This window comes from Condylostylus longicornis, unplaced genomic scaffold (assembly GCF_029603195.1).
Source record: "Condylostylus longicornis isolate FDR11 unplaced genomic scaffold, ASM2960319v2 ptg000077l, whole genome shotgun sequence".
NCBI classification, from domain to species: Eukaryota; Metazoa; Arthropoda; class Insecta; order Diptera; family Dolichopodidae; genus Condylostylus; species Condylostylus longicornis.
The window spans coordinates 2,440,222-2,728,579 of record NW_026578045.1 but is presented as its reverse complement, the minus strand read 5'-3'; the positions used below and the strand labels follow the sequence as shown (position 1 = coordinate 2,728,579).

At 22.6% G+C, this 288,358-nt stretch overlaps 14 protein-coding genes and 1 long non-coding RNA gene across 31 annotated transcripts in view; 8 read left to right on the top strand and 7 right to left on the bottom strand.

Annotated features, from left to right (window-relative positions):
• Positions 1 to 30,054, bottom strand: part of LOC129612871 (protein SCAI) — a 39,740-nt gene extending 9,686 nt beyond the window's left edge. For 2 of the 3 annotated variants that reach the window (XM_055526676.1, XM_055526677.1), the window contains exons 1-5: positions 29,507 to 30,052; positions 6,483 to 6,603; positions 4,275 to 4,457; positions 3,388 to 3,618; positions 3,084 to 3,206 (exon numbers count right to left, since the gene is read on the bottom strand). In XM_055526676.1, coding sequence (XP_055382651.1) covers positions 3,084 to 3,206; positions 3,388 to 3,618; positions 4,275 to 4,457; positions 6,483 to 6,580 — 635 coding nt within the window. In that variant the 5' untranslated portion in view covers positions 6,581 to 6,603; positions 29,507 to 30,052. Of the gene's footprint in view, positions 1 to 3,083; positions 3,207 to 3,387; positions 3,619 to 4,274; positions 4,458 to 6,482; positions 6,604 to 29,506 lie in introns of all 3 variants that reach the window. The other variant, XM_055526678.1, reaches the window with a different exon arrangement.
• Positions 30,055 to 42,317: 12,263 nt separating this feature from the next.
• Positions 42,318 to 43,023, top strand: LOC129612767 (adenosine 5'-monophosphoramidase HINT1). Its single transcript, XM_055526527.1, has 3 exons — positions 42,318 to 42,440; positions 42,503 to 42,621; positions 42,687 to 43,023. Exons 2-3 carry the CDS (start codon positions 42,511 to 42,513, stop codon positions 42,957 to 42,959), a joined length of 384 nt encoding a protein of 127 aa, XP_055382502.1. The 5' UTR covers positions 42,318 to 42,440; positions 42,503 to 42,510; the 3' UTR covers positions 42,960 to 43,023.
• Positions 42,979 to 44,171, bottom strand: LOC129612764 (rab-like protein 3). 3 transcript variants are annotated; one of them, XM_055526524.1, is made up of 2 exons: positions 44,066 to 44,171; positions 42,979 to 43,740 (listed from the first exon to the last, which is right to left on the bottom strand). In XM_055526524.1, the coding sequence occupies exons 1-2, from the start codon at positions 44,109 to 44,111 to the stop codon at positions 43,019 to 43,021; spliced, it is 768 nt and encodes a 255-aa protein (XP_055382499.1). In that variant the 5' UTR covers positions 44,112 to 44,171; the 3' UTR covers positions 42,979 to 43,018. The 3 variants fall into 3 exon arrangements, with proteins under 3 accessions (XP_055382499.1, XP_055382501.1, XP_055382500.1); XM_055526526.1 differs by having other exon boundaries at positions 44,094 to 44,157; XM_055526525.1 differs by lacking the exon at positions 44,066 to 44,171 and adding an exon at positions 43,848 to 43,961.
• LOC129612762 (general transcription factor IIE subunit 1) lies at positions 43,881 to 48,200 on the top strand. The gene is made up of 5 exons (XM_055526522.1): positions 43,881 to 44,157; positions 46,460 to 46,608; positions 46,696 to 46,991; positions 47,139 to 47,793; positions 47,888 to 48,200. Exons 2-5 carry the CDS (start codon positions 46,473 to 46,475, stop codon positions 48,064 to 48,066), a joined length of 1,266 nt encoding a protein of 421 aa, XP_055382497.1. The 5' UTR covers positions 43,881 to 44,157; positions 46,460 to 46,472; the 3' UTR covers positions 48,067 to 48,200.
• On the bottom strand, positions 44,413 to 45,993 carry LOC129612763 (trans-1,2-dihydrobenzene-1,2-diol dehydrogenase-like). Its single transcript, XM_055526523.1, has 6 exons — positions 45,811 to 45,993; positions 45,565 to 45,725; positions 45,206 to 45,497; positions 45,016 to 45,143; positions 44,836 to 44,954; positions 44,413 to 44,774 (listed from the first exon to the last, which is right to left on the bottom strand). The coding sequence occupies exons 1-6, from the start codon at positions 45,849 to 45,851 to the stop codon at positions 44,517 to 44,519; spliced, it is 999 nt and encodes a 332-aa protein (XP_055382498.1). The 5' UTR covers positions 45,852 to 45,993; the 3' UTR covers positions 44,413 to 44,516.
• Positions 48,201 to 48,812: 612 nt separating the features above from the next.
• On the top strand, positions 48,813 to 50,493 carry LOC129612891 (biogenesis of lysosome-related organelles complex 1 subunit 6). Its single transcript, XM_055526707.1, has 5 exons — positions 48,813 to 48,915; positions 49,119 to 49,226; positions 49,313 to 49,397; positions 49,875 to 49,961; positions 50,292 to 50,493. Exons 1-5 carry the CDS (start codon positions 48,824 to 48,826, stop codon positions 50,343 to 50,345), a joined length of 426 nt encoding a protein of 141 aa, XP_055382682.1. The 5' UTR covers positions 48,813 to 48,823; the 3' UTR covers positions 50,346 to 50,493.
• A 2,424-nt stretch (positions 50,494 to 52,917) lies between these two features.
• LOC129612833 (major facilitator superfamily domain-containing protein 6) lies at positions 52,918 to 57,397 on the bottom strand. Of its 2 annotated transcripts, XM_055526618.1 has the most exons (6): positions 57,060 to 57,397; positions 56,717 to 56,971; positions 55,415 to 56,124; positions 54,850 to 55,326; positions 54,594 to 54,768; positions 52,918 to 53,316 (listed from the first exon to the last, which is right to left on the bottom strand). In XM_055526618.1, the coding sequence occupies exons 1-6, from the start codon at positions 57,121 to 57,123 to the stop codon at positions 53,261 to 53,263; spliced, it is 1,737 nt and encodes a 578-aa protein (XP_055382593.1). In that variant the 5' UTR covers positions 57,124 to 57,397; the 3' UTR covers positions 52,918 to 53,260. The 2 variants fall into 2 exon arrangements, with proteins under 2 accessions (XP_055382593.1, XP_055382592.1); XM_055526617.1 differs by lacking the exon at positions 52,918 to 53,316 and having other exon boundaries at positions 54,360 to 54,768.
• A 613-nt stretch (positions 57,398 to 58,010) lies between these two features.
• Positions 58,011 to 81,925, top strand: LOC129612815 (E3 ubiquitin-protein ligase RNF185-like). Of its 5 annotated transcripts, none has more exons than XM_055526594.1 (4): positions 58,011 to 58,229; positions 79,977 to 80,601; positions 80,863 to 81,032; positions 81,128 to 81,923. In XM_055526594.1, exons 2-4 carry the CDS (start codon positions 79,994 to 79,996, stop codon positions 81,226 to 81,228), a joined length of 879 nt encoding a protein of 292 aa, XP_055382569.1. In that variant the 5' UTR covers positions 58,011 to 58,229; positions 79,977 to 79,993; the 3' UTR covers positions 81,229 to 81,923. The 5 variants fall into 5 exon arrangements, with proteins under 5 accessions (XP_055382569.1, XP_055382568.1, XP_055382570.1 ...); XM_055526593.1 differs by lacking the exon at positions 58,011 to 58,229 and adding an exon at positions 66,289 to 66,321 and having other exon boundaries at positions 81,128 to 81,924; XM_055526595.1 differs by lacking the exon at positions 58,011 to 58,229 and adding an exon at positions 78,027 to 78,154 and having other exon boundaries at positions 81,128 to 81,924.
• Positions 81,926 to 83,807: 1,882 nt separating this feature from the next.
• On the top strand, positions 83,808 to 86,878 carry LOC129612787 (uncharacterized). Its single transcript, XR_008697278.1, has 3 exons — positions 83,808 to 84,056; positions 84,483 to 85,029; positions 86,749 to 86,878. It is a non-coding gene; the product is annotated as an uncharacterized LOC129612787 (long non-coding RNA).
• A 157-nt stretch (positions 86,879 to 87,035) lies between these two features.
• On the top strand, positions 87,036 to 260,409 carry LOC129612786 (prominin-like protein). Of its 8 annotated transcripts, XM_055526551.1 has the most exons (19): positions 87,036 to 87,324; positions 155,082 to 155,145; positions 211,375 to 211,419; positions 239,172 to 239,954; positions 242,951 to 243,095; positions 244,654 to 244,782; positions 244,945 to 245,132; positions 245,280 to 245,444; positions 245,530 to 245,654; positions 246,277 to 246,300; positions 247,001 to 247,166; positions 247,237 to 247,406; positions 247,766 to 247,875; positions 247,973 to 248,077; positions 248,830 to 249,706; positions 249,820 to 249,941; positions 252,619 to 252,669; positions 253,829 to 253,972; positions 259,721 to 260,404. In XM_055526551.1, exons 4-19 carry the CDS (start codon positions 239,438 to 239,440, stop codon positions 259,830 to 259,832), a joined length of 3,150 nt encoding a protein of 1,049 aa, XP_055382526.1. In that variant the 5' UTR covers positions 87,036 to 87,324; positions 155,082 to 155,145; positions 211,375 to 211,419; positions 239,172 to 239,437; the 3' UTR covers positions 259,833 to 260,404. The 8 variants fall into 8 exon arrangements, with proteins under 8 accessions (XP_055382526.1, XP_055382528.1, XP_055382525.1 ...); XM_055526553.1 differs by lacking the exon at positions 211,375 to 211,419 and having other exon boundaries at positions 155,082 to 155,141; XM_055526550.1 differs by lacking the exon at positions 211,375 to 211,419.
• LOC129612746 (uncharacterized) lies at positions 172,706 to 220,653 on the bottom strand. Its single transcript, XM_055526505.1, has 5 exons — positions 220,576 to 220,653; positions 205,594 to 205,870; positions 192,499 to 192,668; positions 190,614 to 190,790; positions 172,706 to 173,002 (listed from the first exon to the last, which is right to left on the bottom strand). Exons 1-5 carry the CDS (start codon positions 220,651 to 220,653, stop codon positions 172,706 to 172,708), a joined length of 999 nt encoding a protein of 332 aa, XP_055382480.1.
• A 10,055-nt stretch (positions 260,410 to 270,464) lies between the features above and the next one.
• On the top strand, positions 270,465 to 272,257 carry LOC129612816 (probable trafficking protein particle complex subunit 13 homolog). Its single transcript, XM_055526598.1, has 7 exons — positions 270,465 to 270,592; positions 270,657 to 271,044; positions 271,109 to 271,253; positions 271,337 to 271,406; positions 271,463 to 271,560; positions 271,622 to 271,750; positions 271,807 to 272,257. The coding sequence occupies exons 1-7, from the start codon at positions 270,550 to 270,552 to the stop codon at positions 272,218 to 272,220; spliced, it is 1,287 nt and encodes a 428-aa protein (XP_055382573.1). The 5' UTR covers positions 270,465 to 270,549; the 3' UTR covers positions 272,221 to 272,257.
• A 67-nt stretch (positions 272,258 to 272,324) lies between these two features.
• Positions 272,325 to 276,867, bottom strand: LOC129612818 (DNA repair protein complementing XP-C cells homolog). Its single transcript, XM_055526599.1, has 8 exons — positions 276,662 to 276,867; positions 276,485 to 276,569; positions 275,770 to 276,422; positions 273,870 to 275,407; positions 273,533 to 273,774; positions 273,239 to 273,464; positions 272,993 to 273,161; positions 272,325 to 272,901 (listed from the first exon to the last, which is right to left on the bottom strand). Exons 1-8 carry the CDS (start codon positions 276,747 to 276,749, stop codon positions 272,579 to 272,581), a joined length of 3,324 nt encoding a protein of 1,107 aa, XP_055382574.1. The 5' UTR covers positions 276,750 to 276,867; the 3' UTR covers positions 272,325 to 272,578.
• Positions 276,868 to 277,621: 754 nt separating this feature from the next.
• On the top strand, positions 277,622 to 279,770 carry LOC129612821 (polycomb group protein Pc-like). Its single transcript, XM_055526604.1, has 2 exons — positions 277,622 to 278,065; positions 278,569 to 279,770. The coding sequence occupies exons 1-2, from the start codon at positions 277,997 to 277,999 to the stop codon at positions 279,574 to 279,576; spliced, it is 1,077 nt and encodes a 358-aa protein (XP_055382579.1). The 5' UTR covers positions 277,622 to 277,996; the 3' UTR covers positions 279,577 to 279,770.
• An 8,000-nt stretch (positions 279,771 to 287,770) lies between these two features.
• Positions 287,771 to 288,358, bottom strand: part of LOC129612744 (integumentary mucin C.1-like) — a gene marked incomplete at its 5' end in the record, with an annotated part of 3,694 nt that continues 3,106 nt past the window's right edge. The window contains one exon of the mRNA XM_055526504.1: positions 287,771 to 287,859. Coding sequence (XP_055382479.1) covers positions 287,771 to 287,859 — 89 coding nt within the window. The remainder of the gene's footprint in view (positions 287,860 to 288,358) is intronic.

The following is a 288,358-nucleotide window of genomic DNA, read 5'->3' as shown; positions in this document are numbered from 1 at the left end:
AACAGTTTCTTTTAATATAATATAACAATTTACAATACCAAAAAAAATTAAATATAACTCAAAAAGAAAGAAACTAAGAACATAAAAATTTTTTAATTAATAAATAAAATTTAACTAAGAAATATTTTAATATAAAATTAAAAACAAATAAAGTAAATTAGTTTTGTTTTTTCTCTGTGTATATTTTTGTTAATTCTGTAATTTATTTTAATTTTAATATTAAAAATTCCTTTCAATAATATATTTAATGTTCTTAATTTTGTGTTAATGATTTCAAAAATAAAATAAAAAAATTTTAAAAATTAAAATTTATTTTTTTAAAAATAATGTTTTAAAAAATATTTACGAATTTAAAAAAAAAAATAATAAAATTTATATGAATTTCAAAAAAGTGTTATACGTATAACAATTTTATTTTAATTGTCAATTTTAAGTATATTAATATACTTAATTAAAGACTAATAAAAAACCGTAATTTATTTATCTACGGGCTATTATAATATTTTTTTATAATATCGTATACGTGCTTAAAATTCATAATATCGTAATTTACAACACTTAAAATTTATTTTCGATTAAACATATAATAATTACTTAGAAACAAAAAATATTGTGAGGTTATTCATATAATGAAAAACTATGAATGAAAAATTAAGAGGTAACAATTTATTTTGAGGTTATGTCCGGAAAAAACTGCCTAAATCGAATTTTTCTGTTTTTGAGTTTATTGAAAATTCAATTTCGTTTTAGTTAAATCTACTTACTGCCCAAATTTTGTTACTATATTTCTTTTCATTTAAAAGTTATGAGCAAAAACATAAAATATAAAAAAATTTTCAAATACTCCTGAAAATCAAGTGTAATAATTGATTCTTACATTTGATTTTCACAAAAATTTTAAAATTAAGTAAATTTTTATTTAAAATCATAGAGTCTTGTTTTTTATTAGTCTTTTATCGAAATAATTCAAAATATTTTAATAAATAATACTAATATAATATTAAATTGAATACTATAATTAATTTTTAACTTAATTATTTTATTAATTTATTTAAATTTTAATTAATTTTTAAACGAGAAAATGAAAGAATTATAATTATAAAACAGAAAGAAAGTAAAAAGAAAATAGTTGAATGAAATTTTTGGATTTTTTTAATATTTAAGAATTTTGATTTAATTTATTTTTCCAATTTATTATATAAATATAAAAGTTATGTATGTATAACAAAATTTATTCTATTATAATTATACCAAATATACTATAAACATTTAATATTCATAAAATGTAAAAAGAAAGGGAACTATAAAATTTATTTTTTTTTATATTATATACTGTTCTAAAATATAACATTTAAGTTATAACTTAAAAAATCAATCTTACTATAAAACTATTTCTATATTATATATAATTTAAATAAATATTATTTTAAAACATTATTTTTAATAAATTTTAATAATTTTTTTTTTAAATATTTACTTAGTCATTATGCAAATATAATATTATTATTTTAATTCAAATAAAATAAATTTTAATTAAAAAAACAAAAAATAAACTTAAAAACCAAAAATATAATCGTATAATAAAACAAAATTTTTTAATAACTGGTGTACCTAAGATTTTAAAAATATAATAATAAAAAATTTTATATTTGAAAACAGAAAATCTAAATTTTTGGAGCTTTGAATTGAAAAAGTCTAACATATGCACGGTAGACAGTTTATTAAAATAATTGAATTACTATTAAAATTTTATTTTAAAATTTTAAAAATATTGCATACATTTAGGCGAACTGTACGAATATCATTTTGCCCGATAATAAATTACAATGAACATTTTTAATAAATGTATTTTTAGCTAAATTTTTTTTTATTTTCACTTATTTTGTATTATAATTGAACAATTTACGATGTGTGCATGATTTTTGTATTTGTCTAGTGAAAATATATTATTTTGAATAATTTCTTAAATGTATGTAAACTCGAATTTTGAATGCGCCGAAAAAAACCAGATAAGCATAGTCAGAAATGGTAATAGCTTTATGCACACGTATATTTATTGTATTTTCAATGTTACCAAAAATTAATTTAATCGGATAAAGCTCGTATTTTTAACAAGAATTTGATTTTGTCTATAATTATTATTAAACAAAGTTTATACTGCAAAAATCTTATATTTGAAAAAAGTTTTAACCTTTTGTACCATGTTCTTTGAATACATAACTTGACAGGTAGCACGAAACCACCGCTTCGCAGCGTTACTAAAACTTTTTTTAAAAATTTTTGTTCAGCATATTAGAGGTCAATGTACATTAAAATTGCTGTTAAGGCAGCAATATTTCGGATCTACATTTAATTTTTTCCAAATCACATTGTTTTCAGTGTTTTTTTCTAAAATTTTGAAAATATTAATATTTCTAAGTTAGTATAGGGATTTTGCATATGAAACATTGTTTATTGCTAATTAATTTAATGGAAATTTGGATTTTGCTGTACCTAATGGAAATTTGTAACAAATTCCAATAGGTACTGAAAAAAAATTCAAAAACTCAGACTTATCTGGCATTCAAGAGATCAAAAGTATATGAAATCAAATTTAAAATTAAAAATGTGCATATGCTAGGTAACCACTATAAGAAATTCTTTTTTTTGTTTTAAATTTCTCTTTTAAATATTTTTAATTAGTGTTTGTGTATAGTAAGGAATAATATTTATTAATATTTACACTATATATAAAAAATTCTAAATTATTTTTGGAATTAAATAAAATTAATTAAAAAAAAATGGCTTTTTCTTTTTCGTCAAAAACCCTTAGCTCCAAAATCTTTCTTTTTTTTTTTTAAATTTGAATTTTTTTTTTAAATCAAAAAAAAAAAAAAATAATTTATTTTTTTATGCAACTTTTTTCTTTTCTGTTAATTTTTTTTCTTTTAAATTTTTTCTCTTTTTTCTTTTTTTTTTTTAAATTTACCATTGGAAAGCACGGGCTTGAACTACTCTACTAAAATATATATATGTATAAAATTCATAATAATTATATATATATATGGTTTTATATATATATTCTGGGAAATTTCATTGCTAACCTGTGTGATAACACAATTGGATTTGAATCGGCATGCAGTACAGCAACAGCTGCTTCAGCCTTAATAAATCCTTTAATTTCATCTAATACTAAAGACCATTCTAAATGATCTTCAGGTTCATACCTAAAAAACAAAAGAATTAATAATTAATAATAATATGAAAAAATGAGTAATTGAAAATTTAATTAGAAAATTTTAATTAAATTAAAATTAAAAAAGAAAAAAAAAAGTTAATTAAAGTAAATAAAAATTTTTTTTTGTATTTTTTTTTTTTGTTTGTTTAAATTTTTTATAAAAATTTTACGTTGTTGTATACTCCTGTATTTGCTTTTCTAATTCCGCTACCAATTCTCTTACTAATTTCATTTTCTTTAATAATAAGCAAACAACTATAAATCGGGCATAATATCTTAATTTTTTAACCATTAAATCGGGTCGATCTTCTTTAATTGCTCTTGAATAATAAGCTCGCCCTCTAATTGCCGCATAAAATTGATACGCTTCATTCAGGTAATTTGTTTCACTCGTTCTAAGGCTATAAAATAAAAAATTATATAAATAAATAGAATTAAATAATTTGAAAAAAAAAAAATTATATTTTATATAAAATTGTAAAATTATATCTTATATAAACAACCGGACATATTTGTTTAATTTGATAGAATTCTAAAAGCAGTCTGTCCCTTATAATATTGGTATTCGTAAAAGTGAAAATTTTTAAAAAAATTCACACGAAGTCCAGTATGTTTGAGTAAATTGAGATATGTATATGTAATAAATTCAGTCATTTATTCACTCATGGTCTGTTTACCACCCCCACTTGAACTGATTATTGAAAATATTTTGGTTTTCTTTATAGAATTTCAAAAGAGTTTCGAAATTGATTTTATTTAGAAAATTAGAAAATTTGATAAATATAGCCCAACACATCAAGAGTAACTTGACTAACAGAATGTGAATGATTATCTAATCATTTCTAAAATCAACCACAGCTTATTGGTAGTTTTCAGAAATTAATAACTGAAAACTTAATCTTACATAAAAGACCAAGATCTTTTCTACATGTTCATATTAATTAACGCACATAATTCGAATTTTTAATTTACTTACCAATTAAGTAAAATAATAATTATTAAAACTATTCATATAAATTAATAAATTATAATTAAAATAAAATATATATGTACTTACTAATAATGATAGTATAGTTGACCAATTTTACTAGCTATTTCTCCAATTTGCCACCTTTTTAAACCATATTTTGAATCTAATACCATTCGATGTTGTTGTTGAAATTTCCATAATTTCGTATAAACATCAAATGTTCGACCAAAATATGCTTGCCACTGTCGATGTCCATATTGTGGCAGATCCCTAGATAATACGGAACTATGATCAATTATAGAAATAATAATGTTTAACTTTTTAATTACAATTAAGGATGATGAAAAAACAACAAGAAAAAAAAAAAACAATTTTTAATGAATTTAGATCTATTGTGATTAAATTTTAATTTTGAAAATTTTAAAAAATAAAAATTGAAATTTCAAACATAGCTACTTTAATTTCCAATTTTTTAAATTTTAATTTGAATCTTTGAAAACCAATTAATTTTTTTTTTTTTTGTTTTTTGTTATTTGGTGCAAGGTGTGTATTATTATAGGGTTAAGAAGTAGGATTTCAAATTGTTTTTTATTAATTATTATTAAAATTAAAATTATTATTATTTATTAATCAAAATTAATTCAATTTCATTTTAAAATTGATTGAAATTTTTCGAAATTTTAACTTGACAATTACTATATAGTAATCAAATACAGTATTTGAGTATGTCAAAATTAAAATGTCAAAATTTTTATTATTTATTTTTACAATAGGAGGCGTTCAAGTTGTTAATTAATTTTGCAACAATAAGCGTCTACTATATTAATTTATTCTTGACAACAATAAGCGCCTTCTAAAAATTAATAAACTTATTAAATTAAAAAATTAATTCGAAATATAAAGGAGATCAAATTTTTTATAAAATGCTATAAAAAATTTAATTTTTTCCCCCAAAAAATTTTTGATTAAATTTCGTTTCCTCTTAAAATAGTTAAAATTTTAATTTTTAATTTCCATTCACATATAGAAAATTACAATCGTGTACACATAAATAAATGCAACAGATACTTATATGTAGCTACTTTATTGTTAAAAAAAAATCAATTCTAAAATATTAATCAATCAATCTCATTCATTATCCATTTGTGAGTAAATCCATTTCAATTCTGATGATTTTTGAATTAATTTTATTAACAATATCACTTTATTCTCTTTTTGAATTGCTCATATATCTAGATTTTTTTATTTATTTTTTCAATTTAACTTTTGATTTGAATGAAAAAATAAAAATTCAATTAAAATCAAATGAAAGGGATTTTATAATCAAGTGAAATAATTTCGAATTTCAATTTATGTTGGTAGACTTAAAGTTGGTAATAATTGACAAAAATTTATATCAATTTTAACAGTTTTAAAAATTTTAAATTGTTTTAAGATTTATTTATGAGTTTGGATGATTTTAGAATTGTACGTCACCTGTTAGAATCGTATGTCACCGTTAACGAATAATTTCAAAGAACACTTTTATAATGAAAATAAAATGGTAAGTGAAATTAAACCAATGTTGTAAAGTAAGTTGTATAGCTTTGCATATAGAGTGCATCCATTTAAAATTGAGCAATAAGTCGATATTTTTCGACGTATTACGAAAATTTACCAAAATATTTTCCCTAATTAGACACCTATTTTTTCAAAATTTTCTTCAGAATATTTTCAAAATTTTCTTCAGTTATATCCGATAATATTGTATTTATTGTGTTACTCCAATTGTTTTAAAATCTAATAATAAAGAGCACAAGATGTACTAATATAATTTTGCCATTACGCAACAGATGTCGGTAATAATTTTCAGTTTTCTAAATCTAAATCAGTTTGTTTTCATTTTTCAATTAAAAATTTATTTATAATAATAATTTTAATTAAATAATAATCATTTGCAATTTTGCAAATTATATGTTAATTACAAATGTATAAATAAAATTGATGTAATAATGAAAGTATGAGGTTAATGAGTGAAAAGTGAAATATTAATGTAAAATATAAATATGTAAGTATGTATATATAATATATAAAATATGTATAAAATATGTATAAGTATGTAAATATTTAAGTTAATATTATTATGTAAACAGTAAACATTAAAAATATAATCAAAATATTTTATTAGTTAAAAATTAATATAATATAATTTAACCACAATATTTAATAAATATATATGTACATTATTATGTTAATATATTATATAAATTATATATATGTATATACATATTTATATATGTATACTAAAAAATTTACCTTAAACCATTAAAAAGTTGTTTAGATTTTTCAAGCAAATGACAGAATTCTAAAACAATTTTTCTATCTTGCTCTTCGGTTGACTCCATTTTAACCATATCGTCAAACTTCTTCTAAAAACCTTTATATTAAAAATAAAAGAAAAAAAAATTAATCTATTAAAAAATAATTTTAATTTTTATAGTTAAATAATATTATGTATTTTTAAAAATTCAATTTAAATAAACTTTAAAGTAAAAGTATGTTACTTAAAAACAAACTGCCCGCATTATTTCATGAAAACAGTTTCAGTAAAAGTGTACTTAGTTAGAGAGGGGAGGCGTCAACCTCACCGTTCAGTGCCATCCAGCACTAGGCAGGTAGAAAGCTCATCGGCATCTCTCCTCCATACATCCGTTCTTCTAAATCTATTGAAGTCGGCTGAAAAAGTTCAGCAGATCCCCCATAGCCTCTCCCGAGAGCTTCTCAAATACGTCGAACCGATATCCTTCCGAAAAACGTTTCCACCTCCGCATCAGAGCGATATACTCACTTAGCCCATAATGCACATTCTCCACCACCCCCAATGACTTGGCATCCCCGCAGATATCCGATAAGGAAATACCCAACCTCTGAGACATCTTTCACAATAAATGAAAAATTGGACAAAAAACTTGAAATGTTTTAGTGGTACAGTGTGACTTCTAGTGGTAGAGGTACTGTATTTTATTTTCCATATAGAACCCATCAGTTCTTCTTCAGAAGTTTATATATTTAAAATGATTTCGGAAAATTTATATCGACTGTATTATTGCATTATAGAGCTCAAAGTATATTTTATTATTTCTCAAAAAATCTTAGATGAAAACTAACATTTTATTATTTTATTGAGAATTTAATATATTTGTACAATTAACAAATATAATTAGTTCATGTAAGATCCGCCATATTCAAAAATATTAAACTAATAGGCGACTTCTTCTTACTAGGCCTTACAGACCATGAAGGTCCTGAGCCTGACTTATCATTTTTTTCCATCCGCCGCGGTCCTGGGCGGCTCTCCTCTAATTGGAGACACGAAGTTTTTCCAAATCCGCCGAAGTTTCGTCTCTTCAACGAAAATGCGGCCTAATAGGCGACTTAATGGTAATTAAAAGCAGACTTTTATTTTGTATTAGTAAGGACTTAATTTTATATGACTTTAATTAAACACAAAATTTTTACTTTTATTATTTTATTAAAATATAAAATATTTTAAAATTCTATTCGTGTAAACAATTTTAAAAAAAAAATTGTAAAAGTGTAAAGAATTGTATAAGAAAAAAAAAGAACACGAAATTTTTTTTTCTTTTCAATATTTAAAATATTGCCAACAATAATTTTTAAAATTTTTTTCTTTAATAATATTTCTGCTTAACCATGATCTAAATAAAATCATTTTAAAATAAAAAAAAAACAATATGTAATTTTTTTTTATTATTTTAATTATTTTTGTACATGAATTTACACGGAAGAAAACACATTGTTTCTATATACAATTTTATAATAATATGCAATGCCATGTACTTATTTTAGATGTACACACTCAAAGAAATTATACAGTTAATTTTAACAGAAATGCTACACGCTTAAAATATAAGAAAAGCCCACATAAACACAATGATATGAAACACGATCTATTTTAAAAACTACAATTTATAATTTATTTAAAATAAATTTGTATAATTTTAAGCTTTTACTTTTATAATTTTAAATAATTCAGTTGAATAATTTTTCAGGAGTCATGTTTTTTATAACAGTATCGAATTTTATTCACAATTACCGCAATTAATCTACGCTAATTTCCCACAATATTGATTTATTACAATAAATTTCAACAAAAATTTCTTTGAGTGTAAAAAATTTTTGTACTAAATTAATTCAAATGAAATATTTTAATATTATACGTCACCATATCAAATATATGTAGGTACTCATATTTATATGAAAGTATGAATATACAAATTAATTAGTGATTTAAGCTTTTATGAATTTTAAATAATTTACACGCACTGTATATACATATATATACATACTATTATTTAAAGTTAATTAAAGATTAAAGAATAACAAATAATGAATAAAATCATATGTTTTTGTTTATAACATTCGTGTACACAAATATACCAACTACTACTCATTATAATGTTATATATGTAGCAAAGATTATTATGGTTTCTGTTTTTACCGGCATTTGTTTTATAATCAATAATTAAAATCATAACAGGAATTTATTTATTGTGTGCTACATTTTATTTTAAAAACTATAATGCATTAATATGCAAATTTTTATGATGATTGTACACGTACTCTTGGAGTTATTAAATATATTTACTATATACTCCATTTGTAACACTAAGAAATAAATGTCTGCGATATAGATATGAGACGGTTAATATATATATTATGTTTTTGATCAGGATGGAGTTCAGAGTCGATAAATCAAAATTACGTTGTGTTGAGCCAACCAAATTTTCACAAATTATAGTATTCTTTTAAAATTTGTTATAGTACAAAACATATTTAACTCGGGTTCGATTGAAATGACGCCTCGAGTAAGTGCTATATCAGCAGGACTAATAATTCCAAAAAATTTATTTGTGGCTGTATTAGTTCTTGCAATGACTGACATAAAACTTCCAATATAATTTGATCATATCACCGAAGCTATAAAGTCTATAATTTTGAAATTTAACATAAAGAATTGTTAGTTGAATTCTTGTTACTCGGGGCACTATACTAGATAAATTGGATCCTGGTAGAAGAAATTTAAAAAAAAACTGTCATATACTTTCGTTGTTTTTTTGAACAAATTCTAGGGCTAACATTCTATTAAAACGTTACCGTTTCTAGTAAAACGTAGATAATATTCATACGGCTATATCAACGGGCTGGATCTATCTTTTTTCGTTTTTCTTATAATTTTGTGTTAGTAGGACTTTTCGAAAAAATATATTTGTTTTTGAAGAATAATAAATAATTACTAATAATAATTAAATATTTAATTTTTTTTATTATTTATGAATTTTATTGTCACTAGCACTAATTTGAAATATTTTTTTTTCACACATTTTACAAAACAACTTGCACAACCCGTATAAGTTTTAAATCTGCCATAACTCACATGAATTATAAAGACAATGAAGAAGAATTTTTTAATTCTCTTAAAAACATTAGTCATACATAATTGGAAGAAAATGATGTTTTTCAAATATTATATATAATATCGTAAGTACTCTGAATCAGATGATAAATTATTAAATACAAGTAGAAATAAATTGATCATCATCGTCTTCTACGTAATAATAAACTTCTATAAATATAGAGTAAATATATAAAATACTTAATAAATTGTCAAATAGCTTTTAAGTAAAATTAATTCAATTGGAATTTATTTGATATTTTTAATGTTTAAGAATCTTATACCCGCCAATCTGTACATATGCGTATGTAATGTATCTTTACCTATACGTCTCATAGAAATTTGAGCGATTTTACTACACATATGTAGATCGATATTACGAATAAGCAAGAGTAACGTGGTTAGTTCCTTGAAGCAGCTCTTCGATTGCTATAACCATCCCATGTTCAGCAGGTCATCACTAAACGTTCGACAATATACCTAAGACATAAACCTCTCTAATACAGCTAGCTCTTTTCACAAACCTAACTATTTCATAGAATTCATGCTTGCTCAGACCCACCCGTTGTGTTTGATATCATCTAGAGCCGCCCACTAGTAGAAATAGTGAAAAAGGGTCTCATTCTATTATCCATCTTTCGGCAGTTGCGAAAAAGAAATTGTATGGAAAGACAATTTTAGCCTAGTTGCATGCTTCTACAAATTAAATTTTTTTTCAGTTCGGCTATGTTCTCACGGCACATTGCCAAAAACACTCACGATTTCCTACTGTAGTATTTTAGTAAAATTTTCTTTAAAGTTCGGTTTCTATCTACGGTCAGCGTAAATATTCGTTTTAACAATTTTATAGAAACCAAAGCCCGTTTCGCCCCAGAAATTTTCATGAATAATCATGATAAATGGATTAAAATATAATGTAAAATTTTGATAAATTATATAAAATAATGACATATAAGACGGACAAGATTTATCACATTTTTGGAATTTCATTAATTAATCTAAGTAAAAATTTTTAGTACACTCAAAAATTTTAGTACTAAAAAAATATTTTATTATCATATGTTAGTAGAACATTTCTAAATCTTTATTTTAAAATTGCTGCTCACATATTTCATAGGAAAACCGAGAAAATTTATATTTACATGAAAATCTTTAAATAGAAATTATATTAATGCTTTAATATAATTACATACATACTACCTATATGTATATGTATATAAATTACAACATAAATATAAAAAAAAATCTGATGTGGTCAGCACATAACCGACCGCATTGTGTATTGTCTAGTTAAATGAAAGTGTTACAGAATATTATAAAAATGTCTGTTAAATACTTCGTTCCAATTTTTAGGACATTAGTAAGCTTATAGTTAACATACTTAGAAAAATGTAAATTTGGCTCTTAGTAGAGTTTTGCTTTGTGCTACCCGAATTCCCTGAAATGCTCGCCAGTTAGTTTCGGTAACAACCAGAACTCAAATATCAAATTTCAAGAAATTCCATAAATTTGTTCTGTGGATATGGTGAAAAATGTAAAATCGGCCCGCAAATCAGTTCTCGAGCCCTGATCTTTCCAAAAAAGTTATATGTTCATTGGTTTAATATGAGGAATTCATATATTAAATTTCAATGAAATCGGTTGATTATTTCTCTTTATATACACAAAAGTGTATGTTTGGCCCGTAGTAAACGTCTAGTTGCCGATGCCTGATCTTTCCAGAAAATTTACATGTTCATTGTTTTAATACGAGGAATTCATGTATTAAATTTCAATGAAATCGGTTGATTATTTCTCTTTATATACACAAAAATGTATATTTGGCCCGTAGTAAACGCCCAGTTGCTGATGCCTGATTTCTTCCAAAAGTTAGGAATTTTTGCGTATGATCGAGCAAAGCTTATATATGAAATTTCAAGTAAATCGGTTGAATACTTTCTTCAAAATGGTGAGAAATGTAAAATCGGCCCGCTAAAAAGTGCAGTTCCCGAGGCCTGATATATACCAAAAGTTGATCGATCCGTGCCATGGTGGAAACAAACTTACATATAAAATTTCATCAAAATCGGTTCAGCCGAACTTGAGATACACGCGTGCAAGTTATATATCCTCTTCCAGTATAGACAAAATTTCAATACTAGTTAAGCGATACCTTTTATCTTCTTTATTTTGCTTTTTCTAATGATATATCGCATTTCAATATAACTCAAAATATACTTTTTGTTTTTCTCGTTTTGTTTTTTTTTTATTATTTAAATCACACATGTTGGCTTAAGCCGTCGTACTAAGAGTTATGTTACATAACTAATAAAAATAGAATCTAATATTACAAACATTTAGTATAGTTTTTTTTGTTTCTTGTATAAAATTTATGCATTGAAATTATCGCTTAATAAACTATTTCGTGTGAAAATATTTCTAAAAAAAATAAAAATCTAATAATTTCGTGTGAAAATATTTCTAAAAAAATAAAAATCTAAAAAATAATTCTTTTCAGCAAATTGGTTTCCTAATGTAAAATAAAAAAAGAAAAAAGTAAAAACAAATTTTGTTTTTAAATATTTTTTGTAAAAGCAAGGAAAAATTATAACTTGGTTTTAATTTTTCCTTTCTTAAAAATAGGGAGTCGAAAATTGATTGTCAAAGAATTAAGTTTGAATAAAAAAGTTTTTTATTAAGCGAGAGAAAAAAAAGGAATATTAAATATTAATTGAAAAAGTGGATATATAATTAAATTAAGTTTTATGTTTTTGTAATAATTAAAAAAAAAGAAATTAATAAATAAAAATAAAAAAAAAAAATATAACAATTAATATTAAAATTGTTTTAATTAATCGAAGAAAAAGGAAATTAATTAATAAAAGGTAACAGGAACTTTTTTGTGATTTGTTAAAATAACAAATAATACAAAAGTGGCGCAGTCGGTAGGATACCGACACTGCTCCATATAATAAAACAAAAATAACAAATCGAAATACAGTTAAAAATAAAAAATAAAAAAATAAAAAACAGTTCGCGAAAACAATATTTTATTAACTTTGGAAAAAAAAAATAAATAAAATAAATAAGTAGTGAATTACAAAAAACTGTATTCGAGTTATTATCATTATTATAAAAAGTGAACAGTGTTACTTTCAAGTATTTATCGGTAAAAAGAAATAAATAACCTGTTACTTATACTTAATGAGCGATTCTGATTTAGACGGAATTGTATTAACTCTTCAAAATATAAAAATACAAAATAATAATCATAAAATGGTACTCTCAGGCTTTACCTTAAGTGATGTGGTAAGGGAAGCCAGAAGTGTCCCAGAATTCACTGGTACTGGACACTACGAGGTATCCAGTTTCATCAACGAAGTGGAGTCTTTAACAGCGATGTTAACCGACGCAGAACACGAAAAATATGTACTGAGGATATTGCTCGGAAAAATCCAAGGGCAAGCGGCGATATCCATTAGGAGACTCAACGAGGCAACATGGGAACAAATAAAAGCACAGCTCATCAAATCATTTGGGGTACAAGAAACATACCTAAAATTGAAAGAAGAAGCAGAGAAAGTCCAATTCCGAACGGTAAGCCAAATTTATCACGATCTTAGTAATATATTAGACAAACTAAATTATAAGTACCAATTAGATACTCTAAAACCTATTGATTACAAACCGACGTGTAATGAAAGTAGTATATTGGAGAAATTCCTTTCAAAAATAAATAGGAATGACTCTATTTATTTAAGAACAAAAAATGTTAAAAGCTTGGAAGAAGCTTATAACGAATTATTACAAACCGGAATTACGGTTAGTCGTAATAATTCCAGTGTAAATGCTAGGTCAACTCGTTCCAATAGCAATTTTCAAAATAGTAATTACAGTCGCGGTAACAATTATAACAATAATAATAATTTTCATAATAATAGTAACAGCTTTCAAAATAATAACCGCGATAGATATAACAATTATGATTGCCATGGTTATCGCAGCCAATTCTCTAATAATAATAATAACGACCGTGGTAATCGTAGCCAAAATAATAGAAATTTTTTTTCAAATAATAACCAAATTAATAGAAATTTTTTTTCGAATAATAGCCGAAATTCTCAAAATTTTTTTCCAAATGACACAAATACAAATAGAAATACTAATTTTGATAATAATAGAGCGCGAAATAGTAATCGAAATTATGAACCAATGGAGGTCGATTATAATGCAACCAACCACAATAATAACTCAAGCCGACGTAATAATAATACGGAAAACTCGCGTAACATAGAAAATTTTCGAACTTCACGCCTCACCACCAATTACCCATAGCAGAACTTACCATAGAAAATATGAAAATTAATTGTCTTATAGATACTGGTGCTGCTACGTCAATAATAAATCCAAATATTTTTCCAAACAAAATTAGGAACAAAAGAAAACAACATTAACAAAAGAAAGATTAAAACTAAAATAATTAAAAAAAAAAAGGAAATCAAAATGCATTAAATTAAAAGTTCAAGAAAATGCTGTGGGATTAAATATTAACCAATTACCAACCACATCAAGAAAAAGTGATGTCCAGGAGGACATCAAGCTTAAGGAGGGGGGAGTTATATATCCTCTTCCAGTATAGACAAAATTTCAATACTAGTTAAGCGATACCTTTTATCTTCTTTATTTTGCTTTTTCTAATGATATATCGCATTTCAATATAACTCAAAATATACTTTTTGTTTTTCTCGTTTTGTTTTTTTTTTATTATTTAAATCACACATGTTGGCTTAAGCCGTCGTACTAAGAGTTATGTTACATAACTAATAAAAATAGAATCTAATATTACAAACATTTAGTATAGTTTTTTTTGTTTCTTGTATAAAATTTATGCATTGAAATTATCGCTTAATAAACTATTTCGTGTGAAAATATTTCTAAAAAAAATAAAAATCTAATAATTTCGTGTGAAAATATTTCTAAAAAAATAAAAATCTAAAAAATAATTCTTTTCAGCAAATTGGTTTCCTAATGTAAAATAAAAAAAGAAAAAAGTAAAAACAAATTTTGTTTTTAAATATTTTTTGTAAAAGCAAGGAAAAATTATAACTTGGTTTTAATTTTTCCTTTCTTAAAAATAGGGAGTCGAAAATTGATTGTCAAAGAATTAAGTTTGAATAAAAAAGTTTTTTATTAAGCGAGAGAAAAAAAAGGAATATTAAATATTAATTGAAAAAGTGGATATATAATTAAATTAAGTTTTATGTTTTTGTAATAATTAAAAAAAAAGAAATTAATAAATAAAAATAAAAAAAAAAAATATAACAATTAATATTAAAATTGTTTTAATTAATCGAAGAAAAAGGAAATTAATTAATAAAAGGTAACAGGAACTTTTTTGTGATTTGTTAAAATAACAAATAATACAAAAGTTGCACACACAGACCGACAGACCGACAGACCGACAGACCGACAGACCGACAGGTTGCTAAAAATAGTTTATTTACACTTCCCTACTATGGAGAAGTACGTTCCCACCGAAAACTCGATATGCAAAATTTGTTGCCATCACATAACCTACCTATTGTTTACACAATACGGTCGGTAATAATCTTTATATTCTATCATTCACTCTTCCTTAATAAAATATTTTAAAATAACACAGGATCACAACATTATAATGCGCCTTATATATGTACAAAATTACTTCATATATATATACGTTTGTATGTGTATGTGTTTTTTTCGTAAAACAGTGATTTGTTTTTAAAAATATTAAGGTTAAACAAACGTTCATTTTTCTCTACTATACTATTATATAGTTTTTTTTTTCTCATTAAATTTAAGTAAAAGAAAATAAATTTGTTTTTGCTTGTTGTGGCTTATATACCAGAAAGTACAACATAATTGGTAACATTAACCAAAAAAAAAAAATTTTTTTTTTCATAGTTAAAATTCAAAATATTCAGAAGCATAAAAATTACCTATACATTTATAATAAAACACACAAACAAAACAAAAAATATGAGAAAATAAGAAAAAATGCAAAGTACTGTGAAAAAGTAATTACCACCTGACTACACTCTCTATTTAATTTAACTTGGTGTTTTGTTTTCTTCTTATTCTTATTTTTATTATTATTTTTGATTACATATGGATTTATGCATAAAAATTAAAATTATATTTAAATATTATGTTCATTTAAAAATAAATAATAAATCCCGTGACTAAAAATAAACATGAAAATTATGCTTGTTGTTGTTGTTGTTGTTGCTGTCGTCGTCGTCACTTTTTTTGACTTTATATTTTTGTTCCCAACTTTTGAATTCATTTTTGTTTTTTTTTTTTGTATAATAATATTTTTTTGATTTTATATATTTAATTTATGTATATCATACGAAAACTACAATATATATTTATATTTATTTTTTTATTAATGAAATATATATATACACACACAATATATATAAAAGAACGGAAGTACGTACATAAAAAGAACAGTACACATCAACAAAAAAAACCACAAAACAAAAACAAAAGAACATAGCACACAAAAAAAAAAATATTTAAGTAAGAAAAGAATAAAAAAAAAAACAAACAAAATTCTTACTAATAAATACCTACTATGAAATATAATATTTTTATAACGGTAAATATATATATATGTAATTATATGCACATATATACGATATTTATGCTTAACGGTAAAATTGGCAAGTACTACCGAATACCGACTGATTTACTTTACTCTTCTTTTCTTTTCTTCTTTCTCATATTATTGTACATGATTATTCATTAGTATGACATGTCAACAGAAATGGTAAAAATATCGACCGCGTAACTATATACTCGTATTACAAATGTACATTGAAAATTTGTAAATTATTTGAAAGAAAACAAAACCCTTAATTGCCAATAATTTTAGGATCTATTCTTAATATGTACTAATATACTTTAAAAATGCATTAATTAGATATTATTTAATACGCATTTCAGCTTATGTGTTGTAATTGCTAAATATTTTAGGAATATTATAGTGATTTTTGAACGCATCAAATTTAAAATTTGGAATGTCTCTTCAAAATTATTATGTTGTATGTTATAAAATTTAAGTGTTAATTAAAATTAATTTATGAATAAAATTAAAAAATGCAAAAAAAATATAAAAGTGAAATCTTCTTTGTATCAGCAGGAACAATTATTTTGAATTTTAATTTTGTAACAATAATTTTGGATTAATTATAATTAAGCCTTTTTTGCGTATAGAAATATTGTGTAATATTCTCTTTTGCCGGCCTTATTGCTTGGAGTACGGGCTAAATCCTTCCGGTAATATCTTATTTGCAAATCCCTTGACATTTTACCAAAATGTAGCTCGACAGCACGGCTTAATTTATTTATCAATATAATTTTAATTGCTGAATGTCTATATTACTTTTACAACATGTTCAATATTTATGGGATGTTTGAGAAACACGAAGAAAATATTTTCAGTTTTCTTCATTTGCGAAATATCACTTGCCTTCAATTTATTTCTGTCTATATTTTGAGGTATTTTTATAAAACACATCAAGTGTAGGTGATCTGCTTTAAATTAATATTAATATTAAAAAAATCAATCAATTTTAGACTGAATTGATTATACACAAATCTATTTTGTATGTTAAACCTTAATCGTTTCAAATAATTTGTGCCGTACACAGCTTTATTAAGGACTAATTTGTTCACAATTTTTTAAAAGTTTTACTATCCCTGACATATACAATAATTTCATATAAAATGAAAGCAAGTATAAAAAAAAAAATTATAATGTGGTATAAACGACGACAATAAGCTAATGACGACAAAAGTTAGGCAAAAGCAGAAAAAAAAAAACGCTTTTACTGATTATCTGATAAGCTTTTTTTATTTCATATTTTTTTTCTTTTTTTTCTTTCTCATTATTTTGTTTTTTTTTTTTATGTTTTTCTGTGATTTCTTTTTTTATATTTTTTTTTGTTTTGTTTTTGTGAACTGAAAGCATTGAACCCTAGACGAAATCAAATCATAAACACCCTAGTCATCATACACCCACTGATTTTTAACGTGTTTTTTTTTCATTATTCTTCCTTTTTTTTTTATTTAGAATTTTTTTTTTATTATAAAAAATATGCATAATATATAATATAATACATTAGTAATGAAATATACTTATAATATAATAACAAATAGCATTAATAATAATAAAAAAAGAAAAAAAAACTTGTATAATATCGTAAATCAAATTGACACCTGAATTATGACAATAGTTGAATTGCCGTTTATGCATAATATTGAAAAGTGTTGCAAAATATAAAATAAGTGTGAGAAATCAAAACTATCAAACACTATCAAAAAATTTAAAATTTGTAGCTATCCCCAATAATGCACCTGCCGTTTTACTGGAATTTACACTGAGTATTGAATTAGAGCTTTGATTACAACAAATTGTTAGGCTTAAAGCAAATATTATTAATAAATTCGTTTCCAAAACTTTATACTACTTACATTTAACCTTAAAACTATAAATAAAATACTCAACTAACTTGTTATGTAATACAAGTTTGATAATGTTCTCTATTAATTAAATTGATACTATTCTCTATTAAATACTATTTTTTATTTAAAATTAATATCGTGAAAAATATTAATAAAAAGTAACGCGATCAGATAAAATAAAATTCTCTCACAATTTTGAACTAATATTAGAATACACAATAACATATAATAAGTGGCCATTGTTTAGTAAATAATTTACTGTGAAATTATAGAACTTATTCCATAAAAAAGTTGTTGTATACTACAAAATAACTAATTTTTAATTATTCAATTAATTAGTCATATTAAAATTAATCTTATTAAGGTCGAAATTCAAACACTCGAAACAATCAACTCTAAAAGCTCATAATGAATATAACAATTTTCTTTTAAGCAATTCACTTTAAATTTGCACAGCATTGATTCCAAAATTTTTCTCTACACCATTGCAATTCGACACTTTGGCTATATTAAAGATTATATAATATCAAGAACTGAACTAATAAAAGCTAAATTCAAAATTGTGATGATTTCGGTATTAATACAAAGTATATGTATAATTTTAATTTGTCTGAATTGTGTATAACAGTTCAAGTTTACTATGTATAACAGTTTAAGTTTATTATTTTAAAATCATGAAAACTCCTGTAAGAGCTCACAAACTTTTTTCTAAACTTTTTGCATTCACAAATTTCAGAGAAGAATATGAATTCTGGTATAATAATTGTTATAACAACAAAATTTTCAATTGTTTTCACTATTATACACAATTCTAATAATTAACCTCCTTAATTTCCTCAAAATTTCTAATCTAGAAATATACCATCTAGTCTTTACAAAATATTTAAACGTCAATAATTTTCATTCAATAGCCTATTAGGACCCCTTTCTACTTAGTAACAGTACTTATCTCAATACAAATGCATAATTTTAATATTAACATTCACTAAAAATATTGACTAAGTATAACACTATATACATACATATAAATTTAAAAAAGCACGTATAATTACTTTCATATTCAAATTTAGAATATTTTTTCATATATAATCTTTTCCAATCTTAATTTCAAAAAAAAAAAATCAACAAAAAAAAAAGGAAATATACTTGTTGCCAAATCATTATATTAATATTTATTTGTCCTTTTTGTGTACATATATGTATGTACACACATATTATATTATGGTACATTTGTATACAAAAAAAATTCTACACATCATTCATATTTCGTCCTTATAAAATTCAGAAAAAAAAGAACACAAAAATAAATATGTGCAACAAACAAAATATTTTAAGTTTGTCAATTATAAAATTTCAAATGTATGAATGTATATAATTTTGTGCATCATAAAGAATAAGAGCAGAAAAAGAGAAAAAAAAAATACAAAATAAATTGAAGATTTTTTAAACAGGTCACTCTTCTTCTCAAAACGAAAATAGAGAAAGAAAATACAAAAAAATACAGAAATATTGTGTATAACATTTTAATAACTTGTATATAACATTTTTATATTTTACAATCTTAATTTATACCTTTTATAATATGGTATATATACCTTTACATACTTAAATATATGGAAATTATATACAATATTATATATCCATATTTATAATTACTCATCATTTTTCCGGTTCAGGCAATAATTACATGATATACATACAATATTCCTGCTCTAAATTCAACGTAAAATATAATTAAACGTAAAAGCTTACGTACGTACATGTGTAAATTGCGGCCAAAGGATTTAAGAGAATAAATGTGGAGAAATGAATCAGAAATGCAAAATGGTATAATAAAAGAAGAAACATGAATAAGTATTTAATGTAATAAATATAAAAAATTTATTTGTTTTTGACCGCCATTTTAACTCTGTGACATAATCATATGATTTTCAAATTTCACATAATCATATAACTTTCTTTATGTCACTTCAAAACCAATTCTTACATAATATATTTGTATCACCTGATGTAAGAAAATAGTTGAATAATGTGAGAGAGAAATAGTTGAGTGACATATTTTTCTCAATTTTGTGCTGTCATAATATTTCTTGAACGATCTGCTCTTCATCCGTTATAATATGTATTATACAGAATTTCTTATACATATTTGACAATTGATATTCCTAATATCACATTATCAAGTACACAATCCAATTTAATTTTTGTGTTTATCGAAATAAAACGTAAAGGATGGACAAAATCTTTGCATAAAATCAAAAAAGCAAATTTTCTAAGTGTGATAAATAAAATTACACAAAAATCGACAAAATATGGATTTGAGCATTCACAAATGAATAATATACTATAAAAACAAAAACCGAAGAAAACAATAACAAAATCTAAAAATAACTGTACATTTTTATATTTTGACATTTAATATAATAATTTTTATGATTATTTGTTATTTCTATTATATATGTTTATAATAATATATAATTTGTTTGTATTTTTTTTTTGTTTGAATAATTTGTATAGATAAATACGGGGAGGTGTCGGCAAGGGTCAGTTATTCATTCCATTTTACTATTCACAATATTAAATAATTGTGATTGTCTAAACTAAATTATGATTGGTAACGTTTTTATATTGTACTTAATGTATAGGTACAATATTTCACGTGAAACATGAAAACTTAAGTATACATGTAAGTATGTATGTTAAAATATATGTGTTATAATAATGTGTATGTACACTTAATCTAGACATATCGCATGTATGTACATATAAATCTAAATAGAAATAGAAGAAAACGAATTATAATTCTATAGAAAATTATTCAAAGTATTTTAAAATTGAAAATAATTTTTCTTACGATAAAAAAAAAAGCTTGGAGGTTATCGTCCATGTAAAAAAGAACTTTTATTTTAAATGCATACATACATAGTTATCAGGGATATTGATAAGTTTTAAGTTTCGGCCATCATTTGAATTAATTTAAAATTTTCCGATTAGATGACAGATTTACTAATATAAATGTAAACTGTGGCTACAAGAAAAACCTACATAAGTCGAACTTTACACTTCTTCTTGTTAAATTCACTGATTCTAAATTAATTCTGAAATTATGGCTAAAAATGCATTAAAAATTATAAATCTTTTAATTTAAATTAAAGTTCTTTGTAGTTTTTCACCTTTAATTTGCTGAAATTCGATTAACACAATATCCCTCACATGGTTTTAAAATTGATAAAGTAAAATTTGCGGAGTAAATTATCACAAATCGCTCATTTTTTGCTTAAAATTTAAAATTTTTGGTTTTGTCAAGTGTCTGTTTAAAACTAATGATTTCTTCGGGTCTATTAATCACATTCAACATTGCTAAATTTATATTCACCACACTATATAATTTTAAAATTAATTTTAGTTTTTCAGTCGTGTGTATAGTTACGTCACTGTAGGAGGTATAATTGTTATTATACAATATTATTGTTTACACCTCATTATACAACACGCACATACACACTTGCAATTACTTGTAATATGTATTATACCTAATTGTGACTGACTAATTTTAATATGCTTACAAAATTTAAATTATATTGTGTGATATTTATTAAAGGTATACAAAAGTACTTACATATAGAAATGTAGATGTTCGTAATTTAGTAACTTCTTGTACTGATTTATTAATATTACATTTCTATTATTTAATAATAATAAGAGCTTCCAGAGAAAAAGAATACAGAGCAATAGTTGAAATCGAATTATTTTAGGACAATTCAATACCTAGATCTCCTTTAAACTGAAATCTTAATATTATCAAAAATTTATGAGAAATATAAAAAAAAAACCCAGATACTCCAGTCTCATAACAAAGACTAACTCAAAGTATTAAGGCTGGCAGGAATGTGAAGTGAAGGGAATCGGGAGTCTTCTCAAAATTTTTAACAATTTAATGCAAACACAAATTTTAATGCGTGATTAAAGCGAAAAGGGGTATATTACTTAATATTTACGGTGCAAATTTTGTTCGTATACGAACTTATACGAACAGATTTTGCACCGTGTGAATTTGAACTACTAGAATTATTGTTGCTACATTTCTATTACTAAAAATAAATTACTATCAACATTTTTAATTTTCTGAAAATTTAGCTATACGAAGTAATTCAGTTCATGTTTTAAAGAAATTTATGATCCGTACGAGCTTAAATAACTCAATGTGCTAGAATAATGTTCCTATACATAAAATTTAATAACCTAAAAATGTTATACACAATATTTTTATATACTACATTGTAATGCAACGTAACACTAACTGATTCTTATACCTTAATCACGTAATGTTATACTCATACACACTATTTATTTAAAAATATACTTACATAATTTTTATTATGGCTTTTCAAAGTAAATTATTGACATTATGTTCACAGTATAACAGATAAATTGATTTACATTTATTATTCTCGTGAAATATGATATACGACTCACGAATTACATAGTCTTATATTATATAAGTTTGAATAATTTTATATTGAAAGGTTTCTGGTTTGTAAAACTCTTTATGCCATATATGACATCATATGAAATGAATTGATTTATTTTTTATTATATGCATACTGTATTTATATATACATAAAATGCATATACATAATTTTAAAATATTTTTAATGTCAAAAAATTTGCATACAATATAGGGGTTATTTCATCATCATCATTATTATCATTATCGTCATAATCATCATCATTATTTTATAAACATTAAAATGATGAATAAATTTTTGTAAAACCTATTGTTTTTATTTTAATATGCGTTATTAATATATATATAATTATATGCATATGTTTAAGTAAAATATAAAAACATCAGAATATTGGGAAAAAAATATCAAAGGTCTTCCTGTAATTTATGTATGAGGGACAAAAGAACAAACAATAAAATTATTTTTATTAATTATTATAAAGGCAAAAATGATTATTAACTAAACTGTTATACATATATAATAACATTATTTTAATAGATCTATACACAAATAATAAGTTACAAAAATTGCTCACAAGGTTCTTTAAACCTAAAATTATAAACTATGTTGATTCTTTTAATGAATATTAACTTTATGAACCTATTAAGTGAATCTGAGTGCATTAAATGACTGTTATGACTGGCATATATTTTAGTATACAATATAAAATTAATAAATATGTACTATTGTTTTATATTACAAAATTATTTTAAATTTTGGAAATTTTTATATTAATTTCTATAACATAATTTGTTTTGAATTAAAAAATTTATTGTATTAAAAACACAAACTTTTTTAAAATTCCCTTAAAACCCCGAAAAATAAAGCAGCATAAGCAAAATTACTATATAACAAAGTGGTCGGTTAAATTCGAGAACTCAGTCGTCGTCAGTGAAGTTTGTTAAACAACCGTAAATTTATTTGTTTTTGTTTTCTTTATCAAATTTTTAAAATAGTTTTGCTCTTAAAAGACAATAAATTTCAAATACCTGTTAACATAGCTTTCAAACATCTAAATATTGCCCATTTTAATAATTTAAAACTTTTTCTATATTCGCCTCACAAAGCCTTGAATTATTGTCTATCAAAATAAGCAAAATTTCTGATTTCGAAGCTCAAAGAAACACTGATACTCTAAGATATACTCATTATGCCTTCCTATCAAACCATAGTATTCTATTATTATATTAACTCCTAAAAATATGCAAATAAAAAATGGAAATTATAATATTAAAAAAGTACATGTGTATATGGCTACAATATAAAAAATAGAATATAAATTTAAACAAAAAATGTGTTTTCAATCTTCTTAAAGGAAATTGTGCTGCTTTATAAACTGAAAATTGTAGTTTGATCGCCTAATTTACTCACTAATGCGATCATTCTTGCATTCTTTAATTCAAATTTAAAGGAAACTACGGAGCAATGTCATAAATAAATTTGTAAATTCTATATTTAGATTACAAATAATATTGTGAATACTTTTACATTTTCAATAAATTTTAATTATAATTTAATTTTTTTTTTGTCATATTACATACACATATATGTACATACACATATTATAATTGTGTTATTTTTATTTATACATACATATATAGATTTTGTATTCAAATTGAAAACAATAGTTGGGTATAACATAACTGCAGTCATAAAGACTATGCGTCTATTGAAAATAAATATTAAAAGAATGAAAATAAATGAAGAGACACCATTCATATTTATAACAAAAATTCCCAATGAGACAATTTATATTAAAATAATTTAAAAAGAAATAAAATAAAAACAAAATTATAATGAAAAAAACCTTATTAAAATACTGAAAAAAAAATTATTTATTTATTTAAAATAAACTCAATTTATGTAGTGTGAATAAAAATTGCCATATAAAATCAATGCATATTTTGCTATTGTGAATTAAAAAATTAAATTAAAAGACTATAAAAGTAAATAGAAAAGTAAACTAACTAAATAAGCCTAAATAATAACATAAAAACCACATACAGATTAAATTAATTTGTATAACAGAAAAGTAATGAGCAGTAAACAAATTTTTCACCTTACTCTCATGTAAATGTGGCGAAATGACTTAAGGTTAATCAACATATTAGATGTATCGGGCGCTCATGTTAAAATGGAGTACACAAAATTCTCGTGCACTGCTATATTTATTAGGCGCACATCTCTTTACTGCATTATCTATAGCAAGGATCCCGATATATATATATCAATTTTCTAGTGCCAAATTGGGGAAGCCTCACACAAACTGCCCGCTGATAATTCAAGGGTTTAGAAGATAAAAGTTTGATGTTTTAAAATTTTTTTGCTATTTTTGTATTAATACTAGCGAACATCGGCTTTCTCTGGCACTTCATAATAAGTACCTTATGGATTTTAATAATCATCAGTGAGTTTCAGTAATAAATTTAAGAATTTATTACAAAATTGATACGAAAACAAAATTTTCATGAGTTTATCTATTACAAACAGGTATAAAAAATCCTGATGTTTTCCATACAACTGTTTTGATCAATCCCGGAATTGGAAACTATACCGGTATTTACTAATAAATGCATATTGATTCAATACTTTACCAATCGATCTATCAAATTATATAAAAAATGATGCACTGAAAGCAATGATGTAAAATTTAATACGTTTTAAAATATCAAAATGTTATACGAGTACTTTCTCTAAAAAAAATTTAAAAGTAAAATTATATACGACATACGTCATTCGACGGGTAGTTTTTTTTTTTTTTGATGTTGCCACAATTTTTTTGCCATTTTGACTGTGGGTTCTTATACGTCATATTGAAATCAATTCATTTTATAGATTTGGTTGGAATAAATAAATAAGAGATTTTTAATTATACACATCTGTACTTACATCATCATAATAAACTTGTCTGCATTTGAAATCTCGAAAAGAAACAATGAAAATGTAAAAAAAATAAAAACTGAGCTCGCACTAAAAGCGCACGTGAATATTATAGAAAAGAATATACGATTGATTTGACATTTTATCTATAAAAAAAAAATTTATTTCATCCTTTATTTTAATTTTTCTCTTTTTGTCTATTTATATAATGTTTATATCAATATTAATTCCATTTATTTATATAACACAACAATAGGCCTAAAATGAATAACTTCATAAATGTATTCTACTCAATTCGTCATAAAAGAATGAAAACAAACGAATTCTGACAACAATAACAACTTATTCACAAAGTAGACCCCTTCTTCAGTATTCTATCTTGTCGTGGTGAATAATCTTGAAAACGATGTCTAAAAATACTACAACTTAGTGCGGTCTTGCAGATTCAACCATGCCAACAAGTTCGAAAGTGTGACCTGGAAACTAAGAGAATAATCTGGGTATTGACTAGTTGTTATACAGACTATCGCGAAGGAAGTCGCTCTCCAGTTTACCTCAGGGAAAATTTTGACCTTACTACATTATGCTCGACTCAGTGTAGCAGACTCTCCTTTCTCTAGCTGCTCTGGCACCAAACATAAATAAAGAAATAAAAGAAAGGAAGAAACAAAAAAAAAACAGAAGAACGAGAGAACCCTGTCATAGTTCTCGTATTTTGACAGCGTTCACTGGCCAAATAGAAAAGAATAGAAGTGCAAGGGAAATGGTGACTATCGTCTATGAGGCCTCTTTCACTGAGAAGAACAAAAACACTGATGCAGAGGATAGTCGGACCAGACCATCCACATCCGCGCAAGGCACATGGGTGCAGGGAGCAAAGTGCACTCCGAGGTGCACTACGAGTTGAGGAGGAGAAAGCCTTACTACTCGCCACCATTTGGGACAACCTGGAGATCTGGATGATCCACGGAGACGAGAACTGAGTGGAGCAGGTATTAGAAGCCATTTTCTCCGACAGGGAAATCACTCGACGATGCCAAGAAGTTAACCGAAGAAAAGAGTTCCTCACAACCGAAGGAATAGCAATTATACAACAAAATTTACGTTTTTATACTGTCACAATTAGTATTTCTGTATATGTTTCAATTTTATTGATGTTCTTGTACGAAATTTCATTGGAAATTTTATTTGCGTATGTGCAGTGTATATTTATTTGGTTTGGATAATATTATACCATGTGTAATATTTTATATTATGGTTTTTACTTTACTTTGTTTTTGTTTTTTTTTTTACTTGCTTCTTCGTCTTCTTATACCTTTAATGTCTAGTGGATTTTGGTTATTTAAGGGTTGGGGTTACTATTGCGCCTGTATAATTTTTTTTTTTTACTTTTATTTTGTGATTCTTACATTTTTTGTTTTTTTTTTTTTTAATTTTGTGTTGTGTTATTTTTTATATTTAAAACTAACCAAATATATATAAATATTATGTATGCGTGCCTACTATACATTTATTTACACATATATGATTGTAAATTTACATACATTCATACATATATTAAAAATTCTGGATATGATAAATAAAATTGGTATATTTATAATACAAATCGGCATACTTTTAGGATTCTCCACTGAAAATATAGTTTTCAATTGAAGGTTAATGCAAGATTGCAGAATAAATTATTAAAATATGTAGAGTATAATAATTATGATTACTAGAAACGCAAAAATTACCATTAAAAGAATCATTTCCAATAATATTATAATTGCGACTCCTAGAGTTATGCAAATAGTAAAAAAACAACCGTGTATTGATTTATTTTCTCATTAGCCAATGCTGACTCAATTATACTGTACACATTGCGAACCCATGCTGGTGCGAAATCTGTCATGATGAAGAGACGCTAGACATTTTTTGTGGATGTTTACTCTGCTATCTATAGGAAGAAGTGACTTATGCATTTAAACAATTCCACGTTACTGAGACTTCGACTGTATTGAACTTGACTATGCGAATAGATTCTCATAATAACCATATTTCTAGCGAAAGTCTTATAATTACCAGCGGTTGACTGGCGGGCTTGAAATTTAATATAATATAGTCGTTTATAATTATAAATTATTTATAGGTGTAAAAAATACACTCTTCTATAAATACGTATATGCAACTTTAATTTTTGGTACACTCTGTTACAACACATTATGCATACACTAATCTGCACATAGACATTTTTTTTATATACAAAATAATTTTTAATCTTACACTTAGCTATATATCCTTTGGCAATTACATTAATATTTGTATAGCGTAGCAAGAGGGGAGAAAAATTTTTCGATATTTTCACCAAAAAAGAAAAATATAAAGTAACAGTAATATAAAACAAAAATTTTTTTTTAAAATGGGAATATAGAAATAAAAAAAATATGTATATCATTGTAAAGGTGAATTAAAAAATTATTTCGAGGGGTTTCAAAGGAAATAATATATACGGTATACAAGCTAGGTAGTTGAGGCAGAGTGAGTGGTAAAAATAAAGTGAAGAAAAATGTGCATACACTAAAATTTTCTTTTCTAGTAAGTTTTGTTTTTTTTTTTCCAAAAAGGGTGATTCCATGAACAATACTCATTCATCATCAATTCATACACACGAAAATATTGTTATAATATATACATAGGTATGTACATTTGTACGATATGGGATATAATCCATATGTATTGTATATTCATTCATATATACATGCATATGGATGTGTGCGTCTGCATATTGCATGTAAACCGATTTGTAAATGATGTTCTAGAAATACAAAAATGTACCATACCACATGAATTTTTATGAAGTAAAATTTGTAAAATTTTGTAAGTACATATATGAACTAGTCTCGGTTTACATTTTTTTTTTTCTTATTTACATTCTTACATAAACATATATTTAAATTTTAAATCTCAACCTCATTTTTGACGCAAAAATAAATTTTTTTTTTGTTTCTTTATAAATTTTTATGCCTTGGGTAGCAAACAATATACAAGCATTTGAAGTATATTGTTTTTTGAACTACTCTGGAATGCTTCGAAATTGTTATCGGGACCCAGTTCTGCTTATATATATATATGAACGTATTTGAAAATTTAAGAAGAAATTGCATTATAATAAATGTTTTATTAAAATTCTCTTTTTACAAGCCCAAGCCCAGCTACATGACAAAAGTTATGTTAGAAAGTTATCGACTTATTTTTTTTTTCTAGTTTTGCATGTTGGTCTAGTGGTACAGGTGACTAGCGTGACTCAGACCTGACAGCGACCCCGGACGGCGTTTTTTTACCGTTTTGACGATTTTGTTGACCTGATATTTGCGAAAATATGAGGTCAACAAAATCACTAGGGCCATTCTGTATAGTCTTGGCACTTTTGATTTATAGATAATGCATATCCAGCCATGTTCGCCTCCCCCAACGAGAGCAATCTTACTCTGCAGATTCGGAGATACTCGCAAAAGTAATGGAAAAGAGTCGTTTTTTTACCAATCTCCCACCAGCTGCGATATAAAGGATTGAAAGAAAGACCCTGCATGGCCTCGTGTTGACCCACTGGGGTATGTCCTATATTAACCTAAACCATATTAAGCATGTCCTCTCGCGATGATGAAATGAGTGTTATAAGTTTCATTACGTTCGTACTAGTATTGGATATCAAGTTATATAATACTGAATGTAATTTTTTACTAGTGACCTAACCCCGCAGGGTTTGTAATCGAGACCCTACGATCAAAAAACCGGTACGATAAATACTGCAACATACGGTTTAGATGATGAATTAGCTATACTTTAAATTTTAGATTATAAGGGCTATTTCTATGTTATACTGGCTTTATTTTCGAATAAAAATAAATGTATAACAAATTAAATTACTCAACATATAACTTGCTAAACTGTTATATTTTGAAATATTATTAATTTTTAAGAAAATTATTAAATTTTATACTTACATAATTGTTGTATATTAATTTCTATTTTTCCTATTTTATTGTTACAGTTTTTCTTCTTTTTATTGTTATATTCGTTATATGTATAGGTATAAACCAAAAAGAATTTGTTTTTTTTTTTTATATTCTATATATAAGTATATATAATATTTTTTTTTATTTTAATACTTTGGATGTGGTGTGTATGTTGTTGGGTGGTTTGTTATGATTTTCTTCTCGCCACTTTTAAAAATTTTTAAAGTTTTTATTTAATCATTCATTTATTTATTTTTTAATTTTTTTATATATATTATATGAATATTAAAATATTTTTTGTTATATAATTTTATTATATTTATATAGAAATTATAATTTTGAAATTATTGTATTTATTTTTACACATTTTTATATTTTTTGTCTTTATTTTATTTAATATTTAATTTTATTTACTATTTAATTTTAAACTATTTTAATTTTTTTTTATTTTTAATAATTTTTAAATTTAATATTTTTTTTGTGTTATTTTTTTTTTTATTTTTATATATCAAGATTTTATTTCCATTGCATAGAAAGAAACATCACAGTTTTTTTTTATAATATTTTATTTTAATTTATTATTTTTTATTTTTCATTGAAATTTTTATTTAATAATTATTTATTTAATTTAATTTAATTTTTATTATCTGGAATTCTTTTTGCATTTTGTTTTTTTGTGAATATAAATCACCAAGCCTTTTATTTAATAAAGAAAAAAAAAATATAAATTGTGATGATTAAAATTATACCATGTATGTTTGTATATTAATTTAAAATAATAATTATTTTTGTTAAAATAATTAATATTATAAAAAATTTAATTAAATAAAATTTAATAAATACTTTCTAAATTTTTTATTATAATACAAAATTTTATTAATATTCAATTATATAATCGTAAAAATGTTTACACCTTGTAGCTTTTAATTATTATTGTATTAAAATTATATTTATATTATTTAATTAATTATTAAATTATATTTTAAATTTAGGAATTTAAATTTTATAATTAAGAAGTTTGAGTTGTTAAATTTTAAACTATTTTAAGTACTTAAATTTCTTAAGTGTTCAATATAAGAAATTTTTATTTTGATTCTTTATTACATTTAGAAATTGAACATTGACCAAATTTGAAATTGTATAATACTAATTGTATACCAAGTTATTTGGCAGAATTCATATGGTAATAAATATTGAAAATTTTCCATATATACATGGAATTCAATTAGAAACAATGTCAAAATTGGTCAAATTATTACGTGAATTTTGCATTATATCCGCTTAACATTTAGTAAGGTAAAATAATTGCCGGCATAATTATTATTATATTAATTATATCTATGATATAATTGGGAAAAAGAGTATAAATCAAAATTTTATCAAAATAAGATAAGTATGAAGATAAATTAAGGAATTATATATTTCGTAAAAATATCGTAAATCTATAAAATACCTAGAAATCTGTTATATACTACAATGAGTTAAAATGTGAAAATATATTTATCTTTAATGTGCGTGATAAAAATACTATACAAATCATTATGTCTTTTTTTATGTTAGCAAATTTACGATATAAAAGTAGATTACGGTATAACGACACGATATATATTTTAATTGATAAATTCAGTTAAATTAATATTTTTTGACTTTCTGAATGAATTTCATATAAATTTTATGAAAGAATTTTTATCAAGTTTTGTAATTTTCCTGAAAAATGCTAAGCGTATTTTCGACTTATACTCGTATTAACCGTTATAACAGCAAATAATTAAAATAATTAAGTAAAATTAGTACGAGATTTAAATTTTTTTTTTTAATTTAATTAGTTCCCATAATGAATTAGATAAGAATTACTGTAATTGTACATTAAAAGAAGGAATTAGAATTATGAGCCCTATATAATAAAGAGTGCTCTAGCAATAGAAAAAAACAGAAAATGTTTTATAGTTTATCCTTCAATACCGTTTAATACCGTTTTTACAATTAAATAACAAACAGCGTCATCTTTAAAATAATGGGAGCTTTCTATAATGAACTCGGGTAATTTCGAAACTTTTAATTGTTAAATATGGAAACGCTTATTTTATATATAAAAGCAATTTACACAATTTTCAAATTTTATACAATTTACTAAAAAAAACAACCCAAAAAATATTATATTAAAATGGCGTTACAAATAAAATTTTTTTGTAAAATTTATTTTTAAATTAATTTTAACTCTACATAACAGTCCCCATCATCGATTACTATTTATGTACACCCCTAATTTAAAACAGGTAAATTTTATAAATATATATAGAAAAACTATATATAATTAATATTTAAAAAAATTTACGCTCTGAGAATTTAAATTCATTCTAAAATTCATTTCACTCATTTATTCATTATTATGTTATGTATGCATACATACATACCATATACGTGCATAATATACATTTATTATAAATCCCAAATGTAATTAAATAAGCCATTTAATATTGTCTATACACAATAATAATAAATAAATGTATGATGTAGATATGTACATATATGTATAGTATAACAAAATTTTATACAAAACTAGAAAGAAAATAGATTATAAATTATATACCTACATACATACACGCATACATATATATATATTATGTTTAATTGCATCATATTATAAAATTTGTTGTTAAAACTATTTCAAATAAACATAACATTGTATAACTTGTTTAGAAACTGTTATAAAATTGTAATATGTATTTAAAAGACAACATAAAATTAACTCTATTTTAAGTTCATAAAATGTAAATTAATCTAATTTTGTAGTCTATGTAGTGTGAAGGTGTATATAGAGTGACAACATGTATATATTTAAAATTGTAATAAATATTTAATATTTAAATTTTAAATAGAAATGATTTTAAAATATATTCATAAAGTGTTAATTATTTGTATATAAAATAGGAAAAATTTTACTGTTATACTGCTGCGTAAATTTTAATTTTGTGATGAAAATCAGTGACGGAGAAGTTGTCATTACTGCTGTAAGCAGATGAATAAGAGACTCAATTATCTAAAAAAAAATAACAGTAAAATCTGTTAGAGACAGAATCGCTATGGACCGAAATTTTTTAGGAGACAAGTTTTACGGGAACAAAGGTTTTTTTAAACTAAAACTAATTTTTTTTTTAAATATTCCAACCTTCACAGTGTTCGCACTTTTCTCCGTGATCATAAATGAATATCAAAATTTTGATGGACTCACTCAAACATTATCACATATTTACATACATATGCACATACATACATATATGGAAGTGCAGCAATTTCATTTCGAATATTGTGTTTCAGCTCTGGAATAATAATTTGTAAATAAAATAAAGTGTACCTACATTTGATATACATGTGAGTAACTTAGGTATGTACTCATATACAATATTCATGTTTATATATATAAAACATCGGTTAAATAGTCTATCAAAAATGTCAAAAATATTTTGTACATTAAAAATTATTTTTAATGTTTTTTTTTTGTTCGTTATTAAAGTGTGACATAAAAATCTATAGCGATTATGAAAATTTTAATGAGAATTTTTGTACAAAACACAAATTCTACTTATTTTAAATATTAAAGAGATTTGTATATACCCAAATATATAAAGTTGGTATATATAATGTGTATGTACTAATTTTTTTTTTTTGGGAAAATACTACAATATACAAAACGAATATTCATTTATTGAAAATGAAGAAAAATATAACAAAAAAAAAAATAGAATAAAATGATAACAATGATCACCAGACCTTGTACTTATTTATTATAGAAGCAGGCATATCTATTCTTATATACCCATATCATTTTTATAGTGAATACATCCATATATACGTAAAGTATATCTATGATATATATACTTATGTATGTATATATGTATATATATGTAGTGAAAGCTAATTTTGATATCGTTTTGATAGCCATTGTATATAAATATATATACGAGAGTAAAAACTATTCTTAATTACTCCAATCATTAAAACAAAAGAAAATTTACTCATAGGCATATACACAATATATATATATATGTATATATATATCTATGTGCATATATGTATATATCTAAGATTGTATTTACAAAAAAAAATAGAAATAAAAATTAACATAAAACTTAAAAAAGAAAAAACAAGAAAAAGAACAAAGAAAAATTTCTATTATAATTGAAAAATAAGAAAATTAGGTCAGAAAATAAGCCTTATACCCATATTACGAGTAAGTATATATATATATATTTAATATGAAAATTTGCAAAAATATATATACATTTATTAATATATAAACTTGTATATGCAATATAAATAGATAGAGATCACATATATACACATATGTATTTATATATATAGCATGTGTAACCATGCATTTATGTATATATACTAAAAATTATAATATAAAATTTGTACTATTTTATTATGCACAATTTTTTTTATATATTTATGCATTTGTATATATACATATATATAGCGTATATAATATCATTTTAGTTATTTTTTTTATTGTTTCAACAATATATACTTATATATATTGTATATATATACATAGATATATAAAATATATATATATACATATATATACAAATAGTTTATCTTCATTTTTCTTTGTTATTTTTTTTTTTTTTTGCAATATTTAAATAGTAATGTACTAATATATAACTCAAATATATAAATACCTATATTTATATATAATGTGTATATTTATGTACATAATATTAAGTCCAGATATATAGAACCTTTATTTATTTACAGTCATTCTTATAATTTAAATAATATATTATTTTATTTTACAATTATATTTAATATATATATATATACATATATGTAAATTATGCAAATAAGCAATTGTGTGTATATATATTATATATAAAAATTTGTATGTATTATATACAAATAAGTTAATTAACAATTTAAAACTGTTATACATTCTATATATGTATTATAGATAGCTCATCATGAATTATTTAAAATTTAAAAAATGTTGTTGCTTTTAGTGATACTTTTAAAAACATATCATACAATAATATATTACTGACCAAAATGTATATATATATATATATATAGTAGTTAATTAATTCCTCAACACATATTTGGCATAGACATACATATGTATGCGTATATAAGTATATTAGCGAGTTTGTACAAATATATAGATATATGTAGTATTCTTTAAAAGAAAACTATAATTGAAAACGGATGCAGAATAAATTTTTATTAAATTTATATACAGATGGAGCTATATAAAATGAAAGTTTTGCGTATGTATATATATACAGGGTGCTCAAGGTTATAAAAGGATCATTATAACAGAATAAAAAATATGAAAAACGATCAACATAACTTGGATTATAATTAATTTATTATGAAAAATTTTCTTTAGGTGCTCTTTGTTCGTATGAAAGAATTCTATCACCCTGTTCCAGGAGTACTGTCGAGTCTTGGACACTCTGTTACATTCATTTAAGGCGGACACATATGAAACCTTTATAGTACTTATTTTAGGAGAAATATTCCTGGAGAATTTTAAAATTACAAGTCGAACCACGTTTATAAGCAAATCTTTTTGTGCTTCATATACCGATATATGACCAAAATTTTGCAAATTCTAGACTTCTCAACTTTTATTTATTTTCAATGCAGTTTAAACAATGGTACATGTAACAAAACACTATTGGCACATTAACGTTTAATTAATATTTTGAGTAGGGTACGAGAAATACAATTAATACTCTTATATAATTTAACAATTTGAAAAAATTTCAAAAGGCAGTAATTCGTGTAAACAACTTCAATATTGGTGAATGAATCACCCTGTATATGTAATATATGCCTGTAAAGAACAACATTTTATTTTTTATGTTCTTATGAGTCATCTGAAACTTTTCCGAATATGGTGATGAGTAAAATAAAATTAATGATATTTTTTTTGCTCTTCTATATTATTTGTGTGTGGAATCACAATTAATTTATGGTATGAGGCATCTTCTGGTATACAATATATTAAATTATCTATATATATTTTATACATTATGTATACATATTTATGTTATATAAAATAACATAAATATATAAAATAATCTGAAATTTTTGAAAAAAAAAAAAAAAAATTTATATTTAGATATGATGTCACAGTAATAGTTATATGTAATTTTCATGTGAATTAAATTAAAAATTAACTGTTGTAATATATTGTTTATGTATACACATACATAAAATAATATAATATATTATAACAGTTTAAATAAAATTTATGAAAATCAGAATATAGATAAAAATCTGAAATAACATTAAACGTTATCAAACTATGAAATTATAAGCTGTACCATTAATTTAGTATTTTCATAATTTATTGTTATATGTAGTGTAAATGCGGCATATTTTTAGGCGAAATTAAAAATGCTAAAATTTTAGAAGTTTGTACAACTATGTTCATCTATAAAGTCTTTCAATACAAAATAGTGCTAAAATGCCGGCATAATTAAAATGTAATACTGTTATACTAATATTTCATGGCTATTTACCTTTATATAATATATACATGTGTACAGGCGAGTCCTAAATTTAACAAGCTGGAATTTAAATTCTTTCAAATTCTAAAATTATATATACAGACTTATTTATTTAAATTTTCTGTTCTTAATGATTTTATATCATTAATTTGAAAAGAAGAAAAAAATACTCCAATTCTCATTCTTTTTATGTGTCATATATATACATATAATAAATACTTTATATATATATATATATATATATATATATATATATATATATATATATATATATATATATATAATTTATGTAAATAACTACTCTAAAATACTATTAATATTATTTTTATTTATCATATAAACAAGGATGTACTACATAAATATTTGTAAATAAATGTACATATATGAATACGTATAGTATAACAATAATTTGTGCATAATATAAAATACGATATTATATTATATTCTATATATATAACATTGAGGTTAAAATTGAATACTATATTATATACCAATATATATAATATCATTTTGCATATTGTAAAAATTTAGACCTATATATTTTTAATTTTATATTTTATTTTATATATGTATTACATATAAATTATAAATATATATGTCATATATATTTTAGATATATATTAATATGAATTTATGTTATATATACAATGCATTACAAATATGCAAATTTTATTTTACAATCAATTATTTTTACTATGTACCTAACCTATACCCATTTATTTACTATTTTTTTATGTGTTTTGTTTTATGTTAGTATTTTTCTGAATTGAATGTTCTTAAAACAATATTATTTAAAAAAAAAAAATGTATTCATAATCATATGAAAATTTTAAATAATTTTGTTAGTAATAATTCAATTTTAAATATATGTAAAATAATTGAAAAAGAGAACGCGTATTTAATTGTTTTTAAAAATTAATATGCACCCCTTGAACTCCTTGCACCCCTTGCATATCTTATACTCTTTTCATCCCTTGCAGCTCTTGCACCCTTTGCACCCCTTGTATTCCTTGTACTCTTTTCATCCCTTGCAGCTCTTGCATACTTTGCACCACTAGCCTTTCTTGCACCCCTTGCAGCTCTTGCGCCCTTTGCACCCCATGCACTCCCAAATCCTTTCCTATTTTATATATAAATGTAATGTAAACGTAGATTTACATAATACATGTATCAAAATATTCGCATGGCATATATACTATAAATATGTGAACATGGAATTTATTTGAAAAATATTATACAATATATAATGTGTATATACGAGTACATATATGTAAGTAAGTAAATGATATATATAAGGATATATGTATAGAAATGGACAGTAAAATAAGTAAATATTATAAATAAATATCTTAATATTACTTATATATGTATATATATATATATATACATACGTAATGTATATATGTGTATATATTAAATTGAATCATATCATATATATTTCATACAAATAAAATCTAATTTAGATTAAAATAGTTTTTAATCTTTTTTTTTCAATTAAATTCAATTTTAAAATTAAAATTTGAAAAAGAAGAAAAATTATGAAATTGCTTATATATTACATCTATGCTATTCATTATGAAATTTACAATATACTATACAAATACTCATATCCACATATATATATATAATATGTATTCAATATGAACATTTATAGAATGTATATTATATATGGGCATATTCTCATACAGAATGCATATAGTGTAATGTATCTTTGTATATACATATATATATATATATAAAAAGAGTAAATATATATTGAATTTTATATTTAAAATGACAATATTGTGGTACTTTTTATTCATAATTCAATATTGAAAAAAAAAGAAATTCCATTATTGTTCGATTGTATATTAAAAATGTGATAACTCAAAAAATTCAATTTTCTAGTTTAATGTAATAATTTATTTTAACCGTATTGAAATTTAACCGTAAATAGAGCTTATCCTAAAACTCTAAAGAAAAAAATCTTATAATTATAGAGAATTATAGAGCTTTAGATGATCTTGGTGGACCGCATACGTTTACAAATTATAATAGTATGCTTTTAATTCTTTTTACCCTATTTTTATATTAAAATATTCTCACTGTTAAAGCAATACATTTATTCACTTAAATATACATTCAATACATATTTTATAAATTTTATATATATATTATTTTAGAATTAAATTTCCCCAAAACAATAACTATATATAAAGGTAATAAAGCAATCCCTCTTTACAAAAGGTGTTTTTGGGACCGAAAATTTTTCGAATTTAACCCAAAATACCCGAAACGAAGTTCATACTTAATTAATAAATTTTTAATAATAAAAACATGGTTTAAATGTCCTAAAGTAAAAATATTTTTTACGATATTTAAAAATTATAACTGTAATACAAAACTGACTAACGTAATTCGACTTATTCTTAATCTATATAATTTATTAAAATTTGGTTAGATTCGGACAATATTTGTAAAATGATGAAATCGGACTGAAAACATTTGAGTCATAATCAAATGATTAACAACATTTTTGTGAAATTTAAATAGGACCGACCTATATGTATATGTTAACTAAAAGAAAAGTGAAACTATATAGTTAAATAAAAATATTAACTTTAAATTTTTTAAAATCATTATTATAATTAGAGCTAGCTCCTCGAAATTTTTCCCAAAAATTAAATCAAATCTTTAAATTTTAGATTTACGTAAAACTACTAATTTTGACTTAATCAATTTTAATCTTATTATACCAAAATAAATATATTTTTAATTTTATTTTCAATTTAAATGAATTTGAGAAAATTCTAAATTTCTTGTCATACTTGGAATTATTTAAATTATAAAAAATAATATTTACTATATTTACTATATTAATACTAATTAATAATAATTCCTTTCAGCTTCAATTTATAAAATCAAAATATAATAAAAAAATCAATTTCATCAATATTCTTCATTCCAAAAAAAAATTTTTTTTACTTGTCATTTTTTCTCATACATATACATATATACACGTATGAATGTAGGTATATTATATACGAAAATTATATTATAATATGAACCCGGAAATATTTTCTCTTCTGAATATGAACAGAGTGCTGCTAATATGATGGTTGGTTGGTTGGTTGGTTGGTGATTCCAAAAAAAAAAAAATTCATGAAAATTTTTTTTAGCACATACATACAGACATACGTTAAATTCCTAAATATTCTTGTTTATATAGAAAAACACTACATATACATACATACATACAAATATACAATATATTTTTTTTTATCATACTACACATTTTTCAATATGACGTTTTCAAAAAAAAAAAAAAATAATAATAATAAAGTAAAAAAGAAAACAGTAATAACACCACAAGAAAAAAAAAACAGGGGTGGGGGTTGAGTGTATAACAGTAATAATAGGTTTACAATAGAGATTTTTTTTTTTTTTTAAAAACTAATTAATAATTTTTTGACATTTTCTTGTAAATTTCTTATTTTACTTGATTTTTATTTTTTTTTTTATATATTTTAATAGAAATAGTAAAAAAAAATTAAGTTTTCCGTATAATAGTTTTGAAATCCTTTAGTTTTTAATTAAAAATTTCATTTTTTATATTTGCTTTTTCAATTCTTTTTGTTTTTTTTTTTTGGGTTGCTTCTTCTTTTATTCTTTTTTCTTTTTCATTATATATTTTACTCCCATTTTTTATTGAACTTTTAATATAGAAATTTCAGAATATAAAAAACTAAATCTCGTACTTTTAATTCACTTTTCATTAATTTATTAACAATTTCTTTAATCTATACTTTCTTGAATTGGAATAATTTTAATAATTTCACTTAATTTGTATTATAGTACTTTATTTAGAATTACAAATTTTAGATTGGAATTTATTCCATATAACTATATATATATATATATATATATATATATATATGTATATGTATAAAATGAAGAAAATAAAAAGGATATTCCCATATATATATACATGTATATATATATATATATATATATATATATATATATATATATATATATATATGTATATATAACGTATATAAGAGAAAAAAAGGAATAAACTTTTTTTTCTTCTCACAAATTTTTAAAATTCACAAAAATTATCAGAATTTTTCCATTAATGTGATTTTCATATAAAAAATTTCACTTTACCATTTATTTTTTATAATTTAATTCTTTTTTATTATATATAGAAATTGAAAAATAAAAAGAGAAATTATTTTAATTTATATATAGGAAAAATTGAAGGCAAAAAAACTTTTTTTTTTTCTCTCTGATGTGTTCTCATTTTGCATTTCTTATTTTTCTATCTTTTTTTTTTCTTATTACATTTATTTAGTTGATTTTATTAATATTAAATGAATAAAATTTTCCGCGGACTGTATACGATTTTATATATATATGTGTATGTATATATATATATAGAAATATATTAGCGAATTTAACATATTAAATTCAATTTTAATTTTATTTTTTTCCAAATAATTTAATTTATTTTTTTTTTTTTTATGAATTACTATAAAATATTTATTCGTTTTAACATAATGGCGTCGGGATTTAATACAAAAAAAAAAAACATAAAGAATTTTTTTTTTCGCTCTCCTTTTTAATATAATTTTATTTTTTTTTATTCTATTTTTTTTTTTTTTTTTTAAATATATTTTTTATTCTTCCTACACACTTCTCGTTTTATTTTTACTCTATATAGGTATAAAAAGTACTAAAAGACACACAGGAAAAAAAAAATATTTTAAACGAAATAAAATGTTATAAAAAATATTTTTCATCCAGAAAGTGTGTGAATCGCAAAAGTATTATAATAGTATAATAGTATAGTAACCAAATATAAGAAAAAATAAGAAGAAGAAAAAAAAAGAAAATTTTTAGAAAGTATCGTTATAAATTTTCCTAACGAAATTCAAACAAATACAACAAAAAAAAAACTTGTATTTATTTTTGTTGTTTTTTTTTTCTTCCTTTTTTCTTTTTCTATATTATATTCGTTAGTTCCATTTTGTATGACAAAGACAAAAAACATAAAAAAAAAAGAATAACAAAATTTACGTAAATTTCTTATTTTTTTCTTTTTATAAATGTGTAAGTATTTTTATCTACGTAAATATACCATAGGGGTTGTAAAAAGAAGTAAAACAAAAAAAAGCATTAAAACGAAAAAAATTTATATTTATCTCTTTCTTTCATTTTCATTTTAAATCATTCAAATTCAATAATATCAAAAAATGACAGAAATTTACAAACACAACTACTATGACAAATTTCATATATGTGTAAATATTATACTAGATTTTGTTATTATTGTAATTATTTCCCTTCGTTTTTTTTTTGCCGAAGGATCAAACTATAAGAAAATCAAAAAAAAAAGCAACAAAACAAATAAAAAAATAATGTAAAAAATGAAGTTTTTTTTTTTTAATACTTTTTATATGGGGTTAAAATGACTTTTTATAACTGTACACAAACGTGTAGATTGAGTTTTTTTTTATGTCTACAACCAAATAAAATTGTTCTGTAATAATTTTTTATGTAGATTATCGAATTATAAAGTATAGAAAACGCCATCTATAGGATGATTTTTTAATATTTTGTAGACATATTTTAATAATAATTGGATTCGTTGACAGACAATTGTTTCAAATAATTTATTAATACAATTAATAAATTATTTATTATTAATACAATTAATAATAAAAATAAATTAAAAGCCTTCACGCATATTTGAAATCATATAAAAAATATTTTATTCAAAAACTTAGAAAATATTTTTTATGAAATTGAATAATATGTAACTCTTGTTACAAAATCTGTCAAATATTTTTTGAATCATTTATTTGATTAAAATATTGTGATGGGATTTTCGCAAATTTATATTCAATAGGTAAAATATATTTAAAAAAACATATTTGATATTATCCCAAAAAAATATCCTTTTTTTTAAATAAATGTTCATGTGAATATATCCTTTTGGATTTTCACTTTATTGCGTTTAATTAAAAAAAAAAAAATTAATTTGGCACATTTTACACGAAACATTTTTTAATGTCATAATTCTTCTCTCTCATCGTTTTTATTAATAGTAACGCGTTTGTTAATAAAATATAACATGTACACATATATTTTACGTAAAAGTAAAATTAATTAACGTTTATAATTAAGAAAATAACGTTATTAACGTAAACATATTCGAATCGTTGTTCATTTCTTTATTTCTTTTAATTTGCTCGAAAGTAGATATGTTCAGCTTTCAATTTATTCCAAAACGGTAACACTTACTCATAATTTTCGCCGGTTTTTGACGTCTGCATTAAAATTCATACATATTTCTATTAGATGAGAAAAATTTTTTTTTCATAGCAAGTTGGATTTTTTTTTTTTTGAAATTATATGAGGTTAGTAAATTTATGAAAAATGAGAACGCTATCAAGTTTCTTTGCATTATATTTTTTTTTAGCTATCATTATGTCAGATGAAGTTGAGAAAGCCCAACAAGCTGAAAGAGGTGGAGATACAATTTTTGGGAAAATTTTAAGGAAAGAAATACCATGTAACTTTATTCATGAAGACGACAGTGTAAATATTTACAAGACAATACAGTACATATTTTTTTCCTATTATGCGAATATTTTTCGTTTTAGTGCGTTGCATTTCATGATATTAGTCCACAAGCTCCTATTCATTTCCTTGTAATACCAAGAAAACCAATTGCTCAATTATCTTTAGCTGAAGATGGAGATGCCAAATTGCTTGGTCATCTAATGTTGGTCGGAAAGAAAATTGCAAAAGATTTAGGAATAGCAGATGATGGATATCGTGTTGTTATAAATGATGGTAAAAATGGAGCTCAATCTGTATTTCATCTTCATTTGCATTTCCTTGGCGGCCGTCAAATGCGTTGGCCACCAGGTTAAAATAAGCAAAAAAGAAAAATGGAATGTGTAAAATGGTCATATGTATTTCAATAAATTAATTAAATCACAGTATTTGGAGTTTTATATGTATTAGATAAAGATGCTACACTTATATCTGGTGAAGTAAAGGGTGTATTAAACGGTGACACTGAATTAGCTATTCGACGTCGTTCACCATACAAATTGCTTGTATCTTTGGAATAATGTTTCTTTTCAATTACCTTATCGAAAAATCTCGATAATTTTACAGCATCTGTCGTACCAGCAGCAAAACTTCTAGGTTCATGACAATTAAGCCAAATTTCCTCTGCACCACATTGTTCTGCAATACTACTATTCTTTTGTGAATTTTTTGTGCGACGTTTATCATCAAGTAAATCTAATTTTGTTCCAACAACTAATATTGGTATTTGTGTGGTACCCAAAAATTGTTCTGAATCAAATTCAATTTCCTGACTCGTTTGTAATCTTAAAAAGTCTTTTTTTTCGTCTTTATTTAGAATTTCAAATAACCATTCAGATAAATGTTCATGGCTTTTTCTATTTGTCAAATCATGTACTAAAATTATTCCATTTATTGAATTGTAAAATACTCCTCTAGTATTTTTATGACTCAAAGATCCACCGATATCCCATAGTTCTATAAAGAACGTATTCTGTGACGGTGTTCCTTCTTTGTATTCGTGAAGTTTAACCTCTATTGAACAACCCACTGTCCAACCTGGCATTTTTAAAGCTTCATTATTTGCAATCAGATGAGTTAGACATGTTTTTCCTACACCTAAAATAAAAAAATTATTTGCAACTATAAATTAAAATAATAAAAATTAAGTAAATTAATTTTAAATTTTTAACGTTTAATTTTTGCAATTAATGGTTAAAATTTACATAATGTATATTAAACCCGTACTACAGCCCTGATTCTGACATTCCTTATTTAATTTCATTTCTCCAAAAACTCTACAAGAATTTAAGCTGCCAAAAACATGGCGTATTCTAAGCGCGTATGAATTTATTAGTGCTCATATATTTAGTGAAATAATTTGAAAATAAAATTCTAAAAAACATAAAATATTTCTTAAAGTTTTAATCAGTTATTACTGTACCAGAATCACCAAGAAGTATTACGCGAACCTTATCTATTTTCGCCATTAATGAAATTTCAATATTGAAGAAATCCACATCTACTCAAAAAAGCGTAAGTTGAAAAACTAAAATGAATTATGAAAACTTATATGTGTCAAAAATTTGGAGATATCTACACAAATGACATTGCCAGCTGATTAAGGTTGCATTTTTATTAATGATTTTTTATAAGAATAATTACCGGCTTTTCAATGTTGGCAACAATGTTGTTTATTATTAAAAAAAAAAATAGGAACATGCAATTTTGTTTTGATTTTCTTTTCAAAATTTTTTTTATTTTTATGCAACAAGTTTTTTTTTTATCTTAATAAGTAAAACAAAAATTATTTCAAATACAAAACATTTATTCCAAACAATTTTTTTTAATATAAATATTAGTAAATATTAGAAAATCAAGATATCGGATCAACTTTACTCATCTTCTTTATAGGTAACACCAACCTGTTTTCTAAATTCATCTTCAATATGTGCCAAAAGTAATGATTCATTATGATTCATATGATCACTTTGTATTTTTCCTTCTAGAATACATTTTCTAGCCTCTTCAGCTTCATAACGTAAACCAACTGAATTAATATAATTGGTTTTATATTTAGATTCGGGAAGTACCCAAGTTTTTTCTTTACCATCAATATCAATGATTGTTGTAGGACACCAAAAATTTTTTAACTAAAATTTTTAAACATAAAATTTTCATTGCATGTACAAGAATAATGAAAAAATTTCATACAGTTATAGAAGCTTTAGATCCCTTGATTACAGCAGTATTAGTCAGAGCCTCCTTTCCAGAAAATTTTATATTAGAAAATGTTTTATCCGAATAATGAATTTTCGCATTTACTTCAATATCTACAATAATAAAATTACAATATTTTGTAAATAATTCTAAAATTTCATTATCAAAATTTACCAACTCCTTCACTGTTAAGTTCACCTTTGGCTTCAATTGATTTAGGTGGTTGTTGAAAAGCCCATTGACTAATTTGAATTGTATATATTCCTATATCTAAAATACATCCACCACCTAACTCTTTTTTTCTGAGAATAAAAAAAAACAATGTATTTTCAGTTTTAAAATTAAATAATTTTGTGTTCCTTACTGTACTCTATCAGCTGTAGTTAAATCAAAACCAAATTGAACATCAACTTGTTCTATATCTCCCAATAATCCTGTATTAATTTGTTTTCTAATATATTGATAGGCTGGGAAAAATCTTGACCAAACAGCTTCCATTAAAAATAATTTTTTTCGTTCAGCGTATGTAATAAGTTTTTTCGCTTGTTTTTCATTCATACATAATGGTTTTTCACATAAAATATGCTTATTATTCTCCAACATCATTATACCAATATCATAATGATGGGGATGAATAGCACCGATGTATACTATTTCTATAATATATTGTAAATAATAGAATCAAATCAAAATAACATTTTTAAATCAATATTTTATAATTACGGATTTCTGGATCATTTGCTAATTGTTCATAGCTATTATAAGATTTTGGTATATCAAAATTTTTAGCAAAATCTTCAGCACGTTTTTGATCTCTTGCTGCAACAGCTACGATACTATGTTCGTCTTCTGGTAAAGTTGATAAAGCTACAGCAAAATCATAGCTATAAATCATAAATTTTCATATTTTTATTATTTACTTTGTGAATTTAAGAAAAATTCAAAACAAAGAGTAGCGAGTGTACCAACCTTATCTTACCAGCTGAAGCAATGCCCCACTTTAATGCCATTTTAAATTAATTTTGATTTAAATCCAAAGCGAAGTTCAGTCTGTAGCTCCTTCAATTAAATTTTTGTAGAATGAACTAGAAGAGTATTAATTGAAGCCGGTTTTATTATATATTTTTTTTATCTAAAAATAGATAAGAATGCAATTATTAAAATTCATAAACAAATATTTGTTTACAATTTACAATTGGTTTATTTTATCTTATAAAATTACAAATTTTAATTAAAAAAGCTTAGTATTTGAAAACGCAAAGGTGTTGACAGTAAACAAAATGTCAGAGAAGAAATGAAGTCATAATTTATTTGTTTTAGCCTTACGCTAGCAACATTTCTGAGTGAGAGAATAATAACGAAATATTAACGGTAGAAATTAAAAAACTTACCATTAATATCGTAAAAAAATTGTTCTTAGAGTAACATGCTGTCGCATAATAATTTTGAGGACCACGATTTTCGATATTTTTTTAGCAAATATTTGCATTTTAATTTATTTGTTGCTAGAAACTAATTTCTAATGTATAATTACCGTCTTTGTATAAGAATATTTAAAAAAAATATCGTAATTTTAATTTAACTAAATATCCATAATATTTTTTTCCTATTTGACCAGCTCTATTTAAGAGATGACTACTTCAGTGGCAGAACCACGTTATGTTACAGAAATACCAAGCAGTTTAAAACAATTAGCACGTCTAGTTGTTCGAGGTTTTTATTCAATAGAAGATGCATTGATAATTGATATGCTTGTCAGAAATCCATGTAAGTGAATTAGGATATTAACAAATTATTTATTACATATTTTAAAATATTAAATTAAGTATTAAAGAGATTATGAATTTTTTTAAGGCATGAAAGAGGATGACATATGTGAATTGTTAAAATTTGAAAAGAAACAGCTTCGATCACGAATATCAACATTAAAAAATGATAAATTTCTTCAAGTTAGATTAAAAATGGAAACAGGACCTGATGGCAAAGCCCAAAAAGTCAATTACTATTTTATAAATTATAAAACTTTTGTAAATGTTGTTAAATATAAATTGGATTTAATGAGAAAAAGAATGGAAACAGAGGAACGTGATGCAACAAGTAGAGCAAGCTTTAAATGCCCTAATTGTTGTAAAACATTTACAGATCTTGAGGTAATTAAAGAATATAAATACTTTATTTTAATATAACACAACATTTATATTGATTTAGACAAATCAAAATTTTATAAATAAAGCTTACACGATTTAAATCTGATTGTCATACATTTTTTTCTTTATTACACTTTATTTATATTTTAGGCTGATCAATTATTTGATCCAACAACTCAAGAATTTCGTTGCACATATTGCGGAAGTTCTGTTGAAGAGGATATGTCTGCCCTTCCAAAGAAAGATTCAAGATTACTATTAGCCAAATTTAATGAACAATTGCAACCACTTTATGATCTCTTACGTGAAGTTGAAGGTATAAAATTAGCACCAGAACTATTAGAACCTGAACCAGTTGACTTAGATACAATAAGAGGTATTGTTAAACCAATTAATAGACCAGATGGTATAACATGGTCTGGGGAAGCAACAAGAAATCAAGGTTTTGCTGTTGAAGAAACCCGTGTCGATGTTAATGTTAGTGGTGAAAATGATGCTACCGATTCAACAATTGCTAGAAAAGATCGCCCAATTTGGATGACAGAAAGTACTGTTATTACAAATGATGATAGTGTTAGTTCAGATTCAATATTAGAACAAGCTGCACAAACAGCTATGCAATCAAATACAACAACGACAATTAATTCAAATAATAGAAGGAAAGAAAATGAAGATATTATGTCTGTTCTATTACAACATGAAAAACAAACAGGAAAAAATAATAATTCATTTAAAGGATTAACATCTCGAAATAATTCAAGTGATAGTAGTGATGATGAAAAAGATATAGAAAATACTGAAATTCGTAATTTATCTCCTTATTTATTATATTTTTTTTTAATTTATAAAAATTTAGTGAAGATTTTTTTAATAATATAATTTATTATTTTGTGTTTTAGCAAATGTTGAATTTATCAATAATTCCGATTCTGATGATGATATACCAGTAGTTCATGTATCTGGAAAACCATATCCAATTGATGAAATAGATAATGAATTAATAGCTCAAATGACAAAACAAGAGAAAGATAATTACATCCAAGTATATCAGGAGCATTATAGTCATATGTATGATTAATTTTTATGAAAATTAATTGAATAATGTTTAAATAAACAAAAAAAAGCTTGTTATAAAGTTAAATTATAATACGTAAATTCTAATCTTTATTTTGATAATGTAATTTCAATAAATGAAAAAAAAATTAAAAATTTATTAACTATAAATTCAGTTTGTTTAATTATTTTGGAATATTAATCTTGGAAATTTTAAAAATTTTTCAAATTATCAATTTTTCAAATCTTATTTTAATTATTTTAAAAAACGAAAATTAATTATGACAATTAGCAGATTATAAAAAGTTCATCGTTTTATTAAATGAATTAAAAAATTCATCGGCTTATTAGATGAATTAAAAAATTCATCGGTTTATTAGATGAATTAAGAAATTCATCGGTTTATTTAATGAATTAAAAAGTTCATCGGTTTATTAAATGAATTAAAAAGTTCATCGGTTTATTAAATGAATTAAAGAGTTCATCGGTTTATTAAATGAATTAAAAATTCATCGCTTTATTAGATGAATTAGAAAGTTCATCGGTTTATTAAATGAATTAAAAAGTTCATCGGTTTATTAGATGAATCAAAAAGTTCATTGGTTTACTGGGTAAATTAAGAGTTAATTGGGTAACTTATTTTGAAAGATGCTTAAAATTTATTTATAAACATTTTATGTTTATAACAATTTTGGAGAGATTTTTGTTATTGTATTATAATCTATCAATATAGTAAGCAGCTTATTTCAATGTCATATGTTAAATGTCAAAACAAAAGGATCATGGAAACACAGGAAATTGCTGATAAGATCAAAGATATAAATATTGAAGATATAAAGAATAATAAAGAAAATTTACCAAAAAAATCTAAAACGTAACATTTTATATATATTTACTTTTACATTAAAAACAAAGTTAATTAAAATTACAAAACCATTTTGATTATATTAGGCAAAACTATTTTTGTTAATTTTAAATAGTTTTCAACAATATTATGTTTAAATTATAATATTATTATACTATATGTAAATCTATAATGTTAGCAGTTATTAAATATGATAAATTTTATTATTTTAGTGAACAATCTGAAAATTCTGAAGCTTTAGCGCAGATACTAGGAACAGAAATTCTAAACATTACTTACCCAAGATTAATGAAAGTTAAACCACAGTTAAAAGAGCTAATGTAATCCATAATGAACTAACTACATAAAATTTTATATATTATACATAATATTGAAGATTTTATTAATTTTCTATATCAATTTTTAGATCCAAACAGAATAAAATTTATTTGGATATTTCAGCAGAAAAATTTAAATATACAGACAACAATATTTATATAGTAGAAAATTTAGTAAGTATTAATATTGAATTTGGATATTTTGCCTTAATTATATGTAGGTAGTACCTAAATTAAAATAGACGAGAACCTCTTTATAAATCCACGGTACTAATTTTGGGAGCAAACATTTACTTACATTCTCACAGCATTTTTCAAGTGAATACACAACATCAATGTACATTAAAATTTCAGTAATTAAAAATTTATTTTACAAATATACAATTTATAGGTACTTACCTATATAAATTGTTGCATAGTTGTACTTTACGTTCTAGAATTAGTTACAGACTCTTTTCCTTTAGTTATTACGGTCATCTTCGTTATTAAAAACTTAATTTTGCTATTTGAATCATTCCACTCAAACTATTTTTTACAAAAGTTAAATGGCAATTTTTACTATTTTCTATTAAACCATTACATTATTTGAAATAAATTTATTCAATTTAAAGTATTAAATTAAATAGCACTAACAATAATTCAAATTTTTAGATGGAACGAGTTAAATTTTATCGTGAGAAACTGATTAAAATAAGGCGAGCTATGATTGATATACATCATAAATCAAGATCATTAAAGGTGAATATACTTACTCTTGTAAATGCTTTTAAAATACATTTAATATTTAATTAAATTTTAACACTTTTAATATAATAATTTAATAAAGTAAAAGTCTCAGCACATTTAAAACTCAATAGTTTCAATATAACATTAAAATTGACTTTGTCTAGTAAGAGGCTACATATTGTATTTTATTATACAATAGAGCTTGTAAAATAAAGTAGTTCCTATTAGATAACATAATAATTTTAATTAAATTTATCATGTACATTATAAAGTCAGTGATAAAATAGAATAATTCAATAATATAAATTTATATATAAAATATATTATTATTTCTTTTTATAGAATCGTGCCATTAATCTTCGAAAACAAGCAGAAAATAAAGTTAATAAGAATTAAAGAAATGAAGACTGTATACATACTAAACATAATTAATTTAAAAAAAAAAAAATAGTAAATTTATAAATAGTAAAGAATAATATTGTTAACATTTTTCTATTTTCCTATTTGAAATCTCATTTATACTACAAAATATTGTAACTAAAAAAAATATCGAATTTATTGTTATATATACATATATGCAAATTATTTACACATATTATTGTATAAAATAGTATTTTACATAAAAAATTTACATTATTATAGAAAAATAAAAAAAATCATTTTATATTATATACATTTAATTATATATTAATATAAGAAATTATAATGAATTTTTTATTATTAAAATAGAAAATTTGTGTTTGATTTCTTTTCGATTCGTTCCTAGATATTATACAGGAAGCATTGGTATTATAAAGATGAACTCTCAAACCTTTATTATTCCCTAATCCCTTAATAACAAATGATTCTTGAATTTTGATTTGAAATGATAATAAAATTCATAATAAAATTAAAAAAGCCTTTACTTTGAAATTAAATTTAATTGTAAACAAAATACTTAAAATAATCACTATACTCTATAATTCAATAATAATCAATAATTAATTAAATAGCATAAGGGAATTCTCGAAAAATTAAAGTTCTAATTTGAGTGTTAAAATAAAACCATGTTTGACAAATCAAAATTGCAATTAATAATAATAATAACAATGTTTAACTTAAGCATATTTGATAATTCTTTATGAGAATCTACAAAAGAAACCCTTTTGAAATTCGAAGAACGTTTAACGGTCCTAGTCTAAGAATTTTAAGTGTATATCTGAATTATCGAAAATCACATTATAATGGAAATTATTTTGAAATAATTAAGCATTAGAAATACACATTTTTCCATAGCAAAATATAAGTTTACTGAAATAGTTAATCTAATATTTAACAATAATAAATAGTGAAAATGAAAACTTTTCCTTTAACGAAAATCAATTTATTAAATTTATTTTCTACAAAAAATTAAAATCAGATCTTAATTTGCAAATAATTTTTTCTGTTTTTTTGAATTCACTATTGCTTAATTTTACTATAAGCAAAATTGCTTTCAAACAGACAACGATAATTATCGAAATTGAAGAGGTTTCCTTAAAATCAAGATTAATTTATTAAAATTTCATTTTCTATAAAGAATTGAAAACGAACTTTTAACACATAATTTTCAATTCTTATTTATATTATTTTATTACAAATAAAATAATTTAATTTCAAAATTAAATATAAATTTAAAATGGGTACCAAAATACATTAATTTTTTATATTTAATAATGGTTAAGAAAAAAATAAAGAAATTTTAATAAATTTCAACAGTTTGCATATTATAATCAAGCATTTTTAAATATTTTCAATAAAATACAAACAATTTTATTTCTAAAAATACATTTAATTTTATATAAAAATAATATTAAAAATATTGAGTTAATCAATTAAATATGAAAATAATAAATTTTAATAAAAAATCATTTATTACAAAACAAAAAAAAAAAAAACAATTAATACTTGTTTAATAACATAAAAATATTTATAAATTTCATACAAAAAATTTCTTTTTCATCTAATGAATTATATGCATTTTAATATTATAAAATTTAAAAATAATATCATGCAAATTAAATTACATATTATTTAAAATTATTTTAAATTTTTTTAATTTCAATTCTGTAATCTGATACAAATACTTAATATAAAGAATTATTATAGATAATACAGAATATTATTGTTAATCCGAATAACAAATTATGAAAAAATTAAATAATATTTTAATTGAAAAATTATTATTAATTTATAAAAATTGTACTTTGACAAATAATTTAATTGTTTTCTTAAGTCTTTTTAAAATGAATTCTTATCGGTGTTTTATAGATTTATGTTGGAATTGTAAAACAATTAATTCTTAATAATTAGTATAAATATTATATAAAAAATTTCTAGAATGAATTCAGACTATTCAAATATTCGGATTAATTAAAATTTCTGTAAATACAAAAAAATATTTTACTTATTTTAAAAAAATATTATTTTAAAAATAATTTCAAGATGATATCTTATAAATATATTAAAATAATTGTTTATAAAATATTTGTAATTTAATAAAAAAAGAAAAATAAAATTGCAATAAAAAATTTTATTAAAAAATTTACATTTATTTTTACCCTTATTACTCGTATCTCTAAGAAGCATCACTTAAAATTATAAAATATTATCAAAAAAAAAAAAAAAAAATAATGAGGTTTTCGGAATGAATCTCAAATTTTAATATTAATTCTAAAAGCTATTAAAACCATATTCTTTCCAAGTGATGCAACTTAGAGGGTTAGAGTAATTATGAAATTTTCACATGTTAATAAAAATTTTAAGTTATTTCTGTATTTTGTTACTATTGAATCAACTTGCTCTTTAAATAAACAATCATTTAATACAAAAAAATCATTTAAATTTAAAAAAAAAAATAATTTAAAAATTTCCATTTAAACTGAAAATTCAAAAATTTCGGAAATCATTTTTTGAGATTTTATAAATTTATGCATACATTATTTTTAAAAACAAAAACATCCTTTATAAAAAATACAATGAATAACAGAAATAATGAAATATAATTTTATAAAAACCTATATAAATCAAATTTAATAAAAATTTAAACAATTTATTTATACATAAAAATTAAAAAATATAAAAATTACATACATGCCATATCACTTATTTTTTTTTTTTAATTTACACAAGAAGATTAACAAGAAATAACAATCAATATATTTTTTTTTTTGTTTTCTTAATTATTTTTCATTCTAATCAACATTTAAAATACTAAAAAAAATCTACTAATAATTAATTATACTGAATAATAAATTTTGTCTTTTATTTAAAATTTCACTAAAAATATCAATTTAAGCATCTTGATCATCCAATAGCATTGAAGGAAAATTGTAATTTGCTGAGTAACCTAAAAAAAAAAAAAGAAAGCATAGAAAAGTATAAAAAAGTACAGAAAAATAAAAAAAACATAGTATAAAAAATAACATAAAATTTTAATTTAGAAAATATTGTTAGTATATTTTTTTTTTGTTATTAAAAGAAGCAAAAATATTTAATTAATTAATAATAATAACAATTAATCAAAGCTGTTGAGTTAAAATTGATAGATCACAAAAAGATTATTTTGTAAAAATTCATTTCATGCACTTATTATTTCTAATAACACAAAATTAAATAATAAAAAATTTAAATAAAAACTTAATTAAAAATGATTTTTGGTACCCCCAATTTATTAAAATATTGTTACATTTTTAATTTATTAAAATTAATTCTTAGAAATACAAAAATTATAAATTATATTCAATTAGTTACTCAATAACTAAGAACCGCCTACAACACTCTTTTATTATATTAGTTTTTCTTATCATTCTAATAAGCCCATTGTTTTCAAACATATGGTTAGAATTAAGTATTCTAATCTAATTAAAAATTCTATTATTTAAAAATATTTTAATAACCTAGATAATATTTAAAAAAAAAAAGAGCTTTTTTTTTTGTTTTATTGATTTACTTTTTGATAAAAAAAACAAAACACATATAAGATTTTAATTTTATTGTCGGATTCAATTCGTAAAAGACTGGTTGTATTAGAAATAAAAAATATTAATTCTTATGTAAATTAGAACTATTATTTTTACTTTTTCTTTTGTTTTCGTTTTTCTAATCATTTTTATAAATATTTACTTTTTAAGGAGCATATTTTCTATTCCTACTCTAGTATTCGTGTGATAGGATTAATGAACTTAAACAAATTTTCTTTTATATAATCATTCATTCGAATTTTTTTAAAATTAATTTTTATTTAAAAGAACTTTTCTCATTTATTTCTGTAAGCAGATGTTTTAATAATACACCATTAATGCTTAAAATATAAAAATATGAATAAAAGAAATTAATTTTGATATAAAAAAAAATTTTATATTCTTAATTCAAAATAACACAAATTAAAAAAGAAACGGAAAAAACAAAAGGAACATAAAATTCAAAACTAAAAAATCAATAATTAAATATGAATTTTCGATTATTTACTAAGATCAATTTCAGTAAATTTTTCTATATCAATTTTATTTTTATTATCACCATCATCATCATCCCCAACATCATTATTAAGTTTCTTGTTACTTGAATTTTCCATTTTTAACTTAATATCTTTATCATTAGATATTAATTCCTTCTTTTTCTTACCCGAATCGTTCCCACTTATAAAATATTGTACACCAACATGCATTAAAAATACAATAAATGCACAAACTCCATAAATAAGGAATGTTATACTCCCACCGACAGCATTAAATAATAATCCACCAATAAAACTACCAATTGAAACTCCGACACCTTCAAAAATCGCACCAACCATACCCTAAAAATAAATAAAAAATAAAAATTAAACATACATAATTATTAATATATAAAAATTAGATTTTATAAATTTAATATTTACTTGTAATGTTGCTTCAGTTCCTGGTGGTGCAACAATACTTGCATATGATGCCATCGTTGAATAAAATATACCAAATGTAATACCATTTAATAATTCAATTGGTAAAACCCACCATGGATTTGATAATATCGAATATAAAATAAATCTTAAACTAAAACCAAATAATACCAAACTCATTGCATTTATATGACCAATTTTTTTTAAAATCCAACCAGATAAAAAAAAAAATGGTAATTCACCACCAAAACATTGTATACCCATTGCAAAACCTTGTAATGTTTTCATATAATCTGGTTCACATAATGGTTTATTAGCAGCATCAGTTAAATCTTCTAAATGCCAAAACAAAAAATTCCATATAAGTGCCGTACATAATCCAACCGAAACACACCAAATAAAAAATATTATAACACGAAAAGATAAAAATAATTTACCAACATCTTTTAAAATACTTGTAGAAAATTTTGATTCTGTAAACTGAAAAATAAAATATTGAATTTTATTAGGAATTCTAATAAAATTTTTACAATTAATTGATAAAAAATTAAAAATTTTTTTTATGTACCTCCAATCTTGTTGATGCAAACATATCAAAAATAATTATTATAAGAGCCATATAAAATATAATTGTATAATCTTTGACTGGACTTCCACCAGACATTTTATCAACTAATAAACCAGCAATTATAGAGAATATACCCCAACCGACTGCACCCCATAATCTTTGATTTCCATATAAATGATGACGGTCTCCTAACATAGCAAAACAAATAGCATCACCGACACTTACAACTACTGCCATACCAGCCCAACTTGTAATTAATAAACTAAAAAATATCCAAAATTGATATAAACCACTAACACTTTCATTATGAGTAGTATCTCCTTCTGCTAACGTTGTCATTATAAATTTATCTTCACAAATCAATTCGCATTTTGATTTAAATAATGATTTATTTGCATCCGATGGACAATACATTGTTGTATTAATACCATTCATAATTCCGCTATATTCACGGAAAAATATACAATCTCCTGATATTAATATATGGCTCATATTTAATATAACATCATATTGAAATGTTGGTAATTCTTTATTACATTTGTTTGGTTCTGTTACATTCCAGTTCTTGCATATTATATCCCAATGCGCTGGTGTTGCATCACATATCATTTGACATTTAGGAGATTCACCAATAAAATGTTTTTCCAATTTATCTTGTATACATTGATTTATTTTTGGATTCTTTGGACAAAAGCGAATTTCATTCGCACCTAAAATAATAATTCTATTTTATTATGTTAAATCTAAAAAAAAGAAAAACAGAAAAGGTAATTTTTTTTTTTAAATTGAAAATGTGGGTCGCGAATTCTGTCTAGGTAGAAAGAAGATTTTTCCACAATAGTGAACATTTAAATCAAAAAGGCTATAATACAAAGTGTAATAGGATTATAATTTCTTTTATTAATTCTCGTGTCTCAAAAATGAATTTGTTGTCCATAGTTTTTGATAAACCATTCTACAAATTTTTGCTACTCTATTTGAAAAAATCTAGGCATTTTTAAGTGCTTTAACTCGAGCAATATGTAATACAATTTTATAAACCGACCCAAAAAAAAAAACAGCCTTATAAACGTATTACAATTGAAAATATTGTTTTAAAGGTTTCCATAAATTATGTGGACGTTTGCATTTAAAAAATATTACGTTACTTAATCATAAAAAGAGATCATTGCTTTCAGGAAAACTTTAGTCGGCAAAAAAAATATGTATTTACTTATGTATATCAATGATTTTTCTATAGATATATTGAATGTCGAAAGTACATACATTATGGTTATGTATATAATAATGTATACAACTAACCTTCATTACAGTCTAGTTCTACTTTTGTAGGCACAGGTGGTATAAACATTATGCAAAAAAATGATATAGCTGTTAATAACTGAGCTAATATAAATAAAATTTTATGTCTTTGGTATTTATCCGCTATCCAACCAAATAATGGTTTTGTTAACATTCCAATAATTGGTAATACAGCATATATTGTACCAACAATTTGTGTGGAAAATCCTAATTGACGTGCTAATGTTGGCATAAAAGGCACTACGGGTGCAGTTCCTTTAATATAAATATAAAAAAAAATCAAATTTAAATATTGTTAAACATTTAAATCTTAAATTTTATCAAAAATATTACAATTACCAACCTGCATTAAACAGAAAATAATGGGCTTTAATTGGTAGAAGTTTTTTATCCACAGTTGCTCTCATTTTATCGTTTTTATTTTTATTACTTAATTTTTAAATAATTTTTTATATCGAAACTTTGAAGCTAATTCAAACAAAAAAATTGTCTTTTAGTGACCTTAATAATTAACGCGTATCATTTTCTTGATATGTCTTTTTATATGTAATCCTTAAATTATATTTGTAATTTTTTGCGGTTAACAATCTAATCGGTCTAATAATTTATGTATATTAGATATAAAAATTCTTAATTATAGAATACGAACACACGAATACAAAAATAAAAACAAGAAAAAAATTCAAAGTTGTAATTTTGTTTTACTACGAACTTTAATTGCCAAAATTTTTACGATATTAAAAATATAATGTCAAAATTTTTGCGAAGCCATAAATATGCAAAAAAGTGTTGTCGTTTTTGTGTTTCGTAAAAGGTAAAGAAAATTTTTAAAATTTTTTTGAAAATATTGAATAAATAACTTAAGTTCAAATAATATAACAAGAACATAATTACCCTTAATTATTATAATTTAATTTGAAATTAAAATTTAAATTAAAATTGCTGATATTAATAATACATATATAGTTAAAAATATAATAAATATTAATTTCCCATTAAAAAATATTGAATGTCAAACAAATTTGAAACTAAGAAAATTTTATTTTGACGATCTAAAATTATGAAAACAATTTGTCAGGAATAGACGTAAAATATTACTTGACGTTTCATAGTAAGTAAAATAGAATAAAAAAAAAATTATAGCTAATCTCTTCTATTACACATAAACTTATATCAATTTATAAATGAATGAATGAAACACATATATATATGTGTGTAATTTTTGACTTTGAAATTTCGGAAATTAAATTTCGAAATATTTTTAATGTATTGTGTCAAGTGATGTAAAATTTGGCTGACTCTATCGTACGTATTATTTTTTTTTTTTTGGTTGAAGGAAAATAAAAAATTTATATTTATTGTGGAAAAAATATTTTAAAAAGTGTTATTTAATAAAAATACAAAAAAAAAATAGAAATAAACAATTTTCAAATAAATTAAAAATTTCAAATTTTAAATATTTTTAAAAATTTGTGTAAAGAGGAGAAATAAAGGGGAGAATAAATTATTGAAGGTGAGTGCTTTTTTTTTTTTTTTTTCAAACTCTTTAGAATATGGTCGGATGATCGAAATTTATGTAAATTTTTCACGTAGTCAAGTTATTTTTTTGAAAAATCATAAGCATGTAGATATATACATACATGTACTAAATAAATTTGTAAATTATGAAATTATAATATTAAAAGGATAGGAACTAAGTATGTAAATTAAATTAGAAAATAATATGTAAGTAGTGCCATATTTACATATTATTATTTTGAATTGATTAAGAGAAAAAAAAAATAAATGGGAAAGGGGTGGATTAAAAATTTCTTATCACAATTCACAACAAAATATCATTGAAAACAAAAACAATAAGGTTATAGGTACCCTATATAGGTACTTAAAGAAAAATTGAAATAAAAAAAATGTAAATATGTATTAAAGTTATTTATATAGATGAGTATGTACAACTTTCTTAAAAAGAATAAAATGTATACGTACATACATACATACCTATCTACAAAATTACACGTATGTAGGTAGCATATAATATTTTCTTTGGTAGTAATAAATATGCGTTCTATATAGTATTATTTTACTCCGTAATTAAAAAGACTAAAAATACCACATTTAAATATTTTGTTTTTTGTGTTTTAAATGAGAATAAACAGGGGTTTTCAAACTTTAAATTTTTAATACAGACCTTCAGTTCAGATTTCGTTCCTACCTATCCACCTACCTAGAATACAAATTAAAATTTGAAATTTTGTTTAAGAATGTTTTAAAATTGAAAGCAAATTTGGATCAAAGGCAAATGCAGTGAACGTCCATTAGTTCCTAAAATATACTCTAAAAAAACTAATCGCGTGTGATTGCGTTACAGTTATTACAGATATTTTTTCTGTGTTTTTGAAATTGCATTATGCAGGATTTGCAAAATTATATTATATATCTAGGTAAATATTTGCACATTCCAACTTCATAATTTTAAGTAGAATTAAGTAGGTAAAACAAATAAAATAAAAACGACTGAAATAGAATACTTAACAAGAATTCCACATCGTATGAGCTCATTTCAATTAATAAAATCTCAATTAGGTTTAAATCAAAAATTTTAAGAGCATAATTAAAGTATCAATTAAAATGTTAATACTAAATAATACTAAATTGTAAACATAATCATAAGCAAGCTTATTATACCGTAATAGTATTTATTAACAGATATAACGGTAATTGTAATTACTATCTTAATAGTGGGCATTTTGTTAAGTGAAACCAAAAATTTAACATTTACTTTTAATGTAAAATTAAACATTAACATTTTTGTAGGAAATTGAAAACTTTTGTGCTTAATATTGTAAAATTGGTTATTTTTGAAGATTACCTACCTAGGTTATTTAAATTTCAAATGTAATTATTTAGAGTGGGATCAAAAAAATTCAACTCATAATGTATTTTTTTTAATAAACAAATTATTAATATAAAAAAAATCTTAAAATTTTAGGTTTTCATGATATTGTATGGCGTGTTAGAAAGAAAATTATATGTATACTCATTCAAGTTTTCAGAGAAAGAGAAGAAGAAAACAATTTAAGAACATTTTAGTCTGATTTACTGGAATTCATTTAATTATTTAGAACGCTATGCACTACTATTAAGTTTAGGTTTGAGTTGTTTTTATTCAAAAGCAAATTTTGATAGCAATTGCAAAAGCAGAATTTTTATGAAATTTAGGAAAGTGTCCTTCACGACATAAATGCATTGTATGTATGCATATCGTATTAGAACCAGTTTAAAAATAAAATAAAGTATGTTTTAAGTATGTACAAGGAAAATTTGCAAATAATCTTGATTATTCATAAGATAAGAACTGGAACACTAACTTTTGTATTTTTGTTACTAACTTAGTTTCTTTAAAGAATGCATTTATATGTATACTTATAACATTATAGAATTATTGTTAAGAAGAAGAATGAGAAAATTAATAGTTGTAACAGGACATATTAACTGTTATCAGTATCATGCAGCCAATCAGTCGATTACATAATTTCCAAAATTTAATTTATCTTAACCTGTTATTTATTAATATACAGGCAGTACTAGCGAATTTTTTTCTCAAATTTTTGAAGATCTTCATTATCATTCATTAAAATTGTTTAAAAGTTGAATAAATTGTCACTTTAAATTAATTTTAATATGAAAATAAAATTTTATAATTTGTAGTCGCATACGAGGTAACATTGTGAGCTCACTATTAACTTTAGAAAGAACAATATTTTAATTTGAATTCTAAAAACCAAAAATTTTTTCGCTAGATACAAAACAATTTACTTACTTTTTAACAATTATAACTAAAAAATCTTAATATTCTTTTATGAAATATAATTTTTATTAACTTTAGAATATTACACATATTCACATACCTATATACATATGTATATATTTATTTATCTGTTGAAATTTTTTGACTTCTAGGCATTTAATTTTTTTTTTCTTAACAAAAGAACAAAACATTAAAAAGGAAAATTACAAACAAAAGTAAAAATACAAAAAAAAAAAATAATGAAATCAAATAAAACTTATCCATGTTTGTATGTTGAAATTCCTTTATTAATTAATTTTTTTTTAGCTACCGAAAGGGCAGGAAATAGGAGTTTATTTTTGAGTAGATAAGGGAACAAACAAATTAGATAATTAAATATAAACGTACACAATATGTACGTATATGATAAAAGTCTCAAGAATATTCCATAAACTTATACAATATTTTAATTTTTATTGAAATTAAAACTAGTTTAAAACAAATAATAAAAATCGGAACATCAAGCTTATATGTACATACGTATGTACTCGTATGTATATAATTAGATTCTGAAATTAATATGGTTACAGAAAATTAAATTTATTCTTCAGTGATTTTCAAAAATCAATGCAAGTGTATAGTAATAATTTATTAATAAGGCGGGTAAAACAAAACTCTAATTGCTTGATAAAATTGGTTTAGGCTATTTTATTTAATTTTTTTTCTTCTTTCGTTATTAAAATGATTGACACAACGCGCCAACCTTATTAACTTGTAAAACTATTTGACAATATTCTGTATTATTTGTGTTTAATAAAATATTCAAAAAAAGTTTTTACAAATTCTTAAATTTTCAGTAGCTTGCGAGCCGATAGTTTTGGTAGTAATGCTTATTGTGTTGATTATTATTTTTATATTGTAATTAATATCTGTAAATAAATAAATAAATAAGTCGCTTGATTTTTATTGAAACTCAAAAAATCTTGAATTTTGCATTAATTGTGGTGTTGTAGTAAATTGTGAAAGTGAAAGACTATTGAAAATTTAATCCATTTTAATTATTCACTGAAATTTTAACATAATAGTCAGTATTAATTGTAATTAGTCTTTAGTGAAATAGCTATTATTCTCATTTTCAGGGACTACCGCTGAACAAGTATATAAATAATAACTACTTTAAATATCTATAATAAAATAATTATAAGAACAAGTATTATAAGTTATTGCAAAATATTGAAAAATTGGTGGCATGGTTGTGTATCTCGCACATTTATTTCAAGATTTTTAGACAATAATATTTAGAATACCAACCAGCTAACCGAATTCAAATAAATTTAATAAGCAAAACTAAATTTAGATAAAAGATTACTTTGCATTACTCGTAGTCTCTATGAAAATTGAAACCTCCCGCCAAGCAAGAAAATTAAACAATGGAAATGAACATCCTATATAATCGAAGAAGAATAATTCATAAAATTGTGAGATTTGATGACATAATTTTAATTAAAAAAAAAAAATAATTTATTTCAAAAATTTTTTAAATAAATAAAAAAAAGAAAGAAAAGAGAAAATTTTCTTAATTACATAAAATAAGAAATAATGAAAATTTTTTAATGATATTTTTTTGTTACTTAATATTTTCTTAATTAAGATGAACTGAATAAAATTACTTACACAAAATAAATAAAATTATAATGATTTATGTTGACTTTTTATTATTTTATAACATAAATATAAAAAGTAAAATACCTTTTTGTATTTTTTTATTTTTGGGTTCATGGAAAAGTGCCATCATTGATTTTCTATTATAAAACAAAAAAAAAAATAGTAACAGAAAATTTTCCTTTACAAATTTTTTTTCTTTATTTTATTTTTAACTTTCTCTCTAAAAAAAATTTCTATAAAAATTTTATGCAGAATGATTTTTTATAATCAATATTTTTAATCTTTTTCTAACATAAAAATTAAATGTACCATAAAATTGCACAAATATTTCTATTTTTTTTATTTTGTGTTGATTTTAAATATTTGTTATAATAATTATGTTTTTAATGTTGTGTCTTAATAAATAGGTATATATTTATTTTAGACAAGAAAATATAAGGCATTTTTTATTTGAAAAATTCCTTTATTAAATTTCATTAGGAATTTTTTAATTCAATGCTACCACTGTATATAATTTATGAAATAAAATTTTAAAATAATTTAATTTTTATTTTAAATTTAATTAAATACCTTGTTCGCTGTTACAATGACATAACTCAAAGTTTAAATATTTAAGAAAATTGAATTGTAAAATTTTGGGAGTTATTGTAAGTGACAATTTTCAAATTAGTTAACTAAAGTTTTTGCACAAGAAAGAAATTAATTCAAGTGCTTTATATTTATACAAATACTCGTAACTCAGAAATCGTACTTTTTGAGTTAGGTCACTGTTGTATCAAATGGGTGAATAAAGAATTAATTATTAGAATTTGAGTTTTCGTTAAGTCAATTTAAAAAATTTTTTTTTATATTAAGTAATTTAGTAATTTTAATTTCAAAATTTTTATACTTTTAATTTTCAATTAAATTTGAATTTTATAAGTCTCCTCTTTGCTGTAAAGGTTGGACATGACATTATCATCGACAATAATTATTCGCAAAGAATAATTTAATAATAATTTTCGAATTTAATAATAAATTTTTTCGTATATGTAAATAGTAGCTAATATTCAAATAAAAATTTCAAAAGAAAAATTCAGATTTTTAATAAAATAAAAATTTTCTATTAACGCAATTATTTTGTTGCCAATCTAATAAAATTTTTGTCCTACAATAACATTTTTAAGTACACTTTACAAAATGCATAAAATTATTTTTTTTTTTAATTAAAATTTATTTTAAAATCACTAAAATTTAATGGTTTTTGGTTTCAAATGATTTTCTTGCAAAAAAATAAAAATAAAAAAAAAATTCTTAATTCTAATTTTTGTTTTGTTTTTTGTTTACGAATACATATTAATAATATCTATACAGATAAAAAAAGTAGAAGAAAAATACTGAAATAAAAATACTAAAAATGTAATTAAAAACCAGTTGAGTATACTAAAAAAAAACCTGCATGAACATATGTATGTATGTTTGTATGTATGTGTTTCGACTTCCCAAGATACAAGATACAATATCATTTTGTTACTTAATTTGTTGTTGTTGTTGTTGTTGTTAAATTTCATAATATTCAACAACAATTTCTTATATTTTAATACAGTAATCGTTCGATATATAAAACAAACTGAGGAATAAAGTGAGAAGGAAAAAAATACAATTAGAAATGGTACAATTAATATACAATTAGAAATTTGGGAATTAATTTAATGATTATTTAATTTTATAAAAATTTTGTATTTAATATTTAATAATTTTAAAATAATGAAATCTATTGATAGATGATTAAATTGAGAAATTAGGCAAAAATTATATAAAAATAATTAAAGAAAATTTTAGAAATTCGAAAAAAAAATAATAGAAGCTCAAAATTTTATAGTAAAAAAAAATTGCAAATGACTGCATCCAACAAAAATCCGTTTCCTTTCATGCAGAGTAATTGCTCGAGCGAAATAATTCATATTTGGGGGGGTGAAATCGTTTCATTTAATACTTAAAGAGTTAAATTGAATCAAGTTCTGAATTACAATTTATTCTTCTGAATTAGAATAGAAAATTATAGAAGAGATTAAATATACATTTCTGCATTTCATATTTTTGTTCGACTTATCTAGGTTTTATTATTATATAGATGATTTATTGTACGAGTATATATGTACATAATATAAAGTAATATTACCTATTGTTTCTTTTATTTATAAAATCACTGTATATAGTACTCTGTGTATTCAACTTTTTAATTATAATATTTTTCTTTTCTTTTTTTAAATATTTAATTTAATTCTTTTATATTCTCTTATAGTTTTCTTAAAAGATTAAAAGCTTTTAATTTAAAATCTCAATGTAATTTTTAGTATGTATATATATATTCTTATTGGTATATATATGGTATATATATGTAATATACATATTTGACTATGAAGCTATATAATTTAAAATTGTATGGCTATATACACAATTTATAATAGATAAAAATTCTGAAATATCTAATAATTTAAAATTTACGTTCATAATAATAATTTTAATATGAATTAAGTTAGTGTATAATATAAAAAGAATTACTAATAAAAACAGCTATACTTATATAAATATTTAGGTATATATATAGGTATATTTAGGTATATATATACATATATATACATACATATATATATATATGTATATCTAGATATATAGGAAAGCAGCTGTTTTTATCGTTATAATAATGCAATTTTTCAAAAAAAAAGAGTAATAAATATTAAATACTTAAATTTATTGCTATACGTTAAATAAATAGCAATAACGTACAGAAGTTTGAAGAGAACATAGTATAATGTAGTATTATGTAATTTAAAAAAGTAGATAGTTGATGCTAAAATAATATAATTTATAACTACAGTAAAGTCTTCAGTTAACAAAAAAAAAAACCAATTTATCCCTTGCAACTTTTTTACGATTTCAATTTCAATTTTTTTGAGCTACAGTCAAAATATTCAAATACTCGTAATTTAGGCTATTTTATTGAAAGTTATGAATATTATTAATACGGTCAGAGTACTTCATAATTTATATTCTATTGTGCTCTTATTGTATAAGACAACAAATTTCCATTTATGGTTTGATTTACAAATAATTTACAGAATTTAATAAAGTGCTGTTGTTCTCATTTTATATTACCAGCTTTTATTCAATTTTAATTGGTATTGTTATCGGTATAATGTACTCGTATAATTGGTTTTCAGTTCTTCATGATGTTTTATCAAGAAACGACACACTTTATTTCTTTATAATCAAAAATTTAATATGTCCCAATGTAAATTCATGAATTATTGCCATAAACTTTTAAAGTCCCAATAAAAATTCATGATTTATTGCCATAAACATAAAATTAAGTAGAAATGATTGTAGCGCCATTTAATTCTAACTCTAACCAACAAACTGCTCTCATATTATAAAAGAACTTTACATTTTAAGTATTTAGTTTTTCAAAACTATGTAAATAGTTTAGTAATAAATTGAAAGTAACTATTTTGGTTCATCTTTGTAATCTATATGTCATTATTACTTTTCCTCAGACAATATTTCTAAACTCTACTGTTCAATATTTCAAATTGCAATCATAGATATTGATTTTTATATTTTTAAAAAAAACTTCTATATAAGTGAACTAAATTTTTTCTTTTTTGTATTAAGTATGAATAGATTTGAGATTTAAGAAAAATTATATGCAATAAAAACGAATATCAAATCTCTTAATAGTGGTATGGTAGTATTAAAGAAGTATTTTGACCCACCAAACTATTAAAAAACTATTCAATTCAAGGCTGAATTTTGATAAAAAGGTCATAATCAACTTCAACAAAACACAAAGCAAGAAAAATAAGAGTTGAAATATGAAGAAAACAAGAAAATAAAAACAAAGCAACGAAAAAAATTAAAATAGGTAATAACAGCTTGAATTCAGAGTTTGTTGTTGCTGTTATTATTATTACTGTTGCTGCTGCTGTTGTTGTTGTTATTATTTTTCTTATTTGTGTTATTATTGTTGTTGTTGTTATTGATGTTGTTTTTCTTTTATTTTTTTATTTTATTTTTGCTCTTTATTTCCACATAGAAAATTTTTATAATTTTTATAATACTTATGCTTCAGTTAATATTTAGAAATACAACAATATGGATATATTCGATATATTAGGTAGAATTTTTTTCAATTTTTTTATTTAGAAAAAAAATATTAAAATATTAAAATAATTTAAAATATTAATATTATTAAATTTAAAAAATATTTATTATATTTTGTAAAAAAAAAAATCTGTTATACATTATAACAAAAATAAATTCTTAATACTGTTATACATGCTTAGTTTTGTTATACGAAAGAACGAAAAATTATTTTGTGTATACGAAAGAACGAAAAATAAAAATTGAAAAAAGAAAAGAAAATGTCAAAATTTAAAACCAGAATAATTTTTTTTTTTCTTTAAATAAAAGTGAATGTTTTTGAGAACCTATGAATTGTGTTATACATGCGTTTTGCAACATTTATAAAATTTAAAAAAATAAAAAATTAAAGCTTTTTTTGCATATTTTTTTTTTTGAATTAAAATCTTTTAAAAATATATTGTATAAGAAAATAAAGAAAAATGGCATACAGAGAATCTAGAACGTTGATTATATCGTTCCGCTTTTAATTAAAAACGCGAAAAGCGAATTCTTTTGACAAAGAAAAGGCAAAGAGAGAGAGAGAGAGGGTAATAGAAACTGGTTTTTCATGTATACTTCTTTTTAAAATTAATAAATTTTTAAAAATACAATATAACAGTTATAAATATTATAGTTATACAATATTCGTGTACAAAATAAAGTACAATATAAAAGATATAATTTGTTATTCTTGTATACAAAAAAATATGGAATTACTTTATTTTAATTAGTAGGATTGCGTTTAGAATAAAATATGTTAATTATATACAATATGTATACGCAAATAGTTTTGCAGCCCACATAAAATTTTATTAAACTTTTTTTTTTTTTAAATTTAAATAAAATTTAAATTTAAAAAAATTCTTCTAAAAATTTTTATGGTAAATATTAGTTGACACCAACATATGCAATGAATATTGTGTTTACACTTTAGATTTACATTTTATTTTAAATGGACCGATTGCTTAATTGATTTAATAAAAAAAATTAAAATTTTTTAAATAAAATTGTGATTCAATTTAAAAGTTATAATAATAAACTAATTAATTTTGAGTAATTTAGATAAAGTGTAAACAAAGGTTATGTCATAAACATTTTTTATTAACAGAAATCTTGGTATGAGAATAAATTGAATTCTCTGTAAACATTTGAAACAAATAAATAATTAAGTTAATTAATTAAATAAACTGAATTTTAGAACAATTTAAAAATATTTTGCGTATTTTTAGAATGCCAACCAGTTTTATTATAGCATATGTTATATAATGTACTCAAATTATTCACCAACAATAAGTGGGAGTCTATATGTCTTAAATTTGAATAAAGAAATTCTATTATCGTAAACATTTACTTTATAGAAATGGGAAATCAATTATTATAATATAGTGAGTAACAATTTTCGGTACTAAGAAGAAGTGTCAAAAAAGTTGGTTCGATATTTGAAATATTTTGATGACAGTATTGAATTTTCACAAAATTTATGTCAATACTGTCTGCGTAATTGACATAAATTTTCACAAAAAAAGAAATAATCGGATGTTATGACAGCACAAAGACGACAACAAAATGTAATTTCTAAGTTGGTGAAAGTATTATACAAGATTATGAAAATTCCTTTTTGAACATACTTACTTATTTCAATTTTTAAGGACGCTAATAAGCTTTTATTGAAATTTAAAATTTAGTTTTTAGTAAAGGCTCACTATGTGATAAGATCACTAATAGCCGATTTAATTTTCCTAAAAAAATTATAAATTTTATCCTCTTATTCAATAGAAAAATAAGTAGACCTTATTTTCGCTGGACAATAGCATTTTTCCAGCATTTCATTTGCTCAAATGTCAAAGCACAAAAAATAAATATGATTTTATCAACATACTAAGAATTTCTACTGCAAAGTGTTAACTGTTTCAAATTATTTAAATACGTTTTAAATTTTTCATAAATTAAAATGACAACAACAAATGATCTTTAATAATTTATAACATTTAAATTAGTAATTAATTTATATTAGTTACTTTTCAATTAAAAAACATTATAGAAAAAGCAATTAGTTAAAATAATAAAGTAGTAAAAGTAATTAGCATAGCAAACATATTTACATACATCAGTTAGTAATAGTAATAATTTTAATAAATAAATTAAAAAAAACAGTGTGACTTGTCAGACAAGCTTTAATTGATTATTCAATATTGATATATAGAAAATTAATAAATTGTGTAATTTACACCTAAAATTTACAGTATTTTTTTAATTTTTATTGACAATTACAAAATTTATTTAATTAATTTATTAAAATTTCTATATAAACAAATTATTTTCATTATATTACTGTATAATGTATTAAAAAAATTTATTTAAAGTTTAAAGTCAAAGATTAAATTTTGAAAATTATTTAAATACGGTGAAACTCTGTAAGACGAAACTTTCTTTAGCTCAAACTGTATGCATATTACTATGTTTACTTAGAATTTTAAAATATTATTTCATAAATTTCAGTTTCTCCTACTAGAACATCTCTCTAGTTCGGATTTTTCTCCGATATTTACAGAGTTCCAAAAATAGAAGTACCACTGTATAATAAGCATTTCAAAAATTGTGACTATAACTGAATATCGTATTAATTTATTTATTTATTACAAATTATTGAATTTTTAATTGTTTATCTCATGATTTTAGTATTATACTATAATTATGTTAACTATAACAATATTTTTTAATTAGGCTAATAATGTTAAATATTTTATAACACTTACGTACAATACAATGTGTATATTATACTCATACAATAGTGTAAACTACATTTATTTACCTTGAACTTTTTAAAACAATAAAAGAATAAGTGTACTTAATCTTTTATTGTTAAATAAAATATGCCTACATTTATACAAATTAATATGGTTATGAATTTGTATAAATGTAGGCATATTTTAAGATCTAAAATAAATTTTTTTTTAAATAACTAACACATTGTTATTTTGTATTGTAATTAGTTCCCACAAAGAGAAAAAGTTTGCAGTTTTGTCAAAATTTAGACACTATTTTCTTCTATTAATTATTATTGAACTATTATTTGCACAAAATATGAGGTTATTTTCTATATATGTACACTGCACAAAAATAAAAAGCCATCTATCGGAATAAATATGAGTAATAACTCGCAATCACTTTATATGACATGTGCATGGGTGTATCTCAGAATTATATGCACATTAAACATTTAATTGAAATGAAACGCAATTTTTACATAGACAATACTTCATGTTGTAAAAAAACGGCAAATCATGACAATAGTTATAAAATTTAAATTGAATAGGCTAGAAATTTTAATAATGATGAAATTATAAAAACCCTCTAGAAATGTCAATGTCAAAAATCAAAATTTATAACCCGAAATATAAAATCGAAAGTAAAATTTATCCTCTATAATAAATTCTTAAAATGTTTAATATTCTAAATTAAATTTGTACATATGTTATATAACCTTTTTAAATATCCTTTCTTGCCCTCAAATCATTAGATATTCTAAACACAATTTTATAATAACAAAATTAAATTGTCAACTTGAATCTTGATCTTGATCATTGAGATTATGAACTTTATAATATTATTATACTATAATTAATAAAAAACATGTATAAATTTAAATTTTTATCATATTCTTCCCTTCAAATTGTTATTGTATAATTATATGTGCTCCTTCAAATTCTATATTAGTCATAATATATACATATATAGAGGTATAATTACTCTTAATCTCTACGTATATATTATTATATTTCATTTGGAATATATTTTATTAAAATTCTAAATTCTAAAAAAAATTATTTTAAGCACGTTAATAAAATTAAAAATTACATTTTAATTATTTTTTTACACATAAGTATGTATAAAAAGCATGCATATATTTTACACGTAAATATATTAGTACATATAGTTACGTATGTATATAACAAGTATATATATATATGCCATCATAATTCTTGAATAGTAGCTTACAATAGTATAATATTTAAATAATAATTAAATTATAATAATAAAGAAAAATTTAATTAAATTTATTCAACAAAAAAATCATAAACCAAAAACTTACAGTAAAATGAAAATTTATATAGTTGATCATTTAAATTATAGGAACAAATTTTGGGCCTCCACACAACGTTTAATTGTATGAAAATATAAAATGTTATAATATCTCACAAGTTCTTTTGTGTTATTTGATCCCTCGTATTAAGTATACGAACTTCTTACAATCGAGAATGATTAAAATCGAGTGAATTGACAAATCTTAATATAATTTAGCAGGGTCCTGTAGTGAATCACTCTTATAAGACTGTAATATCCGAAAACTAGGCACAAGAAGAATTTAGTGAAAATTTTTTTTCCAGAAGCTCATAAAATGCCAGTCGGAAACTTTATTCCGAAATTAACATTATTGCCGCTATGCGACGCTTTTAATTCTTTGAACATTTGTTGATTGTTTGTTGTTGTTTTCGATTTTTTCCCCCTTTTCTTTTTAAATTTTATTAATTCTTGTAGCAAATGTATGCTTTCTCAGTTCTCTATGTCTGCCATTATTGTAGAAATTAGAGTAGGTATATTTAGTGATTAAAATGATATTGTTTTGACTGCAATGATCAGCATAGTATAAAAGCTAAATCAGTGATGTTTTCAATGTTCAAGTATTATAAATGAATTAAGAAATTAATAATACTTTAAAAACAGATAAAAATATTAACAACTAAAAGTCATTAATACTCTTTACCAATTTTGTACAGTTCATTTTATTTTCATTTGAATTTTCAAAGACACCAAGAAAAAAACAACAATAACTTTGAATATTGAAATTAATAAAAATATTTAAAATAATACTTAATAATTTTATCAATATATTATTAATAAAAAAAAATTATTTTCAAAACAGATTCACAATTATTTGAATAAAAAAAAAATTTTTATCACGTATTTTCAATTGGAATTGGGGGAAACAAAATAATATTTAACACAGATTATGCACAGATTTTCACGTACTTAAAAATTGGATAAATATTGTTGACATAACGTACATTTAAATGAAAATTATCTGTGTATGCATATAATTTATGGTATATACAATAGAAGACATTTATTATGTCTAATTTCCATGTTCAAATATCGTATTGTTATTTAATAAGAATGGTATTGTATTTGAAGATGTGAGCCACAATACGTTAGGGTATTCTCTTTCAACATTATTACATTCAATTCCGAATTTTCCGCAATTATATTTCTTTAATAAATTAGAAGTTTTTTGTTACAATTTTTTTTGCATTACTGCGAACTCATGTAGTGTGAGAGGAAAGTATATAGTAAAAAGAAGAGACAGAAATAGAATGGAAGTGTACTATGACCCAATTTACAATATTTAAGTTTTACCTAACATAATTTTGTTTGACAAAATTTAAAATTATAGGGTAGAAGGTGTAGTTACTGTATATACATATTAATAAAATAGTATAATAGATGTATTTATGTATATAGGTATGTTATACAGTATTCAAACAAATATATTCTTTTCTTTTATTCCATTCAAATTAATTTAATATAAATCGAAATAGATGCGAAATATTTTTTTAGGAAGATAATGGATTATGTATGTATATCGTATCTAAGACGTAAAAATTATTTTAAACTAATTATGTCACATTTGACATTTTACAATATTAATGCCTTTTTCATAAACATGTTAAATCGCGATATATGTACACTATACTTTTATGTTCTATATTTATGTTCATAAACAAATGTTGCAAATAAAATTTGTTCATAAAAATAGCCAAATTATCAGCAATATAGGGAAATTATGAGTAACAGAGCTCAATCATATAAAATCTCTATATCTTCGCATATACTTATATATCCATCACGTAATATTTTTACAGTATTGCTTTATAGCATATTGAAAATACTTTTCAACAAAATTTTACAAAAAAGCATACAGAATTTTATGGATGCAGAATTTGCTTTTCTCTGCGTTTCTAAAAACAAAGAAACAGTGTTGTAATTTATACAACTGTGACATTGTAAAATTATTGGAAGATACAATACGGAACGTGATATATCATCAGAGTTTGTGTTTTTTCTTATAAATACAGAAATAATACTGTCAATATTGTCACATAAACCGTTCAACTCTATTATTATATTCATTTACCAAAAACTCTTATTTTTGAATAATTATACTATATACTTAAAAAATTACTTTATTTAAAAATAATTACACGAATTTTTTTTCTAGGTGTGAAAATAAACAAAAAATTTTAGATAATAAACTAAAAGTAAAAAAATTATTAAATCATCTCAGGTTATATTTTGTCATGTCATAACTATGATAAATTTTCTATACATATATACATAGTTACTTAATTTTCATGAATAGTTCGAAATCTTTAAAATTCGTATAATGTTTTTTCCTATTGTTATCCCGTTCCTTTTAAAAATCTAAAAATGGATGAAATTTTGAATGAAACCGTAAAATATTACAAATGTAAAATTTTAATATTTTAAATACAGTTTAATTACGTTTGTGAATATTAAAAATAAAATACGAGAGAGAAAATCTATACCTACTAAATGACTATAGGCCGAAAAGAAATCACTATTAAATTGGGATAGAATCTTAAATATTGAGAATTGGAAGCTTTAGAGCTTTAAATATTCTAAAAATTTTATAATTATAGTTATAGAGAACGAGGTCTAAAGATTTTATTAAGTTACTTTTACTTTATTGAGTGACAGCTTTAGTGTTGTTATAATACACAGTAATTTTGCGTTAAGCCACTGTGTTTCCACCTTAATCAACAAGTACAGAGTTTGACAGTTGATCTTATATTGTCGAATTCATGGCACAATCTTGAGTAAAAATATTAGACATTTTAATTTTTATTCCTATTTCTTAATTGAAAAATCCTTGAATATTTTTTACAATTTGAGTTCATAAATATCAATAGTAATTTACAATACCCAAATATTCTTTAATTTATCAAATTACTATAATTACAAAAATAATTAAGCATTTCCAAATTATTTTACAAATCTCTTTTTCAAATTTACCTTAATTACATTTGATGACTAATGAAATTTTAATTTTTATTTTTAAATTTAATTTTTTCTTTATTTTTTTCATAAAGAATATTTCTTAACATTCCATTAGCGATTATTGTTTTTTATATTGAATCTTTTTATTTCATTTTTTTTTAATTCCAAATATAGTGGTAAATAATAATTATTATTGATCAAAATTGACATTTTTAATATACCATTGTGTAAATAAGTGTGATTAAATTTTTTTGCAAAAGTTATTTTTATATTCAGAGGCAATAAACATTTTTAGATGATTTTCCATATTTTATACTGAAACGCGGAATTTGACAGTTCATCTTGCCATTTTCTACTAAAATTGTCTTATATTTTGTCGCGAACCTCTATTTAAAAATAATTACAATTTTTCAAAAATCGTACAGCTATTATTAATTTGGTCAGTTTTTTTTTCTCTTTTATTTAGCAAGAACATAACTTTTGACTTTGATCATTTTTGACACATTATGCATTAAGCGTTTGTTTATTAAAAAGAAATGTCAAAATATTATTATACAATGAAGGTCTACCGAAGATAAGTATGTAATTCTTTTTAATGATAAGATTGAAATGTGACAATTTGACAATTGATTATGTCAATTGATTATTTCTCTTTAAATTTATTCAATAGTTTTTTATATAGAAAAAAAATATATTATTAAAAATATTATTTGTTAAAAAGTGACAAAAAAAGTAATATAGTTATAGTTACCAATTACCCGGAGTTACCAGTTAAATCAATAAAATTTGCTTATTTTTTATTAGATAAAAATCGATTGCATTATTTGTCAAAATCAGTTTAATACAAAACGTATGAATTCGCTTTCAAAATCTCAAATATTTGCAATTTACATGTTTTTTTTTTAATTTTTTGAATGGTATATGACAATAGTTTTTCTGACATTATAATTTTTTTTTTTACTCCTACAGTCTTAACCAAAACTATTTTGCCTCTTTATATGTAGATAAAAAATTATTATTTTTCAATAATTTCTCAATTATTAAGAAGAATAAAATGAAAAACAGTGTGAGAAAGATATAATGTATATATATACATACATATATATATGAATTTAGTAATTATTACGACATTTCATTTTCGTTTTTAATAAATTTCATTTATTTTTTCTCTCTTTATTTAGTATGTCATTGAATTGATCAACAATACGTTCACATATAGATAGTTAACTAGTATAGAGAGTAATACTAAAAATAAATTTCAAAAAGTCATTAAAGCCCACATAACTCTAAAATCAGACAATTTTGTTTTTTTTTTTTTTGTTTTTGTTTAATATACAAAAAAATTAGGTTTTATAGTAAATTTTATTATAAAATTATAATTTTTACTCTTTATTTTAAATTTTTCATTAGAAGTCATAATAAAACGAAAATGCACGCTAGTAAAAATGACAGTCTCAATTGGGTGTTGCCAGCTGTTAAACGATATGAGGTTTACAATGCAATCATTTAAAATCGAAATTGATTAATGTTATAACACCCCTTTACCTTTCTTATAACTCATCTTCAGCATTAACTGTTTTTTAACGTTTTTGAAGGTTAAATAATTTTTTAAAAGTATTTTAAAAAAAAAAATGAAAACAGAAAAATTAAATAATATTTGTTATGTTTTTGACCGCATAACTAAAAATGTGCGTTTGGTTTTTTTTATTCTGCTTTTGCCGCATTTCAATTCAACAAAAAAAAAAAAAAGAAAATTTTAAAACTTGACTTAACACAACACAATAAAAGTAAAAAAAAGTTTGAAAATGAAAAAGTATGTAAAAAAAAAAAGAAGCAAAAATTATTTAGCCGGAAAGAAAATATAATTGTGTTTACTGGTGTGGAGATCGCATTAACGTATATCGTCATATCTACTACAACAACTACTACTACTACCATCACAACAGTTAATGTTGACCTTGACCATTTATTTTTCTCTTCTCTTATTTTGTTTGATTTCGATTTCTTTTGCATTTTTTTTTGTTTTAGTTTAATTTTTGATCAGATTTCTTTATTTAATTTTTTTTTTACTTATTTGTACATACTATTTGTTTTTGCATTTGAAATAAGTGAACTTCCTTTCCGTAAAATTTATTTAAATAATAAGCAAAAAAACCATAAAAAAATTAGAAAACTTTACTTAACAAATATTTTTTTATTAAATATTTTCCATTTAATAAAAATTAAATTAATCGCTTAAGAATTAATTATAATTTATAAGGTCGAACTCAAAATTATCGGAAATATTTTTTTTGGTTGAATGATCTATTGATATAATAAAATTTTACATTTATACATACTTGATATGTATATTAAACAGGTTTTTCTAGAGGCAAACGTCTAATGTACTTAATTTGTTAGGCTAGTCACTTAACAAGTTAAAACTCTATGACACAATGAAACTGGGACATGACTATCTATGATATCATATATTAGCCCTATACTCCTCCTAGGAACGAAGAACGAAAAGATATTGACATTAAAATAATGTTCTCTTCGAATAAAGTAAATTTGAATATTTTAAAATTTAATTAGATTCTGAAAGTAACTGTCATGCGAATGTCAAATTATTATACTCATAAATTCACGAAATGTCCAAACAACTTTATCTTATCACATTTTAAAGTAAGCCTGTGATTGATGACAAAATTGCGACAATAGTTTTTTTTTTGTTTTTCTTTGTGTATTGTTTGATATATGCAAACAAAAATGTCATAAAAAATCATGCAATTTTAATGACATTTTAATTAACGTCACAAAATCATAGTAATTTGATAGCGTATTTCACACTTGCATGAACATTATTGCCGCACTTCGGCAATGTTGTATAAAATAAAAGATGATGTTACTAAGTTTAAATAAATTAAGTCGTCAGTTTTTTGAATATCTACCTCAGTCAGTTTTTGAAATATGTGTAGGTAGGTTAATTTAAAATATTCTCAGACAAGACTACTACTGGAACTTAAAATTCATAAGAATATTGGATTTTATACATATATTGTTTTGTAAAAAATTTTTTATTAAGGCATACATACATATATATGTAAAAAAAAATTAAAATAGCTTGTAATAAATTTTTCCCAATACTAAAAATAAAAAATACCGAACAAATTTTTGGCCATATCAAATCGCATTAACATTTATTATTGACTATGTGTGCAAAACGGTAAAAAACATACATATATGCATAGTTGTAATAAAACTATGAATACGTGATTATACACATACATTTATACATTTGTATTTGAATAACATTCAAAAGTAATGCAGATTTTTACTATTATTAAGCTTGCATGTGTGTGTATACAAAAATTTATGTTATAAATAAATTTGAAATTACACGTTTTTTTTTTTTCAAAAAAATTACTCAAGGTCAATCAAAATTTTAAATCAAAAATCATTTTTTATTGTACTTTAAACCTAATATACCTGATAATAACATGTCTATTCACAATGCTTTTTTCAACTGCATTCACTATATTATGATTCACGAAACAATATGTATTAATATTATAGTGTTTATTATAATTGTTATACATATTAGATATTGCTTAACAGAGCTGTGTTATACATTCATATAAACATGTTTGTGTTTTGTTGATCTATTTTGTTAATTATTTTACAATTAATAAAATTAACATAATTATAATATAGTTAATCTAATTTAATACAATTTGAAAATTAGTTTTGATTTGATTTAAAAAATAAAAATTTTATTGATTTATTGGTAAAATATCATATGTTATCGTAAAACATCATTTTGTCAAATGTAATCGTAAAATGTTATGGTCGTATACAGCCTGAAACATTATATTCACTCACTTTTTATTCACTTAGTGAGTAAGTGAATAAAATAAAAAGATGAGATTTACAATCAAATTCATAATTTTTATATTCCAAGCTCTATGAAATATGCAAAATGTTCAATTTCGATTAATTTTAAGTGTATCGAAATAATGAATGTTGAAACTTCTGTCAAATTGGCAGGTGGAATGCCACTTTGACTTATTTAACAATACAATTTTGGCTTATTCAGTGAAATAATTTTAATTTCTTAAATCTGAATATGTCAAACTGAAATAAGATCTACATTTTGAGACAACTGAAAAGATTTTACATGAAGATTTAAAAGTTACTGTGCCAGTGCTATTTTTAGGAATTGTATTTAAAAAAAAAAAAAACATTCACGTTTCGAATATGTCAATATAAAGAGTTTCATATCACACAGATTTTCAAAATTTTTCAATAAAATTGAAAATAAAATAAAGAAGAGAATTTACATGATAATTTTTAATTTTATTAAAATTATTGCTCTAGCATGCATGACGACAAACAGAAGACACATGATAAATATAAAATAAATGACCACGTCAGCGATTTTTTATTTCGATCGATTTTTTGTTTTAATTTTAATGCTCCGTGTTATTTACATTTACATTTTTTTTATATTTCTCTTCCTCTCTCTTTCTCTCTGTAATTCTATCTTTCGTCTGCTCTTTTTGTTTATTGTTTTCAAGCTAGTATTTAGTAATAATTACTGCTAAAGAACAATAATAAATTATTAGTATAAATGTAATAATAGTGAAGTGAAGTAAGGATGTTAGTAGCAATTACCTGCCGTTCATTGCTTCATTTTATGTTGTAATATAAAATCGTTATGTCAGCAAACAAATAAAAAACGAAAAAGTGCATTTTCGCGTCACAATTACGTTAGTTTTTTAACGTTCTATTTTTTCTATTTTTTTGTTTTGTGCTTTTACTATTACAAATATTTTAATATTCTTTAAAAAACAGCTTTTACTTTTTTTTTTGGTCTTTTAGAATTTTTTTAAAATATAGATTTGTTTTTTTTTTTTTTATTTAATCCGATTTAAAAATTGCTTTAAGATTTTTTTTTGCTTTGTGTTGCATTCATTTTAGGAATTAAAGAAAAAAAGAAAAAATTAGAAAAAAATGTATAATTAAATATTGGAACGTAAAATTTGTATGACTATTATTTAAAAATATTTAAAAGTTCTAATTTAGTTTGAATTTAGATTTTAAATTGAAATGTAGAATAGTTTTCTGTCTCTCTCTCTTTCTATTATTAAAATTATAATAATTTATTTAAATGTGGCAAAATGCAACGGTAAATTGAGATTTTTCCTTTTTTTTTGTGAATTAATTTTGCCTTACTGCATTTTAAATCATAAAAATTAGCAAATAATAAAATAATTATTAAAAATTATTAAACAATTGTGTTGAAGAAATAAATTTTTAATGGAAAAAAGTAGTACTTACTGGGAATAATTTTTGATAGAATAAAAGCCAGCCCAGGTCAGACAGGAGCATTAAAATGTCACTATGTGTTTTAGAAAATTTATAATCACCGAAAAATTTTGATATTAAATTAAAATTTTGTTTCATAATTCTTACAATTAGTGCATAAAACCCAAAAAATATTCTCAATTTCGACCGGTTTATATTACAATTATTAATCTGTTAATCATTATTAATTGACTTATATCAAAAATAATTATTAGTTAATATGTAATAATTAACACAAACTACAATTATTAAAAATTAATTATCAGCTATTATATATGTAATTAATTAGAAATACAACTATTTTTAAATACAAAAATAACTATTCTTAAAATAATTATTTTGCATGCAATATAGAAAGAAATATAAACTTAGATTTAGAAAAAAATAGAAGCAGATTATAGAAAAATCAATAAAACTATTTATTAAATAGAAGGTGCATACAATAATATGTTGAAAATATAAAATGTTGAAATAAAGAAAGAGAATTTTTCCATTTCTTTTTTTCAAATATAACAGAGGTGAAAAAATTAATTTACATTTCATTCATTCAACAAAAATGAACTTTAAAGTAGTGGAAAAAATAAACGCTGTGGTTTTAAGAAATTTCTTTTACAATAACCCAATAAATAAATTCCGTAAATAATAAATTGAAAACTCGTTCTATGCCTTACACAAACTGTGTAATAATTTTATGGGGCCCACTAGTGTTTAAATATTTTTCATAAAAACAGTTCGATTTTGATAAAAACAGTTTCTTTCGTTTAATATCGCCTTACTATAACAGAGTACACATGCTACTTATTGTAAAATTTTGCAGTATGACCCTAAATTATAAGTCACGCTCTTCTTTATTTTATAATCTATAGGAATTTTTATGGACGCACTGAACTATTTGCAATAAACTTTTTTTTTATAATAATTACAAATTTTCCTTTCACTATTTTCCTCTCGGACAAACACAAAATTATTCGATTATTCGGACAAACATTATATTATTTTAATTTTTAATTATATGTACGTGATAATTTTTCAATAATTATTAATCGGCCCTTAACTACCTGTTAAAAAAACTTAAAAATCAAAATTTTAAATGATAACATACAATTATTTGCTAATTTATTAAATCAATTACACAGAAAATGTCAAATATATTTAATATAAATTTTATTAAATAAAAAAATAAAATATTAATTAGATTTTCTTTTTTTTTATTTATATTTTTAGATCAAGCTTTTAAAAAAATGTCATCATTAGAAACATCATTTTCTGGAACTGGTATACCTTTATCATCAACATCATCTTCTAATAATAATAATAATAACGATAATAATACAATCGAATTAAATTCATCATTCAATAATAGTAATAATAACGTTAGCTCAACAGCAACATTAACACCAACAATACAATCAACTGGAACATCAACAGTATATGGTACATCACCAAAAACACCAATTTTAAATAATAATAATAACGGCGAATCAATAAATATGTCGACTAGTAGTACACCTGGTACAAGTTTTAATAGTAACACAAATAATAATAATAATAATAATTACAATAATAATAATAATAATAGTACTGATCCATTAAATGGTGATAATAAAAAAGATGGTGGAGATGGTGGTGAAAAAAAAGATGATTCAATGTTTGAATGTAATATTTGTTTAGATACAGCTAAAGATGCTGTTGTTAGTATGTGCGGACATTTATTTTGTTGGCCTTGTTTACATCAATGGTTGGAAACACGACCATCAAGAAAATTATGCCCAGTATGTAAAGCGGCAATTAGTAAAGAAAAAGTAATACCATTATATGGTAGAAATAGTACGAAACAAGAGGATCCAAGGTATAAAATATTTTTTTTTTCTAATTGAAAAATTTAATTTTTATATATATAATGCAATATAATGTTAAATATTTTTGTCTAAAAACAATTAAAATTTCTCATTTCATGTCCAGTAAACTTCAATTTTTTAGTTAGAATTTAGTTAAATTATCATTTTAGCTAGTTTATTATTAGAAAAAAATCAATTTAAAATTTTTTTTTAATTAAATTTTATTTAACAAAGAAAAATAATTATTAATTTGTTAATTATTATTTTATTAGAAATAAAGTTCCACCTAGACCAGCTGGTCAAAGATCAGAACCGGAACCAGCTCCTGGTTTTCAAGGATTTGGATTTGGTGATGGGGGTTTTCACATGTCTTTTGGTATTGGAGCATTTCCATTTGGTTATTTTGCATCTTCTTTCAATATTGGTGATCAAAGACCGACAAGTATGATTTATAACATAAAATACATATAAAATTTATTAAAAAAATTAAACATTTACCAATAATTACAATTAATAAATGTTTTTTTAACATTGTAGGTCAACGTGGTGCTTCAATGGAATATAATGATGAGCAGAATTTATCAAAAATTTTCGTGTATTTAGCTGTTATCTTAATTGGTTGGCTTTTATTCGCATAGCATGTTTGTATATTAATCGAAATTATATCGCGATAAATTTAAAAACTATACACATTAATATAAATAAAATATAAATAACAAAAAAAAAAATAAAAAAATAATAATGCAGAAAAATAAAATCAAGAAAAAAAAATGTATAAATTTTTATTTTTAAATAATTAATTATGTTTAATTTAAGCTCTTGTATTTTAACTTTTCAATTTATCATAAGGTGATCCTCGTATAATGTAATAGTTTTAAATTCTAGAAAATTTGCTTGCATTATGCGAATTCGCATTTCATGAAATCGTTAATTTTGTACAAAATGAATTTCAAAATTTTGTTATATTTTTATTTTATATTTATGAAATGAAAAAAAAAAATAAATGTGTTCATTTGTAAAAAACAAAATTATTTCATTTAATTATATGTATATACAAGCAAAAAAATGATTGCCAAATTTTGGAACTATATGTAGTTTTATTCTGAAATTGAATTCTAAAACTATTGTCTTAGACGAGGAGGACTTTTAAATTGTTTTTCTTTTTATATTGTTCGTATTTAAAATAATATCTTATATTAGCATAATTTTACTGTACTACGAATTAGGAAAGAAAAAAAAAAGATAATTGAAATTAAAATTAAATGTTTTTTAATGGGGAAATAAGTTTCCAACATAAATTTTTTAATGAAGGATAATAAAGTTAAGAAAATTGTGAATTAAAAATCAAAAAAAAAATCTAATCAAATCTGTATTGTTATATTGATTGAAAATTAAAAAAAAATATAGTATATATACATACATATTAAATAAAATACTAGTTTTTGTTTTCCTTTTTAATATTCTATTAATAACTAATAGAAATAATTTGCGATAAAATTCGATGCTTCCATTTCCTCAAATGTTGCGCCTAACAAAATATGGGAAAGATTTAATGCTATTAGGTGCGTACATTAAAGTTTAATCAATTAAAAATGAGTAAATTTGAATGAACTTCATCCTTCTTTCCTTTTGCTTTCTTTTTTTTTAGAATAAGAAAATAAGAGAAATTTTTACATAGATTCTATCTCAAAAATCTGCTTAACTTCGAAGCCAAATTGATTCTTTATTATACTTATTGTGTATCCAAATTGAATACCAATTTGTTATTCTTATTTGAGTAGTAACATCTCAGAAGACTTATTAAAAAAACCTTTATTTAATTAAAGATGATAACTGGGACTTTTACATATATCTTTTCTGTTTTTGACAAATTCAACATAAAACTTTAACGCTCAAAAGTCAATTTTTAAATTTGAAATTATATAATCGAAATTCATTAAAAAATATACAGAAATCTTTTTAAATTGATATATTGTGAATAATATTTTTCCATATTGTGAATATTTTCTTCAGAGTTCTAAAATTGTGAATTTATTGCAGTTAAATTTTCATATTTTGTATGTGAAAATTTCAAAACACAAATGAGTCAAAATTAAAATGTGTCATTTAAAATTTGGATTCAAATTTTAAAGATTTATTTGTCAAATCATAAATTTCAAGTTAGTAAATTATTATTTCCAGAAAAGACTTCCCGTTTTAATTAGAAATGTATTAGCAATCTGTCAAAAATATTGTTCTTGGAATGTTGTATGGAAGTTTTTATATTTGGGGCTGTCTGTAAAGCTTAATAAGTGACACAAATTATCTCATTTAAAATATAAAAAAAAAAAACACCCATAAAGCTCGTTTTTGTTGTTAAAAGAAAACAAAAATGTCTAACACCAGCCAAAACATCAATTAAATGTACTAAATTTGAAACCACTTTGACGTTAAATTAATGCATGATCAAAACTTATATAACAAGAGTAATGTTAAGTTATTGAAATTTGGCTAAACGAAATCGCATGACTCCAATCCCCCACTTAAGTTTTTGATATCAAATTGATATTAAGACACCAATGTTGTTATGCAATAATTTATCTTCAGTCGAAAATCATCCTTAAATTATAAATATAGTTAGGATTCAAAGATGCACTTTAAAAAATTTGACAGCTGCAAAAAGATTTACGCTTCAAAATAATTAAAAGGGGGGTGAATGACACAAAGATTCAATTTTAATTATTATTTTCTAATTTTGAATCTACTGCCTGTCAAAAAATAATTTTGTTCAGCGATTAAATACCGATGCACATTTCTTATTAAACAGATTTTAAATAAGCAAAATTGTCATATATACTGTTACAATTACTTGATATCATTATAACATTTGAATGACATGTTCAAATTTAAGTTTTTTTTCATTTGAGCGGTATAGTTAAAATAAATGTCCAATGATTTTAATAAAATGACACGTATAGTGTCATTTTACCCTCATCGGGCAAACTTTTTACAAAAAAAAATTTTCTATAAAAGAAGAAATGAAATTTTCTATTAAAAAAACGCTGCAAAACTAATAATTGTAAAGTGTAAACTTACTTTAATTTTTTTATGTTATAAATGTTTCATTTTTATTTTGTTTCTACAACATGTCTAATTCGATTTTCTATTTTTCTTTTTTTTTTTTAGAATGAAACAAATTGTGCTCTGTGAAATTTAATTTCCATTGCGTTCAGTTGAGTCAAACGGAAAAGATTGAACGGTTTGTTTCGGTTGTTCATGGTTTTTTTTTTTTCAACTTGTGTGTGGCTGTCGGTTTAATGAAAATAAGGAAAGGACAAGAAAAGTAGTTCTTGTGGCGGATTTGGTGATAAAAAAAATGAAAAAACTAAAAAATAAGATTTTATAAATATTAAATAATTAATTTATAATATAAAATTGAATAATATAATTCATTGAATTTGGAATATTTGTGTAAATTTCTCATAAAGTAAAAATAATTTTTTAAGTGAAAGAGAAAATATCTGTAAAAAAAAAAGAAAAAGAAGTAGAAGAAAAAAAAATATTCTTTTGTTAGCTGGCCATTGATTTTTCCACAGTTTATGTTCACATACACATGCACACTTACAATATTCTTTTAATTTTATGCTGGCTGGTTGATTATTTTGGCTGCTAATATTTCTGCTGCTTCTGTTTTCTATTTTTCTGCTATCATATTGTTTTTTGTTGTGTTGTTCTATTTCTCATTTCATTTCTGTTTCTTTTTTTTTTATTGTTGTTATTGTTTTGCATTTGCATTTTATGTATACATATGTAAGACACAGACAGACTTTGGATTTGTGTCTCTTGTATATGATTCGTATTTATTATCAATTGTTAAAATTTCTGTTTAAATTTTTTTTCTTTGCTGTTGAAGTATGCTACATTTACAACAGTATAGATAGCAGCAGCCAGAACAATATGATAACAGAACAGAGTGGTGAACAGAAAAAAATATTGTATTATAAGCGCCAGCCAGCATCCCATTAAATTTAAAGAAAATTCTTTTTTTTTTTTGTTAAAAACAGTTTTATAAATCAATTTTTATTTAGTTTAAATTTCTGCATAATAAGAATTATAATTTTGTTTTTTAATTAAAATCTAAATTGAAAATTATACAATTTAAGTTAAAGAATAATATTAGATGTGATAAAATATTAAGATACAAATTCTGTTATTGAGAGAAAAAATAATTTCTAAATTGGAAAAAAAAAAGTAATGCTCAAAATAATTTTAAAAAGAAAAATTGTGCTAAAATATTAAAATTAAAATAATAATAAATAGAAAAAGAAAAAAAATAATAATTTTTATTAGTGGGTAATATTGGTAATTTTCTGGTAAATTAAGCATTGTATTTTTAATAAATGAGTACATAATGAATGTATACTTTGTAATAAAAATAAATTAAAGTGAAAAATAAATAGGTATGTATGTATGTAACAGAGAAAATAATCGTGTGTGTATACTGAAAAAGTAAATATGTATAGATACCTAGAGAATTTTTTTTTATAATCTTTACTTTGTTATTCTTTTTTAAGTAGCCCAAATTTAACAAAAATTGCTGAGTTTTTAATAAAAAGATTTTGATAGGTAGGCCTACTTGTATACTAAATTTAAATTGAAATCCAAATGTACCTACTTAGTTATGTTTTAAATAAAAACAATATTAATAATAAAAATACCCAAATTTGAATACATACAAACTGACTTTCACATTTATGCATAATTATTTAAATATTTCCATAATTGGGGTACCTACCTGTCGCCTCCCTATCACCTAAATCTTTTTACATAAATTTGAAAAAAAATTGTTACCTACCATTCACTTTTATTATCATAAATGTATTCAAATAAAATTAAAAATTTTATATAGGTATATGTACATATGTATAATTATTAAGGCTTACTAAATAAATTATGTAAGCACTAACAGGAAAGTAATCTTATCTAATGTAAGTTCCTACCTACCTAATTAAATATAATAATTCATTATAATTAATATAAGTAAGTTAAGTCAGTTACCATCATGTAATTTGCTATCAAAATTAAACGAAAAAAGATTTTTCATAATTTTGGTGAAATGAAGGTAACCAACACATACATACCTATAAGAATTTTAAGTGGTATGCATGTGTCGTACTAATAAATGTATTACATGTGTATATAGGTAAGCCAACTACTTATTGTTCAATATTCTTATTGGAAACATATTTATCTGCAACAATATAAATATTGTTATCGAAAAACAATTTTTTTTGGTACCTATAGTCTTTTCAATTTTGATAATTAATAAATTCTACCCATTAGCTCAAAAATATAGAATGATAATTTTTAATATATCGAGGGAATATGCTTATTGTGTTTAACCGTCTACCTCATATTTTAAAAATTGTGTTATTTATTGCAAATATTATGCAGATTGTAAGCTAAAGCAAGAAAATATTATAGTTAAAACTTTTAAAAATTTTATAGGATTTTTCTATTAATTGCTAAAATTTTTTTAAATACTTATTTGTTAATTACGCTTAATGGATAGAGGATTTTCCTTCCCATGAGCCTTGTCACATACTTAGGTAGCTATTATTCTTACTTTAGAAATGATTTATTAAATTGTAATGTCATTTACTTTCAATTAATTAAATTTGTAAATAATTAAATTTGTCTTTAGATAATTTAGTTTGGTTTTTGAGTAAAAAATTTAAAAGGAAATTCGTAAAACATGTTTCAAATATTTGCTTAAAAATCTATGGAAATTTTTAATTGAAGCCATAAGTATTTAAATATGTAGATATTAAGAATGAATGATATGATAGAGCTCTTATTGCTCTTATTTAAATTAAAATAAAATAATATTTTATTTAAATTAAAATAATGTTAATAAACACAATGCCAAATAAGAGTATCCCTTATTCATTATTAAGAAATCATATTTTAAATACACCTAATACCTAGAGATACAGTGTTGTACCTACAAATATTCCACCCAATATATTCATTCTTAAATACATATACGTTGTATATATATATATATATACATATATATATATACAAGTGTAAATTATATTTTAACAATTTTAAATTTAAAATTCAAAATTGGATTATTTACTTATATTCTTACTTTACTTTACTTTAATCCTTACTAGTTATTTTATCAATTTCCTGAACTAAATTTTCTCTGAATTAAATTATATACATACATACTTATATATTATATACGAAAAAATTAAAACGAAAAATAAAAAAAAAAATAATAATAATTAAAAACTTTCAAATTATAAGTGAAAAATATATATATATATATATCAGTATACATATACATAAATATTAACATTATTTAAAATCATACATAACTAGATTACATCGGATACATAAGCATAAGTGTTAATATAAACCATATGGAAATATATTTTAAAATAATATAGATATGCATATATATATATGTATATATATAAATATTTTGAATATATAAGCTACATACTTAATGATAATATTCTAACATATACATAATATACTTGTTATAATATTTAACTATAATTGCATATATACATCCATATGTATAAATAATAATAATAACAATAATAAAAGGAGAGTATAAATAGTAAACCCAAGAGGATTAAACTGAATATTTGCTGACATTATAAGCAGACGAAAAAAGAAGAAGAACAACAAATAAAAAAAAAACGGACTTACGAAAAAAAAATTGAAAAAATAGAAATAAGGTAAGGCCCTATATTTTATGTACATACATAAATTTATATATACAAATATAAAATTATAATAATATTTACATTATACATGCATCCTACTTATATATTTTAATATAAGTAGTTACAATTTTTATTTTATTTTCATTAAACTTTTAATTCCTTAAAAATTAAAAATTTTAGTTAATGAAATGTTTATAATTATTTGTAGTTGAATATTGTGTATCTGCATATATACAGTCGAGCACAAATATATGTACATGCATATGCATACTCTTTCTGGCAGAATATTTCGTTCTTATGTTCCTGAATTAAATTTTTATGGCAACTTATATGTAATATGACTGACGATGAGAACATAATTATGGATGTGTTATTAAGTTTATTAGATATGAATAACTAATTACTATATTTCGCACCAGTCGGCTCACCAAATTTTTTTTTAACAATAATGTTGTCAAAAATTTTCGTGTTTATAAGCACAAACTTTTGAATGCTAACAAAATTGTCAAAATTTTTTTGCTTTTAAATCTTTTGTCTTATTAAGCGAAGTGTAGTTATAAGTTACAAATAGCAATTTATGCACTACATATGCGAGGCATTTGCTTGTATACTTGTTGTAAATAAACGTGCTCCACTGTTACAACAATATATGTATAATATTCATGTATTATTAATATGGGTACCTACAAAAAACAATCGTCTGCGTATAAACCATGCTGTGTACCTACATATGTATCGGGCGGGGGTTTGTTTTTATCACATAAACTCCATGATTTTACAATATTACGTACAATTTGTACATATGTACATGGGCTAAAATGTATATACCTACATGCTTACAGTAATTATGCAAAATATCAAAAAAAAAAAATTGTAGTGAAATTAACTTTGGTTTTGTTTTTTATTTCAGTTTTTTTTTTTTTTTTTTTTTTAATTTCCAATGTGTAATTAAGTATTTTTTTCTTTTTATTTTAGATAATTACTTATTACGGATAGTTACACCCCGTTTAATTTCAACATACTTTAATATTTAATGATTACTTTATTTATTGTATTTTTGTTTTCTTTTTCTTGTAATTTGGGAATTTTAATTACTTTTGCGTATTACTTGTGTTATTACTTATTGATGTACATCAATGTAAAACATTATGAATCTAAATGAAAGACCCTATGGAATTTAAATGAAATTGCTTTAAATTACTAAAATTTATTATACTTACGTATTAAATGAAATTTGTAAACATTTTAATACGGGAAAAGTAATGGAAATTTTAATTTTTTGTTTTGAACCATTTTAAAAGAAATTATTAAATAGCAATTAAGATAGTCTTTGATTTCTTTGAAAATGTGCCGCTAGTAGGTACGTAATATTGCAAATAATTTCATTGACTTTCAAAAATTCTGTGTGTCGATTCATTTTTTTCTTTAAAACAAATTCTTTTCTCTGTTATTCTTGTTTTGTTGGCACGTCAATATCACTCAGTTGGATGACAGGTTGCTGTTGTTATTTTCTACCATTAATATAATATAACTTTATCAAAATATAGGTGAATTTTATAAGACTTATCATTGTAAGGCTCCTCGCTTTCTTAAATGGAAAGAAGTATTCAATTTTTTATTGCTTTTCTTGTAGCCACCACGTCAAAATAAATCAAAATGTTTTGATTTTTAAAAAATTTTGTTATTAGACTTTGTTTGGTAAAAAAATCTAAATTCGTAGACAAAATTTAAAGAATTTTTCAAATACAATGTATTCAAGATTTTTGTAATCAAAATTTTTTTTGAAAATGTTTGAAAAATATTTCAATTATTTTTGACAATTTAATAAATATTTTATAGATAAAAGTAATTTTCTTTATTCAATTCATAGTAAGATTATTTTCTATTTTTAAGTTCTTAGAATGAAATAAAAAGAAAAATTTCTTAAAATAATGCTAAAATTTACATTACAATAAAAGGTCTCCTTCTCTTCCCTTAGTCAAAATGTCCTTATTATTATTCAAATGGAGTTCAACTAAAAGTTCATATTATGTCACAAACATGTTATATATGTATGTATGTACATATTTACTTTTTTACAATTTATTTAATTAAATATGGTATACATTCTTAGCATTCACTTATATACATGTAAGTATCTATACCAAAAAAAATATATTTGGCAAGAGATAATTGCAGACATAAATGTATCTATATATGTATTTGCTTACAAGTCTGGCTTGTAGTAGATATAATAGTAATATCAAATCTAATAAATAAAATATAACACATACACAAAAAAAAAAATATAAAAAAAAAGAAGAAAGAAACCAAAATAAACGCACAAGAAAAATGAAAAAAAAAAAAAATACCTACTTATTTTGGATTTCTTTTTTTAATTTTTTTTTGCTTCTGTCCTCTGTCATGTCACATAAAAATTCATGGTGGCGGCCGTTGTGGCGGCAGCAATAATAGCAAACAGCAAAAATATTCATAGAGCACCATAAATATACATATCTGTATACATATATACATATGTATAATATTTTTGTAAGAGTTCATTCACATTTTTTTTTCTCTCCGTTTACTGATAATATTAAAAATATTACATATTTACATACTTATAGACTTATTTTTTTTTGGCTGCCCTTTATTTTTATATTTTTACAAAATTTTTTTTTTTTATTTAAAAAAATTATTTTATGGTCACAAAAATGTAAGTATGTAATATAAATATTCATATGAAAATTTTTGTAAATTTGTAAGTAAGCTAGCGCGGTTAGTGTGCGTTATATTATCATATACATATAAACATACGTATATCTACATTCTACACATGTACATAAATACGACAAATATATCAGTGTGTAAATAAAAAAATCAGTTTTACATTATTTTTTTTATTTTTGTTATTATTCCTTAAATATTGTAAAATAAATTTGAGAAATTCTAGCCAAAAATTTTAATCATAACAATTTATTTATTTATTTTTTACATACATATTTAATTAATTATTTATATATACACATTACAAATTGTGTGTTCATAAAAAATATTAATGATGATAATTAATAACTTACTAAGTAGCTACATATTTTTATTTAATATAAATATGCCTATTCACTTCTATAAGAACACAATCATTTAATAGTAATATTAATGCACTTTGGAGTTCATTAAACTGATTAATTAATGTTGAGTAAATTATTGATATTTTTACAAACATACATAAATGTCGCCATAAATAGTGAAATCAGGAACAAAATAATGTAAATATAATGGTTGGCAGATACACAGATCATGATATATGTATGTACATATTAATTTATTCCACACGGTCATCCTAAAAAGTTTTACTATTATGCCACTATAAAAATAAGAACTGTCAAATTACTCTCTGTGAAACGTACGTAAGTGGAGAGCATTCTTAAGGAAAATTAATTAAATTTCACACTAACAACTATCCTTATTAAAGAAATTATGTTTAAAGTAATGACTATAACACATGATTGTTAATTTTACATAATTTGCAACTGCTACATTTTTTTCTTAATTTTTACCTCTAGAAGGAATATAGGGTTGTTGCAAGAAATTATAGAAGTCATGTCTACGTTTTACATACATACATACATATATTTAGTCATACTAAGTACATATTAAGTAAAGAAATAATTGAAAACAAAAAAATTTAAAAATCGACAATGAATTTAAAATTTCTGTATGCTTGTAAAATAAATTTAAAGGTTTTTATTCTTATTAAAATTGAAATAACATTAAAATTAATTTATCAAAAAAAAAATTAACTGCTTTATTTACTTTAATTATTAAGATGTGTTTAATAATTTAAAATCAGGAAAATTAAGTTTCTCTTTTTTTCCGATTTCGTTTGTTTTTCTTTACATTGTAAACCAAAAAGAATACTATAAAGTTAAAAATTTTGAAAAGTAACTTTAATTGACCTACAAAACTATTGACTCAGAACGTATTTTTATTATTATTTTTTTTTTTATTTTCTATGAAACAATAATAATCATCGCCTAATAAAAATTCAAAAAAATCTACATAAATATTTGCATATTCATACATAATCAAACAACAATAGTAAACATAGTTTCCTACTTAATCATATGATAACTAAATACAAAATATTATAACTACATGGTTAATTCTCTTAAATCTTAACTAAAGATTTTAAAAGTTCGGTTATAAAATTAAAAAATTTTTATTTCTTTTTTGTTTTAAACTTGATTTGAACTGGTTTTCTTCATGAATACATTCGCATAATATTATTAAATAAGTAGTACTCGTATAATATTATTGTCTTCGTTTCGTTTTTTCTTTTGTATTTTCATTATTTCAAGCAGTGACTTCCAAAATTTTTATTTTATTTTAGAATCAACTTCCGATCGAAGCGTCTCGTTGCCAAAATATATCCAATATTTTAATAGTTTACTTAATATCCAATGCTAAAAAATATATAGGTATTAGATTAATATTTATAAGAAATTATAATAAAAATATTAATAAAAAATAATTAATTACACTGTATTTGCAATTTACACAAACACAAACACAAATATCACATGTTTATTAATTAAATTGTAACAAAAATTTAAAAATTACCGTCATAATAGTTTAGTATTATGCAGATTCACAATGATATCTTGCGGGAAGATGTTCAATCACAATGAAAATTATTCCTACCAAATTATATAGATGGCAGGCTAATCACTCGTTTAGTCAGCTAATAACAAAATAATATGAGTATGTAAAAATTTTGAAATAATTAATCGGGCTAACAAAAAATCTTCTTTCATCAAACCCAAGAAATAAAATACGTAGCAGACTGAATGTTTAACAAAATTCACAGTCGCCGCTACTCCACGTGACACTTCAACATATTTTGAGAAGCACTGATTCAAAAAAAAACTAAATAACAAACAAGTTTTGAAAAACCAAGATATTGTAAGAAAAAAATATACAAAATATAAAATGCACATATACATATGCTCATATACAATTATAAAGGGACATAAAAAAATTAAGTGACCGTTTCTGAAATGACGTTTTAATGATATTTTATATTATATACGCTTACTTTTGTTTTTTTTATTTATTTTTTTTTATTTTGTTGCTTTTGATTAAGTGTGTGCTTTATAAGGTAAAATTTCTTGTTTTACTCTATCGCTACATGTTGTACTGCTGTGGTTGTTGCTTTTTATTGCTGTTTTGAAGATAAGTTTTTTTTTTTTTACTGAAATTTTAAAAAAGTAAACATTAAGAATTTTTTTTTTTTAATGGGATTTATCGCTTAGTCATAATTTTTGTTGCGCTGTTTGGAAAAAAAAGAAACTAGTTTTATTATGACATTAGTACCTATGTGCATACAATTCCGTACATGTTTAATAATTAGAATTTTAGAAAGATAATATGTAAACTTTCCAAAGCAATATAGTAAAAGAAAGTGTACCTAAATTTACATACATATGTATGTAATTATGTCATATTTAGTTACGCATTTAAAAATGGGTATAATAAGACAAGGGATGGGGATCCCGTTCGTTTTTAAAATTTATATGCATGTACATATGTATGTACATAACGTATTTGTTAGAATTGCAAGATTAATTTTTTTTTAGAGCTCTAAAGGCTTCTTGTTGCGTTGAAGTAGCTTTTAAATTCTTTTTGATGCCAAATTGTAAACCCTTCACTAAGTAAATCGCTTGCATTAATATTGATGATTTTAAATCATAGTAATGTTAAAGATAAAAAATTAACTAATCTTTCATATTTTTTGTTTAATACTCAAATGTTAAATGATGAACACGTAATAATATTTATTTTGTAAAATGTCAAAATCAACGTTGATTATTGAAAGTTAAATAGTGATCAAAATGAATATTTTATATTTTAATATTGTCAAATAACGGAAAAATGTCAAAATATATTACTATAGTTCAGTATTTTAAAGCAAAAATCGTAATATAAAACGTCTTTAATCAACTGAACGAGCATTACTATATTTAAGAATAATTAAAATATTATTTGTAGGTGACCAGTTAATTCTAAATTAGAGCTATGGTATAAATTCATATGTATAAATACTAGTATTGTCAAAAATAAAATGAAAATTTTTTTAAGTGGACTATAAAACTGAATCAAAAATACTTGATGTTTGTGTTTTGGGCTCAAATAATTCAAAATTTTGTACTAAGTGAGTACTTAAAACAAGTATTTACTTAGAAATTTACTTAAATACCTTAAATACTTAGCTATTATTTTATTGTTTAAACAATCAAACAAAAAAAAACTGTTCAAATTCATATGAAATTTGAAAAATTGACTTTAAAAGAGTCAAAGTATAATATTGTTCATAATCATTCATAGGAAGATTATTAAATAAATAATCATTCCTCGAATACATATATTATAATTAATTTTTATTCTTTTTGTTGTTTTAAAAAAGATAAGACAAAACATATTGTTCGCTTGTGTTTCAATGCAATTTATGAATAGCGTCTAAGTATATGAAGCTGCAATATTTCTTTTCAAAAATTCATTGAAAATTTTATTAAATAAACATTTGAATCTGTTTTTTTTTTGGAAAAATTTTATTTAAATATTTATTTTCTTAATGTCATGATCTTGTACATTTAATAAATAATTAAATATATGATAAGGTTTTTATATATGTATATATACTTATGCATATAAAAGGTCATTACTTATTAAATAAATTTGATATTGCTCTATTTTAAATTATTTATTTTATTAAATATTAAGTATTGAGTGTTTGTGTTTCGATTTTAGATGTAATCACCCTTAAATTGTAATTTTAAGGTTTTTGCTTTTAGAAATACCACACTTAGTAAAGTGATTATTTAGAAATTGTAATAAAGTACTTAATTATGTAACGAATTAATCAAGTATTTATTTGTAGTTACGAAAATTTTAAAAGTTTTGTAATTTATTTTTCGTAAAAAAACAAAATACAATGTGAAGTTTATTGAATTTTTAAATTTAATTTATTTAACAAAAGTAAGTTATAATAAATAATACTGAATAAGTAATTACTTAATATAAAAAATTAATTTTGAAAATAAATAAGTGATGTGTGCACTTACATAGTTACAGGTAATCATTAAGTACTTATTGCAAAATTATTAAGTAATAAGAGCAAATTTTAATTATTTCAGAATTTAATATAATTTTTATTTAAGTACATACGTTTACCAAAAATTAAAAATTTTGTTAAATTAAAAATTAGTTTGCTTTCTTAGTAAGTAGATCTTTTAACGTCAGACGCCAGTTAGAATAGTACTTATAATGCCATTGAGTACAAACAAATTTGTTATAAAATTTAAACTTATATAAATCTTGACTCTAATTATTTTCGACACAAGAATTGCTAATTTTCCATTGCACTTTTCCGCAAAGTATAGATTTTGCGGCCTGAAATAGTCATGTCCGTGGCATATTTTTACGTAGTTGGAATGTTATTATTAAACTAATTCGCTTTAGTATAAGAGTTAATAAAATTTTTATAACATTAAAATGAAATACAGTTGAAGGACCATCAAAATTTATATTAAGTGTACATATACATATACTTCTAGGGTAATGTACTTTTTTATTTATATTCCTCTTCAAAACAAGCATATGTTAGGAGTTGTGATAACTGTATGTTCTTTTATACATTCATATTTTTATAAGTTTATAATCGAAAATATCAATGATTAGATAACTAAGTGATAGAGAAAATTTTATTTATTTACTTATGTATTGATAATTAAGTAATATAAAAATAGTAAAAAAAAATTAAAAAATAAAATTATATTGTATTAACTGATAAGAGATAAATTAATTATTGTTAAAAAATGTATTTGATAAGAAACGGAAATGAACAACAGCTCATAAAACTAAAAAATTGTATGCAAAATTAAGGCATTAGGAGGTGTCTTAGAGACTAAATACTCAGCCTGAAATTGAGGGCAAGAAATTGAAAAAGTGAAAAGCGTATAAGCAAGGGATATTGATCTCAAGATCGTTATGTACATTTATAATTTAAAATCCAAGGTCCAATTGATCTTCTTTAAGTAGGTTTTTTACTTAATATTCAGTTTTTTGATTTTATCTTTTTACGTGGGCCAATTGCTTTAGAACTCTAAGTTAATTCCCATTTTACCGTTTATTAATACTTATGTTAAATTCTTCTCTCATTATAAAAAAAAAGTGGAAACACCATTTTATTTTAAAAATTTCTTTTTAAATTTCAAATTATTTTTATTAAATAAAATTATGGTACTTTAAGCAGAGAAGAAAAATGATTTAAACAAGGTAAAAACCATTAATACATTTTTGAAAATTATTTTTAAATTTTTACCTAATTTCATTAAATTTAATTAAATATAGTAAAGCACTTACTTGATTACCAAAATTTTTTAGTTTTTTTTTAACATAAATGGAGCAAATTAACAAAATTAAAATGAAATCATTTTTATTACAAATTTCAAAAAAAAAAAAAACCGGAAAATAAATTGAAAAAGTGTTTCTAAGTACTTAAGACACCCCCTTATGCCTTTGATTTTAATTTTAATAAAAAAACGAAGAAGAGCAAAATTTTGTATAATTTTGTAAAGAAAAATTTATTAAAAATGTACAAAATCGCAAAAATATTCTCTTAACATTTTTTTTATGTTTAAATAAAAAAGTGTGCACTTGCAAATAAAATTTTTAGTTTGTAGAAAATTTTTGAATAAGAAAATAAAATTATTTTAAAAATTTACTAATTTAATAAGCAGCTACTTCTTTCATTTTAGCTATTAAAACTAGTTTTTAATAAATTTAAAAAGAAAGATTCGTTTCAATTTCACTTTCCGTATCAAAGATGCAGAGATATAATCAAATTTTTAAAAATTGATGGAGATTTTGGGTGTAAATTTGAGCTTTATCTTTCAATGCGAGAGATAAAGCTAAAATTTAAGTTTTTATTTAAGTATACAAGTGAATTGTAATCGTTTAAGGTACTTACATAAAATATGTATATTGTATATAACTTGATTATTTAATCGCGATAGATCAAAAACTTCGGCACTATACATCGCCCTGTTCCTTATGGAATTAAAATATTCCAAATTTAATGTCATCTATTTATTTGTGAAAAAAATGATGGTAATAAATCCCTAAATTCTACCTCGAGAATAAATGTAAAATAAAAATTTGAAATGTCATGCTATAAAACACAAAAAGTTGGTTTAACTATACCCAACTATTTGAATCAAAGAATCCCCAGCAATTAATTATAATATGTATAGTAAGACCAATGAAGAAGAAAATACAAATAAGTAGAAAATAGTTTTTTTAATTATAATTTACTTATTTGTTTTATTTGGAACTTTTTTATTATTATTTACTTACTTACTGAGTAAACAAAGTATATCTAATATTTTTTAACCCATTTCACATTTCAAAGAAAAACAAATCTCTTTTTAAGAGTTATGCAATCTAAATGATTAAATAAATCATTTTTTGTTTTGTGTATAATTAAAAGTATTTAAAATAAAACATTTAAGTATCATTTTTGTATATTTATATAGTTTAGATTTGTATAATACAAAGTAAGCCGAAATAAAAGATTAATAAAAAAGTAAATACATAAGTAACTAACTAGTTATTTTTTTTTTAATCAAAAATAATCTGTGTTCCACCTTTTGCATTAAGAAAAAACAAAAATCTCAAACAAAATACAGTCAAACCAGCGTAAATGTAATCCGCATAAATGTAAGACCCGGTCAAAATATATTTATACCCTGCACTTCGTGAAGGGTATATTAACTTTGGTATGGAGTTTGTAACTACTTGAAGGAGTCATCTGCGGTATGGACATATATATATATTCTTGCTCAGCGTAAAATTCTGAGTCGATTTAGACATGTCCGTCTGTCCGTCCGTCCGTCCGTCCGTCCGTCCGATCGCACGATAACTCAAAAACGAATAATGCAATCGACACCAAACTTTCACAAGTTTTTTCTTTTGTGCCAAGGACGAGCCCTATTGTTATTGGACTAATTCAGACAACGGGTTCGGGTAGCTGCCATACAACTCAAAGAGTTTATTTTAAATATTTCAAAAACTAATAGAGCTATAAATATAAAATTTTGTATACATGTGTCCAATTATATTCTACACATGCTCTAAAAATTATAATGGGATAGCTGCACCGGTTCGTGTGGCTGCCATACAACTCCAACAGCAAATTTTTTATATTCGGCAAAATAATAAAGTCAGATTCATGAAACTTGGCAGTCATGTGTCCAATTATAGGTCAAATATACTTCTGAAGTTTCAGAGGAATTGCTTTATAGGTTCGGGTACCTGCCATACAACTCCAGAAGCTAATTTTAAATATTTGGGAAAATAATAAAGTCATATTCATGAAACTTGGCAGTTGGATGTCCGATTATAGATCAGATATATTTGTGAAGTTTTAGAGGAATTGCTTGACAGGTTCGGGTACCTGCCATACAACTCCAGAAGCTAATTTTAAATATTTGGAAAAATAATAAAGTCAGATTCATGAAACTTGGCAGTTTTGTGTCGAGTTATAGGTCAGATATATTTCTGAAGTTTTAGTGGAATTGCTTGACAGGTTCGAGTAGCTCCCAAACAAGTCTAAAAGCTTATTTTAAAAATTTGGAAAAATAATAAAGTCAGATTCATGAGACTTGACAGTCGTGTGTCCGATTATAGATCAGATATATTTGTGAAGTTTTAGTGGAATTGCTTGACAGGTTCGGGGACTTGCCAAACAACTCCAAAAGCTAATTTTAAATATTTGAAAAAATTATAAAGTCAGATTCATGAAACTTGGCAGTCGGATGTCCAATTATAGGTCAGACATATCCGTGAAGTTTCTATAGAATGACTTCACAGGTTCGAGTAATTGCTACACAATAACGAAAGGTGCAGGGTATAATTCAATCGGTTTATACCGACTGAAACGTTTTTACTTGTTTAGTACTAAAGTTAGTACTAAAGTATATTTTAGTGTAAAATATGAAAAAACACAAGAATGCAACCGGTTGCAAAAAAAAAAATAGAAAATGGTCAGGTTTTAAAATCTGAATCACTGTCAAATAATTCTCATTTGAAAAAATAGCGACATCTACATTTATGTGTCAAAAGCGGCAGTTTTTATTATTTAAAATTTCATTCATTTTTTTTTTTAAAACAAACTGTCAGTATTATGAATTTGTTAGAATATGTGATTAGGTTGTCAATTTATGTGTAATGAACATATAATTAAAAATCGACAACTGTCAGCAAATATAATTTTATTGCAATGTTTCATTGACTCGCTTAAATGAAAAAAATTGTGCATTAGTACGGTATCCGCATTGTTACAAAAATGGTCTTAACTGGAATAATTTTTCTTGTTTTTAAAGTCTTGCAATTATCCGAATCCGACTGTATATAACAGTTGGCTAAGTACTTAAAGCATTTTAAATTTCTTCATGCGCTATACTTGGTAAATAGTATAATTTTTTTAATAATCAACACACACATACTATAAAATGTGGTATAGAATTATGTATACTTATATGTAAGTGTACAATAATCAGCATCATATACTTACTCTGATTTTAATCGTATTTATTTTAAGTACCCAAATAAATCTTAGTTAAATAAAGGAGAATGTACTTAGTGTACATTACAGTGTTTTAGTATATATATACATGGCACAGTAAATAATCAGATTTTAGATACAAACATATATATTCACATTTAGATATACCTAAAGTAAATGTATACATATACATACATATTATGCTAAGTATTATATTTGCACATGTACATATGCAATCGTATATATATGTTATTTATTTATTCTTTTCATTTTTAATTCTTCGTCTCGCTTTAATTACTATTCATTAGCTATGTATTTAGATTAAAAAAAATAAACAAAAAATTAAAATGAAACCAAAAAATGTTAAAAAAATGTAAAAAAAACTTTTATTTTCCAATTACTTACATAGTTTTTTCTTTTCGAAAATTATTATTAAATACACGAAAAGCAAATATGTAGTATTTTTACTCCATTTTTGCTTTTCGTGTATAATTAAAATTTCATGAAGCTAAATATATTTATGTCATAAATATGCTACTTTATGCTTTTTAATTGAAAATTTTAATAATTTTTAGTAATATTTGATATTACACGAATTTCTTTTATATAAAATGTGTAAGTGTCCTATTTCGAACCATATCAGTGACAAACTTGAAACTAATTCGAAATTTATAAATTTTCATTACTGTTATTAGTATTTTTTTGCAATGATTCGGTCTAACTGTCGCAACACAGTGCATACATTTACAAAAACATGTCAAATACATAAATGTATTTCGTTTGTCAAAAAAAAAAAAATTACAATTCACTAACTAGTGCTGCCCTCTAGTAAGCGAATTTTGATGTTAAATAAAATTAAGTCGGCAACACTTTACAATAAATCTTTTAAATAGCAAAAAATTATTTTAAAATATTTTAAACCTTAAAAATACATTAATTATAAATAAAGAAATTTATATGAGATTTTTTTAATTAAAAATTTAAAATTATATTAAAGTAATTACTGTTTCATTTGATATAAGTACTTAGTAATTATAATTAAGTATAAGAACTTATACTATTTATATAACTAATACTATTTATATAAGCGGTTTCTTATATGGTTAAAATTATGTACTGGTACTCACTAATTTTTATTTACTCCATTTTTGATATACATAGTAAGAACCTATATAATACTATGTCAAATATATTTAGAATATACGATTGCATATTATTGTATATGTACCTTTATAATATGAATTTTCTATATAGTACTGTGAGTGCTGATTACGGTGAATGTTTTATTACTTTGATCACTTCTATTTCTTTTTCTATAAATATTTATAAAATTACTTAGAGGTTATATAAGTACTTGATACGTTCTGTTACTTTTCTAATTTATTATACACCTTGACATATCAAATATGATTGATAGAATGATAATGCTGCTATTTTTTTTCTCTAAATAAATCTACCCCGTACTTACTTTTTCCTTTTCTAAAGCATTAACTTGAAATAAAAATCACAAGAATAAAAAAAAAAGTACTTAATGTTATGGATGTTCTCCTTTATTTTTCTACACTATCAAATTGAATAATAGCAAAAAAAACATCAAAAGTGAATTGAAGAGCAAGTCAGTGTAAAATTAAAAGAGAAGCACGAGATTGAAATGATGTAAATGATGAGTGTTGTTGAACATGTTGTAAATGTTGACTGTACAATATCATGTAATAAATCTGTAACGCTTTATAGTTACTACTTGCATACTTATTTAAGTAAGTAAGTAATTGTTGGTTTATTTTTAATAATTTTTATAAAAATATTAAATAAGATGATGAAATTAATGTTACAGCTATACCTTTTCCAGTAAATTGTTTTGTAAGTAATTATAAAGAAAAAAATTATTAAAATTATTTTTTTTTCTAGTTTTCTATGTTGCAATTATGTTTAATAATTATTATTATCAAGTGAATTACATTTTTTAAATTTGAAATGAGTAAGTTTACAAAATGCAGGTGAATATAAAATAATTTATTGATAGAATGTAGTGAAATATTAAAATGAGAATAAGAATGAAATAAAATATTTCTCTTATTCTCATTTAATTACTTTGTATGAAAAGTGAAAGTAAATGTTGTCCATTTAAGTATAATTATTGTTATAAAATGTTAGGTGAATAATTTTCCATATTTTTAATTGGGCATTTAATTAATGGAGAGTGGAAATTTTAATTCCTTTTTGTAGTAAGATTTTTTAAATTGTTCACAAGTTTTTTGTTTTAATAATGAGAACAACAATCACAATTTTTCTTATTATTAAAACAAAAATTAAATGGAATTTAAGGTATTTTATAAAATTCTATAATATACGTAGGTAACTGTTATATCGTAATCTTTAAGTATTAATAAATAATTTATTGCTAATAAATAATAAGTATAACTTATGTTTGTAATAAAAGCAATTAATTATTGTTTCTAGAATTTTAATTATTGTAAAAATCACTTTTACATTTTACGATCACTTTATTTGCACTTACATATAATTGGAATTCGAATGGGAAATCATAAAATATTTTTATAGTTTTTTTTTTTATTAGTTCAATTTTATTGAAGTTTTTATTAAATTTTTTTTACTTCTTCTTTTGTAAGTTTAATATTGTGATAATTAACTTTTAAAGTAAAAAAATAAAATTATTTCATTTTTTACATGGTATATAAATAAGTGAAAACATATTGTACAATAGTAAAAGACTGCATTTTATTGGACACCTACACATTTTCTAAACAGTAGCAAATCTATACATATATATAAATAAATAGATAGAACAGATAGAAAGTAATTAATAAAGTCGCAAATTAGACAGGTGATGAAAATAATTTGAAAGAGAGTTGCATCAATTTTTATTTGTTATTTTATTGGTCAATAAAATTTTTTAATTTTTTTATCAAATTTATTCACATAATTTATATAAAATTGTGAGCTTTACAATTAATTTACGGTATTAATTAGTCGATATTTGTTATATGTTCGCATAAAGGTGTATATAACAGTTTTATGTTAGCGTAAGGTAGCATAGCAATAAAGGTATATAACAGTTTTAAGTTAGCGTGAGGTTTGGAACTTTAGTACTTTCAAAACAAAGCATTGCTAAATATTTTAATAAATTTAATTCTATTCTCTCGCCAAATAAATCTTTTTTTTTCAAAAACTCATTTAAAAATAAACCTTTTAACTCTTATATACTTTTATAACGGTAAGCATTAGATTTATACTTCAAAAATTATTTTTTCACTCTACTCTTCCTATTCTATACTATATTTATAATTTAAGTATATTTGAGTGCAAGTACATAACCTCACACTTATATATACTCTCTCTACAAATTTTAAATTCAATTTATAAATTTATATACGTATATATGTGGATGTTTGTGCATTTTATGTATGTTAAGGATATTAAAGATTGAAATGAAAAATTTTATTATACATACTTACTTACGTTTTCAAAATAAAAAAAAAAACAGCCCTTAAAAACATCAAAATTAAATTGACCCCAATTCGTCATTTTAAAAAAAAAGAAAATCATTATGAAAAAAAGTCATAACGTTGCAAGTTTTTGTTGTTTTTGTTTTTTATTAAATTTCTCTTTTTCTATTGTGTGTTATTGCTTTCCTTTTATGACGAGAGTAATATATGAATTCGCTCTCATTGCTACTGTCATTTTGGATAAAGATATTATGTTTTAAAGCTATTTTATCAAAAGAATGTAAAAAAAATGTTAATGTATTTATAACAGCATTTTTGCATATTTGGCGGAGTCATAAACTGAATTTAGAGGAAATTAGATGCAGAAAATAATTTTACTAAAATTGGAAATCTGTAACAAATGTCAATTGTGCAATATAACTATGCCGAAAATTTTCAAATCATGTTATTGAAATTACGTCTTAGGCCAGGAATTTTTCACACTTGTGACTTATTGTGCATTAATGCAGCGATATTTCATTAAATAATACACAATTCAGCTTAAGTATGTATTATTATTCTTTGTGAATTGTGCATTAATATGTATTCAGCTTATGAATTGTTATTGCTAAATTGCATATTAATATCGGAATTCAGCTTATGAATAATATATTCTGAATTAAGTATGTATTATTATTGGAATTCAGCTTATGAATGATATTTGCTGAATTATGTATTAAAATCGTAACTCATTTTATAAATGATATTAATATCGTATTTGTGTATTAATATCGTAATTCAGCTTATAAATTGTAATTGCTGAATTGAGTATTAATATTTTATTAATGCAATCAACCTTAATTTTATATATAATTTTTTTTGTATGGTAACTATATTAAAATAAAACACATAAAGTGTAAGTGCACATAAATTACATATTTAACGAAAAAAACTGAAAAGAAAATTCATTTTATGAATAGAACAAAAATTATATTGTATGCAGGTTCTATATATATATATAAATTCAAATATGTACATTCGTGTGTGCACGTGTATTGTAAAAAAATTAAGTACAATTAATTGAAAATTTCAAAAAAAGCAAAAAAAAAATTGTACTTTTTATAAAGCCATGCATGTTTTTACTAATTTATCTTTGATAATAAAATGAAAATCATTTTAAATAAAGAGTATTGTAGAAGTGCATATATAAGTATACATATAACACATAAGAATCAATGCAGTCATTCATTTTAATGCAGAAGAATTATATAACAATAACATTGAATAGGTCATTAATCCTAATTTTTTTCCTTTTGTCATTCTTTTATTAGCATATTATGAAAAATCATGTATTTTTAAACAAGTTTTTTTTATACAAAAAAAATTCTTTAAGATTTCCTTAATTAGAAAATTTATGAAAAATTAAATTTATGAGGAGTGAGTCTATTGAATGATATTTTTTTCTTTATGCATAATCTAGATATTTTGCCTTTATTTTGTATTTAATTAAACATACAACAATTCGTATAAATTTAGAATAAAGAAAAAATTCTTACATGAAAATTGATCAAAAGGAATTAATTTTAATGAAGATCAAAATATTATTGGAATAGAGTCTAGAGTAAAGGTCATTAGAAATAATTTTCCGGAAAACAATAAAAAATAGTTGTTCAAATCATATACAGGAAAACTACTGTTTCGAAATTCAATTCAAAAACTAGATTTAAATTGAATCCACCAATTATAGCTGAATGAGATTTTTTTGCAAGGTATTGCCGTATTCCAAAAAATAAAAAACACTTTATTAAATTTAGTGGAAAAAGGCAGTTTCTAATTGTGTTTTTCAGCAAATTTTCTGATTACCGTTACTTGAATTACAAAAAATGCTAGTTTTCGAATTTCTCCTAATATTACATCATACAGATTAATTTTATTTTGTTTAATACAACCTACTTGCAATTTGTTTAACACAATTGAGCGTGCAATTCTGCGAGACAAAGTTTTTTGAACTTTTAAATCCAAAAAATAATTATGAATTTATTAGAACAATAATTTTGAATTGCACTGTACAAACTGAAATTATTCATTTAAGCTAAATCGAATCAAATTTTAATTATTTTTGTCGCAAAATCATTAAAAAAATTTTTTTTTGGAAGGTCACACAATCCTTGTCTTACTTTTATTGTAACGTTTTTTTTTGTTTATGCAACATTAAGAACAAACAGAAATCAAATGAAAGCTTAAATTATGTCTGTCGCTTTTTGTAATATAATAAATGGCATTGATTAAAATCTACTTAAAAATGTATACACTTATAGACAAAATGCCGTTTATTTTTGTATAAAAAAAATTTATTGCTTTCATTTTTTTTTAATATTCTTATTGGATAATTGAGAATTTTTTACAATTTTTCTATTTGATTGCTTTCGAAAATTTTTATATTTTTTTAAGAATTTTATTAAAATATTAAGAATTTTACAACAGTGAATTTTAAAATAAATAACAAGAATTTTTTTTTGAGTGTGGGCATGAAATAAATCTAGGTGTTGCCGTGTTGATTTTTTTTGTTTTTGCCAGATTTTCAAAATTTAATGTGGTTTCAAAGAAAAATTTTTTATAAAAAATAGAGAAACAAAATTTGACAGTTTTAATGTAGATTAAACTAAGTATGGGGAGTTTTAATTTTTCAATAAAATGAAGAACTGTGAAACTCGTCTAACTCAGTTTTTGTTTGTAACCGCAGATTTCTAATAAAAATTTTATTTGTCGCAAATCCACTCTCTAGTCAATTGACTATTTTTCTTAAATGTAAATTGAAAATGAACAAAGAAATAAAAAGAGTGTTGCCGTCTTATAATTTGCATGTTGTCTCAATAGATATACATACTTTACGATATATCACGTAATAATTTTTATTCTTCTTTATTTACTCACTTTATAACTATTATACAATTAACATAAACCATCTCTTAAAATAATTATTTACAAATTTGTAAATTTATTTATTTTTTTATTTTAACCTACTTTTAACGACCAAAATAGCCCAGTTTTTTTAGTATTCAAAGTCAAAAATTACAGTAATTAAGTATAAATGTTATGTAAATATTATTTAAAAATGCTTTCTTTTGCTTAGTCATAAATGGTTGAGTAAATGTTATGAATATTTTGTTTTTGCAAAATTATTAAAAAGAAATTTTAAATTTTTTGATTTGTTTGTAAAATTAAATGAGTGTGTAATCAATTTTCAAGTTCATTTAATAAATGTTTTAAAATTATTCTAAATTTTTAATTATAAAATTCATATTATGAGTTTCTATTTGTATTTTGAGAGAAAAAGAAAAAGAATTAAATTAATCGCGTTTGCTCAGCAATCTGCAGCTCGTATAATTTTATTCTTATTTGTATTTTCAATTAAGAAACACTTATAACAGACCTGACAACTGTTTCGAAAGATTTTCGAAAATCAGCCTTGTCGTACTGTATAATCTTATATACCCAGCACAGATCTAGTACTTAGCCATAGTGTTTGATAGATTTTAATCAACTTAAGAAGTAACTTATCAGGAGGCCAGGCGTAATTATACAGTTGAGGCCTTTAAGGAAGCTTTTGAAACATGAACAAAATTTTAATATAATCATTTGGCGTAGCAAGAGAAAAATCTTAAAGCGTTCAAGAAGCTTGTTCGAGTTGTAAGTAATTTCTTTGTATTTTTTAATAGTACAGATTTCTGCGAAAAATTTCCAGACAAAATAGTAGTTCTATTTGTATAATGTTCTATAATATACGCTATTCAGTTAAAGAACGAATAAAGAATCACAACCAAAAATTTTTTGTTATCACGAACCGTGCAAAATTTCATAAATAATTTACGATTAAATAAATTTTAAACCAAATTTGTACAATTAATTGAGGGAAGAAAATACAAATGAGAATTTAATCACAACATTTACTAAACTATAAATTAAATATACTTACATGAATATCTTTATTAAATTACAAAATTTTCGCTTAGCAAAACTTAAATTAAAATGATTACTCAAGTAATAATTTTAATTTTTATTTAATTTGCATAACATTTTGTTTATATTTCGTTTTAATTACACTCACATTTTTTTTTATATGGAAGTAATTTGAATATTTATGTGAAAATAAAAGAGATACAAACGTGCTAGTTCATTTAGAATTTTTTAATTATATAAGATTATCGTATTTTTGTGCTTAAGTGGGTAATAATTAAAGTATTTGCATTGCTTTTTATTTGCTTTAAAATTTTTGATTAATTGTAAATGCAAATAAAACCTTGACATTGATATTTAATACTTATTTTATTTAAAAAAAAAAAATTCTGTTATACAGAGTGTTCGAAACTCGATGATATTCTAGAAACTGTATGACAAAATAGAGCCAGGTGAGGTGAAATTAATCGAGAACTTTCTGCATATAAATATCTCTTTAGAAAACCAATTTTGATGCCGATTAGTTTATATAGAAGAAGCGAAAAAATTAAAATATGCCTCAGTAATTTTTGCTTGTCTGACTTCATTCTACCGATTTTAGTAATACTATCAAGTTTCCGAATACTCTGTTTATACTTAAGCATTACTTACTCAATATTGTTTGCTGTTTATTTAATATTGTATAGTTACATATTTCTATAATCGTAATTAGTCAGAATTGCTTAATTTAAAATTGTTTTTTTCATAAATTTTAGAGCTATATTTTTATTAAACCAAAATTTCACTTTACTGACACACATTTATTTTTATATCTAATTCCTGGGCTATTCATCAGAATAACCAGAATTAAATAGTAGTATAAAATTTGTGTTCTAAAGTTTCCATTCTCTTGCTAAAAATTCGTATATATACATATATATGTACTTATGGGATGTGTGTTTCTTGTTTATTTGTTTATTAATAAAATTTGTGACCTTGTAAATCAATTATAATTCAATTCTATATTAAATCTGTTTCAATTTAATTTTACAACTTTTTAAATTATAGTTTTATTTATGCCATGGATGAAGTCTAAATTCTCAATTTATCACAATATTAATTAAATATTATAAAATACAAATGATATTATATGTTTTTTGAAAATTATAATACTTGTGTTTTAAGCATATAATTAAACTGTTAAAAAAAATAAGGTAATGTATACGTGATTAATGTTTAACACGCGATTTTGCAAAAATTTTCATATGGGCACGTTTTTTTTCCCTTCTTTTTTGTTGTTATTCTGATAAATTATATCTATGTATAATAGTTTTTGTTTATTTTCTATGATATTTTCAAATTAAGTAGTGTAAGTAATTGTTAGAAACTTAATTATTGGCAAAATTTCATTCGGTCTTGATCAAGATAAAATATTTATAAAGGTTTTATAATTTTAATGTTATTCATAATTTTTATAATTATAGGTATAGAAGATAAAGAGCGTTAATTGTACTTGATTTGCCTTACTTCGTATAATATTTCCGATATAAGAATTTATTAGTCGTTCTATTTATGCCGCAAAAACACTTTAAGTTTTTATGATTTATGGTAAATGTCGAGTCAGGAGCTAAGACTGCTTGCTTCTCTTACATATCTAATTCCTTATATGCTTAAATGTTTAACTTCTCTCTATATTTTCTGTACCAAGCATTCTGTACCTTAAGAAATTGTTTAGCAATATTTTCGAATTTTTCTGTGAATAATTAAATTTGTTTAAGCATATACCTCAGCTAGACGGTTTAATAAAATAGACTTTTTATTTGAAAAATGGAAAAAATTTATTGTTTAAAATAAAAATATACTTACATAAAATTTTTTTTATGTCACATAAACATATTTACTAGCCTTTTATTTTCACACTTTATTGCATGTGCTTTATTTGAATATTTAAAAATAACATGTTCTTAAATTACTATTATAAATTAATATTTTTTTTTTCAATTTCCATAAACTAAAGAAAATTGTATTTGCGAGTCACAATTTGATTTATGCACATACATAGGTAAGTACTTACTCATAAAATGTAAGAATGCATTAATTGATGCTCGTGCATACTTGGTCATTTGGTATTGATCATTAAAATTATTTAATTACTTTGTGTTCCTCAGAAAAGTAATAAAAGTATATTTTTTGTTTTGTAATAAATCATAAATTTTTCTTGTCATACTTTCTAACAGTTAATAAAATTCATAATGGAAGTATTTATTGGAAAAAAATTCATTATGAATAAAAAATTATTTTTTTGTATATGAAATGACAATTTAATTTTACACTTATGTATAAGAGATTTTAAAACACTCCTTATAGTTAAAGTCAAACACTTTAAAAGTAATAATAGAGTATAAAAACAAATAATTTAGTACCGTTAAATTCATAGTATTATTCATGATTACAGATTAAAAAAAAAATACTCATTCTGGTGATTTCACTGCAAATATCGTAAATTTAAAACCATTTGCTTATCGTATTTTTTCATTGGGAAAAATATTATACTGAAAAAAAAAAAATAATTTGAAATGTGGAGGGTAATTCCTCAAAACTGTTACTCGAGGGTAATTACTCCCCATAGTGCAAGTTCGGAAAGGGCAGTGTGGAGTGTAATTATACTTGAAAGTAATTATCCTTTGAAGGTAATTTAGTGTGGAAATGGTAATCCGTTGCGATTTTATCCCACTCGATGGTATAAAATTGCCATAAAAATAAAAGCAATAATTATACAAAATCTGAAAATTGAGCCGTCTTCGGTTCTGATAATGCTATTCAATTTTATTTCCGTTATTTTTCTGAAATTATTTAATTAAAAATTATTTTTTTTAATAATATTTTTAACAAGATATTGGGAAAAGCATTTAACTTTGATATCCCAATGTTTCAAATTTAAGGCTTAAATTTTATACACCATTCAGAGAGGTGAATGAAAGCTTTATGACTGTTTGCAATTGTATAATAAGTAAGTAGTATAACTACGATATCCTTTGAACTTTAATAATATTAGTTTTTTTACTCCTTTACATAAATAAATACATACATACATGCTTGATAATGTTATTATTCTAAAATTTATAAAAAAAAAAATACTATTAAGATTTAATGTATTTTTTTTTACTTCTTTTTCTTTTTAGAAAGGAAAGGAAAGCTTTTCATAAAAATATTCACAAAATTTTGTTTGGCTTTTCTTGTTGTTTATTGTTGATTTTGTTTTTTTTTTGCACACGTAAATTTATTACATAAAAGAGAATGTTAAAATACTTTAAAATTTATGATTCCGTTCGTCCCTTCTTAAATAAACAATTTATATAAACACCATCCATACGTTTTACCACAAAGTATATTCAAGAAAAAAAAAAAAGAAAAAAAATAAAATAAATTCAGGTGATATTTAAAAAGGATTTACATAAAATTTTTATGTTTTAAAAAAAAAAACAAACAGAAGAAAAACATTATAGAAATAGCTGAAAGCAAAAAAAGAAAGAGATTGAAAAGAAAAAACTCAACTAAATTAAGGAAAAATCGTTTCGGTAATCACATTTTCAGGGATAGGAATAAGTGTTTGGAAAAAGTTTACGCCTATAAATTGGAATATTGAAATCGGAAATTCGCTTTGAAATTCGATGCTAAAAAAATTTTGGAATACGAATTTCATTTTCGGCCTGACAGGGTTAACAAATGCATATCATTTGCATATTTTCCAAAAACATGAGTTTTATATTCAAATTTTCGATGTATTCGAGAATATCCTAATTCAAAGTATCCATATCAATATCGTAATTTAATATCGTAGTTTAATACCGTAGATTTAATATCGTAAAAGAGGCAAATACTGTAATAATTGGGTTTTGTAAAAACATCTGCCTTTTGATGAAAATTTTATTTAATTTTCTTAAATTTATTAACTCTTTCGTTTCTTATTGAATTGTATGGATCCGACATGGCTATATATGTATATATTGATAACAAATATTTATTTATAACAGTAAAGATGGTGCCATATACGACAAAAATTTAATTGTTATAATGGTTAATTAATCAATTGCTACTTGAACTAAAGAGGGCACAACTAAAAATTTATTTTATTGAAACAAATGGTAAGAGAGCGCTACACAAACAATTACGAATTGATTTCATTAATTTGATCGTAAAGAGAGCGTGTTATAAAATCAAAAAATTTATTGTATTTATTTATCTTAGTAAAATGTCAAATTGTTATTGGTCTCATTTCAGATTTATTTAATTTTAAAAAATCGTTTAGGAAAGATTCCTAAGTTATTCTTATACTTAAATCAATACTGTTATATATACAAATTTTCTTGTAAAATTTTTGAATAACATACGTCAGTTACTTATTTCCAACTCTCCAATTACACATACTTGTTGTATAATACCAGGTAGACTATGATAAATGAATAAATAAGTATATAAGAAAATAAAGTACGTTATATTTAAAGGTATTAAAATATTATTTTATTGACAGAACCTACTTTTGTAATTCATGAGATTAAATTATTTTATTTTAGATATAAGTATACAATTGATATACAAAACTGTTATACACTGCATTATATTGTTAAAGAAAGTTATTTAAGTAAATACTTTCCTACTTTTCTATGTTTCTCTCCCCCTTTTATTTATTATTTTATATATATATATAAAGTACTAGGACCTACTTGATGTGTTCTTTGCATTTATTGTGTGTATAAAAAAGTTCAATAGACTTTTATTTTACCTCATGATTTTAAAAAAAAAAGTGTTTTTTTTTGTATTTATATTTTAATTCAGTTCTGAAATTTAAATGAATCCTTTCAATAAATCTTATACAAATGGTTATATAACCCATATATATACATATCCCACTAATACATTTACAAAAAAATATTTTTAAAATAACAAAAACAACAAAAAAATTGTTAAATACCAAAGGTATTCATTTAAAGTTAAAAATGCATAATTTATTAACTGAGTATTTGCATAGTTATTTTCTTATTTTTGAAGACAAAGACGAATATTTATTTATGTATATGTAGGTATTTAAGGATACCATGTAATATTAATAGTATAATGTTAAAGAAAAGAAAAAGGAAAGAAGAGATTATAAATATCCTTTTTATTTTTTATTTGGTATAAAAAAGAAAGGTGATTTTTTTGTATTTTTGGTTTTTTTTCTTCAGAAAATTTTCATTTTTTTTTTCACTTCAAAATGAAAAGTTTGCTTTTTTTTTAATATATAAAAAGGTCATATAAAGGTCATTGTAATTAAAGGATCACATTATTGCAATATTCGAATTTCTTTCGGATCGTGCAATAATGTGATCAAACAAGAAGTTTCAATAATAAATCTATAGTTTAGTGTAAACAGCTTCAATTTTTTACGTTTTCTATTAAAAAATTATAATTTTCAACGTTTTCCGTTTACTTTTTTTTATAACAATTTTTTTTTTTCGTTTTTTCAAAAATTTCAAGTTTGAAGTTCGATGTTTCGTGGAAAATAATGATTTACGTTTTGGGTAAAAATCGGGAATTCTTTACGTTTTGTACTTCAAAACTTGAGTTTTTAATATTTTTTCGTCTCTAGTTCTCTCTAGAGACTCTAAAAGTCTCTAATTTTCTACGTTTTTCATATAAAATACCGAATTGTTTACGTTTTTTTTGGAGTTGTTTACGTAATTTTGTAAAAATCTTTTTTTTTTTCGTTTTCTTTCAAAAATCTGAAGTACGTCTGATGTTTTATGAAAAAAAATGTTCTTGAAAAAACTATAGTTTTCATATAAAATAACGAGTTGTTTACGTTATTTTGTAAAAAACTCTCGAATTTTTTACGTTTTCTATAAATAAAACTTTAGAGTTTTTTACGTTTTTTTTGTAAAAATAACGAATTTTTCACGTTTGCCAAAGGGAACTATATTTTTTATTGTTTTCCGTGGAAGATAACGATTTTTTTACGTTTTTTTTAGAGTTGTTTACGTTTTTTTGTAAAAATTTCGAATTTTTTACGCTTTCTATAAAAAATTTGGAGTTTAACCTTGATGTTTAGTGGAAAGTAACGAGTTTTTAAGTTTTCCGTAAAAATCCAGAGCTTTTAATGCTTTTTTGCTGGAAAACAATGAGTTTTGTTTACGTTTTTTACGTTTTTTTGTAAAAATATCGATTATTTACGTTTTTTACAAAAATTTAAAGTTTTTCATACAAAATCTTTTACGTTCTATTGCATTCATTACATTGTATGTAAAAAAGCTCAAATTTCTCACGGTTTTAAATATTATTCAATATCTATATATGTACTTATTACAAATTTCGTAAGAACCGCACGAAACAATGAGTTCAACTTTTTATAAAAAAAAACGTCGAAATTTATAATATTTGACTAATCAGGCATGAATGGAAATTGTGTGTATACACTTTAAATGTATCCAAATACAACATAAACGGGCATTGTATATACGTTCTAATTAAAATGTTAATTTTTTTTACGTACAACTATACAATTTAAAATAACTACTGTTATACTCTTAGTATATCATTTAATATCAAAACAGTTATCTATCATTCTTTGAAAATAAATTATTTTTCAATGAATATTTAGTTTGACTTTATATAAAATTGTCAATTCCAGATATTTTTATAACATAATATAGTTTCTATTGTTGTTATACATATATCGTACATATATTTATACTCGTATATATGCTATTTATATTATTAAAATATTGTATAGAACGCATTCATTATGTTTAACTACCCTATTTTTATAGGGGAAATTTTTTAAAATCTTCATTCATTATTGCGACCCTATTTATTATAAGTATATGTATACGTACGTGTTTATTTACATAATGGTGAATACTTTTAATATATAGGTATGCATACATATATAATACATATATATATATATGTAATATTTATAATTTATATGCATTTATATATATATATATATACAGTACATACTCCTCATTATAAATTATTTTTGTACCTACTTATTATAATAAAATTTACATATTTTCCTGAAAGTGGTAACATAATATACCCATACATACAATTTACAATATGAAATTAATATATATACTAAAAAATATGTAAGTCTGTAATGTTTTTTTTCTGTTTTTTTGGTTTTGCATAAAAAAAACTGTTCAGAAATCCAATTTTTAATTATAATCTCCGCACCGTCATATATACATAGTCTCTTACAACTAGTATAAAAATATGTATAGTATGTATGTATATACTATATTACATACCCTAGAAAAATTTTAAAAATTGCACAAAAATATAACCATTATATACAAATATGTGAATAAATACACATTGAGTACATACGTACATATTTATTATTTACATACATTTAAATATGTTTGAAAATGTGTGTTGTATAAAAGTATGTAAATAATAATTTTATTTTTTACATATTTTCATTGTATACAATGTAAATTATATCAGTTTGTGTGTAAATATCTTAATATAAATATGTGTATATATATATGTAATCATGTTATAAATATAAGGATCGTCATCATTTTAATAAAAAGCAAAAAAAAAATCCAAAAGTACTTAAAGGATTCACTTGTTCTACAATATTATATATAGGATACAAATTATTTATTATGAAATGTCTGTAAAAAAAAAATTCTAAAATACTTGTAACATTTACAACATATACATACATGTATATACAAATTTAATATACAATTATACAGTATAAATAATATTAATCAGGGATCCGAACCGAATTATCAGTAATCAACATGAAAAACTCGTTTTAATTCCGATTGTTTCATTGTTCCTAATTGAAATTTTTAATTCGAGAAAATTTATAAGAATTCGGATTTAAAATTAAAATTCAAAATAAATGTTAATTTATTTAATAATTGTTTATTTAAAGACATTTTAATGTATTTGAATTTTTTGAAATTTTAGAAGTTATTTTGAAAAAATGTCATAAAATCACCACATATTTCGAATAATAGATTATTCAAATTATGAATCGATTCCGAAACAAATCCGAAGTGAACCCGAAATGAAATCTAAGCGAACTTCATATGAAGCGAATAACTGAGATAGTATAAAGTAAATCCGAAGTGAAGCCGAAACGAATCCGAAGAGAATCCGAAGTAAACCAACCAAATGCTTATATCTATACATAAAACTAAATCTCTGCATAAATCAAAAAATGTTTGTGGTTTGAAACCCTGCTAATATAAAAAGTCATTATTTAAGTACCTACTTACATTTTCGTATTATTATGTTGAATTTCTCTATATTTACAAAATCCTCTTGAGTATATTTTTACATATAAATTTCCACATATTCCTACAAATAATATATTTATATATATAGCTATAAAATATTAATTTCCATATATTAATATCCTATGTAATATGTCAAAAAAATCCAGAGTGTTTCAAAAACTAATCGTGTATATGTACCAGAAAAAAAAAAAAAATACAAAAAAAAAATGTACAATGCGAGAGATAAATAAAGAAATAATAAAGAATAAGAACTGAGAAGTAGAAAATGACTCCTCTGAGAATTTACTCAACTTTTGGTTTTTTTTTTTGAGGTTTCTGGAGAGATATTGGATAGTGTCAAATAAATTTTTTTTTGTAAATTTTTCTTATTTTCTAATGTAAAAGCTTAAAAGAATTAATTTGAATACTCTTTTAATAAATATTGTCGAACATTAGTTGTTGTAAAAAAAAGCCTTTCAATTTATTTTAATTATTTATAAAAACGCGTGTATAGTTAATTATGAATTATTAAGTAAATTTTGATTATTTTTTGAATTTTGGTTAAAATATTTGTAAATTAAAATTGGTTTTTCAATGTAAACATGTTATTTGTAGTGATTTCCTTGTACATACTTGGATATATTTTATACATTATACATAAGTAGTTGTTATACATAAATACTATAATAATTTTTGTACTTATCAGGAATTACAGTCATTATTGAATTGGTTTGTCAAAGGCAACATCGAATTCATTTAAATCCAAAATTAATTATTAAATACCTATGTAGGTATATATGAAATCATATACGATTACCATATGTGTATGTTCTTCATCATCCTATTAGGGACTAATCAAGGAAACTATAGAATCGTATTAATTGTTTAATAGGATTAAAGTTTATTTTAATTAAGTAAATGAAATTACTTTCACATCTTGACATAAGAAATCTGATTTTATTTTTGTTTTTATTTTTTATTTTAATCTCAAATTAATTAAAGATCAAAATAATCTTGTATACCTATTAATTGTAATTTACTTCGTTATTAAATCAGTACCGATTACATATTTTCAAATCCTACCGTTTATAAAGCGCCCGTCAGGTCTATAATGCTCACATAGTTATAGATTTGCTTAAACATCTTCCACGAATCCTAGTGCGTCACCATAAACCCCTCCCAATTGAATCAATTGTCTTCTTGCCAATGCTTCGCAAAAACAGAGAACATACTCAGCCGTCTCATTTTCATCGTGACAAAATCTACACATACACAAGTTGTGCCAATGTTCGTTAATAATAATTCAGTCTGCAATGTCCAACAATGATGTCGAATAAGTCAAGAATATGGTCATAGTTGAGGAATATTTTCTTCCAAAACATTTAACATTTCAGCTAATTCTACATGTAGGCGAGTTAAAATTTTCTGTATGCCTTTCCCGTAAAAAATCGTAGATTTTATCAGAAAAAAAAGAAAAGATATAAATTCCAAATTAATGAGTGTTATTTAAAATTTTGGTCACCATGTATTCTAATAATATGCGCCAAACATACATTCATACGTATACAAAATGCAATTGTATATATTTACAAACAAATATATTATGCATATTCATTGTATTAAACAAAGGATAAAAAAAATAATAATATGAAAAGCACAAGAAAAAAAAAATAATTTTCATTTAATACTAAACTGTTATACACATACATATACACATATATAAATGCGTTACATATTTATATAAATGTATACGTACATATAATAATCTTGATAAGCTCATATCCTTTAGGAAATGATCATGCGCATATAAAATATCCTTGTTATTCCTTTGTTTGGCATCTTTATTCTTATATAACAGTATATATTATTCTTTTATATTTATCTGTAAATTTATTTACATGATTATTTGTATACAGTATATAGAATTATAAATATATGTATATGTAATATATTTATTGTTTCAAGCATCTCACTTACACATGATGCATACATATATATATTCGTATATATTTGTAGACATTAGAATTTTATATATAAATATATATATATCATGTGTGTATATATGAATATTTTCATTTGCTTCCAATTTTATTAAGTACATACTTTAGTTAGTTGAAAGAAAGGACGCAAAAAAATTTTTTAATACAGAAATTTGTATATATGTACATATATATATATTATATACAAAGAAAGCCTTGGATATTACACAGTTCAAAGGATTATCGTATATATATATAGCATTGATGAAGGATTAAATATTAAAAAGAGAAAAATAAGAATTATATTTTAATAATTGGCGACGGCACTATATAAGTATTTTAGCTATATATATATACATATATATATATATATATATATATATATTATATAAATTGAAAAACAATAAGTAAATTGCGTTTTGAAAATAAATTCAATTTATTTGAATTCCAATGTATAAATCGACACAATCCTTTTCAAAATATTGTAATTTAAGAAAAGTACACATTAAGTAGTTATAATTATCCGCCATTTATGTTGCTAATTTTTTTTTATAATATTCTCAGAAATTTTATGTAAATATTTACTTTTAATTAAATTATTATTTACTATGCTCGCTCAATTAAGTTTTCGTTCTCTTTAATAATATAACAAAATTTTAAGAAGATTTATTTTACTCCGAAATAAAGTAATTAAATATTTGAAAAAAAAAAACAGAATTGCATTTAACGATTAAACGGTGTTATTGGTTGTTATAAGAATAAAATTTGAAAGTTAAATTGAGAATGAAAATAAAATCTGCTCAATGTTTTGTAAAGTGATCATTCACTTTGGGTTTGGGGTAATTTTATTTAATTTTATTAATTACTTAAGTAACTCCTATTTTTCTCAAATGTCTCTTAAATTTGAGACGAATAATTTTTATCTATATGAGGACAAATACAAAGTCAAATGACTAAAATTGTCCTTCATATTTCACTATTTGTCAGTAAAAATATAGAAATTTGACACTTTTTTTAAAAATTTAGACTTTTTACGCTTCATGACTCAAGAAGAAGGCCACAAAAAGTAAAATGTTACTAGGTAATTTATGTTCGTCTGGGCGCACTTCATCTTTCTGCTATTATTGAGTCTCAGGCAGCCTGTATATCAACAAAATGTTTATTTAATTAAAATAGAACCGTAACAGTATTTAATAAGAATTTTTTAATTTGAGAGCATAAATGAGCATATATTGAGCATAAATAATCTTATTCTCCAACTATTGTAAGTTCTCTTGGAAATAATTTGACTATACTTTATTGTACTTGCTATATGCAATCTACATGAATGTATTTCGAATTTTCTCTTATTAAGTCGCCTTTAATGTATGTTATGTTAATATATATATTGTATTTTTCTCTGCAAACAGTTTTAATACATAAAACGAGTTAATTATCTATATTGAAGAAAACTTTTTTGGTAACTCGTGATATCCCGTGATATTTATTGTTATATGAGCAGTAAATTTTTTTTTGATGATTTTATTATATTAAATTCTTCTACATTATATCTTTGAGTTATTTAATATATACGTGAATTCTAGAAAATAGAAAAAAATAATAGAGAAAAAAATTAAGTACAAAATATCAATAAAAATTTTTATTTTTTCCAATTTACAAAAAAAAAGGGAAAAAATAAAAACGCGGTTTACATTTCTTTTTTGTAATATCAAAGAAATTTAATAAAAATGCACAAAGTGCATATGACCCAATTTTATCATTAGAAAAAGTAAAACCAACCAAAACAAAAAAAAATAGAAAAAATATATATGCTTTTATTTTTCGTCCAAATCCACAATAGTTGGATTTTGTACATTTTTATTGTATTGTATTTTATGGTTTTTTGGGATTAAAGAATAAAAAAAAAATTATTTCTGAAATATTTACAATCAAATCTGCAGCCAATATTTACAATCAAATCCATAATCTTATGGGTTTATTTCAGAAATAAGGTCGTCTTTTACAAGAAAAAAAAGAAAAAAAATTCATCAGTACTGGGTCTATATTAAAAATTATTAATTCTCTGGTACGTTCAAACCTAAGTTACTAACATAATAAAATAATTTGTAGAGAGTTATGGAGAGAACAACACAAAATGAACGAGCTTATACTGCTAAAAATTGTTATATTTTTAATTTTTTTTAGAGAGAGTCAATAAATGAGGTAGAAGAAAACACCAATTTTTTTAAATGTAAATGGGAAAACCCTGTCCAGACTACCGGGCCTAAATATTTTCCAAAACTAAATGATGTGTTACTTATTAATGAACCGAAAAATATTTAAATCACAACTAAATCACTATGCATTTTGAATTCTTCTGTTTACTGTCAGTTAATTTCAGCTCTTTTTAGTGTCATAACACTTCCTTTCTCCCTTGTCTTTCTTATAAACTCTCAATTTACTGCTTATAAACTGTCTTTTAGTTTCGGGTGAGTTTATTCAAATTTTAAAAACTCATTTAAAAGTTTTTGATCGAAATTATATTTTCTTTTTAAAAATAAATGAGAATTAACCCTTGTCTGTACGTGACAATTTTAAAAAAATGACATTCTTTATAAAAAAATACCAATGATATTTAAAGATAAAAATTTATCATTGATTCTATCTTCATGATTGAAAAATTATTAAATCTCACTAGAATGAAAATGGTTTGAATGAATAAAAAACAAAAAAAAAAGAAAAACAGCAAAAAGAATAAAAATGAAAAAATAGAATGAGATGGAAAAAAAAAACAAGAAAAGGGAAGGAAAACCCAAAACCTCAATATCCGCTATCATTTTTAGTTTTCTGATTCTCCGTTTCATGTCTTTTTCACGTGTTCCCTTTATTTTGTGTTTTTTTTTTGGTTTATTCTGTTTCAAAAAATATGGTATAGAAGTTGGCATTTACTTACCAACCGAATTTAATATGAGATTTTTTTGTATTTCACTTGTGTTTGCTTTTTTTTCCTATACTTATACTTTTATTTCAAGAATCTCTTGTTATTTTTGTTCTTGTTTCATTTTAATCTGGTTTTGACATAGATTTAACATTTACTTTTTACGTTTTCCGTTCTTGTTCCCTTAAGTGATGTGCAATGAATTTGGATTTAAAATAATTTTTTTTTCTTAATTTTTAAAATGGTATTTTGTGTAAAATATACAACTGGTTATACAAAATAAATTCTGAAAAAAAAAAGGAAAATGAAAAGTACTTAAATGATAAATTGAATTTTTTTTTCTTTTGTTTTAAAATATTTTGTATTTGCTTTAATAAAAAATTACAGTTCTTGCCCATTGTATTGGATCTAGTTATAACATTTTGGCCGCATGTATAGCGATTAATAGGTGAATAAAGTTTTAACACATTGAATTATAATAAATTCGAATTTGGGAATAAATTTAGTAAATATTAAAGTCAAAGTTTTTATAATCACTATGAAATGGAGTAATAATTCATTTAATAATATTATCTTAATGCTGCAAAAGAGCATAAGAGAATATCACTCTAATGTCATTGTTTATTTAATATGAACTGTCAAAATACTCTCTTTTGTGATGTGAGTGACATTCTTAGTGTCCTGAATTTAAAAATATTGCGTTTTTCTCAACGGTATTAAAATTTATACTGTTAAATAAAAATAAATCAATTTGGGAATATAAACATTTTACTGACTACTTGTCATTTATCTGTCAAAATAATTGCTTTGCTTATACTTTTTATGACTTTCTTATATTCACTTGTAGAATATGAATGTCTCTTGCTGTGTCATGCCATTACTCGCTAATATCACATTCTCTGATTACTAAACCGAGACTACTTAAATAACATAAGAGCGAACATATAAATACTAACATTTTATGTCCAATATCGAACGAAACACAGTAGTTGACAATAAATTTGTTTAACAACTGTAAAATATTTTATATATAACAAATTAAACGTGACTGACTGCAATTTTTTAATGTGAAGAAAAAATGCATTTTTCTTTTTTTATAAAACAACATCATTTAAATTTATAGCCATATATTAACGAAGATGTAGTTATACTTTCCATAAAAACTTAATATAATGATGGTATCCATATAATATTTTACTGATAAAAAGGAGAGAAAATGAGAGGAAGTAAATAATGTAATAACCTAAGTATAAATAACATAAAAAAAAAATTATTCTATTTTATTATATATTGATTATTGCACTTTATCTTTTGAAATCTTTATTAAAAACCCATAGAATCTTTAATAGAACACATTGTAAATATCATAAAAATAAAAAGATTATTTCTTTATTCTGTTATATTGCATACACACCTATATATACGGATATATATCAACAAATTTATATATAGATATACATAGACAATTATGTAGTGTGAAAGATTGAAGAATATTAAGCTTTCAGTTGCCTTTTCTCTTTTATAGCTTGTTTATATTATAATTATATAATAGCAAAGATAGAACACCGTGCCATCTATTGTTCAGAATTATTTTTACATAAAAATTTTTTTTTTTTATAGAAGCTGGAAGGAAATTGTTTTTTTTTTTTTTTTCTTTAATGTACATATATATGTATAGGTGCATTGTGTACTTGTACTTTTGTAATTCAAATTTTATTACTTATAAGAATTATTAAAAGTATAAGAACAGGTGCACAACATTTAAACGAATGATTATAGAAGTTTTTAATAAATTTTTATTTTTATTTTCGTGTTTGCTTGCTTTATTTATTGTTTTTTTTTGCATTTAATAACATTGTTTATCATTAAAAATATAATAATAAACATTATTTTGTTTTTCAAGGATGAAATAAATTTTTTTGATATTCTTTAATAATATTTAACATATTATTATGTAAGACATTACGAAATTTATTGTGTTAGTTGTAAAAATATTAATGACTTTCCTGTGTAAAAAAAAAAAAAAACTTTTTTTATTTAATATTAAAATATTGACAATTTGCCTTTACAATAATAATATAATGTGTGTGACAAGGCAATATGTTAAGAATTTTATGTTTAAATGCTTAATTTCATTTAAATTTATAAACTTGTCATCTTGTGACAATTTTCACTCATTATTATATCTAATTTAAAGGACTTAAACTTGTCAAATAAAATTAAAGCGTCATTTAATGTCAGTATCCACTTAATATGTTGTATTCAATTTCAAAAGTAGTTGTTAATTTATTTGCAAAGGGGGTGTTGAAAAGGATGGGTATTAGAATGAACGTAATTCAATGATATCATAATATTTCGGCATTAACACAATTTTTCGGTATTTGTCAAAAACAATTTAAGCTTAACAAAATTTGAAAATTTTTGATAAATGCCCGAGACTTATTATATTGTAATCATTAAATATAATATAACGAATCACCGACAATTTGTACATACCTCTGTAACACAGTTGATAGAGCGTTCGTTTAGAAAACGGTAGGACACTGTTTCGAGTTCAGTTCAAAGTTTTCTTTAATTTTTCTCCTTAACTCGTTGATTATGTCATCTGTTTGTTCTTATAAAACAAAAAGATTACAATTTCAATTTATTGTACAAATATGGTGGGAAATACTTGAGCTTTATAACTTTTTTTAAACCGTTACTTAAGTTTTTTATACAAATTCTGTTTAGAATTCTATATTTAATTTTTTTTTGAATAATAGCAAAATTGAATTTTTATAAAATGATTTTTGTGTACACTGCAATTTAATTTTAATTGCAACTTTAAAAATTTACTCAAAGTTAGCGCCACGATCGCACTTATATTTGCTTATTAAATTATATTTGTAAAATTTTTAAAATTATTTCAAAAAATTAAAAAAGAACAAAATTTATAATTTATTTTTTTTTTATAAAAAAAAATACTTACCTTTTTCTCATTTTTGTTTCTCTTTATTTTTCAGGTGAGCAACTATACAGGATTTTAAATTTTTAATTCGAAAGGTACTTAAAAATTTTTTTTGCTCTTTCTCTCAAGATTTTTAAAATGTTAAGTTTTAAGTGTACTTTAAATTTTTTGTTACTTTTTTAAAATGAATAAATTAGATTTTTTATTTTAATTTTTGGATTTCTTAAGTATTATTTGATTTTAATAAAAAAAAAATTTTTGTTTCAAAAACTACAACATTTAAATTGAATGCATTCTTATTTTTAAATTAAAAGAAAAAAATAATTATTAGATTAGATTAAAATTTTTTTATTTTGTTTTTTATTAGGTAGGTACTCGTATACACTTAAAATATATTTAAAAAAAAAATAAAATTAGGTTATACAGAAAAAAAAAATATTTTACACCACACACTCATTGTGGTGAGTAATCAAAATAGAATTTTTTTAAACTGATTATTTCTTTTTCCCTAAATAAGTGTGTGATTTCTAAAAATAATTGCAAGTTTTTTTTTATTTTCTGGTTATTTTATTGTTTTTGACTGATTTATTTTATTTATTTTTATAGGTAAATTATAATTGAGTTTATTTACAGGTTTTTATTTTGGAAAAAATGGATTTTATCGATATACCTGTATACTTATATTTTTTATCATTTATTATTTACATAATATCTATATAAATTTTATTCAGGTGTAAATTTTAACCTAATAAATTTATTTGTATACACATTTAAAGGTAATTTATACTGTTATACTGTTATATTATACATGGAATTTATGTTGCTGTAGTGTCATATACATAATAAACATACTAAAAATACTAAAATAAATTCATTTTTTTTTTTTATTATAATTAGGTTATGTGATAGTTAATAATTAGGTTATTTGATAGGTTATTTATACTAAAATGAATTTTTAATTTAAATATATGGAAAATATTTTTATATTTCCTTTACAAATGGGTTATGAAAACATAAAATAAAATAGTTATAAGACATATATATTTACTTTTATGGGGCTTATGTATAATAGGCTATAACAGTGCTCGTGTATGTACATAAATTTATGTTGAATAAATTTTTTTTTTGTATGTCATTTGATATTTTTCGAAATATTCATGTTTGATTTCTCTAATGGGAGAAAAAATAATATGTTTAAATTTAGTTATTAATATGTAGTAATAAAATATTGATGAAATTGAGATCAATATAATTTTTATAAATTGTAGGAAGATAAAATATAAGAAGCAAGTATTTAAAAATACTTTATTTACTTCAAACTCTCTGTATGTAGTTGATTATTTGATTGATTCAATTAAGCTACTAAAAACCGACTTAAATTGCAAGCAGGGGCCGTGCTATTTGACAGAGAATCCATGGTTTCTGTTTTATTCAGAGTTTCCAAAATTTTTGTCTCTAACTCTAAAAATTAAGCCTTTAATGTTGTTCTTTTGAAAAGGCTATTCGTTACGTGTTTTTTGCGGACTTATACATAATATTCTGCTACATGCTATAAACATTTTAATGGCCACAAGATGTGTTGCTATATAAAGTGATGCATATAACAACGACAGCTAAAGTATTCATAATATTCCGTTCATTTGGTCGCATATTTAAATATGATTTGCAATGTTCATAACAAAGGCTTTCTAATGAATACCTACATTAGTTAAAATATATTCAAATTTTGAAATCACATGTTTTTGAAGATCGAAAAAATTTGAATTTTTAACTTTTTATTTGAAAAAAACTTTAATTTTTTTATGTTACATAAGATTCTTGCTTTCTCTAATTTTAGAACAGTTGGCAACTCGTTCGCTTTAATTTCATATATCAGTCATCTTGCCATACTCGTATCTGTCACAGGTTTAAAAATTATTAAGAAAAATAGAGTCTTGGCAACGTTTTTTTTACACCAATTTTTTTCTTGAATAACTAAAGATAAACTTACAACAACAAAATCAAAAATGGTGTCTATCTTTTTTTTAAATTATTTTTAAGTTTATTAGTAATATATATTACAGTTATATTACAAATAGCAATTACAATGCATATTGCAGTGGAAATATAACGTAAATAGTAAAAAATTTTCCTTTTTTGAAGAATTTCAAAAATAAATTTATTCAGAATAAAAATTTTTTTTTATATAAAAAAATCTGGAATTAACATAAGTGTATATTCAAGTATATATAACAGAAAAATTTATTGCCATTTTTATATTTATCCTATTATAAATAAAACGAATTCATGTGACAAAATTTGTAGTTCCAATATAGAGTTAAGGGCGAAGACGCGACAATAATACTAATCGGAAAACAAAATTGATCAAACAATTGCTTTTAAGTGAAAACAATAAAAAACGAAATATTACTAGCACAACAGTAAACTATTTATTAAGAGAGAGCTACTTGTATACATATATGTAAATATTTACCGTAAAATCTTTTACAGGTAAATTTTGCTTGTGTTTGTATAAATAAAATTGATTTTATTTTTTTCTTTGTTTTTATTAAAAATTTTTTAGTGTTTGCATGTGACTCCTGCTTCCGGTTCCGATTCTATTTATTTAATAATAAAATTTTACGAAAAAAAGAAGAAAGAGAACAAAAATATAAATAAACAAAATATGCTCTTCTTCATTTTTCAAAAAATATTTTTTGGGACGCCTTCTAATTTAATTATGATGGATTTTTGTTTTTATATTTTTTGAAAATAAGAGCGGAAATGAGAACAGGGTTTTTGTTTTGTATATATAAAAACTAGAAATATGCCTTAAAGCGAGAAAGAATGAAAAGTGTAAAAAATGTGAAAAATTATAATATTCTTATTTCCTTCCTTCCTTCCTGCCCATTCACAGTGATAACAAATTTTATATTGAAAAATTCGCGTTAAGAGCCACCACTCAGGAAAAAAGGTGGTTAAATATGAAAAATTGTTATTTTTTTGTTATAACAGTTTTGTTCTGTTGTTAAACAGAAATTAAAGAGTGTATGTGAGAAGATAAACAGGTTTTTGTTTTTAAACTACAATGAATGTATTAACGTGATATAAAAAGAACATTGTTTTCGAACATACACTCAGAAAAAATGGCTAGTGGTTGTACTTTTAGATTTGCAGTATGAAACATTGAAAACAATTTTAAAACTTGGAATAATGAACAATGAAATGTTCACTTATTAGCACTAGAATAAAAGATTAGAATTAAGTAATGAAATAAGGTGTTAATATATATTTGTCTTTTGATTTAAATATTATATAAAATATATTCGAATTTATCAGACAAATTAGGACAAGCATCAATCAATATGCAAATTAAGATTGTACGAAAGATGCGAAACAATAATCATTTGAACGCACAAAATTCTGCTATCAGATTGCTAAACAAAATCAGTATCATTTAACGAGGAAGGAAAAGGAAATGGCGGAAAGTCAGTAAGTTTATTAGTGGAACAAAAAAATTTAATATTGTTTATTTTCAATTGAATACTGTGTATTTTGAATTCAGGAACATTATTGCAACACCAATGCAGAATTTATCAAGAATTCTAAATTTAATATTGAATTTTATTTAAATACTATTTTAAAATTGATAATAAATTATGTACGAATCATGCATTTTAAAAATTGTTTGAAGTGGTCAAAATCATAACTATTATATCATATTACATACTGTCAAGACAAATCAAAAAAAAAGCTCTATCTATTTACCCATCGGTGACTTTCAAACTTTTAATTTCAAATTTTATTTGTGTTTTTTTTTTGTTGAAAACCAAACCATCATTCGTTCATATAAAGAAACCTTATAATCTATAGTCTAGTTAATATATTTCTGTATCTACACCTATATTTATTATAAATAGCCATTGTATATTGAATTACAAATAATATTTTTACAATCTACTATAACTTCTTTTTTATTTTAATAATATTTATTTAATTTACAGCGCCCTCTATCGTGTTAGCTTTTCTAAGTAGCTATATAGGTAACAAACCTAAAGAAAATTCCAATTAATTCACAAGAAAAAAAATAATATATCCTTTTTTATTTATTTTCTTGTTTGTTTATTTGTTAGAATCAAAGTGGAATGTCTATACAAAAAAAGCAAAAAAACTAAAAAAAAAACCATCATAAAAAAGTGATAGAAAAATCGATTAGGTGTGGTATAAAATTACGACAGTGTTACGATTATTGCTTTGTCGGTAAAATTAAAAAAGTATGAAAAAAAAAATACAATAGAAAAGTCATTTCGGTGGTTTTTACTATTCATTATCCGTGTGATATAAAAAGTATCGTGTCATAGGATTTTTGGAGCACAGGGTTGTCCAATCTATCAAAAAGTTCGGGACTTCTATACAGTATTCTATCGTCTGCTAAGGAATAAAATTTGCAATCCAAACTATTTAATTATCAATAAAATATGAAAATATTTTGAAATTTCGAAATTCCAATGATTTTCGAAATTCGAAAAATTTTCGAAATTACATTCGAGTATTCGAAATCGAAAAAAATTAGTTCAATAAATTATTGCAAACGCCACTATATACAAAATATGAAAATTCTGATTAGTATTCGAAATTAATTAGAAATAGATTATTCAAAATTAATAATTTTTTTGGAGGCGAAAAAATTATAAATTTCGAATATTTCATCAAAATTCGAGAACTTCATGTGCTCTTTGGGGATACCGTTAGATCCCCAAATTCTGGTATGCTCATAAGAAATAGTCCGAGTTTTCAGAGGCCGGTTAAGGTTCTTGGTATTTTCATTCGCCAGGTCCGTAGTCCGTAGAAAAAAATAATATGGTCTATTGTTTCTGCGCCATTTCCCTGCTAAATATGTAAAAAAAAATTTTTTTAAAAGTACTGCAACGCTTTGTACTTGCCGAAAGTATTGTTAGTTACCTAGTTATTTGATATTTTCTTGTCCAAAGTTTTATATTGTTGATTTTTATTTAAAAAACAAAACGATAAACAGACCACCGACGTCCTCCATTGTTTATGATTTTTTTTTTTTGAAATTTTCTTTTTCTTTCTTTTTAATTATTCAACAAGTTGTTAGTTAACATACTATCTATAAGTATAGTTAGTTAATTCTTTGGCCTCCAATTTTCTCATTCTATTTCCCTTATCTTCTTCTTGTTAAAAATTTTCTTCTTAATATGAAAATTTTTTATGTTTTTTTTTTGTTTTTACTTTTATTTTTTCTAATATTTTCCCTACAAAATTTTCATACAAATATTTATAAGTGTTGTTAGTAGGTGGCGATAGCATATAGCGCTAGCAGTATAATAAAAAAAAATATGTGAAAATAAATGAAGCAGGCGGTTACTGTTTATTAAATGAAAAATATATCTGATGTGTTCTTGAAAATGATAATGATGATAGTGATGATGGTGATGGTGATAAGTAAACAAAGTGAGAACATTAAAAAATTGTTTTGTTTTCCCAACTTTTGTTTTTATCTTTTTCCAGTTATTTGTCCATGTAGAAGTATTTTTCATTTTGATTAGAATTTCAGTGTTTCTGGTTTAAATCTAGTGTATTTCTTTTTGTAATGTGTTTCGGTAAAATAATTATTAAAAATACTAGAAAATATGAAAAGAGAAAAATGTGAGAAAAGCTCTGTGTGGGGTATGATTTTGTGTATTATGCGTTTTTGAAATTATGTACATTTTTGATGAACAATAGGAAATTATATTTCACAGTATATTTTCTCTGAGTGTTTGTTAAATTTTGTTAATTAGTTTTGAAAATTGTAAAACTATATAATTTAATCGATATTATCCATTTTAATAACATAGAAATTGCCTATTTTCAGGTAAATTATTCAATAAATTCTTTTCATCTCCTTTCCTTTCGTTTTTGTTTTGAGGGTATGACGCGTTCGTTTAGGGATTTTCCGCATATATATATATATATATATATATGTAAAACTCTAAGATTTAGCCAGATTTACTTTCGACTTGGTGAACATTAAAAAATTGCATATTTGCAGGCGAAATATAGGATAATTGTTTTCATTATTCTTTTTGATTTTTTTTGAATGTGTGACGTATTCGTTTAAGGATTTTCCATTTAACTCTAAATTGCGTTTCTGCAATGGTGTTATATTCAACCGCATGATTACGTTTTTAGCTTTTTGTGTATACTTATACATGCATTTTTGAACCTTCTCACTTCATATTTTTTCTAGGTGTTCAATTTGAATGTTTGTCAAACTTGAAGTACACAAGGCTGCTAAAATACCATCAATATAGTCAATTTATTCGTGTTTTTTTTCGCTTAAAGGTTTCCATTAACTGTGGCATTAACTGTATGATTCAATAATTTTTGAATTTTTCTAGACCTCATATCATTAATTTTCAATGACGTTTACATATGTCATTTAATAGTTTTCAAATGACGTTTTATTTATTTTATATCACCTTGGTTTACTCTGGTTTCAAATATTGTTTACGTTATTTTTAAAATATAACAGTAAATGGTTTTTTATTTTTTTTTTATTTTTAGATCTGCAAAAAAAAAAATTACTCTCCTGTGTTTTTATTTTATGTAACATAAGCGTACCATGAATGAGAAATTCATTACATAATATTTTTTTTAGTTATTTTTGTCTAAAAATAAACTCATAAACAAGCGAAAAAATGGCGTTGTTATAAAATCCCGTTACATTTATGTAAAGGTGAAAAAAAAACGAAAAATTTTTATATCATAATTTTTAAATTAATTCACTTAGGGCGTAAAAATAAAGTTGGATCTAAAATTACTGGATAACAACAAAAAAAATATATTAAATTTAATTTTTGAACTTTTAATAACTTTTAAATATTAAAACACAAATTGGCCTTTTAAAATTTTCAAAGACACTTCCTTTTTTAGCAATATGCCATACTTTTGTAGTATTTTTCGGAAAATAAGCTCACAAAAAATTATTTTTAAGAAAAATCGTGTTATTTATCAAGAAATTATTCAGATTTATTATATTATTTTGTAACAGTGTAACTGTTTTAATGTTTTTACCTTATACACACCCTCATGGAATAATATTTAAATAGCTGCATGAAAATTTATTTTTTTTTAAATAAATTATTTTTTTTTTAAAAAATTTCTATTTAACATGAAATTTTTATCGTATACTTTCTTAGAATTTCGTTTATAATTGAAAAACAAAAACCCATTTATAAAATTTACTTATGTAAAAACTTTTTTTTTCTTTAAAATATTATTTTATTAAATTTGCATTTTTGTTATTACAAGGGAAACGAAGAAATTTATATAGAATGAAAGAAGTCCTTATATATATCATATATATCATTATTTATTATATATACCATTATATATCATATATATATATATCATTTAAATATTGTAATTTGAATAATTCTAACATAGTTCTAAGTTAAAGTAGAAATCAAATTTATAGTCGTTTAAAATGGGCTTGCCGTCTCCTGTATAATAAAAGTTATGATCGTCGTATAAATAAATAGTAAATTTTGTGTTTATTAAGTAAAATATTAAAAATTAACAGTGCATGTTAGCTGTTATTAATTAATTAATTCCTTAAAATATGGAATTAAGAAGGTTTGGTTTTGTCGATTTGTTTTATTACTATGCAATTTTTAATTTTAAAAAATCTGCGGCGGATTTATGCATGCATATATTCTCTTAATATGTGATGAATTCAAAAATATCTCCTGTGAAATAAATTTGTTATATTAATTTACTCTTTCTTTTTGACACAACTATGTTATATGACTATATGTATGTGAATTTAGCATAATCTATAAGCGCTTGTTATATATTTCACATACATAATTTATTTGAAATTAAAAGTTCATGTATCGCACATATGTTAAGGCAGCATTTATATGCATGAAAAGTAATTTAAATTAATTTCATTATCATATTTTTTAATTTTTTTAATAATAAATAACATTTAGTTAAAAATTATTCTTATATAGGAAATTAAAAAAAATGATCAAATAATAAAGCATATGGAAAACATATGTTGGTTGTTTGTGAGAAAAAAATTTAAGAATTTTTTTATGTAGATATACGAAAATTTTTTCACTCAGAATTGCAACATACAAAACATACTATAAAATATAAGTAAATAATGTATAAAATAATTTTGTTAATGTATAAAATCTTTATATAATTTCAAAAGCATGGAAATTTTATGATAAGAAAGTTTTGGGACACTAACAGTTTGCGTAAAATATAACTAAAGGGTTTCGGTATTATGGAAAATATTTCAATTCAAGAAAACGAGTCCATATAATTTTTACTTCGAATTGATCATATTATATCGTATATGGAAAATGTTTCTAGTATGTACCATGTAGATTGTAGATTGTAGATTCCAAGGGATCCGAGTGGGACAGGAGCATCCCCCCATGGTAAACATGGTAAGTATGTACCATGGTAAACAATTAAATTACTCGTACCGTAAATAAAAACATGTTGAATTTAAGAAATTCATATAGAAATTGTAATTTTTCCCTCAAAATATGCAAAACATCCGCATATATATGTAAAATATTTATTGTAAAATATTTGAAATTTCGTCGAAAAGGTAAATTTTAAATGAATAACAAAATAGTATTTACCTAAAATGACGAACAGTTAAAATAATGTTCTATTTCAGTTATTTTTTTTAAAGAATATTTATTTTTAATTTTCGTAATTACCTTGAAATTATTTATAATGTGCAAGAATACAAGAATCTACATACGTATACATTTTCAATTATTTCAACTAAATATAACTAAAAAAAAATTTAAAAAATTTTCTATACGGAATAAAAAAATGAAAATTATTTTAATTGTTTTTCCTTTTAAAACATAAATTATTTTTTAACAAATAGAGAGATAGAATTTTTAATTTATGTTTTAACATTGCTACGAGTATTAAATTTGTTTGATTATTTAGATAAATGAGTGTTCCAATAAAGTGGAATCGTAAAATGTATAAGTATTTTTTTTTGCCACTTATCGTAATCACTGATTTAATTCACAATATTTTTGACAAAAAAATATCAATTTAAGCCTATTTTATTCTTCACAATAGCATTAAGTATGGCATAAATTAGTTTTGCCAAAATTTGACAAAGTCCGATATCAGGACTAATAACTCCCGTTTCATTTTTAACAAAAAGATTTCATGAAATTCTAAGACTTAATTAAAAATTACCATTTTTAACTTATAAATTGTGCCAAAATGAGATAATTGAATTGCGTTCGATTCTCATCTTCGGTATATTAAAAAGCTTCGGTATATTAAAATTCTTCGGTATATTAAAATGCTTTTGTAGTTTTCGGCTAAATAGAAACTTTTCATCTAAAAGCATAGTAAACGAAGTTTGGTGAGTAAAAATTATCTAATTTGATCGTATTTATTTTATGATTTGAAATCAATAATTAAAAATTAGCTGTAAAAAGGGGGTTTTGGGCGATTATTTAAATTTGACATGATGCAATATAATATGAGGTCAGACATTTTATTCCTCTAATATTTAAATGACTTTGTGTTTTTCTTTATCAAAAATATAAAAGTTAATATTTTTTATCATTACATATTTATTATAGCATATAAGAACTTTTTATTACCATAATTCACCATTAAAATGAATATTTCACATAAATTTTTGTATAGATATGCTATACATCTACATATACATATGTATGTATGGCTATATATGTAGAAATACTATGTATATTTGAATAATGTAAAGAATTTCATGCATTTTAAAATTTTATCAAGAAAAATCCAATTGGCTATGCTTACAGATAGACTAAAAACGAATTGATGAAAAGTTGAAAATTGCGTTGGTCTATCAATCTATATTTGGTCTATCTTGTATACATGTGTATACAAGTTCATAATTGTCTGTAAGTTATACTATGTATGTGTATGGATTCGAATATATATTTTATATACACATAAAAAATTTTCTGTTTTTATTATTATTGTTCTTTTAGTTTATTTTTTTTTGTGCTTTTAAATTATTTCAACAAAATGTATGTGCTTAGTGTATAAAAAATTTATACATTGAGACCAAGTTTTTGTGCACGCATTTATATACATCATCCGAATTAGTGTTACCGTATTGAAATCTAAATTGAAGATGTACCGTTATTTTTATAAAGAAGCTGTGTTTTAAATTTTACAGTGCGAAGATAATTACTAAAATTGTCAAAAATTATTTTCAAACATTTAATAAGTATAACAGTTTTGAATTAAACTTAGTTTCCATTAATGAAACTTTACTGAGGACTTATTTAGCATTTATGATTACGATTTTCATAAAAAAATGTTATAAAAATTTTGTACTTTATTACATTAAATAAAAAATCATAATATTATAATTTCCACCTAAAAGTTTAAGATATTAATTATTATTTTACTTTTAAAAGCATATAACAGTTTTAATTATATATAAAAATACTCCTTATTAAATCGGTCAATATAAAAGAGCTACTAAAATAAAAATATAAGTAACATTTATTACGATAGATGACTTTTCATACATACATATTTATTTGAGAATATAAATGACAAATATTTAGTATGTGCTTAGTGTATAACAGAATTTAAAGATAACAGAATTTAATAATTAAGTTTCATATCACTTTTCAATTTAATATTTACTTCATGTGAATCGAACGAAAACATGAATTGTTTATTTGACATAAACAGTCACTTTTGTTTTTTTTTTTGTAGAATTGCCGTGTTTGTATTGAGAAAGTAAAATATTTGCATTTTCATTAGAAGTGTGTCATTATAGAACTAATGTTCGAAATTTAGTCATTCAGCTAGATAATCATTTAACATTTTTATATAAATCGATTTGTTTTAAATGTAGTAAATTTACTGCTAATATGGTATTTTTCTTTTAAAATATGCGTTTTCTTAATTTCTATTTTTTTTCTTTGCTACTTTTTTGACTTACTTTGATTTATTTATTTAAATTAATTTTAGATTTTCTTTTATAATTTTTTTTCTATTCTTTTAATTTATTATACATATATTGTTTGCTGCTTCTAAAACACAATCGCTGAGATGACAATATTAAATTGCATTTTAACAAAAAACAAAAATCATTCTAAATTTCTGTAAATTTTAAATTTATTTATTGTTTGTCATTTTAGAGGTATCTTTGGGTCAACATTTGATGTTGAATACATTTTAGATATAATTTGGGAGGTTTTCAGAGATTTTTTTAAAGAATTTTTATTTAAAATAAGATTTACATACTTACTTCTTATAAAATGCAAAGATTTACATAAATATGTGTGGGATTTAGTCAATTTTGTTGTAGAAAAGAAAGAAATTTTAAAATGCATTTAGTTAAAATGATGATATTTTTAAATTGTCCTATTAAATAAAAATAATAGGTATAATTAAAATATGTTTTTTTTTTGTTTTTTAGAAAAAAACAATGTGAAAGAATTTTAGAAAATGATATTTAATTACTTGAATAAAATTAAGTATATAAAAATAGTTTAGAATTGTTAAAATTCGAAAAATTTACATTTAATGCGTGCCTATGTTTTATATGGAGGGTATAACATTTTAATATTTGCATGTATTCTTGTTCAGAACCAAATTCTCATTCGATCCAAATTGAACCGTACTATAAGTCTGCTAGTCTATAAATAGGTGGGTAATTAATTTAGTGTTTGATAGTGAAATGTTGGTTTGAGAACGGAAAGAATTGCAGATTTTCAGGGGAAGAAACATTCCTCTGTTAAATATAATTAAGCAATCCTCTGTTAAATACCATTGAATCGTTGTACATCCTTTGAAAGTCGGGAAATTTCTTTAGACAATTTTTAAATTTTTTTATATTATTATACAATGCGCATTTAGTCGAACTATTCGAATATTTCATTAAAAACGTGCTATATTTTCTAATTTAGCCAGAAAACGCACAATTGAAGTTTTATAAAGTTTTCTGCATTCAGTCGACAAAATTTTCAAATTAAGAACGCTTGACAAAATTTATTTGATTAAAAAATCCAAAAATTCCCTTAGAGGAATCTAAGGTAATTCTATCTCTTCTAATTTTTGTGAAAATTTCACCTTTGATAGATTTACATTTTTAAATCTCATAATACTTTAAAAAATAAAAGCAATATTGAATTACTCATCATATAAAAAAAGTGACGAATATTTCTTAAGATTAAGTGCAAATGTATAAGTGCTTAAAGAATAAAAAAAGGGAGGTGAATATTGCACTAAGAACCTATTATAGTGACATCAATCATAAGAACAACAACAACAGCAAAAAAACAAATTGAATTTTCTGTAATCTTGAGAAAGTTTTTTTGTTTTTGCTTTCTTCTTAAGTCCTTTTTTTTTCTTTAAACTCAATATATTTTAAATAAGAAGAAAAAAAAAAAAAAAACGCCTAATGGTATGCAATTTTTATTAAAATTTTCTTTTATTTTTTTATTTTTGTTTTGGTACTTCTTGTATTACTGTACATTAACAATGGTATAAAAAGAAGGAACAAAAAATTCAACTTACGTTTGGATATTTGAAGTGTTGTAAGTACTTGAAATATTAAGGATTTTTGGAATATATAAGAGCAGCCCGGTTCTCTTTAGAAAACGTGCAAACTCTTAACAAAATTTTTAAATTAAGCATATTTTTTTGAAGATTATTATTATGTATGTAGATGAATTTAAAAATTTTATCAAGGACTTTATTTTTTTTCTTTTCATTTTGGAATTTGAATTTATTTTTAGAAAATAACAAGGAAAAATTTAGTTTGTTACCTTAATGTTGAAATTCTAACAGGAAATTTGGCACGCTTTTAAGGTTTATGTTTACGGAGTTTGTTTAATGTGAAACTGAACTAAGTTGTGATATGATTTTTCCTTATTTCGGCAAATATCTTCTTTTTATTGAGAAATAATTAAAAGTTATCAGATCTTAAAGATTTTGCTCAGAAGTTGACCCTAGATTGCTTTAATTTTAAATATATTCCAGTTTGAAATTTTGTTAATGGCACTAATAGCACTAATTGATGATCGAAGACCGGCCAAACAATACACAATACAGGTATATAGGTTGTACTGATGCATATGTGCCGTATATGATACATTGCATATGTGCCGACAAAATAAAAAATTGAAAGTTTTGCAAAAAATTCGCAAACATATTTGATAACGTGATTCAATTTGTATGGTGCGGTTATGCTTGTGCTGTGCAGCTAAATTTGTGTTGTGCCGTTAAGTTTGTTGAGCCGTTGAGCTTGTGTTGCGCGCTTAAGTTTGCGGTTAAATTTGGTTTTTACAGTTAAGCTTATGTTGTACGGTTTAGTTTATTTTTTTCATTTTATAATTAAAAAAAAAAATTATTTTAACAAAATTTAAATAATTTTATTCAAAATTCTCTTGACATTGATCGCCATTTCCCTCCATACTTTAATTGTATGTCAAGAAGCAAAAATATTTAAGCACTTAAAATTCTTTTAATGAATAAAATTTTATCTTAAATCTAAACGAATGAATTTCTTTTGGAAATTTTTAGAAAAGAAAATGACAATGCATACAAAATACATATACAAACAAACTATCACAGAAAAATTATACTTATTTTTAGGCAGTTTTTATTATTATATTTAAAAAACCGTGGACAATAGTGCTATAACCATCTTAATATAAACAATAACGCTGTATGTACGCTAAAACAATAAAATAAAAGGAAGTAAAAATGCTAATTTGAGTTTTCCGGTTAAAAAAAATTACGGTTAGAAAAACACACACACAATTTACTATAGCTAAATATAAACATAAAAATATTTTCGTTCATTGTCCGTATTCGTGTATTAATTCCCTTGTGTACATATTTATTTACATTTTAACTACTTATTCTTCTAAGTCCACACCATTTAAGTATGCCAAACAATTTTTTTAAACCAAAATTTTTGTATAAAGAACTTAAAAATTTATTCTGCCGGAAAAAAAGCAAAACATTCCTTTCACCTTTAAACTGACAATTATGACAATAAAAAAAAGAGAAAGAGAGACATTTCAATTTCAAATCACCATCAGCATATAGTGGTGAAAATAAACCATGAAAAATAAAGGGAAGAGAAGGAAAGAGAAATGACAACGAAAACTTCAAAAATAAAATAATAGCAACAAATAAAAAAATTTTACGACTTTAGTAAATATTTGAATTTCAAATGCATTTAGGAATGACTTAATTTACTTTTGCAATAAAAAAAAACAGAGTTATAAAAAGCAGGTATAGAGACATCTATTTCTTTTTTTTCGCAAATAATTTATTCCCCTCTTTTATTATTATCACAGGATTGTAATGCAATTCATGTCAATTCGATTTGTATATACGGTATATCGTATATACGTAAATGGCGTTCATTCTCAATTCCCAATTGTTTTAAATTTAAATTTTATTCATATATATTTTTATTATGATTAGTTTATTTGCTCTACATTGGTAGTCTCCTCAAGTAACATTGGCAGTCATTTATTCTCTAGTGAATTCTTTGTTTAATTTTTTTTTTGTTTTAATAAACTCATCCACCTTTAAACTTTAGTCATTTGTCATTTTGATTATTCCAATGTCAAATTTTATTATGCGTTTTTTTTTTTGATTCTTCAATTATAAATTAGAAAAGAGAGAAAATGAAACAAAAATAAAATAGGAATGAAAATTAGTTAATGTAGTTTGAATTTTTTGTGCAGTGTTGCCATAAAATATTAGCAAAAAGTGCATTTATATGAAAACAATCGAATTACATTTAGATATAAGGGAAGACCACTCGAACAGGCTTCTGAAAATGCGTTTACATATTCAAATAAAAATTTCAAATTTATTTAGATAACATGATAATTCCGGATTCGGGTTATAATTAATTTGATAAATTAAAAAGCCAATTTTAAAGCCAAAGATTTCCAGTTTTATTCAGAAATTAAAATGGCGTTCGTAAATACACGTTTCTAATTACACCTACTACTATTTATGTATATCCGTTTCATTTTATAGATTTTCTTTGTCGTTAGTCGTAAGTTGTCAAAATCAATCGCGAAGTATCACTCAATTCCCAATATCAATTCAGCATAATTCAACAACAAGTAGGTGCTTGTGAGCGGATAAATGCATAATATTCTCATAATTCGGATTTTAGAGAGTTTTACAAAAATGCGAAAATTATGGCAAGAGCAATAATAATTTTTCCATATGTGTGAATAAATCATTTGTAGATAAATGAAGACCGGAATTTTAAATTTTAATATCGTAAAACATATACGATGAATGAATGTAATTTAAGTACATTATGAATATTTCAAAATTCAGACTGAAAAATAAATGAGAATTCTAATGATTTTCACTTATGTTACATACATACCTACTTACTCACAATTATTATTTCACCACTAAATATTTTAAAATTTTATTTCAGTCCTTTATTACGTGATAAATAAATAATGTTGGTTGGTTTGGTTGTAACAAAGTTACTGGCACAGATGGTATGCGCTCATGTTATATAGTGTGTATATATGGCAAACTTTTTTGAATAAGTTAAATTTGATGAATCAAAAATTTATTCATGCGAATTTTTAATTTTGTCAGAAATTTACTAAAATGGTGTTTTTTTTTTGTTGGCTGGCCCCCTTTTGTTTCTTAAATTACGCGTAAAAAATATCTCATTTTTTGCTTCTTTTGCTTCTTCGGTTTTTTAGTGAATTATGAAAATGGGTACCTATATAATATGTACATGTATGTGTGTATATAAATATCTAAATATTAAAATACATACATATATATATCAAATTCAAGGTTCGATAAACTTGTATATGTAAGCATTTATGTATGCAAATATATTTACATATACGTGTAAATATAATCGACAATAGGTATAGGAAGCTCGTATATTAAAAATTAGGAAATAAAAAGAGAGAAAAAAAAGGTAGCGTACAGGCATTTTTATTTGAAACTATTATACAAAAAAAAACAGATTGGTAATTTTCAAGAAAATTATTAAAATTTTAAAATACAAGTGAGTTAGTGAATAAGTTAAGTAGTAATGATGATTATGATGATAAGCATGATGATTGTAATTCAAAAATGATGATAATGTCCATTTGATTATTTAAATTTTAAATTCATATACGTATGCAAGTTGGTTGAGCTGAAATTGAGAAAAAAAGAGGTAAGAAGAGATGAGAAAGATTAGATTTTTGATTATCTTAGATTAAAGATGTTAAATGTCAAATGTAGTAAGTAAATGAAATAATAATTTTTAAAATTTTACGTTTATGAGGTTTTTACTCCCTATTAATCGGTATATGAGCGTGCATATTAAATTTAACAATTGCCATAGTTTTGATAAGATTATGGAATTTCTAAATAAAGTTGCGATTTATACTAAAATAACTATTTAATTTCGAAAAGTTCATTGAATTGTTCTATGTCGATTGTTATATGCTTATTGCTTTGCCAGTATATATTTGTTTCAAACGAATTCCTAATTTCAATTCCGACAGTGACTCAGCAGTTTGATTTTAACTGCAGTAAATTTCTTTGAATCTGCTTTCAATTTCGATTCTGCTGATTCTTCGACTCCGATTAAGCCCTTTCGGCTTACCGATTGCTTAACTATGTAGGAAGTTTTCATTTTGATTTTACAATTTTGACTTTTCCTCTTTTTGTCTTCGAAAAATCAAATTTGATTCTTTAGCTCTTTGACCCGTCTCTTTGACTTCGGCTCCACATAGCTTCTTGAATCTAATTCTTCGACTCTAATATAATGATTTTAACTCGTCAATTGTTTTATTTTACAGAAATTACCTATTCGGACTTTAAAATCTAAAATTTTTGACTTTGAAATTTGAACTTCGATTTTTTGGATTTTTAGCATTCAATTCACAGTATTCTGTTTGCTCTAACGAAACAAACATACAAATATGTAGTGTGTCTATCCTCACTTCTTGCTCAACTTTTAAATATTTTCGCAGAATTTTTACATTTATTAACCTTTATTTTGTTAGCTTTTTCTCATTAATTACTTATGTTTAATTATAATTAAGAAATCAATACAGTAGTCATAACATTATTGTTTGAGAATCTTAAAATTTTTCCAGGAAATCATGTTAGTTTTTTTATAAAGGTATAGAGGTATTCAAATGAAAGGAAAATAAAACAATAATTATAAGATTCTTTTAAGAAATTACGTAATCTGTAAGTATTTTAAGAATATTTTAAATTCTTAGAATATAGTTGTATATAAAAATTGTTTGTGTAATTTTAAATGTTTGATCGCCAAAAATGTTAATTATGAGCTTTTGTAAATAAATTTTGTACACCATCAAATTTCATAGAAACATTACAAGACTCAATTTACTATATTTTTGAGTTATAATAATTCTCAGAAAATAATTACTGGCAAACTGTTATACTAATGTTATACTGATTTGTATATCAGTTTAATTAATCTAAAATCCATTTGGTCTAAAATATGAGAGAATTTTTGACATTTAATTTAATAAAACTCTCAAAATTTTTATGTTTAGTTGATTAGTTTAAATAAAATTTATGCAAAAGTCTTTTCCAATTTGAATAGTTGCAACAACCTTCATTAAAACCCGAGGGAACAAATAAAAATTTTTGTTCTAATTTATAATAGTTTAACTTTTTTTTGAATTGTGTTCGAAATTTTTTAAATTTTTATACTTTTTTGATAAAATTTTTTTTTTCTCTCTAAAAATAATAAATCGATAAGGTTAAAATTTTTTTTTACACTTCAATAATTTTTTGGCAAATTTTCACACATAAATAATTTCTTACTAATTTAAAAAAAAACCAAAGGGGGCTTAATGAATTTGTTACGCTTGATTTAAGCTAAAATTTGCAAATCATTTGTATTTTGAAATTTATTGAAACTATTTATTATATTTCTAATTAATTACAAAAAGTTTTTAAATAAGAGTTTTAAACATTTAGATCGAAATTAGTATAACACTTTTAATTTCGGATTTTAATTTCAATTTTTATGTAATTACGCTTCTTAAACACGAAACAAACAAAATTTTAAATATAAATAAAGTTAAAATATTAGTTTTTAATCAAATTATTTATCAACCTTTGATATAATTGGTTAAGCAAACCATTGCTTTTCCCATAAAACAGTCTTGAACTGAATTGAACTTAAAAGTTTTTATAATGAACAATAAAATTGATTACTTAACAACTACTAGTCATTTTATATTGAAGAATATCAGCTATTATGCACTTTTAATAGCCATTTTATACGGTACTATAAACATTAGTTACAGTGAATAGGAGAAATTTGTACTTCTGCTTATTAAAACTCCATTTGTTAACTTACTTAAATCAAATTTTGAACCTTGAATCAAAAATAAATTAAATGATTTTCCCCTGAAATCGACTTTAAGTGTAAATATAACGAATAGTCTTGAACGTAATTTTTAAAATTTTCACGAAATTGCAAAGATTTAACACAAATTTCTATTTTTGGCTTTTCAGTTCACGTTAGTGCATTATGACGTACGTTGCTATTAAAGAACTGAAATTTTTAGAATTGTGTGTAGTACTTTGGCCTAATGCGGGTGCAAATGGGCAAGTTGAATAACACTAATAATGCAGCATGTAGCAGCCCAAAAAAATGCAGCATACAATTTTTATTTTTGAAAAATTTCGTGCATTTATTGTAACAAATAAAATTTTTGAAATTTTCTTAAGCTAATAGTTAGTTTTAAGCTGTATGCAAAACGAAGTGCTTGTTCACACTGACAAATTTTTTCCTTGAAAATTAAAAATATTTTTTTTTTATAATTCGATTGTGTTTTAATGATGTTTTTTTCTAAAAGTTTTGTGGCAATTATGTAACATTGACCAATGCAGATTAATTTTAATTATTTAAATATTGTTTTTTGTTTATATTTTGTTTAATTACAATATTGTTAATCTTTTATTGTTATAAACACCACTATAAAAATACTTGCTCATTAAGTGTAGATGGCCTTTTATTACAAAATTTGATTTCAAACATGGTTTTGTTGCAATTTAAATGAAATTTTTCTGAAATTTAAAATTTTTGAGTATTTAATAAGTATAACTTCAAATAACACAAGCATACACGCTTGATTTTTCAGTGCTTGCCATCTATACATCGGTCAAGTTTACTGCTCACTTTTATTAGTAAAGTAATAATCTAATTTTGCTGTGTCTAAATTAAAACTGTACATTAAAAGTGAAATCTAACATAAAACTTCAAAACTTTTGACGAAATGAAGGTGTATATGCCCCATTCTTAGAATATCTCTGTGTCAGAACCCGGGATATTGTCAAAAAAGTGCTGTATTTCGATTACTTTTTGAATATTATTTACTTCTATTATTTTAATAATTTAAAATTTGTTAGAACTAGAGCTTTTTTATTTTAGTATAAAACCAATTCTAGTTTTAAAATATAACACTTTTCTAATATCGTGAATTGAAACATAAATTTGTAGTACAAAAAGCCTCATAACGTAAATATTTGATATGAGGTAATATGTGTATATTCTACAGGTGCTATTAAGTACGTGATCAAAAGAACAATAAATCTGAATTAAAAGAAAAAAATCATATAACAATAAACGTTAATTAAATATTACAATATTAAGAGTTGATTAGATTAAAAATATTAAAAGAAATATTGACATGCATAAAACAAAGAAATTCAAAAGTTTTTGAACGAATCAGAGGTTGCATTTTATAAAGTACATTATTGTTGTTTTATAAATACAAAACAAGAATTTCTATTTGAAGTTGTTCAATTGTCATACGTACAAGTTTAATTTGTTGATTTAATAACAATTAAATTTTATTATATAGGAATGTAATTTAAATAATCTATTGTTTAAAGGAGAGACTATAAACATCAAACAATGTGAATGAGATTTGGATGGCGTTCTTTGATTTCTGTCAAATAAAATCACCTACGAACAAATTTTAATCAAATCTAACAAAATGTATGAACAATGTTTGATATTCAAGCGAATTTATAAAAAGTAAAACTTGACAATTAATAAAAAAAAAAGGTAGAAATCCTTGATTTTTCTAAAAAATTTTTAAATGTACACCTTTAAAATTTTTAAATTTAATAAACACAAAAAAAATTAAATGTTTTGCCATAAATCAAAGGTTTATATAACATTTCATACAACAAGATCTTAATAATTTTTATTCATTTCTATATTGTGTAATATTTTTACTACATAAATATGGCTCTTAGATCAATTGGTCATTAACCCAACCCATAATTAAAATTAAATTTAAATTATGTATGTATACGCTTAACATACACTTAAACGTAGATTTGTTCTCGTAGATAGTTTCTCGTTCTCATAAAGCTCAAGTAAATAAATACAAAATGTAGCAGAATAAATATTTTTTTTAATTAACTAATCTTTTACAACTAAAGATTATGATTCATAACAACTCATAAAACACAATCAATTTCTTATAGTCTAACATTTTATTTAATTTAATGAATTGGTACAAATATAAAAATTTTCACAGAAAATAAGAAAAAATAAATGGATTAATTAATAGTTTCAGTTCTGATTAATTAAAAGAAATTTATTCTTATTATATAGTGAAGTTCTAAAAAAATATCATTCAGATAACTAGTTGACGCCTTCATTCACAATCAGTCAGAAGAAATTAAAATTACTGTTTAATTTCTTAACTCCACATTATTATGATTCTTGTCTTCACTAATCCGAGTTTCGATATTAAACCCAAAACCAAACCACTGGGGTTTCATAAAAATATCTTTCATTCTTATGAGATATGATGTCCTGGTAACTTTGCGTATTCTAGTCGCAGTCAGGATTCTGAATTTTCACCAAGTCTAAGGGCATTGCTCGGAGAATAAGATACCCAATTGGCAATAGAAATCAATACTTCGTGTACAAAATTTGTAATTTAAGTATATCGTTAAAATTTAGGGAATATATTTTTAATTTAACAATTTTTGTTTAAGTTGAAGGTCAGGTTAGGTTCTCGTTAGACGAACTGAATTTATCAAATATTTTCAATTACATTCCAATGCCACACACATTTTCAATTTAAATATAATTTTAAATATGGAATATAAACCGAAATGAGTACAATTTCAAACTGTTTTGTATTTTGCAAATATAAAAATTCTTTTTTGTACGATATCGCACTTAATGTACTTACACATAATTTGGCATCAATTTACTCTATCTGTACTATAAATACAGAATCTGACTAAATTGAAACACATATATGTATGTACATAGAAATATTATAATTTTCTTCTTTATTAAATATTTAAGATAGCCGCGTGACGGTCGCCGCCAATTTTAATTTATTTTCATTTTTATCTAAATCGTCACGTTATTCTTGTTATAAGCACACATAAAACATATTAAATGAAATCATAAAAGAAAAGAGCAAAATAAAAAAAAAAAATAATATTTTTTTTATCACAAATTGCCAATTTAACAAAATTCTTTTATAAAATAAAATCAACTCTTAAAATATTGATTGCATTAGGACAGAAATTTGCGTTAAAACTGCGTAAATATAGAAGATAAATTCTAAAATTGGATATTCGCTTAAATTACACTGAGAAAACACAAGAAAGTTATGTTAAAAATTAGTGATTTTTTTTTTCAGTAGACTAAAACTCGGCACAAATGTCGCTTAGTCATACGGTATGTTTGTACAAAACCAAATTTTTGAATCGGTTTTTCGAACAGTTTTGTTTAATTTAATCTTGGAGTGTAAGACAATTTTTGTGCAAACACTGAAAAAAATTAAATGAAATTGAAATTTGTTAAATTGCAAAATTATTAAAGCATTTTCGAAAATTACTTGTTTAAATTCATTATTTTAACCAAAGAAACTAATTTTTAAAAATTTTATCAGTTGACACTTAAAACATTTCAATATTTTTATTCCAAAATAGACGGGTTTTTCTATCCTTATCTCTTAAGTAAAAATATCAGTAAAACTGTTTCAAAAAATTTCAGAGCTCTTTGTTTTTTCATATAATATTCTTATTGGTCACGAACATTAACGAGCTACTTAACAAAAAATTGAAAATTACGAGTTTATGTTACGGTATATATCATTATCATAATTCTCTCATGTTTCTCAATTTATCTCTTTCTTTTGTTGTTTGTTTTCCATATTGAAATTCTAGTATTGCTGTTTATGATTCTAACTAAAATGTTTGATATGATTAAAGTCCATATTATTTTTATTCTTTTTTTCATATTGAGATAAATTTTAATATTTATTGTGTGTACATGTTTTGTCTAAACTGTCTCTTTCACTCAAATAGAATTACAATGCTAATTTATGTTATGCTGTGAAATTATGTGTATATAGGGTGGGCTATACTGAAGGGTCGAACATGTAAGAATAAGTATTAATTTTTAAATTTTTACTTTGCTTTAAGCTAAAATATATATGTATAAATTAGACATATGATTATAAATTAGATATATGAATCTGTGTAATTCCCACTTATCCTGAGCCGGATTATTCTGAGTTCCAATTTTCAAATTGCAAAATTGTTCAGAAGCGCTAATTAGTGTAGATTCTAAGGGAACCGAGTGGGACAGGAGCATCCCCCCAAGCCACCGCAGCCATTTTTGACTTATTGTAGCCAAAATTTTTTCGCACGTAATAAATTTTTAACACTAATTAGTGTTAAAAATTTAATTTCTATTCTAATATTCAAACAACAGCTTTAAACGATAGAAAAGAATTGTATAAGTTTTAGATGACAATCCTATGTCAGCATATGTGAACGATTATTACGTGCGAATTCGAACTCTACTCATAGTGCATTAATGTTGAATGCAATAACTCAATCAGCACCCAACTGACATAGGATTTTGAGAGAAATGGGCCTAAGATATTTCTGCTCTAAACAGGTGAAATAAGAGTTTAAAGGTTTTAAATGAAATAATTGCATAAATTACTTACCATTCATTAATTTTTGAAAAGTTACTAATATTAGTAGTTTATTACTTTTTTAGTATTTTACCATTATTATGGAAAAGCTTTTCTTGATTTTCTTAAAAAAAACTTCTATTTCTCGCCTATTTCTTACGTGTCATCCCACACTTGTTCCATTTTTTCCCCATTCCAATATCCTATAACTGGAACATCTTGTATATTTTCTATATTTCTACATTATTATCTTTTTTAAAAATAAATTTATTTAATACGAACATTTCATACTAAATTTAAATTCTTTGAAAACGGATAGGATTTTTCACAGGAAATGAATGATTAAATTATGCGGTGTTTTTTTTTATTGAATTTCATTCAGAAAACCATTTTTATTTTGTTTTTGTTATTTTTTAATCTTGATAAATAACTATTGTACTCGAAATTGTATACAATATAAATAAATGAGTATATTTTGAATAGCAAAAATAATAATGAAAATTTAGTTGCGAACAAAATGATGATGATTAAGTTTATTTTTGGTAATGAAAATATTAAAAAAATATCAAAATCTAAAAATAAAAAAAAATATTAAATAACTAAGTATAATAAAATAAATTAATCACTTAATCCAATGTGTAATAAAATTTTTGGGGGATAATTAAATATTAATTATAAAAAATAAAATAGTTATTAAAAATTGATAATGAAAATCAAAATTTACTAATGTTTTTAAGTTTTCTGAAATTTTGATAATTATTCGATTCATTTGATTGTTAAATTATTCATTAATTAGTGGAGGTTTTTTTGTTTTTCATAATTTTCTAATTAAATAATATATTTCTGTAATTAATAATGAAAATATAGATTAAAAAGATTAAAAAAAGTTTTTATACAATTTTTGATCTTTTTTTTGTTTTAATGTAATTATGAAGATAATAAATATCGATTATTAGTTAATTGCTGATATTACAGATAAGTCAGTAATCGATTTGAGTAATTAACTAAAATTGAATGAGATTTTGTTAGAACAAAAGATTGATTAATTGCTTACAAAGGTTAATTTTTTAGCAAATTTTTAATAAAATATAGGAAAATGTGCTTATTAGTTTCACATTTTTCCGTCTATTCGTGAATCTGGCTACAATAGCAAAGAAATAGAAGGGTTAAATATCTTCCAATTAGAAAAATATTTAAGTATGTGTACAGTTGACCTAAAAATCATAAGACTCCTTTATTCCAAATTTATCAAATAAATTACAGCCGAATTCCTATAATACACACTCTCTTAAGCCGAAATATTTTTAACACTCTTTAATTAACGAAAATGTGCTATTTTACAAATCATTTATTTTATTCCTCCTTATTATTAATCGATTTTTATTAATTATATTCAAAAACATTATAGATAAGTTTTTGTCTAGAAATATATTTATTGATTGTTTTCATTTAAAAATATTCCTGTGAAATTTGAGCAATTACTTTTATAATTATGAAAATAAATAAATAATTTTATATAATTTTAATTGGAGAATGCCATCTATTGCTCTTAGCAGGAAATGATATTCTGCTTGAATTTTAGGCAGTTTTAAATGGTTAATAAGAGATGGCGAGGCCTAATAATAGAAAATGTTGAACAGAGTATTGTTCTTTAAATTTTCTAGTACGGCAACTCTCTATATACTAAATTCGTAATACAGAATGAATAATAAATAATCAATATCAATTTAAGTCATAAATTCTTCATACAAATATCAAAAATAAAAAATTATTGTAATTTTTATTAATAATTTCAATTTATTTCTTACAAATTCCAATTATTTTTTCTTCAAAGAATTGTTAGTTAAAAATATTAAAAAAAGAATTTCATTATTCTCTTTGTTTTCCGATAGCAATAATTTATTTTAAATGCCGCACTATTATGCTGCCGCACACACATGTACATACATACATATATTGTATATCCATATAAGCACGAATGCTTGCTTAATATGGTTGCCTTTCTATTTGGAATATCAGGCAGGGCCCTTTATTGTTCTTAATATTCGCTATATCGAATTGAAAATGTTTTGATATTTTTATTAATTTTTACACTGAAAAACAGAGACAAAGAAGAAAAATGTAAATTTATTTTTGCAATAAAAATGTAAAATGTGCATAAAAGAAAAAAAAAATTAATTTTAAAATAAATTTTATAAAAATTTTTTACAATAATCATAAAAATAATTTCAATGTATAATTAATCATATTGAGTATTGGGTGGGACATTTACGATATTGTTGCCAAAAAAAGAGGAAAACTATGTAAACAAAAGTAATTTAATCATTGTTTTTAGTTTGAAGCTTATCCGCCAAAAATTTTCAACTTTTCAAATCTTGTATAGACGTTTACTGGCTTTGAACATATATCTATATATAGTTTTTTTTAAAAAAATGAGCGTGGTAAATTTGGCGTCGAACCATACTTTGGAAAAAACGGTATCAAATCTCATCTTGTTGGCGAATAAATCGACGTCAACAAAAATATTGTTTGATGCAAAAAGCATAAAGCTTTTCAGTGTTGCCTTTGTGCAAATTGTGAATAATTTATTAAATAAACGCAGATGGCTGGCTCACTTTGGAAAAATAAATGTGTCATATGTAGAAAATTAATATGAAAATGTAACTGGTGCACCAATTCTTAAAATTCATTTGATAAAACTACAATACTCGTAATAAAATGTTATATGTATATGTGTACAGTTATAATACTGCATTTAAATTCATTTTTTCTTTTTTATGAATCATTTTAAATAAAATTTCCTCTTTTCTTTTATACTTCAAATGATTCATTGAAAGTTTTTTCTGTTCTTTATTTCTAATTTAAATTATTTGTTCTTTATTATTTCTTTATAACATGTTTGTGGTTAAATAGAAAAAAAAATATTTAAATATTTTTTTTTATTATATTTATAAATCACGTTTAAAGTTGAATCTAAAAATATGAGAATGACGTATAAGTACTCACATAATAACTAAAACATGAAGTTTTAAATGTGTAAAAAATAGGATTTAATATAAGTATATTGACAATGTAATTGTCATTATGTGTCAAAAGCTGAATTGTGACAAAGACTATTTGTAGAAATTAAAATGAATTATTGATTATGAAAATAAAATACTATTACCTATATTGATAAATAAAGAAATTATTGTAGAACTAAAAATATTATTATATTAATTTTAATTCTATTATTTTAAATTTGTTAAATGTGGGAACTATCTATTGTGAATGGACTAAAGATTAAATTAAAAATTTGTCAGTTTTAAATTTAAAATTGTCGAGTTTTGACTCATAAATAAAATCGATTTATAGGGTTCAATTAATTAACTATTGGTTACCAATTGATTTATTTTTTAGGAAGACCCTCATTACTCCTATTTTCTCTTTTTAAAAGGTAATTCTATTGAATATAACACCAATTTAATATTGTGAAAATTTATGGAATTAATATTTAATTTTCTCAAGAAAATTGTAATTTTTTACATTTTTCTCATAAACTTCGGAGCAAATTATGATAGAACATATAGACGGAATAGCTGAGGATTCGAATATATTGCAAAATTTAGAACTTTAATAATTTGTGATAGTTTTAAGAATACTATTAATTTAAATTTTAAAATTATATTCTTCTCAGTTTTCAAAATGTTAATATTATACTTTAAAATAATGGCAAATAATAAGAGCAAAACTGTTTTAGCAAAAATAAAATCCCATTTAAACAAGTGTGGGAGTTAAATTAAAGAGCACTATCTATATTCTATCTTATTTTATATTAAATATGTATGCGTTGACTATTGTTATTGTATAACACATTTCAAAGATTTAAAAAGTAACTATATCATTACCAGTTTTAAAACTAATATTATAAAATAATTAAGTAAATTATAACAAATTTATATGCATATGAGTATATGCATAATACTCCTTCGCATGAATCACAATTCACAATAGAAGTATAACAGTGAATTTAGTCAATATTTAAAGTGTGGGTAGTAGAATATCAATAAAGTTCTTTATACATATTTATTATGTTGCTACTTGCTATTAGTTACTTTTCTTCAAAGCACATTTACATTACGACATATTTGTATATATGTATGTATTTACATATATATATACTTGTAGTTAAATACGAAATTTTTGCATAATTTTTTTGCTTTCTTCAGTAAATCTTTAATATACACCAATTTATTATTTGGGGTCGCTATGTCTAGAAAGTAACATAAAATAATATACATACTTACATACTTAATACAAAATATTATACAAGTGCATTTTATTTTTAATATATGTACATATATATTATTTGATTATACGAGCTCGCAATAAAGTTTTTATTCACTAATTTACTTAAAAAAAAATTATTAAGTGAATAAATGAAATGAAGTTGAGTGTTAAGTGAAGTATGAGGTTCTCTTACTCTTTATCCCCCAAATTGAATAATGTTCTCATTTTTTACGAGTTTTTTTTCTTCTTCTCCTCCTACTTCTTCAGCTTCTTCTCTTATAATATTATTATTCTATTGTTATTACACCCTATTATAATAATAATGAATTTTATAATATTGTTAAACTATACAACATTTTTTCTCTTATATAGAATAAAAATATTCTTTGTAGGAGTTAAAAGTAAAAATAATAATAATAAAAACAAAAAAAAATATATTGATAGCAAATACACTAAAAATTCTCACTAACAAAGTACAAAGAATAAGCAACAAACAAACTAACAAAGTATGAAAAGTATGAAAAAAAAATGTGCATTTGTTGGGTTTGATGAACTTACCACAATCATGAATAAAAAAAAATAATAATCAGAGAATAATAAATTCTCTCAACTAAAAATATCAAGTTTCAAAAAAAACAAAAAACTTATTCATACTCTTGTGTTCATACTCTTATTCAATTTTTTCTTTCACCCCTGCCATAATCCTATATGTTAACTACTTAAATATAGTTTGTAACAGATATTAATTGCACTTGTTGTAAAACTATTATACAATAATATGTATATTGAACTACATAATATGGATATATACATACATATATGTAATATTTACTAACAAAAGTAGTAACAGAAATATAATATTGTCAGCAATATTATTTTTTCAACAGTAACAATTTTTGCACAAAATGTAAAATTCACCACAGTAATTCTCATGCGAGACAGCATTTGCATGTTTAAAAAAATTCTAATAATTTAAAAATTTAATTCAAATTTTAATTTGTGTCGTGTAAATTTATCATTTCTCAGTGAAAGAGGGGGAAAAAAATCAATGGGAAATGAATAATAATATTGAATTTTATTTGTTAAATGTGTAAAACTAAGCGTCGTGTAACAGTAAGCAGTACTCTCTTTTATTAGTGTGGCATAACAATAAGAACTCTCTTATCTGGCTCCTGAATTTATTTTTTAAGCTGAAATTAATTTTAAAAATTATGAATGTCATAATAGTAACTAACAATACTAAAAATTATAAAAGCTTTGAATGCTACTTTGTAAACTGTATAACAATTTATTTATTAATTATTATGAATATTTTTGATAAAAATTAATTTAGTAGATAATTTCGACGTAAGATAACCCTATCAAATTTTTTTTCGGTTTTGCAAATTTGACATATTTGGTTTGATTTGACATATTGAAAAAAGTGACTTGAATAAGTTTCAAATTGATTGCAAATAAAAACTCTCACATTACATTTTGCGTGAGATGAGAGTATAGATCTCTCAATTTTGCGTGTTTATATATATATATATATAGTTATTAATGAATGAGTATATCAGCATAAGTGTACATAATAATTATGATAAAAATAAATTAAATTTTTTTAATTTTAATAAGAAAAATTTTATATACATCATACGTTCCGTTCTTGTATCATTATTATTTATAACAATATCATAGTAAGCTTATGAAATAATTAAGACAAGACACGAACTATGCATGAAAGAATTAAAGCGCTCATATGAACATACATATGTATGAGTTCTTATAATTGTACATATAAGCTCCTTTTGTCACAATAATACTAAATTTTTCTTGTTCCCTCATCTCTCTTTCTATCAATCCATTCTCTCATTCATGAGTGGTTTCGTGCTCATCATACGTATTTCAACAGTAAATGATCTAAATTCTGGAAGATAGTAGCGTAATAATAATACTTACTTGCATAGCATAAGAATATCATAAATTTTTATTTAATGCATTTATATATATAAAATCTTAATATTGTATAACAAAATATCCCACATTATTTAGAAATCATAATTTAATTAAAAAAAAAAAACAAAGCAATGAAAAATTTCCCAACTTTGTTTTTTGTTATATTTAAAAAATTGTGAACTTTAATTCTTCCAATTCAAAATGAATAAAAATTCATGAATTCTGTGTGAGATTGAATTTAATAAAATTAATTAAAAAAAAAACAGAGAATAGTAGAATTCATTGTTTTCCATTTTTTATTTTATACAATATAATGGTTATAGTTACCCAATTATTTATAAAATGAGAACAGTATTTTACCATTTAGTTTTAAGATTAATTTTCTATTTTGAAAAAAAAGGCGACTGTGAAGGCGAAAAATCAAACACATGCACAAATACAAATATTTTGTTTTAATAAGTGCGGTGAGTGAAGTATAATTAATTATAATGTAAGCGAGTGTTGGCGTGATTCATAATAACATACTTCTGTACTGTTATAGCAGTATAATTAAATGTCATATGAGAACTATTGTTAATAATCTTAGTGATTTTGATGGATTAGATCCATTTTGTCCCAATAGAATGAAAAAAAAAGCTAGTTATACTGGTTTTTTTTTTTCCTTTTTATTGTTTTTATATTTCTTTTTTTGAAAATTTGAGCTTTATGTATTCAAAATGAATGAGTACTTTTTGCAAATTTTATTATGGAATAAATTTTTGAGTATTTTTTCAAGTAGAATATGCAAAAATGATTTCTAAATATTTTCAAAACAAAAATTTTTGATAATGGTTACCACCATATTGTTTTTGATAATGACTTTTGTAATAATAAATTTTAAATTTTTTAATATTATAAGTCGTTAAGAACACTCAATATAACACTCATTGAGTTAGCAGTTTCTCTTAAGAGATATAACAGTTAAATACTCGTATTGTTAAATTACGATACTTGAATGTAAAATTGTTGTAATTAAGGGTTTCATATTGTGAATTACGTGCTAGTAGCAATGATATACAGAGAACAAAATAAAAAATGGAAACTGTTATAATCACGCACTAACGTTTCAGATGAAAGTCACGAATGTGTCACAACAGTGTAAATTTAAATTATACGATAGGAATATTAAGATTATTTAAACTTGGGTAAATTCCTTATCAAATACAGGATGGTTTAGAGGCTGTTTAAAATTAAAACGACTTAGACAAAATTGTATACCACAATTCTACTTGATACTGATGTAAAGTCTATTATATTGTCATAATAATTTTATATTTTGATTAACATGGTAATTAATATTATAGAATATGAGTGTAGTTCAATGAGTTCAAGGAAAATTATTCTTGTAAGACTTGTTAACAACGTGCTTTTCATAATTACATTCTCTTATATTAAATATTCAGTAAATTATAATTAAGATGAGTTAAAAATTATTTTAACACATTTATTACGTATTTTATAACTTTTTTCTAAACAAAAATTAATTCGTAGTTTGTTTATTTTCATACAAGTAATTACTAAAAGTAAGCATATTGTTAGGCTTGCCATATATCCGATAAAAAGCAGGAAAACAATTACTAATATTGTAAAGAGTTTAAGAAATTTAAAGTAAGGTATAGAAAATTTTTAAATAGTAAAAGAGTTCGCAATTGTTTACAAGTTAAAGCAGAGTTAGAGAGAAAAATTTGGTATTTGTGTGAATGAGTTACCGTTTCTTTACCTTGTTGAAAATTGGAACACAATATTTTTTTATATAAAATTTTAATAAAATATTAATTAACAATATTTTGCAATATTTTTACCGTATTTTTAACAAAATATGCAAAGAGCTAAAAATTTGTTTTGTATAATAGTTCCCCGTTGGCAACTCGGTTCGTGTACATATTTTACTATATATAAACAATGTTTGTTTTTTTTTTTGTTTTTCTTAATTATTATGTTAGATAAACAATTTAATCTCTTCACTCATAAATATAACTACAGAGTACAAATTAAAATTAATAATAAATTTTATTATTGAAAATTTTTAATTAGATTTGAATTTGACATTGAAAATTTATTTAAAGAAATTTGACATCATTATTAAATAAATTCATTTTTATTATTTAAATTAAATATTTAATATTTAAAGAAATATAAATAAAAACGTGTAAGTAATTTACATTTTACTAGCATAACAATAAATATTTTAATAATTTACAATATGCAAGTACCTATAATTGAATGCCATTAAAATAATTGTGTGTATTTTATCTGTTAAGCTTGGAGAGATTCTTAAAGAGAACTTTTGAGGTAATGAGAGGAGAAAGTCTTGGAGAAATTTAAGAATAATAATTCGTATATCATACAATTCGATTTATAACATTGAAATGTTGAGAAATTTAGAGTTATGATTTTATGTATAAAGATTTTGTATGACCAACAATTTTTCAAATAAATAATTTTGCAATTGGCGTATAGTCATATTATACTAGGTGGGTAGTATGTAAGAATTGAAAGTGAAAAATAAAAATTGTAATACTTGGCTATGCAAAATGCGTAGACTTATAGTTATATTTTGCGGATATCCGCTTAAAAATATATTACGCATAATAAATATAAATCAAAATAATATTTAAAATGAAATGAAAATTGTAAAATAATTGAATAAATTTCTATATTTGACACAATATAATAAAAAAGTACCTGTAAACATATAGCGTCGACTTATAAATAAATAAAATGTTTTCTTATATATATTTTACCCTTTTCCTTTTTATTTTACACTTGTGTGGAAATTCTTTTTAAAATATTTCCTTAAATATTAGAACAATTTATTTTTACACTGCGATATAAATACAATTTTTCGTCAAGTAGCATGTGGGCATGCACTCTACTCTAGAGTAATTAAATAATTAGTCAATAAATAATTTTAGTAAGTAACATACTATAAAGAGAAAGCAGATTAAAATTAAGTAAATAAACTGTTGTCATGATTTCTCCCTTTGAGTATGGTTAAATTTTATTCACCACACTCCTACCAAATTGTTTTAAAAATTGTTTTCTAAAAAATTTCCCTTTTCACTCCCCCATTTTTGTTTTATTATAAAACTACAAGTGCGTGCGTGAGCGGTTACAGTTTATTTTTTAATTCTGTTCGTGTTACTTTTCTTAACCGCAAAATACCTAAATTTACTTTTATTAATAAAAATTTTAAAAGAATGCATAATAGAAGAGGAAAGCATCAAATGTAATAAAAAGTGAAATTTCTTGTAAAACTCAAAAATTTATTGAAACTTAATTAACACTTTTTTTATTTGAATTTGAAAAAAAAAAACTTATTTTTATTTTCAACAAACACCGTAATCACCACATTACATACTTATAAACTAAACTTTTTTTTATTTGTTTGTTTACTTTCAGATTGAAATTCTCAAGAACCCGAACATTAAACAGAAAAAATTTTTTTTTTGGTGAAGAGAAGTAGGTAAGTAGGTGAAATTGAAATGAAATTTTGATTCTTTTTCATTTTTTTTTTCTTATTATGGATGAAAGATAAATTTTTCGAAATAATAAAAACAAAAATTAACAAGTAAAATAAAATATTAAAGTATCAAAAACGTAACGCAACGTCGCAACACTTTTCCCCTTCTTTCTCCATATCTCTCTCTCTCTATCTCTTTCGTTATCTACTCAACCTTAATAATGTTATTGTTTACTTAATTTCTTTAGATCTGCTCCAAAACTGTTCCAAAACATAAATAAAATAATACAATATATGTGTATGTGTATACGGGATTTTTTTCTGTTCTACATTTTCGTTTTATTTTGGCAAAAAAAAATAATTTCTTTTCATCACCTTGTTATACGAGTATTATTTTCTAAATTATTTTTTTTTATTCGAACAATAAACCTTTATTTAAAATGAACTGTTTAATTTAGTTTTCTGGGGAATTATTGAAACGGTGGAGGGTTTCAGATATAAAATTTTCGAAAAACATAAAAAATACCATTTTAAATTTTATTCACCACAGGTAATTTTTGTTTATTCAACATGAATGGTAAAAATTTGCTATACTATATCCAAACATAAATTTAGAGTATATTTGATATATACGCCTGTTGCAGGCCACTGTATAATAACGGTAATATAGTTTTTCTTCATGAGCAAAATGGTTGTTAGAATATTGCTTCTAATTAAGCTTATTGAAATGCGTTTCCTCTGGTAAATATTATTCACCTCACACTTATTATACAATGTCTTAATTTGCACTTTTCTCTTGTGGAAAAACATATTAACCTTAAGAAGTGGCAACCAGGCAGATAATTTGAGTGTAATGGTTATTTTCGAAATTATTTTTCGATCTCCTGTATCCAAGGTTGCAATACCTTTAATTTGAATTTCGATATGGAGGCTACAATAAGTTGCAAATGGCTGCGGTAACCAGGGGGATACTCCTGCCCCACTCGGTTTCATTAGAAATCTTGATTTTAAATTTCGATATAATGTGCATTTCAATTTTCGAAAATTTAAATTTTGAAGTTTTCAGTTTTTGTTTTTGACAATTTTTATTTCGTTTTTTGAGTTTCAGGATTGACTTTGAAATTCAGAATTTGGAAATATTTTGTTTTTTAATCTTTTTCGATTTTCGAAATTTAAATACGATTTGTAAATGTTTCAGAAATCTCAATTCTACTTTTCGTATAAGTAATTTAATGAAATTCGAAACTTGAATGACGAATTCAATAAATTGAACTTTACAAAAAAAAAAAAAAATAGCATAACGAAAAATTATTTTTGTTAAGCGTTTTTTTTACTTTCATAAGCTTTTTTTTTCGAAGATAATTTTTTTTTTTGATAAAATTATCTAAATGAATGAATGAGTAACTGTGTAAAAGAATATCACAAAAGAAAATGTAAAAATGATAAAATTGTTGTAAATAAGCGATTTATAGTATTTTTTTTAGCGTTTTTTTTTTGCGGTTTTTTGCGATTTTTTTTTTACAAAGAAAAACAACAAAAACCATTTTAAAATTAAATGTCGTAAAATCGCTTTTTATTATATCAAATTTATTTGAAAGAGAAGGCAGAGGAGAAGAAGAAACGCGATTTTTATCATTATACAGAAAAAAAAGAGACAATAGAAAATTTAAGTACGGTATTGTGCTAAACAAATATTAATTTCTGTTAACAACAACAAAAAGATAAAGAAAATGTTCATAAGATGTTAAATTTTATTTTGAGACGATAGTAACGATAACAGTATTTAATGAATAGCAATAATTATTGTACGATAAAAAAAGGCGATGATGATAAAGATAATTTTTGATACATTTTAGAAATCATGATAAAAATATTGATCGTGTGCGGTAAGAGGAGAGAGAAGAGAATAGAAACGAATAAAGTATTGAAAACAAAGAAAATTCATGTAGAGCTCATAAATATATACTTTAATTTTTGAAATCAATTTTAATATGAGAAAAATATTGGATTAATGAATAATTAATTTAATTTAAATGAATTTTGAATAAATTGATTGTTAATTTAATATACTTGACATTTGAATAAAATTTAAAAAAGAATCCAGTCTGCAATTGAAAATAATTCCACTGATTCCATTTCTCAACTCATATAGCATTTACAACTCTCAACAATAAAATCTTTCTTTCTCTTTGCTCTCTTTGAACTTAATTGGAAAATGGTGTATTAAAAATAAAAATTTCAACACATCGACCGGAATATATTGGCATTCAGCAGTAAGCGGTATGAAAAATGTCGCAAGCAATAACTGTCGTATTGTTAATTATAACAGAAACGATAATTATAAATTCTCTCAATATGCATATTAATTAGTGCTTAAAACTGTTATATTATGTTTTGTATTACATTATTGTGTTTAATACTGGCTAATGCGAAATGAGAATTAAGAACAAACTAAAAGTTTAGTCATGCTTGCATTACATACCACTTATTTATCCCTTTTTAGTTAACTTAGTGTTTTATGGAGATTTATCTTCATAATTTAATTCTCATTTTAATATTATTTGTAAAGTGATTTAAATTTGAGGTTACCATCATCATGTGACTAATCATTTCGATATTTGTATAATTTAAATGCGGACTTTCTCTATTACTCATATTTTCTAATAATATGTTGAATAAAATTTGGTGAGAGCAATTAATATTCAATAACAAAGAATTTGAGTATTTTTTTGTGTTATAATAATTTAGTTTGTTAATAAGGTTTTGGAGCACAATATGAGAAAAATAGCACACTCATCAATGTGTTGTTAAAATTTATAATATATAAAAATGAGTATAAATTTTTTTTATAGTTAAAAAAGTACACAATGGTTAATTTTTTCATTAAAAATTTGAGTATTATCCGTCTGCAATATAATAGAACATTATGTATCATGCTAGTAAATTGTTATTCAAGCATTAATTTTTACTCTTTTCCGTTCTTGGTCTTATTATTATTATTCTTCTTAGTTTCATTTATAAATTATAAATTTTAATTAAATTAAAATAAAATAAAATATAATTATATGATTTAATTATTTCTTGAAAAATTTTTGTTACAATTTTTTAATCAAGGTTGCCGCCAATTACATATATGAACATTTCCTGTTATAAATGTGTAATTATATTTTTTCTTGTTCTTAACTTTGTAATTAAAGTATTTGTAATAAACTCTTTCTATTATTATTATTCTTACATATTTTATTAAATAATATTGAATTTCAAATTTTTAAGATTTTCTTTATATATTTTAAAATATTTCATTAAGTTATGTACTTTTGCAGTACTTGGCTTAACAGTAAATATGCTATTGTTATGCTATTATGTTTTGCTGAAATGGAAATTTAATATCATAATAGTCACTTTAAAAAATTCTTTTTGAAAGAAACTAAATGTTAAAATATTAAAATATTTTTAAGAATTAAAATTACGTTCCACTTAACTGCATCAGTGATTTTAAATGAAGACAGTAGAAAAAATACAAAAAAAAAATTGAATTATAAAATCAAAAAGCTCACCTGTCTTTTTTTTTTTCTTTTATAACCCACGCAAGTTTTGTTACCTTTTCTTACTTTCAAATTAATTTTTTTTAAAATTTAGTATAAACAAATAGGAAACGAAAACTTAACAAAGCTTTTAAAATAAAAATACAATGAAATAACGATTCAATTACTTCTGTATTTACTTTAATATTCTCAACTTAACGGTACTTTTATTGAATATTATTTATAGCGCGTTTACACTTTTTTACTTTTATATATTACGTAAGTAAAATATACTTGCTTGTAAATTGTAGATTGACATAACAATAACAGTAAACATATATTAAAGTAAGATTGGTTGTAGTGATATGATTATTATCAAAACAACAAATGCTTAACAGTAACTAACAGTAACTAAACATAACAGTAAATGTTTAAATAATTTTTAAATGTTAATCTAATTCAGAACCAATTTAAATAAAAGAAAATTTTTTAGAGTTACTGTGAATAAAATGAGTAATTTGTCATTTTATTTAATTAATAATGTGAGAGATAAATAACTGTCTTTGTTTTACTGTTATATCATTAAATGAAATAATATCGTATAACATAGAAGATTGATTAATATCTTTGTAGAAATCAGCGTATTTGTTGCGATGAAAATTTTAAAACGCTTGCTGTAAATATCTTAAATTTTAACCTCTTATCTAGATGAATATTTAAATGATTGTATGAGAATTTTCATTTTTCTCTTTTGATAATTGTTATAAATAAAATATTTAAAGTGTTATAAATAAAAAATGCGTAGTGTTTTCCTATGAATGGAATCTTCTAATCTAATTTCAATATAAGCGTGGATTCAAATATTTCTGCTGCTATGAATATTAGAAAACTTATGCAAAAATTGCATACCTTTAGGGGCAGGAAGAAAATTTTTAATAATACAAATACGCATAATAGCTACTTTAAAAATTAAGAGATTTTATTTGATAAAATTCCGGAATACTAAATTAGTTTCTTTCTTTATTATTGTAATCTGTAACCTCACTTTGCGTTTGTTACTCTCCGCAGTATTTTTTCTGCAATATTCTCCAATTTCTGTGCAGTATTTGACTTCTTGAAAATTTTCTCCAAATTATTAAGTTGTTTTGTAGACACAATATCATAAATGTAATTGCATGAATTAATTTTTTAATTCAAATTTATGAATTATTTCAATTATTTAAAAATTGTTTTTCAATATTTTTGAGCTTCTATGAAATTAAATCGTAAAATCTCTTTGTATACTTCAATTAGTTTAGAAATGAATTTAATATGGAATTTAAATTCAACTAGCTAACTATTTTATTTAAATTTAAATTTATATTTTAATTCAAATTTTAAAATTCAGATTCAGATTGCGAATCACTTTGAAATGATAAAATTGGAAAAGATCATTTTTTTTTGAATTTTTGTATTTAACTTGCCGCATATAAATAAATTAAATTGCAATATTTTTTGTGTGTTTGTATTACTTATACAAATTATTGCAAACAAAGCCTCAATAAAATACACTGTACTTGAGTTGAATTTGAAAACAATTTCAATTGTGTATAAGTATTGTTGTGCGAATAGTATAGCAATTCAATTTAGAAAAAAACATAGACAAAATGTGAAAAAAAAATATAAAAACAAAACTACAAAATTTAAGTATTCTCTTTCAATCAATTGTTTTTTATTGTGTGTACATACATGTGTGTCATGCATGTAGCATGTTGTTGTAAATATAAAAACTATGATAGTTGCAATTTGAAAATTTGCTGATTATAATAACAATTGATTGAATGTAAATAATGGGGGAATAAAAAAAGAAAAAGAAAAAAAAAATAATATCATCCCGTTAAAAAATTTTGTTTTTTTTTTCCCTGTTTTACTTGCAGTTTTTTATTTGCAAAGTTCATCAAATCTCTCTTTCATAATCTATTTTAACACAACTTCTTCTAAAGGTATTAGTAAATTGTCTCTTCGATTTATAATAAATGAAAAGAGAGAAAATTTGTAGTTTAATTTATAGAGAGAAATACTGTACGAACTTGTAATGAGCGTAAAATGATCAGCAATTTACTAACACGACAGTTTTGTACGACAACGGATAATCGACAAGCAAATGAGTACAATAATAGTTGAGCTGTTCCTGTCATGTGCTCATGATTATTGAGAAATAATGAATGCGTTGTAATTTGAATTGCCATTGAGTATTAACTTTTTTGGTCTCTGTTTGTGAGGTGTATAAGAGGTAGAAAGAATGAAGTAAAATGTGTGTGTACGGTAGTGTACTAACTAATAAATACACTGTGAATTATAAAGCTTAATGGCACTACTCTGTCATGAGATGTTTAAAACTGAACAGATTATATTTGAGTAACACAATTGAAATAAAGGTCGAACAGGAATATTCATTAAATTTAATATTTGTATTAATGTTATTGTTGAATAAAATTTAAAATTGAAAGCCGCTTTTGAAAGAGAGAGAGAGAGAGAGCGAGGAAATTCTGTAAGAAAACAATAACATAAGAGCGGGTATTTTTTGTAAATCAAATCAAAACAGAAGTGAGAGAAATCTTAATATTCATAATAAATGTATTGCGATGCGTATAAGTTCGTATAACATAATTCGTAATGAAACTTAAAAGTGACAATATACAAAATAATTTATACGTCAAGATTTGTCAATAAATTTTCTTTTTTCCTCACGTATCTACTGTCAACTTTTGACCAATTCAGAGTGCTTTCTAAATAATAAATTATGTTCAATAATAAATTTATAACTGTTATATTTTTATACATCTAAAATATATTGCCTGTTATCTCACAATTCATTGGATCAACTAAAATTTGGTTTTCTATTTCTGTTATGTACTTTTTGTTTTAGTATTTGCTTTGGCTAGGCGTGAAATATTTAATTTCTAGCAGTAGTAGTAGTATGCATATATGTATGTAGATATTTGTACATATTGTAACTAAATATTTACTGACTGGAAATTATGCATATTTGGTATATGCTTATTTTATACAGAAAGCTTAAACTTTGAATTTGCGGTTTTTTAAACAAATATGGCAAGAAAACAAAAATAGAAATGTCATATTTGCGGGTGATTTCTGTATATGTATATTTTTTGACGTTACAAATTAATATTTGTTTATTCTTAATCTTAAAAACAAATATAACAAACTATGTTTACATGTGTTTAAATTCTTACAATTAAAATTATTTATTTTATTTTCTTTTATTTATTTTAGAATTGTGTATTAATTTTAGAATTATTTATATTTGTTATACATTGTATAACAATTTTATGTTTACTTCTGTTTCTGTTTATTTGAAATATTTTAAAAATTAATTAATAGATTTATTAATTAGATTTTGCAAAATTCACCATTATTCTTGTGCTACTACACCACTGTATTTTTGAAAACGTACTGTGTTCTCCGCATAAACCTATAAAGAGTTGAAAAAGATGTTTCAAATGGTGTATTATTTTTATACACTAATCATATTTATATGTGTATGCCTATATAGATTTGTGTGTATATGTGAAGTAATTTAAGATAAAATTTACCCCATATTTACAAAAAATTTAGATCAAAATTTTCTAATTTCCACAATACGTATATATGTAGTTAGAGGCTCGTCTCAGTTATACCACAAATTAAAATAAAATAGTACAGCATTTATTATTACGCTCATTATTACATACACATATAAAATATGAACATATATATGTATGTGTACAATACCTGTCTCGCAATAGTCAGATTTTAAATAACAGAATTCACCAAACAAAATTGTTATTTAAATAAAAATACGCTATAGTAAAAAGGTGGAGAGATAAAATGGGAAAAGTAAAAAAATAAAAACAAATAAAAGAAAATTTTAATTACATTAACACACCTGACACCCACCTGGTCTAATCATTTTATATTTGTATAGTAATTATTATTATTATTGCCATTATAGTCTCGTGTTCTATATGACGAATAAAAATTGAAGGAAAAAAAAATTGTTTTCCTTTTCTGTTTTTGTATGTACCCTTTATCTTTTTTTTAAATTTTTACTTTTCATGTAATACAATAATCGAGTCAATCGAGAATTTTTTATATTTTAAAATATTATCATTGATTTTATTTTCAGATAACAGTTGATTTTAAAAACATACCAATTTATGTGTTAACACTCTGACATTTTACTCACTCTCTAATTTTATTTACTTACTTACCTTCATGAATTGTAAATACTGTGACATTTGACATTTGCTCATGAATTGTAATGACTCTGATATTTTTGACATTTGACATATGACAGATGCTTAGTTCATGGTGAATTTAGATTTAGTTAAACCTAACTCATTATTTTATAAATCATTAATGAAATTCTTTTAATATTAATTAAAAATATTAAGTATTAAATTTTCGATTTTGAATTTTTGAATTTTACTCCCAATTTTCCACAACATTGATAATTTATAATAATGTCACTTTTACTCGCGCTTTCCATGTCATGGTGAATCGTTATATGCCTTCTGTTAATAAAGGATAAAACGTATAATCTGAGATTCTTATAAAAATAAACAATATGGTTAAAAACCGTAATATAGAATATTTAATTTAAAATTTCACGTACACGTACGTGTATGGGTATATATGTATGTAGAAATAATCGCGTAAATATACTGAAAATAAAGCCATATACAGCAATATACATACTATACATTATACATACTATATGACGTACATGAAGTATAATTTAAAATGACAATTAAGAAAATGTTAAATTGCTTTTTATGATTAAAGTATTATAATATTGTAGACATGTACACGTAATTGTATATGTATATATAGAATATACCCATATGCATAGAGTACCCACATGTATTAAAATAATTACTTTATGTATCTTAATATTTTTCTTATGTACGGGTATATAGGATTATGTACTTATGTATGTAGAATATATATGTATTATGGTACTTGAGACGCTTAAAACAGAAATTAGAAAAAAAATATTTCACAAATTATACAATAATATGATTGTGGCATATATCTATGTCTATATACCATAATACAAATAAAATCAGCGAACACATATTTGTACAAATATGGATAAATTGTTATACGTTTTTAGAATTTTATAAAGAAATTCTAAAATTTTAATAATCTAAATAAAGAGAACTCAAAATTAAAATCAGAAAACAAGAAGAGAAAAAAAAAATTGATTGAGGTTATTGGCCGTCGTTTCTAATTAATTGAGTAAATTGTTATTATTTTTACCCTTTTCTGTCTTTCTTACATAGATTTTCTGTCATTTGAATATTAATTAATAAAATAAATTCTGTGTATGTATTTGTTTTTAATTTCTTAAATATATAAAATCGAATCATAAAAATAAATACATAGATATTGAATAAAGGATAGAAAGTAATTACGCAACAAGAGAATTCGCGTTGTGAGGGTAATTACGCGATTAAAGTAATTATGTGATAATGGTAAATATGCAATGAGAGTAAATGTAGTAGATTCCTATAAAGAGTAATTTAAAGCAATTTTAGTTGCTTGATTTTTCACTTCTGAATTGAAATTTACATGAAAGTTTATGAGAATAATATTATTTTGCTCTGACAAGATGGCACTTTTTGAGAATTCTTAGGAAGCTAAAAAACAAAGAAGAATAAAAGGTAAATTTTATTTTTATTCTAAATATTTTTATTTTTAATGTTTTAAATTAAAACTAAGTAAAATTTGTACCAGAGCGCAGAAAGATAGACATTTTCATAATGACACAGAAAGGAAAAAAAATGTTGAGTGAGTGAAAATAACTATGATCTGCCAAATTAAAAATATTATTAGAAACTCATATTGCTGAGTCTTTAACCATACAACTTCAGTCTATATACATAAGATGTATTTAAAAATTAAAAATTTGAAATAGAAATTGAAAAAACGTGAGAATTAACGAAGGTTCATGTTCAAATTTCAAATTAGAATTTATGTTTTGAAAATAAGGGAATGTTAATTTTAATGTAACATGTGAATTAAATGAGATTCATAAAGAGAGGAGGAGTTATGTTATGTTGAAATTGTTTGTTATTTAATAAAATCACCACAAATGATTATATTAAGAATTTTACTGCTATGCTACTTAAGAAAGAGGTTAAAGAGTTAATATTAAGAGATCTTTTTAATATTAAAATCTATACTAAAAATTTTTCTCTCAATTTCGTACAATAATGCTTGTATCGAGCCATAGGCATACTATTGCAGGCAACTCATATTGTGCCAAGCTTTTTCTATTTACTTTGTAAAAATTTTAATTATAAACAGTATGATTTTCCATTGTGCGTTCAAATAGTATGTATAGCGTCTATTATCATTGCTTTTAATATAGAAAGAAAGCAACATTAAGTCGCATATTCAGCATTATAAAAAAAAATCACAATTCAACCGTTTTTTTTTTGCCCATTTTTCATTTTCTTGTTTTTTTATTACTTTTTTTTATCCTATTATTATTATTTTTTATTGTTATCCTATTAAAGTGTCAAAGGGCACAAATTTATTTTCATCATCATAACAGCGTATATATAAGCATACACACATATTTTTCTGTGTTTCTATCGAGTTATATAATATACGTACGTATATCAGTAGTAATAATAAAATAGAAATAGAAGCGGCAGCGCACATAGTAGGCTTTAATATTTATTAAAAAAAAAAATTTATCATTATTCGTACATTTTCTATTCCTTCACATTTCTCTCCCACTCCTGCTCAGATGTACTCTCTCAGCATACTATTGTAGTGTATTCTGCATGTGTTCTATATTTTATACTAGTAAAAAACGAAATTATGATATTATAAAGCAAGTGAAAGCTTTTAAAATGTTTTATTGTACACAAAAACAAAAAATCATAAAAAAAATTAATAATAACTGTATTTTTTGTATGCGTGTACAGTACAGTACAGTAAGAAATTTGTTATTTTTATTATTATTATTATTATTTTTGTTATTATTATTGTGTACAGAATAGAAAACTAAGACCAAAAAAAAAAACATTAAAGCATTGTTGAACTTAGGAAAACTTATAGGTTAATTGAATAGGAAAACAGCAATAATACAATAAAATAGGGAGTGTATATGTGTGCGTGTGCATATTTGTACATATAATAAGAAATTTTCTAATATAACAATTTTTAAATTAATAATACTTATAACAACAATAAAGTCGAAAATGAATTATATAAATGTTATATAATAAATATTAATTATAATGGTTATGTTTTGTTTTTTGATTTCATATTATATAAAAAATCCTATAGCAATCAAAAATGTTGTATTTAACATGTTCTTTTCATAGGTATTTAATTTGCGAATCTTTCGTAGACAGTAAAATTCGCAATAATTTAGTTCCTGCGTTATTCCTATTGGAAACTTGGCGAAATTTGTTCGAATTCAAAAATTTTCAACCTTTTCCAATTTTTTTCTAAAACTTCAAATTTCAGAATTAATTTCAGAATTTTTTTAATGTTTTTGCATATTTTTTTTTTTTATGAAAATTTATTTCTTATAGCTATTGTGAATTTGATGAAATTTTCTTATTATTCATGGAATATTTAAATTAATTCTGAAATGTACTTGGTAAAAGTATAATTAAACAAATATATAATAAACAATTAAATTTGGGATGTACATAATATTTTTTAATAGTAAATTTAAATGTATTCCGTCAAAATATAGTATATTTTAATATTGCATATTACTGGGGGCACTTATAAAGAATCTAATATAAAAATGAATAATATTATTATAATTTCTTCTCACATTCTCTTTTCTTATTTTTCTCCTCATTCTCATTCACTCATTGAATAAATTGATTTGGCGTTTCACAATATTTAACAATTACAAATTGCGCAATATTAAAACCGCCCCTCTATATATTCATTTATTAAAAAACAAAATAAAACTAATTCGCCCCTGTTCTAAACTATACGACAAACGATTGCATTCACAAAGGAATTCAAATTGACATATAGAATAATAGCAGTAATATCCTATTCACAATATTCTTATAATTTAAATAGTAAACAGTTTTTTTTTTTTATATTATATACACAAATACAAATTACTAATATAATAAATGAATGATAATTACATTTTAACACGCCAAAATATTATTAAATTATAAAAAAATTCAATGACCTCTCTTTTTGACTGCACCTTTTTACAAACGAATATTTGTTATACATTTTACAATTTTCATTTTAGTTTTCTCCCTAAATTTTATAAAAATTTCTAATAAAATTTATTCTGGTTACATAATTCGTAAAATTTATTTTATTGATATTGGAAAACTTTTTTCATTCTTTATTACCGAAAGCAATGAATGTACACTTTTAAACTACTATACTAGCTACTTGCCTATTAAAATTATTACAGAAAATTTAAAAAGAGAAAAAAAAATTTTTTTCTGTTATAAAAAACTTTGTTTTGGCTACAAGGAAAAGAAGACATAGACGAAGGAAAAGGTTAAAAAAAAATTTTTTAAAATAATTCATTTTTTTTTTTTGTTTTTTTAGTTTTTTGGCATCTTAAAGCGTAAACAGGAAAATTTAAAAGTCGCAGACATAATCTACACCCAAAACTTTAGTGTTTTAAAAAGGGTTTTTTTTTCTCTTTGTGCTTTTTTTTTTAAAGTCTTGTTGGCAGCAACCAGCAACTCTTTCTTATGTACAACTATTATACCGCAATTGTGTATTTTTTATCATTATTTTTGTGTATATAAAAGTTATATTGTGAATTAAAGAGCAATAAGAGCAATAACAATGTCAAAAGAGAAAGAGAGAAAAAAAATGGTTATTTTCTTCCTGTATTAAGTTTTTTTTGTTTCCTCGCTTTTTTTTTATTATTTAAGAAAAAAATTTCTCTCTATTTTTTTTTTGTCTTCTTTTATTTTCTTATTTTTTTAAGTTGAAAATGAGTTCTTTGTCGCCACTTTATTTCGTATATAAAAGAGATCTTTCGCGTATAAGTTACGAGATGGTGGCGCACTCTTAAGAAAAGAAAAGAAAAATAATTTTTTTTTTGTTTTTATTTCTTTTCAAAAAATATTTTAAATAGTAAAAAAAATTTACAAAAAAAAAAAGCTTAAATCATCACTTTTTTTTTTTTTTGTGTTTTCTTTTCATAAATTGCAATTCAATGCATCTTTTTTTTTGACTTTCTGAACCGTTTGCACCTTTACAAATGTTGAAGCAAACAGTGAGATAAACAGAATGTTTGCGTGGTTGATGATTATTTAAAAGAAAAAAATATAATAGAAAATCTCATGAGAATGAACGAAAGAGTTATGAAAGAGGAAAAGAAAGAAAAGAAAACTATTCAAATATTTTTGTTTTTCCTAAAGTTAATTCGCACCCTTGGCAGTATACTTTTGATTGAAATTCCTTTACATATTTGTAAAAAATTTTAAAAAATTTAATAAAATAATTCATAAAGTCTTTGATTTTTATTTATTTTTATAAACTAATAAATATATTCAAACTTAATGTTAATTTAATTAATTCAGCAATTAAATGCATATAGCTGAATATAGTTAAAATTACATCTGTATATTTTTATTATTAATAAATGAATTTATTGCATTTCTACAATAAACAGTATTATTATAATAGGCTTATGATAATAAATAATTCGTAAAATCTATCGTATACAGTAATATGATTTTTTAATTGCTGAATAAAAGTATACTGTATACTTGCATTAATTAGTAAATGCCTTATTATCAATCTATAATTATCTGGTTTTTGATGTTATAAAAACTGATTATGGATTTGATAATTTTAATTATATAATTTTTACAGTTTTCCTAAACAAGAACTAAAATACATAATAGACTTGAGAAATGTAGAATTGTTAATTTTAACGAGCAAACTATAAAAATAAAGAACTTTATAGTTATAATTAATTATTTTCAAATATAATTTGCAATAAATTGAAATATTATAAGCCGCCATTTTAAAATTGCAGTAATATTGTGTTAATATACAATTCAGTGATTAAAACTTATAAACTGATTTGTGTATTAATACCGTGTTGCCGTACAATTTTGAAATCAGAACTCGATCAAAATTTATAAGCTGAATACTGTATTTTTACATAGTTTTGAAGTCGTGGAATTGTTATCTGTAATCGTTCCGAATCGAAATTAAGAAGTCCGAAATCAAAAATCGATATTAATAAACTTTGAAAATCGAGAATCGAAACGAATTTTTTTGTAAGATTTCATTAATTATGTTAACTTCTTACTCAATAACAATTTTGACATATTCTGATGTCAGACTTACAAAAAATATATTACATAATTCAGCAATTAAAATTTATAAGCTGAATTGAATAGTATAATTGTTATTTGAATGTCATTGATGTTGCCGTGCTAAATTGATCAATTTATTTCCGAATTATCAAAGATATTTATTTAAAAAAAAATAAATTAATTTTATTGAAAAATTTTATATGTCATAAATGCCATCAATTACGTCACACATATTAATGTATAACACATAACAAATGTCGTTTCTTTAAACTGTCATTTCTGAATGTTAAATTTGAAACATAAGAAATTGAGAAATTTTCAATATTAAATCTCCTAACATTTTCAATCATATAAGAGTTATTAAACTGACATCTATATAACAATTATGTAACTATTGGAAAAGCAATGGGGGAAAAATTAATTAAAAAAAAAAACAAAAAAATTTTTATTAACCTCAAAATTAAAAATCGTTTTACATTGTAAATTTATTTTATTTTTGTTCACTCAAAATCGATTTATCATATTGCAAGAAAATTTTATTATTACGAAAATTTTGAAACCACGAAAATCTCATTTAATAATAATGAAGGTACTCTAAATACAATCTTACATTTACATACATATCAACATGTATTTCTATACACATATATACTACTGTAACGCTTTAAATATACAATAGGTAAAGCGAAAAAAACAAAAAAATTTTATTAAAATTTCTACTTAAGAAACAATGAATCATCCACAACATTTAAAAAATTATAGTCTTAATATGGTGAAAGATGTCAAGGAAGTAAAATTTTTTTTTTAAATTTAAAATAAAAATCTAGCTAAACTATAAGATATTTGTGAGTAATTTTGATCTGATTAAACAGAATTGGAACCCTTATTTTATTTCTATTTTGCTCTAAATACTAATTTCATTAGTCAGTCGGACAGCTTAGGATTCGGTAATTAAATTCCAAGAAAAAACTCTTAAATTTAGACTTAACGACAATTTCATTTTCATTCAGCAATTCAAACTTTACTGCTGAATTGATAAATAAGAGTGACGTGACGTATGGTCCGTGTATTCTGTGTTAAGGCGTAGACGTGTAAGCAACTGAAATGTTGCTTACACGTCTACGTTAACGTGCCATGGGGCATGTTAAAATAGTTATTTGTATAACTTGTGGGATTCCATCTTAAAATTAAATGCCGTACTATGTGTGTGTATATTTGATTGATTGATAATGACGGCATTTCTATCATTTTTACCACTTCTTAAATATTTTATAGAAATATTATGATTTAATAAATTTTAGAATTAAAGGATCTTATGTTATACAACAATTTACTGTGTTATAAACAGAAGAACAAATCAAAATATCAAAATACCAAAGTAGCACAACCAAAAAAAAAGCATAAATAAGCGATTCTTTTATATTTTTCTCTTTAATTTTTCGATTTTATATTTTCACCTTAAGAGTTAACATTAAAAATTTCAAGACTCAAAGCATCTTAAAAGCTTTTCCAATGATCTTTAAACTTTATTATACTTCAAGAGTTCAAAAGTGTATTCAAAAAGCCTTTATTAACGAACTTCTAACGGTGATCAAGATAAGCTTTCGGTAGTTATTTTGGTTATTAAAAATAAGAAAAAATAAAAAAATTTGTTAATCAAATTCAACTTTTTAGTAATGGTGAAAATAAAAAAATTTTAACAGCATTAACTATAATTAAAATTGCCTAAATTTTGGCGTATTCATTTACATTCATAGATTTGGTAAAATTTTGCTAATTTAAAATAGAAAATTTGACAATATTGAATTTAAAATTTTTTTTTGTTTTGCGAAATTTTTTTTAGATTAAAATTTAATTAGTTAGGCTAATGAATTCAGAAATTGTCTATTAAATTTTAAAATACTAAAATTTTATTGCATACATTTAGGGATATGAAAATATCAATATTAATTTTTATTGTGTTGCACAAACAATTAAACTAAATATTTAGTATTAAATTGAAAAATATTAATTAAAAAATGTATAATTAAATATAATTAAATATTTTATATGCATGTATTTCTGATTATTGGACCCCCCTTGGAAAAAATATAATGAAGCCCAACTTTTAAATTTGAATTTATAAATTTTAATTTTAAAATCTGTTAAATAAAAATATTAAAATAAATTAAGAATTATTTTTTTTTCATTATTTTTAATTATTAATGAAAATTTAGGGTGGGACATGTAAATTGATTTTTGATATATTTCATCCGGTTCTATAGATGAGTTCTTGTGATTCTATATGGATGTACATTTTCAAAACGTTTTGAAATTAAATAGGTATACAAATAGGTATACAAATATTTTTAATAATATCACTATATACAATAATTCTTGTGCCATAAAGTTTATTTGAAAATGAGCGGGTTGTGGTGCTATCCGATGTGATTTGCCCCATATTCCACTGTACATACCTTTTTTTTTTGATCGATTTTTAAAACTTGCTAACATACATACATATGTATGTCAAGAAAATAGTAATTCAAAAAGAAAAGCAAATTATAGTCTTAATAACATTTGGTTCTTTTATCGTCTTATATGAAATTACTGTGGTACTTGTACCTATTTAAGTCCCTATTTAAATTTATTTTGAAGATGAATTACTAATACAACGTGTAGTTGTTTAATTAACTAGTATTGTTCCACTAATAATATTAATTTTTTAATGGAAATTTCTTCGCACAACTGCAGAGCAGATGGATGACGTAATGAAAGGAACGAATTTGAAGTTAATTGCTGCAATATGAAATTCATTAGTTATAGAAGATTTCATTAATTTTCAAAAAAAAAAATATTTTTTTTTTATTGTATTTATTAAATTTTAAGTTCAAAATGTTGTTTTTAAATAAATTTTTCTCTTAATTTTTAATATTCTCGATTCTTCCTTTTATACCTAAGATCATCAATAATTTAATTATATTGAAAAATTTTGAAAAAATCTAAAAATATTTAAAATAACAAAAATAATAATAGAGGTAAAGCTACTTAAATTCAACAAATTCAATAACGAATAAAATTTGATGTTCTCCTAAAAATATGCAATTTTTTGTTTTTTTAATAAACACATTAAAAAGTTGTTATTAAATAATTTTTTTCAGAAATTTTAAAAAAAAATTAATTAAAAATAAAATTTTTTCCACTTTTAAATAAAATCAATTTAGATTCTACAACAAAAAACAATTTCGATTTACATATTTTGTGTAGGAGAAACAAAGTGTCAAATTTAAATTATTGAGCACCATAAGTCTGCAATTTGTAAAAATTGAATTTATGCAAGTCAAGAAAACGGGCTCTCATATTAAAAAATTCAATTAAATCCCAAATTATTCATAGTCTTTTAAACATTCTAGATTATTAAATTATTATCCTGAACTGATGGACTAAATTTAAGAATTTTAATTTAAATTAAAAATAATTATAAAATAAGTAAAAAACTTCCAATTTTCAATATAAAATTATTTTGTATTTATAATTATATATTTTTTTTTTTTGTTCCTCATATATATTATTTACAATTCAAATAAACAGAATATTTATTTAAAAATCAAAAAAAAATTCCAAAGTCTTGTACCATGATTCAAAATTACAAGAAAAAAAAAAAAAATTTAAAAATTAAAAATTAAATTTTGTTTTTTTTCTTCTTCTTGTTCCATTGACTTAATAACGACGTCTGTTTCTGTATACACGACGATTTCTGAATACACGACGTTTTGCTGTTTTATAACGATAACCATCATCTTGTGAGAATGTATGTGCTGGTTCTACATCAACTGTATCATATGATACAGCTGGTTGTTCATAATGTTGTACAACTGGTGCTGGTTGTTCATAATGTACAACTGGTGCCGGAGCTGGTTGATATGATACATGATGTTCTTGTATTGGTGGTAAATATTCATTTGATAATTGACCGGCAGCAACGGCAATTAAACAAAGTGCAGCAACAAATTTATACTGTAAAATAAACAAATATATATTTTTTTTTTAAATAATCCTTTTTGGAATTGTAATATTATTAAAATTTTACAATAATATCTTTAATTATTTTAAATATTTAATAAACTAACCATTTTTATTAAGTTTTTTTTTTTTACAAAAAGGTTGTGTGTTTCAAATAGTCAAACAATTTTGAATGTGCTGAATATGAATTTTGTTCTTGAATTTATAGTGAAATTTTTTTTTTAATTGTTTGGCAATAGCAATATGTATAACAGTTTAAAATTAACACTCCTTCTATATAATAAATTTAATTTATCTTTAAATATTGGGCTATAAATCTTTAAATTCTATATATATATATATTATAATTTACTTATATAATACAAGTGTATTCCAAAAAAAAATACAAAAAACAAAATCAAAAATTTGATTAAATTTATGATGAAGAAATGACATAAAAGTTATAGAACAGTTAAAATGTTTGTTAAATTTTTTGTGTTTTCTTATTTTTTTTTTTGTTGCCATATAAGTAGTTTAAATATTATAAATAAAAAAAAATTCATCTTTACACCGGTTTTATTTATAAAGATCACACCTTCTTAAATTGAAAAAATTTAAAAAAATTCTTAATTTCATTTTTTATTGAAAAGCGAAATTTTGAATTTTTTTTTCTTTTTTATTGATTTCCTCTTTTATTTTAATGAAAATTTTAACAAAACAAAAAAAAATCAAACTCGTAATATGAAAGTGAATTTGATTTTTTCTTTTGTTATTTTTTTTTTTTTTTTTGGTCATCAAACAAATTTATTGGACATTAAATTTCATCACATCAAGCATTTTTTCTTGTTTATTGTTTTGTTTGTGTTCTTGTCTCTTTTTTTTTTAAATTAAGAGTAAAAATTTTTTTTTGTTAACCATAAATTCAAATAATTAGTTTTAGAACAGATTCTAATTTCGAGATAACAACAAATTAATTTTTATGTTTAATTTTTTATTATTTTTTTAATTATTTCTAATTTATTTATTTTTTTTTCTAATTTGGAAAAGTTTTTTGAACTTTTAATCGCAGTGTGAATTTATTAAAGTAAAAAAATTTCTATATTAGAAGTGATTGGAAACAAGAGATTTAAGGGAGTGTGAGGAGCGGAGAAAGGAGAGAGAGGAGAGAGAAGAGAACTTCATATTGTAGAAACTGCAATAAATTATTGGGGAAATATTGTCTTCCAAAGTGCTTGAGCTGAAATTTCGGTGACTCACTTCAAATTCCGTGTATTTAATTGTCAAATGTTAGTATTATTATACAGGTGTCAACTCCTATATGTAAGATTTTAACAATTTAAATTGCAATTAAATTAGTTTTACATGATCTACGTACAATATAATCTGAAAATAAGAAATTCTAATATAATCTCTGATATTGAAATGTTGAAATCTTGAAATTTGTATCAAAAATCTGTTTCTTTGGTTTTTCTGTCAAAAATAGTCTACCTCTCTCAGAAATTTCTCTCTCCAGATGGACTATTACCGTCAAATTGAATTTGTGAATCTAATTTCGTTTTGAATTGTTCTTGCTTCGGGTTATATCATATTACATTAGGGATGCGGGTCAATGTTTTTATCTGACATGGGTTGTTTTATTAGCAAAAATTAATTTTTATTTTAATAAAATGTAAATATACATACATGAGATATTCAAAATACGCTGCGTTATATGCATATGTGTAACAGTATAATTTTCACTGAAAAATTTCTGATTTTTGAATGACAATAATTATTTTACATCTTCATATATCTGAAAATATGGACAAAATTTCTACAAAGTGTCAGTTTAATAAATTTTTACATTGTTATTGCGTATACGTAATGCTTTAGTATACAAGAGAGAGAGAGAGAGAAACTGAAGTTTTGTTAATTCTCAAATTTCTCTTTTTTTGTCAATAATTTACTATAATATTCACTTTATTATTAATGTTATACAGTATTTTATAATATATACTCATGACAAATATAATGTTCAATAATTCGGCATTTCAGTTCGGTTATGACAAATCAAATTAATGCCATCAAACTGAGGTTTAAATTTACGAATTTATTAATTGAAAAAGTGTCGTTATGCATAAAGTTGCAGCTCATATGCCACCAATGCACAGTAATATAGGTTCTTAATTGCAAACCTGCAATTTATGCGCTAAATTTATAACAATTTATTATTGTACTATATCAAAACTCATAAGGTTAACACTACATCAAATCAAATTATTTTTAATGTCATTCTCTATATATACACTGGATTTATGTTAATTAAGCACGTGTATAATATATTATATTAGGCTTGTGCATATTAGGCATGTCCATATTGAGCATGTGCTTTTTAAAATACTAGATAAAATGTTAATTATATTATATTTGCTATATGTATTTAAAATTGATTTTGAATGCTTCATCTAGATATATTATAGGTAAATTAAATTCAAATTTTAAAAACTATTATAAATTTATTTCAAATGACTATTTTAAAATAAAATAAAAACTGAAAAAGAAAAAAAAAATCATTAAATTTTAAATTGGACATTATAGCTGATATAAATCTATATATGTAAAAAGAATTTATGTATTTCATTAACTTATATAAAAAAAAAACACAAACAAAACAAAATTTCTCACGAACTTGAAAAAATAAAAATTAACTTTATTAGGCTTAGTTTACCTTTCTTTTAATTATTTTTTAATTTATAGCTTAGAGTAGCCTCCAAACATAAAAATAAAATCTTTTTTATTTCTATTTTTTGTTTTCTTTTTTATTTAAATTGATGAAAGACATATGTGTGTACCTATATATTGTTTCTAATATGTGAATTTGTTGTAATAATTGGTTTGACAACAAATTCATTTTTGAAAATGTGTTTTTTTTTTATAATTAATGAATAGAAATTTAATTACATTTTAAGTAGAATTTATAACATTTTTATAAATTGGTAATTTAATTTAAAAAAAAATTAATAAATTGGCGGGAATGGCTGAATAAAATATTGGAAAAAAAAAATTAAATTCATTAAAAAACTACATGAGAATAAGAATAATATCGAATTACGAATAATTTTTATTTTCGATTTCTCTCTCATTTTGTTCAATTAAGAATTAAGAAAATTATTCAATTTTCCCCAATTGAATTTCTCATTTGTTAGTGTTGTCATATAATCATTATCGAAAAGAATACGTCTTTATTGTTAACATTTAAATGTTGGAGATAATAATTCGGAAAACATTCTCATTAGACAATTTATAATGCAATGCTCAATTTATATTATGAATATAAATGATTAAATTTTAAACTCATATTCTGTATATGTATACTCTTACACATATTCTCATTTCTCCGCTGCTTTTCTGTAATCCTAAGAGATTGTTTTTGTCGAAACATGAACGGCGGCAGTTGTAATTTGTAAATTGTTTTTTGACCAATATATTTACAAGTCATATGGTATTTTCTTTTATCTTTTTACAGTATATAATAAGCTAGCTCTGTAAAATAAGATTTTTTGACTTAATGTATAAATAATGAGATTCGAATGAAAAATATTAAGAAAAAATTAAATATTTTGTACCTTAGTATTCGATTCACTAAATGCTAATGAATGATGTATTTTCGAAATAAGGATTGCAAAAACAAGCCACACTGAAATATTTTTTCTTCTATTGTCGTTAAACTACCATACGTGCTAATGTAATTTATTATGAATTTGACATTCTCTTTAATTTTAGTACAATTGTTTTTCTCTTTTTCTTTTAAAAAATTTGAATTGAATTCAATTTTAGAGGTTTTCATAAAGCATCAATTTCAATATCAATTTATATTATTGTCTCCCAATGCTTGTCAAAAAAATATCAAAAAAAAATCTGCTCTATGAACAAATGAATCCAACTTTATAGTACTTTTTATTTATAGTACCTTCTTATTTAGTTTGTGCCTTACGCAATAGAAGTAACTCCTGTATTATTCGAAAATTATTAAGCGTCATTGTATGAATTTCATTTGAGAATTTTAAGAATATTTTGGTTTTTTTTTTCAAAAATATTTTGTGGTCAAATAATTTTTTTTTCTATGCAAATTTTGTATACACAATTATATTTGAATTTCATTCATAATATTTTTTTTTTGTCTATTTAATAATTAAATACAAAAATTTTTGAATAATTTAAAAAAGAAAGAAATTTTTCTTCAAACTTTTTAAATATTTTGAATTTTTTTTATTTATTTAAGTACAATGTATATGAAATGTATGAGAGTGCGTTTGTGTGTTTGTTTGAATAAATTTGAATGAATATTTTAATATTTTTAATTCAATAGCAAAAATTTTGTTGTAAATTTTGTTAAAGAAAAAATTGTTTTATGAATGAACGAATGAATGAATTTTACAAACAAGCGCCCAAAAATTAAAATTAATGAATTTAAAAAAAAATTCCCTTTTGTTTTATTTTATTTATTTATTCATATTTTTTTTTGGTTTTTTTATTTGTTTGTTTAAATTAATGGTTCATTATTATTATTAAAAAAAATTTTTTTTATGCTATAACCTTACATAGTGTTTTGACACAAAAATTGTAGTTAAAAACAAAAACATTAGACGAGTTTGACATTTTGTGTTAACGCATTAAAGTATTTAAAAAATTTATATTAACATTTAAATATTCTGTTAAAAATTAGATCAATTTACGTCAATTAATTTTAAATAAAAAATTACCTACAGTCGTATTAAGAATAAATATTATGAAAAGTTGGCAACATTTTTCCAAAAAAATGTATCCTAGCCTCAAAAATAATGTGCCGGAAGTATTAAAATTCTCAAAAAATATTTCTAGGGTGAATGGAGAGTAAATATCACATAATATAAGTTAAACACGCTTATACAGTTTGTTGAAAACTTAGTATGATTATTTATAATTTCGAAGACATGAACCACCACATTATTTCGTGTTATATTCTACGGTTTGTGTTTTAAATAGTGAGCCGTTAATATTTTTCAATTTCCAATGCACTAAAATTTGTTGTATGCGTTATGATGAAGTACGAGTACTTCATCATAACGCAGTATGACAGAGTTATTTCCAGCAATTGGAATATATCAGAAATAAAATCAATAACAAGTGAGTTGTTTGTGAAAATTATTTTTAATTAGGTTATGAAACCGAACCGAAGTCTTACATAAGATCTAATTGCATATTTTTCTCTTCTTCTTTAAAAATTATCCCATGGATCCCATGGATCATTTTAATTTAAACGTGGTATAGACGTCATCTAGGATATTTATTTATGCATAATTGAACATTTAAGTAAGAATCCTTGAATACTAACGAAAATTATGAATTTCCAATGCTTTAAAATTCATTAAAAAAAAAATCCTTGAGAATATTTTTTTTTTGTTTTTATTTTATACAAGAATCAAAAATTATTAGCACACGAGTCTAGATCATAATTTTTTTTTTTCGTTTTTTTTTCTCTCCCTTGTTCTTTTCTATTTCTGATATATTTTTGTTTATTGGTACTTAATTTGGTTTTTATAATTTTTTATTATTATAGGAAATTCCGGTTTTTAATTGATGATTTTTTTTTTGTTGGCTTTCATTTTGTGTCTTTATTCACCTCCGTGAATTTTTGTCCTCAATAATATTTTTTTTTGTTATTGTTGAATTTGATGAACTTTTTTGTTTTGTTCGTTGTTGTTGTTCGTTCACTCATTATATTATGGATATCTAAAATAATATGATAATATTTTAAAATATTAATTTATGGAAATTAGAAAATAAGAAAAAAAAAAAGAATATGTGATGAGCTTTGATATTGAACAATAACAAAATCAAGAAAGCAATTCATCTCAATTCAAAAAAGAAATAATGACATGTGATCTTATTTCACTTCACTCTCCGTTTTGCTTCATCCTTTCATAATATTATTTGGGAAACAAAGAATTTTTTGTTCTTTAAAAGAGCGCCTAATGAGCTTGTAAAAAATTGACAGCGTGCACATACTTATAATTTGTAAGAATTTGATTTGAAGGAATAATATTGAAATGTCATCTGCGAATAAATTATAGTAAAATAAAAAAAGGAAAATTTCTGTCAAATTTTACTATATATTGAGTTCATTAATAATTCTACAGAATTGCTGTTAAAATTTAAACTAATCGCTGACTGAAAATTTGGCATATGTAACAGTTTTATTTTTGATTCAAAATTTCACATTATGTGTGACAAACGTAAAACTACATATAAATAAACTGATATATTTAAAATTTAAAATTACCAGCTGCCACTCAAATAACCATTTTATATCAACTTCTTTGAGTTGAGGTCTACGATCATTTAAATAGATTTTTAATTTTCAACTACCCATTAGTAAATTAATATTAATTTTTTTTGTCATTTCTGATCTGATTAAGTTTTTCAAGATTAAAGACTCATACGAATTGTCATGGATAAGCCATTATCATAGTAACCTATACCTATCGGGTTTGTGTCTATGATAAAATTAAAATATCTTATTAAAATATTTATTATTTAACTACTGAAACACTTTATAAATTTTTGTAGAATGAGTTATGAATATTGTTAAAACACTTATGCTCACATCAAAAATATTAATCTATCTATATATAATATGAATGAGCAATCAGATTATATTTTGGACACGTTTTTTTTTTTGTTAAATTTTCAATATTCATTGAAAATAAAATTATGATCTAGTTTTTAAGAATTTCATTCATATATAGATGATAAAAATAAATCGAATATTGTAAATTTTATTATTTTATTAATTTGTTCTCACTTTTTAAATTTAAGAATTTATGATCAACAGCTAGCTCATCATACATAATATTAATAATTAACGTATATAATTTTAAATTTACTATTACTATGTATAACTATGTAGAATACGCGGTATATGTATATTCTATATATGTGGTTATTAATGCCTAATTCGGTTTCTAATATTATTTGAAATTAGTATAATATTATTCTATTTTTTGTATTATTATTATAATTATTTTTATAACTAATAACTATATAAGAGAAATAATAGAAGAGTAATGGAATTAGTAATGTATTAGTATCATTAGTATTACTAATTAGTATTGGTAATTTGTTAAATTTTAATGAAAAATGAAATGACAATGTCATTTAAAGTGTCATTTAAGAATTAGTTGTAAAAAATAAGCACTAATTCTCAAATAATTTTCTTCATCTGTCAAATTAGTGGGAGCAGTTTCATATACTGAATGAATGCGTACTGTTGCATATGTATGACAATAATCTCTTACATAGTGTAATTCAATCGGTTTACTCTTTTTAATTTTAACCTTTAGCTTTCAATTCTCTTAATATTTTATTGTCATACTTCAATTATTTCTGGAATTTAAGAGAAAACCAGTAAAAAAAATTACAATATTTTAAGTTTGAGAATTTTTTGAAATTTAATTCTCCTTTTTTTTGTTTTTTTTTGTAAATTTCAATGAGAATTTTTGAAAAGTCTACGCCATAAAATCTTATGTATAACAAGAGTCTAGCTTAAGCGTGTGTTTATAATAAAATATTTTATTATAACAATTTATCATATTGACTATATAATATAAATTTTTACAATTAATGCAGAATAAAAATATTGTAACCTGATATTTATAATGATTAATAATCAAAATTATATGACAATAAAAAATAAGAGTGATATTTATGGTTTTTAAGGAGTGGTTTCCGACCACCATATCCTTCATTTTTTTTTTGTGTTTTTTCATAATTTATAATTTAATTTTATATTAAAAAATATTTAATGATAATTATTTAAAAAAAAAAAATTTAAAAATTATTTATTTCTTAATAAAAAAAAAAATAAATATAAAAAAAATTTCAAATATTTTTTATAACAAAGCACTAGACATTTGGACGCTCTTTTTGCTCATTTCTTATTCAAAATTTTTGTTGTTATTATTTTTTTTTTCCCTCTGCTCATTTGCAATTTATCTTGTTGATGAAAAGTTGTATTATAAGTAGTTATTAAAATTTTACTGATAAAAAATATTATTGTTGCTTTTATATACTTGAGTCTAATGGTGGCAAAAAAAAAATTAAATTTAATGAATTAATTTTTTTGTAAGAATTTTAAAATCAAAAAGCTGCTTGGCTTATTAAAACTCAAAAAATAAAATTTACGTTTTCTGTTATCATAAAAGTTCTTCAAATTTTTTTTTCAGTTCCCATGGTAATTTTAATTATTCTCATTAAAAAAAAAATGTTGACCACAAAATCACTTCAATAATCTTCAAGAGAAATAAAATTTATAGTATAAGTATGTGGAGCCTCTTAAGATTAATTGATCCCATTTGATGATCATTTAATATGATTTTTAAAATTTCTAGTGTTATAAAACTTTAAAATTTATAAAAAACCACCGTAACAATTTAAAAAAAAAATTAGAGTTAAATAGAGAAAAAAAAATTTTTTTTTTTTAATATCAATAAAAATATTTGAGTATATAGTAGCTATATGAAAGATCTGAAAATTGGACTTACTCTTACTTGATAAAAATTTACTGTAAAAGCTATTCTAGTCTTATATAAGATACAAGAGAATTGTATAATAGTTTTTTTGAAAATTATTCAATTTGTTTTTACAGCCTAATCGTTTATCTCGCTTTTTTGACTCACTTTTTATTCACTTTCAAACCAGAATTCTCCACATTCTCTTTCTTCTCACTCGCCGAGTAAAATGGCGAGATAGACGAGATAAAAAAATTTTATTATTTCAACTCATTTTAAATATTCTATTAAATTAATTTTATATACCTTATATTGCAATCAAGGAGAGACATATTTTGTATTTAATATTTTCTCAAAATTTCTACAATATTAATGGTAAATAGTTCAATACTGTTATTCTTAATTCTCATTAATGTTATTTTATACATTATTGGAAATTAAAAAAGTGAAAAATGCAATTGAAATTAAAATATAATCTCGCTCAATTTCACCAAAATATACTCTCATTATTAGAGTCTCATGAGTCATTCTATCTAAATAATAAATTTTGGAAACTCAAATGCTATACTTTAAGAATTTTACTTGCATAAAGGTAAAATTACAAAATATCACTAAAAATATTAAAAAGTGAAAATTGTTATTATATAGACTATTGAGAATGTAGAATATTCTCTACAATATTACGGTATGTTAGCAAATAATTGCAATTGAGATGATTTAAAATTATACTCAATTTTTAAGTATAAATGTGAGTTCAAAGCACTATTCACATTGCATTCTATTAAAGCTTGTTGCACACAATCAAAATTAATAAAATTCCTATTTTGTTTTTATACACTTTTGATATTACAAACATTAAAAGAAATTCACAATATCGATTTTATGAAAATAGTAGAATTATTTTTTTTATATTTAAAATATAAATTAATATTATAATCGCTTAATCATTTTAGATTAACTAAGCCATCAGAATTATATTTGTATATCGATTTAATCTATTTAAAAAGAAAAAAAATTATTTTAAATGATGTCATGCAATTTTTAGTTCATATCTTATTTTGTCTAACTATATAAAATCTTATTCAATATATAAGAATATTCTTAATACTATTGTGATGTCATTTTGTAAAAATTCTTTAATGATTTAGTAAAAATGTTAATTTTGAACTTTTTGAATAGGCTCTTATAGTAACATAGTATAGTTGAGAGTACAAGCACGGTACATTCTCTATACTAATACATAATTACTAATTAATAAAAAAAGCTGAGCAATGAACATCCTTTAAGAGTTCTTAGAAATTGTATTTTTTTTTAAATATATATTTAATTTTTTACTAAAATGTTATACAGGAATTAAAGAAAATTTATTAAAGAATTTCGAAAAAAAACTTTTCGTTTTAAATGCATATAGTACTATTGTGAATTGCTCTCTTTATACACAGTAGATATTGCGATATTTCTGGTTAATGTAATGTTAGTTAATTTGAGTTTGTTGTAAAAAAAAGTGCAAAGCATAATAAAGAGAAATTCGATTCTTTATACTTATATAATGATAAATTTTAGCAATAACTTTGAAATTTTTTACAAATATATTTATTAAAAATTTTCGAATTTTTAAATTTATATTCTTAGAAAATATAATCCAAAAATCTCATTATTTCTTATTATTAAGAAAAACTTCCTCAAATAGACTCAATTTCCAGCAGATTATCCTCCACTTTGAATTATTCTCATTCGGCGTAATTACTCTTTCCTCTCAAATACCCTCATTTGGTCTTGACGTCCACCAATGATTTCAATTCTCAACAGGTTTTCCTCTGGTCGGAATTACTCTCACTCAGTGTAATTACTATCTACCTACCCTCATTTTTACCGGGATTTAACAATTCTCTTTGAAAAAATTTCGCTGCGAGGTATAGTGTTGTAATAAAAATAATATTCTATCTGTGCTGTATTAATGATTAATTTGACGCCCAAATTATATAAATCAATAAAACTTATATCAAATAATTACAAGTAAGAGTATTTAGTATAGCATCTAAGTAATTAGTAGTTACTTGAAGTACTCATTTTATTTTTGTTCTCATTTTCTTACTCAATTTTTTATTTATAAAATTTTTAATGTAAAAGATACACCATTCAGTAAGAAAGAACGCCCCCTAGTTCAATTAATCTTCTACATACTGTTATATCACATTATATCTGTTATATCAATTATAAATTGTATAACACAAAATTAAAAATTCAATTAAAATTAAATCTCATTTATTAATTTTAAATATATTTGAATTAAATTTCTTTTTTTTTATGTTATCAATAATAATAAAAATTAAATAATAATCCCCATTTAAGTATTAGTATATGAATTCGTTTCTAAGGCAAATTTTAATTTTTAATGGCATTTAATTTCATCGGTAGCCAGAGCTATAAAAAAGAAAAAATTTAATAATAATAAATCTATAAATACACCGTAATTTTTTTATAACATTTATAAAAATAAAACCGGTTTTGATTTTTAAGGAATCAAAAAAAAGGAATCTTAAAAAAATAATAAAAAAAAGAAATTCAAGATCACATTGTATATGGGAACATAAATGAATTAATATAATTAAATTAATTTAATTTTGATATATATAAGGGGGATGCTATTTTTATATATTTTGTGCATTCATAAATAAATTAATTACAAATCTTTTTTAGTTATACACTAATAAGGTTTAATGAAAGCGTATAACAACAATAGAATTAAAAATTTAATCCAATTAATTCTAAATTTATTTAATAATTAACTTTCTATCCAGCTTCTCTGTGTATAAGAGATTAATTTAAAATTTGCTATAAACATGAAGACATAAAAAAGTGAGACCGTTGATGAAAAGGAAAATTTTCTCTTGTTACTATAACAAAATTTAATAAAAAAAAAAAAATTATTTTTTGCTCTTTCACATTTTCCAATACCTTTTTAATTGTGAATTAAAATTTTAATTGAGAGAAAAAAAAGTGAAGGAGAAAATTTTTATTTTTTTGTAATTAATGCTTTATTTGTCAACGCCAAGGCTCGAGATTTTTTCCTCTCTTGTTACTTCAGAAAAAAAATATATTGATTTTTAATTAAAATTTTTAATATTGCTTCTAATTTATATCATTTTTAAGTATATATATAAACACACATACAAATGATTATATATAATATTAATATCGTAATATATATAATTGAATATTTAAAGAAAATTAATTCTTTTAACGATGACATTTATTATTCTCTTTCTTATATTGTTACATCACATATCATCTCTTACTCTCCTACTTTTGTGTTATGGTTTTCCTATCTCTTTAATGAATTTTCTTCTCTTGTTTTCAAATATTTTGCCAATTATAATTTTAAATTTTATATTTATTTTATATTTGTTATAACGTTGTTGTAATTATGTAATTAAATTAAATAAATAATAATCAATATAATTAATAAAAAATTAAAACAAATTTTATGAGTATTGTGGAGAATAATGATTTGAGAATTTTGTACTCTTCTCTTATTTTTTAAGAATCATGTTCTCCCACTCATTTTGTATTAGAGTATATATATTATAGTTAAGAGGGTAATAATATTAAATATAATTTGAACATGTTCAATACAATGTATCAAATATATCAGTGATGGTCAAAAACCTTGATAGTCCGAGTTATTATTCAAATAAGTAAATAATTATTCGGATAAGGGCGATTTAACCACTGATTACCTTCATTCGCACAGTCTTGTGAAATGTTTCTTCTATATTATAAAATTTGTAGAAAGCTCAATTTTAAAACTCAATGAAATTTTGTGAAAATGTGAGAGAGAAAATGAGATAAAGATATTGTGATCACAAAAAGCATTACAATACAAAAAATATGTTTGATCCAACTAATTGCATGACGTCAGCATTAATCAGGAACAGCAATTTCCATGAATCAAAGCTAGCAAAGTGTGAAAGTTAAACAATAATCACTTTTACTTAAGCGACCGTAATAATAAATTTAATTCTCATAATTTGTTTTACACATTCTTTTATTCCAATATCTCCAATATTATGATTATTAAATAAAGATAATATTTATCTCCAATTTTTTTTTTTTGCAGAATTATAGAAAAATATCCTTCAATTATTACGTATACAATAATTCCTAATAAAATTTAATGATGGTTCCAGTTTTATTACTCAATGGATACCAAAATGTTCTATGTTTATATGCAAAAAAAATCTTCTATGTTCAAAAATTACCAGTTTCTTGTCCTCCTCTCTCTATCTCATTACTCTATAAATCATTTTTTAATCAATAAATCTTATTTAAAACTGTCAATATTTTAATTTATTGCAATGATATTTTTTTTTTTGGAAATAATCCCGGCGCGAGTAAATAAAAAATGGGCAACGCGGTAAACGTTCAAATATAAAACAAAAGAATGCAAAAATAAAATTAATGATAAATTGCGGTTTTAGATTAGATATATATATATTTTTTCTCATATACCTGAACAAAGTACATAAATACATACATGAATAAACAGTGTTCCAAGGTGTCCAAGGATATAAATATCTTTATACAATATGTACAAACATACATGTTGTATTATACACAAAATTTTCAAATATAATAAAAAAGACTTCCGTCAGTTTGTATTTTTATTAATTTTTTTTTTCTTGTTCTATTGTTCAAAATTATTGAAACTACTTAACAATTATCATATAATTGAGATGAAAAGAATTAAAATTCAATTGCCATAAATGTTCAAAAAATTAATCAAACATCTACAATAATAAAAAAAAAAATTTGTTTCGGTTAATTTGACGCCACCATAACAGGTGAGAATTAATTTTTTTTTGTTGCTGTGTTCTTTCTGTTTCTTCTTCTTATAAATTTAAGAAAAAATTGAATTTTCTTAACGTTTATGATAGATTTAATACTTAAAAGAGTTTGGTCCAATTGGTAATTAACAAAGAAAAAACTATTGAAAAAATTAGATATAATACGAGTACAACATGTTCGATAAGAATTGTATGACGCTCAATCAAGTTTGACAAACTGATATAAATGTTAACCTATGAAAGTTTAATCAACAATATTTGATAGTGTACTGCAAACCCTGCCTGATTTAGATTGTGTGTTGAATTTTCTCTCTCAAATTTACTATATAAGGCAACAAATGTTTGATTGATGGAATAACGTTATTAAATTGCTTATAAACTCATTGTAACTTGTAATAAGCCCCTTTTTCGTATTTAGATTTCGGATTTAGATATTGTTAATATTTGCTACCCTTCTAGTGCAGATTTTGGGTTAAGTGATTCTCATTCGTTAATTTAGCTATTTCATGCAAACAAGTCGAAAGATGAATTATATTGTAAATAAAAATTTCACGCCCACATTAAGCATGAATTTCGATTTTTATAAAAAAAAAAACTAATATTAGCAATATATTTAGGATCTATAATTCGATTTTTCTAGTTCCATTATATTCAGTAATTTATTATATGTACATTACAGATTCGAAAATTTTTACTAATAATATTATTTATTCTGTCTCATACATTTAGTGTAAGAGAACTCTGTAAAATAAAAATTAAAGAAAGTATTATATGATCGGAAAGGTAAGAGAGTATGTAATGTACACAGAATTTCCTGTATAGTATGAAAATTATTATTACTTTATCATCTTTAACTTCAACATTGTATGACATAGTATTAAATCGCGAAAATCGCAACAACTAAAATCATTTGTTTTAGAGCCTATACTTCTCCGTTATTCTAACTATAGAAGACTGTAATCAGAAGTGCCAATCATAATTCAAATGTCATTCGTAAGTTTGACTACAAAAGTAATAGTCTTGTTTTAAGTACTATGTACCGATTAATATTAAACTTTAAATTCCTAATTTTTTTTTAACAATTAATTGTTTGAGTATAGTTGACGAAAATTTTGATTACAAATTTTTGAATTACATTTTTCGAATAAGTACTGTCATATTAGTCATCGATAGAATAAGTAATCAATAAAAAAAAAGAATGATTTTTCAATTATAATTTTTTTTTCCCCGAAAATTAATTACAGGAGCTTAAAAATTTAATAACATTACATACTTAGAAATAATATTTTTTATTTGATAATTATTATCTTATAGTTTTATATAATTATGATAGATGAATTTATTGGAAAAAAAATATTATAAGTACCTACAAATTGGTAACCGTGAATAAATATGATGAAAAATTAATTTCCGTGTTAATAATGGTACTAAAACATAAATGCTGTTGTTTTTTTCTATTATATTTGGATATTTGACCAGTTATAAAGAAGATATAACAATAAAAAGAAATTTTTGTTAAACTATAATATTCGAAAAAAAAATTATTGTCTGAATTATTCGAATTATTTTTAAGGTAAATCTATACTTTTTCTCTATATATTATTGCTAATTATTATTCAATATTGTGAATTAATAATAATTGTTAATCAAAATATTAATCAAAAAATTTTGAGAATTTCTTTTAAAATTCAAAAATGGTAACTTGATCAATTAATATTTTTTTTTAAAGTTAAAATTAATTATGCTAATTTTTAATATTAATTGAATTTTAATTATATTAATAAATTCAAAATTACAAAATAATATACGGGATTAAAATGAGCTCTAAGTAGGTGTTTTGCCATTATTGTCATTTGCTATTTTCAAAATTGCCAAATACTAAAATCTCATAATGAATAATTAAAATCCCTACGAGGTAGATCGCCCCGATAGTAATTATACAATTTTCTCTCAATTTCTCCTTCAGTGATTCCTCGCACGCGGAACGATTACAAAATTAACACTGAGTAAGAGAACATAAAACAGTATGATGATAGTACAGAGAATATAAAAGTGTGTGAGAGAGTAATATAAGGGACTACCATCTCATCCATTGAATAATTAAGTAAAAATTAATAGGAATTTCCATAAAAATTGCATATTTTCCGGCGAATCGAAATAAAATTTTTATTTTTTCAAATTAATTTTCAAATTAGTCTTTTAACTAATTTAAATTAAATAATTTAACAAAACCATCTACATTAATTATAAATCTTCATTAACAAAATAAGAAAAAAAAATCAAATAATAATGAAGGTGAAATTTACGATTAACATTTCAACAGCTAATAAAAAAAAATTTTAACAAACAATATTGTTAATTGCATTAAAGTGACATTTAAAATGACAAAAAAAAAAAAAACACATTTGGTTAAAAATGTTTGATTTTTATGTTTGAAAATTTTAATAGCTCTAATTGATCATTATTAAGAGATTATCATTATATTATAATTTATTTTTTATTTTAAATTGTAAAGATTTTAAATAATAAAATTAGAGTAAAATGTCATTCTCTCTCTTTCTTCCTCTGTCATACTACGAGTAATACAAATACGTAGATATTGAGACAGTCATAATTGTGCTGTTTAAGGTTAAATAATGTCAAATGCATTATTATTACTACCTATAATGCTAATTATTAAAATTTACGATATTTGAAATTTCAATAGATAATTTTTGTTCATGTATTTTCATTGTACATACATAAATGAATTCGCCTTCAATTTTGCGGTAACAAAAAAGTAAATAAACTAAAAAAAAACAAATTTTTTAATTATTTTTATTATGTTTTTAACATTTAATTATCACCTCACTTATTGATATTAAAATTTTATAGACGTGTACGAGTACAAATACTATAGATTTTGGAGAATTTCGAAATTTAAAGCAAGGGTTTTGTTTTGTAAAATTGCGAATTATAGTTGAGTGTTTCGGCAAACTCGATGCGTGTACTCTTTGGTTTATTTCATCTGAGGATTTGACAAATTGACACTCTCTCTCTTATATGTTTTTTTCTTGGCAAATATACATTCTTGTTCTCTCTTCTCTCGGCGGAAATTTTAGAAAACTCAGCGGAAATTTAGAATGTATTGAAGTTTAAATATTATGAGCAGTGATAGACAGAAATGAGTTCGAATAAGTTCGAAATTTTATATTATTCGAACATAAGTAACGTAAAATTTTTATAGACAAAATTAGCTTAGTATATGCCTTTTTTAAATGTTGCACTAGTGGTAAAGTGTTATTTTGTATAATAAGAGTTGCTTTGTATAATGAGGTGCTCTGTGAAGCAGTACTTCTGTAAAATGGCAGTTCTTCTGACGTTTCATTACTAAAATCTATATTCGATTTCAGAATATTATTGTAAAATAGAAAAAGTCGAACTGAGCGAATAATCTTTTGGGTATAGATTTGATATGGTTGATGGTGTGCTTAATATATTTGTACTCGTACTCGAAATACCAAATGTACTCGAATAATATAACATTATTAACCGGATTAAAAAGTAATTGTTTTTTATGATGATGGATGGGATCACCATTAAAATTTTAGTAAAAGTGATTTTTTTTTCTTAATAATTAGTTTTTTTTCTTAAATTACCTTCTTATTTTTGGTGATTTTTTTTTTGTATTATTGGGAGGCTACACAATATATTTTTATTGATGGTTTATATGATATGCGTTTTTTTTTCTCTCTTACATATTTTTGGTATTCAATGGTTTTTTTTTTATACGTTGGAATTGCTTATGTAGGTAATGCAAAAATAAGAAAAAAAATTACACCTTATATGTGTTTTTTTTTTTGTGTACAAAAATAGTCAAAATTTTGTATTTGATGGACGTCTCAAATATTAGTTGAGTAATTGGCTATAAATTGAATCAAAAAATTCTTATTAGAATCATTCGGAAACCAACAGTTGAAGATTAAACAATATTTATATAGAAAAATATAAAAAATTATTCGAAAAATGGTACTTTATTCAAAGGATTAATAATTTTGGATTCGAATTAATTTTGAATTTTTTTTTTCATCAAATCTAGTTTCTAAAATCAATTGGTATTTGCTGTTTATTAGCAATTGTAGTAGCTGATGTTTCAGAATTATCAAATGAATATTTACCACCAGTACAAGGTGGTGGAGGTGGCGGCCATGGCGGTGCAATAGGTGGATTCGGTGGTGGTGGATTTGGTGGTGGTGGTCATGGTGGAGGTGCAATTGGTGGTGGTGGATTCAGTAGCGGTGGTGGATTTAGCAGCGGCGGCGGTGGTGGACATAGTGGAGGTTTTGGTGGCGGAGCTATCGGTGGTGGTGGTTTCAGCGGTGGTATTTCACATGGTGGTGCTCCAAGCCGTGAATATTTAGCTCCAGAACCGGCACCAGCACATAGTTTCTCACAAGATGAAGGATACCGTTATAAAACAGCTAAACGTCGTGTATTCAAAAATCGTCGTGTCTACAGAAATAGACGTCGTTTTTAAATAAAAAAAAAAATTGAAATTCAAAATAATTTTTTCAAAGTATTTTCCTATTTAAATATCGTATAAATAAGGAATATAAATTTTCAATAATATTGTGATGTTTCTAATAAAAAAAAATAATAATAATTTTGTATAAAGAAATTGTGATGTGATCGTCTTATTTCCTGCTATTATTTAAACAGTTACTGTTAGTTAAAATAATTTTGTTGAGTGTTCAATGGAAATTTTCCGATTTCAAGTTAATATTAAAAGCGTGCAGTGCGCTACATGTCACATACCACGTACAAATTTTCTCAATCAACACATACTTCATAACAATAATAACTGTAAAACGTCTCTCAATTTAATTAAATTTGTTCCTGTAAGAGTATTATGGGAGGATAATTAATTTTTATGAGGAAAATTAACAAATTAATTTATTCAAATTTTTATAATTTAATCAAAATCAAATGTTTTCTTAATTATTTAAAAAGTACAAATAATTCAACTCTAATAATAATTATTCAACTTCACCTCAAAAAGAGTGGAAATTTTTTAAGTCACATTATATCCCGGAAATGCTTCTTAGTAGCTTAAATTTGCCTTAAATTTGTGCAATTTTAATTCGATTACAATTTTAATAAGCAATAAAGAAGCTAGAAATATGAATATACTGGTTAATTTAAGAATTTATTTAAATAATTTATATTAGATTTGCTACCTTCTTAAGTGTCATGCATCGCTTTCTCATAAATCTTATTATGTCTCTCATATATTATACATTATCGCCCCCTATATTTTACTAGATAAGTTTATAACTCGAAATTTACATAGTGAGCTGTTTTTGTTACCATTTTAATTCAAATATAAATTAAGTCATCCTGTCGAAAAATTCCTCAATATTACATAAGAGAATTTCGAATAGGATCTTGAACCTTCCTATTTATAAAATCCTATTCCATTAAATAATATACATATAGAAAATTTTCCATAATTATGAAATTCTCACGTATTTAGAGCAAAAATTTTTATATGATTTTAATAATCAACTAATTATATCACATAATTAATCTTTTTTTAAATGGAATATAAAAGGCTTTAACAATGGGATTAGATTGATCATCAAGAGCTCGCTACCAGTAACTTATTGTTTTACAGTTTTTATTTTTGTGTTTTTTTTTAATCTTCATATTTGTTTTTTTTTTTCTGCGATTTGTTATTAATTTTGTTTTTTTTTTTTGTTTTTTTGCTTTGATAATTCAATTCAAATGTCAAAGACAAAAAAACAAAAGTTGGTCAAACAAGTTAGTGTTGAAGAAGTAAAAGAAGAGTACGACAACAACAACAACGATAACAAAAAAAAACCTTAATAGTGATTTATAGTGGTTTTAATTTTTTCTTTTGGTAATATTAAAATTTAGCAAAATTATTTTGAATTTGCTATAAATTGAATCGAAAAATTCTTATTAGAATCATTCGGAAACTTTCAGTTGAAGATTAAACAATATTTCTATAGAAAATATCAAAAATGGTACTTTATTCAAAGGATTAATATAATTTTGGTTTCGAATTAATTTGCTTTTTATTTTTGTAGTTTGTAAAATCATTTATTGTTTGCTGTTTAGTAGCAATTGCAGTTGCCGATGTCTCAGAACTTTCCAATGAATATTTACCACCAATTGAAGGTGGTGGTGCTGTAGGTGGAAGTTTTGGTGGCGGTTCAGTTGGTGGTGGATTTGCTGGCGGTGCTATTGGTGGTGGTGTTGAACCAAGCCGTGAATATTTAGCTCCAGTACATGATGCAGCACCAGCTCACAGTTTCTCACAAGATGAAGGTTACCGTTATAAAACAGCTAAACGTCGTGTATTCAGAAATCGTCGCGTCTACAGACAAAGACGTCGTTATTAAACTGAATTGAATTCTGAATCGTTATTATATTGAAATATTGGAATGGAAATGATGAAATTAAATGGGAACGTCAAGTTATTTGTGATTGTTTTTTTTAGAAATTTTTAAATGAATTAAAAAAAAAAATAAATAGTTGAAAAAATAGAAACTTTCTTTAATTTTTATCCTATTTCTTATTTATATTCGAAACCCTTAAGTTTCCAATGTATTAAAAAAATGACACTAATAGAAAGAAGGATCTCAAACTGAGGCTGCTTATGAGGCTTCTCTAATGCACTGTTTTTAGGCAAGACTGTGTATATTTTGTAAACCTCCTGTAAAGTACCCGATTTTGTTTCATAAAAATTTGGTTTTTGATTAGTTTTCATAAACTAAACAGTAAAAAATTGTGTAAATTTCGTGATAATTTCGAATATAACTATAATCGGCTGTAAAATAATCAGTTGCAGGAAAACTGTTATATAATTTACCACTGAGCTTATTACGAACCTAAATATTATGAATTTAATAACACAAAATTTAATATAATTTAAAAGTTGAAATTACTTGCCGTTTAATCTTTTGTTTAAGGATACTGATCGTAACAGAAAGGAAGAGAAAATTTAATTTTATAATTATTAGGATTTAGGCAGCTTAAGGGTGGTTAGATAAAACTACAAAATTTAAAAGAAAGAGAAGAACAAATTTAATGTAATTAATTATTTTAAATTTTTTTTTTCAGATTAATAATTTTTACAGATTTATAGTAATTTACTTACATAATTCAAATATAAAATATTTATTCTTAATTAATGGTTTACATAAATCAATGATTCCCAAGCGGTTTATATAGACCCGCAGGGGTCCATAAAGATCTTAAAAAGGGGTCTAAAAAAAAATATGAATTTAATTAAATAAGTATTAAGGGGGTCTATCAAAGATTCAAAAACACGACAAGGGGTCTACGAGGGGGGAAAGTTTGGGAACCTCTGATATAAATAAAGTGGTACTTATGTAGTAGAATACCAATTGATACAAGGTTACAAAACATTATAAGAAAATGTCAAATCAAATTCCTGGAGAAAACGGGAAATTTACAATAGAAATACTCTTCCGAGTTCACTTTTCTCATATATAGACAGAGAATGAAATTCATGAAATTCTTACATTATGAGACTCTCAAGTTATTTTAAGAAATATTACGTTTAAGTTTTATTAATTCTTATGATCTTTTGTAATCTGGAGGCGTACTTATATAATTAATAATATTGAATGTTAAATACATGCTTTTGTAATATGTACACACTAAATTTTTTTCAACTAGATTCAAGTAAAATACAACTAGAGTTGCGCTCCTAGATTTTTCTAGTGAAAAAAAAATCAATAGATTGTCTAGTTTAATATTTCACTGATATTCTAGTAGGTTTAATTAGAATTGCCATTGAAAAAGCTAGAGTTCTAGTTATCTGGACAACTACGTTTAATAAGAATCCGAAAACTATTTCTAGTAGAAAATCTCTTTATTTTCACTAGTATTTCATATAACTTAACTGCATTTTCAATGAAGCACACTAGAATTAACAGTATTTTAAGTAACCAGTTTCTAGTGAAAAAAAACAGTATATTGATAAAAAACGCTGGAAAATCGGTTCAATTTTTTTGCGGTATTCTAGATAACTTAATTAGATTCCCTGTGAAAAATTACCAGAATTTCCATTATGAGAGTTACCTGATTTCTAGTGAAAACACACAGAGTTACAGTGATAAAAAAAACTAGAAAGCACATTAATTTTTTCTAGAACCACTTGCTTGTTTTACCTGACTTCCAATGATAAATGCTAGAATTCCCAACAATTTGAGAGACTACCTTCTAGTGAAAATAAGAGGATTACTAGAGAAATTAAGAAAATGCCTAGTGAAATAAGCAAGAAAATCTTTTAGATTTCTTACGGTATTCTTGGCAGTTTAACTAGATTTTCCATAATAAAGACTAGAATTTCCATAACAATAGTAATCACTTTCCAGTAAATGTCAATATATTACTATTGAATAAAACTAGACAACTATTTCATTTTTCATCATAGTTCTAGTTTTTTCAAATAGATTTCCTGAAGAGAAACTTTGGATTTCCAGTTTTTTAAATAACCTGTTTCTAGTAATTAGGAACAGATTTCTAATTAAAAAAGATGGTCAATTTCTATAGGATAATTATAGAAAATCTGTGAAATACATCTATCCTATGGCATTGGATAGATATATTAAGCAGATTTATATCCTACCTAACTACAGTTTGGCTAAACCAAAATTTTCGAAAATTCTAATGTTAAAACTTTTGTAGTTGTAATATTTCTAATTTCATAACAAATTTTTAAAGTTATTTTAGGAAACTCATCACAAAAAATTTCAAGCAATATAAATGACATTTTATAGAAAAATAACAATTTTTGTGTCTTACATAACAAATTATGGTTTTTATTTTTAACTTTTATAGCGTTTGACAAAATGTTTTATGATAATGTTCTTACGTTTTTTCATTTAAATTTAACATAGCAATATATTTTTTTAAATACATTTTTTTATTTTTGAAGTTGTGATATCAGTATTACATGTTGTATTACATTTCTGTGTATTTGTTATAATATTATTATAAGGTGTATTTAAATGATTTGTCATCTATATCATTTTGCAACATTTACATACATAAAATTATAAAAATTTTATAATATAACCAAACACTAAATAACATTAATTGATAATTTTTTAATATAACACCGAAACAGTACCATTTTACATTTTTCATTTTGTATATATAAACTTCGAAAAAATTTAACAACTTCAAAATTTTTTTATCAAATTTTAAATTACAAGAAAAAGATAATGTTTACTGTAAGAAAATCGTTTGCGCACTCCATAATTTTTCCGTCAATTACTAAATAAATGTTTTCAGTCAGGCGTGAAAATTTTTCAGTACATCTGTAAACGAGATACGGTTGCTTATTCTCGTTATCTAAAACATTTTCTATATTAGCATTAATCTGTAAACAAATATATTACTTAAATTAAAAAAAAAAAAAATCTAAAAAAGGACAAAGCAGTTCTTATATCTCACATAAATTTCTAAAACGAGGGATATTAAATCTTCCTCTGCAACAAGTTTTTCCCAATCATCTAAATTTATCGCAATCAAAACATTAGTTTTTTTTCAAATTTCTTTTTGGCAGCAAGATTCTTAAAAAATTGAAAAATAATAAGTTAATTGAGTTTTTTAGCTAAATTTATATCGAAACTCACCATATTGGAGAAATTCTGTTTCCTTCCTATAAAATGGTTCTAAGTTAAGGTTTTCCAATACTTGAATGTTAAATCTTTTACCTTTTAAGAGCTCCAATCCATTTTCAATCTAGAAATTAAAAGCAACTTTTAAAAAGCACTCATAAATTAGTTTGCGATTTTTACAATTGTGCCCTTGTAGGCAAGGAATGTTAGGTGAGTATCCAATATGTTTAAATATCCAACTTCAAATCTACGATTTTAAAATGTCTCGTTCATTAAATATTTTATACGATTGAAGTTTTGTTCTGGAGGAATCAATGTTTTCAGTTTTGCAATCTAAATTTAAAATAAAAAAAAATTACACGAATACATATAAACGTCGATTAGTGTGTGCGTAAAATGACGCGGAAAAATTACAGTTAAAATAAAAAAAAATAAAAAATAATTAATATTTTTTAAAAATAATATTTTTCTTACTTCTCAAAATTTCTGCAACATCCTTATTAATACCTTTTTCCACCAAATAGACGAAAAAAGCCTCAACGTCCATATTTTGAAAATTATAAACCTTAAAATTGCAAAAAATAAAATATTTAGGCTTATGTTTACCCGCATGCATACATATATATATGTACTTATATATGCATTTATATATTATATATGTATATGAACATACCTCTTAAATATGTTTTTTATTTTTTGTAAAAATTTTCTTAATTCTTTTGAAATTGTTTACACTGTTATATAATTTATTTGCACTAGTTTTAATTTGTTTGCACTATTTTTTAATTTTTTGTGCTATTTTTATTGTTGCTAATTTTTGATTTACATTAACTAAATTCACAATTAAAGTTCACTCTTCGAAGTTCCTTTCAATACTGCCACGTTATTCAATATTTTTTAAAAATCTCGCCGATTTTGCTCAAATTCCAACTGAAATCAAGTGTATTTTACTATTTCACATTTAATTATGCTAGAACCTCCCAAAAAATATTAAAATTTGCAAGAAGTCTATTGATATTTACTATTTTTTACAAAATATTACTAGATTTGTAGTTTAAATATACATGTATGTATATGTTAAGTTTATAATTATGCTAATATTAGTATGCTGTATACGTTTAAATAATATTATGGCGCGAAAAAAACTTGGTGGTGAAAGGAGTAACACAACAAATAAAATCCAAAGAATTATTACATATTATGTACATACATTATTAAGCAAAATATATTGAAGATTTCTTTAAATTTAAGAAAATGTTAAATAACAAACGAGCAAAATTGAGAAACTTTTCTGAAAATAAATACATATTTAAGAAAAGTCTTTTGAACATTGCTTAATGAAAATATCTGGGCTTTTAAATGGTTAAAAAATTTGCAGCTTATTTGGGATAAAAATGTTAACAAAAATATGAAGCTTTGTATACATATGTTATTTATAAATTTTAAAAGGAAAAGATTTGAAACAAAATCGAGTGTTCTTCTTAAGACGCTTTATTGCGTTATTCTTTTCACCATCAAACTTTTTTTATTTGGTATACATGCATACAAAAAAAAAAATGAAACGAAAATCAAAAAAATTTACTTCTCTGTTCTTTGTTTTTTAAGTATGTTCATAAATAACTGTAAAGTTTAAACCAAATATATTAAATACAATATACATAACTATGCATGTATGTATGTATATGTACAAATTTTATACATTTTGTTGGAGTTTGATTTCATGGCTACCTAATTATTGTAATAATGTAGAATTGTATATGTACATTTTATGCGCGTATTGTTTATGTGAAAAATATTTCAACATGCTGTTACATGTTGCGCAAAGTGTGACCATATCACGATAATAGTATATTATTTGTTAATCTATTATTAAAATATTAATAGCATATTTTTTTTGCAAATCTAAGTTAATAATTACTGGCCCAACTATTTTATTATATGAATTTATGTTTTTATATCTGGAATATGTACCATAAAACTAAAATAATAAACATATTCTAAGCATTTTTCTTTTTAAAAATTGCCAAAAATATCTTATTTAAATTAGTGGGTAACAAATGTGCTTGTTCACTTAGCTTTGCTAAAGGCTAAATATTGTACATTTTTAAATTTGTACAAATATAAATGCACCGAAGTATGAGGGAATAAATAATAAGTATAAATGCACTGAAGTTGATATTCAATTAATTATTATAATAAGATTTCAAAAAAATTTTTTATTATATTATGTTTAAAATTTTGAATTACTTATATAAAATGTATAAATTTTTATGTATACATGCATAAGTAAAATATACATAAAAATGCATTACATACACATACTATTAACTAAAAGTTTATGTACATAAATCAAATTTGAAAATTTAAATCTTTTGTAATGTTGAAATTTTTAGTTTTCCATGTAAAATTTATAATTTAAAAAATGTACACGTGGTCACACTTTTAAAAAAGCGTAAAGCCATACGTAAACAAATGTAGAAATAGAATAATTAGAATAGTGTGACCACATTTCATTGGTTTTGGAAAGTTAAAATGAAAAGTAGCTGTAATAGTAATGCCAAAAATTTCAAATTTTCATATACATAAGTATATTTTCTTAGTTTTCTTAGTTAGACCTATATAGTTATCATTTATAATATCACAAATATTATGTATTTATATACGTTCATATGTACGTCCATATCGTGTTCAAAATATAACAAGTCCTCAGTCCTTATGAAGCTTCGACTAATAATCCCCCAATCTATTAGCCTGTTTTTGTGATTTAATATTACATTCTTCTCAAAATTTCTTAAAACTATAATCTTCATATTTAAACTTTTTTTGCAATAGATTTTATACTAAATTCTATTTTACTAAATTTTGACGCATTTACTAGTTTGAATCCTTTATTTGACTTTAAAAAACATAGTAAGACAAAAAGGGTTTCGATGTTCATTTTAAGTTACTATTTATAGTAATATGTATTTGAACGAAGAAAGTATTAATTACGAATAAAGTATGAATTATTATGTTTAAGAAATAGTTCTATAGCTATTTCACAATAGTAATAACAGATTTTTTTTACAAATGTCAGTTTTTACGAAACGCAAAATTGAATCATATGTGTAGCAATTTTTGACAAAGTTATCTTTTTTGTACAAAGCCGCGATTTTTTACAAAATATTGAAAACAAAACCAAAAGACGTACAAAAATCAAAAAAGGACAGAGGAAATTGCAATGTAATTTAAAATAATTTTGTAGTTGCATGCATATTTCTAAGTACTATCAAATTTTAATTCTAATTAATGTGTATTATTCTATTTATAATTTTATCAAAACAATTTATTTTACCCAATGAGCTTATAACTTTTGCTAAAAGTTAGCTCATTGGGTCAATTACAAGGCAAAGTTTAAAAAACCACGTGTTATTTTTTTCGATGCTGCATGGTTTCTTTGTATGCGTAATATATAGTATATAGTTCGGTTTGTTTTGTTTAGATTCCTTTTAAATTTACTAGATCTCCGGACAACCGCTAAAAAATCGAAAGCACGAAACCGAACTCCGTCTTTTTCTTCCAGATTCGACTAAAATTCTCTAGATGTCAAGCTATCCTGTCCGTGGATGGAGTCTATTATTATTCTGTTTATTCCATTTAATTTTGCTAGACGTCTCACATGCTTTAAGAGCATTAGTGGAATCTATTTATCTTTGTAGTTTTCTAGCAAAAATTACTAGTATATTCTATTCCCCGTTTCTGAAAACATGTCAACTCGAAAGTGTAAATCCAAATTCTGTATTTTTAGCCCAGATTCTCCCTCAAAGCTCCCTAGTTATTCTGTACGTGAATGGAATCTATTATTTTTCTCTTTATTCTATTTAATTTTGCTAGACATCTCACATGCTTCAAATGCATTAATGGAATCTATTGATTTTCACAGTTTTCCAGTAAAAATTAATTCTATTCTATTTCGCATTTTTGCAAAATTGCAAACTGGAAAGTATAAAATCGGATTCCGTTCTTTTCACCTAGATTCGTTCAAAACTCCCTAGATTTCTAGTTATTCTGTACGTAAATGGAATCTATTATTTTTCTCTTTATTCTGATTAATTTTACTAGCCATCTGACATGCTTCAAATGCATTAATGGAATCTATTGATTTTCATAGTTTTCCAGTAAAAATTGCTTCTATTCTATTTCGCATTTTTGTAAAATTGCAAACTGGAAATTATAAAATCGGATTCCGTTCTTTTCGCCCAGATTCGTCCAAAACTCCCTAGATTTCTAGTTATTCTGTACGTAAATGGAATCTATTATTTTTCTCTTTATTCTGATTAATTTTACTAGCCATCTGACATGCTTCAAATGCATTAATGGAATCTATTGATTTTCATAGTTTTCCAGTAAAAATTGCTTCTATTCTATTTCGCATTTTTGTAAAATTGCAAACTGGAAATTATAAAATCGGATTCCGTTCTTTTCGCCCAGATTCGTCCAAAACTCCCTAGATTTCTAGTTATTCTGTACGTAAATGGAATCTATTATTTTTCTCTTTATTCTGATTAATTTTACTAGCCATCTGACATGCTTCAAATGCATTAATGGAATCTATTGATTTTCATAGTTTTCCAGTAAAAATTGCTTCTATTCTATTTCGCATTTTTGTAAAATTGCAAACTGGAAATTATAAAATCGGATTCCGTTCTTTTCACCTAGATTCGTTCAAAACTCCCTAGATTTCTAGTTATTCTGTACGTAAATGGAATCTATTATTTTTCTCTTTATTCTGATTAATTTTACTAGCCATCTGACATGCTTCAAATGCATTAATGGAATCTATTGATTTTCATAGTTTTCCAGTAAAAATTGCTTCTATTCTATTTCGCATTTTTGTAAAATTGCAAACTGGAAATTATAAAATCGGATTCCGTTCTTTTCGCCCAGATTCGTCCAAAACTCCCTAGATTTCTAGTTATTCTGTACGTAAATGGAATCTATTATTTTTCTCTTTATTCTGATTAATTTTACTAGCCATCTGACATGCTTCAAATGCATTAATGGAATCTATTGATTTTCATAGTTTTCCAGTAAAAATTGCTTCTATTCTATTTCGCATTTTTGTAAAATTGCAAACTGGAAATTATAAAATCGGATTCCGTTCTTTTCGCCCAGATTCGTCCAAAACTCCCTAGATTTCTAGTTATTCTGTACGTAAATGGAATCTATTATTTTTCTCTTTATTCTATTTAATTTTTCTAGACGTCTAACATGCTTCAAATGCATTAATGGAATCTATTTATTTATAGAGTTTTCAAGTAAAAATTACTTCTATTCTATTTCCTGTTTTTCTATATTACTAGACAGTAATTGTTGTTTACCAGAATTCTATGGCAAAATAAATTTCCTAGAGCATCTAGTTGTAAAATACTAGATTTCTAATTCAAAAAATTGAAATTGCAAGAAAACTAATTAATTTTCCTTGAATTCACGTGAATTTCGTCACTAGAATTTGTCTAGTTGGAATTCACTCGCTAAAATTTTTAGTGTGTAAATGTCACGTTGTGTATGAAATATTAATGTTAAATTTTTTTTACGTATAAAAGTTATATTTAATGTAATTGTAAATCAGTCTGGTATATCGGAGCATTAGTACAACTTTGTGACAAATGTGATTTCATGTATAAAAAAATATGCACTGCTATTCTTTTCTAGAGTATAAAGTATACTCGAATTAACCCTAGTGTGTAAGTTTAAATAATTACTTTCGCATATATTTTTATTTATTGTGACAATTTATTGTTTGGCAATTGTTTTGTGAAAATACGTTAAACATTTCTGAAAAGGAACCGCATATTATTTATTTTATTATAGAACCAGTTAACATTGAAGTCATCTGTAATTTTTTATTTTGTAATTTCAATTTTTGCAGTTAAGGTGATTAAACTAATAGAGTATACGATTTTATTTTACATCAACGCAAATTTACCTTAAAATTCTTGTGTTTTGTTTTTGGAAAAATATATAAAATTTGATATCAAATTGCACATTGGTGCGGCATCTTAGAAGAAAGGTAGTAGTAGCATTTTGTTTTATTATAGTTCTATATATTGCTTCTTCTTCACATTATAACAAACTTATCTAAGACATTAACATCTTTCTCTTGATATTCCATATGATTGTGCTACAATTTTGTTAATGTATAAAATTTATGGAGACCTTAAGGTACTTGCGTTCACGTGTGGTCGTCTGATGGATTTCTAAAACCTACTAAATATTATTGTGTATACTAAAATATTTATTTTTTTCTGAATTCCATTTTCTATGAGTTGTGGTTTGATTCCAAAAATCTCTCGGAACGGAAATTGTATAGATCGCGTGGCGAATTACATTAAGGCAACCTTATTTATTTATGCTTATAAACAAATGTTGTAAATCATGTTTGTTTATAAATATTGCTAAATTTCTATCAGCCAGATTATAAAATTGTCATAATTTATTAGTAACGCAGTTAAGTCATATGAATTGTTTTGGTTTTATATTGTAGAACTGTCAAAAATTGCAGCTGTCGCGTTTGCGTTTTTCGCAGTATACTACTTTTACGAAAATCTTTATTATGATTTCAAATTGAATATTTTAATAATAATAATTAAATTTATAGGAACTTAAACTCTAAGAAATATTAAAATTCTTTACGAAAACAAAATGCCCGATTGAAGAATTTCTCTCTTAAAATATTCTCAATCACTCGAAATTTTTGTGTGCTATCTAAAATTTTTCTGAAATAGCCATTATGCCAATCTGATAACAATTATTTTCCCATGGGGGCGCATTACATAATATTTTTTCTCAAATTTTAATTATATCTTTATATTTATAATTAAATATTTAAATAAATTAGATAAGGTCGTTAGAACTAATATAATAAAATTAAAAAGATTATTAGCATAATTTTAAGAAATTCTTCAATTTGATTTGTTGGTTCTTTTGTTTTTTTTTTTTGTTTTCTTTAAGAATTAAATTAATTAAAGACAAAGGAGACACACAAAAAAAATAAACAAGAAAATATTCTATAAACTTGATTAATTACAAAGAAAGCTGGAATTAAAAACAAAAAAAAAATCTAAATCTAAATTCTAAACCTGATGTTTTATAATTTAATTTTTTTTTAAACATTTAAAAAATTTTAAATATTTTTTTGAATTCAATTCCCCTTACTAACACACACCCTCTTCTAACCTACATTTAATATTTTTTGCTTGTTTTGTGTCCTTCACACACTCTGTACAACTAGTCAAACAATTAAACATTTCGTTTGTTTTTTTTTTTTTGACATTTTATGGTAATAATGAAAAAGAGAATCCTATAATGACATAAGTGAAATTAATGAAAATTTCAAATTCTCAAAAAATCTTGTCTATGATTTTTGTATAAAATGATCTCAAATTTACGATATTAAAATCATTCTTAAACATACAGTTGAGAAGTTAAAAACATAATTATTAATTAATTAAAAAAAAAATGGTAATTAAAATTTAAAATTTAATTATTAAAATTAAAAAAAAAATTAATTATTCTAATTTTGTTTCTTTAATCGTAAACGCAATTATATTATAGATTAGAAATATTATTACATTCTGTTTGGTAGCTGTTGCTTTTGCAGCTGCACAACTTTCAAATGAATATTTACCACCATTACAAGATGTTGGTCATGATGTAGGCGGTAGTTTTGGTGGTGGTGTTGGCGGTGGTGTACAAAGTTTTGGAGGCGGTGGTGATGCCGGATTTGATATTGGATCAGCTGGTGGTAATGAAATTGAACCAGGACACAGTTTCTCACAAGATGATGGTTATCGTTATAAAACAGCTAGACGTCGTGTATTTAGAAATCGTCGTGTATTCAGAAATCGTCGTCGCCGTTATTAAATTAAAATTATCTCAGGGTGTTCAAATTTTATTTGAAAATTTTTTTCTTTCTATATACCTATTGTATATATGTAATATGTTTGTATATAAAAAAAAAAGAGAAGTGATACGTATATAAATTTTTGATTTTATTAAATAAAAGCATTTTTGTTTTTTGGTTAAAATTCAAAATAAAATTTGATTTTTTTTCAAAACAAAAAATTTTTTTTTTTTAATTTAACAATTTGTATATAATGTTACGTGAAAGTGTTATGGAAGTAAGTCTTACAAATTCAACTTTTATAATAAGTTCAAAATAAGCGATCATATTGGAATTAAATTTAAATTTGGAAATGCCGAAAATAGTTAAACAGTTAATAGAATTGCCAATTGTTTTTTTTAATAACACAATTTGTGGAAGTCGAGAATCTCGTCAAAAGGATTGAAAAAGTACAGATATTGGATTGCGTATTTAAAAATATATTATAAAATATGGCAAATAACTTAAAAATTAACACAGAATCCTTTTAAAACTGCAGAAAACTCTCCTGTTCTCAGCAGTTTAGTGTGAATGGCTTTATTACTTTAATTATTAGATTCTTACGCCTTCAACAAGTCAGTTTCTTACTTTAAATAGTTTTGAATTTCTATTCACGCTTAATGACTACATCGCTCAAGTATATAAGTATTCATTTAAAGTATTTCAGATATTTGAGTAATAATGACTTTGAGTTTAATTCAAACATGAAGAAACAGAGACTGGTCTAACATATTACTGTTTATTTAATTCCGCACAATATCCAAAAATAGGATATTTGGATTAGTAAAACGTTCTAAAAAAAATTGGAATACCATAATTTATGTACATATGTGTAATTAAATAAAGAGTTTTGCTATAATTTTTACACGGTAACACTAACATAATAATAATTTATAAAATATTATTATTTGACAAATGAATTTATGCATTATTTATGCAGAATTTCTGTTATAATTGTGAATTAAACAATAATTATACAGAAATATTACAGATAATTAAAAAATTTACGAATGGAATCAATTTAATTACATGATTCTTGTAATTGCATTCAACATGAAAATAAGAGAGCGTCCGGCTTTAAATATTAATGTCATTCTCAAAAATTTGAAGTGACAGGAAGCGAGAGAGAACGACAGGGAGTAGTAATATCTCGAAAATTTAATGAGTAATTTGTATTTAAGGTGACAATTTTAAAGTGACAATTTTAACAGAACAGAACAGGGAGTCCGAGTAAAAATCTGAAAATAAATAACAATAAACATAGTACAACAAAAAACAACAACAAAAAATTTTTTTTTGAACCAAAAATCATTTATAATTTTTTCAAATATTCCAAAATCATGTCCTTATTTTATAAACGTTGATCACAACATTTTTTTTTTTAAATTAATATTTTTTTTTTTTCAACAATCAATTTTTCTCTAATTTTTTTTTTTTTTCAAAAACAAAAATTTAAAAATTACAATACAAATAAAAAAAAAAAAAACAAAACTTAAAAATTTTTTAAACCCTCGTTTGTTTTTTAATGCGACATATTAAATTCCCATCTCGTCCCGTTTTGTCCCTTCACGTTCCGTCTCGTCCCGTCCAAAAAAAGTTCTATTCTATCGCGATATTAATACAATAAATTTTCTTTGCGTTTAATAACGACGTCTGGCTCTGTATGCACGAGCTCTGTAGACGCGACGTCTGGCAGTCTTGTAACGGTAACCTTCATCTTGTGAGAATGAATGTGCTGGTTCAACATCAACATGATTGCTTACGGGTGGTAAATATTCATTAACTGGTTCAGCAACATGAACTGGTGCTGGTGCTGGTGCAGCAAAATGTTGTACTTCATGATGTTCTTGTACTGGTGGTAAATATTCATTTGATATTTGTGCAGCAGCAACAGCTACCAAACAGAAAGCAATTACGAATTTGTACTGAAAAAATAACATAGAATTAAGAAAAAATAAAATTATTTAATATAGAAAAAAAAATTTAAAACAAAATTTTTTTTTTACCATTTTGAATTTATTTTTTTTTCTGTTATGTTGTGTAGTGTAAACACTAGAACTCAACGTTTAAGAATGATTCTTAAGTGAATTTTTTCATTCAATTTATACCCTTTGAAAATTATTATTCAAAAAAAAATTTTTTATATTTTTAAATTAAATTTATTCCTAAATACAGAAAAAAAAAATTTTTATGTTATAAGCCTTAAAATACTTAAGAACTAAATATTTAAATTAAAGAAATCTTTTCAAAAAATCGAAATAAATTCATCGCGCGCTTCTTTTTTTTTTTTTTAATTACCTATAAATAAAATTCCATTATAACAATAAGAAATCAACTATAAAAATATAAAAAAATCAATAACCCCCATTAGTTTTTATAAATGAAAATTAACATTTTATAGTAAACGATCATTAGAATATTAAAGAAATATTTTAAAAGAAAAAGAATCTGTTAAAATCAAAAGTAGAAAAAGTAAAAGCAAAATTAAGTATTTTAATTAATTCTATATAAAAAATATTTTAAAATCATTTTAAACTTGACTTACTAGCTTCATTTATAATAATATTTACACTTTTACTTTAATATTATATTTATATTAAGTACAGTAGGGTTAAAGTTATAGGAACAAACGCTCTACTACAATTGAGTAGTTCGAGTAGTTCTTTTAATAAATAGAACTACTCGACAAAATATAATTTTTTACTCTCATTTGTTCTGTTTTGCTCTCATTTTTTTGCTCTCGACATTTTCAACTTGTATACCAATATTGTATACGCCTGCTTAATTGAAATTTTTTTTATTATCATTTCGCTTTAGGGAACATTTATTATTTGAATATGACGCTTTGCGATGAATTTCAAAAAGTATAAAAAACTTCTTTATCAATATCTTGTTCTCTATTTAAGTTTTCTGTTAATATTTTCCTCGCCTTTTTGAGTTTATTTCAAAGTGGTTGCCAGTCGTGTACAGATGGAATAAAGACTTAAGTTTTTGCTATAAAATAAGAGATAAAGGAACCTTAATTATTCTCAATTCAGATAATATAGGGAGAGCATTGAAAAAATCTATGTAAGCTATGCCATTAACTGTTGTGGAATGAAGTTTTCGAAATATTTCTTATGCTGTTAATAAAAGTGATTGAATTTTAATTTCATCTTTTTCTTCATGGGGCCAATTTCCTCATTTCTTGCCAAAATTTAATGTTAACTAATTTTAAGAGATTTTGTCAAAATTTTTAACGCATAACTACGCATATTCGTGAATTTACTGTAAATTAAATACATACATATAACCATAGATAATAAATAAGTAACTATTATGATTATATGTTTATATTTATGTATGTGTGTATATATGTAGAAAATTTGTGGTCTATTTTATTTTCGCATTTTTACTATCACATTATTATTATTTAGTTAATGTTATTAAAACCGGAATATTTTTTTTTTGTTCTTCTGTTCTATTATTTAATTTTTATTATTATAAACTTGCCACTTTTAAAATATCGAAGCATATATGGAAATAAATTTAAAAAATCTTATAAAAATTAATAATAACACGCTTACATAACACCCAAATTAAAAAAAATCATCAGACTAAAAAAGCATTTTAATTCTTTTCTGGGCAAGGAAAAAAAAATTTCGCATTTCTTTGCAATATTTTCAGATTTTATTTCCTCTTCATTCTTTTATATATTTTTAAAATAATTTATAACAGATTATTAAAATTTTTTGATTAAAATTAACATATATAAGCTACAATTTTAAAGCTTTGGAGGAGACTCTATATGAGTAAGAGTTAAGTGCGCTATTGCAATTAATTAATCAAAAAATTTGCAAAATTTCTGTTGCAGTAAGAATTGTAACATTAATAAATTAACACACTTAAAAAAATGCGGATTAATTTGCAAATTTTCGCAATCATGAGATAAATTTATAAAATGCAAAAATAAATACGAAATTATTTTTAATTAAAAATTAGAATTTTTGTAAAATAATTGCTTAATAATCGAAAGTAATAAAATTCCTGCAAGTTTCTGCTGTCAAATTTTTAAAGAAGAGATGACAAATTTTAATTACATTATAGCTGTGCAATTCAATGTTTACTTGTTTTCTTCTGATCTCAATTTTGTAATTAAATTTTCTCATATTTTTTCATTTTGCAATCCCATATTTTCTCAGTTATTGTCTTGAATTCTCTTACAATTTAAGAACCTAAGAAATCAAAAGTACTTTATTTAAGTACTTTTAACTCATCTTATGAAATAAAAGTGTTTACACAAAAGGGCAAAATTTAAAAACAATAGCATTTTGAGAGTGTCATTTTTAGACAATATATTTATGTATTTTGACATACATACAAGTATGTTTGTATATAATTATCAATATTTTTATATATTTTATAAAATATTATTTTTTATTGGACTTTCTTTTTTGTTTTAAAAATTAATATACATATATGTAGCTCATTAATTTTATGGTGTTTTTTACGCAGTAGGTGCGTTATTTTATTTTAAGGTTTTATTATTATTGTTCAAAAAAGAAATAAGGTTTTATTATATTAATAAATTAATTTTTTATTACATTATATAGAAATTAATTAAAATCGAAAAAAAATATGATAGATAATCTTGATTTCTACAAAATTTTAAAAATTTGAATAAAAATTCAAAAAAAAATATTTAATATCAAAAAGTTAATGAACGGAAGCGAAAATAATAAAATTTCCAATTTCTTTTATATTGTTTATATTTTGTTTATTGTTTATATTGTTCATGTTTATTAATTAATTTAATATAATATAATAAAATTAAATAAAAAAAAATATAAATATTCGTTTTTTTGGGGTCTTTGTTCGATAATTTCATCATTTATTTATGACATCCTTTGATTTTTCTGTCAAATATCAAGATAATGTTTATAATATAATGTTTGACGTAAAAAAAATAGTAAGAAATTTTTGATTATTTTTTGATAATAAAAGAATATTCATAAAGGTTAAAGTATTTTGAAATATTTAAATTTTAATTGTGCTATTTATGAATTTGACAGTTTAAAAATTCTTAGTGCACCAAGAATTTGAATTAGTGCACTTATAAAAATTGAAAGCGTCATTCTTTCACCAATTAAGGAGAAAATGAGTGAGTTTCACATTTGTTTACAATATAATACAATTTTTAATTCAGTACATATCTCGATATTCCGCAAATAATACAGAAATACATATAGTCACCATTCAGTTTTATACTTTGTTTTGACAAATTATAATATTGACTATATCATTTATGTATAATATATTAAGTACAATAAATGAGAAAATCCAGTCAAAATGAGAATAATTAGTAGTCACATGAAAAAAATGTACATAATTTCATAAAAAGTAATTAAAATTTTAATTTGACATTGACAAAGAGTAATTATCAAATTTATAACATAAAAATTCTCAATTTATTATATTTTGTACTCAACTATTTTGTTACAGTACAATTTTATTGTTATGCACATTTAAAATTATCACGCAACTTAAAATCACTATTAATAATATTCTCATTTGTTATTTATCATAACAATATTTAAAATGTAAATTAATTACTCGTTTCTGAATTAAAGTTAATTCTAAATATTACCAGTTGATTTTTTAATGTTAATGTACAATATGTAAAAATAAAAAACATAATTAAATAAAAAGATGTTGTAATTCTGTATCATAATAGTGTCACAACAACACAACATAAATATGTTTATGTATACAGAGATAAAGTGAAAATACAAAACAAAATAAAATAATAACAAGAATAACACATTAAAAATAACACCACATATGTTTATACATATAACATGTTAATATGTATATATATAGAATGAAAAGCTGTTAAACAACCCAATATATAAATTGAATGAAAGGAGCAAAAAAATTCTCACGCGAATTTATAAAATTTGCATAAAAGCTTCTAATTATTATTGTTAAAATTTTTGTTGTTTTTTTTTTTTTGTTTGCTTTCATTGATATTTTGATAAATGGTGTCGGGTGTCGGTGAATCTTTATTTTTTTTATTGATTTTTATAAAAACTTAAAGAGATCACCCCTCTTTCACCACCAAAACAAATCTACTCTATTTATTTCTCTATCCTCTTCAAAAATTTTATTGTATAATTTCTAACTCGTTTTTATTATATTTTTGCTATGATTAACAGATGCCGGCCGGTTAGATTATATTAAATAATGTAGAAAAAATTAAGTACAAATTTCAATATAATCGCGATTTCTTTTTAATATGAATTTAATTGTTAATTTTAAATGCAGATTTTTTTTTTTAAGAGAATTATTTTTTTTTTGAATTGTATGATGCAATATAGATAGTTTTCTTAATGAAAAAAATTTCGATTTTAAAAATGATGACAGAATGAAAGAATGACAGAATTCTGACATATTTTCCAGTCAAGTGAAATTCTTTAGAATCGGAAATTGCTTTTCAATTAATATTAGAAATTGTTTTCATTATAATTGAATTAGAATTAAGCATGTACCTTATATTTAATTAGGATATACAAAATTTGGTTAAAATTAGACGTAAGAGACTTTAATTATTATTGTCCATTAAAATTATTATTTGGCAAGAAAATTGTATTCTTCTAAATAAGAAATATTTTCTTTCTTATAAATAAGAAATATTTTTCATCCTTGCAATTACTGAGTATAATGTCCAAATTTATTAAAATCAATAATCGCAAATTTCAATTTAGAATTATCATAATAAAAGTACTATAATTTTAATTGCAACTAGCTAAACTAGTCTTATTAATTGAATTGGATTTAAATTTGTAAAATATTTGTTCAGTCCATCTCCTCCTCCCTCTGGTTTTGACACCTTTTCCAAATTAGATTAATGAATTTGCAATAACTCATAAATCATATTGTGGTATAAAAATTTTGCATATCCTCTAGGCGCAATTGATTTTCTCTAAATTATTAATATTCCTTTTATCAGCTTTTTTTTCGAATTTGGCATGATAATTAATTAAATATTTTATTATTAAATTTCTTTATTATGAATTTTGATTCAAAGAGACACGTGTTTTCAAGTTTCTGCTGTCACATTCAATACTCTCCTGTTAATCATTTTCTTTTAGATGGAATTTCTTATTCTCTCCTGATTGTGTTCAACCAATAATATAAAAGTTTTCATTAATTAATTGTTGAATATATTGAAAATACTAAATTTCAAATTAAATGATCAAAAAAAATTGTGGAAAAATAAAAAAGAAACATCACTTAAATTATAATTAAAAATACAAAAAATTCAAATAAATTTCTCACGAAACTTCCTTAAATTTTTAAAATTCTTTTAAATTAAAATTAAACAAGAAAAATTACATATATACAAAATTAATTAATTTCCCGTTTTATTTTTTTTTTTTGTTCATTTCAGGTGAGGAAGCAATAAAATTAACACAAAACACATGTTATTTAATAAGTATGTATTTCACTTTCAAATTACTCACTCATTAAATTATAATCACATTATATTCTATAATGTTATACTATATTATATACATATAACACAATATTATATAAGTGCATTTTAACCAAATCTATTCTAAAGTTTAAAATAAAAATTCTGATTTTTTTCTATAGTACATTTTTTATTTATTTTTTTGACATGAATTTCCCATTAAATAGCCACGCGTCACCGTAAACTTTTTATAACAATATATAAAAGAAAAATAATAATTTAAAAAAAATAAAAATTAAAAAAAAAAACATATGTTTTAAATTACAAAATTTATTACCAATAAAATATTATAAGAATTTTTTTTTAGAAAAAAGAAAAATAGAAAACCCAAAATTATGATCCATTAACGTTATTTAAAAATTTAATGAATTTTAAATGATAATTTTTCGAATTTAATAGTATATAAGTATATTGTTATAACATGATAACATTTTTTGTTATACAAGACCATGTGACATAAGGATGTTTTCCAAAAATATACAAACGGTAAAAAATTATATAAAAGAATTGTTTTTAATCGTAACACGTCACCATTTTTTAAAGAAGAAATTACGGAAATAAAGATTTCTAAATTTACAGATAAGATAAGATTTATACCCATATAAAAAAGAGTACAGTTTATAACTTCTTAAGAATTAAAAATCTATTTGCGGGTAAATTACTTGTTTAACAACTTTCTGTAACATCTTTATTAGAATTAACACCCACTCAATACTACAAAAAGAAATTCATAGTATACTTATGAAAACACATTGTTCGAAAATAGTACAAATTTCTTTTTTAGTACATTTATTATGTAAGCCGTAAATGTCAGAGATCTTAGCCGTTTTTTTGAGGAGTTTGGGTTGGTTATAACGAGAAACGAGAAAGAAGAGATCTTACGGTATCACAACGAACCGAAGTAGCTTAGGTGTATCCTTTGAGGAGTCGCATCAACCATAACATTTTATAAACATTATGTTAGAACGTAAACACAGTTTTTTATTTTCTATAAATGTATTCAAATATAACATCAAAACACAAATGATTGTCAAATATCTTTAATTTAAATACATGAAAAAAAAAGTGACAGTATTTATTATCAATTACTGCCTTAACATTAATATAAATTTTCTTTCTGTACAAGTAAATTTAATTTTTGACATAAATAACATAAAATTTAAAGTATATAGCAATATTTTAAATTTTTAGTATTTTTTAAATTGAAAGTCACAATTGTAGAATCCTTAGAATTGTAGTAAAATTACATCACTTTTTCAAACAAAATATAAAATTCTATCGAAATTTTGTATATACATCAAAAAATAAGGAAATAATTGCCAAAAGTGGAAACACTTATATTAGTATGTTACTCAAGACAATTTACGATATCAAAAAATATGCCAATAATTTCATAATTAATCTTCATATTCAACAAATTAATTCGACTATTAAAATTTTTGATTTTATATAATATCAATTAAATTTAAAAAAAAATCTTAAATTAAATTTAAAATTTAAAAATAAAGCTTTTATTTTATATTTTAATCTATTTTAAAATAATAAAAAATAAAACACAAAAATAAAGGCGATTATAATTTTCTAATTCAATTATTGGTCTTTTCTTTGAATACTTAACTTAAAGAAACCTTTAAAATTATTAAAAATATAAACAATAAATAAAGTTGTTGGACATACTCAAAGAATCTACGATATAAGCTATACTTAAATAATATAATGATGCTGATTATATTAAATATTCTAAACATTTATTATAACTAAATTCAAAATTTCATATTCAAATCCAAATTTTAATAATAATTTTTTTTATTTAAACACATTTTAATAATTCCAATTAACACACTAATATAGAATTTAATTCCCAAAAATTTAAAAGAAAATATCGTAAAAAACGAAGACATTAATCCTTATAAATTGGACAATAATTTACATATATATATACTCGTGATACGAGTATATAGGAATAGATATATGGGTGTATGAATATTATATGGTACCCCTATTATAGACTCACACATAAAGAAAAATAAATTTTTTTTAAATTTAATTAATTCAAATTGAAATTGAAATGACTACATAAAATAAAATGTTCATTTAATATAGAAAATATTATGTTCTACATAGGTGAATATAAAAAGGATAAAAAAATGTTGAACAAGAACAGGTTAATTTTAAAATTATCATCGGATTAAAAATCATATAAAAAATATTATTAAAAATTGGAGAAAAAAAAACTAGATTAAAAAAATTCTGAAATATTATCAAAAATTTTTATAATTTTTTGTTCCGATATTTTGATAAATGACCTATAACATAATAATATTTGTTTTTTTTCATTATTATTATTTTTATACCTGAATTGCCATTTATGTAGAGTATATTTTTATGTATTTTCTTTGTTATTCAAATTTTAATTTATAATTCTATTTAGAATTTACAAAACATTTTTTTCTTCTTTTATAATTATTAATTTATAATGGATTAAATTTTTTAATATTTTAACAAATTGTTATTTAGTTGTGATCAAAAAAAAAAAATTAATTTATTCCTATTTTTATTTTTTCATTCATAAATTAGTGCATTTAGTATTTTGAAAATTTTAAATAAAAATTTTAAATTAAGCCGATAATTAAATGATAATATATCCAAGTCCATTTTCAATTTCAGAATTTGCAATTTCCAAAACAATAAAATTTATGTTAATCTTATGCAAATAATTAGTTAATCGAATTTTCAGTTACTTTAAGTTAAAATAGAGCAATATTTCATTTTTAATTGAAATGGACTTAGGCTATATTTTCGAAATAAACTATCAAATTATGTACGTTTTAGTATAATATTATTAATACAAGATGTACTTCACTAAATTAATTTCAATTTAATCTACCTTTATTCCTGTAGTTTGCTTATATATTCAAGAGATAATGCAAGCTGCATTTATATAAATGCCTCTTAAAACAAGTACAATTCTGGTTAAAATTCTATTACAAATAAAGTTTTTGAACAAGTACTTATATTACATTGCACATGTATTGTAAATTTATTTTGTCGTAATAATTTTACAATTATTAGTAATAAAGTCAATTTACTATATTATTCTAACAGAAAAATTATCATTTTTAAATGTACATGTACCATAAGAGCAAATATAAATATGAGAAATTAAAAGTATTAATAATAATAATAATAATACGGCAGTAAAATAGAATATTCTCTCAATATTACGCACTTTTTTACAATTTCTTTTCCTTTAATATATAAAATTTTCACTTGCAATTTATTATTACTGCCTAGACAATAGTATCATTGTTTAACAATGAGAGAGTATGAACAATGAGCGAAAGTTCATCAGAAACAAATCAAGACGATTTTGTACGTGTTTTTTTTTATGAAAATTTTTTTATTATTATTATCATGTCATAATTATTGGAGTGAATAGTCTAGTGTTATTGAAATAAACAGTAAATTTTCTCAATTATAAGTTAAGTAAATTATTTAATAAAAGTTTATTAGTAAATCATGTATCTGTATATTGTTTCAATGATATTCAATTAACAGAAAATATAGAAAAATTTAGGCAAGATTTTAAGAGAATATTATTTAGACTAGATTTACACATCATAATAATGTTTGATAATTACTGTCAAACAAAATTTATGAACAGTGTTTGATGTGCAAACGATAAGAATTGTACGGAAAAATAGAATTTTATACTATCTGCGTATATAGACATTATTAATATTGAACTAAAATTATTTTTTTAATATTTTTAATGTTATCACTGTTATAGCTTTATATACATATGATTGAGTATATGATGTATGTATAGTTTTTATGCTGTCACAGAACAGTGTTATTCTAATTGTTATGTTAATCCCTATTAATAATTAAAAATTTTCGCAAATGTTGAATATTGCAAAAAAAATTTTTTTTGTTTTTAATATTTTAAATTTAAATAGGAAATAAATTAATATGCGTGTACGTATATGCTATTTTTATAGATGGTCGTTATAAACTAATATAAATATTAATATTTTACTATTGTTTTAATTATATACATATATACATAAATATATAAAAAATTTTCAATAGCGAACAATCGAAATTAATTGTGTATAGTATTTTTGATGTGAAATTTTTTTCGTTCTTATTTTATTTTTTCCACTATAATTTTATGGAATTCCATTAATAAACATAGTTAATATAATAGTTGAATTATATAGAATAGTTTATTTTTGAAAACAATGAAAAAAGAATTTAATAGCTATTATAAATAAAACATTTCAATTTTAATAACAATATTAATTTTGTGCCTATTTTTATGCAAATTTTTAAATTTTTTTCGTAAGTATTTATATAAATATTTAAAAAATTATTCATATATCCGGACATATTTATATATACATACATGTACATTTTAAAGCAAAATTTGTCATATTTACCATTTAAGGTGAATAATTTTCCATATACAACTATTTAGCACATTCATGAAATTAATTATATATACCATATATGAGTAAAAATTTCTACTTTCCCAGCACATTATCCATTTGACGATTGTATGTATCGCATCAATGACTTTCATTTGCAAATAACATACAAAGCAACTATTGTCAACTGATATTTTGGAATTTATAAATAAATATCTCCTTTTTTTTACCTGTCCTCCTTTCTTCATCAAAATCTATCATTTTTAGCAATTAATTTTTGTGAATGCATTAACACATGAATAAATGCAAAAAATGCTGGGATTCATGACGCTAGCGTCGAAAAGTATTAAAATTCATGACCTTTGCAAATTGTGTACAAATAACGTTCTCAGAAAGTACTATCATTAACGCAATGGGAATTTTTCTCTTTCTTTTTTTTCCCTGAATAAAAAATTCTGGACAACTAATTTATATTTTTCAAAAATTAAGAACAGGTATAATTTATCATCTTTGTTTAAAAAATATTTATATATTTCCTATTAATCTTTTCAAATCACTCAATTAATATTTTGATTTTTAAATATTAATTATTATAATACATAATATGAATGATGATAAAATAAACATGAACAATTATAATATTTATTATAAGATTAATAATTTTAATATTTTGATGACAGCTCACTAGGTGTCACTATTATAGATAATTATAAATTTTGTGTACTCATTAAGCAAAAACTAGTTTTCAAATTGAGTAAAAATATATTATAGATTTTATTTCTATTTCTATTTTTTTATATATAAGTAATTAATTAAATTAAAATGCTTTTCTATGAATATTAAAGAAATAATTAGTAAAATACTACCAGTTTTTTATATTTGTGTCAACATATTTAATTAAGAATTTTTTATTTATCTATTTTTTTTTGAGAAATTCTATTTTATATATTTTTAATTAAATAATAAATAAGAAAAAAATAAATAAATCGTGTAAAATAAAATATAATTAATATTATTTAATTAGAAGTCAATTAATTTAAATAAAAATGAATTTTTTGTTTTCTTTTCTTTAAAAAAATTAAAAGAACAACTTTATTTTTAAAAGAAATAAGATAAAAATCTTTGTCTCAAAAAATTAATTTTCAATTTTGACATTGTCTGTCTCTTATTTTAATTTTAAGCTGACATTAAAAGCATTTAAAACAATAAAGCTGACATTTTTTTTCTTTTCTCTTTCAAATTTTTATTGAATACCAAGACTGTCATCACCAATATACACAGACAATAAATTACAAAATGTAAATTAATATTTTGAAATGTTTACTTATTTTATGTAATTAATTTCTTTATTGAAAACTAAACAAACAAAAAATAGCAATTAGTTTTCTCTCACTTCATTTTTTTTTCAATATTGTCAATTTGTTATTAATTTATCATCACTTTTTTTTTCATCATTTACTGGCGAAAACAACATGGCTAATAATTCAATTAATAAGTATATTCAAAATGGTGATATTTATTTGTTGGTGGTGAAGAATTAGATAAGCCTTCACCACATTCACCGCATTTTTGTTAAATTCTTGTTAAAAATTATTTTAAAATTATTATTAATTTTCTGCCATTTACTTTTTAATTATTTAAATATTATATTTCAATTTAAATCTATAACAATACGTGTTTCAATATACATATCGAAAATCATACTTTAAAAAGCACGCGCCATCTTTATTTTTAACATGATAATTATTCACTTATATTAAATGATGATTATGTCAAAATCTCAAATGAGAGCAAAAACAATTTTACTGCTTTAGTATTTACTCCTTTTTTTGAAAATTTTACGTATTATAACAAAACAACTGTATAAGTGTTCATCCTGACGAAACAAACATTTTCTGTCAAAAATTTTTCAAACTTGCAAATTTAAATGACAGCTACCGAAATACACATTGTATTGTAGGACCAGCTTTTAAAATTTAAAAACATCAGACAAGGCGTGCAAAAATTTGTTGTTCCACTTTTATTTTCTTTTCCCCTCTTGCTTCTATTATTTTTTGATTGTCATTAATAAATGACAGCTAGACGTTCGTATTAATTTTAGCCTATTAACTACTACGTCGAACGTTGTCGTTTAAGTTGGGCACCAAATATAAAATCTGTTATTTTTTTATTTTGTGCTTATCTCTTTTCTAATTAATTCTAATTTTAGAATATAAAACTTAAATTTCTTTTAAAATTCTACAAAATATTTTCCATATTTACAAAATGAATCTATTTTTAGAAAAATTTTTGATTAATTTTATATAAAAATCATAATCAGAATTTTTTATTTTATTTTGTAATTTTCAAGGTTAAAATTTTAATTTATTACAGAGAAAATTAAAGTATATAAATTATTAAAATCAATTTGAGATTTTTACAGCAACGCATATAATTAAAAGGTTTTAAATGAAAAATGTTATACGAATGTATGTATATACAGTAGCATGCTACTACAATATATAAGTAAACAAAAATTTTACATAACCTAAGTCAAAGTTATTTATTTCCTTAATATATAATAAAACAAAATCATATAACAATTAAATATTTTTGTTACTCTTTATATAATAAATTGAAAAATAATATTAAAAATGGTAAAAAATTTTTATATAAATATTTTATTTGTTGAAAAAAATTTTTTTTTTAATTAATTATAGTTAAAAGGATTAATAAAAAATTAAATTTAATCAAAAATGCAAATTAAATATAAAAATCCCTCATTAAAAATTCTATATAACGGCATTAAAAGGAAACTTGTATTTCCTTTTTGTTTTTGTTTGTACTCTTTTCATCTCTATTTTTTTGCTCTTTAAATTTTTTGTTACTTCTAAAAGTGTTAAGATCAATAACAATATGTATATGTATAACAGTATAACAGTATAGCAGTATGCTGTTATACAATAGAGTAAATTTAATCTATTTTCAATAAATAAAACAATTAATTATCATTGATTATAGTTAACACGATTAAATATAAAAAAAAAATTTCACTCATTATTCCGGAATACGTTAATCTAATTGCACAAAATTTGTAAGAACTAGAAAGCAAGATTTTTTGCCATTCAAAAATACTATGTAGAATACGAGTAAAATGGCTAAAATGTATTGGTTTAATTTCAAAACGTAGAAAACTCTGTAATCTAGGTTTATTGATATAGGTTTAGGCTTGGCGGTATAGGTTTAAGTTTAGCGTTTGAATAGAAATTTCATTTGAATAGCGTCAACACGTCACAGCTTTATATATTTTAGTTGTTAGTTATATATTAATTCGAGACTCCACATTCTAGTCAAATATTTTGCTAATTTTACCCAAAATTTGCCGAGTACATGTTTGATGTTGTTTTGCAAAACTGCAATCGATGTCTCATTTTCAATATAAAAAAGCGAATATTTCATGGGACATCTTTTCACTTTTACATAGTCACAGCAGCAAATTGTCTGTCAACAATATCGCCATGTTCAAAACGGCAAATTTATTGTTCACCGAATACTTTCTTAATAAAAATTTTATTCAAATATGACACAACAAAAACCAAACTGAATCGATATCCTTTTGAAAACCTCACTGAATTACATATGACAAGTGTCAAAAATAGAATCAAACAACCAAAAAAATCACCCGTTATTTGAAATACATATCGAAATTGAATTTAAATTTAAAATGTTTGGATTGTGTTTGAAGACTAACTCAGTTCCAGTGAAAATCGTGTTTAGATCTAACTCAGTTCCAACATTGATTCAAATAATTGAATATCTAGGAATTTCATAAGAAAAATGATGATTGATCACGGAATTATAAATTTTTTTTTTTTTACTGGGATATGCAAAATTTATCACTCAAGTAGAAGAAAAAAAATGAGACACAATGGAAATTTTTTTTTATTTTAGAATATTTTAAATAAAATCATTAATATTATTTTTATTTTTTTTTTGGTCGGTTTTCTGTTAAATTATGGTGAACTGATTAAAAATGATTAAAATCGAAAAAAATTTTTTTTTAAAAAATTTGCATAAAATTTCAAGGTTGCCATTTTTTCTCTCTTGTTTAATTTTTTTTTCTTAAATGAAAAATGATGATGACAGTGTTTGAATTTGAGAGCTGATTTCAATTTTCTGTTTTGTTCTTTTGTACTGGTTTGAGTAGACAAAATGTCTACAATAATTAAATTATGATTTTAAACTTTTTATTCACAATATTTTTGTTTATTTTTATTCATTTATTAAATTCAGAAATTTTGTTTGTTTGTTTGCTATAAAAGAAAAAAATTTTTTTAATATGATCTAATTTTGAATTTCAATATGAAAATATTAATATTTTTTTTTAAACTAAAAGCACTATAAAGAGAAAACTATATTAAATGCGAAAGAAAGAAAAAAAAACAAGAGAACAATATAGGTAATTTTCTCTCTTTTTTTGTTAAAATTTATAAATTGAGAATTTGAGGCTACTTTCATTTAAATATAAGGACATATGAAAGTAGATGAGTCATAGATTAGTTTCATAGTTGATTTTTGTTATTTGAAAAACATATAAATTAGTCTAATATTTCGGCGTTCAATTATAACGAACTATATACTTCTACAATATTTCTAAATTTAAAATCAAAACAGATACGACCCTTTGAGTTCCTACTTAATTTCCAACTCTTCCGCTGTTAAAACAAAGTCTTCCAGGTATTTGGTTCTTCTGTGAATTGCCAGCATTTCTACCAATATAATCCATATTGTGATGAGGAATATTGAAAAGCTGACCTAAAGTTATCCAAATTTTTTTCGAATAATGTTGACAAATAAAAACAACAAAACTTATTTCTCGAAAGTGCTGCGTTCCTAAATCTATCAATAGTCTGTTTTCATATGGTATATCAGCTAGTATATTAATTAAGAAAACCATTTTAATTAAATTTAATTTTACTAAAAATCTGAAATAAAAATTAAGAACGTATCCCGTAATTCCAAATTAGCCTGAAATCAAACGTTCTTTCTTCATTGAAGTACATGTGTACCTAAAAATTTACTGTTTATTTTAATCTCAAGTTAAAATGAAAACAAAACTCTCTCTCATATAACCTTTATAATATTAAGTATGAAAATTACTTTGTATAAGCAATACCTTCACCGTCTCGAACTACTACAATAAACATCTAATAATTTTAGAATTTTTGTTAGTTTTTACTAGTTTTGAACTAGTTTTAACTAAAATTTAAATAATAAAAAAAAGTGAATTTAATAAAAAAAAAGTATTTTAAGCATTTTTTTTTTCGAATGCAGAATTTAAATTAAAAAATATATGAAATCGAAAAAATATTGAAAATTTTGTGAGATTTCTCTAGAGATGATCGAAAAGAATATTTGAGGATTTCAAATGTCCTGCAATAATTATAGCAGTAAATATAAAGTAATATGAAGAACAAATTTGCCGGTAATATCTTCAAAACTCTGTAGCTCATTTGGTAAGCGTCCGTTTGGTAAGAAATCGGTAATTCACTGGTTTGAGTTCAGTTCAAATGAAGAATTTTTTTAATTTTTCTGTCTTCCCTCTCGCAATCGTTAAATCAAAAACTTCAATTTTCAAATTAAAAATTTTCATATTTTTAAATTAAAAACGAACATTTTATCAAATTAGAAAGTAAAATTTTTAAACTAAAAGTTCATGTTTTTAAGAATATTCTTTCAAAATTAAAAACTACTCTTTTTTGTATTAAATATTCATGCTTTTTAGATCAAAAACCCATATTTGTTATATAAATTGTTTTACTACTTATTTACTCATTTTCACTACGTATTCATTTACTCTCGACTCTCGAAAAATGCAACAAATGCCTAATTCAAAATTCACTACTAATACCAAAGACAGTTAATTGTTAAGAGTAAAAATGAAAATTAAATTAGTATGATTATAACTGGTTAACTACTTAAGTATTAATTCCGATTATTTTGATTATTTTAAAAAATATTACCGTATAAAAATAAATTTCTATACAGCACAACCCTGAATTAAATAAAAATTATTAGATAAAATTTAAAATAAATTTTAATGTTATCGGTTAAAATCTTTTTCAACAATTTTTTTTCTGCTTTTTTAATATTCTAAATTTTTGCATATTTTTATTAACAAAAAAAATATTGTTATGAAATTTTTTTTTTTGAAAGCGCGATGTTTTGCTTGATTTTATACTTTTGCGATAAAAATCAAGGAACTACAGTTTTTAGTAGTTGAAAATAATTCATAGTTTTCTGTTTCTATTTTTATTTTTCTTCATATTTGTAAAACATGTTCCGGATTTAAATATAATTAAGGACTTGATTAACGTAATAAATTTAAAATACAAAAAAAAACAGAAAAATTATGAATTAAGATTGCAAAGGCAGAGCAAAAAAAAAAGTAGAGTGTGGTTTATTAGACAAAATGGAATATTAATGTAAATAACAAAAAAAAAAAAAAAAATTAAAAATTTAAATCCAACAAGTTTACCAGGTAATCCAAGGATTAAAATTACTGAAAGTATTATGGGTTTTTTTCAAAATTGAGTTTTTTTTAATTTTTGACAAGAGTAATTTGAGATTATACAAAGCATTTTAACGTTGACATTTTATAAATTTTTATATTAAATAAATAATTTCAGATTTTGAAAATAAGATGTCGCTATAAATAATCTGTTATGCTTTTCAAAATATTTCAAACAAAATTAATGACAAGACAATGTTTAAGTTTCTTTTATGTAAGAAGAGTACATATTTGAAGGGAAATAAATACTTGAAGAGGGAATAATTACTTTTAGCTCAACATATTTTTTTTTTTCATTGAAGATAAATATGGGTATAAGAATTTCTTCTTTCCGACCACAGCAATCAGCCATTGGTTATTGTAGCCCTCTCGTATCGCACCTACACTTCTCCGCTTCCAAGCAAACACCTGGAAATATCCATCAGGAAGTAGGACGCGAGCACTTCAACATTGAGAAAGCGTCGCTCAAATTATCTGCACTTCCTGGCGGCCAGAGCAGCACAATTCCACAGAATATGTATCGCCGTCTCTTCACCACCCCCGCACGGCCTATACGCAGCTGTCACTTGTCAATAAGACGTAAAGCTATTTACTACATAAATGCTAATAATACCAACATTTCGAAGATTAATTATTACTTATGACAATTTATACTTGCAAAATATCTATACATATTTGTTTGTCAATATACATACATCAAACTCACTGTTATTAAGTAGTAATTTTAATTTATTTCTGAGAAACATGTTTTTTTTTTGTCGATTGATTATTTTTTCTATGAAACCAAATTATGCCTACTTTTTTTTTTGTAAAATCAAAATTTATTTTAATTAAGTATAGTTTAAATCATTGGATCAAGGTGAAAGAAATAAATCACGCATCTCTATTATAATTTACACAATTAATTTTATGTGGAGTTGTTCTTGCCAACTATAATTATGTTGATTTTATTTTCTATTTAAAAAAGAAACACTATACATACGAGTACTATGAAAATATTCACCTATATTCTGTTAGTGTCCTCATTTGAAGTAATGTGATATTGACGAAAAAGTGTTGGCTAATTTAAAAGTAATTGTTGTAGGAAAATGCGGTTGAATCGAAATTTCAGTCAAAATATAAATTATTTCGAAATTATGTTAGGAAGGAAATGTTGCATTTTAAAATTTTTGAAGAAATAAAGCATAATTTTGTACAAAAGTTCCATATGCAATTCATATGTATTACGCACAAAACCTGAATTATGGTCTAAAACAAATATATCCGCAGACAAGAAATTATGTGACATTGGAGTCACATTAATTGATCATTACTTACATAATATACCTTGATTTTTTATTTAAGAAAATTTATAAAAATTTATAGAAAACATAAATTTTTTTACCGAGATTTTATATTCTGTATATTTATATCACAAATATTATATAATTTCTTCAGATTATTCTAATACATTAAAAAAGATATATCACAAAAAATTAAATCTATTAGATCGATATAGAAAAAGGTTAATAAAAACAAAATCAATATATTTTCGAATTATAAAAATTCAAAAGTAATAATAAAGATGGCATAAAATAAAACCATATGAAAAAATATGGCATTCCGATTAACCAAAAAATAATGTTGCGACAATACGTCAAATTTTTCGGCAAATCTGAGTTGAAAAAAAAAAAAAGCCTAAACTGAAAATAGTGTGACCGTTTTGTAGCAAATGGGCTAAACTAATCACTTTACATAATTTTAAAATTAGATCCCGTCATCATCTCTCAAGAGGAATTAAAAATTTCTTATATTTATTCGCTATTGACCACTATTGAATGAAGTCATTTTTTATATTTAATTTTGTCGAATTTGTAACATTAGACATCTATCGGCAATAAAATCAACAATATTTTTGTAATTACCAAACATACATAAGTAGATTTATTTTAATAACACCACGATTAATTTGTTTTTTAATAATTTTAGACATTCGGATGTAAACATTGAAATATTCGAATTTAAGATCTCTTTTTTTCCAATGTTTTTTTTTATCTAGATATGCTAATAATATTAATTAAGATTTGAGAAAGAAGCTCACTCATCTTATATAAAGCAATATTTGGAAAAAAAAAACGAGGAATAGAACTAATAAAATTAATTATCAATTTTAACTGGTCTAACAACTTTTTTGTTTTTATTTTTTTTGTTGTTCTTAAACCTAAAAAAAAAATTTTTTTTAATGTTTTTTTAACATAAATCATTTCAAATATTTTATACTATATATAATAGCTTTTAATATTCAAAAAGAAAAAAACAATAGTGATTCATGCATGTATTTAGAACTCATACTGTGTGGTAGAAGAAAGAAAGGGTTAATTGATTGTCCGGCTAACAAGTTTTTTATTTTGATTTTTTTTTTTTTCGAAATTTATTATACTGTTTTAAATCTATATTAGGTACATATGTATTTGATTTTTTAGGTAGAACCGGTGGCGACTGTGACAAAAAATAAAACTAAAAACAAAAACAATAATTTAATTTTTTTTTTTTGTTTTCTACCTTCTTTTGTTTTCTGCGTTTTTACATAAGAAATCTGCGAATTTTTAAATGATTCGCGTTTTAAAATCAACATTTATAATATTTTATGTAAATTTCAATTTATTACAAAAAAAAAAAATTTAATCAAGTTCATTAAAAAAACAAACATAATTATGATAATTTTAAAGTGAGAGTAAATTGAATAGTTTTGCCGAATGACAGCAAAAATTTTCTGTGTGTCACAAAAAAAATCTGTGATTGACGTAATAATATTCAAATTTAATTTAAATTTACAAAAATTTCGAAATTGAATTTTATGGTTATTTTAAAATCGATTTTTTTTGTGTTAATAATAATTGATTTAAAAATTAAATTTATTCTGTCATAATATTTACAGATTTGTGTAAAGGATGACGAACTTTTATGACGTTAAATATGATTTTATAGAATTATTCAGGAGGATTTCTGTATAACTGAAATAATTGGGAAAAGAAGCTAGATATAAGTACGAAACAGTAAAATTTGACCTATATAAGGAGGCATAATTAATAGTATTTTGAGAATGTTAAGCTAATGAGAATAAGTTCGATTTATAATAAAAATTCATTTATAAGAATTTCAAATATCTCTTCTGATTTAGGCAACACTTTTCAAAATTTTTAAATTTTCTGGTGTCATGTACTGAATTTTCTAATTCAAAATGTTTTATTGCTTGAATATTTAAAAAATTCTCCCAAAAACGCTCTATCTCTTCAAGTTTTGCCGAAAAACACATTCGAAGATCATTGGAAAAAAAAATTTTGTATTTTGAGAACATCACTATGTGTACTTACTTAAAGATTTCAAAATTTGCCGGAAAACGAATACAAAATTTAAATTTTATCCATAGCTTTCATACTCCTATATAATTTCTTCATAATTTTTTCGAGTATTACCCATGCTTAACTTTAAATAATTTTTCATTCTTTATAAAATGTTTTGAAGAAATTCAAAATATGTGGTTGTGTGTTAAGTGGAATGAATGACCGACATAATTTTTTTGATATTTTCTTTAATTTAAACTCTCGTACAATACACTTTCCATTTTTTTTCCATGTTTCTGCATCCTTTATGCTGTTGACTTGTTGAAAATTCAATTTTTTTTTGGTGCAATTTTTACAAGTCAGAAATTATTATGTTGTTGGTTTTTTTTTTCTTTTTAAAGTCCAACTTTTCATTATTTTATTTGCTCCATTACAATTTTCTGCTGAAATATAAATTTTTTATATATGAAAGATGAATTTATTTGTGTCAGCGCATAATAACAAAAAAAAAATTATTATATACAGTATACCATTTATATAAAAATATATATGATATATAATAAATGTAAATATTATTATAATGGTAAGTTCTCTTTATATATAATACCGTTAATAATTTCTTTATTTCATATATTTTACTCAAAAATAAAATGAAAGCCATTAAAATAATATGAAATAAAAAAGAAAAAAAAAAATTCACCACTTACGCCGTAGGTTATGCAATTTATTCCATATTATAATGAAAGCCTATAATATTTTATTTATAGAAAAAAAAAAATATTGTGAATAGCTAGAGCGATAATTTTTTTTTTGTACCATGTTTTCATTTATTTGAATTCAAAAACGGATAATGTCTTTTATTTTTATTATAAAAATTGCATTCTAATAATTTCTTTTTTAAATTAAATATTAAACAAAATAAAAATAAAAAAATTGTTTTCAGTACAAAATCCTATTTTGAATTTTAAATTAATATTGTAATAGCAATAATGTTGGCGTTCTCAATTAAAGAGGTATAGAAAGCTCTCTATATTTTTCAGTTTTCCTCGTACTAATTTGAAAATGGAAGGTTGTTTTGTACGGAAATTTTTGTTATATTACACGGAACTAACATTTTTTTTTCTTATATATGAAAATAATAAGTGATCTATCGGAATAAATAAGCATAGCAATTACTTCTTTATTATAACTTAGTGTATAGTTGGCGTGTTATTCATTTAATAGACTATTTAGAACATTATATGCCTTTAAGAGGAATACAAACAAGAGATATATTTGCATTGCATCTTGTTATGTTGAGAATAACTCAATATTGAGCTATATTGAGCTATCGAAAATTGTAAAAATTTTATTAACAATTACTATGAATTATGAAAAAGGTTTTAACTGCCAACAAATTAATGTCAACAAATTTACAACTTAAAATGCTCATTTAAATTTTTCTAAAATAAAAAGAAATATGTTAATATATTGAAAATTTAAAGAAATTGCAATTGATTTAAAAATTATTGTGAGCAATTGTAAATATCAGGTGAATATGAATGACTATATACCTTCATACGCATATTATATATAGATTTGAAGATAAGACTGAAAGGGTCAAATCTAGTGTATATGAGAGGTTTCTTATAAAAACGGAATAGATTTCAAATATATCCATATGAGCATTGTAATTGAACGAAAGCAATAACATTCATTTAAGTTGGAGTTAATAACCATTCGGTAATTCATTCGGTAAGTCATCCAAATGTTCGGTAATTTTTTAAAACACAAGCAACTTCTTGCTCATATTTAATTTCTCTTTTCAATTCTCTTTTCTCTATCTTAGCTTAAATTCAAATTAAATGTATTCAATAATTTAAAAAAAAAATGTTTCTCTTTATTTAAGAAATTTTTCGATTACATTAAATATAAATTATAATTATAATTTTTTTTCTCTCATATGAGCTACTTAAAGAATTTTTAAATTAAATTCTTAAAAACATTCGTGTACAATTTAAATTTTATCATTGAAAAAAAAAAAGACAGAGAGACAAAGACAAGCAATTGTTAAAAATCACAGTTCTTCGTGCTCTTTTTCTTTGTATTTCTTATATTTTTTTTTAATTACAATTTTTTTTTTTCTAAATAAAATAATCATATTGTTGGGAAGAGGAGAGAAAAGAGAGAACACATTTTTTTTAATGTGTTATGAGAATAAGAAAAAAAAAAACAAAAAAGTTTTTCTGCAGCATCTGAAGGAAATTTGTTTTTCTTCTTCTGTTAACATTCTTGAAAATGATAAAAATAAAAAGAAGAAGAACAAAAAAGAGAAATAAAATATTAAAAACAAAAAGTAAGAAAAAATATTGTTAAAATTGAAAAGGTTTTGTTAAAACTTTTTGCATATTTTTTTTTTTTTTCTTAAAAACCATTTTCTTGCTTGTAAGCAAAAGCAAGAACAAATTGAATTTGCAAAGAAAAAAACAAATTTTTTTTTCATAAGATGAGAAAAAAATTTAACAAAAAAGTCTCCGAACTGAATTTGGGTCAAGAACAAATCAGTTTCTATACTTTTCTTTTCTTTTTACGCTCTTCTTTTTTTTTTCTATTGTTTTGCGTTCTCTTTTAAGTATTTTTTAATTTTTTTCTCAAATTCTGATTCTTTTTTTTTTCTTCAATCTCCACGTATTTTTAGTACACATACTATAGGGTTGCCAAATTGAAAAAATAAAATTATCCGTAAAAAATATCTTAATTAACCGTTTTCTAGATGAATGAACAATACTGCACCAATCCACTATTCAATTTAATCGTTCAACATGAATTTTCGAACGGAATACGAATGACTATGACAAAATGTGAGTGGCTGTGTTGATCGAATTGTCTTCAACGTGTATTAAAGGTCTATGGTGAATAGTGGATACGCAGCATTAGAGTCATAAAAAAATTAATTATTTTTAATTGAACAGTAGATGGGTGGCGTTAATTAACATTAAAATAAATTTAAACAAAATTTAATATTAAATTTCTGGTAAGATTTTTGAAATAATAATAAAAAAATTTGCAACAAAATTTATTTTTTGAAATCAAATTTTGAATTTTCAAAGTTGAAAACTTTTTAATTTTGTCTTATTTCTTTAATAGGTAAGTTTCGAAAAGAAATTCATTAAAAATAAAATTACCCAAAATTACGCGAATTTTTACCCAATAACATTAAAAATACCCTAACTTAGAGTAATTACCCCTGGTTTGGCAACCCTGATGCACACTCCTTTTACCTATAAATTTATTTATTTATATTTTTTATTTAAATGTACAATTATAAACCTATATAAGATAATACACAATCACAACAAAAAATGTTATTTAAATATTATACAAAGAATATATAAAGAGAAAGAAGATCAGTGTGAAACCATAAAAAAAGATAACATGTAAAAATGTAAAAATGGTGAAATAGAACATGAAAAGAAAATAACATTTTAAAAACAATTTTTATTTATAATTTTGTTTAACAAATGTAGTTTAGAAAAAAAAATTTAAATTAAAATACAAAATTGTATGTACACACATTCACATGGAAATATTGGATATTGTGACTTTTATAAAAATTATTTAGTAGGTGGTTTAAAACAATAAAAAATTTTTTTATCTTAAATCCTAAAAAATAAAAAAACAAACCAGTTTAATGTTAAATTTTGGATTTCAAATTTAATAAAAATTTTTAAATTTAAATTCGAATTAGATTTTCGAATTAGTCGGACAATATGTATATTAAATATTTGCATATAAATTTAGGAAGAGCCAAAAAAGAAAAATAATTGAAAGAAGCATTGACAATTAACATAATGATCAAACTATAATTATATTTTTTGATGGCATGACATTTACCGTTAGAAACGTAAAAAATTGCTTCTAGGAAAACAGATTTCTGTATAGAAATATAGATTTATCTTATAGGATGTGGAATCAGGCTTTTAAAGAGACACTCTGACAGACAGAAAGACAGGGTGAAATTAATAAGCATGTTTTTGCTAATTATTTTTTTTTTGTTTGGGGAGTATACTAATAATAATTACCCTGCGGGTAAAAAAGGGTAATTACCCACTTGGAAATTTACAATATTTGAAAAAGCTTGCAAGTTCGGAAATATAGAGTGCCGTTAATTTAAATTTTACGAATTTTGAATGGTGATAACTTAGGAGGACGGAGATAAAAAAAAAATATCTAAATATAAGAAATCAACTATTAGTTAAGCATCTAAAAGCTTACCGTCTAGCAGGAGAAAAACGATATCAAAATTTTGAGTAACTATACAGGTTTACGGTAACGATTAATAATGACATTTTATTTCATTTTACTCTTATAGAATTCCATATTATTCTTAAAATGCCTATAATAAAATAAAAATATTATTTCATCAGAAATTTCATTCAAAAATCTTACTTCATCTTCATCTTTAAAAAAAAACTTTTATTACTTTAATTTTAAATAAATTTTTAAAGATTTTTTTTTTTAACAATATTTAATGTTGATATTCTGAATTTTTATCATTATTTATGTTGTAAAAAAAATAGAATATGTGAAAAGAAGTAGGAAATTGTTTTTGTTGCATCTTAAAATCCACATTTTATTGTCTTCCCTCTATATATTCTATTTCTACTTCTATTATATACTTACTAGTTTTTTTCTCTTGTTTATAAAACGCAGCCTTCCGGCTAAATCTTATTATTTATACACACGTATCTATATTATACATGCTAAAATGTATTTACGCCCTATATATAGGACATAAGAAAAAAAAAAAAAAAAAAAAACAAAAACCTTGTAAAAAATATGAAACTTAAATTCATATATGAAAACTTCCGGTAAAATAAATAAAAAAAAAATACTTGGAAAATTTCTATAAAAAAAAAATAATAATAATAGACGTTTAGATATAGAAGTATACACAAAAAATATTACAGAACAGTAGTTCTAGAAAATAGTGTTACCATATAGGATTATTTAATATTACAGTTGACATTAATAATATTTTACTTAAAAATGATGTATAAATTGTTAATACTATCAAAGAATATACAGAGAAAAAAATTTATTATTACTAATAATTATTATTTAAATTGTAAAATAGTTTCTTAATGAAATGCGACAAATACTACGACATATATACTCGTATGACACGATTTAATCTAAACCAGATGAAAGTAGTTGTATATGTAAACTTTGTTTGACAATAGACTCAATCTGACGGCAAATAATTCAAAATACTCCATTATCAACAGCTTTACTGTCAGATTTTCTAAAAGCAAAATGGCGTAAAAATAATTTTTTTGCAAAAGTTTTAAATTACTTTTATTTTGTTTATAATTTTCGTTTCAAATTTACTAAATTTTGACGTAAAGTTTCATATAATTTCAGTCTGTCATCACACTTTTAGATTTTTGAGTATATATAAATATTACTTTACTTCGTTTCGATTCAAACACAAATTCAATATATCTTCCTATTAATGCCAACCCATTAACCTTTAACCGAAAAGGTGGTAGAAAATTTTATACCTTCCGCTTTTTATTTTGTAATAACTTCCTTATATTTTTCTTTCACATTTATATTCTCATTTCTCTGTACCTTCATTTTTTAATGTTTATGCTCTCTGTTTATTGTACTGTTTTATGCTCTCTTACTCAGTGTTAATTTTGTTCTTGTGTGTAAGGAGAAGTTGGAACTGGAAGAGAGGTGTAGTAATTAATAGCAACTCAGCGAATATGTCAAAAATTTCAACTCGTACTTTAAAGGTTAGTAGTTATTGCTCACGTATATGGGTCACCAATTTAATAATTGAAATTTCTCATAATTTAATCTGAAATTTGTTAAAATTTTATTAAAAATTTTAGTTGTAATCCAAAAACTTAAGAATTAATGGTTTAACATACCTAAGTATGATACAAGTGTGAATATTTAATTGAATTCTCTACATAATATTCTGGTAATATTGAAATAAAAATTTTTTGAAGAAAATCTATAAAAATTCTAGAAACTCCTACATAAACCTCCCAAATAATATTATTTACTTTTTGCATATTGAAAAAAATACGAAAAATATGGAAATTTTTCAAAGAATATTTTATTTGCAAGTATATGTAAAAAGGAGGAATAAAAATAGAAATTCATAAAAAAAAACAGGATGAAAATGTTACAAAAATCATAAACATAAAAAAAAAACAGAAGTCTAAGTCATGAAAAAGTCATAAGAAAATTGGGACAACATGATACTTACATCTACATATTTACTAACCATTTTAAGTTGCATATTAGCGTACAGAAGGATATTTAATAATATTTTGTATATACGTGCATGTTCTCAAACTGTTATACTCAAATTATATGTATATGCATGTAAACGAATTTTCCTATACATATAACTAATATGTTGCATTTATGTATGTATATTAGTATATAAGTTAGAATTTACATATTAAATATTTTAAGAAAATAACAAATAAGGTTTAAATTATTTATAAATAATAATCATCACAGCAGGTTATATCTGCCCCGTATTTCGTATATAAATATGTGGTACAAATTCGACCACGTACTACAATATAAATTTTACAAGAAAATATTTTAGAATTTTCTATTTTCATGTTCTCTTAATTTTATCCATCTCCCTCAATATATCCCTCTTCTCTGTGTCTGTCTTTTATACTTTCATCTTTCATTTTTTCTTTATTATTTTTAATTTATTTATTTGATTTCTTTCTCTTTTGTTACATATTTTATTTTGTCCTTGTTGTCCTCTACTGAATATTATCTCTTGAATACTTTAATATTAAATTAATAATATATATATGTTATATTTGCAGTATTTTAATTTGTATAACAAATATAATGCTAAATATAGTTGTTTATAATAAATTATATATGATGAATATGCATTGTTGTAGTATTACAGTAACTTCTATATTGTATATAGACGAGGGAATAATTAAATTGTCAATAATTCATGTTAAGTAATACAAAGAAGAATAATAATAATTATATTATTATAGTATATGTGGTATAAATATGTAAAAGAAAGTGTTATAATAATTACTGTTATGAAAATTTATACATGAATTTATAATCTATTCGTGTTATTATATTTTGTTTATGAAATATGAGTTTTAAAATAGGGTAATGTTATTATAAAATATCTTTTATTTAAGAATTCTTAATATGAGAATAACATGCATATGTTATAATTGAAAGAGATAATTATATACTGTATAAAAGTTTAATAATTATGAATATAATTAATAGGTACTCGTATATTGTATAAATGTTTTATGAAAGTACAAGTATATATATATGTTGTATCATTGACATAAAAGATTAGGTTAGGTTAATGCGGCCTCCTGAAGGGTACATACAGATCACCTAGGCCCGTTGCCGTACCGCCGAATATCTTCTTTTCCGTCCCTCATTCGAACCAGCTGGAACTCCTCACAAATAGGCCAAGATTCCATTTATACATAAAGTAATTTATCAATCATATTTTAATTTTAAAACTATTTATACGAAAAAAAATCCATTTCTAGCAATATTGAGCTATACTGCTCAAAAATGGTTTTGATCCAATTTTATTTGGAAATTAATACTTTTTCTTTTATATTTTTCCTAATAACTCTCGTGCAATTGTTAAAAACGAAAAATTTTTAAATTTTTAACTCATATACAATAGGATTCTAATGAGCCCTTTACAACAAGTCCTCTCCCAGCTCAATTGGTCGTCGAGTGCAGAAGTAATTAAAGTTTTAAAATTTCGATGGTTAGGTAGGTAAGGAAAGTAAGTAGACTCTTTCACTGAAATTTTAATACTTGTATCATTAAATATCAAAATAATTATCAAATTTTTTTCACATTCAAACTATAATTGTGAAAATTTTTAATAAATTGTGTTGATTATTTTACGTTTTATAGTTGGATTACGTACAATATAATATGTAGACATCTGTTTTAAACACAATTTTTTATTTTACGTATATTTGAGTTTAATAATATTATGATTAAATAAAAGAGATCATTTATTTGAATAACATTGTGAAATAACATGTGAATATTCGAGTGCTAAATTTGAAAGAATCTAAGCAGGAAATTATAACTCCTATTATAAAATAGTAATTATACTTTATTATAATTATATTAATACTCCTATTATAGTTATATAGTCATTTATTTTAACTGTGTCTGATAATTTCCAATTTTATTAACATTTTATAATTAAATGTATGTTCTTTTAGATGTGAAATGTTTCACGAAATTCCACTGAGGAAACTGAAACAATAATGGGTTAATATAACAAATATGCTGTTATGCTTGTATATGAATAATATGGCATGCGCAACTTGAAAATTTTATAAATGAATAAATTTCAAAATCATTTGATTTTTCCTTATAAATTCACAATATTAATAAACAAATTCAAAAAAATTTATACTTACATATCTGTGGTCAAAAATCAAAAACCCCAAATTGGAAATTTCCGGGAAAATTAAAATGTGTGATTGTACATTTTTAATTTATAATTCTTAACTGTTATACTCTCTTAATGTATGCATTCCGCATACAATAAGAGAGTATATGTCATGGTTTTTAATTTGTCATATCAAGTTTTCGGTGGAAACGTACTTCTTCATGTAATATATATGGAAGCGCAAATAAATTTATTTTTAAAAGAAATGTTGGTCTGAATGTGCTGCAATGAATTTTTCAGGGGACATTTTCCCAAAAACTAGGCAACACATCTTGTGGCCGGTTAATATGCTGGGCACATCAGATTTTTTAATTTGCCCGTGAAATTGATGAAAATAAAAAAAAATGGGAAAGTTTATTTATTTTAAGATCAAAGGTTTTACTATGTAATTCGATTTTCGTGAAACGATTTGCTATACAAATCTACTATATAAATGGCTTAAAATATAATAGAGCCCCTGATCAGATGGTTTAATATATATTAGTGGCCCCTCATCAGACAGGATCAAATTTATTTATTAAATTTGCTCTAAAATATTAAATAAATTTATTTTTAATAGATTCCATAATTATTTTTTAAGTATTCTTAAAATAATAATTAAAATTAAAAAATATAGGCACAATTTTTTCCCTATATTTGTTATACAAACATTATTAAACTGTTTTCATATACTTAAATTCTATTATTATTTTTATATATGTATAAAAAAAATATTCTTTGTTTGAATAAGTGTTTTATAAATTTTCGTTTTACTCTTTTGTTTTTTTTTTTTTTAAATTTCTATTCAAAATTAATTTTTATCAATTGTGATAAATATCGATATGAACGGTTGATATCAACAATATTTAATGATACGAGTAATTTTGTTTGTTTTTATCAAAACAAAAAACTATTATTATAAACTTTTATATTTTGAAAAAAAAAAATTTATAGTTAGTCATAATTTAATATTATAAACGATAATAACGTTTTAAATTTAATTTTCATATAAAAATATTAATTTGCGAGTATTGAGTTTTAATTTTAATTGAGAAAATTCAATTTTATTCACCATAGGATTTTAATAAAAATAGTGTGATTAATAAGGTGAAATTATTTAAATTATATTGTTAATTAATTTGATTTGTGAAAAATTTTGTGTAATAATCTCGTAATTTTATAGAAATTATTAATCAAATTTGATCGTAAATTAAATTTCAAATATAAAAGAAAATTATTATTGTTTAATTATTTTAGTACTTAATGTGTTTATTCAAAATATATTATTGGTATATATATATATATATATATTTCCCTTGTTATATTAAAATCACAATTTAATCCCTCATAATGCATTTTGTGATTTTTAAATTGAGTGAAATTAAGGCTCAAAATAAATACTATGATTATAAGGGCAAAAAAAATACTTTCATTGTAAATTCAAGTTTTATATAATTAAATTTCAAAATTTTTATGAAAAATTTCATTAAGAGACTCCACCAATTGAGTCTGAAGTGATAAAAAAAAATTAAATTTTTCTTGAAATTAAATTTCGTAAAAATTAAAGTGCTAAAATTTTATAAGAATAGGTGAAAATGTGATGTTATGAAATAGGAAAAATAGTGTTATGAAATTTAAGTGAATTAAAGAAATAATTGAGTAAAAGTTCATTATTACTTTATATATTATACTCGTATAAGAAAATCAATTTAACAGTAACAGTACACTCTTAGTTATTTTAACATTCACAAACATTTGTGAACGATCAATTATATGAACACAAAAATTCTTTGCATGATTTACTCTGTTATATGAAAAAATTCCAACTTATATAAAATTTGACATAAAATTTAAATAAATGTAGTCGTATACATATTGTATTGCTATACAAGTAAAAAATGAAAAAAATAATATTTATATAAAGACTATACAAGTGTATAATATTATTCAAAAATCAATCAATTTAACAGTTTAATTACTCTTTAGTCTGCTTTTAATAGCCTCTTTTCAATTATATGAAAAATTCGTGTAAATCTGAACCCCATCTTACATTGATTACATGTTAAAGTGCTTCTTCTATATTAAGTTCATATTTATAATAGTTCATATAAGTGCCACTCTACTGTATTTCAAAAATTTCAAAAATATCATTTGTAGTTATACAAAATTATAATTTACAAAAGTTAAAACATTAAAAATTATTCTTAAAATTTCAGGTTAAAAATAAATAAAATTTAATAAAATTATTATTAATAATAATCATAATTATAAATCAATTCGCAACTACATCATTTTTATTTTAAAACGATAACACTTATAAACTTTAATATGATAAACTTTAATGCAATAATGAATTTCAATATAATAATAGTAATCGTCAAAAACAAAATGAAAGAGCAAGGAAATTTTATTGCTCTCCTATATTGCTATGGAACTAAAATTGTATGAGCAATTTTAAGAAAAAAAAATATTGTTATCAAGTGAAATGCGGCAATTTTCAAATTGCTGGGAAAATCTGCCTGTGTTTCTCAATAACAAAAACTTTATATATACTACTATGAGTAATTTAAAATATAATCTTTGAAAATTTTTGAAATTTTATTGGAAATATTTAAAGACATTTTAAAAATTTTTACATTACTTTGCGTATTACGAATTATTTTTCTGAAGAACTTCGATTTGATTAGATTTAAGCACTTTATAGTTGTGTTTACTTTCGGATTAAATTTAAGCAATATTGCTTTCCTTTTCAATATCTAACAATTTTTTTAAACATTCTCTCACTATATATTCTAACTCGACATAATATACAAAATTTTTACAATTTTAGTAAATTTTTATTCCATACATACAATAGGATCTATATAAATATAACAAAATGCTCTCCAAAATATTTTTTCATGAATTTTCACATATTTTTTGTCCCTCTATTTCCTTATTGTTTTGGTTTTTATGGTTATTTTAATATATACCATTCATATATACACTTATATCTCTATGTAAAAGCTCAACATTATATATAGAAAATTTTGGCACAAATGAATTGAAATATAGCAAAAAAAAAAAAAATGGAAAAATTAAAAAGCACCCTTCTTTTTGTGCCTTGAAACAAATTTCATATTACTATTATTATTGCCTGTGTTTTATATTATATAGAAAAGGTAGAAAAAATAAAAAATTATAATATAAAAAAATAACATTTTTTTTAAGGGTCATTAAATATTGTAACAATAGGCAGACAATTTGTGTATAACATGAAATTTACCTAACATATACACATGTTATATTAAAAATATATTAAAGGCATCAAATTTATAATAAAATTTTTTTTTGTTAGAATATTATTTACTACATAATGTATATGTATGTATGTATGTACGTATTCATGTGAATATTGTGTAAAGAACAAGAAAATTCACTTGTTCAATTCAAGTGGAAAAAATTTTATGCTTCAAAGGGCGCAAAATAACTTTTATTATTTTTGTTCTCGATGTTTTGTTTTCTTCCTCTTTTTTGTTTTTTAACTCTAATAACATACTAAAAAATGTGTAACATTGGTAATCTATATTGGTATATATATTGGTGATATATATACATGAAAGACCTACTTACATAATATAAATTATATAATTTTTTATGTACACATTTATGCAAAATAAACATAGAACACAGGTACTTTTTGGTACTTTATTAAAATTTAAATTAAAATTAAATATTTTAGGAATATTTTTAATTAATTATTTGAAAATTTCCCAGTACTAGAATTCTGTGAATTACTTCTCTACTTATATGCATACAAAAATTATTAATTTTTCTATTAATAATTCTATTCATAATTCATTCTGCAATACTAACCTCAAAATTAATGAAAAATTGATTTTTATCGTGTGAGTATATTATAATGAAAATTTGAAGTTTATGCGCCATCTTTTAGAATTTTTTTTAAGTTAGTGTTACAATACAATAATATTTGACTAAATTTCTTCAAATAATTTCAAAGGTATTTAGGGCAATATTAAGGAAATGTAGAGGGCTTTATTTTCAAATACAACTATAATCCAAATATCAAATTTTATTGGTAATGCGTTTTTAAGTTATATCTAGGACTCAAAATATGACTCTGATCAAATTTATCTACTTATGTCTAATAAATTTTAAACGAGATTTCCTAACGTTACAATCGGGGTGATAATTTTATAATATAATGCGAATATTAGTTGGTACAGATATTTGCGAAAACTCTATCGTGTGATCATAACGACAATACTGTATCGTTAAACGTATATGATTTTTAAGATTTATTTAAACAAAGACTTGATACAGACAATAGATGTCAGTTGATAGTAGATGAAATTTTTATTTACTTATTATACTCGACCTTCAAGCAACACTGACAACACACTTATGATTGCAAAAATATAGAGATTGCAGACTTTCTATATTTATATATAGAATCTGAAGGATAATATAGATTTTTTTTGAAATTTAAAATAAAAATTATTAATTTCATTTTAATAAATTCAAATGCTTCTTGCTCTCTTTTTTTTTTTTTATCTCATGATAGAAATTTTAATAGCGCATATGTTGTGATATATTAAAATAATTTTCTACATGTGTGCATTCTGATTATAAAATTTATTTGAATTTTTTTTAGATTTCTAAAAAAAAAAACAATTTTTTTTTATTTTTATATTTGTGTTTTTACTGTGTTGCATTTGTATCATATCATAATATGCATGTAGCCCAAGGATATAGTCTATGTGTATGATACAAATTGCATATTATATATGGTCAAAAATATTCAATAATAAACATTGAGGTCATTCATTTTCCATATCACTCTGTTATACACAAAAATTAATATTTATAAAATAAAAAATAAAAAATTATTTATTTTTAATAAATTTCATATTTCTTTTTTTTTTGTATTTCAGGTCAAAACTTTTCCTGTTTTTTTATCTTAAATTTTTCACATATAATAATTTTTGATTTCTACAACAACTGAGGAGGATATAATTTAAAAAAAGAAAAACGAAAAGAGACAACCCGAAACAAAAAGTCATCTCAATATATCAAATGATTTAAATATAAATAAATATACATATATATATATAATTATATATGTATATATGAATATTAAATATAAAATATTTGAAGAAAAAAAAAACGAACCGAAATATAAAATAAAACCATAGATAAAATGAAATTATTAAAAATGCAAAAAAAACAATCAAAAATACAACAACAACAAAAACATCAACAACAAAATGGAGAACATCTGCAACAAAATCAACAACAACAAAATAATATTCTTACATCAAAAATATTTCAACAAAAAAATTATAATAAATTAATTAAAAATTATGATAATAATGAACTGAATTTAGTTAATAATCATAATAATAATAATAAAATAAATAATAAAAAAATTATATTTAATTTAATAGAAAGAAAAAAATTTATTATAATGCCAAAATTAAATTTGCTCCTGACATTCATCACTGCTTTAGTTTTATTAAGTATGCCCACCATAATAAATGCGACTGATTTACAAGAAGAAAATTTAGTAGAATATGAAGATATTAAATTAAGTACATTGAATAAAAATGTTACATATGCAAGTAGTACTAAATACTATCTAAGAGGTATGGGCCCATTATATAATGCAACAAATCAAATATTAGATTGGTTTATTGGTAAAGAAGCGATACCAGAAGGTAAATAAAAATTTTTTTTCTATAATTTTCTTGATTTCTCAATATTAAAGCAGGATGTAGGAAGACTTTAATAAATTTTGTACATTATCTTTGTATTCTTGATAGAATGCGATTTTTAATTAAATAAAATGTGTGATTAATAATTGTTTCCGGGTAATTTGCTATTTATTAAAATAGTAATAAAATTTGGTTATTTAATTGGTCTTGGTATTCTTAGGAATTTGTGTGTTTCAGAACACAATTAACGGTTTATGAACTATATGTGCATGGGATTTTTTTAAATAATTATTAAATATTTTCGGACACATTTTCCAAGTAATTATTTGAAGTTCATAAATTTGAATACTAAAAATTTTATTACATATGTTAAAAAACCATGTCTTTGAAAATTTTTATAAATTAATACCTTAAAATTATTTCGTTATTACTAAAAAATTTTAAGGTTTACATTTAAACAAGTGTATGCTGAAACAAACAATTGATATACTCGTATGTATATGTAAAATTTTATAAATGAATCTCCAACATTAAATCAAGATTTTTAAATGTTTTCCATCATAATTAGAAAAAAAATGAAATTGCATTAAACAATTTTAAATATTGTATTTCTTCTTCTACTCTTCTATATAGCTAAGGTCCTTCAATATTTCATATTATATATAAAAATAAAAAAATTGCATATTTTCAGGGTGTGTGAAATTACTAAATTATTAAATATGCAATTTAATTTGGAAATCCTTGTAAAATCTTTCTTAATTCCGAATGAAATTTTAATATTTAAAAAGTAAAATTAATTATTTTTATAATTATTTCAAAATTATGTTGAATAAAAAATTTAATTTTTCAGAAATATTATGACAAGATTCATGAAAATAAATCGCAAATAATTGAAATATTTCTGAAGAATTCTGAAGAAATACAGTTAATTGAAGAATTTAACTGTATTATTCACAAATCGAATTTCATGAAATATTGAATTACATATTAAGAAAACTTAATATTATTTTTAAATGAATTTTCTATATGACATACTATTGACCATACTTGAATTACAGCTTCATTTTAGTTCCCTGAACGCGTTCAAATTTACCCTATTTTTGTAAAATTGAATTTGTTAAAATGATTTTCGAATTCTAACTTTTAAATCTTTTTTCCAAATATCTTGCATTCTTTTAGAGGGCCCCACGAATTTATTTATTTATATATGGAATAGAATTTATGATTTTTAATAAATTTAAGAGATGTAAAATCTCTGTACTTTTCCATACACAATTATATTAAATAAAAACCAATTGGGTTAAAGTTAATCTTCCAAAATTTTTTTTTTCTATTAAATTTTGTTGTGGTTTATTAAAAATAGAAAATCTATGGATTATTGTGCCATATACATATATAAATTAGAATTAGTAAAACTCATAAATTGAACTATACTTAGTATATTTTCATGGTATATACTTACTATATACTTAATCCCTTAAAAGCATTTGTCTTCATATCTGCACAAGAATTATCTATAATTATTGGGTACAAAAAAAGAAATTTTCCCAAATGTTTTCAAATATTAGGAAATTTTATTAAAGCTTTAAATTTTGTTTTTTTTTTATTTCGTATTAAATGAAGCCAAATAAAGCAAAAACGAATAAAATGTCGGTGACCTAAAAAAGGAAATTATAATAAAATAAAGCAAAAAAAAATATATATATATAAAAAGCCATAAGAGGACTGACCATGCAAATGTTATAAAATTTATTCCGAAACATTAAATTTTAATTACAAAATTTATATTTGGGCCCCTCTTTTCTGTATGTTCTTTTTTTTTCTATTTTTCTCATTTATTCATTTTCATATGTGGAAATTTTAGCTAAAAATCTCTATACTGTGTACACCATCATAATAATTTCAAAACAAAAAAAAAATGCATACTGATACTTGACAAATGTTTGTTATAACTATCATTAACTTCAGAAATGCAATAATACTGCTTCGATATACAATTGTGATTGTAAGAGTTACTTGCTGAATTATAATATTTATATTCCATAAATTTAATGTCATATCTAAAATTTCACTTCAATTTTAATTTAAAATCCAAAATTACAGTTGTATCATTTAACTGTTATAAAAGTTAACATTCTAATATGCAGAATAGTATGTCAACACAGTAAATACAATTTAAATTTAGGCATGATATAGATCACAGAAGAACAATCACAGAATTGTAAAGGCATAATAGATATTTTCATAAATGCAATACTGCAGAAGTATTCCGTGATGAATATGCAATATTCAATAACTATCCTCCAAAATAAAAGAATATTTTTGAAAGTTTATATGATTTAACTGTTCTATACATATTAGTTACGCTGTATTACGAAAATTTAGCAACCAATATTTGTAACCACTTAATATATAGCACATATTTCACTATATATCACAATAAACTGCATTCATGAAACGGCCTAATAATTTAAATACTAATTACGTACATCCCTGCCATTCAAATTGCAGTTGTAAACTGTACAGTTATATTGTTTCACAACGTAATATAGCTGAGTTTTATACTAATATTTAGCGGAAAAAATTTTATTTCAATTTTATTTTCTGAATGATTAGTAACTGTGTTACTAATTGCTCTAGAATTATTGTACTAATTGCTATAGTTAGTCTAGTAGTTACTGCAATTTATCGATGTACTATACATCAATATATTCAATCTACATTTACTCTATACAATTTTAATTCAAAATGTACGTATATGTTCCGTTAAGTCCCGTTCTATCCTACATTTTTTATTTATGAGCAAAACAAAAACCTTCATAAATGTTTATTAAATTTTGTATACTTTAATATTTTACTAATTATATGCAATCATAAATTTAAATTATTATTAAATTTTTTTTTTTGTTATTTTAATTTTTATACAATTATATATTATTTAATTTTACTAAATTTTACTATGTATTTATATATTTTTTTTATATTCTTTATAATTATAGATTATATAGTTGTCACAGAGGGTAATATTCAATTTGGATCAAAAGTTCATAATAATGATTGGGGTGATCTACTTAAACATTATTGGGCAATTTTACTTGTTATTGTTATCACTGCATTACTGGTTGTACTAATGCCTATAATTGGGTAATATTATATTTATTTAGATTATTATTAGTATATATAAATATATAGATAATAGTTTTAGTAAAAAATAACAATATATATTGTAAAATATAACAGTATAACAATATTAGGAACATATTACAAATATAAAAAATTTATTATTATACTGTGATGTGCTTATATTTTCAAAAATAATTTCATATAATAATTTAGAATTTTACATGTATGCAGATGGGTTAGTATGTAAATATTGTATAATATAGAATATAAAAGAATTGTAATTTTGAATCGTTCAACAACCCTTTTTATTTATTTTATTTATTTTTCAAGTGTTTGATTTCATTGCAAAATAAAATATAAAAGTAATTTGGCATTTCTTTTTTTTTTTGTTGTATTCTAAAATTTTAATCTATACAATATTATTTACATATATACACATTAGCCAGAATACAAGTATATATTCATGATATACTTGTATATATGTATGTACTAATAAAATAATGTAATAATTTTTTGGTCTGTAAAATAAATAAAAAATGCATGTTGTATATACATATATATAAAGTTCATAAATTGCGTGACTAATAGAAAATGATTTTATTAATAAAAAAAATTTATCTGCAGGCGTTTTGTTTTTTTAAATTAAATACAAAAATTATTAACAATGACATGATTGAAAAAAAATATTGGGAAACTTTAAAAATATGGGGGAAAATTTTGTTATTTTTAAATATTATTGCTTAAATTATACAGCTTAATGAATTTTAAATATACATATAATGTTTACAAATATAACAATTTAAACTTGAAATTTAAATTTTCCTCAAAAAATTTTTAAAGAAATTTTATTAATTTTTATAATTTCGATTATAAAATCGAAATATGGATTCTTGTAAGCAATAAAATTTGTACTCTAAAGAGCTTGTCATTCATATATTTTGACATTTTTCTGATCTTCCATTTCGTATTATTTGAATAGCCTCTTGAAGAAAATCCAAAAATCTCATTTTATTTGAGAATTAACTTTAAAGCTATGAAATTTTTTCAGTAGATGGTGTCCTTCTAGTTTATCAAAGCAGCTATATCTTTCTTTCACTGCAGCTATTCAATATGCAAGAATTAAAAATTGTTATATTTTTATAACAAAATTTAAAACGTCATAATGTCAGAATTTTTTAGATATTATGTTCAAAATATAAAGATTTTTTTTAAAAAAAATTATTTGTTGATAAAATTGTTTTTTAGATAAAATAGTTGATAAAATTTTTTTCTTTTAATTTTGTAATCAATAATCAATCATATTTTGTGTTTACAATGATTCACTTATGTAATACATAATGTAATATTGAATTCTTTATTGTCAACATGATTACTTTATTACTTTTAAATTAACAAGTATTTAAGAATTTTATGTATTCTATTATTGCATTTAACTAAAATTTAAATTCAAATCTTATTTTAAAAATATATATTTTTCGAAAATATAAACACATACATATAGTTATATAAGTATTCAAGTAATTGTGAATTTATATACAATATATCGCTATATTACAAATTATTTTCAATTATAATTTAGATTATGCTTCTGTTGCTGCCGTTGTGCTGGAAGTTGTGGTGGTAGATCTCAACCATTTGATAAAAAACATGATACATGCCGACGAGTATTTTTAGGACTTTTATTAATTTGTGTTACAACTGGAATCTTGTAAGTATATATTGCAGTACCTTGTAAGTATATTGCATATCAAAACAAAATTATATTTATAAAATTATTCAAAATATTTGAAATATTTAAAAAAATTCTAATATTTTTTTCTTAAATTTTCTTTTTTTCTCTGCATGTTCAAAAAAAAAAAATTCAATATAGATTTGGAGTTGTTGTAACATTTGCAACTAATACATATATACAAGAGGGTATTGATACATCAACGACAACAGTAAGAAAGGGTACACAAGATCTTCAGAAATATTTAAAAGCGACAACACAAGAAGTCGATTATTTATTAGTACATAATTATGATCAATTGTCAAATCAATTACAAAATGTATTAAAAAGTAAGTATTGTATAATTTTAAAAGATTTTCCTGCAGATGTCTCACTTTACGTTTGATTATTTGTCTATTTCTGGCATGTACTCATTTTAACAAATTAGGAAATTATATTTTATTAATCAAAAAATAAAAATATCTTTTATTTTTTAGATACGTCCGATGTTGTTATTAATGAATTAGAAGAAACATCAAGAGCAGTATCATTAACACATTTAACAGCATTTGTAAAAACATTTCCAGAAATACAAAGTAATTTAGAAAGAATGAAAACAATTACAAATGAATTACGAGTGAATGCATCACAATTAAGCGATGGTAATTAATAATTAAAACAAGAAATTTAAAATTTCTAATTATTGAAAAATTTCTAATTATGTTTTATTACTAATTTTATTTTTAGGTTTACGTGGTGTTAAAAGAGAACTTTTACAATCATTAAATAAATGTAATGTTAAAGATTGTAAGGATGTTATGAGAAATTATCAAATTGGTAAATTAGATGCAAATGGAATTGATTATAATCAGGTACAGCTTGAATGAAATTCTCAATAGTAATTAAAAAAAAAAAACACTTGAAATGAAATGTTCAACAAATTAATTGCATTTCTCGAAAATTATTTGTATAAGGCATTATGTATTTTAAGGCTTTTTTAATGTATTAAGAAAGAATTTTGGATTCATATGTAGAAGAGTTTATTGAAATTTTCACTAAAGTACACAATTCAATGCTATCAGTAAACTTAAGTTAAGAATTTTCTAAATTCTATATAAAAATGTAATTAAACATTTTAGGATTGAAATTTACCTTGTTTATGCTATATTATCTCAAATTTTTTAATAAAACCTTTATTTCCTAATTATTGTAATGTATTAAATATAGAAAATCTATTCAATATTTCTATTATATTTAAAAACGCATTCAATATTTGCATTATTAACAAAAAATTGAAGAATGATACGTCATGTATTGAGAATAATACATGCTAAGCTTTTAATATAATATTGAAACCTATTCTTAATATTCAAGAGGCTACGCAACTTGTTCTTCTATAATATTAAATTTTAAAAGAAACAAAAGTTGTGAATATTTTTCAAAAATTAATTTTTGATTTCATTTCATGCTTACTATTTTTCATAATAATAAAAGGTGGAAGACAGATATTTTCCAAGGGTATGTTTTATATATAAAATATTTTTGGAAACAAAAATCATTTTCTGAGTTTGTTTTTTTTGATTGATTTTATAATTTAAAAACTTAGCTATTTGCGTTTAAAATTTTACTTTATTTTTACTAATTTTTATTGAATAGAAAAGGTTTAATTTTAAAATTCTTCTTATTTCGTTCATTATTAATTGTTATATCATTATTTAATAATAATTTAATTCACCAACAAATTATTATTTTGAATGCAAATTTATTATACAAATTTTATTTTAATCTTAATTTAATTTTGTTCTTCAACGTATGCACCTACAAATATTTGATTTTATTAAAAGCCATAAAAAATAATTATTTTTATTTAATTTATAACTTGTCAATTTAAAATATTAATATTTTGTTTATTATTTAATATTAGTTTTCGTACCTACCTTTTTATTTTAAAGATTTTCAATTTTTAATTTAAAATTTAAGTTCCTATAAATGCTATTATGCAATAATAATACTGTATTGTCAGATTCAATATTATTAGAATTCTAATATTATTAGAATATTCTAGAATTATTAAAACATTATTTAGAATATTTTAGAATTCTGAATGTTAATATTATTAGAATTCAGAAAATTTAAAATTTAAGTTTTTTTTTAAGTTAAGTTTTAAAAATTATAATAAAATAGTCATTTTAATAATTCTTTTTTCGTTTTTTTTTAGTTACCTGATGTTACAAATATTATTCAAAGTGTTCAAGAGCTAGTTAATAGTGATGTTGCAAATGCTGTTACTAATGGTAATAAAGCTATAAATGAAATGAAAACAAGTTTAAATGATGCAATTATGACAAATATTCCAAAAGTTAATGATGCAGTCACTAAAGCTGGTAAATATTTTTGTATACAAATATTTAAATTGAACATGAATTATTATTTTTTTTATTTATTTGATTTTAGGTGATGCAATTAAACAATTGAGTAATCAATTAGCAAATTATATGGATACAATGTCAAATGTTATTGGAAATAAAACTGATTATTATACATATGAAGCTGATAAATATTTAGATGAATATAGTATCTATCGTTTTTATATTGGTGTTGCTATTAGTTCAGTTTTATTATTGGTAGGAAGTCATATAAATAAATTTGTTATTATTAGTTGTTAGTGAATCCTATTTTTAAAGAATTGAAAGATTGTTAAATTTTCAAGAGATTTGAAATTTATGATTTCCTAAACAGTCAATATTCCAATATTGTTCTAAATTTTAAGAATTCAAAATTATTAATTTTAAATGTTAAGATTTCTTGAAGATTGTAATGATGAATAAATCTCTTTAATAAGAATTTTTAACAAAAAAATAATTTAGCAAAAAAAAAAGTCTTTGCTTCTTAAAAACAATATTTGTAGATTCATTAAAACCTTTATTTCATTAAATGTAAAAATTTTCTAAAATACAAAACTTATAAAACTTTTTCATTTTAGGTGTTATGTGCTCTAACAGTTGCTTTATTATGTGGAATATGTGGTAAACGTCCAGATGGTTATGGTGATGATTGCTGTAATAAAGGTTCTGGTGCAAGATTTTTAATGCTGTTAGTATTAAAATTATATACATATTTGCTCTCCGTTTACATTTGTTCAATTGAAAATAACAATTAAAAATATAATTTTTTTTTTGTATATTTTTAGAGCTATATCCGTAATATTTTTGACAATATCAGTATTAGCTGCAGCAACATTAATACATTTCTTAGCTGGTTTAATTCTTCACCGTGGTGTTTGTGTGCCGTTAAAGTAAGATTCTATTAAAAAATCATTTAGAAGTTTTCTTATTTTCATTTTATGTATGAATTCATATTAAAATCATAACAAATTAAATATTTAATATCATTTTTTATTAAATCTATTATATTTTTAGACAATTTTGTCATCATTTTAGATCATTTATAATTTATAATTATTCTTATATCATTCATAAAATCATCAAATTCATATAATTATGTAGAACCAATTCTTTTCTAATTACTAATTGTTATCAGTTATATATTATAATTCGTGTTACTAAAGAATATATAAGGGAAAAAAATAAAAACTTTTGATTTTATTTTTATATTTATATATTCTTTGGTATTACGAATAGAATTTTAAATATTCATTCATTTTCTAATTTATAATTCATCCAAACTAAAACTAAAAACTCTTAAAAACTTTAAATAAGAAAAACTTATAAGAGTAGTTAATTTTTCATTAAACAAATATAAATATTTCACAATATAAATAAGTAAATAAATGTAAAATTCTACTGTTTATAACACCCAACACTAACCTATAGTTTGTAAAAGATTTTTAACTGTTGTACATTTTAAACTATCTAAATCAAATTTCCATTAATCAACTAAATTCATATAAAAATTCATTTCATTAAATAATTGAAATACTAAAAAATAAGGTTTTAAAAATTAATGAATAGAAATTGAAAAATTCATTAAGTCATTTCCAAAAATTTTTTATCAAAATTTCTTTATTTTATTTTATATATAATATAGTAATCCAGATAGTGATCAAATATTCCAATATATTGATAATTATGTTGATTTAAATAAATTATTTAATCAAAATGTTCAAAGTAAAAATAAAAATGGTAGAAATTTTCAAAATACTGGAGCATTACCACCGTTCCGTATATCAAATGTTATAATTGATTGTCAAAAAAATAAAACAATTTATGATGTATTAAGAACACAAAATTATATTGATATTGAACATATTAAAGAATATCCAAATGATTATGGTATTTATAAAACATTAGAGAATTTAAAGGAACAAATAAAAATTGATACTGATCGTTTTGTAATGTTAAATAAAACTGATAAAGAAAAAATTGAAAAATTAAAAAATTCACAATTAAAAAATTTTGATGCTGATAAATTTGTTGATAATTTAGAAAAGAATATAACATTACATGATTTAAATGAAATTGCAATTAAATTACGTCAAACAGCCGAAAATATAAAAAGTAATAGTAAAATGATGGATGTTGAAGTAAGTTTAAAAAATCAAGCATTACATTTAGAAACATATCAGCATAATTTAGTTCAACCAATGCGTGATCATTCAAAAGAATTAAGTCAATTAGCATTGAATTTACAAAAAAATTTAAAATTAAAAGATAAACCATTTGATGATTCAATAAATGAAATATTAAAAGAAATTGAACATGCACAAAATTATATACGTGATCATGGTGAAAATTTTGTACGTAAAGAAGCTGTTAAATTGGCACAATTTTTCAAAAATCAAATACAAAAATATTTAGAATTTGTAATAAATGCAATTGAAAAAGAAATTGGTAAATGTGCTCCAATTGCAAATGTTTATGCATCTGGTGTTGTACTAGGTTGTAATAAAATTGTTGATCCACTTGTAAGTATTTTTAATATACATTATTTTATTTCATATATAAAATTAAAGTAAAAATATAATATTTATTAATAATTTTTAATTATATTTAATATTTATTTATAAATAATTTTTAGAATGGCTTTTGGGCTGGTCTAGGATGGTGTGTAATGTTATTCCTTCCGACACTTGTGATAAGTATTAAATTATCAAGTTTATATCAAAAGTCTGATCCATATCCTGGACCATTAGTTGAATCGTAAGTATATTTTATTTTAATATAGTTAAAACAGATTTGAAAAGGGTTAAGTTTGATAGTTTTAACATTTTTTTTTATTAACAAATGTTTTTTTTATATATAAGAAAATTAGGAAAAGAAATGTTAAGTAAATTTTAAAAAAACAAGAAAAAAATTAAAATATTTTTACACAACAGTTAAAAAAAAAAAAACAATAATTTTTAATAATTTTTTTTAGATACTTAAATTTTTTTTTAATTTGTTTTTCTTTTCTAGATCGAAAAATACATTTTAGAAAAGCAAAATTAGATTATTATATAGAATTTTATTGTTAAATGTGATTTATATGAGCTTTTTCTTGTAAAAATTTATATTAATATTTTAAAAAGTTTTTATAATAATTTTATATGTAATAATAAAAATTATTTTTATATTATTTTCAAAAAAATTGTTTTTGAGTTATTATTTAATTTTATTATTTAGTTTCAAATTATATTTTTAATTTTATTTTTTTTTTAATAAAGCAAAATTAATACTTTAATTCCTTAAATTCACGAAAGAGAAAACTTTTAGAAAATAATTCAAGAATTATTTTAAAAATAAATAATTTAATATTATATTTCGATTATATTAATTAATACATGATTTAATTATATTAATTTATTTCATTATTGTGTTATTACAAGTCCCTTATTTCTCATCATTTATTAAACTAAAATAATTTCTTATAACTTTAATATTCAGCCTAAAAGTGAGTCTATAAAAATTTTATTAAACACTCATTTTTTTTAGTAATTATTTTTAACTCATGTTACGCTCCAAAATTCAATAACAATATATTAAATATTAAATATAAATATTAAAATAATTTAAATCTAGTTCAGTTTAATAATTCAGGTTAAAAACAAGTTTTCCGAATTTGATAAGACTATTCTAAAATATATGACAGTAATTTTGAAACTTCCATATTAATTATAAATAAATAATTAATTTCATTTAACCCATAATAATTATTATTTAACCAAAAATGTATATATGCACTACAAACTTAAAAATTAAATAAGGTTTAAGAACTTCAATTTGGAAAAATTCTATACAATGCTTACTTTCCCTCCTTTCTTAATTATTATCATTACCCATTTGAATTTTTATTTAACAGGGTAAGTTAGAATTTTTTAATATGAATAAATATTATAATATTGCTTTTGGGAATTTGGGAATTTTAAAATCAATTATTCTGTTCTACCATACAAATTTTTCTTTATTTATTAATAAGATTTTGTATTTTATGATTAATTAAATTTCATATTTTATTTTGCTTAAATATTTCTTGCTTCCATGCATTTTTTGTTTTTTTTTCACGTTTAAAACACTATTTAAATTTATTTTTATTGCTTTAATATGTATTTATTGTAAAATATAAAAAATTACGATAAAAAGCTCTTTTAAATTACATGCTCGTTTTTGTTTTTTGTTTTTTCTAACATAAATGTATGAAATTGTTTAAATTAATATTATGTCGTCATTTTAATTATTAATATTATAATCATAAAAATTTTTCATAAATTCTGTAATTTTAAGAAGGCAGCACTGTACTGCCTGGCACTATAGTTTCTTTCTTCAGAATTAATTGATGGCTCCATTATGGAAGGTGATTCAAAACAATCTTCCTATTATGGATGCAGATTTTGTTCAATAGTTTTATTTAATATATTTTAAGTTTTACCATAAGAATGAAGTCGATTTTCGATTTATTTGATTAGTAATAGTTTTGTTAATTATCCAGAATAATATAAATGTCAGAATTATTATTGACTTCAGTCGATTTGACATATAAAACTGATACTAAATCGATTTTAATAAATGATATATCAATCAAATTCCTGAAATATGTGTATCAAAGTTTAAAAACTAAATTATTTTTTGGCAATAAAACATCTGACATTTGTTTGACAGAAAAGATTAAACTAAAATGAGTTTTATAATTTAATTACAGAATTATTCAAAAACAGAATTCAATAAAAATAATTAAATCTTGTTAAAGATTTTTTTAAAGAATTAAACATAAGCAATTTATTTATTTCATACATTTATGTTTTTTTTTTTAATAATATAAATTATTATAAAGATTAGGTGAAATTTAGGCTCTTTCTTTTACATAGGTTTATTTAATAATTGTAAATGTTTGATTGTTAAAAATAATGTTTTTTTGTTTTATATACTTAATTTTTCTAAATTTTATTAAAGATTAAAAAAAAAAAAAAATATGCAAAAAAATAAAATTAAAAATAATTTTATATAGAATTGGCTATGCATGCTTTTTTTAAATATATTTATTTATTTCATATATAAGTATATAAATATGATTAATATAAGTAATTTTTATATGTTTTCATATTTTATTGTTTTTCGTTTTTATTTGTTTTTTTTTTCGAATATATTTTTATTATGTCTCCAATATGCTTTTGTGTAAATTTTAAAATTATTTTTATTGTTTTATGTATTCATTTTTACTTGCTATATTAGTTATTTTTTATATTAATTTTTAAATAATTTTAATTTTGCGCCTTTCTTTCATTTTATTTTTCCTTTTCTTTCTCTTCCTTTTATTTATTTATGTTTTGTATATTTGTTTTAAATCATTCATACAATCAAAAAAAAAAAAAAAAACAAAATCATCTTAAATAAAAATTTTCAGAGAATATTTGTATGATGCCTACAGTGAACGTGATAACATTCCATTAGCAAAGTAAGTAATTTGCATTTGTTTTGTTAATTAACAATCAACTATCTTATTGTTAGTATTTTCTTTTAAAAAATTTTAATTTTCTCTTATTTCAATGTTTGTTTCGTTCAAATTCTTAATCAAATTTTAGTTCAAATTTCTCTTCTCTTCTCTATTTTACTTGATTTTCCTGTAATATTATGAATTAATTATTCCATTTCGTTCTCCTTTTACTCCGGTTTTAGTTTTTTTTTTTATATTTGAAATCTACTCACATTTTGAGATCCATAACGGAAACACTGTTGTTTACTTTCACTGTTATGTTATGAAATTGATATATGATTATTTATTTAATTTAAGCACAATCTAAAAAATTGTGTTTAATATAATATTTATTTTATATGTTGGTTTTGGTATTCACATTTCATTATGTGTACATATTAAATAAATTTTATATTTAAAGTTTTATTTGTTTAATTGCTTTTGCTTTTTACTTAACAAACTGAATTAAATTTCAGTTCATATGATGTTAACATATATTTATTAAGAGACTCAAATGTCAAAAACCTTCTAAATTCAGATTTGAACTAATTTATTTGGATTTGAAGTAATCAATTGAACTTGTACTCGTATATCTGAATCAGTCAGAGGTTTACATTAAATGTGTATTTTATTTTTTGGATATAGACGACCTATTTCTTACATATATACATAGAATTTTTTTTATTTTCATGATAGGTTTATAAATATTTATCTTTTCTAGTATGTACTAATATAATACGAGATTATCTTAGTTAGATCTCAATTGAATTAATTGAATTCAGTTGCTGAAATTGATTTGAATTCAGTTGAAATCTAAATTTCTGAATAAAATTTATTCCCTGTCTTTCTCTGATTTTTCAATTTAAATTTTATTTTTGAAACTATTACTTTTAATACTCAATTATTCATTATCAAAATAATTTTTGTCTTTTATTTTTTCCTAATTTTCGTTTTATCCTATAAATACATAAATATAATTAATTTTTTAATTACATTTTGTTCTCCTTAAAAAAAATACATATTATTTTTTTTGTTTATTTTATCTTCAAATTTTTAATTTATTTCTTTCAATAACTATAATTTCTAAATGCGAATTAAAAAAAAAATAAAAAAAAAATCCAAAATTTAAAAATCAAAAAAGTGGACCTAAAAATAAACGAAGAAAAAAGGATCGTTCTCGTGGTTCACGTGATCGTCGTGGTGATTATTATGAAGAATCTGGTTCATCACATGGACAAGTTGGCACTGGTGGACGTGATACACGTTATAATGACATGGCACCAAAGTAAGTGAATTTATATAATAGCCATTACTATAAATTTTTTTTCCACTTTAATAAAAATGAAAGTAGAATTTGAAAAAAAAAAATTTCAAACATATCAAAAAATTTCATGTCATTTTTGACAACCGTCATTGTTGTCAATTTCTTATCAATTTGTCATCAATCATGTTTTTGGTTTTTCTTTTATTTAATATATTTTTAATTTAAATTATGCATTGTGCAAAATTATTTTTATTTTTTTTTCTTAGTAATTTGTTGTTTTCGTTTCGTTTAATTTTAATCTAAATTTAATTTTAATATTTAAAAATTTTTTGAAATTTTTATAATTCGTTTGTTTTTTTTTTTTTAATTGTCTCTTTTATATTTTTATCGTAAAATATTTGTTAATTTTCTTAATTGAGTTATATAGTGTTATTTTATTATATTATATATAGGTATAAAATTGAAATAAATTAAATTAGTTCAAATTTCAAATATATAGATCATGTTATAAATAATTACTCAAATTATAATTATTGTTAAGTTAAATATTTATTATTTATAAAAAATAAAATCAAGATAAAGGTAAAAAAATATAGGTTTAATTGTTATAAATTTGAAAGATAGAAAAACAAGAAAAAAATAAATAAAAGTTAGGATTAATTCGTATTAATAAAAATTGTGAATTTTTTAAAGAAAAACGAACAAACTTCTATATATTTATTTCTATTTAAAAGTCTAGTACACATTTATGAAAAAAATTACAATTTTAATTTAAGTAAATTGGTTTAATAAAATATTTAATAATAAATTTATTTTATATTTTACAATAAATAGTCTCTATTAATTGTTGATTATAAAGAAAATTTAAATGATATTAAAATGCCTGATAGCTGCTATACTGACATAAATATTTTAAAATAAATTGACAATTCAAAACATTTGAGAGAATGAAATATGCATTTTATATTTAAAATCTTTTATTTTAAATTAAATATCGTACATAAATTAAATTAAATATCATAAAATTTGAAATAAATCCACAGGAAATTCAAAATCAATAAGTACATATAATCTTTTTAAATGAAAATTTATATTACTCGTCCTTTTAAAAATCTATTCCTAAATGCCTACTATGACATTGACTACTGACAATGTTTGATTATATCTGCTTCAAAATGCCAAATACTTTATAATACCAATTATGAAATTAGTATTCGGCCACCTTACGGACTCATATTTCAAATTCCAAGCTTGCGATGTTGTAACCAAATAGTATTTTAAATTTTTTTTTTTTGATTCTTTTTGACGTTTTATACAAATGTCAATTGTATAAGAATAACAAATGATAATTTGAAATTTATTGAAATTTTCTCTTTATAATCAAAATATATATTACAAAAATTTTTAATTTCAATCAACTGGTTTGAATATAATTTTATTTTTTTGGCAAATTGTAGAATTTTTTGAAAATTTTTTAAAATTAAATTTGAAATCGAATTGTTCCGATTAGTCTAAAAACTGGGACGCGATGTTAATGTGTACAAGACTCAATATATCTCAATTTAAATATATATATAAATATATAAATGTATATATACTTTTAATATAATATTAAATATATTTTAATATTTTTTTATTTTTTCTTAAATAAAAACTAATTTAAAAAAACAAACAAACAAATAATATAAATTAAAATTAAAACAAAAAAAAATGAAAATAAAATTAAAAAAAAAAAAATTTAGTGATGAGGGTTCTGATACAAGGCCAAGAGCACTCAAAGGAGATGGTTTCTTTTAGGTACTTGGTTATAATTTCCATTTGTTTTTTTTTCTGTTCTGTTTTTTGTATATTTTTTAATAATAATATAATTTTTAATCATTTTGTTGTGTCCTAATTCAATTCTTTTTTTTTAAATTAATTACCTATATTTCTAAGAAAGCATCAATCAATATTTTTATAATCTGTAAAAACACTAAAAAATAAAATTTTTTTTAAATAGATTTTGTTTTTTAAATCTAAAACATGTTGTTTATCTGTATATATATATATGTATATACATACATGTATATAAATAAAAAAAAAATTTTATTTGTTGAAAAAAAAAAATTATAGTTTTTTTCTTCATTTGTGTTTTTTTAATTTATTTTCTGTTGTTCTCAATTATTCATGGATTTCATTAAAAAAGAAACATTTGTTTTAGAATTAAATAAAATATAAATAATATTTTTCTAAATTATTAAAAAATTATTATTGATATATATCTAAAATTTCGTCCCATAAAATTTTTCATAAAAATAAAAACAAATAGAATTTCATATACGAGTATACTTGTAAAACTAATTTTATTTCATTCGATATTTTTTTGATTTACTTTTTAAAATTTTAAAACTCCCCTAAATAAAAGTCTATTTTATCCAGTATTTTATCTTTTCGGCAAATTTCAACGAAATTTCTTTAAAAATTTAAAGTCAGAGCAAGTTAGAGGTACCTATTTAATTTTTGCTTCTCTAACACATTTTAGTAAAAATAGTTATACAATGCGTTTTTATAATGAAAACTGATAAATCTACTTATTCTATGGAATAGGCAATTTACATCTTATACTTAAACATCTTATACTTTAAATTCTACTTAAAGTTAAAAAATCTATTTGAAATACATGTACTTTCTTACATATAATACATGAAGACAATCTTATATTTCTTGTGACATTTAAAGAAATTAGAAAATTTATATAATATAATTAAGGCTATATTGTTTACAATTTATAATTTATATTAATTGGGACAATGAAAATTTTACAGTACATTAGAGGTATATTTTGTTTTTTTCCTCAGGAGGACATAATTGCGTACTCTGATTAAAACCATTGAAATATTTTTCATTGCATTTTTGAATGCATTTTTACAAATAACAATCGCCATCAAATATTGGAAACATATATTTTGGAAATATTGTCCAAAATTACTAACTATGTCATCTGATTTTTATGTAATACAGGATTTTTATGTGATATAACAAAATGCACCAGAATTTTCCAATCTATGAGCATTTTTACTCTATATCTAAATATGTAATATCTAAACTATTAGGTATTAGAGAAACTGCTCTATATTTTTGCTTCTTATTTCAATTTTTCTTTTAATTTGTGTTGTTTTTCTTTAGTTTTTAGTTGTTTTTCGCATATAATACTGGAATATTCTCAATTGAATTTAAAATATATTTTCATATTTCCCTATCGGCATAATAACTGTTGTAACTCCCGGAAAATTGTCAGTTTACTCATGAAAAATTGTTATTAATTTGTGAATTGTTATTTCCAAAATCTTCTTTTACCTAAAACATTTTAAAATAAACAATTATTTAAATTCTTATAGCAACATACATAAATTTCATAAAAAATCAAATAATTTATATTAAAATTTCAGATCATTTTTGTTTTATAAATTTTAAATTGTGCTTATAATAAAAATTGATCTCAACCAAAATATTAACTGTATAAATGTATATGTATTTATGTAAATAAATAAATTTGATTAAATTGTAAGGTACAAAAAACGCATTCTTGATTCTATTATGATTTTTGATTAATTAAAATTTTAGATCATTACAATCTTCATTAAATACATTTCCGCTTTCTATATTGTGTCGCTATAATCAGTTCATTTTATGCTTGTTTTAAAATTGTCTTAACGCAATTCCTCTAAAAAATATAATTATATTGTGTTATAAGAATAATTTTATAAAATATTAATATAATATTTTTTACTATATAAATATATCTGAATAAAATCCCTGGTTCCAATAAAATCCATTCATATATAGCTTAATATTGAGCTTGTATTCATATTCAATTGCTTTCTCTCCAGTTTGGTTGGGATTAATTTTTATAATTGAGTTGAATTGAACCATAAGTATTTTTTTAAAAATATGGTTCATAAGCACTCACTGTATAACTCAAGAACATTTATTGTTTTTCTAATTTTAATTTATATTTTAATTATAGTAAATTTTCATTTTATTATTTATATTTTGGTTAAATTTTTTTTTCCAATTGTTTTTCAAAATGTAAATAATTTTTTGTTAATTTTAGTTAACATAAAATTGTAAATTTATAATTATTGGTTGAAATTAATATTGAAGAAAAATGTCAAAAATTAAGTAAATTTTATTTATTTTACATAAAATTTTCATTCATTTTGCTTTTTTTGTTCATTATTTTTCATCTTATTTAACATTGTATTTAACAAATTAGCAAAAAAAAAAAACAAACACAAAATATTTCAATTTTTACCTATACTTTTATACATGTACGTCAATATTATGATTATGTATTTTATTTGTCAAAATTTGTAAACTAATATTGTCAAAAATATTGTCAAAACTGTCATAAATTTTAATTTGTATTTAATTATTATTGTACTTTTTTCATTGTTTTTTTTTCTTTATTAGTCAATTCGTAAATTTTCATTAAATAAATATTTATTCATAATTTGTGTATTTAAAACAGCAGCAACAAAAAAAAAGAAAAAACATTTAAATTTAAAAAATTTTGTTCGCATTTAAAAACAAACTTAATTAGAGTTATTTCACTTATTTGTTCACAATCTGAAACAACTATATTTTTTACAGAAGATCTCTGCCAAAATTAATAAATTGCAAAATTAAAAAATTATGTAATTTAGAAATTAAAGCGGTAAGTGGACAAAGGGGTTAACTTACATTTGCATCCTGACATTTTTTGCATTAATAAACTGTAAAAATATCAATTTTTTTGTTACTTAACTCCTATGTGCACTGTCGATCTCGTCTGCTATTAAATTTATAGCTATAAGAGTAACCACAGTTAAAAATATATGAAATTTAATGATGTTCTAGCCGAGCAGCTCGATTTTCGTCAAAATGTTAGTTAACCCCTTAGTCCACTTACTTCATCAATTGTTATTAATGATTCCAGACGATGATAGTAAATAATTTACTATTATATTATTCAGAAATTTAAAAAACCATTGTAAATATTTAGAAATTATTTTTATAATTCCAATTCTTCTAATTTCCAAATTTTTATATGGCGATCGTACAGAAATATTTATTCGACAAAATATTAAGCTATATAAAATATTAAAATTAACAAATTAAGGAGTAAGAATATTAAAAATTTGAAAAAAAATGAAAAATACATTTACATGTATTTGAGGACATTAAAATAGTGATGGGTTGAAATTGGTATTCTGAAATGGTATTCTATTCTTCTAAAGATTCAAAGTAACTGATTACTTATTATTAAGTAATATTTGAATAGTCAAGTAACGAGTATTAATCTCAAATCAGTAACGAGTAATCATGAATATCAATTACAGAGAATATTTCCGCGTACATCCCTGACATTCAATATTTAAGTATTTTATTTAATTCAATATTTCACAGTCAAAATTCTTCAAAATTATTTAATTTATCTTTATATTTCAATTCTTCAATATTAATATTAATTTTTAATTCACATATCACAGTTGGGAATCGAAAATGTGTCTCCAGAATCAAAATTATATTTTTATTAATTGTGGCAGATGTCTTATTTTATAAAATACATAACCTCCAATTTATTTTCACTCTTGTCATCGCATATACATACATTACATAATTTTATTATTTTTTTCTTTTTAGAATCATATTTTCTTTATTTTTTAATATTTTCTATTATTTAATAAAATATTCTTCTTCTTATTTATTTTTATGTAATATCAAAAATAAAATAAAAAAAAAATAAAGACATTGGGATGGTGGTCCACCACGTTATACAAATCCACCAATGGCCCCACCAGCATCTGAATATGAAAGGCCACCGCCATATTATTATCCAGGAGCATCTGAGCAAGAATAAAACAAAATGAAGAAAGACAAGATAACAAAAAAAAAAAATATTGAACGTTGAAATTTTTGACAATGATGATATCCATATACAATAGAGATTATGATGATGTTTTAACAAAAAATATGGGTTTGATGATTGCGATAAGGATGAAGAAAAATATTTAAAAGTATAATAAGAAAAGGAAAAATTAAAATGACGAAGATGACAAAAAATATTATGATGATTAAATATTGTGAATGTGCTTAGCCAGTTTTTATAAAATGAAAATATAAAATGAGTAAAACAAATACAATATAAATTAATTGAAGAAAAAAAAATTTTAAAAACTAAATAAAAAAACAAAAACTGAATAAAATATTAATCAGAAACGAAGAAATTTCAGATTTCCATTTTTTTAATAAAAGAAAAAATAAATTTAAATTTAAATTTGTAATTGAAAATATGCTCTTAAAATCATGTTTTCATATTAAATGGAATAAAATACAAACAAAAATGAAATAAAAAATGTAGATTTATTTAATCTTTTATTTTTGTTTTTAATTTTAAATTATACACATATACGAATTAAAAAGAAAAAACAAAAAAAAAAATTAATTAAATTTGAAAAAAAAATTATTATTCTTAAAATTAGAAATTTTCAAGATAAAGAAATTATTAAAAACAACAACTTTAGCTTAGTAAAAACAATTTAAAAATCTATTTAATAAAAACTAATTATTATTGAAATTTGAAAAAAAAATATATATTAATTAATTAATTTGTTCTTTTATATACAATATAATTTTGTTCCATTTAAGTTTGTTTTTGATATATAAAATTTGACTGGTTTTAAATTTATGCTATGTGTATATTATGTAGGATTATTAAAATATAATATTTAAAATATAAGAAAAAAAAAACAACAAAACATTTTGAATAAATAAAATTAAGCTTTGTTCTCTTTTTATTTTTAATAATATTATATATAATTTTTATAGTTAAACCTTGTCACATTAAAAATTATAAATAATGTATATGTAAATATAAAAGTGAAGTCAACAAATAATTTGAATTATTTGAAAAATAAATAACAACTTGAACCTAACATCCCGTTTTGACGACACAAAATATATTTTTAAAACAAAAAAAAATTGAAAGCATTTAAATTATAAGGCTCACACTAAGAAAATTAAATAAATATTAAAATTTACGTTGAAGTACTCAGGCTCATTTAACAAAATTTAGAATAATTCCAATTTAAAATTGGAAAAATTATTCAGAAGACCAAATCTGAATCAACAAAATTATATAATATTGAAATTTTGTATTATAAAATTAATTATATGAAGACTTTTCCTTTTTTTTTTGGATTTTATCAAAAAACACTTTTGGACCCGGTTTCGAGCCATTTTTTTATAACAATGTACTAACCTATATATGTATATTAATATTATTACAAAATATTAACGAAGCAATTTCAATTTTATTGCAGAAAATTCAAAAATAGAAAAGGAAAAAATTCCAAATAGAATAAAATTATAAGAAATTGAAAGATCTAAATAAAATAATAACAATATAATTGTATTATATAATTTTGAATTGTAAAATAAAACTATTAACAAATTGCACTTAAAACAATAATGTTGAATAATTAAATTATAAAATGTTTTCTTTTTTTTTTCAAATATAGTTTTATATGAAATGAAAAATTTAATTATAAATTTTAATATTAATTTCCATATTTTACAAAAACAAGTGTTTTTTTTTGTCGAAACCTAATATTAAAATTGTTTTAATTATTAATTATTAAATGAAATGAAAATAACATTAAATCACAATTATAATAATTTTATTTTATATTTTAAAATTAGTAATGTAGTAATATAAGTAAATATAAATTATTTGCTAATTTTTTTTTTGTCTCAAATTGATTTTAAAATCTTCGAATATTTTAAGTTTTAAAAATACAAACTTATAATACTCAATTATTTTTTACGTTAATTATATTATAAAATAGATAAAATATAGACATACAATTAAAATATAAGAAAAATTTTAAAACAAAACTACATATATTTCATTTCTTTTAATAAATTTAAAATAATATTAGCTTTCTTAAATTTTAATAAAATTAAATAATTTATATTTGTAAATCAGTGACATAAATTTTATACATTTGTATCATAAATAGTTGTACATTTAATTTAATTTGAATAATTATAAAAATTATTCAATTTACTTGTAAAAAAATTAAAGAAATCCAATAGCAGAATGTAAATTAATTTGTAAAATCCAAGAATATAAATTAATTTTTTGTTTAATTATTTTGTTTCTTTTTTGAAATATTTTAAAATATATCTAAAAAAAGTAATTAAGATACGTTTTCTTCTTAGTCTTTAAAATTATTACCAATGAGTATAAACTTAAATAAATTATTTAATTTAAGCTTTTCATAATTTTTTTTTTGTTTAATTATTTTTCATTTCATATTAAACTATTAAAAAATCTACTTTAGCCAATATTATTTTAAAAAAAAAAAACCTGTATTAATACTGGAAAAATATAAGCTAATTAGAATTTAATACATTGAATAAATTCTTTATTAGAATCAAAATGTAAGAAATTAATTCAAATAACATTTAATACATAAAATATAATTAAAACAAAATAAAAGAAAAAAGTTATTATCTTACGAATTAAAATATTTTTCTATATTTAATATTTGATAATACAGTATAAATATAACAGTCAATTTGTGTATAATAATATAATAAATATTATGTACTTTGAAAGGTTTAAAATGAAAAAAATAAAACAAAACAAAAAAATTAGAAAATAATTAAAAGTGTACTTTTAAAAAATGTTTTATTGTTGTAAATATTAAAAAGAAGAAGTAAAATAAAAAATTGTATATGTGTATAAAATTAATTCTCAATAAATTTTTTTAATTTTTTTGGACTTAAAAATACTGTATTATCATCACCATAACGATAAATATTATACGGTCCTACAGAAAATTCTGATTAAAAACATTTTCATTAATTATAAAATTTTCAAAATAATAAACTTAACATTTTTTTTGCAAATAATAACCCAATTTCAATCCACTTTCTTTATCACATCACTTGTGGATTATTCAAAAATTTTGGAATTTACAAAATAAAATGAATTTCAAAAATTGAAAACTTCCAATTTTTTAAATAATATTCCGTCATTTCAAGTGATGCATCTAAGAGAATATATAGTAAATAATAATTTAAAAATTTTATTGTAAGAAATTTTTAATTATGTTTTTTCTTTGCGTTTTTAAAAATTCTGATGAATCAGTTTTTAAAATATATGTATATCTTTTCCATGTACATATTAAAAAGAACATGAAAATTATGAAAATATATTAAAAACAATTCAATGTTTCATAAATACATGTATTTTATTCGTATATAATCTACAATATGTACATATTTAACATTTTCTATAAATGTATATGATACCTTCTTCTTAAATTTTATATTATATATAGATATATGATATATTAAGGAAAGAAAGAAAAATTGAAAAATAAGATTTTTAATTAAGAAATGTTTATAATTTTAATTATTTAGCTCAAATTATATTGAAAAAATTTAAATTTACTTGGCTACTTTCGTAAAACTATACAACTGTTTTACAGTTCAAGTTAATTATATAGTTATACATATGTATATAAATTGACCTCAATAACTTATTTCTCTAAATGAGGTATTTTAAGCACTGTTTGCATATACAAATAGTAGACAAAATCTAAGATGGTATCTGAGTCCGATGAAAGTCGTATATTTAAAAACTTAGTTTTTAGACTTTTTCTTAGTGCAAATTAAAAAATTACTCTATTCTGATCAGATTAACTATCAGATTTTTTAAAAGAGAGTTTTGAACAGCGATTAGCTATTTTTTACTTTGATTATATTTTTTTGGTAACAGTTTAATTTCTATCCGATAATTTCCGATACATACAGATTTTTTCGTAGATTTAATTTTAAATATATTAACAGAATATTGTTAACATATTTTTCTTTAATTAAATAATACAATATTATTTCAAATTTAATTTTTATGCTTTCTGTTTTAACGAAAGATATATAAATGGAGCCTACAAAAGATTACACATTATATTTATTCACAATAAAGATATAATATTAAAATTTTTAATTTCTTTTTCTGAAATATTAAAAGAATAATTATTTTAATTTTAAAATAGCCAAATACAATTTGAATAAACAAAAAAATATTAAATTATAATATACCAAATAACGTAATAATAAAAATTATGTTATACAATTTTTTCTTTTATTAACTAAGTATTAATAAACTGATATACAATATTGTATATTTTAAATATAAAAATAAATATTTAAGAAAAAAGAAAATCATTATTAACGTTAAAGCATTTGATTGATTACAAGACATTGTAAAATGGAATAAAAAAAAAGTTTAGATTTTTTTATGAATTTTATTATTAAAAATTAATAAAACAAAAACATTAAGAACAAATTATTAATCAAAATACTAATTAATAGACGAGATTTAAAATTGCATGTAAACAAATAAAATGTATATGCATATATATATATATATATATATACAAAATGCAAATTAAAAATATTAAAATATAATCTCAAGAAATTAAAAACAAAAAAATGGAAAGAGTAAAAAAAAATACTTTTCTTGTGGAACATTGTAACAAACTGCCAATTAAATGACTGTCAACACTTTTAATATCAACAACAAAAACTATATTATTAAATATCATAAAAATTTAAACACAATATATTAAAAAAATTGAATTAACATCGTGCAATATTATCATAATTTTTGTTATTTCAATTTGTAAAACAAAAAAAAAAATTTTTAATTTACTTCTTTTTTTCCTAAATGTTCTTCTAAAGTCTTAAATATTTAAAAACAAAATATTTGATAAAATTTATGCAACATTTAAATTTAGCATTCAAATATGTAGAAAACAAGTTAACAAACGTTAAAATAACATTATTAAAATTATTAATTTACTTTGAAAAATTTTGATTATAATTCATAAATTCTTACCAAAATGTTCATCGCATTAAACAGTACATTTTTCATTATTTCAATTATATATTATGCAATTATTTAACATAATCTATCCAATATATTGATAAATCCGAATTCCAAATAAAATTTTCAAATTTATTATTTTATTTGAAAACTAATTATATACAATTAAAATATTCATGTTACATTAATAAATTTAACAAATTCAATTCAGTCAAAATAATTCCTTTCTTAGTGCAAAATAAAAACACAAATTCATTGTTCATTATGGAATTAAATTTAAATAAAATTTAAATTTAACAAAATATAAAAATATAAATAAATAAAACTGCCTTTTTGATAATATTTAATAATATTATTACTGAAGCATTTATAACAATATTATTAAAGACTTGTTGGATATAATAGACTTATCTAAAATTTAAAATTAATTATTAAATATCCATCTCCTACAAAATTGTAATTAACAAACGCATTTAAAACAAAATTATAATACAGATGAACATATTATTTTTAAAAAATATATTTTCTTTAATATTAACGATCAATTGTAATTGAAAATTTCAGAAATTTATTAACTAAGTAAATGCATTTTAAAACCGAATCAAAGAAATTATTTTCAAATAATATTCTTAAAAATAATATTAAAACAAAACTTTAACTAAATTAATTTTATTTAAATAATATTATTTAATTCTTTTAAGACTTTTGAAGATATTTGGTTTTAACATTAAATTTTCATATAATAATGAATATTTAAAAATGAAATATTTTGAATATATTAACAATCATTCATTGGATTTTCTAAAATATTTTTTATTTAAAAATTATAATAATAATAATACCATGTAATATCAATTAAATTAAAAATTGTGTGCTAATTTACCCAACAACAACAACCATAAATTAAATATTTAAAAATGACTGTATTTTAAATGCATTTTTTGCGTTAATAAAAATTTTTTCTATTTCTAAAACAAAACAAAAAAAAAATCTATTTGCTCACTTTTTTTACTATTTCATAAAAATAAAAAAAAAAAATTTGTAGAAGAATATAAAAAACTATACGCATATATTCTAAAAAACAAAAACTTAAATATTAATAAATTTAATTAATAAATTGTAAACGAATGGCTCATATTATAATTTATTAAAAAAAAAAGTAATTCTCGTAACATCACAACATTAATTAAAACATTTAAATTTTTAAATAATCTATTAAATTTAATTTTATAAAATAATTTTTAAAAACTACTTCTTAGATTTATTTCTAATTTATATAAATTTAATTTAAAATAATTTTGAAATAAATTCTGATTTTAGCAATGATATTAAAATTGTCGTACAATTTTTTTTTTTCAAATTTACATACAATTTTTTTTTCAAAAACATTAATTGTTTTTTTATTTTATTTTGTACAAATTTAAAGATAAAAGCTTATATTGTTAATATCAAGAATTCTATATAAATAGCTAATGCACTAATAAATTATTACAATAATAACTATTATATATACATATTTGAAAAAAGTATAATGTTACATTCCGTCAAATAATATAGTAGTATAAGATTTACCAGTCACACCCATTCATTTTTAATACTGTAATTTTATAAAATAATTTTTAAAATTATTTCTCTTTTCATTATTTGCAATTTACAATATTAATTATTTATAATAATATTTTATTTTGAAAAATAAAAAATTAAATTAACAATTCATAATATTCTGAAATATAAATACAATATTAATGTATATTAATTTAAAATTTATTTTTATTTACAATTAAAACATTTTTATGTTATGTTAAATTTGTAATAAATGTTAAAATTGTAAAGAAATAATTTCGTGTATTATGAATTTTAAGCCTCACTGTTTATTCTTTTACAACATTCTTTAATTAATGTATAACTTAAGGCAATTGGATATGTTTTTAAAAAAAAATATATAATTTTCTGAATAAAAACAATTCTAAATTTTATATTTTTTTAATAATTTCAAGTGGTATTTGGTCTAATAAAGAATAAGTGGTATATAGAGCTATGAGTTCTGCACTCAATTTTAATTATTTTTATAATTAAAATTTTAAATTTTTTAAAAATTAATTTAAAACAAAAATTTAAAAGTCTGATTAATATTCTTCCTTTTCATTTAATTATTTAAATTGAAAATTTAATTATATCAAAAATATAATATACTATAAATAAATTAATAATATTATAATTATTATTCATTCATAATTTTATTTACAAAAAATAATAAGAAAACAGAAAAGCCAAGCACATGAGCATTAATATAAAATTATTATAATTATTAATATCTTTATTTTTTTTTTTAAATTTTTATTTAATATTCTTGATTTATTTCATTTTATTTTTGTTTTTTAATTAATCTCATATTATTAAATATAATATAATTGAATTTTCTTAAACCTTTATATATATAAATATATAAAATACTTGAATTAATATTGTAAAATAATATAATAATTTTCGCAAAAACAGAAAAAAAAAATTAATTATTAATTAAAAAACAAAAAAAAAAAAACATAAAATAAATGATTATAATTAAAAATATTAATTAAAAATGCTAAACTCAGGTTATTCAAATCAAAAGAAAATGAAAAAAGAAACCAATTTAAAAAAAATAAAAATTCAAAAACTTGTCATTATATTAAAAAAAATTTGATTAGAAAAATAATTGCAAGTAATAAATAATTAATTTAGTTTTCTAAATTATTAACTTTAATATAATATGTAATGTTTTGGTAAATACTGGGTCGAAAAGGAGTGGTAGGGGCTATGTTGCATCAGAATCGCAAAATTTTCATAATTATTAATTGAAAATGGTTTTTTTTTTTTTGTTTTGCTTACGTTTCAATTGTACATTTTCCTTCAACGTTTTTTTTTAAAACAAAAAATATTTAATTATTCTGTAAATAATAAATATTTTCTTGTTACTCCAATAAAATTCTATTAGACCTTAAACTCCATTGAAGAGCACCAATCACTTATTTTACTTTTTTTTAATCAATTAATCAAAAAATTTACAAAGTTTCTGTTGCACCAAATATAAAAACACTAATACAAAAGGTAACTTCCATATTGTAAAGGAAACAAAAAAAAAAAAGAGTTTTGAAAACCGTTTCTAAACCGCCGTTGAGCTTTCAAGCTTTTTTATTAGATTGCCTATACAATGTTAAAATATTTAAAAAACAGAAAAATTTTAATAAATTTTACATTCAGAGACAGCAAAATTTATAAACATCATCGGAAAATTTTTCTAATGAGGTCTCTGCTTTTTTCTGCGTATTCAAAACAATTTCTAAACAATTTGGAACTTACTACATCTTTGAAAGCTTTTAAATATAGAACGTGAAATATTGCACTAAAAAGGTTTGGTTTTTTTTTAACAATATGGAAGCCAGAGAAACTCTATTATAAAACAAAAAATACTTTTTTAAAAATCAAAAGTAACAATAAAAGTGTTTGGCCCAATGGGGTCCAGACCCAGTATTTCTGTGCTCAATTTAATTGTACACCTTTTCATCTATAGTTTATTTTTAATTAAAAATTGAAAATTATAAAAAATATTAATTATTTATTACTTCACAATTATTTTCTTTTTTTACAATTTATATTTTAAACGTATATAAACAAATTTAGTTTTAAGTTTAAAAAATAAAGAGAAAAAAAACAATAAAAAAAAACTCAAAAATATTCATAAATTGAATAATTATTTAGAAGATAAAAATATTTTTATTAATTATATATATATATATATATATATATATATTATTAAAAGAGGAAACATAAAAAAAGTTATTAAGGGAAAAATCGTTTTAATGATAAATAGCAAAATTAATAGAAATAAAAAAAAAAAAATTAAAAATTAAAATTATTAAAAAAAAAAAATCCAAATATGTAAGTGAAAAAAATTTTTATTAATTATTGATAAAATCAATTTGCATAAGAATTATAAAACAAACACAAAAAAAAATAAATAAATTAATTAATTAATTAATTGATAACATATGTAATTTTAAAGGAATATGTGAAATTTAAAAATAAATGTGATTTTTTTTAAGTTTATTTTTTTTTCTTTTTTTTTTCAGAAAGAAAAATTATATAAAATACATAAATATATATTAAACAAAAAAAAGAAAAAAAAATATGTTTATTATTAAAACAAAACCAAACAAAAAACAAACAAAAAAAAAAATTATATAAAGAAATTTTAGAAATACTTCATTAAAAATAAAACTTTAATTTAAAAACGAAAAAAAAAAAATAAATAAAAAGAGAAATAAAAAAAAAAATATTAATTTGAGTTTTAATTTAAAATTTAGACCCTTATTATGGTTGGCGAAACGAATGAAATTTTTGCCGAATATGAATTTTTGGTATTGTGATTAGCGAATTCGGCGAATGAAATTTAAGGCGCTGTCAAATCTGTCGAATGAAAATTCTGTGTGACAAGCTTGGCGAATGAAACCAAAAATCAAATTAATACGTAAGTGCTTTTTTTTTTAATGGATATTATAGCATTTACAGTGATATAATGGAAAAATCTATCTGTAAGGTTAGTTAATAAAATTCTACAAATTATTGTAAAAAATATTATTTTCGGTAGGAATGAAATAATTCGCCGATCATAATTTAAAATATCATTCACCTAGTCCACACGATTCGCCTAGTCATTCGCTTCGCCGAACATAATATAAGTTCAATAAAGTTTGATGCATTAAAGTTTATTAAAATTAAATAACAATAAATAGAACCTAAGAAACACTATATAAATTTTTATATTTTAAAAATCAAGAGGGACTATTTAAAATTCTAAATAAGTAAAAATATTTCAATCAAAATCAAATGACTCATTTCTACCCTAGATCGTGGATTTCAATGAAGAGGTAAAAGTGCATCGTGACCAGAAGATATATAAATCTATTGTAACCCCGAAGTAGGTGTGGAAAAAAACCTTACAACACCCTCTCGAGACCCATCTTCCTGGTGAATTCGAGAAACTTTAAAGGCTCGGCAGACTGCAGCTCTGCCGGAGTTAGAACGTTGTTTCCCAGTACCACTCTACTCATTCGGGTGAGGACCCTGCACTCTCTCATATTTTACCTAATTATACCGTATAATAAACTGTTTTGAAAGTTGTACTTATGAAAATATGTTTATTTTTAATATTGCAACCAACAGATGATGCAATTTTACAATATGCAACTTTAAATTAAACTGTATGTATAGTTGAACGTTTTCGAACCGAATTTCATGGATTTAACTCAATTAATTTTTGAAATATTTAAAGTGGAATTGGAGAAAATTAAGGATAAGGTCTTTTTCTGTAGTAATATAAAGTTTAGAATTTAAAATGTTATCTTGCGTAAGTATGTATAACAGACAAGATTTATATGAAAACAAATTTGTACAATATGTTTATTTATTATATCATGAAGTTCTCCACAGTTTCACTAATCTACCATCAGATGTCTCATTGTATATGTCAGTTTTCACAAAAATGTCCTGCTCAAATATTAGTAGATTAGGCATCTCATTTCAAAATTCAAAAACACCTGTTTTTATATTTTGTTCTGTCATTTTTGTGCGATGACATTATTGTTCTCATAAGAAATTTTAATAAAATATTGGAAATAATTAAAATTGCCATTTTAAAATGAATGTAATGGAAACGACAGAACATCTGTTAGCACTCAAAGGTAAAAGAAATTATATTTTATATTTTTTTATGTACGTTATAATTCTTTAATTTTCGTTATTTAGTTATGAGGCTGACGCAACCTACTTTAGTGAGTCCACAAATAATAACATCTGAAAATAAAGATCTTCCCCAAGGAATATTTCAACAAATACTTCAAAATGATGTAACATCTGTTTCAGGAGCAGAAACTTTAGCAGCTGGACAATTTATGTTATTGCCACAAAGTTTTGGCAGTATCTATTTGGGCGAAACGTTTTCAAGTTATATTTGTGTTCATAATTGTGCTAATCATCCAGTTGATGGAGTTACAGTCAAAGCTGATCTTCAATCTAATACCACTAGAATAAGTTTACCATTAAATGAGAAACAAAATACTCCGGTAACTTTAAATACAGAACAAACTCTTGATGATGTGATTCATTATGAAGTCAAAGAAATTGGGACACACATGTATTGATAAACAAATTTAGTTGTAATTTATTTTTTAAGATTTAACTCTTATTTATTTTTTTAGATTAGTTTGTGAAGTTAATTATATGACACCAGCTGGTTTTGCTCAATCGTTTAGAAAATTTTTCAAATTTCAAGTTTTAAAACCATTAGATGTAAAAACAAAGTTTTATAATGCTGAAACTGATGAGATCTACCTTGAAGCTCAGGTTTTTTAATTTTCGTTTAATTTTTTATTATATTTAAGTAATAAATTTATTAAGTTTATATTTAAGTAATAATATATTTGTAGATTCAAAATAAAACTTCTGGTCCTATTTGTTTAGAAAAAGTTGAATTGGATAGTTCAGAACAATACACAGGTATTATAACTAAAAGTAAAAAATAGTATTAGATTATAAAATTATTTTAATTTTAGTAACATCTTTGAATACACTTCCTAATGGCGAGTCAGTTTTTACAGCAAAAAATATGTTGCAACCAGAAAATAGTTGTCAATTTTTATATTGTATCAAAGTAAATTAACTTTCTTTTAATTCTTATTATAAAAAGTTAATGTTTTATATTTAAAATAAAGCCTATACCAGAAATTGCTAAGGACATGGCGGCACTTCGAGTTGCAAACATAATAGGAAAACTTGACATTGTTTGGCGATCGAACCTTGGCGAAAGAGGTCGTCTACAAACCAGCCAACTACAGAGAAATGTAAATTTTATATAATTTAACATTTTAAATTTTTACTTAATGGAATTTTATTTTAGCCAATTGAATATTCTGATTTGAGATTGAAAGTGGTTGAAGCTAAGAATATTGTAAAAATAGGAGAACCATTTACATTTATTTGTCGTGTTAGCAATACAACAGAACGGCCAATGGATTTAAGCGCTAAATTAGATACAAAAACACGATTTGGATGTGATTATACCGGTTCAGCTGAATTTAATATTGGCCAAATTGATGCTGGAAAATATAAAGATTTTCCATTGACAGTTTTGCCAGCCAAATTAGGTTTAATTAATATAAGTAACTTAATATTATCGAATACAATTCTTAAGAAACCTTACAAATTTGATGATTTTGTTCAAGTTTTTGTTGTCGATTCTGACTATAGAGAGGATGAAGCATTCCAGATGAATAAATTTGTAAGATATGATATAATGCAAACGGTTAATTAGTATTATTGATGCATTTCAATAAAATAAAGAAATAATGTCTTGTTTAAATAATTTTATTTTATTTTTACTTTTTTATATTTGAATTTCAAGTTTGTTTCGGAAAATTTCGAGATACATGAATTTTTACGTTTACAAAAAAAAAAAACGTTATAAAAATCTTACATGAACTTAACAGAAAATAGTATCAACATCTTTTTATAAATAATAGTTGTAATATAAATATGTACATGCCGGTTAATTTTAACAAAACATTTAGTAACAAAAGTTGTAACACAAGATTTTTCGAGAACTTATAATTTATACTCTTAACTAACTTACATTTTACAAAAATTTCAGTAATATTAAATAGACAAATATTTTACTTTTTGCGTTTTGAAGTAGTTTTTTCAATCGATGCCATATCTCCAAAATTATATTTGATTTTTAATTTTTCCCTTATCAATAATCCTTTTATTAACCGCTTCCAATTCCCATAAACTCTACTTTCATACTTTTCTAGTTCTTTACGTGCATGTTCTTCTTGATCTTCTTCCCAAGCCTGAACTACTTGATCTTTGAATTCTTCACATACAACGAATCCATCCAGGAGTGGATGACAAGATCCTTGATGGAAATCAAAACCAATAACAGCTGGCGCACAATCAATTCTTAATTTTTTGCAAATTCTACTTAAACCTGGCACTAAAAATTTAATACACAATATAATGTAGTACATTTTTAAAATTTTTAGACAATATGAGCAATTTAAAATTACATATATTTTTGAACTTACATTGTAAATGTACAGTTTTTTTAGGTAACATAGTGGGTTTAAATAGTTCCACATTACCATACGCATTCCGTGGAACAATTCCGTTTTCTGCGGTTGGAGGTTCATAATCTTGTGTCTGCCAATATCCAAATATTTCAAGTGGCTGATCTTTAATCACACTGGACGTCATCTTTTAAAATAAAATGTATATTTTCCAAAAATTTACATTTTTCAAAATTATATACATAATTGGAAGCAAGTACTTACTTTATCCCACTTAGGTCGAGCTTTAACAATTTTGTACGGTTTTTCGCCAGGCTTAACAACTTTAGCAGCCTTAAGCCATATTTCCCTAGAATGTAATAAATGAACGCAATCTCTTGGATATATTGGTTCGCCTCTAATAAAACCCAAAGTTGGAGCATTTGGAGGATAAATTCCTTCAAATTTTAGTAAGTGTCTTTCGAGAGCATATAAAGGATGATTTTTAAATCTGAAATTTAGAATAAAGTAAAAAACATTTATTCAAATTCGGTACTGTAAAAGATAATTATAACCTACTCATTTATTGTTGTTGGCAGTGGTTTATCCATATGTATTTTTTCTAATTCTCTATCTTCAGCAATATCTCTTGAATTTTTAACACCCAAATATTTACGAATAGCGATATCAAGCCATTGCTTATCAACTCTTTGTTTACGCGTTACCGTATTCCATTGTGGACAATATCTGGGTGATACATCTTTTAATGAATTATCATTATTCCATGCAAAAACATATGAGACTGGTGATGTAGCTTCCCTCTAAAAATAAAAATTAAATATATACAATATAAGTTATTAATTTAAATTACAAATTCCGAGGTATTTTTGTGAAAAAAAATTTATGTAAATCTTACCCTTAAACTGTCGACACAATGAATTTTTGTTTTAAATAAATCAATGCATATCCATTGATCTTCGGTTTCAGAATACACTTCTACCCATATATTCATACCAGATTTCTTTTTTGAATTTGTGATTGCATCTTCATCATCAGTTGAAAGAACGCGGCGATCTTTAACTCTTGATAATAATTTATTTTGAAGTTTTGGTTTTTTTGGGGGAGATGTCTCAAAATCAGTATCTGTATCGGAATTATCTGCATACACTTTTTCTTTTAAGGTTTTTTTCTTTGGCAAACTATTGGCGCCGTCTAATTGAGGAATTTTTAATTTTTCTTTTAGAGACTGGCTTTTGTTTTCGAAACTGTTTTCTTTTATATTTGAAGAGCTTTTTTGAAAGAATGATGAAGATATAACAATTTTTGGACTTGGACTACGTTTGTTATCCTTTTGAATGTTTAATTTAGTTTTCTCATTATTTTTTTTCGATTTAATTAAACGTTGACTTTTAGAAGTCTCTGAATTTTCAGTTCCGGTTTTAATAAAATGAGGTGAAATATGAAATTTAGGACTTGGCGAACGACTTTTATTTGAATTTTTTGCTTTTTTGCTTGTTGAAGGTTCATTTTGTTCAATATTATTCGTTTTCATTGATTCTGTCTGTGCTTTTCTTTGAGTTCTTGTTTTCACTGGGCTAAAATCATGTTTTTCTTCTGGAGTTTCTTGCTTATCTGCTTCAGTTACTTTAATTTTTGGCTTAGATGAGTCACTTCCATTTAATTTTTCTACTTTTGCCCCTTTTTTTAATGTAGTTTTGGAAGAGCCTCTAGTTTCCACTGAATTCTTAATCTCATTTGGTTTTGAATCCAGTACTTTATCTTTTATTTTCTCTATAGTTTTAGGTTCCTCTATAGATATTTTTTTGTTTACTTTTTTTGTATCAACAGTTTTTGTTTTGTTAACACTCTTAAGGTTATCCTTTTTCCCTTCAGGTTTTTTTGTTTTCAAAGAGCACAAATCTTCTGCAGCAGGTTTAATTGGTAATGTAACTAAATTCATTATCAATCGACATTGAATTCCCATAGCCCTTAATAAAACTATAAAAATTAAAACAAAATCTTTTTTACAAATCGCTGATTTTGACTTAATTTGTAATGCTAACGATACTGGAATTGCTGATTTAGTTTTTAAATCTGAATAAACATTTTCACTTTTTAATTGCATTACAGCCTTGTACCATTTAGAAATCGATTCAAAATATTTAATACATGTTCTTCCATTTGGATAGGATTTTTCACTTGGAAGTAACTTTAAAGCTTGTGCCATCAACTCAGTATTATTTAACGCTCTATTTAAATAAACTCCATGTGCTATATTACATAGTAAACTGACTTTATGAAAAATCATACAATTTTCTTTAATTATACGATTTAATCTTCTCATTAGTTGGGCTTGTTCATCTGTTGTTCTTTTTTCTCTTCTATGATTTTCTGGGAATCCTACTGTAATTTCTATTCCATCATTTAATTTTGCATTTTCATCGTTTTCTTCTTCTGAAAAATATAATTTAAATGTTATGAAGAACACCAAACTGCAAGACCTAATCACGAAGTTTAAAAATATGCTCATAATAATAAACTTCGAAAGCGAAACTTGCCCCTTTTATTGATCTTATTTGTGAAAAAAAATATATTTTTGATGTATTAAAATAAAAATTACTGCTATTTGTGATTAGAAATCCAATACTAGTACTTTTATTTGAATAAAGTTTCGATTTATATTTTTATAAAAAATTACTCTTTGCATAAAAATTGTAAAAAAGTTCGTTTTACTGAAATTTTGTACTATGATTTTTTTTTTTTTGTTACTAACTACTTGTTAAAGGTTTACTTAAGAATAGATTTCTTTTTTTTACCTTCAACTTCTTCCCACTCGGAATCTGAATTTTTTATTTTATTCGGCAGTTTTGATTTTGTTGACTTTTTCTCTTCCTGAATTTTTGATGTGGATGCTTCTCCAAGTGCTAAAAGTGAGGATACATCATCTTTCTTATCGTGAACTACAGTATTAGATTTTCCTGATTTTGAGTTCTTTTTGACTTCATCAATTGCGTTTTTATACTCGTAAAATTGTTTAAAAGGGCTTGCATCTGCACAACTTTTCTCATTATTCTCATTTCCACTTTCTTCTTTAATACTTTCCATATCATCTTCATTATCAGAAATGTTCGTTGATAGTCCCAAATTGCAATCAAAATTTGGAGCTTCATCATCCTCTTGCTCTGATTTTTCTTTGTTACTTTTTACATCAAAAAAACTTGATTTTAGATCAAGTTTTTCTGGATCAACCAAAAAATTTTCCACACTACTCCCTGAATCTGAATCATTACCATCATTTTCTTTGGTTGTATTTAAATTTGAACTTTTCACAGATGTAATACTTGTAGCAATAGTTTTTGGCGGAGGATTATATCTTTTAAACATTTTATCACGCAATGTTGGTACTCTGAGTTTTGAAATTAGCTTTTTGGTTTTGTGCAATCCTTTAGAAGCACTTTTGGTAGTTTCCCTAAAAATACCGCAATTTTAATTTTGAACGATATACAAACATTTATTCTAACTAAAAAGAACCTTTTCTTTTTTGGCGGAGGAGATACAGCAAAATCCTCATCTAATTCGCCACTGGATACATCCTCTTCATCTTCTGAATGTTCAACTGTATTAACAATAAAGATAATTATAAGTTATGAAATACAATGTATATATGTATACAATTATGAATGTTTGACTTTTTTTGTTTAATTTCACCTTCTTTGTTTTTAGCAGGCGTCCATTCATCTTCACTTGCAGAAAAATCATTTTCTGATTCGCTATTAAAATCTTCATCATCAGACATTATTTAAATTTTTTTTTATTTATTATAATTTGAGATAAATTGAAATTATGTATACTTAAACACTGGCGCAAAAACTAATTTTCTGATATTATTAATAATTTTGACGGCTATTCTGTTGGTAAAAGTTTACAAACAAATTTAAGCCGGCTACTACAAAATATTCTTTGTAAAGCTGTCAGCTATTGTAAGTGACATTTAGTAGTACCTTTAAAATTTTATTTTGCAAATCGCAATAAATTCATCGTGAATTATGAAGCTATAATTTATTCGCAAGGCGTGTGTTCTTCTTCGAAATATTAGAAGTGAATGGCCAAAATTTTAAGGAAAATTTACATTTTATATTTAACAAAATAACGAGAATGTAAGTAATACAATTAACCTGATTCTCTGAATTCTTTGAAATCCCCGAATTCTTTAAATTCTTGTTCTTTCCTTTCTGGGAAAGGTGCATGAGTGAAATTATTAAGGATTTTACATTTCTTTGGATAGTTTTTAAATTATATTTTATTTTTTATAAAATATTATTTCCTTTATCTTTCAAATTTTTTCATGTTCCTTAGCTTTTATATATTTAATATGAAAATTTAATTTTTTTTTTTTAATGATTCATAATTTTTTGTTTCATTGTAAAATTTTTCAATCAATTTTTAAGCGCAATTATTTTCGAAATAATCGAAACCCTAAAATATTCAATCTAATTTATATAATACACAAACTTGCAATTAAAAATTTTATTTTCATAATTAATATAATTAGTAAAACAAGCGTTCGTTGACGCAAAATTTAGGTTATTTAATTTGTTGACAATTAATATGTAGTTGAAATTGAACAAAATATGGCAATACTATACTTTGTCAATCGACAGAATCGAATTCGACATCGAGGAAGAGAAATTTCCACAGCTACAAAAATATTTACAAATTTTCAAAATAATAAGCAAAATAAGTTTATTTTAATTTCAAAATAAATTATTTAAACTAAAATAAAACTATTTTAAATTTAAGCAAAAGTGAAATATTAAAATTGAATAAGTGTATAAAAGAAAAAGGAATTTGAGCGCTAAGAACAAGGACTCTACTAGCTCGAAATTTTTTTTTTATTATAATAAACAGAAAAAACCAAAAAGGAAAAAAAAATTCCATGCTCGTTCTTAAAATTTATAAAATTAGCGTTCTAATAAAAATCAATGATAAAATTAATATTTTTGATTCATAAATATTGTTTGTGGAAATAAAAAAGACTTTACAATGAACATGGGAAGTGGTGATGATAGGGTGTATGCAGCTGAAAGAATAATATTAAAACGGGTTCGCAAGGTAATAAAAGTTTTATAAATTGATAGATGCGGTCTTATATGTTAAAAAACTTCCCATAAGCATTAATTTTATTATTTTTACCGCGTTCATACTATATAAAATTCTAATTACGTCATAAAAATTTTGCGTCTAATACTGTAAATATAATAGTAAATCATTTGACGTAAATACCAACAATTTTTGTATATACTTAATAAAATATGTACACATTAGTTAATCTTGTATTTCTATTTAGTGTTTATAAACAAATCCTACGCAAATTTCTTATAAACTGGTGCAATTCATATTTTGTTCCAATATTTCAATTGATATAATGTGCCCCATATATTTTATACTAGTAGGTATATACTGTCATATCTATATTTTATTTGAAAAGTTCCTTAATTTCCAAATATTTGCAATATGTAGCAATTATTTGTCTTTAATTTAAATTTTTAATTACATACATATACATAAAATTGAAATATTTAAAAACAAATCGTATTTTTTTTTTTTTATTTTAGGGAAAGGTTGAGTATCGGGTCAAATGGAAAGGTTGGAATCAAAGATATAATACATGGGAACCAGAAGAAAATATTTTGGATCGTCGTTTAATCGACATATACGAACAAAGTTTAAGAGGAGGTACAGGAACACCATCAAAACGTGGACCTAAAAAGAAAGAAAAAGAACCAGATCCGGATCCAACAGAAACTGATGAAGATGAGGAAGTTGACGCGGAATCAGAAAAGGATATGGCAATAAATGAAAAAGAAATTACAAAGAAAAAAGATTCCAAATCAAAAATTGATAAATTGAATACTAATAATTTGCTGTCTAGTCGAAGATCTGAATCTCCAATAAATGGTGATAATGATTCAAACTCAAGTAGTAGTGAAGATCAGCCATTAAGTCGAAAAGATTTAGCTATCGGTACAAAACGAAAAGCTGAAGTTTTAAAAGAATCTGGTAAAATTGGTGTTACTATAAAAACATCACCAGATGGTCCACCATCATCAAAAATTCATTGTATTGATCAGCAAACATCAGCAGCACCAGTATCTACACCAACACATAATACAGCTCCATTATCACCAGAAACACCTGCATCAAGACCAGAACAAGATATTCCAATAGAACAAAAAACAATATCCGAACAATCATTTGTTAAAGAAGAAGAAAATGAAGAAAATGAACCATCACAAATACAAAATGAACATCAACAGCAACAGTTACAACAACAAAATCAACATCACAATAAAGGAGGCGTAAATCAAAATGTTAATGATAATAATTTATCAATATTGGATAAAAAACAATCTCGAGAAAATAATATAATACCTGCACCACAAGCACCACATTCACCAAATGTTGCACCACCACGTTTATGGCTACCAAAATGTAAATTTATTGATCAAGTTTTTATTACAGATGTTACAGTCAATTTAGAAACAGTTACTATACGTGAATGTAAAACTGAACGAGGATTTTTTCGTGAAAGAGATCTAAAAAATAGTGATATTACAAATTAAGGTAATGATTAAAATATCAAAATTTTTTTGAAAAGATTTAAAATTAAAACATAAGGCTGATTAAGAATGGGAAAAAAATATACTATTGTAAAAGACAAAAAAAACAAAAAAAAAACAAAAAAAAAAAAGTAAAAAGAAAAATTTACTTGTGTAAACTTTTCATTTTGAAATATTTTGTATATACATAGTTCTATATTTAAAAAAAATTACTATTAATAAACTTGCTACGTTTTATATATTCTAGAAGTATATATATATATATATAATAATTGCTTTTTTATATTTTTTAAGCTGAGCTTAAAAATTCTTCTATTTAACATGAAATTTTTTCTTAAATATTTTACAAAGGAAAAATTCAATAAAATTTTTTAAAATACTATTTTTTTTACTCTTTTCTTTTGCATTACTTAAATTTCTGAATTTAATTAAAATAAAGTCGCGTGTATACAATACATAAATTATAAGACAATATTCTGTACAAAATATTTTTTTTTTATTTTATATTTTTTCAATTGAATATTGTAACTGCTCTGTGTATAAAAAATAATTTTATTGACTAAAAGTTTAAAATGAAAAATTTTATCAGTAATATAAAAGAAGCATTTAAATATTTTCAAATAATATCTCTTTTATTTTTTTTCTTGATTTCCGTGAAATTTATAATAATTTTTGGATATGAAATAAATTTATAATGGGGTGATTTAATTATTTTAAATAAATAAGAGGCTACCTTACATAATTTAAAAGAAAAGAATAAATTTCAATTTAACTTTATAGTTTTTCATTACAAATCTATCAGCAACTTCATATAAAGGGTAGGTGATAAATCTATCAGCTGATATTTTAAAAATTATTTAGTAATTTGATAATTTTTCTTTTTTTTTTTTTAAATATACAAAATATTCTTTTATAGAAATACAAAATGAATGTGTAATATCTCAATAATATGCATTAAATTGCTATTTTACAAGAACTTTTATTGAAATTAATATTGAAATAAAAACTAAAATAAAATATAAAACAAAAAAAAAAATTAAATTTAAAATTTATGTTTCGATGTGGTTTATAAATTTAATAATATTTAAATATAAAATAGTAACAAAATACAAAAAAAAAAATAGCTTGTTAGCTAGAATTTTTTAGTTCCTACAAAAAACAAAAATAAAAAAAGAAAACAAATTGTATTATTCAATTTTAAATTAAAAAGGAGCTAAACAAACACAAAAAAAAAATTTTTAAAAATCTTTAGCAATAGAATAAAACAAAAATTATAATTAATTTTTTCTGTTTTCAGTGTTAGATACTTTTTATTATACATTTTTTTTTTTTCAATAAAAATTTCCTTACAAAATAATTACATAAAAATTTTAAAAGATAATTAAATATTTTTCACATAACAAAAAACACAAAATATCAGGAAATGTATTTCATATAAAAATGGCAAGGATACGTATTTTGTTAGAATATTTAAAATAAAATGAAATAAAAACCTATTTATTAAATTTTGCATTAAAATCTTAATTACAAAATAAATAAAAAACAAAAAAAAAAAACGTTTTATTATTATTAACTAATAATTATTATTATTATTATTAAAAATATACCAGAGAAATAAGGAAAAAAAAACAAAAAGCTAATAAAAATATAGTCAAAATCGCATTATATATAGTGCATGCTTAATTAAATATTTAATTAATCATAAATAATATTAATTTTAAAAAAGAAAGAAAAAAATGTTATAAACGTTTGTTTAATACCAAAACCTGAAATAATTTTCAAAATCAAAAGCTATTAATATTTAAATAACAAAAAAAAGAAAATAGGAGAAAACAGAAATTAAAAATAAAGAACAATAAAAAAAAAATAATAAAAAATTAGTTATTATTTTAATAAATAAATATTGTTGGAAACAATTATTAATTTAATAAAATTATTAACTTTGAATCCAAAAAAAAAACACAAACATTACAATATTTATTTTCTATAATTACAAATAACTTTAATAAAATTCTCTAATAGTTGATCCTTTTTTCTAATAATTTATAAATTTCAATCACAATATTAAATTTTTTACTTTTTCTTTTAAATTTTTATTCTAAAATTTACAAAATTTTCTTTCTTTTCTCTTGTGATTAAATTTCAATTCAATTTTTAATTAAATTCAAAATATTTTATTTTAAACAATTGGAATATTATATAAAATACATTAAATGTATTTTGAAGAAATATAAATGTAAATAATAAAAATAATTTAATCCTGCAAAATTTTAATTTTAAAATAAAATGAATTTTATACGATCTTGATTACCGTAAAATTTTAATAATATAAAAAGGAATATAAAAAACTTATACATTGCAAAAGTTTTTTTTAGGCATTTAGAAAATTTAAATATTACATTTAAATGGAGTAAAAAATAAAAAAAAAAAATTTATTATTGGAAAAAATAATAATTTACAATTTTAAAATTAATAATTTAATTATTACAATTTTTTTTTAAATTTTTCTTTATAAATTTTTTATCAATTGTGTAAAATAGAAAATAAAAAGAAAGTAAATTTCTGTTTTTTCGATGAAATTTACATTTGTATATAATAATTAAAATTTTTTTTGAAATTTTTTAAGAAGAAGAAAAACCGATTCTCAACATTATAATTATATTATATTTATTCTTAGAAATAAATAAAAATTAAAACAAAAATTAAATTAAAACAAAAAATTAAAAATATGTAAAAAGTAAAAAAAAAAAAAATATGTATGATATAAAAGAAATTTTTGAATATTTATAATTGAATTGGTGATAATTAAATGGTTAATTATTATTATAATTAATTATTATTATCAATTAATTATTTACATAATATAATTGCAATTGTATTCCAAAATCCATATTTCTTTTTTGTTGTTCATGCTTTTCTATTTTAATTTTAAAAATTTCTTGAAATTATAATATTTTAAAATTTAATCCCTCGAAATAAATTTTATACATAATTTTTTTTGCAAATTATTATTTACAATTCATAAATAAACATAATAAAATTGTATCATAATATAGATAAATTGTAAATTAAAATGTATTTAAATTATTTTCAATATTATTTTTTTTAATTGAATTAATTTCTTTTTAATTACCTTAATCATTAAAATTTAATATTCCAATTTAAATAATTTAAATTACACAATATAATGGAAAAAAATTAATATATGAGAAATCTTAATTAGATAAGAATAAAATTCAATATAAATTTTTCGTTGAATATCACCAAAATATATTAATTTTGATTACAAACAAAATAAACCAAACCAAGTCAATCGTCTCCGATTAGCTTATAATTTGTTAATAATATACTAAATTTTTTAAAATATAAATAATCATTCATAATCTTGTTATCGGAAATTGTTTCCTTTTTTTTTTTTTTAAATTTATAATGAAAATACTTAGAAAAGAAAAAACAAATACATAAATCATATTTGTGAAAAAATATAATTTTTTTTTTTTAAAATTCTTTAAATATAAAATATTTTTGGATTAATACTTTTTATATTATAATTTCATTTAATTTTTTTTTTATATTCAATAAATAAAATTTATAAGAATTTTTTTAAGTTATTTTGCTGCTATTTTTTTTCCAATGAAAAATACTTTTTTTTCCATTCTTATTTAATAATATTATTTGTTTTATATACCAAATATTTAAGAAAAAAAAAATTGATTATATTTAAAGAAAATAAAATAATAATTGAGCAATTTATTTCTTACGAATTTACTTTGTATATTATCAAAAAAAAACTAGTTAACTAATAAAATTATATTTAAATATAATTTAAATATTTAAATATATTTTTATATATTTATATAAACAAATTTAATAATTATCTTATTTATACTTTTATAATATATTGATAATAAAATTCAAATATTTCTTTGGTCTCTTATTTAATTAAAAATATAATATTCTTCTATTAAATGTAAATTTAAAATTTATTTAAAATTAAATTATTAATTAAAGCTTTTTATTTATTGTTCTCTTTTTTTTTTTGTATTTTTTCTATTTCAAGAAATATTTTCTTCCAAAACATTTTTCTAATTTAGTTTTCAAAAAAAAATTTAAAAGCAAATAAACAAAAAAGTATTCTTTAAGATCTTATGTATAAATTAATAAGCATTTAATATGAGTATTGCTTGCCTATTTTATGGTATTTAAATATAGAAAAATAAAATAAAAATATACATAAAATTTAATACAACATAACTTGTATGTGCGTATATTAATTAAATGTTAATTGAAATATAATTAATTGCATATTATAAAATATACTTCTATATTATTCAAATTATTATATTATGTAAAATTTATATTCATATTTATATTAGTATGCATAAATCAGAGAGTAAATTTAAAAAAAGAAAAACAAAAAGAAATTTATTTTTATATCCATGTAGAAAAGAAAAAAAACAAAAAAAAAATTTCAAAAAAAAAAAATAAATAAATTCCTATAAAAAAAAAAAAACAATTTTAATTTGTTAATTATATTATATAATATTAACAAACAAACAAAAAAAAAAAATAATAAGAAAAACAAAAGAGCAAAATACTACTTCAGTATATATACATACATATATACATTATTATATAAATTATTTTAGGCCTAAGGAAAAATTGTAAATTAAAATTAACTATTAAAATTACTATTAAAAAAGAAAATTAATATTAGTTTTCAAAAATAAATTACAGAATGAAAAAAAAAAATATAAATAATTTTTTAATTTTTTTTTTTTTTTTAAATATAAAAAGTCGAGAATTTCGTGTTAATCATCGAATTATACGAATAAAATTTCAGAAATCCATATTCTAATTAAGTGATTTTTAAAAATTCAGTTCTAGCTTAGATCTCAATGCAAAGCATGTTCGATAAATCAAAAGTGTAATATTTACTAAAAAAGAAGCATATTCGAAAAATGTGGCATTTTTGAAATTCTAAAAAATTTTTTAAAGACTTTTTTTTTGTTTTGAATGCTAACTCTAGTTTAGAAGTATTTGTTCATTTAATATAGTTTTATAGAGTAAGATTTTGAATATGTGTGCTGCGGCATTGTTACACAACACTATTACTTTAGTTTTGGAATAAAAAAGAATTAATTTGTTGCTAAATGCTATTAATTATTTTGAAATAGCATATTCCAGCAATTCTAATGATTAAAATTATGTTGCATATGTAACATAAAATTAAATTTTGAATTTTAATCAAAATATCCGTATTGCTTTCCAATATTTTATAAAAAAAAAAAAAACCAATGATTCCCGTCTGAACGTTTAAAAAAATTTGTGAGAAAAATTATATTTTTTGTTTAATTTTATTCTTTTAATTTTATTATTATTAAACTTTTATGGTTTATTTTTTTCAATATTGTTTCAATTCAAAATTTCGATATAAACACATAAGAAATAAATTATATAATTAAAAAATCATTTTCCGCATCCTCCTAATATGGTGCATATCATTGCACGATTCATTTTTGCCTCTGCATTAATTTCTTTCACATATACTGTACATAAAAAAAAAACTATTACTACCAAAGTTGTTAGACACTGAAAAAAAAATTGAATTAAAAACAAAGGAAAAAAGAAATAATTAAAAATAAAAAAATTTTAAAATTTTATAACAAAAAATATCTTACAATTTTTATGAACATTTTTCAAAAATAAAATTATCATCGATATTCTTTAATGAAATGATATTGAAACGAATAAAAAAATAAAACGTCTTTTTATAGCAGATTTTTTATTTTTTGAACAAATAAATTTTATGAATATACTTTTTAAAATAGAAATATATATAGGTACATATAGAAATCAAATAACTTATATTCGTCTAATATTAAACAATTATTTAAATATTAAATAATTAAAAAAAAATAATAATAATATATTTACATTCGTTCATATACGAGTACATATGCAATCATCATTATTTATAAATACAAATTTTTTTTTTTGTTAAATTATACAAAATGTATAATTATATATTATAATTGATAATTAATTATATTAAAAGAAGCATAGACTTCATAATCTAAATTTCATCTCATATTTTTTGGAATTGTGATAAATTTCAAATTTAAAACCTAAATATTAATATACATGCACCTATTAATTAGGTATGCACGCTAGAATGCACGTATTTAATTCTTGACATTATAAAAATAAAAGACTTGGCAAATATACATGCATTGATCCGAGAAAGTACCTGAAAAGCCGTTAATTTAATTAGCTGTTAAATGAGAATGGGAATGTGACTGTAATAAATTACATTAGTGACGTATTACAATTAAAATTTTTAAACCTAAATTAAAAAAATATAACAATTGTATTGTATTATGTAATCTTATAAAAGCATTTTTATAAGACGCGTTCATGTTTTTATGAAAGCTAATATTTCACGCTTTTAAACAATTATTTTTGTATTAACAGTTAGATATTATTCTGTGTATTTGAAAATATTTATTTAAAAAAATTAATCACTCAAATAAGTTTCTGTAAGTGATTATAATCTGTAGTTCATATGTATGAATATGTATGCATATATAAATATAAATTATTTATATTTAATATAAATAAGTAACACTTTTATATAAATAAAAGACAGTCATATTAAATTTTTGTTTTGACATTTAAATAAAATGTATGTAATACGAGTATATTTAATGTGCCAAAATTTTAATATTATACAAAAATCATTATTTGTATAGTAATTGCATAAAGCTTCTTTAATTTGATTTGAATTTTTGAAAAAAAAAAAAAATTCTGTATTATTAGCCACATCCAGCTAAAGAGCATATCGCATGCGGAGATATTTTTCCTTCTGTATCAATTCCTTCAGCGTATGCCATGCATATAACAAGTCCAATTGCCATCATTAATGTTCCTAAACACTAAAAGACAAATTTTATGAAAATTTTTTAAAAATATTAAAATTAAAATTTACAATTTTTAAGAACATTTTTGAAAAATTAAATTTTTTAATGATAACGTATAACGTATAACGTGGATAAACTAAAACTGAACCAAAAGATGTTCCTTTATATATAAAATTTTTTTTGAAACATAGAAAAAAATTAATTTATTTTATATATAATACGTATCTACATTATATCATTTACTTGATTATTTGTCAAACATTATTTATTTGTTTAATTGTTAAATAAATTAATAAAGTTTTAATACAAAAATTAGGGCAATCATTATTGACAATATTTAAAGGCTCATCATTGAGCCGTTTAATTTTAATGAGTTTAAATAGTGTTTTTGTGGGAATTGGCCGTTAACTGGCTGAATTGGGTTGGCCGGTTTTTGTGGGAAGGGTTGACGGAACACAATTCGATTACTTTCTACAAAAAAGGTTCCCGAAATGACCGTGACTGACGGTCAGCCCTTACAGTCGCTTAAAATTAAACGGCGAATGAAACTATTGTGGGAAGTGTCCCTAAATCAAGGTTGATGATCACTTCCCACAGAAACATTATTCAGCCTATTTAAATTAAAGGGTTGAATGATGCTTTTATGGGAAGTGACTATGAAAAATTTTGCTTATATTTTTAATAAATTTAAATAATAATATTCAGTCGTCTAATTTTAATAGGTTGAATAATGTTCCCGTTAGAAGCGATCATTAGTCCAAATTTACATGTCTTATTTCATTAAATTACTCTTAACGTAACTGCATACAATATAATGTTACAAATCAATATGTATAAAGTTATTTTTAAGATATCGTTAATAACTTAACGTAAAGATTTCCTGAATTATTCCATATAATATAAATTAAGAGATTGGGATTGATATAAATATTTTAATTCAAATAATGTCAGATTTTAAAATAGTTGAGTTTTCGTGAATAAGATTTATTTGAATGCTTTTTTTTTGTATAGTCACTTTTTATGATAAACCTGTAATATAAAAATTTTTATAAAAGTAAAGTTAAATATCTTAGATGCATATATGTAATAAAAATCACTTTTATTTCGCAATTACAACACAGCCTTTATTTGAAACAACCTGTTATTGTACAATAAGATGAAATTTAACATTTATATGGCATACTTAGGTATATACTATTTACATATATATATAAAGATACAAATAAACATATTACATCAAAAATATACAATACAATATAATATTAGAAATATAAATCCTAGCCCCAACTTTGAATTTGTGGTGGTTTAACACAACCGCACATTATGGGACAACTTGAAACTGGCATTTTCGGTATTTGTTGGTAATCTGTATAGAAATGTATAAAAAATTTGAATTAATTTTTTTTTCAAACTGCAAGTTTTGATAAATAAAATCTCTCCACAAGATAGATTTAAATAATTTTAATGTACATATGCGCAAATTATCATTGTTCAATAGTACATAAAAATTTCCGATCTTATATTATATTCAACAAATTACATGAAATTTCACAATTTCACAAATAATTCTGTGTTTATACCCGTGCGAACGGCTATATTAAATTTGCCTTACCGTTTGTAATGTTAAGAAATAATGGTCTGAGATATAGACTATGTGTATGTTTTTGATCAGCGTCGAATTCTGAGTTGATTTATCTTTGTTTGACCGTCTGTGCGTCCGTTCGTCCGTCCCAATGATAACTCAAAAACTAATTGAGCTAAGTTCACCATAGTTTCACAAATGACTTGTTGTAGTAAGTGCTAGAATCCTATTTAAATTGGACATGATCGGCGTACTGGTTCTGGTAGCTGCCATATAACTTCAA

Coding starts and splice junctions, on each gene's coding strand:
- LOC129612786 (XM_055526553.1), top strand. CDS start 239,438: ATGAAATTATTAAAAATGCAAAAAAAACAATCAAAAATACAACAACAA. Junction 239,955..242,950: donor TAAAGAAGCGATACCAGAAG/GTAAATAAAAAT, acceptor TTATAATTATAG/ATTATATAGTTGTCACAGAG. Junction 253,973..259,720: donor TATAATGACATGGCACCAAA/GTAAGTGAATTT, acceptor AAAAAAATAAAG/ACATTGGGATGGTGGTCCAC.
- LOC129612746 (XM_055526505.1), bottom strand. CDS start 220,653: ATGGATTATATTGGTAGAAATGCTGGCAATTCACAGAAGAACCAAATA. Junction 192,669..205,593: donor TGCATACAGAGCCAGACGTC/GTTATTAAACGC, acceptor AGAAACTGTGAG/CTGGTGCTGCATCATGTACT. Junction 190,791..192,498: donor TGGAAAGTTCTGAGACATCG/GCAACTGCAATT, acceptor TCATCTTGTGAG/AAACTATGTGCTGGTGCCGG.
- LOC129612816 (XM_055526598.1), top strand. CDS start 270,550: ATGAATGTAATGGAAACGACAGAACATCTGTTAGCACTCAAAG. Junction 270,593..270,656: donor ACATCTGTTAGCACTCAAAG/GTAAAAGAAATT, acceptor TTCGTTATTTAG/TTATGAGGCTGACGCAACCT. Junction 271,045..271,108: donor AAAGAAATTGGGACACACAT/GTATTGATAAAC, acceptor TTATTTTTTTAG/ATTAGTTTGTGAAGTTAATT.
- LOC129612767 (XM_055526527.1), top strand. CDS start 42,511: ATGTCAGATGAAGTTGAGAAAGCCCAACAAGCTGAAAGAGGTGGAGAT. Junction 42,622..42,686: donor TTATTCATGAAGACGACAGT/GTAAATATTTAC, acceptor TTTTCGTTTTAG/TGCGTTGCATTTCATGATAT.
- LOC129612821 (XM_055526604.1), top strand. CDS start 277,997: ATGAACATGGGAAGTGGTGATGATAGGGTGTATGCAGCTGAAAGAATA. Junction 278,066..278,568: donor TATTAAAACGGGTTCGCAAG/GTAATAAAAGTT, acceptor TTTTTATTTTAG/GGAAAGGTTGAGTATCGGGT.
- LOC129612891 (XM_055526707.1), top strand. CDS start 48,824: ATGGAAACACAGGAAATTGCTGATAAGATCAAAGATATAAATATTGAA. Junction 48,916..49,118: donor TTACCAAAAAAATCTAAAAC/GTAACATTTTAT, acceptor TTATTATTTTAG/TGAACAATCTGAAAATTCTG. Junction 49,962..50,291: donor ATAAATCAAGATCATTAAAG/GTGAATATACTT, acceptor TTCTTTTTATAG/AATCGTGCCATTAATCTTCG.
- LOC129612815 (XM_055526593.1), top strand. CDS start 66,300: ATGGATATATTCGATATATTAG. Junction 66,322..79,976: donor GGATATATTCGATATATTAG/GTAGAATTTTTT, acceptor TTATATTTTTAG/ATCAAGCTTTTAAAAAAATG. Junction 80,602..80,862: donor ACGAAACAAGAGGATCCAAG/GTATAAAATATT, acceptor TTATTTTATTAG/AAATAAAGTTCCACCTAGAC.
- LOC129612818 (XM_055526599.1), bottom strand. CDS start 276,749: ATGTCTGATGATGAAGATTTTAATAGCGAATCAGAAAATGATTTTTCT. Junction 273,775..273,869: donor ATTGTGTCGACAGTTTAAGG/GTAAGATTTACA, acceptor TTTTATTTTTAG/AGGGAAGCTACATCACCAGT. Junction 272,902..272,992: donor AAAAACTGTACATTTACAAT/GTAAGTTCAAAA, acceptor TTAAATTTTTAG/TGCCAGGTTTAAGTAGAATT.
- LOC129612763 (XM_055526523.1), bottom strand. CDS start 45,851: ATGGCATTAAAGTGGGGCATTGCTTCAGCTGGTAAGATAAG. Junction 45,726..45,810: donor GCTTCAGCTGGTAAGATAAG/GTTGGTACACTC, acceptor TATGATTTATAG/CTATGATTTTGCTGTAGCTT. Junction 45,144..45,205: donor ACTACAGCTGATAGAGTACA/GTAAGGAACACA, acceptor TTTTATTCTCAG/AAAAAAAGAGTTAGGTGGTG.
- LOC129612762 (XM_055526522.1), top strand. CDS start 46,473: ATGACTACTTCAGTGGCAGAACCACGTTATGTTACAGAAATACCAAGC. Junction 46,609..46,695: donor TATGCTTGTCAGAAATCCAT/GTAAGTGAATTA, acceptor AATTTTTTTAAG/GCATGAAAGAGGATGACATA. Junction 46,992..47,138: donor AAACATTTACAGATCTTGAG/GTAATTAAAGAA, acceptor TTTATATTTTAG/GCTGATCAATTATTTGATCC.
- LOC129612833 (XM_055526617.1), bottom strand. CDS start 57,123: ATGAGAGCAACTGTGGATAAAAAACTTCTACCAATTAAAGCCCATTAT. Junction 56,972..57,059: donor TTATTTTCTGTTTAATGCAG/GTTGGTAATTGT, acceptor TTTATATTAAAG/GAACTGCACCCGTAGTGCCT. Junction 55,327..55,414: donor TTGCATCAACAAGATTGGAG/GTACATAAAAAA, acceptor TTTATTTTTCAG/TTTACAGAATCAAAATTTTC.
- LOC129612764 (XM_055526524.1), bottom strand. CDS start 44,111: ATGGCGAAAATAGATAAGGTTCGCGTAATACTTCTTGGTGATTCTG. Junction 43,741..44,065: donor AATACTTCTTGGTGATTCTG/GTACAGTAATAA, acceptor TTTTTATTTTAG/GTGTAGGAAAAACATGTCTA.